This window comes from Martes martes (assembly GCF_963455335.1).
Source record: "Martes martes genome assembly, chromosome: 6".
NCBI lineage: Eukaryota > Metazoa > Chordata > Mammalia > Carnivora > Mustelidae > Martes > Martes martes.
Window position 1 is genome coordinate 120,299,397 of NC_137893.1, and position 266,704 is coordinate 120,566,100.

General features: G+C 50.2%; 30 protein-coding genes across 75 annotated transcripts; 16 read left to right on the plus strand and 14 right to left on the minus strand.

Moving 5' to 3' along the window:
- Positions 1 to 500: 500 nt before the first annotated feature.
- LSM2 (LSM2 homolog, U6 small nuclear RNA and mRNA degradation associated) lies at positions 501 to 8,870 on the plus strand. Its single transcript, XM_080806864.1, has 5 exons — positions 501 to 731; positions 1,387 to 1,454; positions 7,868 to 7,898; positions 8,015 to 8,074; positions 8,365 to 8,870. Exons 1-5 carry the CDS (start codon positions 729 to 731, stop codon positions 8,488 to 8,490), a joined length of 288 nt encoding a protein of 95 aa, XP_080662990.1. The 5' UTR covers positions 501 to 728; the 3' UTR covers positions 8,491 to 8,870.
- Positions 8,871 to 9,715: 845 nt separating this feature from the next.
- Positions 9,716 to 23,420, plus strand: VARS1 (valyl-tRNA synthetase 1). 2 transcript variants are annotated; one of them, XM_080805392.1, is made up of 30 exons: positions 9,716 to 9,914; positions 10,189 to 10,612; positions 12,057 to 12,191; positions 12,287 to 12,425; positions 12,641 to 12,765; positions 12,850 to 12,934; positions 13,193 to 13,293; positions 13,429 to 13,556; positions 16,208 to 16,372; positions 16,588 to 16,669; positions 17,379 to 17,498; positions 17,585 to 17,693; positions 17,775 to 17,869; positions 18,111 to 18,201; positions 18,456 to 18,580; positions 18,667 to 18,770; positions 18,858 to 19,016; positions 19,143 to 19,233; positions 19,360 to 19,465; positions 19,556 to 19,626; positions 19,713 to 19,838; positions 20,176 to 20,280; positions 20,363 to 20,431; positions 20,518 to 20,596; positions 20,722 to 20,849; positions 21,238 to 21,393; positions 21,565 to 21,771; positions 21,843 to 21,954; positions 22,082 to 22,407; positions 23,280 to 23,420. In XM_080805392.1, exons 2-30 carry the CDS (start codon positions 10,226 to 10,228, stop codon positions 23,346 to 23,348), a joined length of 3,795 nt encoding a protein of 1,264 aa, XP_080661518.1. In that variant the 5' UTR covers positions 9,716 to 9,914; positions 10,189 to 10,225; the 3' UTR covers positions 23,349 to 23,420. The 2 variants fall into 2 exon arrangements, with proteins under 2 accessions (XP_080661518.1, XP_080661517.1); XM_080805391.1 differs by having other exon boundaries at positions 9,738 to 9,914; positions 12,847 to 12,934.
- A 747-nt stretch (positions 23,421 to 24,167) lies between these two features.
- Positions 24,168 to 33,726, plus strand: VWA7 (von Willebrand factor A domain containing 7; the record flags this gene model as incomplete). Of its 2 annotated transcripts, none has more annotated exons than XM_080807033.1 (16): positions 24,168 to 24,413; positions 24,713 to 24,994; positions 25,442 to 25,538; positions 26,360 to 26,470; positions 26,915 to 27,110; positions 27,229 to 27,398; positions 28,668 to 28,780; positions 29,008 to 29,124; positions 29,576 to 29,761; positions 30,251 to 30,383; positions 30,496 to 30,648; positions 30,768 to 30,860; positions 31,456 to 31,757; positions 31,842 to 31,981; positions 32,192 to 32,366; positions 32,472 to 33,726. In XM_080807033.1, 16 exons carry the CDS (start codon positions 24,168 to 24,170, stop codon positions 32,634 to 32,636), a joined length of 2,679 nt encoding a protein of 892 aa, XP_080663159.1. In that variant the 3' UTR covers positions 32,637 to 33,726. The 2 variants fall into 2 exon arrangements, with proteins under 2 accessions (XP_080663159.1, XP_080663160.1); XM_080807034.1 differs by having other exon boundaries at positions 29,071 to 29,124.
- SAPCD1 (suppressor APC domain containing 1) lies at positions 33,296 to 34,800 on the minus strand (the record flags this gene model as incomplete). Its single annotated transcript, XM_080805946.1, has 5 exons — positions 34,658 to 34,800; positions 34,289 to 34,429; positions 33,705 to 33,800; positions 33,503 to 33,592; positions 33,296 to 33,388 (listed from the first exon to the last, which is right to left on the minus strand). Exons 1-5 carry the CDS (start codon positions 34,769 to 34,771, stop codon positions 33,296 to 33,298), a joined length of 534 nt encoding a protein of 177 aa, XP_080662072.1. The 5' UTR covers positions 34,772 to 34,800.
- Positions 34,801 to 35,270: 470 nt separating this feature from the next.
- MSH5 (mutS homolog 5) lies at positions 35,271 to 60,571 on the minus strand. The gene is made up of 25 exons (XM_080806438.1): positions 60,505 to 60,571; positions 59,547 to 59,700; positions 59,171 to 59,294; positions 58,588 to 58,668; positions 58,342 to 58,404; positions 57,432 to 57,553; positions 57,136 to 57,245; positions 56,862 to 56,897; positions 56,424 to 56,506; positions 55,620 to 55,665; positions 50,813 to 50,951; positions 50,625 to 50,687; positions 44,287 to 44,415; positions 43,923 to 43,995; positions 43,659 to 43,768; positions 43,140 to 43,220; positions 38,280 to 38,367; positions 37,878 to 38,067; positions 37,632 to 37,758; positions 37,079 to 37,228; positions 36,644 to 36,718; positions 36,326 to 36,469; positions 36,007 to 36,144; positions 35,737 to 35,810; positions 35,271 to 35,520 (listed from the first exon to the last, which is right to left on the minus strand). The coding sequence occupies exons 2-25, from the start codon at positions 59,685 to 59,687 to the stop codon at positions 35,409 to 35,411; spliced, it is 2,499 nt and encodes an 832-aa protein (XP_080662564.1). The 5' UTR covers positions 59,688 to 59,700; positions 60,505 to 60,571; the 3' UTR covers positions 35,271 to 35,408.
- Positions 60,572 to 63,914: 3,343 nt separating this feature from the next.
- On the plus strand, positions 63,915 to 69,777 carry CLIC1 (chloride intracellular channel 1). Its single transcript, XM_080807284.1, has 6 exons — positions 63,915 to 64,212; positions 66,304 to 66,413; positions 66,601 to 66,726; positions 66,886 to 66,992; positions 68,198 to 68,379; positions 69,385 to 69,777. Exons 1-6 carry the CDS (start codon positions 64,174 to 64,176, stop codon positions 69,544 to 69,546), a joined length of 726 nt encoding a protein of 241 aa, XP_080663410.1. The 5' UTR covers positions 63,915 to 64,173; the 3' UTR covers positions 69,547 to 69,777.
- A 310-nt stretch (positions 69,778 to 70,087) lies between these two features.
- On the plus strand, positions 70,088 to 73,347 carry DDAH2 (DDAH family member 2, ADMA-independent). The gene is made up of 7 exons (XM_080806397.1): positions 70,088 to 70,297; positions 71,144 to 71,506; positions 71,619 to 71,718; positions 71,845 to 71,918; positions 72,081 to 72,200; positions 72,699 to 72,848; positions 73,021 to 73,347. The coding sequence occupies exons 2-7, from the start codon at positions 71,210 to 71,212 to the stop codon at positions 73,135 to 73,137; spliced, it is 858 nt and encodes a 285-aa protein (XP_080662523.1). The 5' UTR covers positions 70,088 to 70,297; positions 71,144 to 71,209; the 3' UTR covers positions 73,138 to 73,347.
- A 1,766-nt stretch (positions 73,348 to 75,113) lies between these two features.
- On the minus strand, positions 75,114 to 76,867 carry MPIG6B (megakaryocyte and platelet inhibitory receptor G6b; the record flags this gene model as incomplete). 3 transcript variants are annotated; one of them, XM_080806544.1, is made up of 6 exons in its annotated part: positions 75,114 to 75,253; positions 75,383 to 75,462; positions 75,606 to 75,646; positions 75,997 to 76,087; positions 76,240 to 76,587; positions 76,807 to 76,867. In XM_080806544.1, 6 exons carry the CDS (start codon positions 76,865 to 76,867, stop codon positions 75,149 to 75,151), a joined length of 726 nt encoding a protein of 241 aa, XP_080662670.1. In that variant the 3' UTR covers positions 75,114 to 75,148. The 3 variants fall into 3 exon arrangements, with proteins under 3 accessions (XP_080662670.1, XP_080662671.1, XP_080662672.1); XM_080806545.1 differs by lacking the exon at positions 75,997 to 76,087 and having other exon boundaries at positions 75,383 to 75,493; XM_080806546.1 differs by lacking the exons at positions 75,606 to 75,646; positions 75,997 to 76,087.
- A 1,445-nt stretch (positions 76,868 to 78,312) lies between these two features.
- On the plus strand, positions 78,313 to 81,369 carry LY6G6C (lymphocyte antigen 6 family member G6C). The gene is made up of 3 exons (XM_080806611.1): positions 78,313 to 78,486; positions 80,194 to 80,304; positions 80,683 to 81,369. Exons 1-3 carry the CDS (start codon positions 78,435 to 78,437, stop codon positions 80,895 to 80,897), a joined length of 378 nt encoding a protein of 125 aa, XP_080662737.1. The 5' UTR covers positions 78,313 to 78,434; the 3' UTR covers positions 80,898 to 81,369.
- A 757-nt stretch (positions 81,370 to 82,126) lies between these two features.
- Positions 82,127 to 92,251, minus strand: LOC308344395 (lymphocyte antigen 6 complex locus protein G6f-like). Its single transcript, XM_080805947.1, has 9 exons — positions 92,152 to 92,251; positions 91,030 to 91,359; positions 90,687 to 90,950; positions 89,547 to 89,702; positions 89,299 to 89,365; positions 86,667 to 86,764; positions 84,369 to 84,428; positions 84,140 to 84,286; positions 82,127 to 82,445 (listed from the first exon to the last, which is right to left on the minus strand). The coding sequence occupies exons 1-9, from the start codon at positions 92,207 to 92,209 to the stop codon at positions 82,222 to 82,224; spliced, it is 1,404 nt and encodes a 467-aa protein (XP_080662073.1). The 5' UTR covers positions 92,210 to 92,251; the 3' UTR covers positions 82,127 to 82,221.
- Positions 85,682 to 87,600, plus strand: LOC308344216 (lymphocyte antigen 6G6e-like). The gene is made up of 3 exons (XM_080805724.1): positions 85,682 to 86,039; positions 86,660 to 86,791; positions 86,919 to 87,600. The coding sequence occupies exons 1-3, from the start codon at positions 85,988 to 85,990 to the stop codon at positions 87,233 to 87,235; spliced, it is 501 nt and encodes a 166-aa protein (XP_080661850.1). The 5' UTR covers positions 85,682 to 85,987; the 3' UTR covers positions 87,236 to 87,600.
- A 3,819-nt stretch (positions 92,252 to 96,070) lies between the features above and the next one.
- Positions 96,071 to 110,796, plus strand: ABHD16A (abhydrolase domain containing 16A, phospholipase). Its single transcript, XM_080805726.1, has 20 exons — positions 96,071 to 96,365; positions 97,355 to 97,411; positions 98,111 to 98,177; positions 98,412 to 98,498; positions 101,513 to 101,598; positions 103,170 to 103,243; positions 103,427 to 103,549; positions 105,924 to 106,038; positions 106,124 to 106,225; positions 107,140 to 107,203; positions 107,616 to 107,665; positions 108,006 to 108,129; positions 108,830 to 108,934; positions 109,167 to 109,230; positions 109,491 to 109,547; positions 109,688 to 109,750; positions 109,866 to 109,942; positions 110,026 to 110,124; positions 110,227 to 110,273; positions 110,463 to 110,796. The coding sequence occupies exons 1-20, from the start codon at positions 96,234 to 96,236 to the stop codon at positions 110,544 to 110,546; spliced, it is 1,677 nt and encodes a 558-aa protein (XP_080661852.1). The 5' UTR covers positions 96,071 to 96,233; the 3' UTR covers positions 110,547 to 110,796.
- Positions 110,797 to 115,199: 4,403 nt separating this feature from the next.
- On the plus strand, positions 115,200 to 118,104 carry LY6G5C (lymphocyte antigen 6 family member G5C; the record flags this gene model as incomplete). Its single annotated transcript, XM_080805948.1, has 3 exons — positions 115,200 to 115,320; positions 116,396 to 116,545; positions 117,824 to 118,104. The coding sequence occupies 3 exons, from the start codon at positions 115,200 to 115,202 to the stop codon at positions 117,985 to 117,987; spliced, it is 435 nt and encodes a 144-aa protein (XP_080662074.1). The 3' UTR covers positions 117,988 to 118,104.
- A 2,611-nt stretch (positions 118,105 to 120,715) lies between these two features.
- LY6G5B (lymphocyte antigen 6 family member G5B) lies at positions 120,716 to 122,605 on the minus strand. Its single transcript, XM_080806052.1, has 3 exons — positions 122,343 to 122,605; positions 122,072 to 122,200; positions 120,716 to 121,774 (listed from the first exon to the last, which is right to left on the minus strand). The coding sequence occupies exons 1-3, from the start codon at positions 122,464 to 122,466 to the stop codon at positions 121,362 to 121,364; spliced, it is 666 nt and encodes a 221-aa protein (XP_080662178.1). The 5' UTR covers positions 122,467 to 122,605; the 3' UTR covers positions 120,716 to 121,361.
- Positions 122,606 to 123,251: 646 nt separating this feature from the next.
- Positions 123,252 to 127,441, minus strand: CSNK2B (casein kinase 2 beta). Its single transcript, XM_080806051.1, has 7 exons — positions 127,137 to 127,441; positions 126,445 to 126,527; positions 125,638 to 125,740; positions 124,979 to 125,094; positions 124,456 to 124,531; positions 124,118 to 124,307; positions 123,252 to 123,482 (listed from the first exon to the last, which is right to left on the minus strand). Exons 1-7 carry the CDS (start codon positions 127,423 to 127,425, stop codon positions 123,392 to 123,394), a joined length of 948 nt encoding a protein of 315 aa, XP_080662177.1. The 5' UTR covers positions 127,426 to 127,441; the 3' UTR covers positions 123,252 to 123,391.
- A 21-nt stretch (positions 127,442 to 127,462) lies between these two features.
- GPANK1 (G-patch domain and ankyrin repeats 1) lies at positions 127,463 to 130,743 on the plus strand. 4 transcript variants are annotated; one of them, XM_080806047.1, is made up of 4 exons: positions 127,463 to 127,777; positions 127,927 to 127,993; positions 128,346 to 129,578; positions 130,125 to 130,743. In XM_080806047.1, exons 3-4 carry the CDS (start codon positions 128,968 to 128,970, stop codon positions 130,567 to 130,569), a joined length of 1,056 nt encoding a protein of 351 aa, XP_080662173.1. In that variant the 5' UTR covers positions 127,463 to 127,777; positions 127,927 to 127,993; positions 128,346 to 128,967; the 3' UTR covers positions 130,570 to 130,743. The 4 variants fall into 4 exon arrangements, with proteins under 4 accessions (XP_080662173.1, XP_080662175.1, XP_080662174.1 ...); XM_080806049.1 differs by having other exon boundaries at positions 127,494 to 127,590; XM_080806048.1 differs by lacking the exon at positions 127,927 to 127,993 and having other exon boundaries at positions 127,494 to 127,777.
- A 1,332-nt stretch (positions 130,744 to 132,075) lies between these two features.
- LOC308344492 (uncharacterized protein C6orf47) lies at positions 132,076 to 134,128 on the plus strand. The gene has a single exon (XM_080806053.1). It carries the CDS (start codon positions 132,893 to 132,895, stop codon positions 133,754 to 133,756), a length of 864 nt encoding a protein of 287 aa, XP_080662179.1. The 5' UTR covers positions 132,076 to 132,892; the 3' UTR covers positions 133,757 to 134,128.
- A 529-nt stretch (positions 134,129 to 134,657) lies between these two features.
- Positions 134,658 to 136,829, minus strand: APOM (apolipoprotein M). Its single transcript, XM_080805448.1, has 6 exons — positions 136,626 to 136,829; positions 136,060 to 136,214; positions 135,697 to 135,770; positions 135,507 to 135,605; positions 135,237 to 135,335; positions 134,658 to 134,804 (listed from the first exon to the last, which is right to left on the minus strand). The coding sequence occupies exons 1-6, from the start codon at positions 136,737 to 136,739 to the stop codon at positions 134,779 to 134,781; spliced, it is 567 nt and encodes a 188-aa protein (XP_080661574.1). The 5' UTR covers positions 136,740 to 136,829; the 3' UTR covers positions 134,658 to 134,778.
- Positions 136,830 to 138,993: 2,164 nt separating this feature from the next.
- On the plus strand, positions 138,994 to 150,512 carry BAG6 (BAG cochaperone 6). Of its 27 annotated transcripts, none has more exons than XM_080805417.1 (26): positions 139,114 to 139,254; positions 139,918 to 140,044; positions 141,158 to 141,275; positions 141,377 to 141,573; positions 141,810 to 141,863; positions 142,027 to 142,101; positions 142,950 to 143,188; positions 143,711 to 143,840; positions 144,311 to 144,508; positions 144,710 to 144,962; positions 145,277 to 145,381; positions 145,493 to 145,600; positions 145,723 to 145,835; positions 145,938 to 146,025; positions 146,229 to 146,512; positions 146,912 to 147,203; positions 147,361 to 147,530; positions 147,714 to 147,767; positions 147,897 to 147,999; positions 148,096 to 148,220; positions 148,613 to 148,759; positions 148,856 to 148,915; positions 149,022 to 149,168; positions 149,248 to 149,355; positions 149,879 to 150,025; positions 150,315 to 150,512. In XM_080805417.1, exons 2-26 carry the CDS (start codon positions 139,931 to 139,933, stop codon positions 150,408 to 150,410), a joined length of 3,525 nt encoding a protein of 1,174 aa, XP_080661543.1. In that variant the 5' UTR covers positions 139,114 to 139,254; positions 139,918 to 139,930; the 3' UTR covers positions 150,411 to 150,512. The 27 variants fall into 27 exon arrangements, with proteins under 27 accessions (XP_080661545.1, XP_080661555.1, XP_080661550.1 ...); XM_080805437.1 differs by having other exon boundaries at positions 145,941 to 146,025; XM_080805438.1 differs by having other exon boundaries at positions 145,304 to 145,381.
- A 945-nt stretch (positions 150,513 to 151,457) lies between these two features.
- Positions 151,458 to 166,631, minus strand: PRRC2A (proline rich coiled-coil 2A). Its single transcript, XM_080805553.1, has 31 exons — positions 166,492 to 166,631; positions 164,455 to 164,629; positions 163,776 to 163,953; positions 163,313 to 163,412; positions 163,143 to 163,215; positions 162,651 to 162,794; positions 162,339 to 162,490; positions 162,081 to 162,160; positions 161,793 to 161,935; positions 161,382 to 161,472; positions 161,073 to 161,289; positions 160,179 to 160,653; positions 159,632 to 159,822; positions 159,090 to 159,387; positions 158,481 to 158,691; positions 156,407 to 158,275; positions 155,588 to 155,862; positions 155,264 to 155,394; positions 154,919 to 155,048; positions 154,733 to 154,818; positions 154,302 to 154,535; positions 154,029 to 154,169; positions 153,836 to 153,907; positions 153,560 to 153,727; positions 153,283 to 153,365; positions 152,870 to 153,080; positions 152,682 to 152,780; positions 152,325 to 152,537; positions 152,116 to 152,210; positions 151,918 to 152,008; positions 151,458 to 151,799 (listed from the first exon to the last, which is right to left on the minus strand). The coding sequence occupies exons 2-31, from the start codon at positions 164,564 to 164,566 to the stop codon at positions 151,659 to 151,661; spliced, it is 6,504 nt and encodes a 2,167-aa protein (XP_080661679.1). The 5' UTR covers positions 164,567 to 164,629; positions 166,492 to 166,631; the 3' UTR covers positions 151,458 to 151,658.
- Positions 166,632 to 171,403: 4,772 nt separating this feature from the next.
- On the minus strand, positions 171,404 to 173,146 carry AIF1 (allograft inflammatory factor 1). Its single transcript, XM_080806905.1, has 6 exons — positions 173,038 to 173,146; positions 172,800 to 172,861; positions 172,644 to 172,710; positions 172,245 to 172,286; positions 171,895 to 172,057; positions 171,404 to 171,608 (listed from the first exon to the last, which is right to left on the minus strand). The coding sequence occupies exons 1-6, from the start codon at positions 173,060 to 173,062 to the stop codon at positions 171,524 to 171,526; spliced, it is 444 nt and encodes a 147-aa protein (XP_080663031.1). The 5' UTR covers positions 173,063 to 173,146; the 3' UTR covers positions 171,404 to 171,523.
- Positions 173,147 to 190,059: 16,913 nt separating this feature from the next.
- Positions 190,060 to 192,463, plus strand: NCR3 (natural cytotoxicity triggering receptor 3). Its single transcript, XM_080806275.1, has 4 exons — positions 190,060 to 190,417; positions 191,637 to 191,981; positions 192,119 to 192,226; positions 192,337 to 192,463. Exons 1-4 carry the CDS (start codon positions 190,375 to 190,377, stop codon positions 192,387 to 192,389), a joined length of 549 nt encoding a protein of 182 aa, XP_080662401.1. The 5' UTR covers positions 190,060 to 190,374; the 3' UTR covers positions 192,390 to 192,463.
- A 450-nt stretch (positions 192,464 to 192,913) lies between these two features.
- LST1 (leukocyte specific transcript 1) lies at positions 192,914 to 194,178 on the minus strand (the record flags this gene model as incomplete). Its single annotated transcript, XM_080805949.1, is given in 5 exon segments — positions 192,914 to 193,128; positions 193,601 to 193,623; positions 193,877 to 193,942; positions 193,945 to 193,977; positions 194,130 to 194,178. Coding segments are annotated over 5 exon segments (306 nt in total). The 3' UTR covers positions 192,914 to 192,993.
- A 3,092-nt stretch (positions 194,179 to 197,270) lies between these two features.
- On the plus strand, positions 197,271 to 199,957 carry LTB (lymphotoxin beta). 2 transcript variants are annotated; one of them, XM_080805630.1, is made up of 4 exons: positions 197,271 to 198,185; positions 198,605 to 198,656; positions 198,842 to 198,913; positions 199,332 to 199,957. In XM_080805630.1, exons 1-4 carry the CDS (start codon positions 198,021 to 198,023, stop codon positions 199,784 to 199,786), a joined length of 744 nt encoding a protein of 247 aa, XP_080661756.1. In that variant the 5' UTR covers positions 197,271 to 198,020; the 3' UTR covers positions 199,787 to 199,957. The 2 variants fall into 2 exon arrangements, with proteins under 2 accessions (XP_080661756.1, XP_080661757.1); XM_080805631.1 differs by lacking the exon at positions 198,605 to 198,656 and having other exon boundaries at positions 197,984 to 198,185; positions 199,332 to 199,950.
- A 2,779-nt stretch (positions 199,958 to 202,736) lies between these two features.
- On the minus strand, positions 202,737 to 204,452 carry TNF (tumor necrosis factor; the record flags this gene model as incomplete). Of its 2 annotated transcripts, none has more annotated exons than XM_080806667.1 (4): positions 202,737 to 203,158; positions 203,456 to 203,503; positions 203,690 to 203,735; positions 204,267 to 204,452. In XM_080806667.1, the coding sequence occupies 4 exons, from the start codon at positions 204,450 to 204,452 to the stop codon at positions 202,737 to 202,739; spliced, it is 702 nt and encodes a 233-aa protein (XP_080662793.1). The 2 variants fall into 2 exon arrangements, with proteins under 2 accessions (XP_080662793.1, XP_080662792.1); XM_080806666.1 differs by having other exon boundaries at positions 203,690 to 203,738.
- Positions 204,453 to 205,943: 1,491 nt separating this feature from the next.
- LTA (lymphotoxin alpha) lies at positions 205,944 to 208,130 on the minus strand. Its single transcript, XM_080807119.1, has 4 exons — positions 207,955 to 208,130; positions 207,422 to 207,526; positions 207,229 to 207,334; positions 205,944 to 206,986 (listed from the first exon to the last, which is right to left on the minus strand). Exons 2-4 carry the CDS (start codon positions 207,515 to 207,517, stop codon positions 206,574 to 206,576), a joined length of 615 nt encoding a protein of 204 aa, XP_080663245.1. The 5' UTR covers positions 207,518 to 207,526; positions 207,955 to 208,130; the 3' UTR covers positions 205,944 to 206,573.
- A 12,413-nt stretch (positions 208,131 to 220,543) lies between these two features.
- NFKBIL1 (NFKB inhibitor like 1) lies at positions 220,544 to 229,002 on the minus strand. 2 transcript variants are annotated; one of them, XM_080807152.1, is made up of 4 exons: positions 228,880 to 229,002; positions 227,475 to 227,751; positions 221,532 to 221,753; positions 220,544 to 221,356 (listed from the first exon to the last, which is right to left on the minus strand). In XM_080807152.1, exons 2-4 carry the CDS (start codon positions 227,737 to 227,739, stop codon positions 220,767 to 220,769), a joined length of 1,077 nt encoding a protein of 358 aa, XP_080663278.1. In that variant the 5' UTR covers positions 227,740 to 227,751; positions 228,880 to 229,002; the 3' UTR covers positions 220,544 to 220,766. The 2 variants fall into 2 exon arrangements, with proteins under 2 accessions (XP_080663278.1, XP_080663277.1); XM_080807151.1 differs by lacking the exon at positions 228,880 to 229,002 and adding an exon at positions 228,137 to 228,273.
- A 197-nt stretch (positions 229,003 to 229,199) lies between these two features.
- On the plus strand, positions 229,200 to 231,358 carry ATP6V1G2 (ATPase H+ transporting V1 subunit G2). Of its 2 annotated transcripts, none has more exons than XM_080807155.1 (3): positions 229,200 to 229,368; positions 229,642 to 229,742; positions 230,253 to 231,358. In XM_080807155.1, the coding sequence occupies exons 1-3, from the start codon at positions 229,287 to 229,289 to the stop codon at positions 230,424 to 230,426; spliced, it is 357 nt and encodes a 118-aa protein (XP_080663281.1). In that variant the 5' UTR covers positions 229,200 to 229,286; the 3' UTR covers positions 230,427 to 231,358. The 2 variants fall into 2 exon arrangements, with proteins under 2 accessions (XP_080663281.1, XP_080663282.1); XM_080807156.1 differs by having other exon boundaries at positions 229,213 to 229,368; positions 230,688 to 231,358.
- A 1,207-nt stretch (positions 231,359 to 232,565) lies between these two features.
- Positions 232,566 to 245,719, plus strand: DDX39B (DExD-box helicase 39B). Of its 9 annotated transcripts, none has more exons than XM_080805450.1 (12): positions 232,566 to 232,794; positions 232,884 to 233,124; positions 234,486 to 234,698; positions 235,722 to 235,849; positions 236,133 to 236,225; positions 239,716 to 239,899; positions 240,993 to 241,111; positions 243,411 to 243,542; positions 244,671 to 244,780; positions 244,879 to 245,023; positions 245,166 to 245,313; positions 245,483 to 245,719. In XM_080805450.1, exons 2-12 carry the CDS (start codon positions 233,106 to 233,108, stop codon positions 245,497 to 245,499), a joined length of 1,308 nt encoding a protein of 435 aa, XP_080661576.1. In that variant the 5' UTR covers positions 232,566 to 232,794; positions 232,884 to 233,105; the 3' UTR covers positions 245,500 to 245,719. The 9 variants fall into 9 exon arrangements, with proteins under 9 accessions (XP_080661576.1, XP_080661577.1, XP_080661580.1 ...); XM_080805451.1 differs by having other exon boundaries at positions 232,706 to 232,794; positions 234,354 to 234,698; XM_080805454.1 differs by having other exon boundaries at positions 232,706 to 232,794; positions 234,454 to 234,698.
- A 292-nt stretch (positions 245,720 to 246,011) lies between these two features.
- MCCD1 (mitochondrial coiled-coil domain 1) lies at positions 246,012 to 246,867 on the minus strand (the record flags this gene model as incomplete). Its single annotated transcript, XM_080807057.1, has 2 exons — positions 246,012 to 246,197; positions 246,703 to 246,867. 2 exons carry the CDS (start codon positions 246,865 to 246,867, stop codon positions 246,012 to 246,014), a joined length of 351 nt encoding a protein of 116 aa, XP_080663183.1.
- Positions 246,868 to 266,704: the final 19,837 nt, after the last annotated feature.

A 266,704-nucleotide genomic window follows, 5' to 3' on the forward strand; every position in this document is an offset into this window, starting at 1 on the left:
TTGATAAAATCAAGATCAGGGCTCAGGCTCCTGATCTCAGGGACTCTGCAACATTTTATTATTTTTTAAAAGATTTTTATTTATTTATTTGACAGAGATCACAAGTAGGCAGAGGCAGGCAGAGAAAGAGGGGGAAGCAGGCTCCCTGCTGACAGGGAGCCCCACGCAGGGCTTGATCCCAGGACCCTGAGATCGTGACTTGATCTGAAAGCAGAGGGTTAACCCACAGCCACCCGGCCGCCCCAACATTTCATTTTTTAAACTTTTTATCGAAGTGTAACGGATATAAAAAAGTGCATAAATCAAGAGTTTTCCCAAGTTCCTCGACAGTTTTCAGTAGAGTGTCTGGAGGGTGTTAGCACCGTGGGCTGCACCATCAGGAAAAAAACCCCAAGAGGCCATGAACCTCTTGTAAACTGGGCTAACAGCTGGGGCTCGCGCCTGCGTGGTGGAAGCCCGCCACTCCGGGAGGAAGTGGGAAGGGAGGAAGACCCGCCCCTTTCCCGGCTTCGGCGCCCCTGCGGCTGTCCACTGCCAGCTCTCCCAGGGCCGCGAGTCGGCAGTGCGCTCCTGTCATTACTCAGAGCTCCCCCGGCTCTTCTCGCTGCGCCTGCGCGATTCCGTGCCGCCCCACGCGCGGGCTCGCATCCCTGTTGCTCCCGGCCCCAGCCCCGCGGTTCCCAGCCCTCGCCTTCCCGGTCCGGCCGGCAGCCCGCGGCTTGAGCACCATGGTAGGTACCGTGACGTCACAAGGGGGCGCCCTGGGGGAGCGCGGGCGGGCCGAAGGGTTGGGGAGCGGGGAGGGGGTGGAGGCTTTGACCCTCGGAGCCGGAGTTGGGCCCTGGGGTTTGCTGTCTATTCTTAGTTCCTGCGCCTTGCGTTCTGTGCCGGGGGGACACACCTAGGAGCTCATGGGATTTTTTTTCCTCTTATGCGGGATCAAAACAAAAGAAACGCGCGGGAGAGTTGGGGACAGGAGGGGAGCGGAAAGCTAGACCTCGAGGAGTATTTCTATGACGGAGGCCAGGCTTTGGGAGGGTGAGAATGGGATGCTTTCTACAATTGTGCCCACTGGGGGTTGGGGGGTAGACAGGAGCCCAGGAGAGGTGGTCGATTGAGAGCCCGACCCGGAGAGCGAGAGGGGTGCAGGGAAGAGCATCTCTCTGGAGCTTTAAGTCAGGGGCTCAGTGACGTGTATTTGGGCTCCAGCCGGAGTATTGTGTTCCGGGGGCCCACAGAGTATTTTTTCCTGTGAAGTTTTGAGAACTGCCAGAGATGTGGCCGGGATCCCAATATCAGTACTGGAATACAACCAGAGGGAGGGGCACTCCTTCCTACCCTGTGTGCAACTTCCCAGGTCATGGTTTTCCCTCTCTCGCCCAATAGCTCTTCTATTCCTTTTTCAAGTCCCTGGTGGGCAAGGATGTGGTCGTGGAACTCAAGAATGACCTGAGGTAGGCACCTGTTCCCGCAAGTCCGTAGGGGTGGGTGTATGCGGGGCTCTGGAACCTCTTTGACAAGTATTATTTGAGGGCTGGACAAAGTGGGAGAGATACAAAAGAAAGAAATGACCTGTGCCGTTTGCTTAAAGTACTAGAGAGCCGTCAGAGGGCAGAGGCATCAATAAATTTATGTTTTTACGAAACGAACATAGTTTTGTTTTTTTCTGATTAAATTCTTTACTCAATTATGGAAATGTAGGAATCGGCTCCACAAGTAAAGGTGTATTACAGGGGTGTTTGTAATTTTATTTGCAGTAGCCAAAAATTGGAAACAAATAGCCATCTACAGGGAATGCGTTAATTAAGTTGTGGCACTTCATAATACACAGCTGTCACAGAGGAATAGATGTATTGATATGAAGAGCTGTTGCAGAATGGTAGATGTGGCACAACTTCCATTTTGTCAAAGAGAACATAAAGGAGGGGCGCCTGGGTGGCTCAGTGGGTTAAAGCCTCTGCCTTCGGCTCAGGTCATGATCTCAGGGTCCTGGGATCGAGCCCTGCATCGCGCTCTCTGCTTAGCAGGGAGCCTGCTTCCCTTCCTCTCTCTCTGCCTGCCTCTCTGCCTACTTGTGATTTCTGTCTGTCAAATAAATAAATAAAATCTTAAAAAAGGGGGGGGGGAACGTAAAGGATAAACCAAAGACCAGTGCAGTCCCTTATGTCTGCTTTTATAGCCTCTACCCCCTTGTGTCATTAGCTCCTAGTTAGCAACCAAGACATGGAGTAAATGCTGTATCCTTGGAGAGACTTTTTTCCTGGGCCTTCTAGCCAAAGTAGTATCTGTTATATAGTTTATTTTCTTCCTAGTGGGTGCTTCTCAAATTGTGATTTCATAAAAGTATGTTTATTATTTACAGCCTGTCCTTCCTACAGGGCCAGGACCATGTTTAAGCTCACCTTTGTGTACCTGAGTTCTGCAATAGGCCTAGTATATCATAGGTGCTTAATAAGTGTGTGCTGAAAGAAGGAAAAATAGCTAACATTTGAGGACATCCTATCAACTAAGCACTATTCTGAATATTTTACATTTATTAACATTAATTCTTTTAACAACTCTATAGGACACATACTATTGTTGTTATCTTACACATGAGGAAACTGAAGCATAGATAGGTTAATTGCTCAAGTCTACACAACTAGTAAATGATGGCCAGAACCGAAGTCCAGTTCTGTCTGGCTTGCACACGTTTGCAGTCTTATTTATTTATTTATTTATTTTAAAATATTTTGTTTATTTATTTGACAGACAGAGATCACAAGTAGGCGGGGGGGGGGCGGGGAGCAGGCTCCCTGCTGAGCAGAGAGCTGGAGGTGGGGCTCCATCCGAGGACCCTGGGATCATGACCTGAGCCAAAGGCAGAGGGTTTAACTCACTGAGCCACCCAGGCGCCCCAAATTTGCACTCTTTTAAATTAAAAACAATTGGTCAGAGAAAGATAAATACCATATGATTTCACTCATATGTGGAATTTAAGAAAACAGATGAACATGGAAAAGAGAGAGGCAAACCAGAAAACTTTTTTTTTTCCTTAAGATTTTATTTATTTATTTGACACAGAGAGAGAGGGAGAGAGCACAAGCAGGGGGAGTGGCAGACAGAGGGAGAAGCAGGCTTTCCTGCTGAGTGGGGCTCGATCCTAGGACTCTGGGATCATGACCTCAGCCAAAGGCAGACACTTAACCAACTGAGCCACCCAGGTGCCCCCAGAAAACAGACTGGAGAACTATAGAGAACAAACAGGATTGCTGGAGGGGAGGTGAGTGGGGGCACGGATCTGGTGGGTATTGAGGCCGGCATTTGCTGTGATGAACCTCGGGTGCTCTGTGTAAGTGATGAGTCACTAAATTCTACACCTGAAGCTAACATTACACTGTATGTTAACTAACTGGAATTTAAATAGAAATTTGAAAAAACAAATAAGTAAAAATGGGGTCATATTCTTTATGCAACTGTGAAACTTGCTTTTCATTTAGCAGTATGTTGTGGATATTTTCCATGTCAATAAAGTTGATCTTTAACATTCTTAATGTCTATATGGCATTTTTTTAAAAGATTTTTTATTTTATTATTTATTTGACAGACAGAGATCACAAGTAGGCAGAGAGGCAGGCAGAGAGAGGAGGAAGCAGGCTCCCTGCCGAGCAGAGAGCCTGATGTGGGGCTCGATTCCAAGACCCTGGGATCATGACCTGAGCCGAAGGCAGAGGTTTTAACCCACTGAGCCACCCAGGCGCCCCATATGGCATTTTTATTAGCTGGCAGTAACTAATTTAATCGAGACTTTGCTGTTGGACATTTAGGCTGTTTCTTTTACAAATGATGCTGCCCCAAACATCGTTATGTGTGCAACTTTGTACACATCTCTTTCTTTAGAAAAAAATCCTTTAAAAAAATTTCCTTTTTAAAGTATATATTTAAAGTATTGTTACTTATTACCTGATGCTCTTTTAGAAAATTTTATTTATTTAATTTTCTCAATTTTTAATTTAAATTCCAGTTAACATAAAGAGTAATATTATTTTCAGGTGTAGAATTTAGTGTTATCACTTATATTCAACACCCAGTGCTCATCACAAGTGCCCTCCTTAATACCTAACTTTTTTTTTAAGATTTTATTTTATTTTATTATTTTTTTTTAAAGATTTTTTTATTTATTAATTTGACAGACAGAGATCACAAGTAGGCAGAGAGGCAGGCAGCGAGGGGGGGGGAGCAGGCTCCCCGCTGAGCAGAGAGCCCGATGCGGGGCTTAATCCCAGGACCCCAGGATCCTGACCTGAGCCGAAGGCAGAGGCTTTAACCCACTGAGCCACCCAGGCGCCCCTTAAGATTTTATTTTATTTTTTTTTAAGATTTTGTTTATTTATTTGACAGACAGAAATCACAAGTAGGCAGAGAGGCAGGCAGAGAGAGGGGGGAAGCAGACTCCCCACTGAGCAGAGAGTCCAATGCGGAGCTCGATCCCAGGACCCCAGGATCATGACCTGAGCCGAAGGCAGAGGTTTTAACCCACTGAGCCACCCAGGCGCCCCTTAAGATTTTATTTTATTTTTTTTTTAGATTTTGTTTATTTATTTGACAGACAGAAATCACAAGTAGGCAGAGAGGCAGGCAGAGAGAGGGGGGAAGCAGACTCCCCGCTGAGCAGAGAGCCCGATGCGGGGCTCGATCCCAGGACCCCGAGATCATGACCTGAGCAGAAAGGCAGAGCCTTTAACCCATTGAGCCACTCAGGCGCCCCAAGATTTTATTTTTAAGTAATCTCTGCACTCAAGGAGGGACTCAAACTCACAACCCCAAGGTCAAGAGTCACATGCTTGAACAGACTGAGCCAGCCAGGGTTCCCACCTTTAGAAACTTTGAATCAGTGTATTCCCACCCGCCCCCAACAATATCTTCCATGTTTCTTTTTGAGATAATTTCTCAGTGTGGGAAACATTGACACAGTATTGATGGCATATAGATTGGGGCCATATAGAGAGACAAGTATGGAAGTCAGAACCAGCTGGGCAATTCTGTGAGAGGATTTGTTTTTGGTTTCCTCTTTTCTCCTTTCTGGATCTTCCATATGGCAAGAATGACTTACATTATAGCCCCATGTCTTAAAACAGGGACTCAAAAGATTTGAAGATAGTCCATTGGTATGGGAGAAGAGTTCTTTTCTCTCATGCTTGTTTTCAGACCATTGTGCCAGATATTAAGAGACTGAATGAAATGACACCACCTATGCAGTTTCAGAAGTGACTTCACCTCTGCAGAAGGTAATAGGGTGTTGTCAAAGTCTTTCCAGTAGTCAGGGATGTGGGGAAACCACGGAGAAGTATGTTTCTCAGGCAGTGGATTTTAAAGACTTAAAATTTAACAGAAGTTGGGGCCCAACAGAGAACTGCCAGCTTTATTTTTGGCAAGATAAAGACTTTTTAAAAAAATTTATTTATTTTAGAGAGGGAGAGAGAGAGTCTTTTTTAAGAGGGGAGAGGGCCAGAAGGAGGAGGAGGGAGAAAAGCAGGTTCCATGCTCTGTGCGAGCCCCATGTGGGGCTCCATCTCAACCCTGAGATCATGACCTGAGCCAAAATCAAGAAATTAAGAGTCCTGGGGCGCCTGGGTGGCTCAGTGGGGTAGCCTCTGCCTTTGGCTCCAGTCATGATCTCAGGGTTCTGGGATTGAGCCCCACATCGGGCTCTCTGCTCAGCGGGGAGCCTGCTTCCCCCTCTCTCTGTCTGCCTCTCTACCTACTTATGATATCTCTCTCTCTCTCTCTGCCAAATAAATAAATAAAATCTTTAAAAAAAAAAAAAAAGCAAAGAAATTAAGAGTCCAATACTTAAATCAGCTGAGCAACCCAGGTGCCCCAGGGAGAGAGAGAGCCTTAAGCAGACTGAGCGTGGAGTCTGATGCGGGGTTCGATCTTATGACCCTGAGATCATGACCTGAAGACCTGAAAGTGGCCAAAACCAACAGTCCCAATGCTTTTTTTTCCCCCTTTTCTTTACAATTCTTTTTTCAAGATTTTATTTATTTATTTGAGAGAGAGAGCATGAACAGTGCGGGGAAGGGGAGGAGGCAGAGGGAGAGGAAGAAGCCGGCTCCCCACTGAACGGAGCCTGACGCGGGGCTTGATCCCAGGACCCCCAGATCACGACCCGAGCTGAAGACAGACTCTTAACCAACTGAACCACCCAGGTGCCCCCAAGAGTCCAACACTTAAGCAACTGCACATTACAATCATTTCATTAAAGTTTTTAAAAAATTTTTTAAAGATTTTATTTATTTATTTGACAGACAGAGATCACAAGCAGGCAGAGAGGCAGGCAGAGAGAGAGATAGGAGTAAGCAGACTCCCCACTGAGCAGAGAGCCCGATTCGGGGCTCAATCCCAGGACACCGGGATCATGACCTGAGCCGAAGGCAGAGGCTTTAACCCACTGAGCCACCCAGGCACCCCAAGTTTTTTAATTTTTTATGATTTTATTTGTGAGAGAGAGAGCACAAGAAGGGGGAGCAGCAGGCAGAGGGAGAAGTAGGATCCCTGCTGAGCAAGGAGACCAATGTAGGGACTTGATCCCAGGACTCTGGGATCATGACCTGAGCCGAAGGTAGACACTTAACCGACTGAGCCACCCAGGCAGCCCGAAAGTTTTTTTAATAACAAAAAAATAGCAAGGGCAATTAAAGAATTATTCTTAGGGAGGAAAATACTGACAACCTTTAGCATACTACATATGCACCCACCAAATGCTATCCTAACCTGTGTTTCTTTGTCTCAGACTTAAGAAACCTTTGAGCACACATCAGTGTTTGAGAACCACTGTTCTAAGGAACATAGAATCTGGTGATGACATGCAGGGTACTTAGGATAAAGGCGGCCAGGATGGATGCTGGCCTAGACTGAGGTGTAATAAGACCTTGGCTTGTAGAAGTCAAACTAGAAAGAGAATTTTAGAGATGTTAGGAAAATGTCACCAAATGATGGGGACATGGGTCATGGAGGATGGTGAAGTACAACTCAGGATTTGAGGTTGTGAGACTGTTGAGGCCACTCACAGAAAATAAAGAAGTTGGGAGAGAGGTAGCATGACTTGGAGCCTCGGTGATCTGATAGCATTCCTCATTCACATTTCAGAGGGCCCAGGGATTGAGAAAAGGAGGTGACATCTTGTGCCTGCATCACCAAGAACAATGTTAAGCTACTTTGTCTACTTTACATATGGGGTTCCAACAGATGTTTGAAAATAGCTGCTGGTTTGGGGTATCAGACAGATGTGGCCTCAGGTTCCTGTTTCTTCTACACTTGTGCACATTACACAGTCTCTGAGCCCATTTGGTAAGAGCTACCTTGTGAGGTATCCATAAAGATTGCAAGTACTATGTGGAACATGGGCCTAGTTTGTAACAATTGTTTAATACTAGCTGCTAAGAGTGCCTTGGTTTTAGGAGATGTGAGGTCTAAAATAACACACTGCAATAAAAGCGTTGTCTTTCTTGATCCTGGGCTTAGGAATGCCCCCTTTTTGGTTCTCTCTTTTCTGCCTTCCTCAAACCTTGACTTCCCCCAGCCATGTTCTTTTTTTTTTTTTTTTTTTTTTTTTAAGATTTTATTTATTTGACAGACAGGGATCACAAGTAGACAGAGAGGCAGGCAGAGAGAGAGGAGGAAGCAGGCTCCCCGCTGAGCAGAGAACCCAATGTGGGGCTCGATCCCTGGACCCTGAGATCATGACCTGAGCTGAAGGCAGAGGCTTTAACCCACTGAGCCACCCAGGCGCCCCCCCAGCCATGTTCTTATCCATGTTCTGAAGTTGTCTCTCGGTTGATTTTGGTGTAAACTGATTGGGTTCTTTCATCTTCTCCCCCAACAGCATCTGTGGAACCCTCCATTCTGTGGACCAGGTGAGATATGTAGGAGCCTAGAATGGGGTTTTGGGGAAGGAGAAGGGAGAGTTTCAGGGCTGGGTGCTTGCATCTTGTCTCTAGAGCTAATGATGGTGTTTGTCTTCTTTTCTTAGTATCTCAACATCAAACTAACTGACATCAGCGTTACAGACCCTGAGAAGTACCCTCACATGGTGAGTTGGTGATGGTGAAGAGGAAACAAAAGCAGGAAGTTCCTGGGTGGATAGCTGACATTCTTTTTTTTTGAAGATTTTATCTTATTTCTGTTATTTGAGAGAGAGAGTGCATGAGCTGGGGTGGGGGGCACGGGGGACAGGCAGATGGGACACCACCCAGTGAAGCACCCTGAGATCACTACCTGAGCCAAAATCAAGAGTCAGATACCGAACCGACTAAGCCACCCAGGTGCCCCAGATAGCGAACACTTTTAAGGGTGTTTTCTTGTTTATCTGTCTGGATCTAGTTATCAGTGAAGAACTGCTTCATCCGGGGCTCAGTGGTCCGCTATGTACAGTTGCCGGCAGATGAGGTGGACACACAGTTGCTACAAGATGCAGCAAGGAAGGAGGCCCTGCAGCAGAAACAGTGACGGTTCCTCCCTGTCCCTCTTCTGTTGGTGACCTTTCACCTCAAGTTGCAGCCCAGGACCCCTCCCATATTTGAAGGCTTTTTTGTCTTTTTTTTTTTTTTTTTTGTCTTTTTTGAATAGTGAAGACTTTTTTTTTTCTCCTTTAAGGGATGAGTGGATGAGAATAATAATAGTGGGGAGCAGCTCTCCTCTGTTGAGGAGGGGAGGATAAGTAGGTTGGGGAACTGCAGACCTGCCTTGTCCTCAGCACCTGCCTTTCTCACTCCTTCCCTGGATATGGTGGGAGAATCTCCTAGATCTCTCCAGGACAGCATGTGATTCATTTTGGGGATGGAAGGAATCTGTCCCGCATCGGGAATAAACTTTTGATGCACATTTGAGTTCTGGTTCTGTGTGTGTTTTGGGAAGGAGCCTGGAGGGTGGGAAAGGGATGTTGAAGTCATCCAAGCCCTGCTGCTCTATTATCCCAGCCAAAAATCCAGCCCAACTACCCAGCATTATCTGCCACTCTTCTCCCTGGTGTAAACTATGTAATACCTCACCTGGGCTACAGCATGTTTCTTGAACGTGCCCCTACCTGTATGGCTTGCCTACGGTGGTCTTCTGCTTTGTACTGTACCCACAAGGAGTACCTGTTGCTTTTCCATGTCTGTCCTGTGAACCTGACAGTTAATGTTATGAGACACCAAGATGCACCTGATGCTGCCGGACTGCTTCCTCAACCCAGCGAAATCACTTCACGCTTTCGGAATATAACGGATTAATACGAGTGACATAATTTTTTATCGTGGAGAGTTAGGACTGGGAATGAATCAAACCGGTTCATTCAGCGAATAGGAGTTTCCTCCACACCGGAGTTCTCAGTACTAAGGGACCTTCCTGGCCACCCAGCGTGACGCCTGCTTCTGCGGGAGGGACCAGGCTCTGGGAGCAGGCGGGGCTCCCCCTGGGTCCTGGGGCGGCAGCGCCCCGCCCGCGGGTTCCCGGGCTGCCCGCTGGGCACCGCCCTCCCGCCGGCCCGGCGGAGGACCCGCGCGGGGTGCCCGCGGTGGCGCCTGACGGGAGCGCGGTCCCGGGAGCGTCCTCCGCTCCTGCGCCCGCGCCCCGTGCCGTCCCTCGTGAGCACGGCGAGCGGCGAGCGGCGCGGCCCCGGCGGGGTGTCAGGCAGAGCAGCCCCCGCCCGCGCAGGCGGAGCACGGCCGCCCGCGCCAGGACCCGCGGGCCCGGAAATGCTCGTTGTCACAAAGGGGGAACACGTGGGCGCCCGCGACCCGGCTGCGGTCGCAGGGAGCTGGGGTCGCCCGGAGAACCGCCCACCGTCCCCGCCCGCCCGACTCCTCGGCCCCGGCCGCCAGGCCGGTCCACCTTCGGCCGGCGCTCGGCCGCGAGGTGGCCGTCCGGCTCGGTGTGACCACCTCCCACCAGTACGTACCTGCGACCCGAGCCCGCGTCCTACCGGACGCCGAGGCGCTGGCTACCCCGAGCCACCCGCAGTCCCAGAGCTCGCGCGGTCATGGGGAGTCTCCCGCTGGCACTGCCACTCCGATAGCCGGGCCCTTGGCTCTTAAGCCGGGTCAGACCTCCAGCCCTGGGGGTCCCGGACGCCTGCGGTACAGGAGTCCCCAAGGGGTCCCCTCTGTTCTCCCAATAGGACACCTCTGGGTCCCTCAGTCAACCCCTGTCTCTCTTGCTTCTTAGGTTTTCTTCCACCTCGTTCGGACCCCCCAGCGTAACCATGTCCATCCTGTATGTCTCCCCTCATCCTGACGCCTTCCCCAGCCTCCGTGCCCTTATAGCTGCGCGCTATGGGGAGGCTGGGGAGGGGCCGGGCTGGGGAGGAGCCCACCCCCGAATCTGCCTCCAGCCACCCCCAACGAGCAGGACTCCCTTTCCCCCACCCCGCTTGCCCGCCCTGGAGCAGGGGCCGGGTGGACTCTGGGTGTGGGGGGCCCCTGCTGTGGCCCAGCTGCTGTGGCCCGCAGGCCTGGGGGGCCCTGGCGGTAGCCGGGCCGCTGTCCTGGTCCAACAGTGGGTCAGTTATGCGGACACCGAGCTAATACCAGCTGCCTGTGGAGCAACGCTGCCGGCCTTGGGGCTCCGAAGCTCTGCCCAGGACCCTCAGGTGAGTGGGAAGAAAGAGACCGGGATAGTTAGAAGAAAGATTAGAATGGGTAATGAGACAGGAAGACAGTGTATCAGACGTGGAGAAACACTGATCAAATCCCAGGTTGATGCCTGGTATGATAACCTTGGGCAGGTTTCTTAAACCCTAAGCCTTGGCCTTCCCATGTTTGAGAATGGACGTTTTCATTTTGAACACGTTAAGACGGTAAGACGTGTGCAGAGCAGTCTGGTGCCAGGCGTTTTAAAGTCTGGGAGTAGAAGTTTCAGGAGTCTTAAGCTGATGAGAAACAGGAAAGGACTGGAGAGAGAGGCAAGTGGGGTGGGAGAGGTGGCTGTGCTTGGGGAGATGGAGGAGAGGGCAAATGAGGAGGGGAAGGAAAGGAAAGGAGAGGAGAGAGAACTAGACCAGATTGAGGCTGTGAGTCCTTCCAAAGCAGACCACCTCCTTGCAGAGTTGTTGTTGTTTTTTTTTTCCCCTAAGATTTTATTTATTTGTCAGAGAGAGAGAGAGAGCACACAAGCAGGCAGAGGCTGAGAGAGAAGCAGGCTCCCTGCCAAGCAAGGAGCCTGATGTGGGACTCGATCCCAGGACTCTGGGATCATGACCTGAGCCGAAGGCAGCGGCTTAACCAGCTGAGCCACCCAGGCATCCTCTCCTTGCAGAGTTTTGAGCACACGTTGGATCCTTAGTATTTCTTGAATGAATGGATGAATGAATGAATGGGATGAATGTGAGATTCAGAACCTGGCTTGCTCTCTCATGTCCTGCTTACTCTGTTTTCCATAGAGGTCCCCTCTCTGGAATGCCTTGTCCCCCTCAGCCTGATTTATTTTTCTTCATAACACTTACAGAGAAAAATAGGGTAATGCATTCTGTATTCACACCTTTACTGTCTCCCCCACTGGAATGTAAACTGCACCAGTCAGGGTCTGTGCTTGTCTCTACATTCTTTAGAGAAGTGCCGGGCCCGTAGTAGGTGCTTGATAAATACTTCTTTTTTTTTTTTTTAAAGATTTTATTTATTTGACGGAGATCACAAGTAGGCAGAGAGGCAGGCAGAGACAGAGAGGAAGGGAAGCAGGCTTCCTGCTGAGCAGAGAGCCCGATGCGGGGCTCGATCCCAGGACCCTGAGATCATGACCTGAGCCGAAGGCAGAGGCTTTAACCCACTGAGCCACCCAGGAGCCCCTTGATAAATACTTCTTGAAGCAATTACTGTGTTGCCTCTTGTAGTCTTTAACTTCTGATGTTTAATAATTTCACCTGGCACATAGTAAGTGTCCAGCAGGAATTTGTTGAACTAATGGGAATGTTTCTGTTATGACCATTTGGCCTCAGAGGTGGTGATTTGTGGGAGCAGAAGGGGACCACATTGGATTGGGTGGGGATGGGAATTGAGGTGGGCCAAACCTTGTCTCATACCTCTTCCCTTTCCTGCTAGGCTGCCCTCAGGGCCCTGGGCAGGGCCCTGAGCCCCCTGGAAGAGTGGCTCCAGCTGCACACCTATCTGGCCGGGGAGGCCCCCACGCTGGCTGACCTGGCGGCTGTCACCGCCTTGTTGCTGCCTTTCCGTTATGTAAGTCACTGGGGCCTGTAGAAGAACCAGGGCAGCCCCCCTTTGACCTTGCCATAGGGTGACTAAGGGTATTTCATTTCTGTTCACCCTCCCAGGTCCTGGACCCCTCTGCCCGTCGGATCTGGGGTAATGTGACTCGCTGGTTCAACACGTGTGTCCAGCAGCCAGAATTCCGGGCAGTGCTGGGAGAGGTGGTTCTATACTCGGGGACCAGACCCCTCTCTCAACAGCCAGGTGAGGAAGGCTTCCTCTGGGCCTTCTCCGTAGCTTGCTTTCCTTTTTTTCTTTTAGGAATGGCAGAGTCACTCAGGAAGGGGCCTGAGGGAGGACAGGGTGGGAGAGCATGGGGAGCCCTGGGGCAGCTGGAATGGCCCATCTGAAGTATCGTGATATGGTTGACAGAGAGGATCCCCAATGGGCTAAGTTGGCATTTCTGTGCCTCTCTCTAGGCCCTGAGGTCCCTGCACCCCCAAAGACGGCTACTCAGCTCAAGAAAGAGGCAAAGAAACGGGAGAAGCTGGAGAAATTCCAACAGAAGCAGAAGACCCAACAGCAGCAGCCACCCCCGGCAGAGGTGAGAAGCTAAGGGTAGAACTGGAGGGTTGGCGCCGTGGTGGGTGGATGATTTCTCTGCCTATATCGTTTCTCTCCTAAGCAGAAGAAACCAAAACCAGAGAAGAGGGGGAAACGGGATCCTGGGGTTATTACCTATGACCTCCCAACTCCAGCTGGGGAAAAGAAAGGTACGAGAAGGGGGAAGGGACCCCCATCCTTCCTTTCCAGCCTCCTCAGCTGCTGCCTTTCCTTGGTGTTACCCTTCCTGTTCTGCCCTTGCTGCCACCATTTGGCTTTGGAGGATTTGCACAGCCCCCCAAATCTCCCAGTGCCTGTGCTATGATGTGAGCAACAGTGGCCCAGCGCCTCTGCTGGCCCACTGTCCCAGCTGCTCCCAGCCTCAGGGAACAACCTGAGGGAACTGACCCTCCCCATCTCTCCCCCAGATGTCAGTGGCACCATGCCCGACTCCTACAGCCCTCAGTACGTGGAAGCTGCCTGGTACCCCTGGTGGGAGCAGCAGGGCTTCTTCAAGCCCGAGTATGGAGTGAGTGGCCTCTGCTGCCCAGGCCTGGAGGACATGTGGGAGGGCGACAGCAGGGCCTAGGACCCACTGCCTGGGAGGGGGCTGGGAGAGGTGGTGTGAGGCCTTAGCGTGTGCCCATCCTTCCTCCCCTATCAGCGTTCCAGCGTGTCTGCACCAAATCCCCGGGGAATCTTCATGATGTGCATCCCACCCCCCAATGTGACAGGCTCCCTGCATCTGGGCCACGCACTCACCAATGCCATCCAGGACTCCCTGACCCGATGGTAAGCTCCAGTGCTATCCTTGGACCCTATCCTTCTGCCTTCTCTGCCTCGTCACTTTTCTCCTCCCTTCTCTTACCTGACAGGCCCTCTGACCTCTCTTCTTCCATATGGGCCCTCAGCTGTGCCCCCTAGTGGTGCTCTGCTTCTCTCCTCATCAGTCCCCTTATCTGATCATCAGCATAGACCCCTAGTTAGGCAACCAGTTCCCCTCGCTTGCAGACTCTCTCAGTCTCCCTTCTCTTGCTACTAAAAATAACGTTATTTTGAGTTAAACAAGAAATACATAAATATATTTTTGTAAGAAATGTAAAGCTTCAAGTCTCTTTGACTACATCCCTGTAGACCTACTCCCGCGTAAAATTTAGCCATTATTAACACTTTGATGTGTTTCATTCCAGATCTTTCTTACCTATTTACTTACAAATGCGTGTATCCATAGAAATTTGTAATTTTGTTTTTGGGTGGGTTTTTCTTATTTCTGTTCTTTAACATAAAGGAGTCAACGCTAACTTTTTCCTTGTACTTAGCCATTTATTTTGGAGCTCTTTCCTTATTCTTGTATACAGACTGACTTCGTTCTCATTCATTGTTCCATAGCATTCGATACTGTGGCTATCCCATAATGGAGTCACTTTCTTTTTTTTTTCCTTAAGATTTTATTTATTTATTTGACAGACAGAGATCACAACTAGGCAGAGAGACAGGCAGAGAGAGAGGAAGGGAAGCAGGCTCCCCGCTGAGCAGGGAGCCCGATGCGGGGCTCAGTCCCAGGACCCTGGGATCATGACCTGAGCTGAAGGAAGAGGTGATGTGAGCCACCCAGGTGCCATCTTGGAGTCACTTTCTTATTTATGGTTGTTCCCTAATTTTTCTCTGTTGAACACCTGGCTGGAATGCATATTCCTGTATATGCTTTCTCCAGTGTGAGTGGAAGGATTTCTCTGGTGTTCTACCAGGAACTGAAACTGCTCAGTTGGAGGGGCGTGCTTCTATTCAGTTGCCTCCGAAATGGCCTTGGTGACTTACACCTCTGTGATTTGCCTGGGAGGGTGTTCATTTCCCCATGCCCTTTCTGACCCCGGACATTATCAGTGTTTGTTTGCCAATCTGATGGGCAAAAACATGCTACCTCTGTCATTCCTGATTCCTGAGGCCGAGTTGAGTCTGTCTGTGTTGCTCAGCCAGCCAGGTTTCCTTGATATGAATCGTCTGTACCTACCTTTCATCCGTTTTTTTATTGATTGTGCTGTTTTTCTTTAATTGGTTTGTTGGAAGATTCTTTAATATTCTGGATATTGATGTTTTGGTTTGTTATGTTTATTATAAATGTTTTCTCCTGTTCTAGCACTTGTTCCTTTCCCTGACACATTAACAGTGCTAGCAAGTACATAATCTAATATCCCACATGACAGGTCCCTTTAAAAAGTATTTTTTATTTACTTTAGAGAGAGCATGAGCGGGGAAAGGGATAGAGGGAGAGAGACAAGCAGGCTCTCCACTGAGTGCAGAGCTCTCCACTGATGCAGGGCTCAGTGTCAGGACCCTGAGATCATGAGCTGAGCTGAAATCAAGAGTTGGATGCTTAACCAACTGAGCCACCCAGGCGCCCCTAAAAATGTATTTTAAGACAACTTTTTATCTTTGGAAGCCAGAGTTTGTTTATTTTAAGTTTTAAGAAGTTTTTCTACAGTCCTACTTACTAAATTAACTTGGTTGAAAAATATTTACTGGACATCACTGTGCCAGCTCCGCTCTGGGCACTGGGGATACAACCTCGGATTTAGAATTTTGCAAGGAATTGAAAGCTGGAAAAACAGAGTTATGTTAAATACGTACATAACACACAATGATCAAGTTATTAACAGAACAGAACGAACACTTAGGAACCTCTTAAGGTAGCAGCCTTTTACTTATTTATTTACTTATGGACAAGGGGGAGGGAGGGGTAGAGAGAGGGGGACAAGTGATCCCCGCTGAGCAGAGAGCCCAATGCAGGGCTTGATCCCAGGACCCTGAGATCATGATCTGAGCCTAAGGCAGACGCTTAACCAGATGAGCCACCCTGGCGCTCCGATTTGCCAGTGTTATTTGACTTTTTGTCTTACTAAAGATGGGCTCTCCTACCTCAAAGTTACAAACACTTTCATCTGTGTTCTTCATTTTTTTTTTAATGCTTTTCTAATAGTGTTGAGTTCACGAATCAGACAAAAATTTATCTTTGTGACTATTGGGAAGTAGGGAACTAAATCAGCTAGTTGTCCCAAACAGATTTATTCAGTTGACTGTCCTTTCCCTACTGATAGGAAATGCTGCTTTCAGCGAATACTAAATTTGCTCAGATCTGTTTCCAGACACTGTTTTGTTCCCTTAATCTGTAACTCCATTCTTATGTAGTAACTTACTGTTTGAATAATCGTAACCCTCTCCTGTGTTTGGTTTCTGGTTGGGCACAAGCCTCCTCTTGGTTCTTCTGTCAGATTGCCTTAGCTGTCCTTGCATGTCTCTCCCTGACTAATTTTAGAATTGGGAGGATTCCTCCCACCTCCCCTTTCTTTCCTGAGTCCATCAGCTCCCTGCCCAGGAGCCTCCTCTTCCTTCGGTGGCAGGTCCACCGGCCCACTCACCTCGGGTCCTCTTGGCTCTTCCCACAGGCACCGCATGCGCGGGGAGACCACGCTATGGAACCCTGGCTGTGACCACGCAGGCATTGCCACCCAGGTGGTGGTGGAGAAGAAACTCTGGCGTGAGCAGGGGCTGAGCCGGCACCAGCTAGGCCGAGAGGCCTTCCTACAGGAGGTCTGGAAGTGGAAAGAGGAGTGAGTGCAGCACCCCGTCCCCTGTCCAGATAAGACCTCTGTAGCCTCCGGCCCTGGCTGCAGGGCCAGGCCCTCACAGAGGCTGAGGGTCATTTGGCTCTGGGGCCCAGGTCACTTTCAGAGGGATGAGTGATCCCCATCCCCTCTCGTCTGCCACCTCATTTCTCCCTCCAGCCCAGGCCTGAGTGCCTCCGGGCCTGTCTGTCCACTTCCAGGAAAGGTGACCAGATTTACCACCAGCTGAAGAAGCTTGGCAGCTCCTTGGACTGGAATCGAGCCTGTTTCACCATGGACCCTGTGAGTAGGAAGGGTCTCAGGCCTGGGGCAGGAGTGGGTAGCTCCCCAGAGCAAGTAACCCTCAGAAGAGACCACACATGCTGTGGCCTACCGCTAGGAGGGGGGCCCACCACCCATAGGAAACCACTAAGGGCTCAGCTGCAAATAGCACTTCTCGCCCCTTCTCCTGGCCCTTTGTTACCTGGGAGCTCAGATTCCTCCAGGTGGTACACGATAGGGCCTCACTCTCCTGTGGAGCCTGAACTCTCAGGATTCTCTTCAGCAGCACCTGTCCCTAGCTGAGTGGTTTCCTTGCCATCTCCAGAGTCCTCGGGCTTGTTGCCTGCCTTCGTGTCCCCATAGCCCTCTCTCCTCTTCAAAAAAAGTACTTCGGGGCGCCTGGGTGGCTCAGTGGGTTAAAGCCTCTGCCTTCGGCTCAGGTCATGGTCCCAGGGTCCTGGGATCGAGCCCCACATCGGGCTCTCTGCTCGTCAGGGAGCCTGCTTCCCTTCCTCTCTCTCTGCTTACTTGTGATCTCTCTGTCAAATAAATAAGTAAAATCTTTAAAAATAAAAAAATTTAAAAAAAAAGTACTTCTCCCCTCCAGCCCTCAAAGGGGTCTGCATGCTGGACAGTGGGACTCCAAACAGCGCAGGTATCACCAGATCCTGCCGCCTTGGCAAGTCTGCCTGGGCGCCTGGGCCCATCTCTGCCTCTCCCTGCTCCCTAGAAACTCTCCACAGCTGTGACGGAGGCCTTTGTCCGGCTCCACGAGGAAGGAGTCATCTACCGCAGTACCCGCCTCGTCAACTGGTCCTGCACCCTCAACTCTGCCATCTCCGACATCGAGGTGCCCCCCAACCCCAGCCCAGGATCTCTCCATCTCCGCCCCCAGCCCCTGCTCCTAGGCCACTTCTCTTAATACCCATGTCACAGGTGGATAAGAAGGAGTTGACAGGTCGTACTCTGCTCTCCGTGCCTGGCTACAAGGAGAAGGTGGAGTTTGGGGTCCTTGTCTCCTTTGCCTACAAGGTCCAAGGCTCAGGTACGAGCCAGGGGCACCAGGGTTCTGGGCTGGGTGGAGAAGGCGCCAGAGCTGAGACCGCAAGGCTGCATGTCACCCCAGACAGTGACGAGGAGGTGGTGGTGGCGACAACGCGGATCGAAACAATGCTGGGAGACGTGGCTGTAGCTGTGCACCCCAAAGATCCTAGATACCAGGTGCGGTGGGGTGCTGCCCACAGCTGGGGAGGAGTGCTGACTGGAGGGGCTCCCACCCTGTGAGTGGGTGTGGGATGGGCCCTTAGCCCCTTGGCTGAGGAGAAAATAGGCTTAGAAACTCATCTGTAGCTCCTGTCTGGCCCTGAAGATGGAATTTGGGTGTGGGAACAGTCAGTGCCCTGGGTGGGAGGGAGTTGGGTCTGGGCTCTCTTGAATTTTTGATGTCACCCCCTGTCCCCAGCACCTGAAGGGGAGGAGTGTGATCCACCCATTCTTGTCTCGGAGACTCCCCATTGTCTTTGACGATTTTGTGGACATGGAGTTTGGCACAGGTGAGCAAGAGGCTGTCCTCGGGAGAGAGAAGGAGGCCATGAGGCTCGCTCCGGTCATTCATTTTCCGTCTCAGAGCAAAAGAAACAAGCTTTTCCTGGACCAGCAGGACTTGGGCTGGGTTTCAGGGCACTGTACTAGATACATGGGGGACAAGGGAGGTCTGGGAGCGACATCTTCCAGCAAGAGGGGGGTTGTGTGTGGAAAGAGACTCCACTGAGTCCCTCGTGCCTGGGCACCCCTGTGTGCACCCCAGGTGCGGTGAAGATCACCCCTGCACACGACCAGAACGACTACGAGGTCGGGCAGCGACACGGGTTGGAGGCCGTGAGCATAATGGACTCCCGAGGGGCCCTCGTCAACGTGCCCCCGCCTTTCCTGGTGAGACTGGGTGGGGGTGTGGTGGCCAGGGGAGAGACGTGTGGGGTACCTAGGCATGGCCTTGACAGGGCTCATCTCCCACCCAGGGCCTGCCCAGGTTTGAGGCCAGGAAGGTGGTGCTAGCAGCACTGAAGGAGCGGGGACTGTTCCGGGGTGTCGAGGACAACCCCATGGTGGTGCCGCTCTGCAAGTGAGGAGGGGGCTGGGGCGGGGTGGGAGGAGAGGCAGGGCTCCTCGGGGTGCTCACACCTGTTCCCCCACCCGTGCATCCCCGCAGCCGCTCCAAGGATGTGGTGGAGCCTCTGCTGCGGCCACAGTGGTATGTGCGCTGTGGGGAGATGGCCCAGGCCGCCAGTGCCGCCGTGACGCGGGGTGACCTGCGCATCCTGCCTGAGGCCCATCAGCGGACGTGGCACACCTGGATGGACAACATCCGGTGCGTCGGCCCCTCCTTGTGGGGAGGGGGGCTGGGTGAGGGGCCGGGCGGGCAGGGGGCACAGGCAGGGGCACCTTCCTCCCCTGCCTGATGCACCCCCTTTCCCCCCTAACCCCCCCCCCGCAGGGACTGGTGCATCTCCCGGCAGCTGTGGTGGGGCCACCGCATCCCAGCCTACTTCGTCACAGTCAGTGACCCAGCCGTACCCCCAGGGGAGGTGAGACCCGGGCCAGGGCTGGACGCTGGCCCATCTCTGGGGACTGAGGTGGCTGTGAGTCTTTGCTGACAGGAGGGGGCGGGCGAGCCAGAGGTGGTCCCTCAGTGCTCACTCCGCCTGTGGCAGGATCCGGATGGGCGGTACTGGGTGAGCGGGCGCAGTGAGGCTGAGGCCCGGGAGAAGGCAGCCAAGGAGTTTGGAGTGTCCCCTGACAAGATCAGTCTCCAGCAAGGCAAGGCTGGGCCTGGGGGGTGGATGGCAGAGCCGGGGCTCTGATCCCCATCTCTGCCTGCTCTGAACTCTGACCTTTGACCTCCCTCAGATGAGGATGTATTGGACACCTGGTTTTCGTCTGGCCTCTTCCCGTTCTCCATCTTTGGCTGGCCCAACCAGGTATGTTCCTGAGGGACTAGCTCAGGGTGGGGTGAGGTCTGGGAGGTGGGTGCTGGGCCCCCCATCATGGCCTGCTCTGCCCCCAGTCAGAAGATCTGAGCGTGTTCTACCCGGGGACGCTGCTGGAGACGGGCCATGACATCCTCTTCTTCTGGGTGGCCAGGATGGTCATGCTTGGCCTGAAGCTCACTGGCAAGCTACCCTTCAGAGAGGTGCAGAGACTGCCAAGACCCGTCCTGTGGTCCCTACCCTCACCACCCCCCCCACGCCACAGCTCGGGCTCAGCATGCACAGGGATATGGGGACACAGGATACAGCCCAGGCAGGGAGGTCTTGTGGGCCCTGAAAGCCAGCCGGGCTTCCCCGCAGTGATTCTGTGACCCAGCTTCCCGGAGGAGGGAGTACCTCTGATTCCTGTAAAGTTGCTGAAGGGACTGGCAGGGACACTGAGGGGTCTAAGGTTCAGAATGGGGCCCGCACGGGGCAGGGCCCAGGGCAAGCGCCAGCATCTGGGTGAGGAGACACATGGTCATGGGTCTTCCCTGCCAGGTCTACCTCCATGCCATCGTGCGAGATGCCCACGGCCGAAAGATGAGCAAGTCTCTAGGCAATGTCATCGACCCCCTGGACGTCATCCATGGAGTCTCCTTGCAGGTGGGGCTGTGCTCAGGGCCAGGCCAGGAAGGGCCATGGGGCTGTGGCAACAGCCCCCTGACCACTCCCACCTCACCCTCAGGGCCTCCACGACCAGTTACTGAGCAGCAACCTGGATCCCAGCGAGGTGGAGAAGGCTAAAGAAGGGCAGGTACCGAGGGTGGGCTTGGGGGCTAGAGTGTGGGCCTGGGGAGGTGCGGCCGCCTCAAGGTGCCCCCCATTGCCGCCTCCCCACAGAAGGCAGACTTCCCGGCAGGGATTCCTGAGTGTGGCACCGACGCCCTGCGGTTTGGACTCTGTGCCTACACGTCTCAGGGTATGGCTTCCAAAACCTGTTGGCCGAGCCCCTTCTCCTTCCCCGAGGCCCACCCTTCCCCTTCCCTATGGCAGGCACATGTCAGGAGGGAGAATGGTGAGGACTCAGCCTCTGCTCCCACCCAGGTCGTGACATCAACCTGGACGTGAACCGGATATTGGGGTACCGCCACTTCTGCAACAAACTCTGGAATGCCACCAAGTTTGCGCTCCGGGGCCTTGGGAAGGGTTTCGTGCCCTCACCAACCTCCGAGGTGAGGGCCCACTAGACGGCAAGGTGGGCAGCACCTGCACGGGCTGTACTCTGGCCACTCAGGCATCAGGCATGGCCCGTGCTGGTCAGGATCGTAGCCTCGGGGTTGGGTGGCCCAACCCCTACCCTGGAGCAGCCTTTGTGTAACTGGGGGGACAGATGGATACAGGGACGGACAGTTACAGTGAAAGCCTGGGGCATTGGGGTCCTCCCCCAATGAGGCAGGGGTCCTGTCTGTTTTCCTCCACATAACAGGCACATGATGGTTGCCTCGGACCTGTCAGCCTCCAGGAATGCAAACCTGCCCGTGGTTCCTGCTCCCTGTGGGCTTTTGCCTCCTTCCCTGGGGCATATGGTACTTACTAGCTCATACGCTCCTTCTTCCCAAGCCTGGAGGCCATGAGAGCCTGGTGGACCGCTGGATCCGCAGCCGGCTGACTGAGGCCGTGAGGCTTAGCAACCAAGGTTTCCAGGCCTACGATTTCCCAGCTGTCACCACTGCCCAGTACAGCTTCTGGCTCTATGAGCTCTGTGATGTCTACCTGGTGAGGAGGAGTGGGATGGGGCTGAGGGCGGCAGAGCCCTGGGCCTTCACTTTGCCAGTGGCCGGCATGAGACCTGGGCCAACCTCTCACCTTCCCGGTCCTCACAGGCACAGGGAGGGCTGGAGGCTAGACCTTTTCTATCCCTGAGCCCCGTGCTTCATGGTCCCCTAGGAGTGCCTGAAGCCCGTGCTGAACGGGGTGGACCAAGTGGTGGCCGAGTGTGCTCGCCAGACCCTCTACACCTGCCTGGATGTTGGCCTGCGGCTGCTGTCACCCTTCATGCCCTTTGTGACTGAGGAGCTGTTCCAGAGGCTGCCCCGGCGGACACCACAGGCTCCTCCTAGCCTCTGTATTACCCCCTATCCGGAGCCCTCAGAGGTATGGGATGCAGCCTGGAGGGGGTTCTGGTCTACCCCCCAGCCTCCCTTACCACCTCCTGCACCCCGCAGTGCTCCTGGAAGGACCCTGATGCAGAAGCTGCCATGGAACTGGCCCTAAGCATCACACGGGCTGTGCGCTCCCTGCGTGCGGACTACAACCTCACCCGGATCCGGCCTGACTGTGAGCCTCCAGCCTCCACACCCACCTTGTCCCCTGGTCCCCTCCGCCCACTCAGACCAGCATCCGGCGTGGCAGCCTCATGGCACGTCTCCTCAGAGCCACTTCTCTCCTTTCTCCCTCCCCACAGGTTTCCTGGAAGTGGCCGATGAGGCCACGGGCGCTCTGGCATCGGCAGTGTCGGGCTACGTGCAGGCACTGGCCAGTGCGGGTGTGGTGGCTGTCCTGGCCCTAGGGGCTCCCGTGCCACAGGGCTGTGCCGTGGCCCTGGCCTCGGACCGCTGCTCTGTCCACCTGCAGCTGCAGGGGCTGGTGGACCCGGCCCGGGAGCTAGGCAAGCTGCAGGCCAAGCGCGGCGAGGCACAGCGCCAGGCACAACGTCTGCGGGAGCGCCGCGCTGCCTCAGGCTACCCGAGCAAGGTGCCCCTTGACGTCCAGGAGGCAGACAGAGCCAAGGTGTGTGGGGCAGCCGGGCGCTCCTTCTCTGTTTCCCTCACCATCCGCTCCCTCCCTCATCAGACTCCAGACCCTGGGAAGTCCCAGGGCAACAGGTAGCCTGGGCCCCTTGAACAGGTGGGGTCCATGTAGTCTGTTCTCTTCCATGAGGAACAGGCAAGGGACGGGGGCACCGCCCAGAGTCTCACAAGCCAGGTGAGGATGGAGGCAGACCAGAACCAGGTATCCTGCCTCCCAACCAGAGCCCTCATGCCTCACCCAGTGCCCAGAACGTGGCATCCCACATGCCTGGGGCTGCTCTGTGGACCGCCTACAGTCAGGAAGCCCAGCGGGCTCAGCTAGGGTCTCTCCAGGGAGGAGCAGTGGGGTGAACCACATGGACACAGAAATGAGTAGAGGCTGAGTTACTGAGCCTTGGCAGCTGAGTGGGCTGTCTGTTCTCTTGGAAGCTCTACCATTGCCATTTTACAAACGAGCACCCAGTGCCTGCCTAGGATCCTGTGTTCCTAACCCCGGTGCCCCACCATTCATTGGGGGTGGGGCTGCTGGTTATGAGGCCCCTTTGTTTTTGGGGACTGGCCACTTTGGCAGAAGGCAAGCCCTGGGAAATCAGTGATGCTGGAAGAAAAGGCAGGTGGAGCTGGGGAGACTGGGGAGGATGAGGGGGGCACAGGCCTGCCAAGCTCACACAGTCCCCAGAGTACTCCCTGCCTGTGGTCCTCCCCCATCTTTCCACCTCGGACCCCTCTGCCATTGTGGGCATCGCATCGTGGGTCAGCTACCCTGGGCTGTGTCCTACTGCTGGCATTTGTCTTCTCTCTTGGGCCTGGGTCCTCACCACCCACACCCCCTCTCCCTTGTTCCACCCCCAGCTCCAGCAGACAGAAGCAGAGCTCAGGAAGGTGGATGAGGCCATTGCGCTATTCCAGAAGATGCTGTGATACACCCGACTCCATTCTTCATAACCTCCAGTGTCCACCATGGAGGTGGCAGCAATAAAATATTTTGCCACAAAACCCTCTGTTGTCTGTGTGTGCTGGGGCTGGGGAGGGGCACGGAGGGCGTGGGTGCCTACACCCGCTGATACAGCAGGCATGAGCAGTGCAAGGGCTGCAGGCCAGAGGTACTGGGTGGGCAAAGAGGTGTGTCCGTCTGGGTCTGTCCCTGGCGCTGAGCCAGGCCTGAGTCATGTTGCTCACTCCCTCCTCCCAGCTCTTCTCTGCTCACCTCCGCGCTGCTGCTGAGGGAGGCCTGCCCCAGTGCCGGCTGCTGCTTGTGCCCTTGGGTGGGCATGAGTGGAGGGGCCGGGGCTGCGGATCCTGCCCTGTCCCCTGCCCAGGCCTCCCTCCCGCTCCACTGAGTCTCACTTAGGTTAATTATAACTCTGACCTAAGTGCCCTGTGACGCCAGGCCCCAGCAGCCCTGCGGGAGAACCAGCAACCAGGTAGGGGAGAGGCCTAGAGAGGGGATTCAGACGTTCTATATGTGGGAGGCTAGGGGGATGTAGTTCTGGGGTGAGGAGGGAGGTCCTAAGGGAGGAGCCTCAGCCCCTCTCCTGCAAGTGTATGTCCCTAATAGCCTGATAAGGCCCTGGGGTTATCCGGGCAACTGAGGAGAGAGGGTGGGGAAGCCAGGTTGGGACCTGTCAGGTGCTTGAGGCAAAGCAGATGGCCAGGCGGACAGACAGCTGGGCATGCCCTGGACTTGCAGCTGCTTCCTACTTTTGAGAGACTTCTGTCCTCCAGGTCCATGTCCCAGCCATGCTCCCCGCAGACGTGCCCCTCTCCCACCAGAACCCTCTGGTGCTGCCGCTGCCGCTGCTGCTGCTGCTGCAGCTGCTGCCCCCCACGGCTTCCTTCTTCCCCAACATCTGGAGCCTCCTGGCTGCCCCCGGCTCCGTCACCCACCAGGACCTGACTGAGGAGGCGGCCCTCAATGTTACCCTGCAGCTCTTCCTGGAGCAGCTGCCCCCAGGTCGGCCCCCACTTCGGCTTGAGGACTTCCTGGTGAGCATCCCCAGGTCCTGTCACATCCCAGCTGGATTCCCCAATTCCTTGGGACTTCTAATCACTAAGGGCTCTGCTTGCCAAAAGAAGGGACATCCTCTCCTTGCCTCCCCACCTCTACCCCCTGTAATGAGTTCCCAAGGGTCCCGGTCCTGAAAATCAAGAGTACACACTCCTTAGATCCAGAATTGCCCCTCCCTCATAGGGCCTAGCACTCAATTCCTTGCACACCTCACCCGAGGAAACATGGACAATGGTCCACTCCCAGGGACCCCTATCCCCTAACCTACTCTCTCCAGGGCCGCACCCTCCTCGCTGACGACCTCTTTGCTGCCTACTTTGGACCTGGATTTCCTTCCCGGCGGTTCAGAGCAGCCTTAGGTGAGGTGTCTCGCGCCAACGCAGCCCAGGACTTCCTGCCAACATCCAGGAACGACCCTGACTTGCACTTCGATGCGGAGCGGCTAGGCCAGGGACGCATGCGCCTGGTGGGGGCTCTCCGGGAGGCCCTGGTGGCGGCCAGGGCCCTGGAGCACACCCTGGCCCGCCAGCGCCTCGGGGCCGCGCTTCACGCTTTGCAGGTGAGAATAGCCTGGATTGGTCAGGGGGGTCTTCGCTCTAGGTCTTCCCATCCCCCAGAGAGAGGCTTCCTCAGGGTGCCTCCTCGTCACACCTCCCCCTGCTCAAGAAGGGATGGGGTGCTGCTTGCCAAAGCCCTGAGGCTGGTCCCTAGTGCCCCAGCTGTGAACTGGCAGCACTTCCGGTGGGAGCAGCAGGAGGCCATTGTGGCTAGAGAAAACACGGAGGCCAGGGGTCTGGCCTTTGGGCTCTGAGGGAGATGGGAGCAAACACTGGGAGACTCTCACTTGAGGAAAGCAGAGGGTGTGGAGGGCACTTGGGGCATCTGACAGCAGCCACAGCGTTGCAGGGGTTGATAAGAGGAGACTTTCTAGATGGGGAGACTCAAAGGAATGGGGGTAAAGGCTGGAGATTGTGATGACAGTCCTCTTCTGCCCCCCTGCGCCCAGGATTTCTATAGTCACAGCAACTGGGTGGAACTGGGGCAGCAGCAACCACACCCTCACCTCCTCTGGCCGAGGCAGGAGCTCCAGAGCCTGGCACAAGGTATGGCCATGACCCTGGTGCTGCGGGAAACCCACAGAGCTGCGTCCTGTCAGCCTACCCAACCCCTGTGTCACATCCTCAGGTCACATAGGATGTGACATTGCTTTTTCTGTGGAACAACCTGTGAGGTCCCCCCAGCCCAGCCCAAGGCCAGGTCACTTCGATAGCTTCTCCAAGGTTGTACAGGGGAGGGCAGAGCCAGGGCCAAGGTCTGCAGACCTCAGCTGAGTTCTCTTTCATGTGGCTTCCTCCCCCAACATGGCATGGAGCATACAGGGCTCTCCCTCACAGTCCCCTCTTCCTTCCACCTGAACTATGAAGCTTCCACCTGAAGCTGCCTCTTGTCTACTACAAGTTGGCTTCGTGTCCACAGCCCACATAGGGCTCAGTCCCTGCAGTACTGCTCACCATGCTTCTGGGTTTCCTAGCGCAGTCCCTGTCTCATATATTCAGTTTCATCACCAGACGATCTCCGGGGTTTTTTTTTCCTCCAAGCCTAGAAGGGTACATACGGGTTTTGGCAAGCTGGGAGGAAAGCCAAAGTTTTGTTTTGTTTTAATTTATTTATTTGACAGAGAGAGAGATCACAAGTAGACAGAGAGGCAGGCAGAGAGAGAGGAGGGAAGCAGGCTCCCTGCTGAGCAGAGAGCCCAATGTGGGGCTCGATCCCAGGACCCTGGGATCATGACCTGAGCTGAAGGCAGAGGCTTTAACCTGCTGAGCCACCCAGGTGCCCCAGGAAAGCCAAAGTTTGGATGGATGGGGATAAAGGTCAGTGGTGGTAGAATCTTGGGGTCTAAACCCCTGTTCTCTCTTCCCAGTGGACGATCCTACCTGCTCTGATTGTGAGGAGTTGAGCTGCCCTGGGAATTTGTTGGGCTTTACACTCCTCACGTCTGGCTACTTTGGAACTCATCCCTCCAAACCTCCAGGTACCAGGCAGAAGTAAGGGGAGAAAGTCCCTTCCTTTCTTCTGGCCGTCTCCCTAGGGATCTCAGAACTGTAGACCCTTGTCCCATTTCCTATGGCTTCACTTCCTGGAAGAAGGTGAGGGCCTTGGGAATGGGGTGGGTGGATGGAGGCCCACTGAGGAGGCCATGATTGTTGAGGGGGAAGAGCTTCTTACTCAGCTGCTAAGACTTCTCCATTACCCAATGGCAGCTTCTGGGGACTGACTAGGGATCAGGGGATCCACTGTGTACTGTGATGACTGACCCTTCCAGATTTACTCTAGATTTGCCCTCCACAAAATGTCATCTTTCTTGCTGATCCTTTGCTGAAGGCTGAGAGGTCAGGCCAGGTCAAAAAGGGCCTCACTTTCTTAGGAGGCAGTGGCTTGTTTACCTCCACACCCCCAGATCTCTTTCCCAACCCAGGGAAATGTAGCCATGGGGGCCGTTTTGACCGGAGCAGCTCCCAGCCCCCACGGGGAGGCATCAACAAGGATAGCACATCCCCCGGCTTCTCCCCCCACCACACGCTGCACCTCCAGGCGGCAAAACTGGCCCTTCAGGCCTCCATCCAGGCCTTCAGTCTCCTGAGAAACCGCCTGGGAGACAGGGGTTTCTCCAGGTGAGTGGTTTCTGTGAGACGCGCTCCTCAGTGGGCATGTGCTCCTGGGGGACCTGAGTAGTCAGCGGCTGGGGACAAATGTGCAGGCTCTTCCCTGTGTGTCCGTTCTGCTCCCCAGACTGCTGGACATCAGCCCGGCCTCCAGCCTGAGCTTCGTCCTGGACACCACGGGCAGTATGGGTGAGGAGATCAATGCTGCCAAAATCCAGGCTCGCCACATTGTGGAACAGCGACGGGGCAGCCCCATGGAGCCTGTCCACTATATCCTGGTGCCTTTCCACGATCCAGGTAACTGTGGTCGACAGGGATAGTGGAAGGAAAGTCCAGGGCAAGGGGTAAATGCCACTGGTGGGGAAGTGGGGCCTCATGGCTCCACTTCCTTAACAAAATGGTGACACTTCCCATGGTTGAGTCTTTACTGGTACCTGTGTGCATATAGCAAACAATTGCGCACGTCTGGTGTTTCCAAAATGGTAGCATTTTCCATATGAGGTTGATCATGATCCGTGCTTAGGCAGGGGCCTCTGCTTCCATGCTAATCAGCCATTCTCAATTCTCTCCATTTCCTGTGGATGGATGTTGGGATGAGGGCGGGGGTTGGTGGGTGCAGGCTCCCTTGAAGCCTCTGAGATAGCTAGTTATAGTGTATTTCCTTCCCCCACTGAACTGGAAGTCAGACCCTCTGCCCTGGGTCGACCAGTCACTGTGCATCCTTAGGCTGATCATTTAGCCTTTTTTGCCTCAGTTTCATCGTCCATAAAATGAGTCAGTACTTGTCTTATCCTGCCTATCTCCTAGTGTTGAAATGACCGCCAAATACCCATAGGACTGAGAATTCCCTATGGGCAGGAGTTGAGTCCAATCTACCTGCATAAATCTCACAAGAGCTGGCATTTAATAGGGGCTTAACACGTATTTGATGGAGTTTTTTTTTTTTTTTTAAGATTTTATTTATTTATTTATTTATTTGACAGAGAGGGACACAGTGAGAGAGGGAACACAAGCAGGGGGAGCTGGAAAGGGAGAAGCAGGCTCCCCGCAGAGCAGGGAGCCCGATGTGGGGCTCGATCCTAGGACCCTGGGACCGTGACCTGAGCCAAAGGCAGACGCTTAACAACTGAGCCACCCAGGTGCCCTGGAGTTTTGAATAATTAAGAATTTAGCACTTATTATGGGTCAAGGCACAATTCCAAGGTTTACAAAATCAACTCATTTAGTCCTAATGACTCTGTGAGGTAAGTACTATTATTTTTCTGATTTTTCTGGTGAGGAAAGCAAGGCCCCAGGTCTTTTCATACTTACACGCATACCTGATAAAGGCCTGCTCAGGACCACAGGAGATGCTGCCATTTTTTGAAGGAAATGAGGTCCATTTTCCCCCAAGTGTAACTAGCCCTTGCCCTGCCCATATAAATATAAGGGGATATTGTTATTTCAATACTTGTTCACCCCAGGAGCCTGGCCTCGACAGCAGGCCTCTTGACTGGGGAGGTGGTCCTGGGTAGGGATAAGGGACCCCGCTCCTCACTCACCTCAATCTCCTTTCTCCCTCCCCAGGGTTTGGGCCTGTCTTTACAACCAGTGACCCTGACAGCTTCTGGCAACAGCTCAATGAGATCCATGCTTTGGGGGGTGGAGATGAGCCTGAGATGTGCCTGTCGGCCCTGGAGGTCTGCCCTACCCCCTCACTCCGTCTTCCCTTCCTTTCCAGGTCCCACCACCCAGGGGAACTCGAGCCTTCCTGGGACCTCCACCTCCCTCCCCACCTTCAGAGCTCAGTCCCCCTAGCTTCCCTCCCAGGTTCCAGGGTCCTATGTCCTTCAGTTCTGTCCTCCCTGGTTCTACCCATTCCCCTGCTGCCGCCATGTTTAATGCCAGCGCTCTCCCTCCCTGCCAGCTGGCTCTGCTGCACACCCCACCACTCTCAGACATCTTTGTCTTCACTGACGCCTCCCCCAAGGATGCCATGCTCACCAGCCGGGTGGAATCCCTGACTCAGGAGCGGCGCTGCAGAGTGAGCACAGCTGACGGGGGACCTGATGTCAGCCACCCAGGGATGTGGGGGACCTGAGGATGACACCTTCACAACGAGCATCACCCCACACTCTGGTGGCTGACCCAGCCTTGGTGTGGGGTGGGAAAAGCAGACAATGAGTATAATGTTTCCGGATCCCTTATTTGATGCTGAATTCATATTTGAACCTGTCGCCAATAAATCTCTTAAAAAACTGGGGACCTAGTTGCCAACAATCCATCCTGTGGGTGACATATGGTGACAAGTACAAAGGAGTGGCGACTGCTAAGTGAAGGCCTTGGGGTTGTGTCACTGAGAGACCCAGCAGTGGCAGTCGGAGGGCAGACAGGGACCTTGCCACTGGTCATCAGCTCTGTAGAGCCCTTGGGCACAGGAGACCTCTGTTTACAGTGGGGGAGTTCTCAAGTACTGGCTTCTCTTCTGGGCACAGGTGACATTCCTAGTGACTGAAGACCCATCGAGGGTTCAGGGCCGAGCTCGGCGTGAGGTCTTGTCCCCTCTGCGTTTTGAACCATATGAAGCAGTGGCCCTAGCCTCAGGAGGAGAGGTCATCTTCACCAAGGACCAGCACATTCAGGATGTGGCCGCCATTGTTGGAGACAGCATGGCTGACCTGGTGAGTGAGTGTGGGCACCGGAGGGACTAATGCTTTCTGCCGAGAACTAAGGGTGTGGGTGACACGGCCTTTCTCTTTCTCACGAGTTAATGGTTTAACACCAGTGTGTTACCACTACAGTCAGAAGGGTGGGAAAGGAGGTTTCTCTCCCTCTGAGATCCATGACTACCCACCTTCCACATTGCTCCTTCCCTATGAGTACTGTCCCCTGTCCCCCAACCTTGGCCTCCAGTAGTCTGTCCTCAGGACCACCACAGGAAATCCTGCCATCTTTTAAGGAGGGACAAGAAGCGATGGCCTCACCCTCAATCCCTTATCTCCACTTTGTCACTGACCGTAACTCCATCCCTGGCCCCCTCCCTGTCACTGGCCTCCCTTCTCCTCGTGTGACTTTGTTTCCTTCTGTCTCCACCCTTCTCCTATCTTTGTTCCCACTTCATTCACTGCCTTTTCTTCTCCTGTGTTTTGTGGTTCTGCCCATCCTTCAAGGTTACCCTTCCCCTGGAGCCTCCTCTTGTGGTGTCGGGGAGGCCACTTGTGTTCAGTGTGGATGCGCTGCTCCAGAAGGTCACAGTTCGGATCCACAGGGAGGTCAGCAGCTTCTGGATCAGGAACCCTGCAGGTACTTCCCCGTGTGTGTCTTGAGGCAGAGGGAAGAATGGAGGAGAAGGGTGACATACTAAGGGATGTTGATGGCCCCCTGTGCCAATCACTTGCTCCCCCACTCCCATTAGGGGTCTCCCAGGGCCAGGAGGAAGGTGAGGGGCCTCTAGGTCACACGTGTCGCTTCGGGCAGTTCTGGATAGTTACCTTGAATGACCCGCCACAGACAGGGACCTGGGAGATTCAGGTCACAGCTGAGGGCACGCCCCGGGTGAGAGTGCAAGGTAAGGAGGGAGCTATTCCTGGGAAGGGAAGGGAGGGGGAGGGAAGGCTGCAGAGCTCAGAGAGCACTATCAGTCACATTCCTCTCCGGAAGGTCTCTGATTGCCTTGGCCCTCCTCAGCTCAGACAACTCTGGACTTCCTCTTCTACTTTGGGATTCCCATGGAGGATGGCCCCCACCCTGGCCTCTATCCCCTGACTCAGCCAGTTGCAGGTATATCTGTCCCCCTGCCCCAACTTGTCCATTATTATTTTTTAACATTTTATTTACTTATGAGAGAGAGAGAGAGAGAGAGAGTGCGCGCGTGCGCGCGCTTGCGCTCACGAGCTGGGGGGAGGGGCAGAGGGAGAGGGAGCAGCAGGCACCCGCTGAGCAAGCGATGCAGGGCTCAATCCTAGGAGCCCCGGATCATGACCTGAGCTGCAGGCAGATAGATTCTTAACTGAGGCATTCAAGTGCCCCCACTATTTATATTTATATATATATATATATATATATATATATATATATATATATTTAACTTTGTATTGAGTTATAACCTATATAATGAAGTGCACTAAAGTACACACGGGGTGGACTTCATATAACGAACCATGTAACCAGTCCTTGGTTCCAGATTTAGAACATTTCCAGCATCCCAGAATCTTTCCTGACCCTGCCCAACAGTAACCCTCAGAGGTAACCCCTTTTCTCCATCTGTACTCCCTAGGAATAACCCCTATTCCAAAAGCCATTCATTATTTTCTCCCTGTCTCTGTATCTCCTATGGACCCTCATTCTCCCCACCCATCCCCTGTCCCTGTCCCAGGCCTCCAGGCCCAGCTGCTGGTAGAGGTGATAGGGGTAGGCTCCAGAGGCAAGCCTGGAGACCCTCGACCACACTTCTCCCACGTCGTCCTTCGAGGGGTCCCTGACGGTGCCGAGCGGGGCCGGGTGCCTCTGGAGCCCATGGGACCGCAGGAGCGTGGTCTCTTGGCCGCCTCGCTCCCACCGGCGCTTCTGTCCATCGTGGGACCCTTCTCTCTGGAGCTGGTTGGCCAGGACGGAGAGGGGCGAGGCCTGCACCGAGCAGCCCCCCAGCCATGCACTGTGGTTCCCGTCCTTCTGGAGGTGAGACGCCAGGGAAAGGTGCGGGTGGGGCCGGCGAGGGCTGCCGCAGCCGCTCCTGCCCTGACCCGCCCTCCTCCTCCGCAGCTGGTCGGCTCTCCAGGGTTCCTGGCTCCAGGCAGCAAGGCCCTGCTCAGCCTCCGCATCACTAGCTTCTCGGGTCCTCAGGATCTCGACCTTAGGATATCTGTCAGCCCCAGCTTCCCTCTCACTTCCAATCTCTCCAGGTACAGCCCCTGAACCCGCCTGCTCAGTTCTGGCCCACCTTTTGGTTCCTGTCGTTGGGGTCTGATGCCTGAAGCCCCACCTATAGCAGCCACCTCCGATTGGTGCTGAGTCTCCGCCTGTCCACTGGTGCTTAGCTCAGACCCTCAGACCACTTACTCTCAGTTCTTCAGAGCTCGGCCCTCGGCCTGGTGTCTGTGTCCACTTGGCAGGGTTCGCCTGGAACCGAATGAGTCCGCCTGGGGAGGCCTATGGTTGGAGGTTCCGGACTCAGCCGCGCCAGACTCGGTGGTGACGGTGACTGTGACCGTGACAGGTCGAGAGGCTAGCCCAGGGCCTCCCACCCACGCCTTCCTCCGGTTCCTGGTGCTGGGCCCCGGCCTGCAGGTGAGGCACCCCTATTCCCATCTCAGGCCACACAGCCTAAGAGGAGGGCCCTGTAGGCTTAATTTGGGTACAGACATCCTGACAGCCTCTCCCCCTTCTCCCCAGGACCCTCTGGCTGCCCCTGCCCACTCATCTGGCCCCATCCTCACCCCGACCAGCCCGGCCTCCACTTTGGTGACTCAGGGAAGGGCTGGGGGAGGGCGGGTGGACAACCCCTGGTGGGGCACAGTTGGAGGGGTGCTGCTCCTGCTAGGCCTGGCCTCCTGGTGACACGGAGGGATGGCTCTCCAGAGCTATTTTCAATCTTGCCCCGTTGGTGAGAAGGTAACGTGGGCCTCGGGACCCCACCTCTCCCAGCTGGGATGGAGGTTTTCCTTCTCTTGCACTTGTCCCTCTCTTTCTTAGTGAGATCGGGATAGAGAACAATAGATTTTCCCACAGTGCACTTTCTTTAACCCTGGTGGGAACTAAACCAAATACCTCTTTGGTTTCTATCTCTCCACAGCATCTCCTTATTCCACTATTTATTCATGCTTTCCCAAGCTCAGGTAGAAGGAAAGATATATGGAGAGGAGACTAAATTTGGGAGTGGGGTTTATTTATAGAATTGTTCTTATTTAAAATTCTGAAGAAGCCCCTATTTTATTTTTGTATTTAAAGTTGAAGGACAGTTTCAATAAACATGTGTTTTCTAGAGCAGGATTTCAAAGAAAGATCATTTATGCAGATCATATAAGGGAGAGTGAGGGCATAAGAAGATGAAATGGAGGTTTTCAGCTGCAGAGAAGAAACTTTACACCAAGATGTTGGGACTTCAGTTGACCCACCACCTGGAGCCATTTATCTGTTAAGTCAAGAAGCAGAATGAGGAGACTGGGGGTTCTGATTCAGCCTTTCCCCTCACCAAATGAGGAAACCCAGAGGAGGCTTTACACATGGGTTGGGCCCTTCTGCATCTTGGGACAGCCCGGCTGAAGGGTCTCTCCTTTTGGCCAAATGCCTCCCTTCTGCCTCGGCAACTCCTGGAGAAGAGGAGAGAAAGAGTGTGGGCATCTGCCCACCGCCACCCCCCCAACCCCCAGCAAGGGTCCAGAGCTTCCGCCCTATACCCCTCCCCCACAATTCCTACAGTTTACCTGTTGCTGCTGTAAGTTCTGCTTCCTTGGCCTTCCCTTCCAGTCCTGGGCAGCACAGGAACTAGCCTTATTTAGGGGATATGGGGAGAAGGGGGGCAAGGGAGGGGGCAGGGTTTGCTTTTTTTTCCTGTTAAACGTTGATCCCAAGTCCCCTCTCTACCCGCACCTTCCCAGAAATCTAAATGAAAAACAATAAACTCACCTTCTCCTGAATCAGATTCTGCAAACACATGTTCACCTTTTGAATCTGGGCTAACTGGGGGCCACGAGGCTCTGAGTGTAAATCTGTTAGAAAATTCTAAAGGAGGAGTTGGTGGTAAAAACTTGTGGTCCATCTGCCACTGTTTCTGTCACCACAGGCCATACATCTTCTCCATCTGGATCCCCTCATCTCAGTAGCCCTCAAGGCAGGTGGAAAAACCTGATACTCTCCACTCCCATCTCTTTAACAATCCAGTTCCTCCATCCCCCCCCCCCCCCCCCCGTGAATAGCACAGTACCCCTTTCCTTATTCCTTATGGATCCTCCCTGTCTAGTCCTGCCCCATTGAAATAATCCAGGCCACTCCCCCATCTCAATGGAGTGATCCAGACCCTGTCCCTCTGAATGGAATGCAGGCCAGCCTCCTCCAATCCCAACAATGAACACCAACCTAACACTTGGTGGCATCCAGTCATCAGCTGCTTCCAGTTCATGATCCCTACCTGTTAACTCTTGCCTTTCCAGGGTGGTGTCAGGCTGTGCCCCCATGTCCCTGCTCCCCCACACGGCACAGCAGCTCCATACCTCACCGAGGGCCCCTAGATGCAGCTGTTGGTGCTGGGCCTCCCTCAGACGGCCCTCAAACCAGGCCTGGCCATGCTCCAGCAGCTCCAGCCCCTGCCACAGGGCATCCTGCTCCCTCTCCAGAGCCTGCATCCTCTGCAGCTGGGAAGGCAAGAAGCAGAGGCTGACTTGCTCCACAGCAGGGCTCTGGGCCGTGGCCCTTCCTCTCAGCCCTTGGTTGGGTTCACTCTCTGGTCACTGGTCCAGACTGACCACTGAGCATCTGGAGGACAGGGGAGAAGACTTACGGGTCCTCAAAATTGAGTGGAAATGGAGGGGCAGATCCAGGGAGTGGGCGTCCCTGGGACCACTTGCTGGACTAATACTCACCCAGAGGAAAAAGCTCCAGGCCCCTGGGTCTCGGCGGCTTGTTCCCAGTGGCAGCAGCAGAACTGTGTAGGGAGCCCGGACGCGGGGTGGCCCACCAGGACCCTGGCTCCCCATAGCTCGGAGGTGGGAAGGGCAAAGCCACGCCCACGGGTGCCAGGGCTAGTCCCTCCCCTTCCCTCCTGCCCTGTGCCCGTCCTACCTTGTTTTTCAGCCTCCCAGAGCCCTTTCTGCTGTGTCTGTCTGAGGCTAGGGTGCCCCGACTTAGGAGAAAGACCATCTCTGTTGGGCTTCTTTGTCTTCCTTTTCATCTGCTTTTGTAGTGTCTGTTGAAACGTCTGGTTCTCCCCCTGGGTGGAACCCAGGGTCCCCCTACAGCAGTGTCACTGTGGGTTTGTGTGTGTTTATTTTTAGTAATCTCTACACCTGACATGAGATTCGAACCCACGACCCTGAGATCAAGAGTCGCACACTCCCAACTGCACCAGCCAGGCACCCCGTTGTCCCTGTGTTTCTAATGAGGCAGGGTAGGCCCCTTTGTGGACTTCCGCTTGGTGTTTCATCTTGATCTTATTCTTTTGTTTTGTATTAGCTGGTCTAAAGAAACAATAACTTTCTCTGAAGTAAACTTTATTCCTAATACGAAACAAAATTTGCAGAAAAGCTGAGAATTCTGGGTCTGAGGAAGGTGAGGAAACAGGGCATGGCAGCCCGCTGGGTTCTCGGAAGGTGGAGGAGGGCCAAGGAAGGGCTCTCAAAGGACGGCAGTGGCAGCAGGCAGCACTTCCTGACTCATGAAAAGGTCCAGGTCCAAGTTGGGATCTTCCAAATCCAGTTTCAGAAATTTATCAACTAATGTCTGGCAACTGAGGGGAGAAAGGGCAGCAGGGTTTATGGCAGAATGGAAAGCTGTGTCCCCAGGCAGAAGGGAGAGGCTGTAGCACAGTGAACCAGGAAAATTTAGGGATTTCAGAAACAAATCATGGGTCTTTGAAGGGCAAAGAGGCTGTCTGGGTCCCTAAAAGGGGGAGAAGAGCTGTAGAACATGCTGGAAAGAACCAGGACACTGGCCACACACTCACTTTTCCATCTGCTTCTCCTTTAGCAACTCTTTGACAGGCTTGATGGGTTTCCCACTGCGGATCAAGTCTGAGACCTAGCAACAAGAAGTGGGGTGAGGTGGGGGAGTTGGGTAAGAGAACCAGAAATAAGGATCAGAAATCCCATGGACCCCCCAAAAAAAAGAAAGAAAGAAAGAAAGAAATACCATGGACCCAGAAACCCAGGCCCCTGAGAGGAGTAGGGACAATGGTAGGGAGGCCTGATGGAGGTGTTTGACCTTTGGATCTCACCTCCTTGCCACGAGTAAGGAGTTGGTCAGGAAGCCCAGCCTGGGCAGCTGTGTGGGAGGCATGGCTGGCCTTGGCAATGCCTTCACACACCTGATAGAAGAAGACAAGGTCGTCCCCATCCTCACAGGTCTCCATGGTCTTAAAAGAGATAGAAGGGGACAGTGAATCATGAATCAGTCTGCGCCCCACCCTGAAACCCCTGGCCAATCCCTGTGGGGAGTGAGAAATGGGAAGGATGCCTCTGCTCTGAGGAGCCTGTTCTGGGTTCTGGTAAATGTTCATCCTAGGGATCCCCAGAGGGCTAGACTGGTGTCCTTACCAAATACTGCACAAGGGGCCCCTGTGGCAGCAGCTGGAGCTGAACAAGGCTCAGAAAGTTGGTGGCCACAAAGATGTGAGGGCACTCGGGTCCAAGTGCCAGCCAGTGTCGGAGGACAGCAGCTAACAGCGCGAGCCCATCCACCTGCGCACAGGTCAGGGGTGTGGGTACTGAACCACAGGTGCACCCCCTTATACACTCCACCTGCCCTAGCCATCCCCATCTTGCACTTTCCTGCCCACATACCCCCATTCCTCTCCTGAGCACCCCACCCCTCCGCTTTCCCCTCCTCGGTTTCTCATCATTTTGTCTCCTCACCGTGTTGGTTCCCTTTCCAAATTCATCAATGAGGACCAGAGACTGCTTGGTGGCATTGTTTACTGCTTTCGCCACCTGCTGGGCACCAAGTGGACAAGGGAGAGTTTCAGTAGCGTTCAAGGCCTGCAGTGCACTGACCACAGTCTGCCTGTGGGTAAAGCTGCTTGTGTGTGTGTCCGCCCTACTGGACTGCAAGTTCATTAATGGCAAGACTGGAGTTTTGTTCACCCTTTCACTGCCAGCAGTGCCTCATGCAAAGCAAAAGTTCAAAGTATTGATTCTCCCAGTCTCTGAACTCGGTGCTCCCTGCCCATAATATAGAAGGCACGCAGCAGAGGGAATGGTTTTCTTGTTCTGATCATTTTTCAAGAATAGAGTTCCTTCCTCATTAACACCCTCCACCGGTCCCATCCCCCCAACTTTGCTCCCTTTGACCTGGTTGAGGTCAATCATAAAGGTTGAGAGGCCCAGGGAGATGGATTCACGGCTGTGGATTCGGGTGAAGATGGCGTCTACAGCCCCAATTTCGGCTTCCTCTGCTGGCACGAAGCTGCCCACCAGGGCCATGAATGTGATCAAGCCTACCTAAATAGGGAGGAGACAGGGTCTTGAGCCTGGTGGTGTGGGCCAGGGTGGGGGTGAGGCAAGGCTGAGGGGTGAATTATAGATCAAGGAGGGGTGGACACAGTTTAAGGAGAGCCCCTTCTGATTCTTTAGAATCAGGAAAGAGGGCGGGAGAGTGGGCAGAGGCACACTCGGGAACAGCACGGACCTGTTCAGAGTAGGGGGAGGCTTTCAGGCCACAGAGGGATCTGTTAGAGCACGGCTCTCCCTCAAGTAGAGAGAACATGTGTGCACAAGGGCCTTTCCGTGACAGGTCAGGTCAGAACACCTGGGAGGAGCTGCAGGGACCTGTGTTTGGAGGCAGGTGGGAGATGCAGACAATGAAAAAGATGCCAGAGGCCCAGTGTGCAGGGACTCTCCTCACCTGTTTGAGGTATATGCTCTTCCCTGAGGAGTTGGGTCCAGTGATGACTTTGACCCTCCCTCTGTCCCCACCACATTCTGCAGAGTTGGGCACGAAGGTTCGGGCACAGAGTTCCATCAGAGGATGTCTGCCATGGGTAGAAAGTCACCTCACATGTGGCCTCTCAATGCAGATGAATGAAGCCACCAGAAGATGGGGGGCCTTTGGGGCCCTTGTGTCTATGCCTCCACCCGCTTCTGTTCTCACCTGCCATTCTGGATTCGGACCCCAAGGAGCTGGGGAGCGTAACGGGGCCTTGAGTAGCCATAGTCCCGGGCAGCACTGGCTAGAGCCAGCAGGACGTCCAGGCGGGAGGCAAGGTCCAAAACCCGGGTCAAGACAGCGGCCCGTGCCAGCACCTGACACTGCAGCTGGTACATCAGCAGGGTCTCCTGGTCTGGGGACAGGGGAAGGAGGAGCTGGGCGTCATCTCCAGGAGAAAATGAAGAAGAGACAAGCCCCCAGACACGAGATACAGTCTGAGACCTTCCAAGACATCGAGGGGAAAAGGTGAGGAGTTAGAGTGAGAGAGAGAGAGAGCAGAAGGAAAGGAGCCTGTAGATGTCCTCCAAACTGCCCGCTCCCCTCCAGCCTTTTGCTTCTCCTCACCCCGGATGTCACAGTGCAGGTCCCCCAGCAATGCGTCCAGCTCCTTGGTTCGAGCGCTACGATAGTGCAGCTTCTCCTCTGACAGGAACTGGGAACAAGGGCTCAAAGCTATAGGTTTTGTCTTCTTGGTCCCCGTCTTCTCTAACACCACCTCCAGCCCCACCCTGATTTTTTTATTCTTTTAAAAAAACTTTTATTGGGGTGCCTGGGTGGCTCACTGGGTTAGAGCCTCTGCCTTCGGCTCGGGTCATGGTCCCAGGGTCCTGGGATGGAGCCCTGCATCGTGCCCTCTGCTCGTCAGGGAGCATGTTTCCTCCACTCTTCTCTCTCTCTGACTGCCTCTCTGCCTACCTGTGATCTCTGTCAAATAAATAAATAAAATCTTTAAAAAAAATTATAATAATAAATTTTTAAAAATTAAAAAAAATAAAAAACTTTTATTTAAAAACATAACAGATATGGGGTGCCTGGGTAGCTCAGTGGTTCAGCGTCGGCCTTCAGCTCGGGTATTGATCCCGGGGTTCCGGGATTGAGCCCCACATTGGGCTTCTCCCTCTCCCACTCCCCCTGTTTGTGTTCCCTCTCTTACTGTGTCTCTGTCAAATAAATAAAATAAATGAAAACATATACATAAAATTGCATAAAACAAATATATAGCTTAAAGAATTATTATGAGGCAAATACCCTGGTAACCAACCATGTAAGTTACAAAGTAGGTTAAAAAACTAAAATTTTGGGCGCCTGAGTGGCTCAGTGGGTTAAGCCTCTCGCTTCAGCTCAGGTCATGATCCCAGGGTCCTGGGATCGAGCCCCAGATCGGGCTCTCTGCTCTGTGGAGAGCCTGCTTTCTCCTCTCTCTCTGCCTACTTGTGATCTCTGTCATCGGGCTCTCTGCTCAGCAGCCTCTCTGCTCAGGGTGCTGAGCAGAGAGCCTGCTCCCCCCCCCCTCTCTGCCTGCCTCTCTGCCTACTTGTGATTTCTGTCTGTCAAATAAATAAATAAAATCTTTAAAACAAAACAAAACAAAACAAAACAAAAATCTTGTTAGCTACCCCCAGAGAGCCATCCTAATCACAACCCTCTCCAATTCCTCAAAAGTAACCTCTATTCTGACCTTTCTGGGAACCAATTCCTTATTTTCTTTATAAGCTTATCACCCAAATATTCTTTTTTTTTTTTTTTTAAGAGAGATAGGGAGTGTGTTAGGGGAAAGGGGCAGAGAGAGAGAGAGAAGGAGAGGGAGAGAATCTTAAGTAGGTTCTGTGCTCAGCCTGGAGCCTGAGGCAGGGCTTGATCTCACAACTCTAAGATCATGATCTGAGCTGAAATCAAGAGTTGGGCACTTAACTGAGCCATTCAGGTGCCACCCCCCAAATATTCATTCTTGAAGACCAGTTTAGTTACGCCTTCCCCTGATGATTTCTACAATTTTTTCTTAATTCCAGTATAGCTAACATACAGTGTTACATTAGTTTCAGGTACATTACTTAGTAATTACATAGTAATTACTATTACTTAGTAATTAACTATTAACTATATTAACTATAGTAATTAACTATTACTAAGTAATTACTTAGTAATTACATTACTTAGTAATTACATAGTAATCAGTACATTACTCAATAATTCTGCACATTACTCTGTGCTGGTCAAGATGAGTGGCCTCTTAATCCCCTTCACCTGTTTCACGCCCCCCCCCCCCAAACTCCCCTCTGGTACCCATCAGTTTGTTCTCTATAGTTAGGAGTGTTTTTTGGTCTCTCCTTCTCTTCGTCCATTTGGTTTGTTTCTCAAATTCCACATACGAGTGAAATCATATGGAATTTGTCTTTCTCTGACTGGCTTATTTCACTTAGCAAATACTCCATGTCACTGCAAATGGTTAGATTTCCTTTTTTTTATTGCTGAGTAATATTCCATTGTATGCAATACCACATCTTTATCCATTCATCTATCAGTGGACACTTGGGCTGCTTCCACAGCTTGGCTATTGTAGACAATGCTGCTGTAAAATAGAGGTGCATGTATCCCTCTGAATTCACGTTTTTGTATTCTTTGGATATATTTGGGTAAATATTCAGTAGAGTGATTCCTGGATCATAGGGTAGTTCTATTTTTAACTTTTTGAGGAACTTCCATACTGTTTTCCATAGTGGCTGCAGCAATTTGCACTCCTTTTTCTCCACATCCTTGCCAACACTTGCTGTTTCTTGAGTTGTTTTTTTTTTTAATTTTAGCCATTCTAACAGGTATGAGACAATATCTCATTGTGGGCTGTTTCTGGTTTGTTTTTTCTTTAAGATTTATTTATTTGAGGGCGCCTGGGTGGCTCAGTGGTTTAAGCCTCTGCCTTCGGCTCAGGTCATGATCCCAGGGTCCTAGGATCGAGCCCTGCATTGGGCTCTCTGCTCAGCAGGGAGCCTGCTTCCCCCTCTCTCTCTGCCTGCCTCTCTGTCTACTTGTGATCTTTGTCTGTCAAATAAATAAATAAAATTTTTAAAAAAATAAATAAAAAATAAGATTTATTTATTTGAGAGGGAGAGGGAGAGGAGCAGCAGGGGAGGGAGAGAAGCAGACTCTGTTCTGAGTGCAGAGCCCAGTGGAGGGCTCAATCACGACCCTGAGATCTTTTTTTTTTTTTTTTGTTTTTTTTTTTTAAAGATTTTATTTACTTATTTGACAGATGGAGATCACAGAGAGGCAGGCAGAGAGAGAGGAGGAAGCAGGCTCCCCGCTGAGCAGAGAGCCCGATGCGGGGCTCGATCCCAGGACTCTGGGATCACGACCTGAGCCGAAGGCAGAGGCCTTAACCCACTGAGCCACCTAGGCGCCCCACGACCCTGAGATCTTGATCAGAGTCGAAATCAAGAGTTGGCACACCTAACTGACTGAGCCACCCAGGTGCCCCTCATTGGGGTTTTGATTTGCATTTCCCTGATGATCAGTGATGTTGAGCATCTTTTCATGTGTCTGTTGGCCATCTGAATACGTTTTCTTTGGACAAATGTCTGAACATGTCTTCCGCCTATTTTTAAATTGGATTATTTGGGTTTTGGTGTTGAGTTATGTAAGTTTTTTTTTTTTTTAAGTTTTATTTATTTAAATGATTTCTACACCCAATGTGGAGCTCGAACTCACAACACTGAAGATCAAGAGTCTCATGCCAGGGGTGCCTGGGTGACTCAGTCACTTAAGCGTCTGCCTTTCGTTCAGATCATGATCCCAGGGTCCTGGGATCGAGTCTCACATTGGGCTCCCTGCTCTGCAGGAGGCCTGTTCTCCCTCTCCCTCCCCCTGCTTGTATTCCCTCTCTCACTCTGTCCCTCTCTGTCAAAAAAATTAATAAAATCTTTAAAAAAAAAAAAAAAAGAGTCTCAGGCCAAACACCCCTTAAGGTCTTCATGTATTTTGGATACTAATCCTCTATTGGGTATGTCATTTGCAAAAATCTTCTGCCATTCAGTAGGTTGTCTTTTATCAGTTGTTTCCTTTGTTGTGCAGAAGCTTTTAATTTTGACATAGTCCCAGTAGTTTAAAGATTATTTATTTATTTATTTATTTATTTAAGAGAGTGAGCACGAGTGGGAGGAGGGGCAGAGGGGAAGGGAGAGGGACACGCAGACTCTTGTGCTGAGTGAGGAACCCAACGTAGGGCTTGATCTCACAACTCCTCAGATCGTGACCTGAGCTGAAACCAAGACTCAGATGCTTAACAGACTGAGCCACCAGGCACCCCTCTGTAGTCCAATAGTTTATTTTTGCTTTTGTTTTCCTTGTCTCAGGAAACGTATGTAGAAAGATGTTGCTATGACCAATGTCAGATAAATTACTTCCTGTGCTCTCTTCTAGGATTTTTATGGTTTCATAAAAAGGCCCTTAATGCATTTTGAGTTTATTTTTGTATGTGGTGTAAGAAAATGGCCCGGTTTCGTTCTGTTGCACGTAACTGTCCAATTTTCCCAACACCATTTGTTGAAGAGACTGTCTTTTCCCCATTGTGTATTCTTTCCTGCTTTGTCAAAGATTGACAAGGGTGTCTTATTTTATTTATCTCAGAGACAGAGGGAGAGAGAGCATGAGCTGGGAAGGGGGGAAAGGGACAGGAGGGACAGAGATAGAGGGAGAAGCAGACTCCCCACTGAGCAGGGAGCCCAACATGGGGCTCAATCCTAGGACCCTGAGATCATGACCTGAGCCAAAGGCAGATGCTTAACCGACTGAGCCACTCAGGTGCCCCAATAAATAAAATCTTGAAAAAAAAAAAAAGATTAATTGACCATATAATCACAGGTTTATTTCTGGGCTTTCTGTTCTGTTCCATTGATCTACATGTCTATTTTTGTGCTAACATCATACTGTTTTGATTACTACAACTTTGTAATATAACTTTAACTCTGGAATTGTGATACCTCCGGTTTGGGGTTTGTTTGTTTTTTTTTTCAAGACTGTTTTGGCTATTTAGGGTCTTTTATGTTGTGTTCCAATTTTAGGATTATTTGTTCTAGTTTTGTGAAAAATGCTGTTGGTATTCTGATGGGGACTGCATTAAATCTGTAGATCACTTTGGGTAGTATAGGCATTTGAACAATATTTGTTCTTCCAATTCCAGAGCATGGAATGCCTTTCCATTTCTTTGTGTCACCTTCAATTTCTTTCATCAAGGTTTTATGGTTCTCACAGGACACGTCTTTCATCTCTTTTCCACCCTGACTTCTTTCCTTTTTAATCTCAGAGCTGGTAAGGATCAAAGTAGAACCATAGAAGAGACATCCCATATTGGGCAGTGCTGATAGGGTAAGGCCCTCCCTCAGCTGCTGACTTATTTCTCTTACCTCCCCCTACAGAAGTCAAGGGTCTTACCATGAAGTCCAGTCCTTCAATCTCAAAGTCACTAGCCTCTGCCATGGAAGGCAGGCGGGGAATAGAGAGAAGGAAGCCAATCTGAGGAGAGTAAAGAGATAAAACAGGGAATAAAGTACCAAGCACCGGGATGCCTGGGTGGCTCAGCCGGTGAAGCGTTTGCCTTTGGCTCAGGTAGCGATCCCAGGGTCCTGGGATCGAGTCCCATGTCGGGCTCCCTGCTCAGCAAGGAGCCTGCTTCTCTCTGCCTGCCGCTCCCCCTGCTTGTGTTCTTGTGCACTCCCCAACAAATAAAATCTTTAAAAAAAAAAAAAAAAACAGTACCAGGCACCTTATCTCCCTGGAGGACAGAAAGATTCCTGTATTCTGCAGTGCTTCCCTCAGGGGCCTAACGCTGCCACCGGGTGTTCATCATCTTCAAGCTTCTCCAGGAGCTTTCTTACTAGCAGTCTGTCCTTCATAACCCTACTATCTCCCATAAAAGATCCCTGGGGGTTACACCCACCCTCCTGCCCTCACCAGAGGGATGTAGATGACACTGCATGATGGAATGCGGGAGTCCAGATTCTCTAGCTCCTTCCTGGCGACCTCAGTGAGGAAACTGGGAAGTCCCATCAGCCTTCGTTTTTCTAGGAGGGTAGAAGACATGTGGGTATTAAAAGGAAGGCTCCTGCCATGTTAGCAACCCATCCCCAGTTGTAGTGGCCACCTATTGATGATGGCACCCTGTCACTGGGTGGGGCTCGTGTTTCAGGGCTCACAGGCTGCACACCCAACACTCACTCTCATCAATGTCAGGATCTATGTTGGGGAGGACTGTGAAGCGATTTTCAGCAAGACTGCCCTCAAAGTCCACCTGAGGAGATCAAAAGTCCAATTGCTCATCACCCAGAACCGTCTCCAGTCCTGTTCCTCACCTCTCCTTGGGCCCCTATTCTCCCTGCATTTCCTGCTTTGACACTAACCCTCCAAGCATGCCTCTGATGTTCCGCCCACTCCTCTCACCATCCCATTCTTTGGTCATCCAACTGAACTTGATGTCTCCCATTTCCAACACCACATTTCCCAGAGGCCAGTTCTATCCATCCTCTAATCCCACCTCTCTCCCCCTAGGTCCCCAGGGGCTCTGCCTCATTCTTCCACTCACCACCTTCCCAATGAGGCTAGCAATATGGTGCAGGTCATCAGAGAACTCTTGGGCAATGTCCTGAAAGAGCTGGATGGACTGGGGCAGGGAGCGGCAGGCATCCCTCAGACCCAGGGCACTGTACACAGTCTGCAGCAGAAATGGACAGAAAGTGGGTTGAGGCGAGGGGACAGGGAAGGACAGAGGAGAAAACACAATAGGACAGACAGAAGATCTCAAAGGCAAAGAAGAAACAATAAACAAGGAAATGGCATCTGTCAAACTCTGCCAGGCACTCCACTCAACACTGAGGCCACAAAGAACTAAAATGTAGCCCCTGTCCCAGAGGAGCTCATGGTCTAGTGAGGAAAACAGAAATACACCCAGAAGATTTAAAAATAAAGTGGTAGGTGCTTTAGTAGAGGAGAGGATTTCATATTGAGGAAGGAGAAAGAGAAAAGGGGATATGAAAGGCAGAGAATTACATGCACAGAAGGGGCAAGACACACTGAGGTAAGGGAGCAGGAAGAGAGAAAGGGTGAGGGTCACTGACAGTTAATTCCGGAGGGTGAAGGTCAGTGCCCTGAGGTGGCTGCCAAGGTTAGACAGCGTGGACACACTGACATCTACTGAGCCTTACTCGATGGCACAGGACCCAAGTATATGAATCAAAGGTTTATAATCTAGCCATGATGGAAACAAACAAGCACCAAAAACAATGGCTACCCACAAAAAAGACTGATCAAGTTATGAAACTGACTAAAATTATTAAGGAAGATCAGAGAATAAGACTAACTCGGGATAACATCATTGGAGATATCTTTACAGAGAAAAGGAAACGAGGGGCCCCTAGGTGACTCAGTTGACTGGGCGCCTGACTCTTGATTTCGGCTCAGGTCACTATCTCAGGGTCCTGGGATTGAGTCTGGAGTCAAGTTCCACACAGGCATGGAGCCTGCTTGAGATTCTCTCCCTCCCTCTCTCTCTGCCCACTCCCACCTTCACTGGCCAAGTGTGTGCATACGCTCTCTCTCTCTCAAAAAAACAAAAACAAAACAAACAACCAAACTAGGTCATGAATAAGGCTATTCAAAGGAACGAGGGTGTTCTGGTTGAGAGCATGAGCAGGGAAAACAGCAGTGGGAATAAAAGCTAACACTTTCTGAATGTTTACTAAGTGAAAGGCAATATTCTAAACTCTTCACATATGTTAACTTCATTCATTCCTCAAAATAATCTTAGGAGATAGGGACTAGCATTATCTCCATTTTACAAACAACAAACCTGAAGCACAAAGAAATAAAAAAATTTGCTTAAGGTCTCACAGAGAGTAAACAAAAGAGCTGGGATTTGAACCCACATGGCTGGCATTGAAACACCACACTATACCAAGCAGAACGTGGGTGGCTTAGTTAGTTGAGTGTCTGCCCTTGGCTCAGGTCATGGTCCTGGGGTCATGGGCTTCAGGCTCCCTGCTCGGCAGGAGGCCTGCTTCTCCCTCTCCCACTCCCCCTGTTTGTGTTCCCTCTCTGGCTGTGTTTCTGTCAAATAAATAATAAAATCTTAAAAAAAAAAAAGAATAGAGTGGTCTCCTTAGCAGAGTGCCCAAATGCATAGCCTGGCCAGGCTGAAGCAGAGGATGAATGCAGAGTAGTGGAAATGCAATATACAAACAATCACATATAACTGTTCATGTTCAAAGAAAATTGCTATAGATAATGAGAAGCAGGTTTCACACTGTCAGAGAAGGAAGTTACAAATGAGGAAAGGAGGAAAACCCCCTGTGGTATTGACCTGGAATCAGAGGTGTAAGAATGAACTCGTGGGTTCTTTAACATATAGATAGATTTAGGAATATAGGTATGAATGCATGGGTTACCATACATGGATCTATTTCTTAGCTCTGTCTCTGGTGAGAAGTGAGATACCCCAGTAGCAATAACCACATCTAGTGTCCAGATCCTGGTTTCTAATACTATTCTCCAAAGAAAGTAACCAGGACTCCTTGGAGAAATGGTTGATTCCAGGGCTGGGGCAAGGAAAGTATGATCCTGGAGCATCTTGTAGTTGCAGCAAGTTAGGAAATGTTCAGAAATGCACTGGGGGCCATGTCAGAAGGGCAGTATCTGAATCTGAAAAGTCAATCTGAAGGCCAAATGGGCAGATTAAAAGTCAATCTGAAAAGAACTCTCAAGGCTCGAAACTAGAAAAACCTGAGCAAAAATAAACAATAGCATTGAATTATAATTAATAAAATAAAATATGAGATAACTGGACTATGGTTATGTAACATGTTAACATTTTTTTAAATAATATATTAACATTAAGGGAAGCTGAGTGAAAGAAAGGTATATGAGAACACCCTGTGCAATTTTTGAAGCTTTTCTTTATGTCTTAAATTTTTAAAAAGATTTTATTTATTTATTTATTTGACAGACAGAGATCACAAGTAGGCAGAGAGGCAGGCAGGGGTGGGGGGGAAGCAGGCTCCCTGCTGAGCAGAGAGCCCAATGTTTATTTATTTGACAGACAGAGATCACAAGTAGGCAGAGAGGCAGGCAGAGAGAGAGGAAGGGAAGCAGGCTCCCTGCCGAGCAGAGAGCCCGATGCGGGGCTCGATCCCGGGACCCTGAGATCATTACCTGAGCTGAAGGTAGAGGCTTAACCCCCTGAGCCACCCAGGCGCCCCTCAGAGAGCCCAATGTGAGGCTCGATCCCAGGACCCTGAGATCATGACCTGAGCCAAAGGCAGAGACTTAACCCACTGAGCCACCCAGGTGCTCCTTAAATTATTTTTTAAAAAAGAAGTTAAAACAAAACAACAGAAGGATAAATCTTAAAAATTTTATAATAATCTTTTTTTTAAAGATTTTATTTATTTATTTGCCAGAGAGAGAGCGTGGGAGAGAGAGAATACAAGCAGGGGGAGCAGCAGGCAGAGGGAGAAGCAGGCTCCCCGATGAGCAAGGAGCCCAGTGCGGGACTCAAGCCCAGGACCCTGGGATCATGACCTGAGCTGAAGGCAGAAACTTAACTGAGCCAAATCTTAAAAAATTTTTAAAGAAAATGTTATTAGGTGGAAAGGGAGAGAAAGACAGAAACTAAAATTAGTTGCCTATACCTTGTTTGGGAGATTACATTTTGGAGCTGTGTTAACATTTTACATAATTATAAATATAAATATAATTTGTGTTTGTTTATAATTGTATATTAATATTAATATATTGATATAAATTACTATTATAAAATTATAATTAATTAATACATAATTAATATTACATATTATATAATGTAATTAATAATTAATATATTAATTTTATTTCTAATTTATATAATTATAAATAAAAATATAAACATGAAATTAAATATTTAAAGCTAATTCCTAAAAATCAAAAATAGAATGAAACATATGAACACGAATGTATATTCAGGTAGTGATATAACTGCACAGAGAGGAACTATTCCAAGTGACTAAAACACAGTAATATGACTATCCTTAGTAGGGACAAAAAGAACTTCCCTTCTTCCCCCCCAAAAAAAAATCTTAAATTATTTTCAGCAATAATATCGTTGGTAGTAGTGCTGGTATTGCTATACTAAGATTGTTGTGGATGTAATGTCAGAAAAAGCAAATGAGTGATATTCTGATCTTATCATTCCTACTGTTACTGAGAACCAGAATTTCCACTATGCAAGAAGGAGTGTTGAAGAGGATAATACAGGAATATACAAGGTAAGAACCCTGTGCTTCTGAATTTAAATTGCTGGCATCAGTACCAATTTATCATGTATTTTACTTTTTAAAAATTCCTAGATATGTCTGCAGAAAAGCCTTTAAAGCAATAAGCAAAACATGCTGTGCACCCTCTAGGATTCAAACTGTGATACAGAAATGCCATTTTTCACTAAAAGGAACCAGCGCTCTTTGGAGAAATGTCTGATTCTGGATCAGAACCAAGAGATGTAGGGGTGCCTGGCTGGCTCAGTCAGCACAGCATGCAACTCTTGATCTCAGGGTTGTGAGTTCAAGCTCGCTTAGGGTACAGAGATTACTTAAAATAAATTAAAAAAAAAAAAGAAGAAGAACCAGGAGATGTAAATGATATATCTGGTACATCTTGTCAAACCAGAGAGCATGAGGGAAGCTATCAAGTGGGGACATCTACTGGGGTCATGTTTAAAGTACTCAGAAGACAACATGAAGAAGCTCCCATTGGCCACAGATGGAATAATCTGAACATGCAGAAATATTAAAAATGCAATGGACTGAAACACATGTGTAAATCTGAGCTCATGATGATACTAAAACAACAAAAACCACACTGGCTACCTTGGGGGATGGAGGGTGTTAGGGAACTAGTAATTTCCTATATGCTGAGAGCTGGTAAATAAAGGCAGGGGAGAAAATCAAGCAGTTTCTATTATATTAAATGTACCACTGAGTAACCAAAAAGCAGATGAGAGGAAATTTCTCTTTACAGAAACATTCAGACTAATAAATGGAGAAAGAATGACAGAGTAACATTATTTTGTAATCCCTAAGAAATTAATGGACTTCAGTATTAAACATCAAAGCCACTAATGTCACAAAAGGAGAGACAGACATATCAAGCATTATACTCCTCTGCTTATAAAACAATATTAAAGGGGCCCCTGGGTGGCTCAGAGGGTTAAGCCTCTGCCTTCGGCTCAGGTCATGATCTCGGGGTCCTGGGATCGCCCCCCGCATCCTGCTCTCTGCTCAGCAGGGAGCCTGCTTCCCCCTCTCTCTCTGCCTGCCTCTCTGCCTACTTGTGATCTCTGTCAAATAAGTAAATAGGGACGCCTGGGTGGCTCAGTTGGTTAAGCGGCTGCCTTCAGCTCAGGTCATGATCCCAGCGTCCTGGGATCAAGTGCCACATCGGGCTCCTTGCTCGGCGGGGAGCCTGCTTCTCCCTCTGCCTCTTGCCTACCACTCTGTCTGCCTGTGCTCACTCACTCGCTCTCTCTAACAAATAAATAAATTAAAAAAAAAATTTTTTAAATAAGTAAATAAAATCTTTAAAAAAAAAAAATTCTAGGGGCGCCTGGGTGGCTCAGTGGGTTAAAGCCTCTGCCTTCGGCTCAGGTCATGATCCCAGGGTCTTGGGATCAAGGCCCACATCGGGCTCTCTGCTCTCTCCTCTCTCTCTCTGCCTGCCTCTCTGCCTACTTGTGATCTCTGTCTGTCAAATAAATAAATAAAATCTTTAAAAAAAATTCTAGAACAGAGTAAAACATGCCAAAAACACGTACAGAATGTAATCTGCGAAATCCAGGTTAAGGAAAACTACTGGGCAAACAATCCAACTTCTTCACCAAATAACTTGCAAGGGGAAAAAGAGAGCTAAATATTGAGATAGAGATGGAGGGAGAACAGTGAAATGAAAAAGGAACCCACAAAGGTGACTTCAAGAGACATCATCCCATTATATATGTTGAACGTATTTGCATCCTAATTAAACAAAACGTTTTTTTTTTTTTTTTAAATCATGGCATTTAAGAGAGGATTAGAAATGTGTACATCAGGGGTGCCTGGGTGGCTCGTGGGTTAAAGCCTCTGCCTTCAGCTCAGGTCATGATCCCAGGGTCCTGGGATCTAGCCCCACATCGGGCTCTCTGCTCAGCGGGGAGCCTGCTTCCTCCTCTCTCTCTCTGCCTACTTGTGATCTCTGTCTGTCAAATAAATAAATAAAATCTTAAAAAAAAAAGAAATGTGTACATCAGACAATTGATGATATTCGAGAATTATGCTAATTGTTAGCAAGATCATGGTATTGCTTGTTTTTTTTTTTTAAGATTCATTTATTTATTTATTAGACAGACAGAGATCACAAATAGGCAAAGAGACAGGCAGAGAGAGAAAGAGGAGGAAGCAGGCTCCCCGCTGAGCAGAGAGCCTGATGTGGGACTCGATCCCAGGACCCTGGGATCATGACCTGAGCTGAAGGCAGAGGCTTTAACCCACTGAGCCACCCAGGTGCCCCCTTGTTATTCTTTTTTCAAAGTAATTTTCTTTTAGCAATCATACTGAAATAGTTATGGACTAAATGATATAATGGCTGGGAATTGCTTCAAACTAATCCAGGAAGGAGAAAGGGGGAGAAGATATACATCAAACAAGATTGGTTATGAGTCTAAGTGTTAAAGCTGCATGGTAGGTATGTGGGGGTCATTATATTATTCTAATTTTTTTTTGTTAGTTTCCACAATACAAAGTTGTTGTTGTTGTTGTTAAAGTGTTGGGATAAAGTTAGATGGGTGAGCAGAGTGCAGAGGATCTGGATTGCTTGCTGAGAGGCTTAACCTAGACCTCTAAGCTTCTAGAAGGGCAGCCTTACCTTGTACAGAACCTGCCAGTCACTGGCCTTGGTGTGGGACAGCTTCATGCGTTTCAGAATCAGCTACAGTCAGACAATGGGACAACGATTGTTTTACTTCTCCCACTTTAATGCCCCCCAAGAAGCCCAATGTCCACTACTGACCCTCAAGCCCCTTCCCCACCTCTCTGCCCCTACCCTGAGCTCACAGGTACATTCTTGATATGACCCAGCAACCGATGCAGCATTTGAGCCATGTCCAGATTCTGAGGTAGGAGGAAAAACTGAATGACATCCAGCCGAGAATTTAGCTCTCCCAGGTCCTGAGTTGGACGTGTGAACCACAGCCTAGAAGTGAGGGATAAAGTAGGGGAGACCAGAAATTACATCTGTTGTCATCATTGTCTTTTTTTTTTTTTTTTTAGATTTTATTTATTTGTGGGACGCCTGGGTGGCTCAGGTCATGATCTCAGGGCCCTGGGATCAAGCCCCACATCGGTCTCTCTGCTCAGCAGGGAGCCTGCTTCCCTTCTCCCCACCCCCCCCACCTCTGCCTGCCTCTCTGCCTACTTGTGATCTCCGTCTGTCAAATAAATAAATGAAAATCTTAAAAAAAAAGAAATCTATAAAATTAGCTTTAAAAAATTATTTATTTGAGAGAGAGTGAGCTTGAGAAGGAGGGAGGGTCAGTGGGAGAATCAGACTCCTCGCTGAGCAGGAAGTCCAATGCGGGGCTGACCTCAGCTGAAGCCAGACACCTAACCAACCGACTGAGCCACGTAGCCCCCAATCACTGTCTTGATCTCAATTTCTGAGATGTATGTTTGGAGGGCCCTGGGGATCGTGGTGATATGTATCCGTACTGGCAAGCCCAGTGTCCTATCTATGCGGGTATGTTGACAACGTATCTACTAAAAATCTCTGCATGTGAGCACGACTCTGTCTATCCTGGTTTTGATGGATGTGACCATGTGTCATTCCATGTGGATAGCGATGGCGCTTGTCAATATTTAGAGGGAGAGCAGCGTATTGAGGTATTTGTGTGCCAACGCTCCAGCTTTCTCTGCGGCTGAGTAGGAGAGGGTGAGTCAGCATGAGTTTATCTGCATTTGGCTGTGAAAAGTGCCTCTGGGTGTAATGGCACAGACGTTAGTCTTTTCCTGTTCTTCTGTAAAAGTATATAGCCATTCCATGCAGAATGGTAAGTCCTCAATTCATGATAATGGTCATCTCTGCAGAGAAAAAAGGACTGGGGAGGGACACTTTACAAGGCTTCAATAAATTGTCTTTTTTAAAGACTTTTAAAAATTAGTATTTATTTATTTATTTGAGAGAGACAGCATGAACATGGGGAGGGCCAGAAGGACATGCAGACTCCCTGCCGAGCGGGGAGCCTGATGCAGGGCCTCCATCCCAGGACCCTGAGATGATGACCTGAGCTGAAATCAGATGCTGAACTTACTGAGCCACCCAGCTCCCCCTCCCCTTTTTTAGTAAGCTCTATGCCCAACGTGGGGCTTGAACTCATGACCCCAAGATCAAGTCACATGCTCTAGCAATTGAGCCAGCCAGGCACCCCTTTAATAACTCTGCCTTATTCTTAATTTTGCTGGTGTAAACACAGAGGTGTATAACATCATCATCATTATCATCATTACTTCTACCCTTTGTGTGCCTGAGGTATTTTCTAAGAAATTAAATTAGTATACAATAATAAATGTCTCATCTGGTTTGTCTAATTCTGGGTGTCCTTGTCTTTTGATGGCTATGAAGAGTGTGAGATTCTGCAAGGACATGTGAGCCACGAATTCTTTTCTGCATTACAGTAGGCCATTAGGCATGCTATTTTATATAAGAAACCTGTGGAGACACTGGGGCCTGGGGATATGCATCTCACACCATAGTCGAGGGCCAGTTACCCTGGGTTAGGATACCCCACGTTAGAGTGAAGCGAAAGGCTGAGTGGGATTCAAGGTGGGTTTTAGGCACCTCTGCTCCTTAGCCACAGACAGCTCTACTTGCAGCAGTGTAGGCCACACTGAACACCTGTCCCCAGCCTGGAGAGCTTTGCCAAGCCTCCTGTCTTATAAAATCCTGAGGTTTTTCTGACTTATGTACTGCTAGTGCCAGCAGAAATCTTAGACAAGCTAAACCTTCTAATTTTACAGCTGAGAAAATGAAGCCTTTAGAGAATAAGCCTTTAAACCGAGGCATCCGGGTCAGAGGTTTGGATGTTGGGCAGGCTGGCCTGGGGGCGTTCCCCAGATACTTATCCAAAGTCACTGTCCTTTTAAGAAGTATAGGTGGGTCTTGAACTGAGGTGTGCAGAGGGTTAGGACAGTGCTCTTCAGAGCATACTGTGACATTCCTGACATTCCGTCATCTTCCTGGTGCCCCATCCAGCTGGGCAGATTGGATCCTTAGTTCATAATTCAGGTTATGATTCCATGTCCTACTGGAACCTTCCTGGGGGATCTGCACTCCTTCCCAACTTAAACTCTGTTCTCTTCTCCCCTAAGAACTCCTTCCTTCTCATCCCTGGCTGAGGAGAGAGATCTGCACCTGCAGAATGTGGGGTAATTAAATCATCCCAATTACCTGGAGATGACCTCAGGGATTATCCTAAATTAACCTCCAAAAGACACACAATGCAGGGCAGGTGAGGTGGGGGAAGAATTGTGCATCTGTGGGCTAGCAAGGTTTTCAGCTCTGAGTCTGCAGAGATGTGACCAGCAGGCTTGCATCTGGGTACCATGTTCACTCACTGGGTCTACCACATCCAAGGCCATGTGCCAGGCACTGAGGCCACAGGCAGGACCCCTGTATGGAGCTTGCAGTTATGAGAGCGAGCGGGTTCACTGACCACTAACTCCAAGCTGATGTGACAGTGCAACCAGAAAACATAAACAGGCACTAAGCAACGGGAAGATGGGTGCCAGTCTCCCTACAGGTGCCTGTGAAAGTTTCACGGAAAAGGTGATAGTGGGCTTGCACCTTGAAGAGGATGTAAGATTCTGACAGGGGAAGAACACAGGAGAGACTTTCTGGAAGGAACTGCATAAACACAGGCTTGGTTATTTCCATGATGGAAAGTGGCCCAAAGGATTGGAATATAGGGTGGATCCAGGGAGAAAGGATTTAAGCAGGGCTCAGAAGATAATCATGGAGATTCAAGTTGACGTAAGTGGGAGGGGCTCTGAACACCACACTGCTGAGGATGCTGATCTTCACCCCGGCCGGGAATGGGGAAGTCTCCTGAGGTTTCTGTTATTTTGTTTCTACTTAAGGTTTAAAAAAGTGGAGTGACACGCTCAGATATCTATTTTGGAATGACAAGTATTTTGGTATGAAGGACAGATTAGAGAAAGAAGAGATTAGAGGCAGAGAGACCAATTTGAAGGTGACTGTGATGCTTTAGGTTAGAAAACATTATAGTCGGAATTAGAGCAGTGGGAAGAGGAAGGGAGACAACTCAGGGTAGAATCAATAGGCCTTAGTGAATAATTGAATATGAAGGATGAAAGCGAAGCATCAATCCAAGGTTCAGCGCTTGAGCAGTATTGCCAGCAATGCCATTAGCCAGAAAAAAAAAGGATGCAGGAAGAGGAACAGGTCCAATGGGCATCAGTTTAGATGCTCTGAGTTTGAACTGCCTGTGGAAATTGCAAACGGCGATGATGTGAGGTGCACCTTCCACATACAGAAGTCGGAACCAAAGACACAATTTTGAAAGTCATCAGAAAATAGTTTAAATTTGAAGTATGGTTTTTATAATTAAAGATAGTACCATGTTGGATGCATAGCTGGCTTGGTCAGAAGAACATGTGACTTTTGATCTTGGGATAGTGAGCTGGAGCCCCACGTTGGGGGGTATATTGTACTTAAAATTAAACAAATCTTTTAGGGGCACCTGGGTGGCTCATTTGGTTGAGAATCTGACTTTGGCTCAGGTCATGATCTCAGGGTCTTGGGATAGAGGCCTGCCTAAATCTCCCTGCTCAGCAGGGAGTCTGCTTGTCCCTCTCCCTCTGCTCCTTCTCTCTCTCTCTCTCTCTCTCTCAAATAAATAAAATCTTTTTTTAAAAAAATCTTAAAAAAAAAATGAATAAAGCCCAGGGTGCCTGGGTAGCTCAGTGGGTTAAGCGTCTGCCTTCAGCTCAGGTCATGATCCCAGGGTTCTGGGATCGAGTCCCACATCAGGTTCCCTGCTTGGTGAGGAGTCTGCTTCTCCCTCTCCTTCTGCCTGCCACTCCCCCTGCTTCTGCTCCCACTCTCTGTCTAATGAATAAATAAAATCTTTTACTTTTAAGATTTTATTTATTTGACAGAGAGAGAGAGGTCAAAAGTAGGCAGAGCAGCAAACAGAGATAGAGTGGGAAGCAGGCTCCCCGCTGAGCAGAGAGCCCAATGTGGGGCTTGATCCCAGGACCCTGAGATCATGACCTGAGCCAAAGGCAGAGGCTTAACCACTGAGCCACCCAGGTGCCCCAATAAATAAAATACTTTAAAAATAAACAAATTAAATAAAGCCCTACCAGATGAGGTAGAAACGTCTAGTTATTAAGAAAAAAGAAAATGTGCAGCCTAAGAAATGTAGTTAATAATATTGTAACAACTTCACATGGTGACAGATGGTTGCTAGATTTATCGTGGTGATCACTTCATAATGTATATAAACGTTGAATCACTATGTTGTATACCTGAAACTAACATAATATGGTATGTCAACTACACTTGAATTAAAAAAAAGATATTACGATGTGTGGATTAGTGTTTTGTGACTGTGTTTCTGCTGCTTGTGTGTGTGCAAGTCTGTATCATCAATGAGCATATATGTATTTGTGCTAACAACATCAAATGAAGATAACACTAGCTACCACATGGGGTTGGTATAAGGATTAAATGCATTTAGCCAGCATTTGGGAAAGGGCAGTTGCTTTTATTACCACCAGATGGAGTGATGTGTATGAGCCTCGGATTGCAGGCCTGAGCCTGTGGCAGGTCTGTGAGACTCACCTGAGCAGCTTCTCTCCCCACTTACAACGGCATCTGTTGAGGATTCCTGTGAGGAGGAGCAGGAGCCAGGAGTAAGCTTGTTAGAAGGCAGGGGCAGGGAAAGGAATGTTGTAGATGTGTCTAAACCGAGGCATCTGGGCCAGAGGTTCGGGTGTTGGGCAGGCTGGCCTGGGGGCGTTCCCCAGATACAGGACACAAAGGCAGCTAAAGCCAGCTCCTGGCCACAAGTCTGAGCCAGGATTACTTTACATGGGCTTAGAGGAGGGAGGGGCACTCCCAGGACCAGTCAGCCAGAAAAATACACAGTGGTTGTAGTTCGAATCACCAAGAGCCCAACACGTATATGTAAACATTAGACAAAATCCACCGAGATATGCACAGTGAAACCATGTAGATATTTGGGGCGATGTCCCCACTACACCCTAAAGCCAGAGATAACTGATAAAGACTCAATGCCAATAAAACACAGGCAGTTATGCAGTTATGTAACTCTCTCTCTACGCTGGGCCTCCCCAAGTCCCTGGACAGGTGCTCAACTAGCAGAAACAGTCATACAAGCCCAAGGAATGAACATGGAATTGGTAAAGACAGAGATGATAGGCTAATGACACTGGGCAACTGTGGGCGAGAGGAGATGCCTAAGCTCAGGGAAGGTACAAAGAGGCTAAGAGAGCTGGATGGGAGTGGAAGAGACATCTGGCAGTGGGAGTGAAGTGGGGAGAAGGGGGCTGGGACACGTGTTTGGAGGCTGCGGCTTTTCTGGCAGGCTTTTGCAGTGAGGGATGAGGGAAGGGGCATACTTACCAAAGAGGCTGAGCCCCTCTTTCAGTCCACTGGCCACTTTGTACACTGAGGGATGGGACTCACTCTTAAATATCTGCAGAACACTGTCGGGGAGAAATGGAGGAGTTTGAAGTAACTTGGGTTTTTAAAAGGAACTAGGAAAGTGGAATGGAGGTTGGGAACATGCTCCTGAGGACAAGGGTTTGCTGTGAGATCTGTCCTGCACTCCTCTCTGCCTCAGTTTGTCTCTTTAGGATAAGTGACTCAGGAAGGCAGGATATCTATTTGACACCTTTGTGCCTTTCTTCCTTTCTCCTCGCCCTCTCTTCCCTTTCCCTCAAGGAGAGAGACCTTAATAACCCCAGGACTGAAGAAACTGGAGCCTCATTAGGATTATTATAGCATTAAACTTAATCCTTTTCCCTCCCTGGCGATGACAACCTGCCTCCATCTCCTTACCTGTACGTGTCTTGATCTATGCTTATCAGATGGGTCCTGAGGACAGAAAACAAGCAAAAGCGAAGGTGGCTGGGGTAGGGGCAGTGTGAGTTCATTGCTAGGTTCCTTCTCAGTCTTCTCCCCAGAGCTCTATATCCCCTTCAGGTGCCCCTGTATGTCCTAGGGCACTTTACCCGATAGGACATCGCCCACTTCCTGCACCCCCCCACCCATCTTACTATTCAGGCCTTCCAATCCCACCTAACTTTGCTTGAGGTTAGGGTGAATCACGTACAACACAAATTTCTTAAAGCCCAGGATGGGGACGCTGACATTATAGTCTTCCAGTTCAACCCCAATCCTTCTTCGACCCAGAAACTTGAGCAAGCCTCCAAGGGCCCGAACCTGGAAGGGGATCAGGAATGGAGCTGAGGTCAATCCCAATGTCCTCGAGATTGAACACCACCAGGGAAAACTATTATTCTCCAGCGCTGGACTAGTATCTCCCAGGACTCAAAACCAGAAATGGGGTGCTTGTCCCTTTCTCCAGCCTGCTACATCGCAGCCCCTGCATCCCAGGACCCTTCTCACCGTGAGGACGCAATCAAAGGGAATAATAGAGGAGAGGAAGAGGATTTTCTCAGTGGCAGTCATGGAGTCTGGAATGAAGGCGTAGTTTCCAGAAAGGAGGCGCTGTTTGCTTATCTCCAGACCTATTTTGGGGGAGGCATGGGAGAGAAAGTTCACGTAGCCCAATTTTTCACCCCATTTTAAAAATGAGACAATACTCTCTGACAAATAAACAACAAAATCTTTAAAAAAAAAATTAAAAAAGAACGAGACAACAGAAGCAAGAGAGATGATGTGACCTGCCAAGCTGCCACAGTCAGTTAATGGAGAGCTGAAACAAGAACCAAATCTTCACTCTGTCTAATTCTCTCTTTATTTTACATTTAATATAAAGATCTTTGGCTGAGAGCACAACCTGACAAAGATAAGTGACTCAGGAAGATATCTATTTGGAATCTGGAGTTAAAATGATCGTTTTAATAGAGGAATGAATAACACTAATGTTAACACTTAACAACTAATTAGGATAGAACATTCACTATCCTTTTTGCAATCCTGGGAAGGTTATGGTTATGGAAGTGTCTTATGGATCATCAGCCTTTCTTTTTCTTTTTCTTTTTTTCTTAGGGACAAATGGCTTTGTCTTAAAGGTGAAATTTTCAACAATCAAAGCTATCCGCAAAGTGTCACCACTCCTTCTTCTCAGGGAAGGCCCTCAACCGTAGACATGTCTCTGTGGAAGTTTCACAAGGTTTCAGGTTATTAAAGGGTAGGGAGCAGGAGAGATCTTGAGGACACTGGTTATGGGACTTAGAGAACACAAAGGGTTAGGATGAGATAAAGCTGAGGGGAGACTTGGGATAATGGGGCTGGAGTAAGAAGAAAGGGTAGGGAAACTGGGATTGGGGGCCGGGCAGAGCAAAGGAAGTACCAAAATCCACACTTGGCAAAAATACGATTTCAGGTCTCTTCGGCTCTCTGTGCTCCTGGGAGGCTGTGGGGGAAGCAAAGAAAGGGCCAATGGTCGGGACATCTCAGTCCCCTGCTTCTGTCCCACCTTCCCTCTCTCCCAATTCTGGCCTCCTGGCTGTAGCTCCCTCCAAGACCCTTTAGTCTCCTGGAATATTTCATAGTTTAGTCCTTCCCCATTTTCACTTTTCCCTTACCCAGTCCTTACCAAGCTTCCCTAGAAACCGAGTCATATTCTCATCCTGTTTGGCACTTGTAACAATAGACCGGGGATTGATTTCATCCAATACTTAGAAGAAGAATGGAGACCAAATAAGTTAAAGGATCTTTATCCTCTAAAAGGGAACCCATAGCCCTTCCCTTGCATCTCCCTTTACTCCTCCAGGAAACCCTCCAAAAAACAAACAAAAAAAAACCCTCATTTCCTCCCTCAAAAAGTAAGGAGTGCTCTGTGCTCTGCACATTGGAAGCATAGGTACGAGTCAAGCATGAAGTTTTGGAAAAGAGTAGTGAGACTGTCAAGGTGGTACCAGGGAAGAGGAGTGGCTTGGAGGTTGACACTAGACTATAAACCTCTGAAGGACAGACATGACTGATCTGCCCAGGACTATATGTCCAGCACCTGATACACTGTAAACACCTAATAAATGTCCCTTGAATAATGAAATGAATTCTTATAAACAACAGAGAGAGCCTCTAGGAGTCAATAAAATAGATTGAGTCAGGTGAGGATATATGACTGAAATACACGTCCAGTCCCAGAACAGAGGAACCCATGGTTGTGCCCCCACCTCTCTGGAGAAGCCTGAGACTCTCCTGATCCGGAGCATCTGGCATGAAGTGGATGGTGGAGTCACTAGTGTCGTAATAGGCAATGCCCAAGTATCCTGAAGCCCACAGGACACACAGATGGGTCTGTCCCGGGAGGAAGAAAGGAAACATATTTGAACTTCTGGGTTATGCAGGGTTATGCCATGTCTCGCTTAACTGTAATCATTTTATCAAACCCTTGAGAGTCATCATCATCCCGGTTCATTAAGGTGAAGCAGCGGAGGCATGCGACTAGCTAGCTCTTCCCAGCCCATTTATTCTAACATCCCGAGGTGCCAACCAAAGCTCCGCTCTCCGGACCCAAGAGCCTGCTCACAACAAGGCCACCCCAAAGACCTCGGCCAGCTCCTGCTCCTTCTCCTCCTCTTCCGCCTCCCCGCGGCCTGGCACCGGGGCCGGGCTGGGAAAGCCGGCTGAGGCTGCCCGGGGCCCCGAGCTCTGCGGCGTCCTGCCTGGGATCGCTCCGACGGAGGCCATGGCCTCGGAGGTTCTGCGGGTGCAGAAAATGAAGGCAGTTCAGGAGCGAGGTTTCACCGCAAGGAGCCTGGGGTAGGGGGTGCGCAGAAACGCAAACCCACCCAGGACTTCTGGGAGGGGGCTGAGGTGCAGGGCGGCGAGGGCCGAGGAGAGCTGCGGTAACATTTTGTCTTTAACATCTGTGGGACATTTTTAAAAAAATATTTTATTTAGGGGCGCCTGGGTGGCTCAGTGGGTTAAAGCCTCTGCCTTCGGCTCAGGTCATGATCCCAGAGTCCTGGGATCGAGCCCCGCGTCGGGCTCCCTGCTCACCAGGGAGCCTGCTTCCTCCTCTCTCTCTGCCTGCCTCTCTGCCTACTTGTGATCTCTGTCAAATAAATAAAATCTTAAAAAAATATATTTTATTTATTCATTTGACAGAGAGATCACAAGTAGGGAGAGAGGCAGGCAGGAAGCAGGCTCCCCGCCGAGCAGAGAGCCCGACGTGGGGCTCGATCCCAGTACCCTGAGATCCTGACCCGAGCCGAAGGCAGAGGCCTAACCCACTGAGCCACCCGGCGCCCAGTCTGTGGACACTTTGACATGTGACTTCTCAGGTACGTCACTAACGTCCAGACTATGCAAAACTTCACTCGCCCCACCCCCATTTCGGTCACGCGGAGGTTGTACTTTGGCTGGAGGGCCCTGTGGGAGGCGGGTATGTATCTCTCCTCTCTCCGCCATTACCAGTTATACCCCCACGACCGCAGCCTTAACCTCCTGAGTTTCCCACCCCAGCCGTGTGCAGCTCGCGGCGTTTTCCCGCGTTTTCTGTCACCTGGGTTGCTACGTGCCCGAAACCGCGTCCCTAGCAGCCTTGCGCCCGCAGGAGAAGCTTACTGGCGTGAGGACTAGGTGCGCGCGCACACGCCCCGCCCTTCGTAGCGGCTATTGGCCGGAGAGATCCGGATCCTGCCTGGAGATCCAACGGAGCGCGAGAGAGGAGAGAATGGCAGTGGTTGGGGCGGCTGGCCACTGATTGGCCTACTCGCGTATGGGGCGGTGCCAGAACGTTCAAACTTCCCGCCCGTGCGGTTGCCTGGCATTCGGGCCTCTGGCCTTCCCGGTTTCTAGGCTTTGATTGACGCGAGGTAGAGCCTGTGAGAAAGTCGGAAGGGGAGCTCGAGTCAGAGCCCGGAGAACTGGTCTAGGGGTGTTGAGGGGGGAGCTGGCTAAAGGGGCAGGCGCGAGTTGCATTTTTTTCTGGAGAGTGGAGATAAGCAACACTAATTAAGCCTATGCCAACAATTCTAAATTAATATTTGTACCCACGAGGGACACCTGGGCGACTCAGTTGGTTAAGCGTCTGCCCGCGGCTCAAGTCAGGATCCCAGGGTACTGGGATTGAGTCCCCCCCCCCCGCCCCCCATGGCTCAGCAGGAAGCCTGCTTCTCCTTCTTCTGCCTGCTGCTACCCCTGGCTTGTGCTCTCTCTCTCTGACAAATAAATAAAATCTTAAAAAAATAAATTTGTACCAAGTTCATATTTGTGAAAGCTTAGGACAGTTACTGGAAAAGTAGTAAGAGCTACTAATATTTCAAATAAGCAGAAATAAGTGAGACTCCTATTTTTTAGTCCTCCTTTGCCTATTTCCTTGATGCAGGGTATGACCACCCCCAGGAGGGCAATACTGCGCCTGACTTAAATTTTGGTCTCCCCAGAGGAGCGTAGAAGTGTTCAAATTACACCAAACTCCAGTGGAGAGTAGACCTGAGAACACCTACGCCCCCCAGTGAGACATATCTATACCCCTCTGCAGGTGCACACACCCACACCCCTAAAGACAGAGGGGTGTCATTCACTCACCCAGCAACTATTTAGTGCCTACTCTGGAACAGGTGGCAGACTCAAAGTACTGAACATTAATTACAGGCTTCATGAAGCTTACCTTCTAGTGTGTGTGAGAAGAGAAGCAAGGAGATTATGAGGGGGACAGAAATAAATATGTACTTTTAAAAATAGATCCCTTGGGATGCTTGGGTGCCTCAGTCAGTTAAGAGTCTGCTTTCAGCTCAGGTCATGATCTTGGGATCCTGGGACCAAGCCCCACATCAGGTTCCTTGCTCAGCGGGGAGCCTGCTTTTCCCTCAGTCTGCTGCTCCCCCGCTTGTGCTCTCTCTCTCTGACAAATAAATAAATATGATCTTTTTGTAAAAAAATTAAGTTAAATGAAAAATAAAACAATAAAATCCCTTAAAATGCATCTTCCTCTCCAACTTTGTCCTAGGTACCCTGAGATGGGGAGATCCCATCCAGGAGGTGAGAGAAAATGGTGGGTTAACCTGCTTCTACCACGCAAGGACTGGAAAATCCCCTCTAGCAAGAAAGGTAGGGGAGGGAGTTAAGGACTAGGTTAATGGTTACCCCTGGCAAATTGTTGAGCAATGGAGCTATGGAAACCTGGAAGAGACGTCACAACTCTAAGGCGTGTCAGGGAGGGACACACCTTCCAATCCGGGGTGAAAGAGATTAGAGACTGGTTTACCAAGCCAAGGAAGGCGAGGGAGTGAAATAAAAAGCCACCCTTTGAAGGAAAGGTTAGATACTGAGATAGGAGAAAAGCAGGGGTAAGGAGGTGAGACCAGAGGGAAACTTCTCTGATGGAGGATTTGGGGGCGCAGCCCAGGGAGCACTGCTAGATAGTACCAGGAGAGGGCAGCATTACCTGTCATCTGGGAAATTAAGGAGAAATACCTTGTGGGTAGCCATGCCAGCCACCCAAAGTCAATATTGATGATCAAACCAGCTCTAGCCATAAAGCCGTAGGACAGAAAAAGGCAGGAAAGAAGCTGCCAAAACCTGTTTGAGCTCAGGCCTGGCCCCATTTGCCTGAGGCATCTCCCACAAGGGAGATCTTTGTGGGGCAGATTCTCTGATAGACATTGATTGGCTGGAACAGAAGAGGGTCCTGAGTAGGGGTGTTTTGACCTCCTTTCCTCATGTGGAAGGGATTTGTGTGCAGAACCTGAGGATCACCCATGGAGGAGACCCTCCCCCCCAACACACACGCTCATGAAATCATCCTACAACCTTACAGGATCTTACAATTCAAGGGAGCAAACACTGAATATATCTTCTCACTGGGGAGGAGAGAGATAGGCCTTCCCCCAGGGAGGCGAAAACCCACAGAAGAGGAAGCAGGAGAGGAAACCACTAACTGCTGGTTTCCAGCAGCACAACTCTCACTCCACCCCAGTCCTCCTCGAAGTCTCCTTTTCTTTCAGTGTCAAGTCCTGTTTTGCTCCTCTATGTCCTTACACTTCCACTGTGTTTTTCTGTAACTGTAGGTCTGTTAGACAGCAGGTGGTGAGAAAGAAAGAGAAGGTATGGTAGGGTAGGAGAGAGATTCAAGATATGGAGGCCGGAATGTGTCCAGTTTGGAGGACATATTTTTAAGCCATTTTTCAGCAGCTCATAAAGAATTTGACAGAACCTCCAAATATCAAGTTACTCTTCTTCTACCTCCCTACTTATTTGTGTCCCCAAGGACTCCACTTACATTATGCCTTCTGATCTTTGCTTAAGACCAGCTACCATCCCCTCCAGGATCAGTGCAACTCTATTCTAGGGCCGTAATAACCCCACTCTCCACCCGCCCCCATTCTCTCATCTTCAACGTATCAGTGAGAAAAGGACAAGGGGCACAGGAAGGGGCCCCACAATGGGGGCAGAAGTGGAAGCATTTAAGCTGACTAGGCTACTGAGGAGGAGCTGACCTCCCCCAGATATGAGGCCCTTTGGCTCAGCTTCTTGTTTCCCTAGCAGGAGGCTTGGATGTCTCCCCTCCCATCACCTCCTCTACCTTTCACCACTCTCTTCCCCCAATCTCAGTGTCTACTTCCGAGTCGGTCCCGCTGGAGTCTGGAAGGAATGTGAGAAAAGGAATAAACGACCACCTTCACATTCTAAAGTTCCCCACTGGGACCTCATGGGCTTGACCAAGCTGTTGGGGTCGTTTCTTGTGTGAGGGTGGAGTGGGAGTGTCCTCTGATTAATGCAGCAGGGAAACTGAGGCAGAAAAAAAAAAAACTGTGTTCAAGGAGACGGGTGGAGAAACACGGAGGTTCCCAGGATTCCCTCTCCTTAACACCCCCATCCTTTATCCTCTAGGAGACCTGAGGTTCCCCACTCCGGACCCACTGCCTAGATCGTCGAGTCCCGCCCCCCTCCTGTCCCCTCCCCAGGTTCAGGGCGGGGCCGGTCGGTGAGTCAGCGGCTCCCTGATCTAGCCCGGGAGGGGACAGAGCTGGAGGGGCGGGGTGTGGGGTACGCTGGGCTGGTGGGGAAGCCGGGTCTTGCGTGAGCGGGTCTCTTCGGGCTTGTGTGGCGCTGAAGGGACAGCCCTAGGTCTGGGGGAGAGAATCCCTGCCTGTGAGACCCGCCTTCCCCGGCTCGGGCCCCTCCCAGTTCCCCCAGCGCCGGCCGCTTCCTGGTCCCCGTCGCAACCATGGCTGAAGAACAACCCCAGGTTGAATTGTTCGTGAAGGTAGGAACACCTTCTCGCTCCTAGGCCGGCCTCCCCATTCCTGGAAGGCAACTCTCACCTTGACCCAGCTCCAGTCTTGACTCCCCAGTCGCTTCCCTCCTTGACCCCCACCCAACCCCACGTGCAGTCTTTAGTGTGCGCGCGTTGTTGGGGGTGGCCTCGCCTGGGGAGGGGAAGACGGTTGTTGTGAGTGCAGGTAATGAGAATTCTGTGCTCGACCCTGAAAAGTTTGTAGAAGTGCAAGTTTCAGCAGCTTAAAGGGCCAGAAGGTAGATAAGAGGTCCCAGGAGTTGAGACTATTCACGGTGGTTGGGGGGGGGGGCAAGCTGATGGAAAGACGGGGAGAGAAGGGGGCAGTGGGACTCAACAGGGTTTGGGAGGGTCAGAGGGAAACATCAGGACATGTGGTCAGAAGAGAAGACCAGAGTGAGAGGTGTCTTGGGAGAGACTTGGAGAAGTGTTCGAGAGAGAGAGAGAGAGAGAGAGAGAGTCTGTGGCAGGGCAGGTTTCAAGGAAGAGGGTGTGGCGGGGAAGGCTGGAAGGAGATCCCTGGCGGAGGACTGGTGGGGTGGAAGGAGATGGAGAATGGGAGTGGGGTTCTAGCAGTGCGACCGGAGAGAGGGTGGGCCCGGAAGGGTCCCCGGGACTTGGAGAAGCGGGACTTGGAGAAGCGAGAAAAAGGGAGGTGACCATATGGGAGTTTAGCTGGGGCTCCCAGGGGGATAGGTGGGGAGAGGGATCAGAAGGAGGAAGAGATCTGGGTTAGGGTGTTTACGGTTTGGGGGTTTTAGAAACAGGAGAAAGAGTCGCCCAGCTCTGTCCTCTCTCACTGGGTGTGGATGAGGAACGGTGATCCTTTGGCCTTTGGAGATGAAAGCGCAGACAGCGGACTAGCGGACTTCACTCTCTCTGCTCTTCTCCCCTCCCCACTGCAGGGGCATTCTTACCCAATCCCCGACCTCATCTCTGCACCTCCTTCTCCGTCTGTGCCTCCTTGTTTGCACATTTTCCCCACCCTTCACTTTCCTGCCGCCTTTCTCTCCACTTCCCCCCTTTGTTCGTCCTTCTTTGTGCGTTCCGGCTGCTTTTCCCCTCCTTGCTGCTTGGGGCTTCTGGGGAGGTCATTCCTTCTCCCTGTGCCCAGCCGTGCCTGGGTCCGCCCCCCTTAGGTGTGGTCCCCACCTCACTCACACTCGCCTCAAGGGCTATTTTTATTCGTGGGTGAGGCTGCCCTACAGAGTCTGGCCTTGGGTCCAGTGTGAGGAGAGTCATCTGGAGCCAGGGCCATGTGTTGGGAGACCCCGCAAGTAGTGTATGGGGAAGAGGAAGGTGGCCCTCCGCTGCCCAGGCCTCAGCCTCACAGGTCCCTGCCCCCACTCCTTGCCAGGAAGGAAGCCGCTGAGGCAGAGACAGTGTGAGATGAATCACTCTCAGCCCAGGGGGAGGTCCCTTGGGGGATGAGGTCACCACTTGCCAATTAGAGGGCAGCCCCCCTCTGCAAAGCCCTCTACATCTTTAGAGGCCCTGGGCCCCTTGACTCCCCACCCAGCTGCCAGAAAGAGGGTGGAGGTATAGAGAACCAGAACTCTGGCTTCCAAACCCCATGGTACCTTGCCCATTCTCAGGCTCTACTCCCTTCAGGAATCCAGGAATCCAGGAATCCAGGCCTCTAGCCTACAACCCTGGCCTCACCAAAGTCCCTCTCTAGGGATATGGGAGAGTTAAATACGCTTTTGTATGTAAAGTGCTTAGGATAGCAGGTAACACTGCATTACTGTTTGTCTTCCCTCTCTAGGGTCCAGGTCCTCCCGAGTTCTCCCAAACCCAATCCCTCTGCCTACCTCCCAGCTGTCCTGAACTCTGGGGGGAACCAGAAGCTGACCTTTGCAGAAAACTTTCCCGCTAATCTGCCCTTAGGTTTACTCCGCCTCCAGAGTGGAGAGCCCATGTCTGGGGAGAGCTGTGAGCCCTGAGACTGTGTGTCATGATTAGGCAGAAAACGGTGTGATCTGGGAGGAGGGGTGGGCAGAGAATGGCCTGGGGTAGGTGGGGTATACCAGGCCTAACCTTGGGGTGGGGGTTACTTTTCAGGCTGGCAGTGATGGGGCCAAGATTGGGAACTGCCCCTTCTCCCAGAGACTGTTCATGGTGCTCTGGCTCAAGGGAGTCACCTTCAACGTCACCACTGTTGACACCAAGAGGTGGGCCAATTTCTGTTCCTCTAACACCCCGTTTGTGTGTGCGCTCACCCATCCTAGTCCTTTCATCCTGCACCTTTTCCCCCCTGCCCTCCCCCCAGAGCTCCTTTTTCTTCCCACATGCTTCATCTCCCCTTTCTGATTCTCCCTGACCCCATTTTCCCGTCCTGATGCCTGGCCTGTTCTCCAGGAGGACGGAGACAGTGCAGAAGCTGTGTCCAGGAGGGCAGCTCCCATTCTTGCTGTATGGCACGGAAGTGCACACAGACACCAACAAGATTGAAGAGTTTCTAGAGGCGGTGCTGTGCCCTCCCAGGTACAAGGGCACTTGGAAAGGAAGGGTTGGGTAGCTGGGAGATTCTAGGGGAGAGGGAGGTGGAAGAAATGGAAAACCAAAATGGTGGTGGGCTGGAGCAGGGGAGCTGAGGCTCCTCCCTGGAAGATAGCTTCTCCTGTTTCTCCTACTGGCTTTCAGGTACCCCAAGCTGGCAGCTCTGAACCCTGAGTCCAACACGGCGGGGCTGGACATATTTGCCAAATTCTCTGCTTACATCAAGAATTCAAACCCAGCACTCAATGATAGTGAGTCTCAAGGGTTGGAGGCCAGGGTCCTAGGAGGAATGGAGAAGATCCAGGGATTGGGAGGCATTAGGGGCACCTGGAAGTTCCGATATTGGGGAGATGGAGCAGATATTGGCAAACCCTCACTACCTCCCACCCCAGCCCCCTTATTTTTGTTTAAACTCCATATTTCCTTGCATTTTCATTGCCTGTGACTTTAAGTTTCTCTTCGTTTGTCACTAGCCTCTCGTGCACCCCTGTGTTAGTTGGGTTGGCTGCTGGCCTGTTTCGTGGCAGAAGAGGATTGTGCTTAAAAACAGTGACTCTCCGGGCGCCTGGGAGGCTCAGTTGGTTGGGTGTCTGCCTTTAACTCAGGTCGCTGTCTTGGGGTCCAGGGATCCCTGCTCGGCGGGGAGCCTGCTTCTCCTTTTCCCTCCAGCTCATGCTCTCTTTCTCAAATAAATAAATAAAATCTTAAAAAAAAAAAAAGGCGGGGGCGCCTGGGTGGCTCAGTAGGTTAAAGCCTCTGCCTTCAGCTCGGGTCATGATACCAGGGTCCTGGGATCAAGCCCTGCATTGGGGCTCTCTGCTCAGCAGGGAGGCTGCTTCCGCCTCTCTCTCTGCCTGCTTCTCTGCCTACTTGTGATCTCTGTCCGTCAAATAAATAAATAAAATCTTTAAAAAAAAAAAAATGGTGACTCGGGGCACGTGGATGGCTAAGTCCGTTAAGGGTCTGCCTTCGGCTCAGGTCTTGATCCCAGAGTCCTGGGATCCGCCACATCCGATGTGGCTCCCTGCTGAGCAGGGAGTCTGCTCCTCCCTCTCCCTCTCCCTCTCCCTCTCCCCCCCCCCCCCCCCGGGCCTGCACGCGTGCTTTCTCTCTGTCAAATAAAATCTTAAAAACAACAGCAACAACGACAACTCTAGATCCAGACAACCTACACCTTCCCTAGCTAGATTAAACCCTACTAGCTGGGTGAATTTGGGCAGTTCATTTAATTTCTCTGTAAATCCTTTTCCAGATCCATAAAATTAGGCTAACAATGCCTGTTTCATGGGTTGATGTGAGAATTAAGCGTTTTTTGTATGTAAAGTGCTTAAAATAACACATGGAAAACGAACTACATTCATGTCAGATACTATTATTTGGACTGGCCCCACTCCCCAGGCCCTCCTGGACTTTGTTGCTCTCCTAATGTTCTTACCAATTCCCCTTTCTTGCACAGATCTGGAGAAGGGGCTCCTGAAAGCCCTGAAAGTTTTAGACAATTACTTGACATCCCCCCTCCCAGAAGAAGTGGATGAGACCAGTGCTGAGGACGAGGGCATCTCTCAGAGGAAGTTTCTGGATGGCAATGAGCTCACTCTCGCTGACTGCAACCTGTTGCCAAAGCTCCACATAGTACAGGTGGGTGGTCATTGTATGAGCAGAGGGTGGCCACTGGGATGGCTCTTTAAGAAGCTCCCACACAGGTTCCCTATGACAACGACTCCAAAGGTGGTTTCTTTCTTAGGATGGTTTCCATGGATTGCCACCAATAGCAGACACACCCCATTGCTTCTTCTCACCAGTCATCGCTGCAAAGCTGTTGCTTTAGAGAATTACATTCGGTGATACAGGCTGTGGGTGCAGACTGGCCGGGAGTAACATATCCCAATGTTGTTGTCAGGAGTGCTCTTCCTGTCTCTATCACTGCCAAATCCCCACATCACACAAAGCAGGCTTTTCCTAAAATCAGAGCTTTAACTCTTTTTATAGCATTGGTCTCCACTTTGTCTTGTGATGAAAGATGAAAACTGCTGGTTCCCATGTTTTTGACTCAGCCTCAAAGCTATGGTTTAGTTTGTGAAACATGGGCCTAATGTCAGTCTGCCACAGACCTCTGTATTGAACATCTGTGTACTAAGCACTGAAAGACACAAAGATGGATGACTGACGATTGGTCCTTGCCCTCAAAGGATTTGAAATCTAGCCATGAACGTAAGTAACAAAACATGATTAAAAGCCAAATGAAAAATAGGGACAAAAGCCACTGTGGATCTTCAAGTGGAGAATTTTCTGATGTGTGAATTACATCTCAGTAAAATCAAGAAGAGAGCAATGGCACCATGGAACGGCGTGGTCTGAAAAGGAGCTGGTTAAAAATGGCCAGGATTTCAGTGAGTGGAGAGGAAGGGTGAAGACAGAAGATCGTGAGGAGTTAAGAAAGCCAATTGGATGATTCATATAGGAGAGAAGAATCACAGGAAGAGAAGCCAGATAGTGGGGGTTCTTGAATGCCTGGTCAGAAAGGCTAGATTTCATCCTAGAAGTCTTGGGAGAAGGGAAAGACCCAAGAGTCTAGCCGCCAGGGCTGCTCCCCTGAGACTGACATGTTGATCCCATTGATCCCTCTTGTCTCCCCACCCCCAGGTGGTATGTAAGAAGTACAGGGGATTCTCCATCCCAGAGGTGTTCCGCGGAGTCCATCGGTACCTGCGCAATGCCTATGCTCGGGAAGAGTTTGCCTCCACCTGTCCAGATGATGAGGAAATCGAGCTGGCTTACGAGCAAGTGGCCAAGGCCCTTAAATAAGTGCTTCCTGAGGCTCCACAAAGGCAGCAGCTGGTTTCCACGTGGCTATCCAAGGGACACACTCCAAAACGGCCAGTGGGCAGAGAATCCTGGAGCACTTGTGCAGGGCTGGCTGGGGGGCTGACGGGAAAGATGGGGAATCTAGGTAAGATTTTTATTGTGGGGTGGTGCGGGTAGGACAATGTATTTCAGTAATAAAATACAGAATGAAAATACAGTGTCGTTTTACACAAAGGGGACTTGTGTGTGGCTAACACGGGAATGAGAGGTGGGTCAGTGACCTTGAGCTCAGGGCAGAAGCGAAGAATTTAGAAGAGGGGTATTGGTGGTCAGGCTTCCATTCCTCGTGCCGGTCCACCGTAACGCTGTCTTGTGGTCCATGTCGCGTTTGCAGCCCAGCCGCCGGGGCCAGCCAGATCTGGGTGGGCCTGGGCAGCACTCACGGGGCGGGGCCAAGTTCTGAGGAGGGGAGCGAAGTCCCCCCTGGAGTAGGCGCGGCGTAGCAGGGCGGAATGGGCGTGGTCTCTAGGAGCCCCGCCCCGTCCCGCTTAGACAATGCCCCGGAGCAGCCAGACCGTCGCGCCCCCGCCCCACCGTAGTTCTTGAGCTCGCCTACCCGGGGACCCCTCAAAAGCCAAGAGCGCCAGTCCCCGAGGCTTGAAGACTAGGACTCCCTTCTCCAACTCTGTCCTCAGGGGGGTGGGGCCCCAGCCAAGATCACAGAACGCAGGAGTCGGGGTGGCCACTGGAGGTAAGTCTAGGGGTTGGAGATGTCCTCTGGACCGTGCGCGGGCCGGAGCTTGAGGATGCCGGGCCCGTGCCTGCAACGGACAGAGTGCAAGCGGCCGAAATTTGGGTGCGGAGCTGAGCGGGGTAGACTTTGGGGAAGATGGACCGGGAGACGGGGTCCTGGAGCCGGGAGTGGCAGCAGCTCCCTGGGACCACGCCCCCGGTTTCCCCGCCCCTTGGATTTCGTTTTAGACCTCTCCCAGTCCTCGGGGACTCGGTCTGGTTTATACTGGGTCGCGCTAGGGGCAGCGGGACCGGCCCGGGTGGAGGGAGGATATTTAACTCCTTAGATTCTAATTTCTCCCTCGTTACCCCTCTTCCCTTTTCTCGTTTGGGCATTCAGGACTTCCATCTTCCAGGCCTTGACTCTCCCCAGCTGCCTCCTCCTGTCCCATAACCCCTTTGGGTCCCTCGCCGCACTTCGGGTCCCTATGGCAGCGAGCAGCTGAGGGTTAAGGGGGCGGGACCGTTGCATTTTTGGGGAGTGAGCGCATCCTAGCGGCTGCCAAGAGGGGCGCCTAGCAGGGACCTCGCAAAGCCCCCGAACTGGGGCAACAGGTGTTGTGAAAATTAGGGGTCCGGGTCTTGTTCCTCGGACTCCTTCCAAAGAAGCAGACCAGACCCAGAAGGGTGCGGGGTGGAATGGGGTCGGCAGGAGAGGAAGGTCTGGAGGGGGTGGGGCGAAGTGGGAGGGGCGCCCGGAGATGGCAGAAGACAGACCCGGGCGCTCTTAACCACCCCCCTACGCCCTTCTGTGCATGTCTCTTTCTCTGCCAACCCCACTCCCCTTTTCTGTCTCTTATCCCAGACAGGTGAAGTAAAAAGAGAAAACTAAGAAATCAGCGCGGCCGGAGGGGGAGACTGTGTGAATGGGATGGGGACGCCAGGGGAGGGGCTGGGCCGCTGCTCCCATGCCCTGATCCGGGGGGTTCCGGAGAGCCTGGCTTCGGGGGAGGGTGCGGGGGCTGGCCTCCCGGCTCTGGATCTGGCTAAAGCTCAGAGGGAGCACGGGGTACTGGGGGGTAAACTGAGGCAGCGGTTGGGGCTGCAGCTGCTAGAACTGCCTCCTGAAGAGTCGCTGCCGCTGGGACCGCTCCTCGGTGACACCGCCGTGATCCAAGGGGACACGGCCCTAATTACGCGTCCCTGGAGCCCCTCCCGCAGGCCGGAGGTGAGCGCCGGGGCGCGGTTTGGGGGGTAAGGGGAAAGGAGGAGCTGGACGTGAGAGGCTTTAAGAGTTATGGTTGGGAATGTCTCTGCCCCGCGCCCTTTCCTGCCCTAAGGTCGATGGAGTCCGCAAAGCCCTTCAGGACCTTGGGCTCCGGATTGTGGAGATGGGGGATGAGAACGCGACGCTGGATGGCACTGATGTTCTCTTTACGGGTGAGGCTGAGGTGCCTGCATCCCTGGGCTTTGCATTGGGAAGCAGAGCTGGGGAGACTGGGCCATGTTGGGCCTTGTTTCCAACTCACTCTGGCTCTCAAACCTCCGCGGCCTCCCTGGGCTCAGGCCGGGAGTTTTTCGTAGGCCTCTCCAAGTGGACCAATCACCGAGGAGCTGAGATCGTGGCAGACACGTTCCGAGTGAGGAGCGGGACCAGCTTCTTGCTGGGGAAGCGGGGAGCAGATGGGGTGGGAGGGGCGCACGGAGGGGGCGCAGAGTAGAAAGGAGCCCAGAGCAACCTGTGTTTGAGGGAATCCCCCATCCCTCCCGCGTCCCTGAATAATTTCTTTTGTTGCCCCTAGGACTTCGCTGTCTCCACAGTGCCGGTCTCGAGCTCCTCCCACCTGCGCGGCCTTTGCGGCATGGGGGGACCCCGCACTGTAGTGGCTGGTAGCAGCGAGGCTGCCCAAAAGGCTGTCAGGGTGAGGAGGGTGGCGCCAACAAAAGTGGGCGTGGCTTTTGGCCGGTAAGGGTGAAAGCGGGGAGGTTCAGAGACTTAATTCCAACCCCTGCCCTCATGGAGCTGTCCATCTGGTATGAAAACACGTCAGAAAGCAAGAAGTTACTATGGCAGGACAGGGAACACAGTCGATTAACATCGTCTTCCCGAGTTTCAAGAAACTTCTCAAAGGTGGCATCTAAGCTATGAGGAAGGATGGATGACATGGACTGGTGGGGGCTGGAGAAGGGGAGAAGAGGGCTGCAGGTAGTAAGAACTGCATGTGGGTCTGAGGTGGGACTTAACAGAAGTCACTAAAATGCTTAGAACAGTGCCTGACACATACTAAGGGCAAGTGCTTGCTATCATTATCATGCAACAAATGTAACTGTGTTCCCAGCCCTTAGTGGTGGTAGGGCCACCAGACTCAGTTGTGGGGAGGCTCTGAGACTTGACCACTTCCTCTTTTTCCGTTCCTCAGGCGATGGCAGTGTTGACAGACCACCCCTATGCGTCCCTGACTCTCCCAGATGATGCAGCTGCTGACTGTCTCTTTTTGCGACCTGGGCTGCCTGGTGTGCCTCCTTTTCTCCTGCACCGTGGAGGCGGGGACCTGCCCAATAGCCAGGAGGTGAGAGGAGGCAAGAGCTCCACTACTAACAACAACCAGAGGAAGGAGTCTCAAGCCTTCCTAGTGGAACAAAGAAGGGGTACCTTCTCTAGAAGCATGGCCGGCTCCAAGAAGGGCCTGGCTGTGGCCTCAGAGTCTTACTCCCCTCTCCCATTTCGTGTCCTTCCTGCAGGCATTGCAGAAGCTCTCTGATGTCACCCTGGTACCTGTGTCCTGCTCAGAACTGGAGAAGGCAGGCGCCGGGCTCAGCTCCCTCTGCCTGGTGCTCAGCACGCGTCCCCACAGCTGAGCTCCTGGCCTTAGGGTTCTGGCTGGCCAGTGTTTGGGCAGCATAGGGAGTAGAAGTGGAAGGAGGCTTAGATAGAGGATGGTGAATAGGTATAGTAGTGGGGAGAGGGCCCCAAGATGGGGGGGGAGGCTTAGTGTGGGAAAAATGATAGAGTCCACTGGGTGAGTCCTCTTCCTCAGAACTAATAAAACAACTGACCTTTTAGACTGGGCTGTGGCTGGTGTCTTAACTGGGATAGGGGCAGGGCTGAAATCTGAGGTTGAGGTTAGTCTTTCATTCATCAAACCCTCATTAGGCACTTACTGAGTCATTGCTCAGCCCTCTCATAGGTGTTTGGGTGCAAGATGGACAGGATAGAATTTCTGTTGTGGGGAGCATATGTGACGTAGGGAAGAAAGAGTAGGGTGGATCACTCATTATCTAAATGTCAGATGATTCAGAGACTGGTAGATTACCAACCCACCCCTAGTTGATAGAAAGGAAGAAGTAACGCTTCCAGGGACATTCATTTTCATTCACTCATTTACTGAGACTTAGCTGTAATATAAAAAGAGTCAGTCTCCTGAGAGCAGGGAACTCACAGTACATTGACACTGAAATACAGGTTGTGATGGAACAATTTACAGGGTGTGGTTGCTAAGAGATAAATAAGGAGAGTGCCTACAGCATCAAAATCAAAATGTATGCAGGGGTAGGCAAAGAGGGTCAGGAATGGCTTCCCAGAAATGGCTACATTTCAGCTGAGTCTTGGGGATGAAGAATTATTAGGCAGGAAGGTAGTGGGGAGAAGGAAAAAAGGGTGATCCAGAAAGAAGGACTTGCCTGGCACAAAAGCGTATTTGGAGGAGAATCTCTCCCAGGCTGGCATGCTGTGCACATGTGGAGTGCCAGAGACAAGTCTGGAAGGTAGGCAGAGTGCTGCCAGCACCTTGTACCCAAAGCCAAGACCCATGGGTCCAAGAAAAGGTCCTGGAAAGACATCCTGCAACTCTGGAATACAGGTTGTGAGGAGGAGGTTTGCATTTGGGGAGGACCCCTCTGGCTTCAGGGAGGAGGGCAGGGGCAAGAGGATGAGGTGGGGCTATGAGTCACCCAGGGAGGAAATGAGGAGAGTATATTCAGGTGGCAGCCCTAGGCGTGAAGAAGGGTATGGATTTCACAGTGACATTAAAATAGAAAGACAGGACTTGGTTCGTTGTGTGGGAGTGAGCAGAACAAGGTCTGCATGACTCCCAGTTTCTGGCTTAGGCAACTGGTTGATCAAGAGAGACTACAGAGGAGGATTGAGTGAGTGACAGTGAGTTGAGTTTGGGATATGCTGTGTGTAGAATGTCTACGGCTGACCAGGCAGGGCTGTCCCAGGGATAGATGGGAAATCTCATTACTCGAGATCTGAGCTGGAGAGAGTTCCGAATGTTGTTTGCAGAGGTGAGGCTTGAGGACTGGCTGTGGATGCCAGATTCCCAGAAGAGAGGGAAGTCAGATAAAGGGACGAACCTAGAATGGTGGGGAATACTGTGGGAATAGGGAGGAGGGCAGAGGAGTCCAAAAGGAAGATGCCAGCATTAAAGAAGGAAGTAACCAAAGACCAACTAAAAACTTTACTGGGCGTGGCCATTAGGACATCACTGGCAACCTCATGGAGAGATGATGAGCAGTGTGAGTGGAGTCAAGGGGAAGACAAAGTGTAGGCCCCTGGTTCAAAGAGCTGGACTGTGCAGGGGAGGGAAGAGACAGGACAACTATCTAGGACTTGTTGATGTCTTAAGATAGGGAGACAGGGCTTGATCAGGTTTAGAGAGGGCACCAGTGATGAAGAAGAGGAGAAAGTTACAGGAGAGATAGGGTTGAAGGAGCAACTTCAGTGGCAGAGCAGAGAACCCAGGGCTCCTGACTCCCATACTAGTGCTCATTTCTATCCCGTGGTGCATCCATTGCCACGTGAGGGGCCAAGGAGAGGGGAGCTGTGGAGAGCTGGGAACCTTGTGAGGTTTGGAATAAGGGCTTCCCTTCAAACTACAACCGCATAGATGGTCGAGGCATCAGCTGGGACCATGGGGGACAACCGGAGGGGCCTTCTGAGGGCCAGATGATCCAGGTCTGCATAGAGCAGGCTCTGAAAGGTGGGGAGGAAGGCAGGAGAGTCTCAGAAGTCTGACTCACTGGGGAATTCAGGCCTCTCTCTTTCTCAGTCCACTCTTCTTAGGGATTTGGTCCAACCCCCTTCCAGTCGCCAGGCCCTTACCGCCTCCTGGTCCAGGTCCCCTGCAGTCTTAGGCTCCTCCTCCTCTACTGGCCTCTGGAGCTCGACTTTCGCGAGTGGATCTATATGAGGGGGGGGGGGTGGTGAACAGAGCTGAAGAATTGAGAGAAAGGGACCAACATTCTGCTTCCAGCAAGGGCTCAGACTCAGGAATTGAGAGGCGGAAAGTGTGGGAGCAGTAGAAAAATGGGGTGGTTAGTCTCACCAAATCTGGGGAGTGGTCGAGGCGGGTGCGGGGGTGATCGTCTGTAACGGATGTATAAGTCTTTGAGAGCCACCAGTTTTATCTTGTCTTCCTCGGGGCCGACAGCAACCCAGCAACTCAAAGGCTCAGACCCGCGAAACAATTTAGGCTCCACCCCCACGGATAGTTCCGCCCACGCTCTGATCCTGCTCCGGCTCTAGCTTCGCCTCCCTAGCCAGGGCTCCGCCTACCAGCCTGTGGCCTCGGCCCAAGGGGTGACCTCCCCCGCTCCCTTCCTCGCTAAACCACACGCCGGAGCTCTAGGTCTAGCTTCTGTCTGCGAAGGTTCTGGTCCTACCCCTCCCGTCTCCGGTCCCGACCCATTTAACCAGGCCACGCCCATTGTGCTCACCTGCGCCACCACCAGACCACGCCCAACGCCCCGACTACCAGCACCAGCCCAGCGCCCAGCAGGGGGATCAGGAGCTGGGGATTCACCGACCCTGGGGAGCAGAGGACTGGGTGGTGACGGATGCTGAGGTCAGGGGTGCGAGGACAGAGAACTAGATCTCCCGTCCAGGAAACTTCCCGCTAAGGCCCCTCTCCCTCTCAAGGGTGTGTGAGTGAAGTCCCATGCGCAAAGGCCTGGACCTACCGTGGGTAGACCCCGGTGCCCTGCAATCAGCCCCGTCCCCTAGCACGTGAAGCACTGTACGGCTTTCTTCCTCGTGGCGGCCCCTGCAGAAAAAGGTGCCTGAGTCCCCCGCGCTCAGGAGCAGCTCCAGCCGCCGGATACTGGGGTCCAGGGCACGTAGGCGACCAGCAAAGGGCTGGACTGGAGACACAGTAGGGGTCCCGCTCGAGGAGGCCCACAGGATTGGGCGGCGTCCTTTGGACAGGCCCCTGCAGGCAGGGAAGCTAGGTGCCCAGGCCCAGCGGATGGGATGCGAGACCCCTACGCAGGAGAAATTCACCCGGTCTCCGGGACGGCCGTCCAGTGAAGCTGGGGTTGGAGGGGACAGGGGTTAGGGCAAGTCCACAGGGCTAGACTAACCCCACTCCCGAACCCCATTCCCGTCTCCTCTCTCTTCCCTCTCTTCTGCGCTCCCGCCAGTCTGGATCATCCCCCACACATCAACCCTCCCCTCCCCATCGCCCGCCGCCGCCGCCCCTCAGTCTTTCCTCGCGCCCACTCCAGCTTTCCTGGGGGAAGATGGCTTACCCCCGGGATCTCCCTGGGCCCTTGACAGCAGTAGCGGCAGCAGCTGCAGAACCAGAGCCATGGCTGGGATGTATGTGGTGGGGATAGGAGACAAGTGTATCAGCGGAGAAGACCGGAGGGAAACTCGGGAAGGGGGGTTGAGGGGGGCACGGGTTGGGGGCTCCGATAAGAGCGGGGCGGGGCTACCAGCCGCCGGGATCCCTCTGGGAGTCCTCGCTGGCTCGCTTTCAGCCCTCAGACAATACTCAGTTGAAAGTGGTGCTCTGCTGGTTACGATAGCACTTTCCTATACTTTAACTCCCGCGGGGTAGCAGTGGCCAGGAGCATCCTGGCTGTCTGAGTTCAAATCCTGCCTTAGCCATCTACTAGCTGAGTGATGTGGGAGAGTCGTTCAACTTCTCTGGGCCTGTTCATTCATCTGTAAAACAGGGATAAAAAGCACCTACCTGGGGTGCCTGGGTGGCTCAGTCGTTAAGCATCTGCCTTTGGCTGGGGCCATGATCCCGGGGTTCTGGGATCTAGCCCCACTTTGGGCTCTCCGCTGGGTGGGAAGCCTGCTTCTCCCTCTCCCACTCCCCCTGCTTGTGTTCCCTCTCACGCTGTGTCTCTGTCAAATACATAAATAAAATCTTAAAAAAAAAAAAAAAAGCACCTACCTTCTAGAGTATTGAGAAATTTAAAAAAAAGTAATACACCTACAATGCCTAGAACAATGGTTGACACATAGGAGCACTTGGGTGCTCGTCATTATTGTTATTACTGCAACTTCTTATTCTAGCTTCTCCTTCACCTCTCTGTGCCTACGCTGTCCCTCCTGGCCAATGGTGCCCCACCCAAACTGGCAGGTTTTGGTCTGGGAGACACTTTGGAACAGGCCACATGCCCCACACCTTGGGCTTCATCGGCCCTCATGGAACTAGAGCAACCCAGGCCAGGCCAAGCCCTGGTTTAGCCAGGGCAGGTTCTGAGAACCCTCTGAGGGCCTGAGGCAGCACCTCAGCAGGCAGCCCCAGCCTAGGTCCTTGCTGTTGTGACATTACAGGGGCCCTTGGTGACATCACGAATCTTTCATCCTTCATCCTGCGGCTGAGCAGGGGTTGGGAAGACCATGTCAAGGCTGAATCCAGATGAAGTTAGCCCCTTCTGTCCTCAGTTTCTGTTCACACGCCCCTACCAATGCCCCCCAGGGACCCAAATTGGGCAGTGAGTGTAGGCTACACCCCATTATCCATTTCCCGGAACCAGTAGGTGCTGCCACCATAGCCGCTGTAATGTCACAGGGGCTTTGATGCTGCCTTTTCAGAGGACTGGGCAGGCAGGGCTGTCAGCTGGGAACCAGGAAGGGTGTCTTGGCCTGAAACCAAGAACCAAAATGGAGTTGGTCATGAGTGTGCCTACCTTCCAGTACCTCCCTCTCCCATCCCTACTCCCTCACCCAGTTCTGCTTAGTCCCTCCCCACCCCTGGTCATCAGGGTATAAATGGGGAAGGAGGGGCCACCAGAGGCAGGGAAGGGAGGGACCTTTGGGATTATAAATTCCAAAAAGGCCACTCGACTCCCAGAGCTGGATCCCTGAAACTCTACTCTGTCAGCTGCTGCACTTGCTACCATCCCTGGGGACTCTCATCATGAAAGGCTTTCTGCTGCTCATCCTGTCTGCTCTGCTCTGCTGGGTCTCAGGTGAGCACTGGGCGGCCCCCAGGGACTTCTACACCTTCCCCCACCTACTGTGCTCCATTGCCCACTGCTTGGGATCTCAAGCACCCCTAGCTCCAACCGGCGCAGCTCTCCTGTAACAGGGTCCTTGCTCCATTTCTCAAGGACCCATGTCTCCTTCATCCCCACCTCCAAGACCTACCCTTCTAACCTGCCAGAGCTCCAGGTCCCCTGTCCCCCACTCCACCACCAAACCCAGCTTAGCTTTATCCTCTCATCACCTGCACTCAGCAGAGTCCTCCCAGAAATCTAGGTGTCCAGCCTGGGGCTTCTTGCGCACCCCACCCTCCCCACCTCCTCCTCCGGATTCTGTTCTCAGTCATTCAAGCAATAGCCTTTCCTAGTTCACCCCTGCTCTTCCCTGGAGAGCATACCCACAGGGACACCAGCTTTCTGGAGGGTCCCAGTGATCTCCTAGAACCTCCTGGGGAACCGGGGAGGTAGCCCGGTTCTAGGGAGGGGATGCCAGGGCTGCTCACCCCCAGGGTGAAGTGGATTTATTTCACAGAGGTGCAGTCACTAGACTCCTCTACCCTTGGACTGAACCCCTCCTTCACCAAACTTTGCTCACGCAAGCCTAGAATTAGCTGAGGTGGGAGCCTGGAGGGTGACACTTTTTGCATCCACCCCCTCTCCATCCTGGAATGGTGCTCAGACAGCACCTGACAATCTGCTTCTCAGATATTATTCTTTTCTGTCTGAGAGCTGCTGGAGAGGATCCCTCTCAGGTCTGGTTCTTCTTCCCACCCTCATGGTGGTCCCAGGTGGGGAGAGTAAAACGCTAAATCTGGCCACAGGTGGTTTTGTTGCCAGCCTCAAGTCCCAAGCCACTGACGCAAGTGTTGCAACCATGACTTTTATTTTGTTTATTTTTTTAAGATTTTATTTATTTATTTGAGAGAGAGCAAGGTGAGTATAAGCAGGGGGAGCTGCAGAGAGAAAGGGGGAAGCAGGCTCCCTGCTGAGTGGAGAGCCTGTGGGGCTGGATCCCAGAACCCTGAGATCGTGACCTGAGCTGAAGGCAGACGCTTAACCAACTGAGCCACCCAGGCACCCCAAGAACCATGATTTTTTTTTAAGATTTTATTTATTTATTTGACAGACAGAGATCCCAAGTAGGCAGAGAGGCAGGCAGAGAGAGAGGAGGAAACAGGCTGTTTGCAGAGCTGAGAGCCTGATGCGGGGCTCGATCCCAGGACCCTGGGATTATGACCTGAGCCAAAGACAGAGGCTTTAACCAACTGAGCCACCCAGGTGCCCCAAGAACCATGATTTTTTGTTTGTGGTATTTCTTCTCATGTCAAGTCTCCGTCTGTGACATCTTCTGAATTCCTTCATCTTTTCCCTCACCTCCTCCATTCCTTGCCCACGGTAGTCTCACATTCCATCTATCCCTGGCCCCGTGTTTTTGTTGGTAGCTCTGCCCCTCTTGACTCATCCCCGAATGGGGTGGGGTGCAGGACGATATTTAGGGTGTAGGCATTCACAGAGCAACACCTCCACCCTCACCCACTTCCACTATTTCTGTTTCACTCACCTGCTCGGTCACTGCCAAACCAAACAGGTCAGAACACCTACTTGACTGGCTCTTCTCCACCCTACCCCACAGCTCGGCTGGTCCCCAGGTGAGTCAGACACCCCATCCCCTCAGCCTGACTTGTGTCTTCCCAGCTGACATTCGCTGTCACTCCTGCTACAAGGTCCCCGTGCTGGGCTGTGTGGACCGGCAGTCCTGCCGCCTGGAACCAGGACAGCAGTGCCTGACAACAAATGTGTACCTCGGTAACATGCTCCTCTTTAGTGGGGACAGGGGGCTGGTGGGAGACTCTGTGGCAAGGGCCAAGGCCCAAATGTGGCTCAGACTGCAGTGGGACACACAGTCCCAGCAAGGACAATATTTGGCCAAGTATTCTTAAGTGCCAGTCACCATTCTATGACTTTACATGGATTGTGGGCAGCAAGAAGTCCGAGGACCAAGACTGGGATCGGGGGGGTAGGGGACGGAAGTGCAGGAGGACAGTCAGACTTACTGAGAAGAGATAAGGAGGGGAGGGGCAGGGGCAGAGTGGGGAAGGAAGCCTGGGTGGGTGCATGGGCAGGGGGACACAGGCACGCCAGGCACCCGTGCTAGCTGACCCCACGGTCCACTCCTACCCTCAGGTAAGATGTGGGTTTTCTCCAACCTTCGATGTGGCACCCCGGAAGAGCCTTGTCGGGAGACCTTCAACCAAACCAACCACAAGCTGGGCCTGACCTATAACACCACCTGTTGCAACAAGGACAACTGCAATAGCCCAGCCCCTCGGCCCACCCCAGCCCTGGCCCTCGTCCTCCTCACCTCTGTGGCCGGCCTTGGCCTCTGGCTGCTGCACTGAGACTCACTCCATAGCTGCCCCTCCTCCCACCAACCTTAGCCTGAGTTTAGCCCTAGGTCTCCTTGTCCCCCAGCTCCCTACACTGGTCTCTCCTTAACTCCCTTCACTCAGAATAGCATTTCTCCAGGCTCTTCACATTTCTGTAATTAGACAGCGGTCTCCCCACCCAGCCTTCCACCTTACATCCTCCACTGACCTTCTCCCGAGTCCCTTCCTATATCCCTCCAGACCATCCCAGATCCTCCACTGGTCCCAGAAGAGCTCCGCACTTTGCATCCTGCACTCTATCATGCCCAGCTTGGAGAGGGATGGAGATCTGGGCCTGAAATGGGACTTCTGTCCTGTCCCCTGCTCCCAGGAAGGACCTGATGACCTCACTGTATGGGGTTGATTCCCCAAACCCCCGCTCCATACATACCTCATCCCCATGCTCGCCTCTTTGCATTTTGAGTAATAAATGTCTCTGTCTGATAAACTGTGTGTTTTTTTTTGTCAAAAGACCTGTCGTCAGAGGCCCCCTCTTGGGAGATAACACTCTCAGCTCCTGCCCTTCCCCAAGAATCCTCCAGGGACTTTCCCTGGGAGACTGGGCTGGGGCAAATGGAGAAACGGGTTTTTCAGGCCTCCATCCTTCCTTCCTGTGTCTGGAGTTGACATATGCGTCCAGTGTTTGGAGCAACAATCCTTATCCCAAATTTAGGCCACACCTCTGATGTATTGCCAAGAAGGAGGTGCGGCCTGACTTGAGGGCTCCCCCCAAAGGGTAGGAGAGCTGCATGGGGATGGAACACAGGACCCTCTTAGCAGGTTAGAGTCAAGGGCCTCGCTTGGCCCCATTACTAAGCAGGGCAGCAAGCAACCCTCCCATCACGGTGTTTCCATTTCCTTTCTCAATCCTATAGAGCCACATTGAGAACCAAGTTGCAAATGGGAGAAAGGGGAAGAAATTCCAACATGTTCTTTGGTACCTGGTGACCCCCATTCAGCCCAGAGCCCACTCCCCCTGCTCAGTGGTCCTCACTGCTAAGGAAGATTCTCCCTAGCAATAGGCCCCAGGGGTCACTTAGGGCAGATTCTCCGTTGTCCTTTGGGGTTTCGTTGGTGAAGGAGTGCACTGTTGTAACTAAGACCGCTGACGCTTGGTAACTAGAGCATGGATGGCCCCTAATTCTCCTGCAATTCTCCCATCAGCGAAAGATAGATGGCATTTTCCAGTCAGCTCTAGAGTGGTGGAGAGATTTTAATAGCTCACAGAGGGTTGTTTGTCTTCTCACCTCAGCTCTCCTTTGTTCCCTTGCTCCCTTGCTGCTCCCGCCCCAGCCTACTAGCCTCTCCACAGTGCAGGCAAGAGCCAGGCCAGGGTGGCGGCGGCTGCAGCCAAGACACGTGGCGGGGCCACGGTGCTTGTCACGGCGCTGTTACACAGGTCTCCGACGCAGCATTCCCTGTGGGTTGTGTAAGTCACGTCTCCCACCAACTCTGTTTCCACTTGATTGCAATGATGGGCCGCCACACAGGCTTGATAGTGATGAATCAAGGTCACTGAGGCTGAGAGAGAAAACAAGACTGCGGTGTTGGGCTCTTGGCTTGAGGACTTGCCTTCTAGGGCAGAGCGGATGTGACTTCCAGGAGCCCGGAGGGATTCTCTGTCCCCTCCAGAAAACACCTCCATGAAACCAAGTAACCAAAATGAACACTGACATTGTTAGCCCTCTGATTCAATGGTGCTGAAAAGGCCTGACCTCCCTTCGCTGTGCTGTTCTGGCCAAAAATCCATGACTGCAATCTAATTATGAGAAAATAGTAGATAAATGTAACTTGAGGGATGGTCTCTAAAATAACTTATGGGGACTCTTGAAAAGTGTCAAGGTCATGGAAGACAAAGATGCAGAACTGTCCTAGATTGGAGGAGACTAAGATGTTGTGAGCACTAAATGCAAAGGGGGGATCCTGGTTTGGACTGAAGCCAACGTCCCCCTTGTCAGTTCAGGTGGAAAATGAACACTCCATGTCCTGTCACCCTCAGGCACAGCTGGACCAGCCAAGGAACACATAAGCCTAGGCTCAAGGGATAGGAATGATGGCTTATCACTCAAAGAAACCTGCGGACAAGTAGTTAATCAGCACTATTCTAAAGACATAATCATTGGCTGGGCCTAATGAAATGTCTAACATGGAGAATAAAGAAATTCTTTAGATTCCAAGTCTGTTGAGATGGAAAAGACTTCTGGGGAAGTGGCACCAGAGTACCTGTTAGCATGATCTCATGGGGCTCCAGTCAGCAGAGCCCACCTTCTCAGAAGACCCCTAGCCCCAATTTCGCCCTCAAAAACTTTCACTTGACAGCTGTCAGGGGGCGGGGGTGGGGCTTTTGAGCATCAGCTCCCTGTTCTCCTGGGTGACACCACACTAATAAATAGCCTACTTTTCTTCACTGCAGAAGCTCTGTGTCAGATTTTATTGGCTTGCTGTGCAAGGGGTGGATGAACTCTCATTTGGTTTGGCTATAGGACCAGAAAAAAGACATAACTAGATCATCCGGCTACACTGAATAAGGTCTGTAGATTAGTTGGTATTTTTTGAAAGACATTTATTTATTTGAGAGTGAGCAAGCAGGGGGAGGGGCAGAAGGAGAGGGAGAGAGAATCCTGAAGCAGACTCCCTGCTGAGCCAGGAGCTTAACTCAGGGCTTGATCTCAGGACCCTGAGATCATGACCTGAGCCGAAATCAAGAGTCAGAAGGTTAACCCACTCAGCCACCCAAGTGCCCCTAGTTAATAGTATCGTACCAGTGTTATTTTCTGATTGTGATCATTGTACTATGGTTATATTAGATGTTAGCATTAGAGGAAGGGAGGTGAAGGACATACAGGAACTACTATTTTTGTAACTTTTCTGTCAATCAAAAATTATTTCAAAATCATATACACGTGTGCGTGCGCGCACACACACACACACACAGACCCCTGTCCTTAGCTAATACCTGCAAGTTTGGTTTAATATTTTGGTCCCTGCGTTCAAGGGACAGAACCTTTTCAACGACTTAGGAGTAAATGGGCCTCTGAGACTCTGGAGAGTTAAGAGGAGGAGGTGACAGGGACAGTGGGCTGCTGAGGAGCTCAGTGCCAGAGCCAGAAGGGGCTCCAGACCTCTCTACTCTGCCAGAGCATCATCTGCCCGGAGCCAGACTGAGCCTGGGGACAGGGGAGGGCTGGGGGAAGGGGGAGAAGCTGAGCACTCACGGTTTCCAGACAGCTTGTTCTGCCCAGGGCCAGGCTGGGGCTTGCGCTCCAGGAAGCCACAGTGCTCCCCATCCCCGCAGGTGGCCACCGTCTCTTTGCAGGAGTTGCTGGAGTCTCCTTTGCACTCGAAGCACCGCATGCGGGTTCCTGGCAGGAGGGAAGAGGCGCTTGACCTGGGCTGACCGGGAGCCAGCTGGCAGAGGCGGACAGGGTTTGGCTGCCTCCTTACCCAGGGCAGACCCCAACAGGGTGCTGAGCAGGACCCCGACCAGTAGAGAGTTCATTGTGTCTGCCAGCAATGTCAGTATCACCTCTCTCCCACCCCCCTCCCTGGCCCTGATCTGCCAGCCTTATATCCCCCTTGCCTTGGGCTTTATAGGGCAATAAAAAAGGAGTAAAGAATCTCCCCCAGCAGGCACTGGGGCCCCACTAGCAACAGGGAGCTCCCTCGGAAGAAAGAGCTCCTGGCGTCCTCCAGAGTCCCCAGATGGCTCCATCCTCAGCAGCGGTTCTCAGGCTGTGGCCCCAGAACTCCTGGCCAGAGGGTCCTCAATGGTCTTCCCATCCCACTTGCATACCTACAGGAGGTTGGCTTTTCTCAACAAAACAACAGGTCGCAACAGCTTAAGGGCAGAAGCCATGGGACAACCGGGCCAACTTCTATTCATCCTGACTTTTATGTAATTCCCCAAAGTGGGAATCCTTTTCTGTGTTGTTGGGAAAGAATTTACTTTTCACAAAACTGTGTTTCGTTAACATGTGATAGATTTATTATTTTTATTTTTAAATAAACCTGTTTAAAATGCTCTGTGTTGATTTTGAATATAGTAAATACTATAGTAAATACCAATATTAACCCACACAGAGAAAAACTCTTTTGGACCTTCAGTAATTTTTACGAGTATAAAGAAATAAAGTATAAAGGATAATAAAGTATAAAGTATAAAGAGTATAAAGAAGTCCTGAGATTAAAAGAAAAAAAAAAAAGGCTATCTGTCTCCTCTGCCCTCCTCCCTCCCCTTTCTTACTCCTGATACATTCCTGGTCTGATTCCCCAGATCAGGCTCTCCTCCCTCAAGGTCATAAACCTCAGTTTTCCAGAATCTACCATCACCTCCTGAATCTTTTCCCTGAATTCCTTCCCAGTCTTTCTGAAACAACCCCCCCCCCCCCAAGTGGAAACACATCTGTCCCTCTGGGCCCACCCACGATTAACTCCTTCCTCCACAGTAGTAAAACTGGGAGAGATAATTATAGGGTACAAATGTTGAGGCTTGGGGGGATCAAAGGGATGTGAAGCTGGGTGGGGTCCCACTTATGCAGCTGAGCTTTGTGTGGAGGGAAGGGTGGGAGAGGGCATTGTTGGTTCCACAGACAGACACCCCGCTGGAACAATTCTGGGCCAGGCCTTCTAGGAGGGTGACCTTGAGAGACTCCAATGCACGGAGAGGGGAAGGATGGAGCAACAAAGACGGGAACTGAGCTGACAGAGCCGAGAACAGCTTGAGACAAGGGGAGGTGGGGAGGAATGAGGGGGAAGGTGACAGACAGAACTCTGGAGCGGCAGACACAGCTGAAAGCACAAAGCACAGAACAGAGAAGACCCGGAAGGCTCCAGCCGACTCAAGTAGGGGGCAGGGAGGATGTGAGAGGTGTGGGACTAGGAGCTTCGGGCCCAGGGCCCCTACTGCGTCAGGCTGGTGAATCTGGTCCAGGTTCCACCCCCCAGATTCACTCCCTAGGTGTGTTTGTTTACTGGTCCCTCCCTGTCTCGCTCAGATGCTCCAGCTCTCGGGATCTCTGGGTGCAGATCACATTCTCCCAGACTCCTGAGCCCTGGGTCCAGCCATGGGCCCCTCCAGCATCTTCCTGTGCATCCTGTTCCTCTGTGGGGCACTGGGTAAGGGGGGCAGGTGGGAGAAGTGGGGATGCTGAGCAGAGATTTGCATGGGCTTCAGAAAGAAGAGCTCCTGGGAATGGCCTCAGGCCAGGAGAAGGTGGAACCAGAAGTTTCTTTTCCAAGGCATTTGAGAATGAATAACTCTCTCTTCCTTGCAGCATCTTGACATGCCTCTGTCCTCTGTCTCCCCTGTTCCTTATCTCACCTCTTGCTTCTTTGCGGGGACCCTGCGGTCAGTGTCAATTCTTATTTGCTCTCTGTCTGGGGCACCATCTGCTTAACTTTTTCACTGCCACCCTGCCTTTCCGGGTCTGGCTTTTGGTGTCACTCTCTGCCTTCGCCTCTGACTCTCTTGGCTTCTGTCATATCTGTGTGTTTCTCACAACCTCTGGATCCCTCTTGCCTCTGCGATTTTTCTTTTCCTGAGTTGTCTCCCCTCCCTTCCCTGTGTCTCTTCGCGACTTCTGTCTGCCCTTCTCCTTCTCTTTCCCCACTTCCCTCTCCCCACTTTGTGTGTCACCGCTGTGCGTGAATGCCTCTCCCTTATCTGGGCTCCAGCCTCTCTCTCACAGGCTTCATTGTCTCTCCTGTTTGCTGCTCACCCCCCTCCCCCACCGCAGGTCTCACCATGCCCCAGCCCCCTGCCCGAGGTCGGCTCCGCTGTTACGCCTGCAGCTTTGCCAAACCCTGCTACCCGGTTCCCACCGAGTGTCAGGACGACGAAGCTTGTGGCATCAGTATTGGCACCTCAGGTAGGACTCTGGCCCAATGGCCCTTCTCTAGGCCAGTCTCCATCCATCCACCTTGCTTTTCTTGCTGCCCCACTGCCCTTACCTCCTTCCTGCCTGGACCTCAGCATTCTCTCATTCTGTCCCACAGAGCAGAATGAGATCATCGAGCGGAAGGGCTGCCTCCCACGGGCCCAGTGCCCTCTGCGGGGCCATGCCACCTACTGGTCGCGCTCCTACGCTCTGCGGCATCACTGCTGTGAGCAGGACCTGTGTAACACAGCCACCACGCTGCGGCCGCTCCACAGCCCTCTACTCGCCACCCTGCTCCTCCTTGCAGCCAGCTTTACCTGGGGAGGCCCGCTCCTCCGATGGCTTCAAGCCAATCTGCAGCCTTCAACCCAGGATTCTGCCCCCCTCTTCACCGCCATCAAGACTCCTGCATCTGAGATAATCCCAAGAACCTGATTCTGTAGAGAACTCTGATTCCCAGCCTCACGCCTTCCCAGACCCTCCCAAGGCCTGGTTCCTGCGGGCACCACTCCAGCCTGGATAGGCACCTGCCCAGAGCCCCGCCTCATAAACAATACCTGTTCTAGGTTTTCTGTCTTTTCTAGATGCCCACGGCTGATGCCCTATCTCAGCTCCAGGTCTTGGTCAAGGCAGGAGGTTTGTTGAAGCTGGGGGTCCCGGGCAAGGGGATTGAAGGGGCATCAGGTATGGTGAGGAGGACAGTCTTGCTAGGAAAGATTAATTTGGCAGTTCAGGAACTCAGGAAGGAGGTTCTTGGGGGAACTGTGAAGAATAAATTTAATAAAAGTGCTATCTGGGAGTCTAGGACACTGCCGTGTCTGTGTGTGTGTGTGTGTGTGTGTGTGTGTGTGTGTGTGTGTGCGCGCTCTCTCTCTCTCTCTCTCCCTCCCTCCCTCTCTCTCTATCTTTAAAAGCAAACTAGAGGGGCGCCTGGGTGGCTCAGTGGGTTAAAGCCTCTGCCTTCGGCTCAGGTCATGATCTCAGGGTCCTGGGATCGGCCCCCTGCATCGCATCGGGCTCTCTGCTCAGCGGGGAGCCTGCTTCCCTTCCTCTCTCTCTCTGCCTGTCTCTCTGCCTGCTTGTGATCTCTGTCAAATTAAAAAAAAAAAAAATCTAAAAAAAAAAGCAAACTAGAGCTGCTTGGTGGGTTGGGCTGGCCTGCTGGGACCTGAACTGTAACTTTCACCTCATTCTTCCTCTGTGTCATTTGCGTCCTCCTTTTTGCTAATAGCTTAGCTTGAGCCCCTGTAGCATGGAGGCTTTCGATGACACTTCTGAGAAATCTTTCCTCCAGTGAGGCCCAAATTTGAGCAGACACACAAAAGGGTGTCTGGTGGAGTTGCTTGTGATGGTGTGGCGGGGAGTCTGGCTCCTTTCTGCCTGAGACCTGGAACGGACCAGTTAGGAGCATGGGTGCCCTCCCCCGCTCGACCAGCCCAGGCTTGTCCGTGGCTCAAAGACAGCCCAGCACACACCCCACCGGGGAATCCACTCACCGCCCCTGTGGACACTCCCCCTACCCCCAGAGATAGCATGTGACTCTAGAGCCTCCCGGGGTGTCAGGATGTTGATAAGCCTCTCACAGCTCCGCTCCGATGCCACAGGAAGTGCTAGGATAAGGAGGGCGGCTGGGGGTGCACCCCGGTCCTGACTCAGTGCCCTCCCTGTCCATGTGAGGAAGTCTGAGGTCTGATTAAAGGTGCGTGTTCTCCTTCCACTTCTCTGTGCGAATGAGATAGAGCAGGGATGAGGGGATGGGGGTGGGGGATGGTCGGGCTTAATTTCAGGGCAACCTGAGTCTTCTTCCCATTCTGTCATTCAGTCCTTCCACCTGGTGCTTCTGTTGTCTTCTCTCCCTGCCTGTCTCTTTCCTCTAACTTGAGTCCCTTCCCTTCCCTCTTCTTTAGTTGCCTCCATTTGTCCTGTGGTTTCCCCGAGAGGAGACTGACTCTCCACAATTGCTCAAAACTCTGGATTCTCCTGTCTTATCTCGGCCCATCCCCACCCCTCCTCACCCCCTGGCAGCCACCCTGGTCTCCCCTCAGTCCCATGGTACTGGGGGCTCAGGACCACCCCTTCACTGGCTGCTATGAAACAGGAGATCACATCATTTCACAGGTGACATCGCAGAATAATACTCTGCTTTCCTTCAGTGTCCCCGAGCCCGTGCGCGCGCACACACACACACACACACACAGCGTGACTGCTGGAGAGACCAGCTGGACTGTAGAGCAGCACTCGCAGCCCTTCCCCCCTTGCCAAGGTTTTCAGGCAAAGCCTTCAGGTGCCAGATGGCCAGTGGGACAGCAGGTCACACTTCCAGCAGATGTCACGGAGATCATCTGATCTTGGGGGCAGGTGGGCTGTGGGTTTTGTGAAGTAGAAAGACAGATTAAAGATACTTTCATTCTCTATCTCCTCAGGAACAGGGGCCCCCATACCCACCCCAACCCCAGTCTCCTCTGGGATTTAAGCCTGCAGCCCGGAATGTTCCTCACCTGAGACGGGCTAAATGGATGTTCTCATAGACCTGGATTTCAGGTTTGAACTGAGGAATTGAGGCACCTGGGAAGAAGGAGCCACACGGGGTGCAGCAGAGAAATCACCAGATAACTCAGAACTATATTCCTTACTACCTCCTCCCCTAGAGAAGGTAGGGTATAGAGGCAAGACGTGAACCCAACCCTCTGCCACCCACCCACTCACACCATACTCTCTTCTTTCCCCCTGGGAGAGAGGGACTCACCTCTGCACTGAGCCCCCTGGGCCCTCTGTCTGCAGAACACAATGCTGACGGCCAGGATGGTGAACCCCTGACCCACTGTGAGCAAGAGCATCACAATCCAGGACACATCCCAGCCTGTGGAAGGGGCACAGAGGGCAGGAGAGGCATCTGTGGAGGCTACAGTAAGGGCAAGACAACAGGGATAAGGAGGGAGGCAGTGAGGGGTTTGTTCCCATGCCCCAGAGAGAGACTTTCCCCCCGTAGTCCAGCAGGCTCTTACCACCAAAAGACTTCATAAACTTCTTTGTCCCCAGTTTCCACCAACCCACTTTGCCCATTTTCAAGCCTCTCACGTTGACCCCCGTCAACCTCTGTTGGTAGCAAATATCAACACACCTGTACCCACCTATGGACAGCTAACTCCAGAACAGACCATCAGCCATAACTGCAATTCTTCCTCATATCCTTAATAGTAATCCAAACTTTCAGGAAAAAGTAGTGCCTTCCAATTCATTCTTTCTTTCACTCATTTAGTCCATAAGCATTCCCTGAGTGCCCACCAAATGCCAGGCACCATATTAGGTGCTGAGGATGTAGAGGGAAGTAAGACCCATTAATTGGCCTTTGCTTACCAAAATAATGTCTATTTGCTCCTCCCTTCTGCCTCATAAATGGGTCATTCTACATTCAATAGCATTCTTTCTGTGGATAATGGACTTGTAATTGTAAAACAATTATATATATTTTTCCCCTTCTATTTTCACTCACAGTAGTCCATTATAACATTAGCACATGTATCTTTACTTCAAAAGACAATTCCCCCATCAATAATTCTTCTTTTCTTCATGTCTGCTATGAGATATTCCATAAAAGTCATAGATCACCCTATTTGTAATTAATGGTATATTCCGCCAGAATCCTTCTCATCCCTTTTGGTCAATGGTCTCTTCCACCAGAGAGTTGGCTTAAACAACCCCTTTCTCTATTAGGGAGTTATCAATGAGAAAAAAGGCCCTCTTCCTACAGGTGATGGTCTGTTCCACCAGAAATCACTCCCCCACCCAAATCTGGCCAATTACAAAGTCATGTCCACCTCCCTTAGCCAGCAGGTGCAGAATGTGCCAGAGGCAATATCCTCTCCCAAATCCTCCCTCAGTTTACCTGTCAGGCTAAAGCTGACCCCTTTGTTGTGAGGCATGAGGCAGCGGATGATTCTTGGTCTATGTTCCCCGGACTCAGACAGCCCCTCCCCAGGACACACCAAGAGCAGGGCAGCCCCATCGCCCCAAAATGACTGTACACGGCCCCTCACAGGACCCTTTCCCTCTAGCCAGGTCACAGAGTCCAGGCGTCTGGCAGGGGCCACAGAGCACATGAGGACAGAGCAGGGGGATCCGTCGGCAGCCCTTGCAGATAGCTGGGATCCTGTGGGGAGAGAGGGACCTTAGTTCTCTGCTGGGCTTCCTGACCCCCAGTGGCCCCCGATTTATGTGCCTTCACTCACCTCTGAGCACGGAGACATCATACATCCTCCAGTTCTGGTACCTGTGGTGCTGACCCAGCACAGCACACCAGTACCGACCGGCATCTCCCTCCTTGGACCCTTCCAGCCACAGTGAGAAGTTCCCCAGCAGTTTGAGCCTGGATACCCTGGTGGGCTTCCCGAGGTGTGGGGCTGGCCTGACCACTTGGACTTGGGCCACCAGGGCAGTGGAGGAACCTGCTGCTGGGCTGTGGAACCAGGATAGGAGTTCGTCTCCACTCAGGGTGGGTGGTAAGGGACATGGCAGCTCCAACGCCTCCCCCGAGGCTACATAGATGGTCTGGATGTTGTCTGTGGGGAGGAGGTTGTATGAGACTAGAAACTGCCATCAGGTCAACAGCTCCCACTTGACCTCCAACTCCCAGCTTCTGCCCCTCCTGGGACTCCCCCAGCATGGGTCTGGCTATGAGCACTTTCTCAAGTGACAGCTACAAAAAAGTGAGGAGGGCAGGAGAAGGTAGGGCCTTCCTCCCCTCTCCTCCAGTGGGTGAAGGTATCTGAAGGCAAGAGAAAAAAGGCTAGAATAGATGGCAAAGACCCTTTCTCTTCCTCTCCTTTCTCCCTTTCTGGACGCATTTTCTCATCTATTCTTATTTTCTAAAGGAAACTGTACATAACAACAACAACAAAAAAGACAACAAAACAAAAGCCCCCAAAATTAAAAGATTAAACATTAGGGACACCTTGGTGGCTCAGTCGGTTAAGTGTCTGCCTTGGGCTCAGGTCATGATCTCAGGGTCCTGGGATCAAGCCCACATCAGGCTCCCTGCTCAGTGGAGAGCCTCCTTCTCCCTCTGCCTGCTCTTCCCCCTGCTTGTGCTCACTCGCACTCTCTCTCTCTCTCTGATAAATAAATAAATAAATAATTTTCAAAGGATTAAACATTAAAAAAAGAAAGAAACTGTACATAACCTGGACCCTCATTGTCTCTGGGTCTTCCCCAGAATTAGAGGAAGGGGGAATCAGTTGGGGTAAATCTATCTCCTTGAGTCAAATGCCTTCCCCAGGCCTCTGAGGAGAAACAACAGTAGTTCCTTATAACCTTTCGAATAGCCGAAGAATCCCCCACTTCCTCCTCCTTACCTGCAGCAGCCCAGGGGGCTCCACGTAGGAACAGAAGGAGGAGGAATAAGACCGCCATGGGGAGAGACTACCAAGTTCTCTTGCCCAGGACCTGGTGTCCTGTGGAGGAAACAAAACCCAGATACAGTCCCACGCTCCCTGCTCTGGAATGACATGGGCCTCTGAGGGGATGGGAATGCTGGGGAGATAAAGCCCAGCTTCATGTTTACTGGGGAAAAAGTGACCACCACCTTTCAGTTCTGAGGGGGAAAGGACCCAGTCCAGGATGTTCTGAAGAGGATCTCCTCACACTTCAGACTCCACATCAGCTGAAGGAGACAGATCAAAGACTTCATGCTAAAAAGCCTGTGGAGAAAGGGGCACAGCTGTCCACCTTCATTCAGTCTGGAAGTACATTCTGTGCTCTTTCCTCCACCCTAGGAGAGATGCCAACCATGATCGAAGAACCTGAGTCTTCATGTTGGTCTCCACAGAACCCAGCATAAGACTGCATACCTAGTCGATACTCCATAAATAATTTAGAATGACTTTCCCTGTGGCTCCCTGGCATACCATTGACCTCTTCTGAGCCCCTGATGAGTGTATTAAGTTACTACTGAAGGAACAGGATAACAGGGGCCTGGAGAATTCACCAAATCCCTTTACCCCCGGGCAGGATTCTCAAAGCAGAGCTTCATATAGCTCTAATAGTTTTTAATGTGTTATTATTTTTAAAGGTTAGTTTTATTATTTTTTTTAAGATTTTATTTGTTTATTTGACACAGAGAGAGACATCACAAGTAGGCAGAGAGGCAGGCAGAGGGAGAGAGAGGAGGAAGCAGGCTCCCCACCAAGCAGAGAGCCCGACTCGGGGCTCGATTCCACGATCCCCGGATCATAACCAGAGCCGAAGGCAGAGGCCTTAACCCACTGAGCCACCGAGGTGCCCCTAAAGGTTAGTTTAAAAAAAATTTTCTTGGGGCGCCTGGGTGGCTCAGTGGGTTAAAGCCTCTGCCTTCGGCTCAGGTCATGATCCCAGGGTCTTGGGATCGAGCCCCACATCGGGCTCTCTGCTCAGCAGGGAGCCTGCTTCCTCCTCTCTCTCTGCCTGCCTCTCTGCCTACTTGTGATCTCTGTCTGTCCAATAAATAAATAAAATCTTTAAAAAAAAAAATTTTCTTTTAAGGTTGATCTATTTTTAAGTTTCTATTTATTTTTTTAAAAATTTATTGGAGAGAGAGTGTGGGAATGTGAGAGAGTGGGGGCGTGCCACAGAAGGAAGGGGGGCAGCAGACTCCCCACTGAGCAGGGAGCCCGATGCAGAGCTCAATCCTAGGACCCCCGGGGGATCCTGACTAGGATCATGACCTGAGCCAAAAGGCAGACACTTAACTGACTGACCCACCCAGGAGACCCTTTAAGTTTTTATTTTAATTCCAGTTAGTTAACATACAGTGTTTTATTAGTTTCAGGTGTACAATATAATGCTTCAACACTTCTAAACATCACTTGGTGCTCATGACAAGTGCCCTCCTTCATTCCCATCACCTTTTCCACCCATCCCCCACTCTCCCAATCATCAGTTTGTTCTCTATAATTAAGAGTCTGTTTCTTTCTCTCTTTTTTCCCTTTGTTTGTTTTGCTTCTTTTTTAAAAAAATATTTAATTTATTTATTTGACAGAGATCACAAGTAGGCAGAGAGAGAGGAGGAAGCAGGCTCCCTGCCGAGCACAGAGCCCGATGTGGGGCTCGATCCCAGGACCCCGGGATCATGACCTGAGCCGAAGGCAGAGGCTTTAACCCACTGAGCCACCCAGGCACCCCTGTTTTGCTTCTTAAATTCCACATATGGGGACGCCTGGGTGACTCAGTCAGTTAAGCATCTGCCTTTGGCTCAGGTCATGATTTCGGGGTCCTGGGATGGAGCCCCACATTGGGCTCCCTGGTCAGCAGGGAGCCTGCTTCTCCTTCTCCCTCTGCTGCTCCCCCAGCGTGTGCTCTCTTGTGCATGCTCTCTCTGTGTTAAATAAATAAATAAAATCTTTTAAAAATTCCACATATGACTGAAATCATATGGTATTTGTCTTTCTCTGGCTGACTTATTTTGCTTAACATTATACTCTCTAGCTCCATCCATATCATTGCAAATGGCAAGATTTCATTCTTTTTTATGGCTACATAATATTTTATAGAGAGAGGTGTGTGTGTGTGTGTCTGTGTGTGTGTGTATACACACACATATCTTACATCTTCTTTCTCCATTCATCAATCAATGGACACATGGGCTGTTTCCATATCTTGGCTATTGTAAATAATGCTGCTATAAACATAAGGATGCCTGTATCTCTTTAAGTTGGGTGTTGTTGTTGTTGTTGTTTTTAAATATTTTATTTATTTATTTGACAGACAGAGATCATAAGAAGGCAGAGAGAGAAGAAGGGAAGCAGGCTCCCTGCTGATGAGAGCCTGATGCGGGGCTTGATCCCAGAACCCTGGGACCATGACCCGAGCTGAAGGCAGAGGCTTTAACCCACTGAGCCACCCAGGTGTCCCTGAATTGGGTGTTTTTTTTGTTTGTTTTTTTTTTTTAATATTTTTATTTATTTATTTGACACAGAGAGAGAGATCACAAGTAGGCAGAGAGGCAGGCAGAGACAGAGAGAGGGAGAAGCAGGCTCCCTGCTGAGCAGAGAGCCCAATGTGGGGCTCGATCCCAGGACCCTGGGATCATGACCTGAGCCGCCGAAAGCAGAGGCTTTAACCCACTGAGCCACCCAGGCACCCCTGAATTGGGTGTTTTTAACTCTAAAATTCTTTTTCTTTTTTTTAAAGATTTTATTTATTTGAGAGAGAGAGAACACAAGCGGGTGGGGGGGGGGCTGGATAGGGACAGTGGGAGAGGAAGAAGCAGGCTCCCCACTGAAAGCCCAACTTGACCTGAGCTGAAAGCAGATGCTTAATCAACTGAGCCACCTAGGTGCCCCCTTAAAATTGTTTCTGATTAAATATTCTATGCATACCAAAGACTATATCAAACATAAAATAAGAAGTAAAAGAAGCAAGAAACAAAGGGCATGATTCGTATGATTCCATTTCCATAAAGTACAAAATTAGGCAAAACTAATATACGAGTTTAGAAATTAAGATAGTGGTTACCCTTGGTGGGGCAGGTAGTGATTTGAGGAAGATCTTGTAGATGTGGTATAATGTATTCTTGATCTGGAGGCTGAGTACATGGATATACTGAAATGGCGCACTTTTCTGTATAGGTGTTTACTGCAATAAAAAGCTGAAGAATGTATATTTTATGTGGGTGTAAGGTACAAGGAAAAAGAAAACAAACCTGTATCTCTAATAAGAAACAGTATTACCATTTCAAAGGTTCTCTACGCTGTGTTACACTATTCTAAATTTGCTCTTTGTCTTTCACTCTCTTGATCATTAAATTTTCTTTTTGGACGTTGTATGTCCAAACGGTGTCAGGTTGTATGTAACCTGTGGCTTTCCTTTTTCCCCTCAACATTACGGTTTTGAGGTTTTGAGATTCGTCCACGCTTGAGAGCGATAATTCATCTTTTCTTTTTTTGACCAGTATTTCACACCCCTTCACAATACTGAATCCTCCTATCCATGACTGCGATGCAGCTCTCCGTTTATTCAAGCCTTTGTTTACCTCTTTCAAAAGCGTTCGTAATTTTCTTCATGAAATCTTGCATTTCTTTGATTAGGTGTATTCCTAAACACCTTTTCTTTTTTGCTGCTCTTGCCAAGTGCTCCTAATTTTTACCCTTCATTCCCACTGTCGCTCGAGAGTCTGCCAATATTAAGGAATTTTTTTTTAAAGGCGGGGGGAACTTAACTACGCCTGATACGTTCTAACTCTCAGCGTTCCAAACGCCTCCAACTAATTTCTGACCATTGCTCTATCCGTAGGTCCATCTGCACGAAAACAGTCTCAAAGAGCGCGGAAAATGTCTCCCTAGGGCTCGGGGCGGAGCCGGTACGTGCTGACGTCAAGGGCACGCAATACCCTAGAGGCCGGGAAAGGGCGGGGCCAGCAAGGGGACCTGCTGCTGGGAGAGCAGCGGCCGGAGCGGGGGCCATGGCGAAGCTGCTGAGCTGCGTCCTAGGCCCCCGGCTCTACAAAATCTACCGGGAAAGGGACTCAGAAAGGGCCCCGTCCGGCGTCCCCGAGACTCCAACTTCAGTCACTACCCCCCCTTCCAGCTCCTGGGTGAGTCGAGTTCTCCCCTGGTCAAAAACATGGTACGGCCCAAACCCCTTTGCGGCCTTTGCTCCCCAGCAGCGCCCATTATTGGAAATCGGGGGAGCCTGCTTGTCAAGCCAGTTGTCTGCAAAGTGCTCTTTGTGCTTCCTGGGTTAAAGTCACGCCTGCGGACCGGCTGCTTCCTTTATCGCCGTTTGCCACCGCTTTCTCATTCTGACTACCACTCCTTGCTTTTTCCTCTCGCGGCCCCCCACCCTGTCTTTCGTGGTTCGTGCTGGTCCCAGTTGACTCTAAGTCCTGGAAGAGACCCTGCGCGGATTCGAGAGCTGGATTATTTTGCCGTCAGACTCTCGATTTCTTCTGCCTCGGTGCCCTCCTCGGTTCTGTTTTATCTTCCTTCCACCCTGGCCTTGAATTTCAAGATGATTTCCACATACGTATCCGCTGCCCCCCACCCAACCGCCCACCCTATCTTGGAGGCCCTAGGATCATCGCATCCGTGAAAGCTGGGGGTGGTGGTAGACTGTGCCCCTACATGTTCTCTACCTTTTCATTGGTAGTCTCAGACTGTGTTTATTGCCCTCCAGAGCTGCCCGCCCTGAGCCACATTTTCTTCCTTAATCACCCCACTGTTACTTCTGATCTTCTTTCCCTCTTCAAGTTGTCACAGTGTCTCTCCTTTCTTCTCTAACTCCTGTCCCAATATGCACATGCCCACAACCCATTTGAAACTGGGTTGTGGAAAAGGATCACAAAATGTCCAGTGAGGCTGTCACTTTTGCTTGCAAGTCCAGGCCCCTATGTTCTCATGGTCTGAGGTAGGAAATCGGGTTTAGAATGGGGGTTGGGAAGAGTGGCTTCTTTGGGAACCAGGGATGTCCCAGGAGGGATAGCTTTGGAGGCTAGAACCAGAGGACACATGTCTGGGCTCTCAAAGGGAGGAGGAAGGACTTGTCAATGGACACGGTCCTTGACTGGACTGTCTATTTTGGCAGGATACGTACTACCAACCCCGTGCCCTGGAGAAGCATGCTGACAGCATTCTGGCACTGGTATGTCTGCCCTGACGTCTGAGACTACTGCATCTTTTCCCACCCAGTTGCCTTCCCGAACTTTCTCCTCCCCAGCCTGGGGGAAGGCAGCGCCCCTGGGGGGTGAGGGGATGCTCTGGGCTCTGCAGCCGACCTCTCCAACATACGTGTGGACGCGCTCTCAAGCACACATACTTGGCATTCCCCTTTGGTGTGTGCACTGCTTTCTGTGGGGCAGCCTGAGCCCTGAGGAAAATGTGTTTACTCTTGGGACCGTCTGCAGGTGCTGAGTCCTGTGGTCCCCAGTGACCTGTCCTCCCTGGCAACTAACCTCTTGGCTGCAAAGACAGCTGTTTTCTCTGGCAGAGTTCCTATGGTGACGTTTGTGCATCTCTTGGGGACCAGGCCAGGCACTGTCCTGAGCAGGGCTGATTGAAAAGGCTTGGTTAACTTGAGCAGAAAAAGAAACTGGCCTCTAAATGTGGTGAAATTATGTCTGGAGACAAAAGGAAGAAAAGGGAACCTATACCTAATCTCCCCAGCCTCTGTTATGCTCTGATATGTTGCCTTTCAACAAATATTAAGCACCTACTGTGTTATGCACAGAATAGGTCCTTGATATGATCTCCCTCAGGTTATCCACTTTGCTCAGAGCCTAGGCCTGGAAACGGCAAACCTGTGTGTGTGTATTGATTGCTTGTCCCTGTCTCTCTGCTGCAGGCTTCAGTCTTCTGGTCCATCTCTTACTACTCCTCTCCCTTCGCCTTCTTCTACTTATACAGGAAAGGTCAGTGTGGTTTCAAAGGTGGTGGGCAGGTTGTTGGCAAATGAGCCAACCCCCCTAAAGAGGAAAGGGGACCTGTGAGGATGGCTTGGCTTCCCTCTTCCATCAGGCATCTTCTTCCTCCAAGGGCATGACTGTCCCAAAGAGAGGGTATGGGGTGGAGTTGGGGGCTGACCTGGGAAGAGATGCCAAGGGGCAGTGGGGAAAACTTCTCACATAATGCCTCTCCCCTCCTAGGTTACCTGAGCTTGTCCAAAGTGGTGCCGTTTTCTCACTATGCTGGGACATTACTACTACTCTTGGCAGGCGTGGCCTGTCTCCGAGGTAGGTCCAGAGGGAGCCTGGTTTGGATCTCTCCTTCACTGGGTAAATATTTATTATATAGCTTTTGCAAATATAATTTTTTGCTGGGTGCTGAGGGGGAATAATTGGGAATGGTGAAGACATGATCTTTTCCTTAAAGGGCTTGGTTGTGAGTATGAAAAACTAATTGGCAGAAAACTTTGGTATTTTCTGGAAAAGATGCATATACCCTACAATAATTCTGCACATATCCACATATATGTTTGTAATAATCTGAAACTGGAAACAAGTCCATGGCCACAAATAGTAGGATGGATAAATACTTTAGAGGGTTCTAGTTCTACAACAGAACACAACAGAGCAATGCAAGCAAACAAATTTAAGCTACACTTAGTAACACAGTTGAGTCTCAAAATTGTCGTGTTGAATGCAAAAAGCATTCAACATTACAGATAATATATGCAGTGTATTTCCACTTACGTGAATTTCAAAAAGGATGCATACATAAGTGGCAAAACACAGGCATGGTTATCTTGAGAATCAGGAGAGTGATTACCTGGGAGAGGGAGGGAACAGGACAGGGAGGGCTCCTGGAGGGATGTGAGTTTGTTCTCTTCCTTGACTTAGGTGATGGTCACCTAAATGTTTGCTTTGCTTTTTTTTTTTTTTTAATTGAATGTGTGTTGTATAAACGTATGTTATATCTCACAGTTTAAAAGTGAAGAGATGATCCAAATCATTGCCCCTTGGCAGGTGCACATTACAAATACTGGGCAAGGGGATGCTTGGAGAGAGAATGGCGGGTCAGGAGCTGGATGGCTGCAGTTGGGCCCAGACAGGGGTGAGGACCTTCTGCCTGCAGTGTTCTGCCTCCCGATCTCCACCGGGTTGGGCTCCCTCCTCAGAGAGGCCTGCCCTGACCTCCCGATCTAAAAGTAGCTTCCACTCCTCGGTTTTGTCCTACATTTAAATTTTATTTATTTTTAATATGGGCACACAAATTAAATACAGAAGAGCTCAGAGAACACAATACCATAATAATAATTTTTAAAAAGATTTTATTAATTGGGGCGCCTGGGTGGCTCAGTGGGTTAAGGCCGCTGCCTTCGGCTCGGGTCGTGATCCCAGGGTCCTGGGATTGAGCCCCGCATTGGGCTCTCCGCTCAGCAGGGAGCCTGCTTCCTCCCTTCTCTCTCTGACTGCCTCTATGCCTACTTGTGATCTGTCTGTCAAATAAATAAACAAAATCTTTAAAAAAAAAAAAGTAAGAACCAGAAAACCACGATACATTAATTAAAAAAAAAAAGATTTTATTAATTTATTTGACAGACAGACAAAGTAAGCACAAGCATGGGGTAGGCACAGAGGGAGAGAGAGAAGTGGAGCCTGACAGGGGGCTCGATCCCAGGACCCTGGGATCATGACCTGAGCCAAAGGCAGATACTTAACTGGCTGAGCCACCCAGGTGCCTCAATATCATAAAGAACTGAAATGCTTATGTTCTGTGATACTGTTTCAGATACCTTTGGTCAATAAAATACTGAAGCTTTGCATTCCGAGCTGGCATTCCCATTGGAATCTTCCCCAGTTCTGTGTTCCTCTTTCCCCAGAAGTCACCATTGCCATTTGGCGGGGTTTCTTTCCTGGTCCACATTTTTATACTTTTATGAAAGATAGGCCTCACTTTATCAAATCTAAGCTGTTGTGAATTGTAAAATGCATTTCGATTCAGTTTTCAAATGTGAAAGGAAACATGTTTTAGAATCTATGAAATACGGTAACTAAAAACAATATATAGCCCTTCTTTTTTTTTTTTTTAAAAGGTTTTATTTATTTATTTGACAGAGATCACAAGTAGGCAGAGAGGTAGGCAGAGAGAGAGGAAGGGAAGCAGGCTCCCCGCTGAGCAGAGAGCCTGATGTGGGGCTCGATCCCAGGACCCTGGGATCATGACCTGAGCCGAAGGCAGAGGCTTTAACCCACTGAGCCACCCAGGCGCCCCTACAGCCATTCTTTTGTTCATTTTACATTTTTGGCACAACTGGCATCACACTGGACAAACCATTCTGCACCTTGCTTTGTTCTGCATATCGTCTGGGGCCTCTATCCCTGATGATAATAGCATTCTGGTTCATTCTGGTTTTATTTTCTTGGTAGCACTTACCCCTCTCTGAAATGTTCTTGTTTACTTGCTTACCATCTTTCTCCAGTCCCACCCCACCCCCAACCAAAGCCCCAGCTCTCAGTGCTGGAACCTGTGTGTCTCATTTCCGGTGCCTCCCAGGTTATTGGTGCCTGGCCCATGACACCTGTCAGGTCAGTGAAAGCAGAGAAGTCAGGGCTTCAGATTCTTGACAGTGAAGGGAGAGCAGATGTGACTGCCAAAGGGCCAGGTGAAGAGAGGAAAGAGCTGAGCATTGAGGATGGCTCTTGTTTCAGAGAGGGAAGTGGAAGGGAGGCTGGGGAGCAGTCTGGATATCAGAAGGTGGCAAAGATGGACCCAGGAAGCGGAGGAGGAAGGAGTCTCGAGGAACAGGAAGAGTGCTGAGAGGCACAGTTGGAAGAGAGCGGGGACAGAGAAAGGGGACTCAACATTCAGTGAGGAAGTGATTGTGGGGTGAGAGCAGGAGCCAGAAGCCAGATGGCAGGGAGTTAGACTGTACAGAAAAGAGAGGGAAAGCAGGCAGTGGAGAATGCTGGCAGGGAGAAGAGAAACTCCGCGCTCACCGGGGTGAAAAGTAAGGTTGCATGTTGCTGTGGTAAGACTGGGAAGGTGAACATTCTGGAGGGTGGAGCATCGGTAGCCTATCAAGAAACAAACTGAAGAAGCTGGGTGGGAGAACAATAAAGCTACATACGAAGGAAGGGGGTCAGCTCGATTCTCCTGTTTCCCCAGACTCTGGGCCATCTGTTCCTTTTCCTCCCACTTCTCTTTCCAGGGCCTTCTCCTTGCCCATCTCCAAGCCTCTTCCCTAAACTTACTCAGTTTCCTCTTCCACTTTTCCTAACGCTGTTTCCTGTCCTCTCTCTCCCAGGCATCGGCCGCTGGACCAACCCCCAGTACCGGCAGTTCATCACCATCTTGGAGGCAACACATAGGAACCAGTCTGCAGAAAACAAGGTGAGAGGTGCCAGACGGGTTCCCTGGTGGCTGCTTCCTCAGCTGCCTCCCTGGAGCACTGGGCATCAGCTTCTGCCCGGGGCAGGAGGTGGGTTTTGCCACAGACCACACTGGGTTTTTGCTTGCCCATCTCTGTATCCCCTCCCACCCTGTGCAAGTGAACTGTCCACCCAAGGAATCTTCCTCCCCACCACTCCTAATGTAGTGTTCCACAGTGTTTCTTAGAAGGGGGTCCTCTCTCTATCACAGCAGCTCAGTTCTATAAATGGTGTTTATTTTGGCCATGTGCATCGAACACCATGCTAGTTTGGTTCAGAGATGGGACAAGATGGACAGGTATGTCCACTCTTGTGCCCGGAAGCACAGCGTGGTGCCAAGAGGGAGAAAAGGTAGGGCACGGTGTCCTTGGAGTTGGGCCAGCCCAGCTGGTGCTGGAGTGTGATTATCTTTCAGAAGGGGCTTTGGGGCCCTATAAAGCTCTTTCCTGTTACAAAGGGGTTCCTGGGATCAAACAGCTGTGACCACCGTCATCATGCTCCACACTGTCATTTACAGAGCTATGGAGTGATGTCCTGGCACGCCGCTGTCTGAGGCATTTTGCGTACACCCTTCCCAGGCCTCACAACAACCACATTAGGTGGTATTATTATACCTCTGAGGAAATAGACACAAAGAGGTTAAGTGACCAGCAGAGTCACGAAGCAAAGGAAGTGGCTGGGTCTGGATTTGCCTCCAGGTCTGAGCAGAGCCTGCCTGAAATTTGTTTTTCTTCATTTTGTTTTGTTTCGCCATTTACATTTTTGTACAGAGTTTCTATTGTTCCCTCTTAGTCAAGTTATTTTTGAAAATGTCAAACAATTTCTGTGATGGAAAATAAAAAAACAGCTCTTAAAATAGAGCTCTGGGCACTCTCGGGATGAGGGAGGGAGTACAGCAGAATAGAAGACACAGCTTCCGCCACCCTCAAAAAGCATGTGGGCAGACTGAGTGGGATGACCGGAGGCATAGGTGGTCTGGGTGGCCTCACCAGCCCCTGGCTGCAGAAGTTGAAGGAAGGGAGGTGGCCATGAGGATGGAACTGTCGGAGAGGGCCTCATTCAAGAGGTGGTCCCAATGCAAAGGAAGCACCGTAGGCATGACTTCCCTCCTTCCCTGTCACCCAGCCTCCAGGACAGCATCAGGTAAAGACCCAGTGGGGGAGAGGGCATGTCCAGCCAACAGACCCCCCACACCCACACTTTCTCCTTCAGAAGCACCAGCACCTCCCGTTCTGGGTGTGGGTCAGTCTTAAATTTTGGAAAAGCAAAGACTGTTACGTTTCTCTTCTGGAAGCAGCCAGGCCAGTCTTGAGAACGGATAGAGCCTCCTCTCTTGCCTGATTTTTCAGGCCATGACAGAGCTTACCCTCTGTGAACTGGGCGGGGGGTGGAGATGTTGACTTGTCTCCCCCTCCCCTGATGTGTGGGGGCTGGTCTTGTGGTTGATGAGGGTGAGACGAGGTTGGGTAGGTAAGCCTGCCCTCTTAGTCGCCCTTTTCCTCCCCCTCCTCTTTCTCTCCCTGCCCACCACAGAGGCAGCTTGCCAACTACAACTTTGACTTTAAGAGCTGGCCAGTCGACTTCCACTGGGAAGAGCCCAGCAGCCGGTGAGGTCCCAGTTCTTTCATTCCCTCCCTGCTCTGTCCTGTCCCATACCTCCAGCCCCATTTGGGGCCCCAGGGCCTGCTCTCCAGCGCCATCTCCTCGTTCCTAGATCCCTGCCCTCTGGACCTCAGATGTCCAGCTTGCTGCTGCTGACTCCATCCTCCCCTGCATCTTTCCATCCTCAGGAAAGAGTCTCGAGGGGGCCCTTCCCGCCAGGGTGTGGCCCTGCTTCGCCCGGAGCCCCTGCACCGGGGGACAGCAGACACTCTCCTCAACCGGGTCAAGAAGCTGCCTTGTCAGATCACCAGGTGGGAAGCAACAGGGAGAGAGGCCCGCTGGGGTGGAGGGAGGACTCCAGGACTGGGTGCTCCAGTCCAGTCCAGGACTGGGTGCTCTCGATGTCATTTACTGGACCTCGAGCTGTTTGTGGTACTTTCTAATCTTGATTTGTATGTGAAGAAAAGAGGCTCAGAGAGGTCCAGAATCTTACAGAAGGATTGGGATGAAGGTGAATGAAGGATTGGGATATTAACACAATTCTGTCTGATGACAATAGCTCTTTCATTTTGTTATTTTTTCAATTTATTTAAGTAAGCTCTGCACCCAACATGGGCCTTGAACTCAGGACTCTGAGCGCAAGAGTGACATTTTCTACCAACTGAGCCAGCCAGGTGCCCTACAAAAGCTCTTTTAATGAGGCTGGGAGGGAAGAATGAGGTTGGGCATGTGGTAGAGACACATAGCCCTAGCCAGAGCAGGGTCCGGTGGCAGCTGTGTCCTTGTCTTGGACTCTCTGCACCTTGGCTATTCTACCTTAAGCAAGCTACAGTTTCTGCATCCGTAAATAGCCCACCTCTCAGATTGGTGCGATTAGGTAGGGTAACCTGTTCACAAGGGCTTCCACCTTGTGTGGGGCCCTGAGCGCACATGGCAAAGCCCAAGTAAGTCATAGCTGTAGTGTCACAGTAGTAATCATCGGTACCTTGCCGTGGCGCAGACGCTGTGGGGATTTTCTGTTGCTGGGGCCTGGGAGGCAAGTTCTGGGATACCAGGGAAGCGGGAGGGTTTAGCGGTCAGTGTGGACAATGTGCCCCTTGTCAGAGGGGCAAACCAGATTTGCAGTTTTGAGGGGATGCTGGACGGAGTGGTACAGTGTTTTTCTGGGGACAAATTCTATTTCAGGATTAACTAGAAATGGTTAATTGCCTTTTTTAGGAACAGCACCTACCTATGTGTCGAAAGTAGCACATTGGTCCAGTAAATATTTTCAGCCCCTACTCTGTGTCAGGCTCTGGCCACCTCCCACATGGCAGATAGAGGGCACATCGCAGTAAATGGAACAGTCAGGTCTCTGCCCCCGTGGAGTCTGCAGTCTGGATTGGTGTCTTTCAAACAATGGATCTTGGGCCTCCTGGGTGGCTCAGTCAGTTGGGCATCCAACTCTTGATTTTGACTAAGGTCATGATCTCAGAGTCTTGGGATTGGCCCACCTCTAGTGCTGTGCCCACTGGGGAGTTTACTTTCCTCTCCTTCTCCCCCTGTCCCTCCCCCTGCTCATGTACACACACACACTGTCTCTCTCTCAAACAAGTAAATCTTTTTCTAACAAAGATTTTATTTATTTATTTGACAGAGATTACAAGCAGGCAGAGAGGCAGGCAGAGGGGTGGGAGGAAGCACGCTCCCTGCTGAGCAGAGAGCCTGATATGGGGCTCGATCCCAGGACCCTGGGATCATGACCTGAGTTGAAGGCAGAGCTTTAACCCATTGAGCCACCCAGGTGCCCCTAAGTAAACACATCTTTTTTTTTTTTTTTTTTAATTTATTTGACAGGTACAGATCACAAGTAGGCAGAGAGGCAGGTAGAGAGAGAGAGGAGGAAGCAGGCTCCCTGCTAAGCAGAAGAGCCCGATGTGGGTCTCGATCCCAGCATCCTGGGATCATGACCTGAGCCAAAGGCAGAGGCTTTAACCCTCTAAGCCACCCAGGTGCCCCTAAGTAAACACATCTTAAAACAAAATCCAAACTATGGATCTTGACCCATTCAGGAATCTTGAAAATCAATTGAGTGAATTATAATTCACTTTGTGAATTAATTACATTTTTTAAAAGTATTATTTAACTGGGGACTTTTAATAAGTTGCATTTTTAAGATTGATTTATTTAAGAGAGAGAGAGCCAGAGTGCACGCCCACAGTAAGGGGTGGAGTACGGGAGGAGCAGAGGGAGAGAGAATCTTAATCAGACTCAAGCTGAACCCCAACCCGGAGATCATGACCTGAGCCGAAACCAAGAGTTGGATGTTTAACCAACTGCACCACCGAGGCCCCCTCAGTAGTAATTACACATTAACAGAATCATAATTAGTAATAACTTTGCTTTTTTACCATATATAGAAAATATCATCTCCTATGTTTTTAGTATATGTACAGATGTGTGTACTGGGCCACAAATAAAATGTGCCCCTTATAAAGGTTGTAGTAAAAAAGTTTGAAAAACATCAGCTTGGTACATACAATATTTCATTAAATCCTTAAGGAGGAACACAAACACGTAAAGGTCAAGAAAACAAAACTGAAGTTCAAGGGTAAAGCGGGCCCCAGAATCTCTGGGTGCTAGAGCTGGGATGGGCCCTGGGCCCTCCTGAGCTCAAGGGTCGGCTAGCCCCTGTGTTCCCCACAGCTACTTGGTGGCACACACCCTGGGGCGCCGAATGCTGTACCCCGGCTCCGTGTACCTGCTCCAGAAGGCCCTCATGCCTGTGCTGCTGCAGGGCCAGGCCCGGCTGGTGGAAGAGGTGAGGCACCCCCACCCCTGCGCCCCCAATCCTCCTCCCCCAACCAAGGATGTGACCTCCCGCCCCTCATGTCTCCCTCGCTCAGTGTAACGGGCGCCGGGCGAAGCTGCTGGCCTGTGATGGCAACGAGATTGACACCATGTTTGTGGACCGGCGGGGGACAGCAGAGCCCCAGGGACAGAAGCTGGTGAGAGGGAGCAGGGAGCCCAGAGGCAGTTGCGGGGTGGGGGCGGGGGGGCAGCAGAGGCTCCGGGAATCTCAGGCCTCCAGCAGCTCCAAGGAAAGACAGCTGGAATAATCCCTGTCTCCCAGCCCCACCCTCAAGACCTCTTCTCTCGGGAAAACCCTGCCATAGCAAAATGGAGCAAGGAGGAGCTGGCATTCAAGGACCAAAAAGTAATCTTCTAACAGTCACCACTTAGGCAGCATTTCTATAACCGTGTGGAAGAGAAACTAATTTTTTATGTCAACCCATTTTATAGATGATGAAACTAAGGCCTGGGATAATTTTCCCAGATCACACAGTAAGTGAGAGAGCTGGGATTTGAACCCGGGCAGCCTGGCCTCCCAAGTGGCCTGTCTCCATGAAGCAGCCCTGGAAGGAGCCCTGAGCCAACAGTCTAGGGAGCTGGCTTCTGGTCCTGGCTCTCCCCAGCGCTGAGAGAGTCCATGCGAGCCCTGTCATCTCTGGGCTTTGGCATGGGGCACCGTGGAATGGTTTATCCGACTCTGTGTCTGGAGCCCAGAGATAGAAAGCGACTGGCATACCACACAAGACAAAGTGTCATGGGAAAAAATACACTCAAAAGCCAGAAAGGAAAAAAAGTATCCCTACCCATTTCTGAGGGCTGGCCCCCTGCTGGTCTTCCAAGGAGAAGTGGACACTGTACTGGGTGATTAGTACTTCCTCTTCCTCTGAGGGTTCAGTTTGCTAAGCATTTGCATCCACTTTGCTTCTCTTCTTATACACCTTGTGGGTTGAGAAATTTCCATTTCCCTTGAAGACAACAGGCCCTTTCCTCTTCCCACATCCTACCACATGGGGCATTTTCTGTCCCAACTTGGCTCCTTCCCAGCCCTCCTTCCTGCCTCCCTCCACAGGTGATCTGCTGTGAGGGGAACGCGGGCTTCTATGAGGTGGGCTGCATTTCTACGCCTCTGGAAGGTAGGCCTGTGGCTCGGCTCTCTTTGTCCCTGTCCTTTGGAATGGAACGGCCCCACCTTCCCACACTGATAGAACCTCCCTGTACCAGATCGTGTTTTCTGAGTGAGGTTTAAAACTCACATCTGGGGGAAAGTGTACTCCCCCTTTGCTAACCATACCTCCCTCCCCTTGGGCTGTGTTCCTAACAGGATGGCCTTCGTTCTGTCCCCACCACACCATCACGTACCTCTCCCTTCTGCTGCCTTAGAACCTCTGGTGTCATCTCCCCATTCTGGAAAGGCTGGAGTTACTTGCCTCTGAGTTTGAGGGTGTTTAGAGCTCCAGGGTCCGGTTGCTCTTTCCCCCAGGGCTGGAGGGGTTTGGGGGAAGTGTGGGCCATGAGCTCCTAGCCCCTCCCCCTCCTTCTTTGCAGCTGGATATTCAGTCCTGGGCTGGAACCATCCCGGCTTTGCTGGAAGCACGGTGAGACCCTCTCTGAAATCCCTTTCTTTTCCTGAATTATGGTCTGTCTCCCCCTGGTCAGCCACTAGAGTTAGGAAAGGAGTGGCTGTTTCTGGTGAGGGAGCTCCCACTCGCCTGTCACCTGGGTGCCAAGGGCAGGGAGCCAGACCCCTCCTCCCACAGTGGGAAGCAGCAGGCAGGCTGGTTTCTGGAGAGTGCAGCCCTTCCCACCAGCCTTTTCTTCCGTACCCTCCCTGTCTGTTGCAGGGGAGCTGCTAGAAGAGTCCATTTTGGGAGCTTGCCAGTGACCCAGGTAGCCTTTGGTGCTGACTCACTCCTGTCTTTGCCCTTCCTCCTGCAGGGGGTGCCATTTCCTCAGAATGAGGCCAACGCCATGGACGTGGTGGTCCAGTTTGCCATCCACCGCCTGGGCTTCCAGCCCCAGGACATCATCATCTATGCCTGGTCCATCGGCGGCTTCACTGGTACCAGCCTACCTCCTGCCCCCCTCCTCCCAATTTGTGCCACCCCTACCCCACCCCAAGGAGAGGTAGGGAAATGCATGGGGGGCCTGGCAATGGGGTCGAGGCTTAAGGGAGGAGAGGATGGAGGTGGGATATCTGTGTGGGTCTGGAAGAAGGTATCCTGTTTGTATACATTCACATTTCCTTCCACTCTTATGCCCATTATTTTATTTATTTGTTTGTTTGTTTGTTTTTAAAGATTTTATTTGAGAGAGAGAGAGAGAGCGAGGGGGAGGGGCAGAGGCAGAGGGATAGAGAGAATTACAAGCAGACTCCCTGCCAAGCATGGAGGCTGACACAGGGCTCAGTCTCCCCACCCCAAGGTCATGATCCAAGCCAAAATCAAGAGTCAGATGCCTAACCAACTGAGCCACCCAGGTGCCCTTTTTTGCCCATTTTTAAAAGAAGCAGACCAGGGTCCTCGGCAGGGAGCACATCAGGGAAGCAAATCTTTCCTCTGCACGTATTCTTTGATGCACTTTCATGTTCTCTCTCGATCTTCTCTGGAGAGTGCCCTGGCCAAGTGATGTGAGGGCTTAAGGGAGACCTTGGGCTAACCTAATAGGGAGGATGGTGTCAGCCTGTAGGGTCAGTGGGACAGGGGTGGGGTGGTGGGCAGGACCCTCTCAGTCCTCACCCTTCTTTCCTGTCCCGGTACCAGCCACGTGGGCAGCCATGTCCTACCCAGACATTAGTGCTGTGATCCTGGATGCCTCCTTTGATGACCTGGTGCCCTTGGCCTTGAAGGTCATGCCAGATAGCTGGAGTGAGTACAACTCCCAGGCCTGCCCTTCCAGGGAAGGGGTGGGCTGGTACTGGGAGCTTCATTCTAACTGGAGATGGATCCTTTTGCTGTGGGTGGGGAGTGGGTCACCCCACTATTGAGAAGCAGGAGGACTCCCCTGTCTGGGGCCTCAGTTTTCTCTGTGAGCATTGGGGACCTTTGTGTTGGGCAAGGGCTTTGTCTCTGTCATCCCTTCACTTTTATCCCACGCCAGGGGGCCTGGTGACCAGAACAGTGAGGCAGCACCTCAATCTGAACAATGCAGAACAGTTGTGCAGGTGAGAGAGGGCCGGCCAGCAACACCCTTCCCTGCCTCCCCCCTGTACAGGCTCTGCTTGGTATTCGAGCAGATCTCCCAGTAAGGCCAGACTTTGGGCAATGTCCATTCTTTAATATTTTCTCATCCTTGGGTGATGGGCTAGCCCATGGGGCCCTGTATAGTGGGGGATGAGAAGGCAGCCCTTTGTGGGGGTGGGCAGTGGCCAGGTGTTACTGTCTCCCTCTGAGCACTCTCTCCCCACAACGCTCTCCTCTGAAGGTACCAGGGCCCCGTGCTGCTAATCCGCAGAACCAAGGATGAGATCATCACCACCACGTGAGTGCCGGGGAGCCTCTGCCCTCCTGGGTCCCAGATGGAACTAGGAAGTTGCCCTTCCCACCTCTGCCCCTGGAAGGTGTCCAAACCCTCCCTCCCCAAACTCCAGCCTCTTCAGTGTCCATTCTTCCCACCCCCAGGGTTCCTGAGGACATCATGTCCAACCGAGGCAATGACCTCCTGCTGAAGCTCCTGCAGTACCGGTGAGCCAGGGGTGTGTGTGCTGACACGGCACAGCGGGGAGCGGGAGAGGAGGGCTTGGGGTGAGGAGTGAAGGGAACTGGGTCCTGACTTCCCGTCCCCGTGCTCCCTCTGTAGGTATCCCCGTGTGATGGCAGAGGAGGGTCTTCGAGTGGTGAGGCAGTGGCTGGAGGCCTCCTCACAGCTGGAGGAAGGTGCATGGAGATGCAGTGAGGCCTTTGGGTGGGGACATGGCAAGGCCAGGCACTGACGGGCGCTCCTCTCTCTCCCTGAGCAGCCTCCATTTACAGCCGTTGGGAGGTGGAAGAGGACTGGTGCCTGTCCGTCCTCCGCTCCTACCAGGCAGAACATGGGCCTGAGTTCCCCTGGAGTGTGGGTAAGGATGTCCTGGGGCAGGAGAGGGTGTCGGGAAGAGTCTAGGATGTCCAGGATGAATACCCGGATGTATGGGCCCTGTGTGAGCACCTCTTCTCTTCAGGGGAGGACATGGATGCAGACGGAAGGCAGCAGCTGGCCTTGTTTCTGGTGAGCTAAGGGGTGGTGAGCAGGAAGGGGGTGTCCGAATGGCCAGGGGGCACCTGTAGGGCTTGGGGACAGCACTGGAAGTGGCAGCTTGTAGAGAGTGGGTGGTGGTTTCAGGGGCTGTGGAGGTGTTTGGTGGCTACTGCTCACTGCAGTGTTCTGCTCCCCACCTGTCCTGCCCTCTTTCTTCAGGCTCAGAAGCATCTGTATAACTTTGAGGCCACCCATTGTACCCCACTCCCGGCCCAGAACTTCCGGATGCCCTGGCACCTCTAGCGACCACAGTGGGACTCGTTCTGAAAGAGTGGGACAGGAGGAGACATGAGGAAGGAGCCTCTTATTTGTGATTCTCTGTGTTCATGTTGCTGTTTATAGTTTGTGGAAAGTGGGGGACTGTCCCCTTTCTTACTGCCCTCTTGCACGTTTCCCCTCATCCATCCGGCAGTACCTAACCTTGCCCGACACGCACCCTGCATTCGATGAATGAATTATTCCTAATAATTAATAAAAAGGTATTTTTTCTACAGTCGGGTTACGTGTTTGACTTCCTGAATGTCCAGGAGCCTGGGGCTGAAGCGCCAAAAGGCTGGGTTTTGGGGAACCCAACCCCAGCCAGCCTATTTAACCCTTCCCATCCCTGCTGTTCCCCCAGGCCTTCAGCCCCCAACCTGAACTGTCCTCATACAGTGGGTCCCCAAGCCTTCCCACTTGCTGGTCTAGTAGTATCATGTACAGCCTCCCCTGCTGGCACCCCAGTCCATCCTGCGTAACCCTGCAGCCTCCCCAGGAGCTCACGGCTTTGGCGCCTACAAAGGGTTCTCGTACCTGATTTCCCCTACTCAGGGATCTTCTATGGATTTCCAAATTCAACCCGCATGGCTTCACCGTCAGTACCCCCAGTGTTCCTTGCACAGCTCTCGCTATTCCCATGAGGAGTGAGGAACAGCCCACTCCTCATGTCTTAAGCAGCAAACCCTGCACACCTCCTCACTGTGTCATCAAGTCTCCAACAACAGGGCCTGTCACGGACGGAGGCCAGAGCTCCAAGGGCTCATGTTCCCCTAGAGCCACACTTCACCGTTCTGGACAGCTATTAGAAGAAAATCCTTAGTTTGAACCTGAGGAAATTGGTTTCCTCTAACTTCTGTCCTATTTCCAATCCTTGGATTTCATGGAACAGAATCAGTCCTTCTCCCACCCATCAGTATGTTCCCTGGCCACTTCCTTCTTTGGGAACCTCTTTTCTAGATGATACTCCCCCAGATTTACCACCTTGGCCACTGTTTTGAACAAGCTTAACATGGGCAAGCAATAAAGTTCTGTTGTCCTGGATGGCCGCTGACTAATTTCAGTGTCTCCTGGGCCCCAGGGCATGAAGGTCCTTCTGCAGTCTCTGGGACAGGAGCATACTGAGTCTCCACTGGAAGGGTGATCTCTGAGACTTGTCAGGTGATACAACACCTGGTATTTGGGGTTAAAAGAGAGGAAGTGACCACAGCTTCACCACTTTGAGCAAACACTGGAGAAGTGATGCTGGCACTCTGCTCCACTGTCCTGTCTCAGGTGGCAAACACGGTGGGAAGTGTGGAGCAAGAAGCTGTAGGACCAGTTGCCAAGTTCTGAACCTCACCTTCCCTCATCTATGAATACAGCTAATCCCCTGGAAAACAAGTCTGTTCAGCTAAATTAACAACCTCCTTGAATGCAAATAGGGGGTACCTAGGCCCACCTTCCCACCTGGGAGGCAAAGGAATTCCCTTCTTGGCCATGGCAACTAGGGACTCCGTTGACCTGCCTCTATCACCACTTCCCCCTCCCCCCTTCTTCCTGGACATACTATAAAGAACAGTGGATGTCATGAGGAGCCCTTGGATATCTGAAGTGGATAGCGAGGGTTAGGTTTAACATTTGAATTCTGGACACCCCACACACAGGCAGGGGCTTTAGTCTACCTCCTTAGATTACTTCACTGTTTAAAGCTCACATCAGCTGTCTGTTTTCAGAACTACCCCCCACCGGGGTTGGGACCAGCTCCCTGTCCACCCCTCACCCTATACAGCAGGGTTTGGACAGTCTCAGAACAGCTGAGATGCAGATCCCTCATCTGCTGGGGCTCTAGACCTTGCCCTACTGGGCACCAGGTAAGGCGCGGACGGCCAGGCATCCCCAAGGAGCTGGGCACATTTGGTGAGAGGATGGAGGCTGGGACAAAGAATTAGCACCTAAGAAGGAAACCTGGGAAGGAGAGGGGGTCCCTGGGCTAGGCCATCCCTCATTTTCCCCTATCTTATAGATGCAGGTTCGCCCTGCACTGCTTTCAGCGTGAGCTGAAGGACCCCTTCCCCAGGAGGGTCAGGTGTCTCCTTCCTGGCTGTCACAAGTGAGTGAGGGCCAGGTACCTATCCATTCATTCATCATCCAGCCACTCAACAAGCTATCCCAACTCCCTGAGGGAGGAACCGAGTCATTCATTTGTTGTTGTTGTTGTTGTTTTTTCATTTATTTATATTCGGGTTTAAGATCGCTTCCCCCGTTTCTCTCCAGACCGCCTGGTCTAGCCTTTCCGCTAACAGAACTTGACTCTCGCCCAGCCTGATCATCCGTAGCCCCGTCCCTTGCTGGCCCCGCCCCATTCCCCCGACGCCGGCATTCTGTCCTCAGGCCCCACCTCCTTTGTTTCGTCAGCCGTTGGCTTACCCCCAGGAATCCCTCGTCCCGAGGGGGGGGCACTCAGCGTAGATACCGCCCTTCGCTGCTGTCACTGTGGCGACTACAGCAGCGCCCCGCCTCTTCACCCGGGAGAACCTCCTTGGAGCCCGTCACCGTGGCAACGAACTCACAGGGCAGTGCCAGCGCACTGGCCGCGCCCTGTCGCTTACACTGGGGAGTAACAAGATGAAACAGGGCTGCTTTGCCGGCGCTGAGGCCACGCCACCTCTCCCAGCCCCACCCAGCCCAGCCTGGGTGTGTTGCCTCCCGCTGAGCGCGGGGCCTGCGGGTCTCCTAGTCCCCAGCGAGTCTTCCCGGACTCCTTCAGGGAGCCCAGCCTTAGCTACCCGTAACTCACTAGTGCTTGGACTTGTCGCTACGGTTATATTCGAGAGAGGGGTTTCGAGGACGCCCTTTTGCCCCCTTCGCTTCAAGAGTAGCCCCCGCTCTCTGATTCTCTTCTACCACTCTGTCGTTCCTTCAACAGACATTTCGGCTGGTGCCTGGCGCCACCCCCCCCCCAAATTCATTACTCTGACTTTTTCAATATCACATTTTTCTTTTTTCATTCATCCCAAGGCTCTTGGGAGCGCAGCGGCGTGCGCTTTCCTTTCGTGATTCTTCTTTCCCGTGCGTCTTCTTGGCGCGAGTCTCCGTCCATTTCTTCCCATCTTCCCCGTCAGCACCCCGAGGCCGGATGATTTTTGGAAGGTCCGGGACTTTAAGCAGGGAGTCCTCCGGCAGGGCCGCACCCCAAACCTCCAGACCTGAAACTGGAGCAGGCGATCCGCTCTGTACGCCCAGCTCTTCCCAGAGTCCACCCACACTTAAAGTAAAAACCCCAAGGGGCGCCTGGGTGGCTCTGCTGGTTAAGCGTCTGCCTCTGGCTCGGGTCGTGATCTCCGGATCTTTGCTCACAGCGGGGAGCCTACTTCTCCCTCTTTCTGCTGCTCCTCCTGCCTGTACGCTCTCTCTGACAAATGGATAAATAAAATCTTTTTTTAAAAAATAGTAATAATAATAAACTGAAAATCCCAGGTCTCTTAGAGAGACGGATCTCGAAAGTAACAAGCTGAGTCCGTCAACCTGTCGAGCCAAGCAGGCCACGCCCCCGCCCCATGCCCCCGCAGAGGAGGTGGGCGGGGCGCCTGGGACGCCCACCGCCGCTGATTGGTTGCTGAGTAGCCTCGGGCCTGGGAGAGTTGGTGGCCCGGCAGCGCCGCCTTCCGGGGAAGCCGCGTAGTCCTCTGGTTGTCCGTTAGGGGTGAATGTCTGGGTCCCACGCGGGCACAGCTCTCCCAGGTTTTCTTCCCAGCCGTTCCCCGCCGAGAACGGAACTTGGGCTGGGGGCGGCCCCCGCATCCTCCTGGGAGCACTGAGGTGCAGTCAAGCTCGGAGAACGAGGGTACGGCGTCGGAGCCCGTGGGCGCCGGAGATCAGAACCACTGACCTGCAGCTGAGCTTAGGCGGGCAGAGGAAGGGGGGCGTAAGGAAAGGTGCTGGCCACCCGGAACCCCGACAGAGGCCACTGGACTGAATAGGTCACTGGGGACCCAAATGTCCTCGCTTTGGGATTTCTTACCGTTCCACGTTTTCTCCATCTTGGAAAGTGGTAATCACCAATCACCTCCTTATGCAAGCGTATTCCCCCACTTTTCCTCTTTCCGTATTCAGTCTAACTCCAGATCTGTCCAGTCTTTCTCCTAAACATTGGTCAGATTCATTCATACAGCCTCCTGCCTCTCTTCTGCTAGACCATACCGCCATCTTGTGACTGGACTCAGGAATAGCTTCTTCACTGGTTTCCTCACGTTGGCAATCTTTTACAAAGAGAAATCTGATCTTGTTGATCCTTTTGGTCAGTGCCCTGGACTGACCAGGCGCTCCTGGGAAGCACTCGTCTCCCTCCCCACCCCCGATTATTTCTTGTTGCCTCCCCACTAGACTGTGAGGGCAGGGATTTTGTGCCATGTTGTATCCCCAACATCTGTTACTTTGAATAAACTTCTGTAGATTAAATATGAAAGTTTCCCTCTCATTTCCTCTTGCCAGGGTCCTGTCCCCAAGGTAGAATATTAGGACTTAGTGGGGTCATGGGTGAGGACACTCTGTCTCTCTGGCTATCCTGGCACTGATTTCCACTCCAAATGGGTGTTCCCTTCCTCTTGGCCAATTTCTCTTCCACCAATATAAGCCCCAACTGGAGGCTGGTGGGCAGTCATGCATCTTATGGCAGGCCCTGCAGGTCGCTGGAGTATGGGGTCCCTGGGCCTCCACAGCATCCCCCAAGCCCTACACATGGTCCTTTTAACAGTGCTGGTCATGATGTGCTTGGTGGTTGGTAAGTGGCTCTAAGGGGTCAGAAGGGTCTCCTGGTTTGCTGAGTGGAGAAATCCACAGATAGCAGGTGTATGGGTACATCTGCCCAGGATGCTCAGGTAAACCCGGCAGGATGAAAGATGGGATGGATGGGCTTGATGGAATAATGCCTAGGGACTGGCAATAGACTGATGTTCACTCTGAGGGAGATTTCTAGTTTTTACTCCAGGGCCATCTTAACAGCAGAGACCTGAATGGAGACACTGAAGGGATGCCGTTTAAATCTGGGGCAGTGCAGAATAGGGAGGGTCCCTGGAACGTGCTAAATGATAGAACTAGGATCCCCAGAGTAGAACAAGCCTCAGTCCAGCCTGATATCTCCTCACTTGACTGCAAAACACCACCTATGTAGAAATAGGATTCAAAGCGTTTGTTCAGTATCTGCCTCACACTAAGTGCTCCTTAGTGCACTCCTCATGGGTCTGGGGACTCATTAACATGTGGTCTGGGCCAGGGACCGGAGGAAGAGGGAGCTGTATATCCTCGTGGGGAGGGCTTTGGTGACAGCGTTTAATATGAATGAAAAGACCACCAAACAGAGAATGTGGTGGTGGGCTGCTTGACATCTGTCTACCCAAAACACAGACGACTCCTATCCTGTGATGATGCAGTCTCGTTTTCACCTCTGAACATTACAGATTTAAGGAAGCATATTCAAAAGCGAGTCCATGGTGGTGGGGGACTGTAAAACCAAGTCCCAGAGGAAGAACTGTCCTCACTGAACTCCCCAAAGCTGGAATGAGGGGCCCCTGCCCAACCTTTGAACTTAGAAGCTTGCAGAGTGCTGGGCACACGTTAGCCCCTCAAATACATGTTGAACGAGTGAATGAATTCCTTAACGAGTTCCTTATTTCAGGAGGTGTAAGAGCAGAGAATGGAGATTTTAACAAGGACTTTAAGGTCTCTGATAGAGGATTAACCCAGATGGTTTTCAAGAAATGGAGTTCTTATGGTTTTCTGAGATGGGGAGGTGGGGAGGGGGGTTGACCAACCAGGAAATGAGGTGGGTTTGGAGTCAGTGTTTCTCTGTGTTCTAGGTGATTTTGATCCTGATTCGGTTCAGCTCCCCAAATACCTGCGCTGCTATCGATGCCTCTTGGAGACCAAGGAGTTGGGATGCCTTCTGGGGTCTGACATCTGCCTTGCCCCACCTGGCAGCAGCTGCATGACCCTCCTCATAAAGAACAGTGAGCTGCTTGTCTTCGGCTCAGCCCATTCTGGAAATGCATCTCTCAGCTGCACCCCGTGTTGGGTTCCTGCAACCTCTAGATACTGCTCCCCACCCTGGTCTCTTTCCTTACCTTCAGAGCCATTCTTGGTCTCCACTTCCACGCTCCTGTTCCCTAAGCCTGCCGTTGACCAGATTCTGCCTTCCTTACAGCACCCAGCCTTGTGGGGGACCCTTGTGATCACCAAATCCCCCAGTCTGTCCTCAGACTGCCTTCTCCCTGCCTGTGAGCCACAGTTCCTGCAGACCTCTCTGCCTCGTCCACTGCCTCTTCCTGGTCTCTTTCCCTGGGTCTTGCCTTATTCTCCTTGACCCTTAAGGTTCACGTTCACCAAAGTTTGGGCCTTAGCTGTCTTCCCACTTCACTCTTCCCAGAGGATTTGCTCGGATTCCTCCTCAGTTTGAATGTTAGGCCAAACTGTCATGTCAACTGGCCCTCTGGACAGCTCCACCTCATTTTTCAATTTGCTGAAAATTGTCTATATTCCCTGTTCCTCATGCCTGCTTTTCCACACAATCCCTTACACTTTTCTTTCTGCTCTCTCTCCCTTTTTCTTTCCTTCCTTCCTTCTTTCTCTCTTTTCCTCCCTCCCTCACCCTCTCTATCTTTCAGCTGGGGGCCCCTCCCTTACCTTTTTTAAAACACAAAACACATATTATGTGCCAGCACTATTTGAAGCACAATCCTCTGAGATAGGTAGTTATTACTACACCCCACCCCATTTTACAGATGAGGAAACAGAGGCACAGAAAGGTCAATTCTTTGCTCAAGTCTCCTAGAAGCTGAGTCAGTTTGTGGTGATTCCAGAAATGGTGCTCTTAACAACCACTACATGAAATCACTTTCAAATTCAAGTCTTTTTATTACACTTCTTAAAAATAGATATGGTCCAATATCAGAGTACTCAAGCATATCAAAGAGATGCCTCTCCCAATTTCTTCTTATATGGTCCCAGCCAAAGTGCTGGTTCCCCTGGAGCAAGACCCAGCTCAGCCCCCTCCAACCATTACTATATTTTGAGCGGCTCTTTCCCACCAACCTTCCACAGAATCCATAGCTGGTAACTCCCCCTGCCATCCCTGCCCCTGCCCAGTTTCAGGAATTGTTGCCTTTTGGGGATCCAGGGAAGGGTGTGGGGGCAGTGATGCTAAGTCCATATGGAGGGGATGGAGGGGTTTGGGGGTGTGCCTGGGACCTGAGATCTATGTATCACTGGTTGCTGCCATCCTTCCCCAGACAGTGGTTCTGACATCATGGTGAGTGACTGCCGCCGCAAGGAGCAGATGAGTGATTGTTCATATACCCGCTCTTCTCCAGTGTTTGGCTTCTGGATATTTTCTCGATGCTGCTTCCGGGAGTTCTGCAATAACCCCCAGAACAGAGTCTTCTATATTCCTTAGAATTTCTGCAGAGAATTTTAGAATAAAATCCTGCCAGTTGCCTTTCATCTTCCCGATTTCCAGCTGGCTGGCACAGCCAGAACAACTTCCAGTTCCTTCTACCAGCCCTCCCGGCCTCCCTCAATAGGATCCCAGCCCTATCTGCCTCTCGGTTGACACCCCTCAATACTCCTATTCCCACTCTGTCCCTCCCCCGGGCTCCCTCTCCAGAAGTCTCTGAGTTTTGCCTTCAAGTCCTCACGGTCTGACAGCTTTTCTCCTCTCTTTTCCCACCTCTCAGCTGCTTCTTTGCCTGGCTTTGCCCCTTCTCCCACTATAGGCCTCTCTCACCTCAAGTCCCCAGGTGTTCCAAATAAATTGGTGTGCAAACTATATGGCCTGTCTCTTCTGGTCGTGGTGGAGGCTGAGAGAGGCTGAGATCCTGCCTGAATGCCCCCCTGTGGGGGCAGGTAAGGGGCTCCCAGCTCTGCTGAGCTCTGCTCCTGCCCAGACTCCATGTCTTGGATTCACCTCCAGGCATGAAAAGGTGAAGAGGAACTTGAAGTGCTCCTGCAGGGATGGCTGAAAGGGCAGGGGGCATCCTTGGCAGTGGGGTCAAATCCAGAGCTGTGTGAGAACTGGAAGGGAGGTTCACAGGGGGAAGAGAGGGTGCTGGTGGGAGTGGAGCTGTGAGAGGCCCAGGCCTGGGGCGGGGTGGGGGAAGCCTTCTGTGGAAGAGTTGCTAGGTCTCGTGGAGTCTTGGACTGATCCCAGGCTCAGCTTCCCTCTTCAAGGACTGTGAAGTTACTGCAGAATTTTGGGCCTTGCGTTCCTCAGCCTCTGAGACTGTCCTCCCCTTTGCCTTGCTAGAGCTGTATAAACATAGACTTTTACACCAAAATCAGAGGTGATGGAGAAAAGTGGGCCCAGACTGCAGCGGGGGGGGGGGGGGGGGGTGCACACAGGTTTGGACCTATTTTTGGACCTCCAACTGCTCCCTGACATATATATTAATATCGGTGCTTCCTACCAGAGCACAGACCATTAAAAGAGCCATGGAGCTCTGTTAACATTTGGACAAAATGTGTAAGTGAAAATATATGCTATATGATGCCATGTGTATCAAGAATTCCTCTAAGCAGCTACAACTCAGGACAGTGGCTACCGCTGAGTTGGGAGACATGCCTGGGAGGGTGCACAAAGGCAGCCTTGGGTGCTAATAAAGGCCTTTATACTGACTGGAGGACTGGTGACACAGGTGTGTGGTTTACAAAAACTCAAGTTATGGTGTATGCAAGCTTCTGTGTGTTTTGCCAGAGGTTTAAAAATAGGCCAGAGGGGCACCTGGTTGGCTTAGTTGGTACAATGTGTCACTTTTGATCTCCCGGTTGTGAGTTTGAGCCCCACATTGGGGATAGAGATTCCTTTAAAAAGTAGTAGTAACAGGGGCACACTTGGTGGCTCAGTTGGTTAAGTGTCTGCCTTTTGGGCCCTGCATCAAGCTCCCTGCTTAGCTGGGGGTCTGCTTCTCCCTCCCCCTCCTCCCTGCTTGTTGTGTTCTCTCGAGAGAGGGGGAAGCAGGCTCCTTGCTGAGCAGAGAGCCTGATGTAGGGCTCAATCCCAGAACCCTGAGATCATGACCTGACCGAAGTCAGAGGCTTTAACCCACTGAGCCACCCAGGCGCCCCTGCTTGTGTTCTCTCAAATAAATAAAATCTTTAAACATTTTAAAAAGTAGTAGTTAATACATACATACATGAATGCCACAATCTGTATGTACCTTTGTCCCTAGGGCATGTGTCTATTTTGGAGGCTCTCATTTTCACCTGTACACACACTTACATGCATTCTTTCAAGCCTATGAGGTACTAGCCCCTCCTTGACAGGTGACCAAAGTAAGGTAGGGACAAACTTATCCAAATGGCAAAGGAGCTGGGATTGGGTACCCCAACCAAAGCTGTACTACTTTTCAGATAAAGGTTTCACAACCCCAGCACTGGTTTATGAGATTCAGAATGAGCTGTACTCATTAACACCAAGCCCAGAGCAGTGTGTTTACTGCACAAATGGAAAAAGTTATGAATATTCATTATTGCTTTTTATATGCTTGTAGTTTTTCAAATGGAGTATTAAAATTAAAGATCTAGCAATGGCAGCTCCAACCATGTATCTCTGAACACCCCCATGCCCCAACGTAGCTCCCTACTGAGGGGTCCTGAGTGCCAGGATCCTAAAAAGAACAGGCAAGAACCCAGATCCCTCAGCACCAGGTAACTCTGAGATACAGACCTGGGCCCCTTGGTTTGCTCCTGAGTTTTCCTGGTTCAAAGGTTTTTCCACCCCTCTTAGATGGAAAACCCTGATGTGACCGGGGTTTAACTTTCTATGTTTTGTTTCTAGGGCAACCTTTTTTTAAATTAAAGATTTTATTTTTAAATAATCTCTACACCCAATGTGGGGTTCGAACTTAACTCCAGGATCAAGAGTCGCATACTCTACTGACTGAACCAGACAGGCACCCCTATAAGGCAAGTCAAAGGCTAAGAAATCATAACCCTCACAGCTGAACAGATCTCTAACTAAGCAGAAGGTGGGATGGATATAGGCTTTTAGGGGACAAGCCATGAGGAAGCCACAAAGGCCAAGTAGAGTGGGCCAGGCTGTAGATGGTTTGATCCCCATGCCCAATCAACCTTCTTTTTGTTCACACCTGAGCCTGACCCCATAAACAGTGTGACACAGTCTCAGTCCAGTCCATTTATTGTGGAGGTTGTGGAGAGCAAGCAGGAAATGTGGAGCAGAGCAGGCCAGACCCTCACCTCTCCTCTCCTCTGGCATCTGCTGAAGTGGGTGTCAGGCCTCAGTGATGCCAAGTGGGGCTGAGGAGGCCAGGGACTGCAACAAGAGAGGAGAGAAACAGACGACCAGAGCAAGGGTGGGGGTGGAGGCAATGAGGCAGGGACAACACAGTGCCTAGTCAGGAAGTGTGCAGGTAAGTCTACCCTTCATTCTTCTTGTTGCAAGTTCAGTCTGGGTCTCAAGATAGGCACAGGATGTGATCTACAACCAGATCTAAACGGGGGCAGGTGACCAGACTGACAAAGGATTTGAAAGATGAGGGGGGATGACAAGCTCCGGTGATAGGAAAGGGATGAGAAAGCCACTGTGTCTTCCCCAGGCCAGCCTGGGCAAACTCTGAACTCATTATTTTCTAGGAGGGGGAGCACTGCCAGTTTCTGGGAAAGAAAAGATCCCAAAGCCACAATCCTGCTGCGGAAGGGAGGTCAGAGAAATCACAGAGCAGAGAACATGGGTGTTCTAGGAGGGCAGCGCAGGGGGCTGTGGTGTTAGAGAAGAGATGCTGGAATGGAGTGAAATCCAGGAAGGCTAAGCCATCAGGGCCTAGCCCAGGGAAGAACCAAAAGTCCTGAACTGTTGAGGAACAAATATATGTGACGTAGGTCAGCAATGGACAAGTTCAGGTTCAGGGGCAGGATGGCCAGGGGGTCCAGGCCTTTGGGCTCCTTCCCAGCATGGAAGCTGTGGAGGGGCAGTGAGAGGTTCAGGGCCTGGTAGAACCACTGGATCTGGGACTCGGACAGGGGCAGGGCCCAGGCCCCAGCTGGGGGATCAGCCAGGGGATCAGCCAGGGAGCTGCGGAGCTGGGGACTAGACCAGGAGTTGCAGTAATCATACTGGCAGCACTGGGCCTGGTACCAGTATTCTGAGAAGTAGGTATTACGTTTTTCTTGGCAGCGGTAAGAATTATACTGTCCACAGCCTCGGATGAAGAAACGAATCTTGGTATCTGGAGAAGAGGGAACAGCTAGCTAGTAACTCCCACTGCCTCCCAGTCCCCAAACCTGTTATCCTTACCCTAGACTCTGCCCATGCCTCACCCAGACCCGACTTCCATCCCAGACTCCTTCCCTCTGAAGGAAGGAAAAACTGGCTCAACAGACCTCCCCAGAACCCTAGACTCCTCCTTCCAGGATCCTGCTGTCTTCCTCTTGTACCCCAGGCCCTAAGCAGCCCTCATCTGAGAGGAAAGGAGACCAGGCCATGGGCTATCCCACCAGCAGCCCCTTCCTGGGGTTTGACTCACCATAATAGATGGTGATCACCATACACGGTGATGGGGTGCTGATGGTGCACTTCTCTGAGCCTGAAATGCACCCTGCAGAAGGGTCTTCTAAGAGGCAGAGGTGGCAGGTCCGGACTTCAGGAACAGGAGCTGGGGAAGCAGAAGACAGGTGGGGTGGGAGTGCTGGCTCATTCCAAGTTCTGCTTGCAGGGAGCCTGGGAACCAGAGCTACAGCCCCACCCCATTCCAGGACTCAGTCACTTCTCCCTCCTCGCCCCTGGGCCCCACTTACCTTTTCCCACTGCGAAGCCCACCATGACCAGCACACCTACAAGCATATGCACCTTCATGATGGAATTCTGGGGAGAAGGGCAGTCTCTGAGGGGTATCCTGAAACCCCACCTTCCTGTGACCATGCTATTTGATCCTGAGCTGCAAGGTGGTTTTGGTAGACAGTTTGAGCAGGAGCTGTAGACGCAGAGCTATATTCCTCAGCTGGGGGAGGAAGTTATTAACTCGGCTGGAGGACGGCATGTCCTCACCCACAAGGTGGGGTTCCTGAACGTGGGAACAGTGGCCCAGACAACACCTGGCCTTTATCCAGCTGTCTATTGTTCTCATGCCCTGAAAAGATCTATTCCCACACCTCAAGGATCTACGGATCAGCTTCTGTCTCTGGTACCACATGCTGTCCTTCCCACAGCAGTACGGTCCCTACTGTGCTGGGAAAAACTTTGGCCAGGTACCCAGGGTTCCCATCCTTCTAAGAGCATATCTCAGCTCTCCCAGCAGGGGGCGCACAGACACCATCCTGCAGCAATTGTGGACCTTGTCCCTCTCCACCCCTTACAGTTCTGTTTACTTCAGTACCACTTGCCCTGTAAAATCAAAACTGGAAGATTTTGTTGTTGGTTATACTACTTACGGTACAAATAAAGAAACACCTTAGGTGGCTGAAAAAGAACAAATATGTCTCTAGACTTTGGAATCTGATTTTCCCCTCGGGCTGTGGCCTTGTACATCTCCACATTCAGTACTAGAAATTCTGCTCTGCTGCTAAAAACCTCACCCAAACCCACTGGGCACCAATCTGTGCTGGTTTTCAACTTGAGGAGGGTGGGCTGGGCCATGAGGCCCCTGGAATCAGGCACAGCAGTACCCTCCCGTCCCCCAACCCCAAGCACCAGCAGACCAGCTCATGGCCTTTTCTTCCACTTTATTTCATATTCCCACCACAATAATGACTCCTTTAATTTAAACTAAAAACCATAGAGGATTCCTGAAAGGGTGGCAGCAAAGGATCGGAGGTGTCAAAGACTGAGGGTCAGGTGGGATGGGGAATCAGCGAATCGTCTTGACTGGGCTCTTGAAGTTGCTGGCGGCTTGGAGCTGCAGTTGGTAGGCCATTGGATGGATCTTGAAACCGTAGAGCCTGGGCCGGGACAAAGGTCAGAGAGGCAGCAGTGTGAGCCCCACCGTGGCCCTGCCAGTGGCCTGAGTTTCCACCTCCCCACCCCAGCTTCTCCATGGGTCTGCTCAGTGCTTAAGGACAGTGGCTCCCAAATGTCTTCCCTCCAGGATACTGGGAAATGTACTTTAAACAGCCATTAAAACTCAAATTCTAGGCTACATGTAAACACACACACACACACACGTATGTATGTGATTGCATGTTTGTGTGTGTGCAGATCAGCACTTGTTTCAATATAATACCAAACTGTTCTTCCCAATAAACATGATGTTCCGGGAAAATAAACCACACTTTTTCCTGGCAAAAAGTTGAACACCCAAGATGATGACAAAAACAGCTACCATTTAAATGGTACTTCAGGTGCCAAATGTTTTTCAAAGCAACTATTTAAATATACCTTATCGGTCAACTACTATCATCATCCCCATTTCACGGATAAGGGAACTGAGGCACAGGGAGGCAAATACCTTTCCCAAGGTTATGTGCTCTGAGAAAGGCAAACCTCAAGAAAGGACCATGCCCTGTCTTCCCTCCTCTCTAGGGAATCCCAAACCTTTCCTTTGACTTTGATAGGTGATTCTATCCCTGCTCCCCACCTGGGCACAAACTGGTTGGCGGGCCGCTTGGGCCGGTACTCAGGGTGCACCATGAAGAGCATGTGAGGGAAACCGGTGCCGAAGTAGGCGCCGTCCGTGTGATGGTGCCTCGATGACTTGGGTGTGTACACGTCCATGCACTTGGGGCAGTAGAGCTTCACCATGGCCTCACCTGGGATGTCCGAAAGGCCTGGGAGACAGCCAGACTCAGCAGGCCGGGCACCCCCAAGCCTGCCCCACCTCCCTCCCAGATTCAGGCCCAGACTTGCTGAGCCCCAACTCCTTCCCAGGAGTACTGGCCATTTGATGTGGCCTCCTTTCCCTTCTCTAACACTCACCGATGGGAAGCATTGGCTGGTTCTCACAGTACACACGGGGACAGTAGCCAAAGTCTCCCTGCTGGTACTTTTCCAACTGAGGTGAATAAAATGAAAGGGGTTGGTGGGTAGGTATGAACAGAAGAGGCAAATCCCTTCGTCAGCCCAACCCACATTGCTCTGTCCTCCACTCCTGCCTTTCTGTCCAGAGACCCCTTCAAGCTGGCCCAAATGGGCCCTCATACTCCCCTGCTTCCTCTGGAGATTAGGCAGGTTACAGACCATCAGAGCCATTCGCTGTTTGTTCCCTGAGGAAGAGGCAAACTGCAACAACTTCCTGTCCGAGGTCATGTCTCCCTCCCTGTAAACACCTCAGTCAGCACAACCCCAACTGGGATTTAATTCCCAGTCCCTGTATCTGGGGTTCTTCCCCTCGTCTCAGCTACATTCCTTGACAAGGTTGAAAACATGTGACTCCTCGCTGCAGGAACCTCTGTTTCCCTTACTGCCTCAGAGGAGTCAAGTGGGAGCAGAGAGGCCTCACCATCTGGGCGATGCCACGGTTGGTGAGGATATAGCGGGCGTGGATCAATCCATAAAGCATCTCGGCTGCCTGCTCAATCAGGTCGCTCTGGTTGGGGTTGTCTTCCAGCTCTTCATCTGAAACATGGCCCCAGCCAATTGAAACCACTTGTCTTACAGCTTTCTTAGATGTCCCACCCACCTCCAGGGGTTGCTGGCTACAGTTTGCCTGGCACTCATCTCTGCACCACCCGTCACCTGCGCATTTGACCCAGAAACTCCACAAACCCAAGGCAACTCTGCCTTCTTTCTACACTTCTTTAACCTTTTCTCTCTTCTTTCCCTCCCGACTCTCAACAAATAAATGAAAAATATCAATGCAAAAGATGGCACTCTAGACTAAAAGGTAAGAGGCAAAACAAAGAAACAGGAAATGAGACCCATGGGGAAACTAGCATCAGGGGATAGAGCCAATTACAGGATCAGAGTGTGGGAACAGGTGGTGTAAGTCACAAAACCAGGCAAAAGTCAGATGGGGGACCAAAATGAAGGACAGGACTTTGGATAAAAGGAGTCGGAATACCAAAGGAAAATTTGTAAATTCAATAAGCAAATAAATAAGAATACGAAAACAGAAACAAAAACCCATACACACACAAAACAACCCCAAAGGTGCCTCACCAGGCTCCAGGTCCAAGATCATGTCTAGAGCTTGTCGATAGTGAGGCACCTGCTCATTGAGTCCAGTGAGATTGAATTTGTCCTGGATGTAGTCCTCATCCACCTGTCAGGATGTGGAAGTCAAGAAACTCATAGCAGAATCCTCAGCTTTGACCTGGGCACATTGCTCTAACTGGTGGCTTATTCTCAAGACAACTGCTTCTGTTTCCCCTCATAACCCAATTCCAACTTAGCAGAAGTACTTGAGTCTCTCTCCCCAGTTCACATACACTGCCTTTCCACATAAGCTTTTACTTTTTTTAAAAACAGCTGTAACAATCTCCTCTTTAAAGAAACATTCCTTTCAAAATCCCTGTTCCTACTCCTGCCCCACATCTCTACAAATCTATTTTGTCCTCTCCTTAGGGGAAACCGGATTTCCAAGGAAAGTGGAGACTGAATAGCTTGGGTCCTGTGGGCAGTTACAATCCTTTGTATTATCAGCACACAACTTTGTACGTTACAAAACATTTTCACAAACAGCATTTTAATTCTAACAGACTCCCAAAATATGGACTACCAGTAGCAATCTAATAATAATAATAAAGTTGACTCGTCCAATGTTACATTGCTGGAAGATAACAGGCTCGGGACTTGGACAGTCTTGCCACTTCACAAGTTAGTGAAGGGGGCTACTGAAGGGACTTTTCCTTGACAGGAAAAAGTTTCCATGGCAGCCTGTAAGAGAAGTGTATGGAAACTAAATATGTGGGAAAATACATAGCCAAACTTTGTGTGGAGATGCCCGGGAGACCGAGGAGAACTCACTTCACAGAAAAATTCATTGCCACGGAGCCCACAGAACCAGGAAATCCAGGACACCTCCTCTGAGCTGCTCATCTTCACGTCAGCTGGGGGAAAAAAAAGGGTCTAAGTAAAGCCCAAGCTCTCCCACCCTGCTTCTGGTATCCTCCCTCCTCCCACACTTTGCTCTCCAACAATGAAAGAATTTGGGGCCACCTTTCCTTAAAGGATCCTAGACTCTGGAGCACCCCTCTCCAGTTCCTGTTATTCACACCTCAGCCCCTTTTCTGAACTTACAGATTCTCTGGAGTCCCACCACTCTTCGAGTCCCATCACTTTGGACAGGTCTTAACCATCAGTCCTACCCATATCCCTAACGCTGCCGAAGACCTGCTCCCTCTCCTCTTCATGTCAACTCGGGCAGGGCCGTGGGCTCGAGATCCCTACCCTACAGGTCTCTGCATGTCCCCTGCGCCTTTCCCAAAGGTTCCGAAGTTTATCCTTTCCAAGCAAAGGTGGGCCCTTTTTTCTCTCACGGCCTGGGGATCACCGTGAGGTCCCGTTCACAGGAGTCCCCACAACCCGCCTCCGCCCCTCAGGCCATCCCTCCCTCCCCCAGTGCCGGACCGGGTCCCCACCCCCACATCAACGCGCGGAGACCCCATGTGCCGCGCCTAAGGACAGGGAACTCGCCGCAGCGACGACCTCAGACTCACCGGCAGGACGGGGACCGGGAAGAGGGCGGGGGAGGGGAGTTGCCGCTTCCAAGGAACCGCGAGGGCTACAACGCAGGCCACGGACCCGACCGCGGCAGCCGAAGTGGGGTGGGGGGGAATGGAAATTGGGGAGGGTGGGGAAAGGGCAACGCGCAAACGCCAAGGGTCGGGCGCCGCAGTGAACGCCGGGAAGTGAAGTCCCTAGTAAAGAGAAACTGGCGAAACGAGAGAAAGGCGAACTACGAATCCCAAGACAACTCAAGAACGACCCTGGCGTCGCGAGGCCCATGAGCAGGACGCTCGGGGGGGGCGGGGCGAAGCGAGGTGCCACCGGAAGCGGAAGCGCAGTACCCCGTTCTGGGTCAGGGAGTATGCGAAATATAGTTGTAGGATTCCGCGGCTGAGGGGCCGAGAGGGGGCGGGGAAAGGAACGAGGCTGGCGGGCCGGTTTCCTGTACGTACCCTCACGCAGCTAGGGTCGGCTTTAGGCGCTTGCCTTAAGCCCAGGGTACTGACCTTATCCCCGGCCAACCCACCGTGTCCTCATTGCTTGTCGAGCCTCTCGCCCAAGTCAGGCCCGCCACTGAAGGCCCCGTTGGGGCCCGAGTTTCACCCCGGGGTCTGGTCTCCTCAGGCGGGAGGTGAGACCGGGCTCCTTGCTGAGGGACGTGGGAAGGGTGGGCTGGGCTGAGGTGAGCGGTGTGAAAACCGGGACGGCCCCCTGCGCTCACCTGTGGTGGCGCCAGCCATTCTGCTGCTCGTCCCCTTGCACTTCTCCATTTCCTCTTAGGGCTTGAATGGAGGGGCCCTCTGCTGCAGCCACTAAGTGTGACCTTCGAACCCTGGTCAGAATAATGGTGAGGGGCAGCGTGACGTTATTTCATTTCACGGCTTCGGGGCATTCCACAGGTTTCCTTCCGCCTCCTCAGAGCCTTCTTAACTCACAGAGTGGTTTCGCAGCTCCAAAAAATGAGCCCGGAGCGGGGGCCACGTGCTGGGAGGCGAAGGGCATTGTGGGGGCGTTATGTTAAAGTAGGACCCCAACCGACAGAGCCTCTGTCCTCGCGCTACCTGGGCACGTGGCATTTTGAGCGGATGCTATTGGAAGGGTCCCGGGTGGGGAAGCTGAACCTAGCTTTGCAAACCTAGCGCTTTGCACATGACTGAGCCCTCAAGTTATGTTTTGTGTGTGTGTGTGTTTTTTCCTAGTTACGCATGCGTGTTGGGGTCATGGCTATTTGATCGTCAGCTCCTTTGCTTAGAGTGGCGCCGTTTCGCCGTACGGAGACTACGAAGTCACAGAGACTGGAGCTTCTCCCCCTGCTCTCTTATTTCTGTGTTAAAGCTTCTTTTTATTTGGGAAGATGAGACCCGGACACAGGATCAAGGAAGATTTAAAGGGCTAGGCTGATTGTTTTCTTTTTTCCTTTTCTTTCTTTCTTTCTTTCTTTCTTTTTTTGGCTGATTGTTTTCTTAATGGTACATCTTATCTGGTGGTCAAGTTTCAGAGAGAAGCTGTTTTTATTATTGGTGAGGACGGGGATGGGGGCAGAAAGCAACCTCTGGGCAACCTCATTGAATCTTCTTTTTTAATAACCTTTACTAAACTGTATGGGCTGTTATTATAGGGTTCCCTGTTTCTCCACATGACCTATGGTCCTAGGTTGTGAGGTCACTTAGGGAACAAGAGGGTTTTTTTTACTTTAAGGCTATTTCTTGTCCCAGCAGGTCTCTGGGGGTGGCTCCGGTCAGTGCAGAGCCACCAAGGGATTGGCTTGCTTGTCTCATACTCCCTTTATCTAGTCTCATCTTCTCAGTTCTCCCAAAAGCCATGTCCAGGCCCTCCCTCATCAGCTTCACTCCAGCCACCAACCCCAGCGACCTCTGGATAGATGGGCAGCAGCAGTCACAGCCTCAAGAGCTGGAGCCCACCGTGGATGGGACTGCAGCCCGGGCTTTTTATGAGGCCCTGATTGCAGATGAGAGCAGTGTCCCTGAATCTCAGAGATCTCAGCCTGAACCTATCAGTAAGAGAAAGAGGAAGAAGAGAAGAATGATGAGGGAAGCTGCTTCAGGAGCCTCAGGAGAACATGGACAAAGGAGATCCCTTGAGGCAGAGGACAAGATGACCCAGTGGATACTGAGGGCAGCTCAGGAGGGAGACCTGGCAGAACTAAGAAGGCTGTTGGATCCCTGTGAGGAAGGGGGAGCCGGGGGCAATATCAACGCTCGGGATGCCTTCTGGTGGACCCCCCTGATGTGTGCTGCTCGAGCAGGTCAGGGGGCTGCTGTGCGTTATCTCCTGGGCCGTGGAGCTGCCTGGGTGGGCGTCTGTGAGCTGGGTGGCAAGGATGCTGCTCAGCTGGCTGAAGAAGCAGGTTTCCCTGAGGTGGCGCGCATGGTCAGAGAGAGCCATGGAGAGACGAGGAGTACAGAGAACCGGTGAGGGGAAGCCTTAGCCCATGCCCATCTTTCAGTGTGTTCTGACCTTCCTAGCCACTCCACACCAGAGGCTCTAGAACAGAGCTGAAGTTTATCTTCCTGATCCCCCAGTATAGGTTGATACGGCAGTGTAATAGAGTGAAAATAAGCATGAGCTCCCTGGGTTTAAATCCTAATTCTACTTACTTGGGCAAGAACCTAATTTTAATGTGCCTCATTTTCGTTATCTGAGAAATGCAGGTAATAAGAGCACCTGTTAGGATTTAAAGGGTCAGTATACGTAAAGTGCTAGAATGATGCTTACCACATAGTAAGCACTGTATATATATTAATTGTAGCCATTATTATGCTTTGCCCAAGAGCTTGTGAGGCCTGGTTGCCATTTCTTCTCCCAGCTGTTCCCCTCTGGGTCCCTCACTGCTAAGTGGGTTGGAAGGCAACTTGTTTTTTAGCAGAAAGACTGGAAGGACTTCCCACCTTGCTACCCCACTCTGAGGCCTCAACTCTTTCCCTGCCCTGAACTCTTTCTCTTTTTTTCCTCTGCAGGTCCCAGTCCCCCTCCATCCGGTACTGTGAGACCTGTGATGCCCACTTTCAAGACTCTAACCATTACACATCCACTGCTCACCTGCTGTCACTGCCCCGTGATCTCAGGTCCCCCAACCTGCCCATTGGAGTTTCCTCCTCCAGCCCAGGCTTCAAGTTGCTGCTGAGGGGTGGCTGGGAGCCAGGAATGGGGCTGGGACCCCGGGGTGAGGGCCGCACCAACCCCATCCCAACTGTCCTCAAGAGGGACCAGGAAGGATTAGGTTACAGATCAGTGCCCCAACCCCGAGTCACACACTTCCTGGCTCGAGATACTCGGGCCGTGGCTGGGAGGGAGAGAGCCCCTCGGGTGACCACACTGAGCCGGAGGGAGAAGAGAAGGCAGGAGGAGAAGGACAGGGCCTGGGAGCGGGATCTGAGGACATACATGAACCTTGAGTTCTGACCTTGGTAAGTAAGGTCTGATCCTGGTCTGTTACTAAAGTCTGAACTTGGATCTAGGCACTTTGGCTTTTACTTTCTGGGGTCTTTCCAGGTCCCAGATCCTCAGATTTTAGTCGGTGGGCTCTGCCTTTGGAAGAGAGGAGCCGAGAGCTGAAAATAAATCAAACTTCTTCCTCTTTTGTGTTTATTCACTTTTCTGGAAGCTATTGTGGGAAAGCCAAAGTCTGGGAGCCACATGCAAGTCCCACCTGAGCCAGAAGGGGTAGCCCTTCCTGGTGGCATGACCGGGTCACCTACCTGCCAGTCTGGTTAATTTCCAGGGCCTAGGCCCTGCGTGGAATGCCCCACCTATTCTTTCAGTCTCCTGAACCAGGAATTGCCCAAGCTCTATGCCAGTCTCGCCTACCCCAGGAAGCATCTCCTGACTTCTGCAGCCAATTCGATCACTGTTTTTATTTTTATTTTTTCTACTACCGATTTTTAAATGTTCTATTTATTTATTTATTTAACAGAGAGGGACAGAGAGGTCGCAAGTCGGCAGAGAGGCAGACAGAGAGAGTGGGAAGCAGGCTCCCTGCTGAGCAGAGAGCCTGATGTGGGGCTCAATCTCAGGATCCTGAGATCATGATCTGTGCTGAAGGCAGAGGTTTAACCCACTGAGCCACCCAGGTGCCCCTCAATTACTCAATTTTAAACAAGATCAAATACTATATGCTAAGAAGAGAAGTAAGACATTCCCAACTTTCTAATTGCTCACAGCTAGAGGAGGAGGCAGCTATGTGATCAAATATACAATGCATGGTGATAGGGGAAGCCTGGGAAAGCTCATGGAGGTGATGAGAGTAGATGGGGTCTTACAGGAAGAGGCTAATGGGCTGGAAGGGCCTAAGAATATCCAGCTTCTAGGATGATGTTAGCGGAACTAGAGCCAGAACCTCCCAGTGTACATTTGGCCTCCCAAATGTAAACTTTTAAGTCAGGGTTCTTCATTTTACAACCTGAAAACGCCTGAGGGTAGGAAGCATGTTCTATTTGTCAACACTTGAATCCCCTTCCCTTCTGCTGCTCGTACCAGGCGCTGGGTCTAAGGAGAGCTCACTGTTGTCAGACCCAGGAAGTAAAATCTGCATGGAGGGACAGGAGAGATCTACCTAGGGAAGCAGCGTGCTTTTCCGGAAAAGCCTTTCATGAAGTCTTGGACATGAAAAGGAAGAGTTAGGGGTGGAGGGTGCAGGGAAGAACCAAAGAGCAGGAGGCTAAAGGGAGCGGAGGAGTTTAGGGGAGCACTGGCGACCCAGGGACGTATGGGTGACGAAGAGAGATTGCTAGGTTTATACTGCTGCCCCGACCCTGCCAGACCTCAGCTGGCGCCCTGCGGAGTGGCGCGTACTAACGGCGCGGGGGCGCGGGGGGCGGTGGCGATGCGTAGGGTCCGCCCCGCGAACTGCGGGCTCCGCCCCCATCTGTCCCTCCCGCCCCGGTGCAGCTGCTTCCGGGCTCTGCGGCTCCGGGCGGCCTACTGAGGCCGCGGCCCCGACGCCGGGCCCGGGAGGAGTCGCAGCGCGCAGAGCCCGGACGCCTGGGTCCCCAGGCGGCCCGCGCTTGGCCTCGCGACGAGGATCTCCCAGGACATCTCTGGCCTGACCTTGCGGAGATCGCGTCTCACCTGCGTGCTCGGGGACCGGTCGGGCCACTTCGTAGGATTCCTAGCTCTCTAAATCGAGAAAAGAACGCTGCTGGCAGGAGTTTGCTGAACACCTCTCTCCTAACCCCCAGTAAGAGACTGCCTGCTTGAGCTCCCTTAGGTCAGCAGTTCAGGACTCTCCAGATTGGGAGCACCTGAGACCCAGGGCCACCTTCCTTCCTTCTTGGATGGAACACCGCCTCCCCAGTTTCTGGGGCACCTTGGGGCGTGGCCTTGGTGAGTGAAACTTGGGGTGCTGTCTGTAGGAAAGGAAACCCAGAAACCCAGGGAGGACACCGTGGGGATGACCCAGGCCTTGTCAGGTCCTGGGGATTCTTGGCCTGAATCTTGTGTTTTGGGGTGGTGGTGAGTGAATTTGGATGTGCCTCCCCACTTTACCTCAAAACTGAAAAGGAACAAGCCACTTGCCACTCTTAAGGCCGCAGGATATCCAGAGAAGTGGGGAGCCACTTCTGAATTCAGAGTTGGACTCACGAAACAGCAGTTCTTCTGAGCTTGAACAGACTCTGGCTTCTGAGGAGACACTCAGCCCCCAAACTTGAGGGCTGAGTTCCAAGCAGAATCGAAGCAGTTCCAGGAAGCAGCCCCAGAATTTGGGGGCTCACTACACATCCCAACCATGTTCCTGCGACGGCTTAGTGGCTGGCTACCTCGCCCTTGGGGCCGCCGGAAACCAACGAAGCCCGACTTGCCTGCCCCAGAACTCAGACGAGTGGACAGCTCCTCTGAGAATTCAGGGAGTGACTGGGATAGTGCCCCAGAAACCATGGGAGATGTGGGGCCTCTCAAGACCAAGGACCCAGGGGCACGGAGGAGCTTTGAGGCTGCTCCAGAACCAAGTAGGGAGGTCCGAGATGAGCAACTTCGAAGCAACAGAATGGATTCCTTCAAGTGGGACAAGACTGTCTCTAACACCCAAGAGTCTGGGAGACTGGGGACTGGAGGGACTGTTCTCAAACAGGGCCAGGATCCTGTGGGCTCAAGTGGCACCAGACCTGGAGTGTCCCCTGAAGGGGTACTAAGCCCCCCTGGGCCAGAAGCCCCAGTGGAGAAGCCAGGACGGCGTCAGAAGCTGCTGGGCTGGCTGCGGGGGGATCCAGGTGGGAGAGCAGGAGCTCCCTTGCAGTACCTGGGGGGCCCAGAGGAGTGTCTGCAGATCTCAACCAACCTGACTCTGCACCTGCTGGAGCTGCTGGCCTCAGCCCTGCTGGGGCTGTGCTCGCGGCCTCTGAGGGCAGCTTTGGATGCATTGGGCCTGCGTGGACCGCTGGGCCTCTGGCTGCATGGGCTGCTGTCCTTTCTGGCTGCCCTGCATGGGCTCCATGCTGTGTTGAGCCTACTTACTGCTCACCCCCTGCACTTTGCCTGCCTCTTTGGTCTCCTTCAGGCCCTGGTGCTGGCTGTCAGCCTCCGGGATCCCAGTGGAGAGGAGGAGGCCACTGACTTGGATGGCAAGAAATTGGAGAGGGAGGGTGAGGAATAGAAGGGAGACCCAGGAAAGGGGCTGTGACTGCAAGATGAGGTGTGACCTAGTACCCCCATCCTGAGTGCGGTGGGAGCAAGAGTGAAGATAGTGTGGCCTGTAGGAGGAAAGTGGGGGCCATGACCCAGATTGTAAGCACAGGGACCTCAGGGATGGGGAAGAAACCCCAGAGTGTGAGGGCGTGGCCCCCCTTCATACACAAGAGAAAGTAGAGCTGTTTAGGATATCTGTTTATGGACAATGGGGATATTGCCCTTGAATTCACCAGCTGTTGTTACTTTTTGCTTTTACATTTCTCCCACTTCCAGTTTTTTCTTTCCACCTTTACTTAAAAAAAAAAGTGTGGTGGTGAACAATAAAGACTAAAGAGTCCTCTTTACATTTCAAAACTACCCAGGGTGGAAGAGACCAGAGGCAGGACAGACAGGCCTCTAACTAGGGTAAGAGGGTGGTTGGAGACTGAAGGGAGCCCTTGGATCCTAGGATCTGAGCCACCTAGGGAAGAATGGGACTGTGAGGTGGGTGGATTAAGGGGTGTGGATAGGAGCCAACAGTGACAGGGGCCTGCAGGAAGGATCTGGGTGGTCCTAGGAGCCAGGGGGAGTGGGGATGGTACAGACAGTATTGGCAGGAGGGCCAATTCAGAGGGGTTGGCAGCTCAGACAGGCAGTATGGGGAAGCACTGGAGCTTAGAGTTCTCACTCAGGTTAGGGGTTTGTACACTCAGCAATAAACAACTGTAATCACACCAAATCCTAAATATACCACTACAAAGAGAGTTACCATCACTTAGTGTCCTTCCTGACGCCATTCAGCTGGGGGTTTAGGTGGTAGAAGGTCCAGGGGGAGTACTGAAATGGAGATGGGGGAATTGCTTTCTGGAGACAAGCCCAAAATGAGATGAGGATTGAAAAATCATCTTTATTACTCTTGAAAGGGAGCTGGGAGTCTCCAGCTTCTCCTCCCCACAGCACAATTGCAGCTCCCACCATATCCATCTGGGGCACAGATGAAGCCACAGGTCAGTTACTGGACAGCTCGCAGGCCTCTGGTGGGAGGAGGGAGAAAAGAAGAGGATGGAAAGGAAGGAACTCCAGGGAGAAAAGCAAGGTTGGTGGTAATGGGGTGGAGGAGAATGCATTCCTGCTTTTCCCCACATCAAAGAAGGGATCCCTGAAGCCCTTTTCCCTATGTGTCTAGCCCCCTGCCCCTTTTATCCACCAGAAACTCAAGAAACCTCTCTTTTGAGTAGCCCAGAGCCCATCCTGGCTCCCTCAGGTGACACCAACACCACAGCTCTTGGCCACATCCTTCTGGTGCCATCACAGCCTATGACACAAATGGATGTGTCAGCACAGCCACTCTAATGATGTCAGCCTTTGACCATGTCCTCCAGTGACATCACTGAGTCCCTTTCACCCGGCACCTGCAGAAGACTTGGTGAGTCCTAGTCCTCTTCTGTGGGACTTTACCCCCTCACCTTGATTCCTGGGAGTCTGTAAGAAGGCCTTGAAGTCCAGGCAGGAGGTCAGGGACTGGAATTCCTTCACGCACTTCTCAGGAGGGTGTGGTGAGCGATCTGGAAGAGCAGGGCAGGGCCAGGCCCATCAAAGTCCCAGATTCTCAGTACCTCCCTGGTGAGGACGGCACCCAGCCCCTCCTGGGATGATATCATAGGGCCCAGAGTGAGAGGCTCTCCTGCCCTCCCATTGTTTCTCTCCAACCCTTCCTGCCTGGCATCCCCACTCACTGTAGAGGAGGAAGCGCTCATAACCCTGGCCTGACTCTTTCAGCATGATTCCATCGGGGCATGAGCTGGAGAAGAGCTTCGTCTTCATGTCAGGGCGGCCTGTTGGGGCGGGGGTTTGGTGGAGAGTGTGAGGACAAAGAGGCAAAAACAAGCAAGCCCAGGGGACTTGGGGAGGGTGGAGAGAACCAACCTTCAGTTCTAAGATCTGTGCTCTCCTCAGTCAGGTGGTAGATCCATTTCCGGGGCACACAGAGTCCATTTTTCCTGCAGAAGTGGTGGCAAGGACGAAAGACTGAGTGACACCCCAGCTACACAGTACCAGCCTCTGTTTATTCCATCTTATTTCTCTTTGAAGTCTGGGTCCCCTTGGGTTTCAGGCTACCAAGGGACAGTTGGTTAGGCCCATCTCTCTTCAGAGGGAAACTAAGAGAACTGTTGAACTCAGTGGGCCAAAAATAGTGGCTATCCCAAAGAACCTAGCTCTTTGTGGGTGGGCGCTCATTTTCTGGGCAGAGACTGCCACTCCTGGTGCCTCTGACTCCTCACCACTCACATGCGGATGGTAGCGCGAAGCTGGAGGTTCATAGGGGCAGAGCCTGTAGCCATGTTGAAGACAATGTTGTCCACAGCGTCAAAAGTCACCAACTCCTCCTTGGTGGGAGCTGCCCCTGCGATAAAGTACCACCTGCCCAGGTGTGGTTCTGGGAACTGCAGAGAACGAGGAGATCAGTAGAGGGTGGGTCCCCACTTCAGGGCCCATTCAACCTCTTCATCATCACTCTTAAGACGGCAGGACTTAGCAGTGGAGTGGCAGCTGCTTTTTCCCAATGAGGTGTTGGATTATGACAGGAAGTCATTAAGTGACTTTTCCTTTGTGGCCCCTGACTAACCACCCACCTCCCAATTCTACCATGTCTCCACATTGATGGCCACAGTGTGTGTGTGTGTGTGTGTGTGTGTGTGTGTGTATTTTTTTTTTTTTTTAAACTTGTTCTCACATTCGTTATTGTGATACACCCTTTCTCCCTCCCTTTCCCAGCGTGGTTCTGGTCATCCAAGGCAACCCACCCAAGTCCCTCAGAGCCCCCACCATCGGCTTCCCCCATTCTCAGTCCATACCTCTTTCCCATCCACTCCCTGAGTTGTCAGTTGACTGTACTCAGGGCACTGGTAGATGGAGTTAAGGAGAATACCACAGAGGTAGAGCAGAGCTGCCCATATTTGGTGGAACATCTTCAGGCAGGAGGTAGCTGGTGCTCTTCGTGAAGTGGCCAGTGCCTTAACTGCTCTCTCTCCCCCTGCTAGTTATTCAGTCCACTCTGCTTCCAGCCCCCTTGCCTTGACCCTTGACCCTTTCACCTGCTAATGAGTAACTTCAGCCTTGTTTTCCAGCCCAAGTCTGGATTACCCACAGTGTTGGGCCTTCCTCCCCCTCTTCTAGATGCCATCACACTCCATAATATACCCTGGCATGTCCAGGGTGTCTCAGGAATTATGAGAGCTGAGTCCTCTAGGTAGAAGCCTGTGGTCTTTCAGCCAGTATCTGAGCTGGATATTTGTTCTGTTGTATAGCACTGAAGAGAGGTGAACTGATTCTTTCATTCATTCACCTAGCAAACTGTTGTGAGTCCCAGCTGTTTGCCCAGCTAAGCCCTAGAGACATAAAAATGAATGACATAGTTCCTGGCCTTGAGAGCAGAAAAAAAAAAAACTAGCTGTGTAAATGAAACAATTCATTGCAGTACACAGCCTGGTAAGTTATTTAGAACAGGTATGAACCAGGTGCTAGGGCCTGGTGGATGGGAGGCCTTCTCTCTGAAGTTTGTAATTAGGGGAACAACAGTATGTACGCCCCTGAGGTAAGTTCACTGATGCGAGCTCCTTCACGCAACATTTATTACTAGAAGGAAGAGGCTACGTCACATAAGGGTTAGGAGGATAGATACTGGTGTTAGGCAGAATGGGTGCAAACCCTAACTCCACTATTTGTTAGATCTTGGACAATTTTATTAACCTCTATGCCTGGTTTTTTTGTTTGTTTTTTTTTTTCACTTGTAAGATGACCAAATCATCAGTCTCATAGGATTGAAAGAGATAGTGCATGTAAAGCCCTTAGCAAAGGCCTGCACATGGTTAATTCCAAAGTAAATATTCGCTATAATTAATGTTTGTAAAGGCACCTATTACAGTTTCTGGTGGGCTATAGGTTCTCAAATAATAGTACAGAAAGAATTGTCAAGAGACACTCATTGGATAGTGCCAAGCGGGTGGACCAATTAATGCCATAAAAGATGGGGCTTCCTCAATAGATTATGTATAAACCACACAATGCCAAAAAATTTCTAAGAGGTGAGGCTTGCTGTGGGCTTGCGATTTAGTTGAAAAGAATCAACTGGGTGATGGGTATAGGAGAGCCCATTGTAACATTTGGAGGTAATGTTTGCCACTTTTTATAATAAGAAGCAAATATATATAAAATACAACAATTTATTGGGGCAGTAAAGTAGAAGTGCTTGACCTAGGGTCTGGTAAGCCTGGACTTGTCAGTTCTGCCACTTACATTCACCTAAGTGTGCTCCCCTGTAAGTTTTAACTATCTCAGGCGTTGAAAGGCTTTTAAATGGGACAATACGAAAAATCCTGAGCAAATTGGCTAGCACACACCAAGTGCTCGCTGAACAGGTGTTTATTAGAACTCTTAACTGAAACAGTACTGGGAACTGGGTAGAAACTACGAATTCCAGAAAGGCTGTGGACACCGGGGGCAGCCAGGCCGGCAGCAACGCGGCGCGTTTAAGTCGAAGCACCGCGGGGCCAGGGGCCATGCCCGAGGGCGGGGGTGGGGTGCCGACTGCCCAGTCCGCCCATCGACTGCAGCCTGCACCAGCCCTTCGACGGCCCCTTCAATATCCCAGGAACGGAGTCTTGGCTTTCGGTCCAAGTGTGACTCCACTCGCTCCCAATTCCCAAACTTGAAGGCGCCCTTTCTGACGAAAGTCCTGAAAAGCAGTAAATCCTCAGTTGCTCCAGAACATGGCGTGCACACCGCCGGCGAGGAATATGGCGCCCATCCCGCCGAACGCCCACCAGGCAGCACCGAGGTCAGCCCCAACGACGCGATCGCACCCGAGCCGCCTCCAACCGCCTAAAGAAACGATGACTTCCGGAGGCGCCGAAGAAGTAGAGCCGCGAGGGCCGGAGTGAGATGACAGAATTTTAGGAGGCCAGCACAGTGCCGCCTCAAATTGTCTGCTGGCCAAGACTTTAACATAGATTCATGAGGCACAATCCCCAGTCCTCAAACTCCCAAGAGGCACACAACTGTCCAAAGCCTCTCGAAGAATAGCATCTCATCTGGTAATTACTTTCAGGCATTTATAATAGCCACCCCAACCTCCCAAGGCTCAAGCGCGTGCACAGAAAAAAAATGAACAGCGTTAGCGGGGGGTGGGGAGGTGCCTAAGAGTGTACGCATGCGTACTGCGACACACGCAGGCGCAGTACGGTCCCCCGGGCGACGGTGGTGGCGGCTCCTCGGGGTGCTCGGCTCCCTCCCATCCAGGCCGGCCCCGGCCCGTCTTGCCCCAAGGAATTCACTGTTTGGGGCCGCGAACTTCCTCATCGTGCCCCACAAAGGTTAAGCTTGGGGACCTGGGGGGAGCCGGAAGTACCGCCTAGCGATCCCCAAATACTATCGGGGAAACGGAAGTGGCCATCAGTGGCAAGTTGGGGGAGACCGGAAGTGACGGTACCGTGGGGAACTCGGGGGCGGAGCCCGGGGTGGTGGTGGTGGTAGTGGTGGGGTGTGTGTGTTTGTATGTGTGTGTCTGTGTGTCTGGTGTGTGTTTGGTGTGTGTTGGTTGCGCCGCTCTGCTGGAGCATCGAGGGAAGGCGGAAGAGGGGGGCAGTCAGCTAGCCAGTCTGGCCCCCCGTGAGTGTCCGTCATCTCGGGTCTGTCGTGACTTAGGCGGGTTCGATGGGCGTGGCGTGGCGCGCGTGCGCGAAACCACTGTCTCCGCAGACTCTGGCGCGATCCCCTGCGCTCGTGTGCTCCCCAGGGTTTGCCGACCTTTGGGGCCTTTGTGGTATCGCGACTGGTGATGACACTGGTCTCCTGTTTCTTACCTTCCCGGCTCTCTAGCCTGACTGGCCCGCCCTTATTGTGATTGGCATCGTGGAGCCCCTCCCATCTTCCCGTCCTCCAGCTCCCTGTGCCGTCGGTCTCCTGCCCTTTGTGTTTCTCTCTCTGTGCCCCGGAATCAGAAGGGGGATGGGGGCGGGTGTGAGTGTGTGTGCTTGTGTGGGAGAAACTCTTTAGGTATTAGGGCGGAGACTCAGACCGGGGAGGCTTCCGGGTGTATAAAATCTGCTTTGGGCGACAGCAGGCCTCCCTCCCTCTATTTTTCCTTAGGGAGCTGTCGGCCATGGAGCCCAGTGATAGTACCAGTACCACTACCAGTATGGAGGAACCTGACAGCCTGGAGGTGCTGGTGAAGACCTTGGACTCTCAGACTCGGACCTTTATTGTGGGGGCCCAGGTGAGACCCCAGCACTTCTGGAAGACACCCATTAACTCTTCCTCTTACAGGCCTCTTATCCTGAGAGAAGAGCCTGGTTTTTTGGTTCTTGAATCTTCTTTCATTGGTTCCTTTGTTCATATCTTAGACAGGACAATTTCTGGTGTTTCTTGTTGAGTGAGAACGTATGGCTTCTGTTGAATGAGGCAGATTTTGTTCTGCCTTTTTCCACCTTGATAGAACTCAGCGCAGAGGGAAATATGGAGGAAGGAAGAATCTGTATGCCATCAGCATGAGTGAACCCCAGCCCAAAGGGGACAGACATGGCTCCTGCCTTTGGGAAGGGAAACAGAACAGAGATCCAAAATTCAAGTCTTAAAAACAAAAATCGGTCAGGTCTGTATTATGTTTTTAAAAGCTAGAAATTGGAGCCCATAGCTCAGGTAGATCCCTAACAGACTGTTGAGTGGAATTACTAGTATCTGTGACATAATTTGAATCTTTTGATTTTAATGCCAGAGACATTAAAAGCTGTTTGTGCCATTAATTCCTGTGATACTTGGAGACAAAATCTTGAGGGGTTGGTCCATAGCTTTTAAAATGTATACCAAAAAACCGTGTGGGCTTTTGTGATTAGTTGTATATAAATAGTCTGATACTTTCTGAAGACTCACTTGTCCAGTTAGGAAAGTGTTTATTCTCTTTCTGCTCGGTTGAGTCTTCTTTCCTTAACTTGATTTTTTTGCTCCCCCCTTCCTTGTCATTGCATTTCTCTTTAAGATTGCAGAGTTGTATCATTTTGTGTTTGGGGAGGGTCACTGGTATCTGTAGACACACATTCCTTTGGGAGCCAGGGAGAGAAGGGAATGTCAGTTAGCTTTTCTGTTTCTCAGCCACATAATTTTCTTGTGGGCACATAACCTGAAGTTTGTTAACGTTTATTGTCTGTTTTGACAGGTGTTAACCTGTCTTAGTTTGGGGCTTTGCACAATAAGTACCTCACAATCAATACAAATGCGTAGTGATGTTATGATTGAGTGGTTTTTACCCCTCACTCCCAAAAGTCAGTTGTCCCCTTCTGTCCTTTCCATTTTCCTACATTCACTGATAGTTTTTGGTGTCTTTCCCTTGTAGATGAATGTAAAGGAGTTTAAAGAGCACATCGCTGCCTCTGTCAGCATTCCCTCTGAGAAACAACGGCTCATTTATCAGGGACGAGTTCTGCAGGATGATAAGAAGCTCCAGGAATACAGTAAGAGTTTGGGGAAGGCAGTTCAGAGGTTGAGGGATGAGCTGAAGCCTTGGGATTACCTGATTGTATAATGCCTTGGTGTGTATCTTTTTTTTCTGCAGATGTTGGGGGAAAGGTTATTCACCTTGTGGAACGGGCTCCTCCTCAGACTCAGCTCCCTTCTGGGGCATCTTCTGGGATAGGTTCTGCCTCAGCCACCCATGGTGGAGGACCCCCACCTGGTACACGGGGGCCTGGGGCCTCTGTTCATGACCGGAATGCCAACAGCTATGTCATGGTTGGAACCTTCAACCTTCCTGTAAGCTTGTGTTCCACTTAGGCCAGTTTTTGTGGGGAAGGGTGGTTTGGTTGTGGTAATAGCAAGAGAGCTCATAAGACAGGAGTCTTGGTGTTTAGATTGGGTTTCCAGGTTCCTGAGGTCTGATATGGCCTCAGTCTTTGAGACAAAGGGTGGGGCTCCAAAGAATGAGTTGGAGGTGTGGGGGCCTTAGTATTTGGCTTCTCCCAGAGCAACTTCCCTTACCCTTTTCCCAGAGTGACGGCTCTGCTGTGGATGTTCACATCAACATGGAACAGGCCCCGATTCAGGTATCACGGGCCTGGGAGGGTCAGGGAAGGGGATCTGGGAGAAGGAGGCCGTAAGGTTGGGGGAGGACCTGGCTGAGGAGCTGGCTGGGTCCTGGTTCAGTGGGTGGTAGAGTTCATGCCTCTATCTCAGATGTACCCTCATTTTATTTTTCTTACTGTATAGAGTGAGCCCCGAGTACGGCTGGTGATGGCTCAGCACATGATCAGGGATATACAGACCTTACTATCTCGGATGGAGGTCAGTGGGCAAGACTGGCTAGGGTTGGTCTGTCTCTTCATTCTCCCTTACTGTTCTCTGTCTGCCTGGCAGCGAAGGCGTGACTGGCCAGATCAGCCGGATTCTTCCTGCCTAATCTGGTCTCTTCTCTGCAGTCTTCACTCTTTGGGGGCAGAAAAAGTATCTTTGTCGGGCTATCTTGTCCCTGCCAAACCTTTGGGTGCCTGGTATTTGGAAAGTGTGTTGCAGACTTAGTAGATAACTCTTGTGACATCTTTTTTCTTTTCTTTTCTTTTCTTTTCTTTTTTTTTTTTTTAATTTATTTGACAGGCAGAGATCACAAGTAGGCAGAGATGCAGGCAAAGAGAAGGGGGAAGCAGGCTTCCCACTGAGCATAGAGCCCAATGTGGGGCTCGATCCCAGGACCCTGGGATCATGACCTGAGCTGAAGGCAGAGGCTTTAACCCACTGAGCCACCCAGGTGCCCCTTGTGGCATCTTTTTTCAATTACAGAAAACAGTCCATGCTTTTTTAGTTTCTTAATTACTGTATTTGACGCTGAGATGTCCCAGTTTCATTAGTTCTTGTTGTGACTGTAGTGTGTGATTTTTTTTTTTTTTTAATTCTCCTCATGGAGGTTTAGGGAACCATCGTTTCTTTTTTCTATTAGTAACTCTCAAGTATTATAGTTTATTTATTATGTGTCTTGTTAAGTTGTGTGTTGGTTGCTGGGGGGTCAAAGAGACAGGTGCAAAGCCCTGCTTTCAGGGAGCCTAGTTAGAGCTCCTTCTGCAACTCGTTCTCCGTTGACCTGAGTAATCCGCGGCAGTCTCATCCTGCCTTTGGTATCCTGAATCTCTCCCCTTCAGTGTCGAGGAGGACCCCAAGCACAGCACAGTCAGCCGCCCCCACAGACGCCGACTGTGGCCCCGGAGCCTGCAGCCTTGAGCTCTCAAACATCAGAACCAGTCGAAAGTGAAGTGCCTCCTCGGGAGCCCATGGAGGCGGAAGAAGTGGAGGAGCGTGCCCCAGCCCAGAGCCCAGAACTCACCCCTTCTGGCCCAGCCCCTGTGGGCCCAACGCCTGCCCCAGAGACAAATGCGCCCAAGTGAGAACCCTGTAGGGACCCTTTGGGAGGGGGGTGGGGAGTCCTCAGTGAAGGATGAGATCCGGGAAGGGTCCGATGGGAGAAGGGGGGGACCGCCAGGCAGTGTTACCTGTAGGGTTAGGGTAGAGGAGCAGACAGAGGCTCTGGATCACCTGAGTGGGGTTGGGGCTGGCATTTGAGCCAGAAGCACTGCTATCCTTGGGGCAAGGGAATCTAGGTGGCGGTTCCTGATCCCAATCAAGACTCTCTTCTCTGAGTTCACACAGGCGGCGTTTCTTCCTTCAGTTCGTTCCTTGCCATCATAGGGATGGGGTCATGTGGTGGGGAAGGCAGAAGCAATTGTTTTCTTCTCCTTGTCTCCCTGTGGGTGCAGGTGAAGGGTGGATGTTCTGCTGGTCCTGGAAGGAATTGAGCCAGGGGTGTGGGAGGCTGCGGAGAGACAGGGCAGCGTAGTCTGGGTCAGCTGGGAGGTTGGGGATCCAAGGAAAGCCTCAGCTCACTGTCTCTCGGGGTTGCCCACAGCCATCCTTCCCCGGCGGAGTATGTTGAAGTGCTCCAGGAGCTCCAGCGGCTGGAGAGCCGCCTTCAGCCCTTCCTGCAGCGCTACTACGAGGTTCTGGGTGCCGCTGCCACTACGGACTACAACAACAACGTGAGCACCACCTGCCCCTTCACCCCCATTGCATCCCATGTGGACGGGCTGAAATGCAGATAACCCTTTCCCCCCAAAAATGACATTGTCTGCAATAAAACGGGTATTTTGTAGACTTGGAAGTAAGTGATCTTTTTTCCCTTTTAGGGAAGGTGATAATCTTGGGGATGTCTAATGTTTTTATTTCTCAGTTCTTTGAGCAAGTTACTCAGGAAGCTCATTTAGAGGGAGTTAGGAAGCTTATATAGAGTGAGGAAGATGAGTAGGTGGTGACGTGCTGATTATCTAGGAAACTTTCTGTATATGTGGAATAGAAATTATTTTCCGAGACTGGGCCCACCCAGAAGCTTCCCAGGCTGTGCCCAAAGGTGTAGAGAGCATGGTGTTTTTCAGGGGTGTTACTGCTTTTGTTACTGAGATTCATTTTAGCCTAATACATTTTCCTTTTGTGCTTGGGCCTCGGGGGACAGCAAGAGGGCCGCGAAGAAGATCAGCGCTTGATTAACTTGGTGGGGGAGAGCCTGCGGCTGCTGGGCAACACCTTCGTGGCACTGTCGGACTTGCGCTGCAATCTGGCCTGTGCACCCCCGCGACACCTGCACGTGGTCCGGCCCATGTCGCACTACACCACTCCCATGGTGCTCCAGCAGGCAGCCATCCCCATTCAGGTGGGTTGGGTGAGATTGGAGGGATGGACAATGCACAGCTATTGGTGGAATGACCCAGAGTAGCTATCAGGCTTGAAATGACAGGGGTAGGGACTTTGGAAATACAAAGGGATGGAAAATGGAGAGGTTAGAGAAGTCTGTCTTGGGTGCCCTTGGTTAGGCTCTTGTTTTCCTCATTCTTGCCTTATCCATCTCCTCCAGATCAACGTGGGAACCACTGTGACCATGACGGGGAATGGGACTCGGCCCCCCCCGGCTGCCAATGCGGAGGCAGCTCCCCCTGGTCCTGGGCAGGCCTCGTCCCTGGCTCCCACTTCCACCACTGTTGAGTCCTCAACCGAGGGAGTTCCCCCACCAGGGCCAGCTCCCCCACCGACCACCAGCCACCCGAGGGTCATCCGGATTTCCCACCAGAGCGTGGAACCCGTGGTCATGATGCACATGAACATCCAAGGTGAGTTAGGGCTAGTCGTTGGTAGAGCAGACCTGTACACGACATGGGACATGGGTTGGCATGGGAGGTGTGAGGGAGCAAGGATGCGGGCAGGAGAGGCCAGGGCCGGCGCTGGAGCAGAAGAACGGGGGCAGAAGCTTTAGTCTGCTCGTGTGGGGAGGAGGGACTAGTCCTTGCAGATCTGTGTGTGTGGCGAAGGGAGTGCCTCCTCCCTGTCCAGATGGAGGGAAAGGCAGGCTTTCTGGTGGGGGCTGGGGCCTGAAGGATGCTGATCTCAGGAGGGTACAGTTAGGCCTTGGCCCCACCTGTCTCAGGGCCACTCTCTCTGTCTCCCTGCCCAGATTCTGGCACACAGCCCGGTGGAGTTCCGAGTGCTCCCACTGGCCCCCTAGGACCCCCTGGTCATGGCCAGACCCTGGGTAAGAGTAAGGGCATCAGAGCAGGCTGAGCTCTGGGTAGAGAAGGGGTAGGGCCGAGTGGGTGGGTTGAAGGGGGTCCAGGTTCAAGGTTACATCAGACCCGCCCCCCAGGCTCCACCCTCATCCAGCTGCCCTCCCTGCCCCCTGAGTTCATGCACGCCGTCGCCCACCAGATCACTCATCAGGCCATGGTGGCAGCTGTTGCCTCCGCGGCCGCAGGTAATGACCCGGAAGGGGAAGCTTGGGAGGTGGGGCACGGTCCACGGTGGTGGGTGCCGCTGGCTGGCGGGCTGGGGCCCAGCCCTCAGCCCTCTTTGGTCTCTCCCCTCTGCCACCCATAGGACAGCAGGTGCCAGGCTTTCCGACAGCTCCGACCCGGGTGGTGATCGCCCGGCCCACCCCTCCACAGGCTCGGCCTTCCCATCCTGGGGGGCCCCCTGTCTCGGGTGCTCTGGTGAGTAAGGGTGCAGGAGTTCTGGTGTGGGAGAGTCTGGGGAGACAATCCTGTGGTGGGGAATGGATAGGGCAGGACTGAAAGCCTCTCCTCTCTGTTCAGCAGGGTGCCGGGCTGGGTACAAATGCCTCTTTGGCCCAGATGGTGAGCGGACTTGTGGGGCAGCTTCTGATGCAGCCTGTTCTCGTGGGTGAGTCCTTGTTCCTCCCCGCCCCCAGCGAAGGGATGGCCACAGCTCTGGAGGCTGGTGCTCCTCTCCTGGTCTCGTGGGTGCTTCCCTGATCTCTGCATAGGTCTTTTGTCTTTGCTTTTGTGCTGGGGAGGCCGGAACAGCAGTGCTGTGGTGTCTTCGTTTTTCCTTAGAGTTCAGCTTTTCTCTTTTGGTCTCTCTAGCTCAGGGGACACCAGGAATGGCTCCGCCTCCGGCCCCCGCCACTGCTTCAGCTAGTGCCGGCACCACCAACACCGCTACCACAGCTGGCCCTGCTCCTGGGGGGCCTGCCCAGCCTCCACCCCCTCAGCCCTCCGCGGCTGACCTGCAGTTCTCTCAGCTCCTGGGGAACCTGCTGGGCCCAGCAGGGCCCGGGGCCGGAGGGCCCGGCATGGCTTCTCCCACCATCACCGTGGCGATGCCCGGCGTCCCTGCCTTTCTGCAGGGCATGACTGACTTTATGCAGGTGAGTGGCTGGCTTGCTCTTCGGCTCACCCTCCCTTTCCCTGAGCCCAGCTAGGCACTGGCATCTTGTTGCTATGATATTGCTGCTGGGCTCCCGCCTCTGGGGGCCTGTCGGTGGGAGGGAGCCCTGGGACTTCCTTGACTCTGATCCCTGCCCCCCCCATTTGGAAGAGGAAGACAGGGCTGTGAAGGCTGCTTTCGGACCTAACCCGTTCAGCGGGAGAGGGGCTAGCGCTCCGCCTGCGTCTGCTGCCTGACCACACGTGCTTGTTCTGCTTCGGGGAGTAAAGACCAGAGCGGAGCTCTCCATCTTCCAGGCTCCTTTTGGTGTGTGCCTTACTGGTGCCTTGTTCCCATTCTCACCTTGTCTTCTGTTGTGTGTTCCTCCTCTGTCTGCCAGGCAACACAGACGGCGCCTCCGCCCCCTCCACCACCCCCGCCCCCACCCCCGGCCCCCGAGCAGCAGACCATGCCCCCACCGGGGTCCCCTTCTGGTGGCGCAGGGAGTCCTGGAGGCGTGGGTCTTGAGAGCCTTTCACCGGAGTTTTTTACCTCCGTGGTGCAGGGTGTTCTGAACTCCCTGCTGGGCTCCCTGGGGGCCCGGGCTGGCAGCAGTGAGAGTATCGCCGCTTTCATACAGCGCCTCAGTGGATCCAGCAACATCTTTGAGCCTGGGGCTGATGGGGCCCTCGGTGAGCAAGCCGGGGGTGCCTTGGCCTTCTCCAGGGAGGGGCAGGTCGATGGCCTCTGTTGAGGGGTGTGGCTGAGGTGGGATGAGGCCGACAGGCCGGCGGTGGGTGGGCAGGCCAGGTGGTAAAGGCCACTGCTGACTTCGGCTCCTGTTCCCAGGATTCTTTGGGGCCCTGCTCTCTCTTCTGTGCCAGAACTTTTCCATGGTGGATGTGGTGATGCTTCTTCACGGCCATTTCCAGCCACTGCAGCGGCTCCAGCCCCAGCTGCGATCCTTTTTCCACCAGCACTACTTGGGTGGCCAAGAGCCCACGCCTGGTAACATACGGGTAAATGAAGACCCTGGGCCCTGGAGCTCTAGCTCTTGCTCAGCTTCCATTCCTTTTTCTGACTGTTTATCCCCTAAAGCAGCGATTGCTCTAGCCCAAGCCCTGGACTTACTAGAGGTGGAGGAGAGGGCAGTGTCTTGAGGGCTGGAGCTTGGCTCTAAACTTGTGCTGTTTCTCGCACAGACGGCAACCCACACGTTGATCACGGGGCTGGAAGAATATGTGCGAGAGAGTTTTGTGAGTAGCCCTTCCCCGTCCCCTTGTCTCCCGGGTGTTGTCAGGGTAGCTGCTGTTCCTCCTGCCTCCTCGATCCCTAGTCCCACAGGGTTCCTGATTTGGGCTATCTTTGCGTGTCTCGTTTCTCAGTCTCTGGTGCAGGTTCAGCCTGGCGTGGACATCATCCGGACAAACCTGGAGTTTCTGCAAGAGCAGTTCAACAGCATTGCCGCTCACGTGCTGCACTGCACAGGTCAGGGGCGGGCATGCAGGGTTGTGGACATCAGGGGTGTCAGAGGCACAAGGGCTGCCAGGTGCCAGCGACCCCCTCCTTGCATCTTGCCCACAGACAGTGGATTTGGGGCCCGTTTGCTGGAGCTGTGTAACCAGGGCCTGTTTGAATGCCTGGCCCTCAACCTGCACTGCTTGGGGGGACAGCAGATGGAACTGGCTGCAGTCATCAATGGCCGAATTGTAAGCACCACCCAGCTCACCATCTCCAGCCTTTTATTTTCTTAGAGTTCCATTCTCTGCTATTCTGCAGTTCTTTTTTTTTTTTTTTTTTAAAGATTTAATTTATTTATTTGTCAGAGAGAGAGTACACACAAGCAGGCAGAGAGGCAGGCAGAGGCAGCGAGAGAAGCAGGCTCCCTGCTGAGCAAGGAGCCCGATGTGGGACTCGATCCCAGGACGCTGGGATCATGACCTGAGCCGAAGGCAGCGGCTTAACCAACTGAGCCACCCAGGCGTCCCTATTCTGCAGTTCTTGTTTTGTTTTTCTTCTCCGAACTGTCATCCTTTACTCTTTGATGCCTTTCAAAAGTGGGTTGAAGATGTTGGGTTGCAAGGCTGCTTTCTTCCCTCAGCGCCGCATGTCTCGTGGGGTGAACCCATCCTTGGTGAGCTGGCTGACCACTATGATGGGACTGAGGCTTCAGGTGGTTCTGGAGCACATGCCCGTGGGCCCTGATGCCATCCTCAGATATGTTCGCAGGGTCGGTGATCCCCCCCAGGTAAGGGCCCCAATGGGCTATGGGTCAGGGGACTTGAGGGAACTGGAGAAGCCTGAGAGGGCCTTTCGTGTTCTCCTTCTCTGCCCAATTTCATAGCCCCTTCCTGAGGAGCCGATGGAAGTTCAGGGATCAGAGAGAACTTCTCCTGAGCCTCAGGTACCAGGGAGAGGTCAAGGGGCCAGATAATGGGGAGCGGAGGGCTGCAGGTGGAAGGGCTGGAGGCTAGGGATGTTGAAGCCTGCATTTTCCTGCTGAACCGCAGCGGGAGAATGCTTCCCCGGCCCCGGGCACTACGGCAGAAGAGGCCATGTCCCGAGGGCCACCACCTGCTCCTGAGGGTGGCGGCTCCCGTGACGAGCAGGATGGAGCTTCAGCTGAGACAGAGCCTTGGGCAGCTGCAGTCCCCCCAGTAAGTGTCAGGAGGTGAGCTGGGAGGCCAAGGGCAGACAGAAGTTGTGCCAGTTCCTCATTATCTTCTCCCTCCCCAGGAGTGGGTTCCGATTATCCAGCAGGACATTCAGAGCCAGCGGAAGGTGAAGCCGCAGCCCCCCCTGAGTGATGCCTACCTCAGTGGTATGCCTGCTAAGAGACGTAAGGTTGGTCTACCTCTTCCCTGAGGATCTCTCTCTATCCCAGTTCCCCTGTCGTGTTCAGAATCAAACTAGTTAGAGCTGGAAGGAATTCTTCCTGTTTTCGTCCTATTGCTGAGTGGACGAGGAAGCCTTCCTGGAACTTGACTTGCTCACAGTGGCGGCAGCACACCTCACACTAGCGCATGCCAGCCATGCTGTCCTCTTCGGCCACCTGACCCCCGTGTGGCTGGGGCCTGTTTCCTCAGGGTGGGCTTCCTCTTGTGGACTGACTAGCTCTGAGTGTTGGATGGCTCGACTCATCCTGCCCCTCGTGTTTTGAAGAGCGAGTCCAGCGCATGCAGTGCGCTCTCGGCCAGAGCCAGATAAAACTAGGAAGGCATTGCTGTCGTCAGAATCACCCGTGGGCCAGTTCCCTTCTCTCCGCTAGCCTAGAAACTCAGTGGTTGGCTCCTGGAAAGGGTGAGCTGGGCGGTGGCACTGGATCTGACGTTGATCCTCTTTTCCCTCCCGACCCCCTGTCCCCCAGACGATGCAGGGTGAGGGCCCCCAGCTGCTTCTCTCAGAGGCCGTGAGCCGGGCAGCTAAGGCAGCCGGAGCTCGGCCCCTGACGAGCCCCGAGAGCCTGAGCCGGGACCTGGAGGCACCAGAGGTTCAGGAGAGCTACAGGCAGCAGGTGCCCCCACCTTGAAGCAGAATAGGGATGGTCTAGTGGGAGGGGTCGGGTTAGGGCCCCTCTTCTCTGATCCTTCCAGAGACTTACTGGTCAGTTTGGGGCTACTACTTGGTGTTTTTTAAAGAGTTTCTCCCTAGTGGCATCTGGGAAGGCTCAGTGATGCCATTATCGGGCTCCCCACAGTGTGGCTGGTGGGAAATGCTAGCTCCTAAGGGATGGCCTTGTGTGCTTGCTGGGATCCTAGGGCCTTGGCTGGTTCCTCTCCAACCTGCTTGCTCTCTCTCTCTAGCTCCGGGCTGATATACAAAAGCGACTGCAGGAAGACCCCAACTACAGCCCCCAGCGCTTCCCTAATGCCCACCGGGCCTTTGCTGATGATCCCTAGCTCTCTGCCCTATGGCCCTCCCTCACCAGGGGACCATTTCCCCCATCTTCCTTCACAGTATTTAAGAAATAAAAGTCAGATTTTCCTGGCTCTTTTGTCTCTAAGTTGTCTTTCTTAAGTCTAAGTACGTTGTCTTCTTTGAGCTTGTTTAAAATGAATAGTCCTTAGGAACCCAGCAGTAGAAGACAGCTTTTAACCTTCCTGGCAAGCAGCCGTGTACTACGTTTTACTATTCATGTGGCACAACGCTGAAATGAAGCCTGGTGACGGCGAGCACACACAAGCATCTTACATGTAAATGAAAGTTCAGAGATGGACAAAACCTATTTCTAGGCTGGCATCGGGCTCTCAAACTATCTGGTAAAAAAAACATTCAGTCTCCAGGCAACTGCAGACCTGAAATACAGTCTTAGCATGACTAGCGAAGTCTGACAGTGGTGGCACTCATCCCAGGTTCCATGGGCCTCCTGTTCATGTGCTTGAACATGGAGTCCCCAAGACAGCTTCAAAGGCATGTGCTCTCAAGTCGGTACCAGGGACCAAAATGATACGAGGCTGCAAATTCCTTGCTACTCAGATGCAGTTGCAGACCCCTCCGTGTTTGGTAACTTGGTGCTGGACCAATAGAACGTGGTCGAAGATGTGCTAAGGCCAGGCCACATACTTCACAGCTTCCACCATGACCTCTTGGGACACTTAACTCAGGGACATAAGAAGTCTCATGACTCTGCTGTCTTGCAGGACAAGCCAGAGACACTGGCTGACAATCCAGTGGGGTTGTACCACCAGAAGCCCCCGACACATGGGAGCAACCCAGCTGTCAGCTCGACTGGAAGCCAACAGACCTCACACACTGGCCCAGAAATGGATTTGGCCAGAGGAGGCCAGCTCTTAACTCCCAGCCCATAAGACTTAAATATGTAATTGAGTGGTCAAATTTTGAGGTAGCTTATTACAACAGATCACCAGGATTAAATTTCCTAGAACCACTCCACAGATCCCTGGGCACTGTACTGTTAACGAGAGACTGCAAACAACCAACCCATCCCCAAAATCATTTCAGAAAAATTTTTTAATCCTTTTATTATTCTTTTTTAACAAACGGCCCCAGGGATAGGGGACCAGGGGAGGGGGGTGGAGGGGAAGTGAGGCCCCAGCCCCATGACCCCTCCCCACCCACCCCTTTCCCCCTTATATATTTATAATCTATATACAAGCCCCGGGGGGTAGGGGGCAAGGGGAACTCCCTCAGCGGGGTGGGGGCAACCCAGGCTCCTTGTCTCCTCGGGACCCAGGCTCCTCTGCCCGTCGGGAAGGCCCCTCTCGAGAAGGTGGCCCCGCCCGCTCCCAGGGCTTCGGCATCCAGCGCAGGGCATCTGGTGGGGAGGCCTAGGGAACAGTACACAGGCAAGGGTAAGTCACACTGGGAAGCCAAGGATGGAAAGACAGGAACTCAAGCAGTAACTCTTAGATTTTGACTTGGGGGCACAGGGGTCTCTCCCTTCACCTGCTGGTAGAGGTCGATGCGCTGGGTGCGGAAGACACCGCTGTAGGTAGAAGGCGGGGCCTTGATACGGGAATTCAGGCCAGGGAAAGACCTACAGGAAGAAGGGTGTTTAAGGCAAGCATGACACCTGCTCCCTGCTCCCCTAAGAAAGCAAGCCCTTAAGGATGGGCAATCTGCATCCCCACTCCCTCTTCTTGCCTTCCAGCTGGGGGAGTACGAGACGGCCCGGGTCCCCCAAGGTTGCTGTTCAGTTTCCGATAATCCTGAAACGGCTTTAGTTCCACTGGGTGCAGCTGAAGGAAAAAAATTCATGAGCCTCCTGCCTCTCAACCCAGTTCCTCTTGAGATTCTGAACCCCTACCCCTAGCTCTTGTGAGATCCCTAGCCCTTCGGTTCTTGTACCTTACCTCTGCTCGTCCCAAGCTAGGGGGGAAAGGTCTGGCAGGTGAAGGCAGCACCCGAGTAGCAGGAGCAGGTGGGGGCCGCACAGCCAGGCTGGTGGGCTGCAGAGCAGGGCCCACAGGTAACAGAGAAAGGGGTGGTGGGGCAGGAGGTGGCGCTGGTGGCAGGGAGCCAAAGTTCACCACAGGCAACTGTGAGTCCACCATGGGTAGAAGCATCTATGGTAAGAGATATGGGCGGGGGTGGGGGTGGGGATGGTAGGGAAAAATGTCAGAAAAGCAGAAATATCGTTAAGACAAACAAATAAGCCAGAGGCTGGTCACAGAAATAGAATGAAGGGCAAGAAGCATGACAAAAGGTACCTGCTGGGCAGGGGCCCCTGAGGGGAGGAAGCCACTTTGGCCACCAGGTTGCAGAGGAGTAGAATAAAAGTCTGAGGGGGATGGCAGATCCTGGCGCACCTGTTAGGGACCACAGGACCAGTGTCAACTCTCCCAAAAGCATTCTCTCCCTTCCAACTCCTGAAGCCCATCACCTGCCCACCTCTTACCTGAAGCAAGGGTGGATCGGGCAATGGGCTGGGACAGAAAGCTGGAGAGTAAAGGAAGGAAGGTGGAGGGTACAGGATTCCTCCAGCTGGCAACTTCCCCAGCTCTGTTGCTTGCAGTGCGGAGAAATCCAAAAACTGGCCCTTGACAGCTACCCCAGAAAGCAGTGCTGAGGGGGGCGCTGGGCCCGGGGGGAGGTACAGGGGCTGTGATCTGGAGACGGAAGACAAACAAATTAATTAATTAAAAAAATTACAGGTGCAGGGGAGGAGTTAGGGAGCCAGAATCATTTTTACTCATTCGTTCTGAGCTAAGTCTACCAGCTTTTGGTACCTCTGAAACAGGTCTTCCCCTTCCCTCCCAAGGAAACACAGTTCCCTCCTCCCTTCTGAGATCAACAGGCATCTAGTCTTACCTGTAAGGGTGAAGGGAGGGTGTCCCAGGGCGGAAGCCTCCATTGTTGGGATGTAACTGAGAATCTATGGCTCCCCCTGAGACCTGCGGGAGGGCAAGGCTGGAATAGCTCCAGTTTTTCTGGTCAAGAAAAGATTGCCCGCCCCACCTACTATGGTAAAAGCAAGGAGAAAAACGAAATCACAAATAATGATGGTTTATAACTACACAAATTGAAAAGGCTGGGCTGTGAGGAACAGCAGGCAGAAGGGGGTCATGGGACAGGAAGCAGGACCTACCTGTGAACTGGGAGGCCCAGGGCTGCCATAGAAGACCTCAGGGTACAAGCGCTGGCCTGAGGAGCTGGGCTCTGGGCCACAGTGCCCAGAACTCAGGTTCTTCGATTGTGGCTCAGCTGAGACAGAAGAACTGGGGAGCAGCTCCCAGTCTCGGGATATGGGGATGGCCTGTAAAGAAATCTGATTAGGAGCAATATCAGCTTCCCAGACATCCAGGTCACACCCAGCTATTTTCTCCAGAAACTGAAGGTCTTTCCACCAAATTCTCCCACTCACCTCAGTGACTGATGAGGTTAGCTCTTTCTCTGCTTTTAAACTGTCTCCAACCACTAGACGCAGGTCCGAGTCCTGTGGCAGTGACAAGAGGAGACCGTCCTGTGACTCAACTTGTGTATCCTCCACACCCCACCTCCAGTCCTTCCCTTCTCTCCACCCACCCCGAGATACTCAGATCTTGCCCATGCCGTACCTTGTCACTGGTGCCAAACTGGACTGGGGGGCCAGGTCGATGGGATGGCCGGAGGGAGCCAGGCTCTGGGCCTCGGTCTGTCCGCTGCAATCGTTCAGTGCCAATGGGGCCAGGGGGCAGAGGCTGCTCCCGGGGCAGCTCCTGGGTTGGGGAAGTAAAAGGAAGCCCAAATGAAGGAATGCCCACAACACACAAGCACAGGGAAGGAGACAAATATATGATCAAGATCAGAATCCCAGAAACATTCCTCTTATCTTTTCTTGACCTTTTTACCTTTCTGTCACCATCATGGGGAGCAGGTGGCCGTCTCCTAGGAGGTTCAGAGGGTTCAGAGCCAGGGGTACCCTCACCAGGAACAGCATTCAGGGGTGAGGGACCTCCAGGCCGCTTGGGAGGCCCCTCTGCTGTCCCCTTGAGTCCTCCATCAGGGGAACTTCGCTGGCTGCAGGGACCTGATGACACCTGAGAGTCCCCACTCAGGTCCACCCCACTGTCAGACTGACTCATCTGAAAGAAGTAGAGAAACAGTTAAGTCACGGCAGAAAAGCACCAAGGAGTAGAGAAGCAGTTAATTAAGTCACAGCAGAAAGCACCCCAATACCTCATTGATGCTTACAAACACACAAACTGAAAAAAGGAAAGAACTACAGGAGTAGCCCTAGACAACACAGAACAGATGGGGAAGAATCCCAGCCCGGACGAACCTCAGTTCCAGCCACATCCTCAAAAGGGCTCAGGGGTTCCATCCAGGGCTCCATGGAGCCAGGCCGGTAACTCTTCCGGCTAGCGGCTGGAAAGAACACCAGACAGCATAGGTGAGAGACTGTCCTGAGACCACCCTGCCCTCTCAGCCCTCTGACATAGCCTTTCCCACCCTCAGGCTTACTTACCAGTATGTAAACGGTTCCAGATGTGAGGGCTCAGGGCCTCTGTGCCTGCGTCTCTGCACTCTCCCTGAGGGCCTGGGCCCTCGGGCTTTGGGCCCAAGAATCCAGAGCTATGAGAAGGCGGCAAAGATTCCTTAAAGTGAGAAAGGCCAGAGATAAAACTTTAATAAACTGTGAACAGGGAACTGGAAGAGGCTGGGCGAATATGGGGCAAAAAAGATGACAAGCAGTGATTAATACTGAAAATTTGGAGTGAGGACATAATGAGAATAGGGAAATGGAAAAAAGGTAACGAGAACCTTCAGGAATAAGAGCAATGAAGCCCACTGTCAAGCTCCAATCTCTCACCTCCTGCAGCAGCTCTGGTTTTCTGGAAGGCCGCTCCCGCCGTTTTGTGGGGAAGGAATTAACGCCAGCAGAATCCTGGGGAGTCCCATTCACCCCCCTCACCATCAGCCCTGGCTCCTCGAAGTGGGGGTCTAGGGAAAAGGGAAAATCCCATCAGCATCTGCTCTATCACTGACCTCAGCTTTTCCCATCAGCCACCTCCCAATCCTTCCACCCTTGCTCAGTGCAGACACCCAACATCAGGGCCCCCAGGCCAGATGCTTCCTCTCTGCCACCTGACCTCCGGGGATAGAGATGCTCCCACCCATAGCCCCTCCAGCTTACCTGAACTGACGCTGTTGTTGTTGTTGGCTCTCTGAGCATCGTATCGGGTTGGGGGCCGAGGGGAGGGGCCTTGAGGGGTTTGGGGAGGCCCAGGCTTGGGCCTTGGGTGCCCCCCTGGTGCAGCTGCACTCCCTTGGCGGCTGCTGAGTTGGGCCAGAGCCTGTTGGATGCCAGCAGGGTTGCTGTGGATAACTTGGTCCAAGCGGAAGACAGCAGAACTGCTGGGTGGAGGGGGAGGTAAAGGAAGCCCTGGGGGCCGCTCCTCAGGAGGTCGGCTGAAGAAAACAGAGCATCAGCTCCAATATTCCCAGAATTCTTAACATTTTCCCTACCAGTCCAAACTTTCAACCTCTCCCTCTTCCCCATTAAAATTTAGGTGTCTCTGAGCACATCTAACAAATTTCTATATGCATGCAAAAAGAAACAAATACATGCATGCTCCTGACTTAATCAGTAATCACTTTCCAGTTACCTCCCCTAGACATGACTGTTCAGGGCCTAGCAGCCCATGCCCTTAGACCTCAAACGCCGTGGCACCCAACTTCCCTTTCCTTCAGGCCGCCTTCCCTCCCCCACGGTTTAACCTTAGAAATAAACTCAAGGGGTGCCTGGCTGGCTCAGTGGGTTAAAGCCTCTGCTTTCAGCTCAGGTCATGATCCCATGGTCCTGGGATCGAGCCCCCATTGGGCTCTCTGCTCAGCAGGGAGCCTGCTTCCTCCTCTCTCTGCCTGCCTCTCTGCCTACTTGTGATCTCTGTCAAATAAATAAACAAAATCTTTAAAAAAAAATAAATAAACTCAAAAGCCCATCCCTACCCACCTCCGGTTCTTGGGAGAGGGCCAGCTCCTCTTGTCCCCTCGCCCTGGGCCGGTCCTCCCTCCAGGTCCCCCACCACCTCCGCCACTGCTGCTGCCACCACTGCCAGTCTTGCTGCCTGGGCCCGGGCGCCGATTCTGCCTTTCCATGCCAGGCCGCTGACTCGAGAAGCTCCGCTTGCTCAAATCCTTGGCTCTCTGGCTCAGATCTCCACGGGACATGGCTGAGAGGCCTGGTCCGGTTCCACCTCCACCACCCCCAGGAGTTCCCACAGCTTTGGGGGCCAGCAGTGCAGGTGGGGGAGCCTCCTTGTCCCCCCGGCGCTCACTGGCAAAGTCGCTGCTCTCTGATGCAGTTTCCCATTCCTCATTGGCTTGATCAGAGTTCTGGTTTGACAGATCAGGAGACTTGGCAGCTGCCCGGCGAGGGGGTGGGGGCACAGATACTGTCGTGAGTGTCTCCTCTGCTCCAGAGGTGTGGGCTGGCAAGGCTAGGGAAGAGGGCTTGCCCTCAGCCCCTCTGGCAGCGTTCTCCCGTTCCTGTTTCAACCTCCGGAACCGAGGCGGTTTGTCCTGCTGCTGAGCCCTCCCATGTCGTCTCCGTCGGGGCCGCTCGCCATCTTCCACACCCATGCCCATGTTGCTGCCTCCACTGCTGCCTCCCCGGGCCACGGGGGACAGAGGCCCTGGGATCAGCTTCTCCTTCAAAGGCTCCTTACTTGGTGGCAATGCAGCTGTTGGAGGCTTCTTGGGAGCCAGGGACTTGGTGGGAGGGCTCCAGCCTGGACAAATGGGTGGAGGGGGCCTCCCACCCCCTCTCCCCCGGCGGGATGGCACCCCTCTGGGAGTGAAGACACGCCCGCCTCGGGCAGTGGAAAAGCGGGCTGGGGCAGGTGAAGGAGGGGCTCCCGATGGTGGAGGAGCAAGAGGGACTTGGGTGAGCACTCCGTCCTTGGGCAGGGGAGCCTCCTTGTCTGAGGGAGCCAGATCGCTCTCGTGGGTCTCACTGCCCGTTTCTGAGCCCCGCTGCCGACGCCGCTTGGGGATTTCTTCGTACTCTGAACCCTCGCTTCTTGTCTCACTGGCAGTGCGGCCTCGGGGAGCAGGGGGATGGTTTGGTCCCCCTGCTCCACCTCCACGCCCATCGTCTCCCCGGAACTCTCGGTAACTACGGAACTCTCGGCTGCGGGCTCCCCGCCCCCGGCCCCCATAGGTCCCCCGAAAACCCCTCCCTCTGGCAAAATATTCACCTCGGCCCCGGCCCCGGCAAGAGGCTGGACCCACTCTTTCATAGGAGTAATCCCTTCGAAGCCTTGGGGCAGGGGAAAGATTCCCACTGGGCGGGGTCTCCTTGGGGACCCCTATCTTCCCCTTTGCCGCCTTGAGGAGGTCTGGCTTTGGAAGCTTGGGGCTTTCATCGCCTTGCTCCAGCGACTTGGAAGGCAGCTCTTCAGCTTTCGTAGGTGGTAGGGGTTTCTTTATAGGCCCAGCCCGGCGGGGAGGAGCCCCTGGTTCCTCTGGAGGGATCCCACGACGACTGCTGCCTGGGCGAGGACCCCAGCGGGTCTCAGTGCGGCTCTCTCTGCGAGGTGGAGGGGGGCCTTGGCCTCCAACTCCGCGGGTAGGCTTTCGGCCAGCTTCTGGCCCCGTCAGCTGTGGAGCCTCCTCCTTGGGGGTTTCCTTCTTGGGTGGCGGAGCTTGTATCTTAGTGGCTTCATCGCTGCCTGGGGGCCAGGGGAGTGGGCGGGGCCCTGGGGGAGGTGGTTCATCCAGAGGGAAGCGAGGGATCTGGGGCCCAGTGGCTCCATTCTCAGGAAAGCCTGGGTAACTGGCCAGATAGGGTGGCGGGGGAGGTACTGGAGGAGTTTCACTCCTAAGAACAGATACAGAAAAGTAGAAATTAAGTAACTTAGAATGAGGAAAAGCAGAACCTGGTGGAGAAAACAAACATTCTATTACCCCTCACCCCGACACTCCTCTCACATTTATTCCTGTCACCTCACCACTAATCCAAAGAACCTTTCTCCTAACCCAAGTCCTTTCACTGGCAAATGCACCCACTTTCACTACAGACTCACCGCATCCCCTTGTCATCCTCATCGGCAGCCTGGCGCAGTGGGGAGGTAAGCGGGCGGGGATCAGTGGGTGTGGTGGTGAAGACATCTCCTACCCAGGCCAACTTTGGATCCACTGGTGGGGTGCCCCGCTCCCGTAAGAGGGGAGGTGCATGGCGCTCAAACGGTTCTGAGCTTGAACCCCCACTGTCTGAGCGCTCCCGGGGAACTAAGCCTAAGAAAACAAGAGGGATGAGAAAGCTAACCCTTTCCTATGTGACAGGCCCTCCAGCTCAAGAAGCATCTCCCCAATCTACTTCTGTCAGTCACGTCGACATCAACTCCTCCATCTCTTATTACCTGCAGGCTTGACCCTGACACTCTCCTAAAGGAATTATCTTATTCTCTCAGCTTCCCTATGAATGAATTGATGAATTCCCCCCAAACAAATCCAGGCCAACGGAAGCCCACTGTTTCTCTCCCAAAGCCATTCCTGAAACAAAGAGCGTTCTGAGCAACACTAAAGCACATACCCTCCCTCCTTCACCCATGACCCTTCATCCGCATAGCAAGATGAGGACATCCGCTTCCCAGGACTGCAGTGCCCCCACCCACCCCCTCAAGGGCTCTTACCAGAGGGATGCACACCAGGAGGATAGAAGTCCAGAGGGGGCCGGCCCTGGAGGAGCCGGGGGTCCACGTAAGGAGGTATCATCATCCAGCGGGGATCAAAGTTCATCGGGGGCATGGGTGGGGGACGGCCCAGAGCACCTGGGTATAGGGCCTTGGGGGGTGGTGGCGGAGCCTGTGGAGCTGGCACAGCCCCCATGGTCACAGGCTGTGGTGGTGACGGCGGGACCGGAGCAGGTGGGGCAGAACCCTGTTGATGCTGCTGCCACTGCTGCTGTTGCTGCTGCTTCAAAAGCTGCTCCTGGTGAAGGACAGCAGAGGGGACGAGAGAGGCATCAAAGCCCCTGCCTCCCCCCTAGCAGGAAAGGAAATAAACCCAGAAACAAAGTTAATACACAGACATGACAGATACTAGGACTAGATGGACACCAGGGTGATGTACCAGAGAGAGCAATGGTAGGACCTGGAAGGCACCTTCTGAACTGGGTACAAGTGAAAACCAGGGAAGGAAACCGCTCTTATGAGAAAGAAAAGAAGGCTCTCACCTGCTGCTGCCGCTGGAAACGAGGTGGCAACGACTTCTGGTATTTGGGGTAGCCCAAGCCCTGGCTGGGGGGCTGCCGGGTGGGACCAACCCCATCACCCTTGGTTTCCACCTTTGGGGCTGGGGTTGTGGCAGGAGAGGGAACTTCTTCTGGTTGTTCAGAACCCTCTTTTGAGGGCAGTTGGGGTTCCACTGCATTGACAAAAAGATAATCATCAGGGTGATCTGGTCCCCCGAGACCTGTGACCAACAGCCCACTAACTCCGCTCTCACCTCCAACACACTCTCTAAAGAAGAGCCAACGATGGTGGCATGAACTACCCAGGAAACCATGAAAGCAAGAGGTCACTGCTCACTAGGAACTCAGTAAAACCTCCCCTACCTCAGATATCCATACAAGCAAAGGAATCCCTTTTTTCTTCCACCACTGATCATCCGATAAACTGAAACCATGCCTTCTACTTCACTTCCTCCCAACCTTACCACCTGTGCCCTTAGCCCCAACAGAAATAAAAGACACCTAGAGTACCCTATCCCCGTTTCCGTACCTGGGCTGGCTTCAAAGCTGCCACTGCTGGTGCTGCTGGTACTGCCGCCACCACTCACCAGCGTGGGAGCTGGAGCCACACCTGGAGCGGGCACCGACTGGGCAGGAGGGGACGGTGTTGGCTCTTCCGGTTCTTTTTCTGGTGTTGGGGCTGGTGCTGGTGGAGGAGCTGGAGGTGCAGAGAGTTCTTTGGGGACTGCAGGTAGCGGAGCTGGGGCAGGAGGGGCAGCAGGTGGGACAGCAGGCTCTGCTTTGAGCCGCTTGTCAGGTGCCCCAAACTTCTCATCAAGTCGCTTGAGCTTTTCTGCGCAGGCTGCCCGGCGCTCCTCTTGCATGCGACGCTCTTCCTCCTCTCGTCGGCGCCGGGCCCGCTCCACAGCCAGGGAGATCTCAGATGAAGATTGTTTTCGCCGCTGCCGCCAGGCCTCATCCTCGTCTTCGGGTGCTGGGGGCTTGCAGGGAGGGCCCCCCCGATCCTGTCAATGGGCAGACCCGGCAGGACCAGAGGTGTCAGTCGTCAGATTTCTTATCTTTTCCACAGACTGACCAACTGTCTCTAGCTGTGGGGGCAGGCACCAGCCTTGGGTTGATGGCCTCTTTGGGTAGGGACAAACTCATCCTAATCTTGTTTCCTCTCTCCTTTCAGAGACCCGAACACCCAGGGCTCCTTGTTCTTCCTCCCAGCAACCCATTTCTTTTAACCCAGGCTCCCATAACACCAAAGATGTCCCACAGATGCTCTGGATGCTTTTCAGAGCTGATCCACTACTTTACACTTCCTAGAGCCCATTCCTGACCCTCCCCCCAGCTTCCTCTATCACTAGTGCTTCAACTTCTCAGCTGACACTGATCTCCCACAACTGACCCTTCTCAACCCCTCATTGTAGACACTCACTGGGTAGTCCCCAGGGGGGCCCCAGTTCCCGGCGGGGCCCCGGTGAGGTGGGGGTGGGGGAGGCTTTGGGGCAGGAGGCCCCAGCTCTGTCTCTGGAGGCCGAGAGGTCTCTGCCCAGGCCGTCTTGGGAGGGGGCGGTTCGCTGCCGGGGGAGTTGCCCTTTTTGCCATCTGCTTCAGGGGGCCGTTCCTCACCAGCAGGTGATTGGGACTCCTTGCTGTGAGCAGACCAACAGTGGAATTAAAATCAGCTGAAAACCAGCTCCTTTAAGAGGATATTACTGTGAGAGAAACTGAGCCCCCAACTCACTGGCCCTCAGCTCCCTCCTCATCAGAGTCTCGCCCGTCTTCCTCATCGCTGAACTTGAGCTTTTCAGTGTAGTCGACCTCTTCGTGGGCCCCTGTGGAGAGAAGGAAAAAGTGATATCCCAAGCATTCTGCTCTCCAACCTCAGCTAACTTCTGGAACACAGGACAGGGTCTGGTATTATGGAGTGCAAATGCACTCCCAACACCAACCCCTCTCTGCGTGAAGCCACACTGTGAGTCCTGGCATTCCCACACCTCTCAGTTCTTTACCAGAAGTTGGCTTTCCGCCATCTGTTTCCCCTACCCTTCAGTGTCTCCTTTTCTCCCACACAATTTCACCCACACAATTCCCTATTTATTCATCAGATTTTGACTTTTGAGATCAAAAAACTTCATCCTTCATATGCACTGACCTGCCCAACCATCATCATTCTCCTGGTCCAACTGGTCAAACTCTTTGAGGTTATCCTCTTTAAGAATTGAAGGCCGACCTACAGGCTCTACAAGGCGCATTGGCGGCCCTGAACCTCGAGGGCCTGCCACACGGGGGAAACGGCTGCGTTGAAAAGACAAATGGGAGACAGAGTGTCGAAGATGGCATGTTGTAGAACCACATACAAGACTCAGCCTCTGGGCCAGAAGACCATCTCCCTAAGAGGCTTCCCCTGCCCCAACCAGAAACCCACACCTGGATTACTCACCTGGGCCCATCAGGAGTAGGGTATCGGTAAGGCCCCTGGGGTCCATAGGGCGGAGGGAACGGGAGATATGGGGGATACATCTGCAAAATGGCCCAAGAGCAGATGCTTAGAGGAACAAATATACAACCAACTCCCTAAACCTATCATCCTTCCCTCTGTCATAGGTCCCGGCTTTCTTTCTGTCCCCTCCAAAGGCTCAGTCCTAGTTGCTAACTCTCTAGCTTCAAGTGCAACCACTCCAAAACAAGATAAACTCACGAAGGGCGGCATCATTCCGCGGTAGGGAGGGAACTGGGGTGGGCCCGAAGGCTGTAGCGCCCCCCGGGGATCATGGCTGTGATGAAGTTTGGAGTCTGGGCCCTCCAGCTCATCAGGGCCACGCCCACCTCCGTCCCTCCAAGTTGTAGAATCTGTATTTTGGAAAAAGCAAAGAAGGAACACAGCTAAAAATGATGGAGAAAAAGGTGAATAAGCCAAAACTTAGCCCTGAGATGGAATAAGGTACTGTTCTGGACAAAATATAACCAACCACTCACTCACCCACCCAACTCACAAATGTTAACAACTCACTTTGGGGGCGGAGGCTTGGTCCGGGCCCAGACGACTGTTCGGCAGACTCCCTTTCCTTGGCAGCCTTGTCCTGGTCGCCAGCCGCCTGCAGGGTCGGAAATTCCTCTCGAGAGAATCGTGACAGTAGGCTTGATGCCCTTCCACCTGTTGGGGTTCAGAGTAGCAGACCAAAAAATACCAAAAAAACCCCGTATTTACTGAGAATGTACCACAAAACTCGAAGGCTCTGATAGTACCAGATTATCAAATTCCTGCTTTCAAACTCACCCCCTATACACTGCGTACCCATTCCCCAATAAACAAGGTCAGTTCTGGGACACCCCCCCGACCTTGCGTTAAGACAGAAATGAACTTGCTCATGTGGCCTGTGAAACCTAATATGGGGCCCAAAATTTAGCCAGAGAACCAAAGAACACTTCGCTAAAGGTATAGTGCAGGGCTCCTACCTACCACAGGGAACAGAACATGCTCCCCAAGCAGCCCTGCACTCACCATCTCCATGTGCTCCATGGGTGACGCTGGCTTGTGCCCAGGACTTTACCCCGCTTGGAACCGAAGGAGTGTTCTGGGGAAGCAGAGAAATAATAAATGGTGATGTGAGTGGTGGAACTACAAGCCATTCTTGCTCCCAGCCATTCAATACCACCTAGTTCTTCACACACCTCGGGGGCTGCTGGGGGTCGTTTCTGTTGGTTGGAGGCAGGCGTCTGTGAAGCCGGCAGTGGCTGCGATTCCGGCGGCTGAGCGGTTGAGGCATCGGAACTAAGGAAATGGTAGGACGGGAAGGTTATCCAGGACCTGAGATGCCTCCACTACTTGTCCCACTGATAGAGGACAGGAAGTGAACCCAAACCCATCTGTTACTATTTACAAGTACTTGCAACAAAATACTATAATTTAGTCGCCCCCGTGTAGGCTGTCATCTGTTTGCTGATCCCTTCCTTCCACCTCACAGAAAGGTAAAAGTGTCATTCCTTAGTCCTCTAACTAAAGGGCCCTGGAATAACCAAGAGGCTTCCCTCGGTCTCTGGATCTTATGTGTCTGGGCTAGACCAAGCCCCAACCCACTCCTAAAGTTCAAAGTTAAGATAGTCATTACTCTAGGTCCCCCAGACCTCTGTCTACCTCTTGGGGTCGGACTGCTCCTGTTTGCTTGCCCATCCTGTTCCGTCTTTCGGCACTAGTGAGACGTTGGGGTCATTGCCTTTGTTCTCGGCTTTCAGGCTTGGAAGGTTGGCTGGGGGTGGCATACGCCGGGCAATGGCAACTTTCCCAAGACTCTGCAGGCCATGGCGAGGGGCAACTGGAGAAAAGATAGGAGGGTGAAGAACGCCCCACATAGACAATCAGACAGCTTCCTACCCTAGGCCCCATTTGTACCACCTTAATGTCTTATTATCAAACTTTTTTAAAGAAACTATTCCTTCCTTTGCCCTCAGCAATCTCTAAAATTCCACTGTAAACACTAAGACGCATTACAGTTGATGCTTCTTTGTTGGATGGTTCATCTTGAGCCTGCAGGGAGCAAGCTGGCCCCAGACTTCTCCAAGTCCACATTTTTTTGCCTCCAGTTCTTACGTGTCCAAAGACAGGGAACTACAGACACGCCTTTGTAGGAGGGTTACTGGTGTTCATCCAAAGCCCAATGTTCCCTGTGGGACCCAAGATAAAGCTAGGAAGTATCTAGTGTTCCTGTAGTCTTTTAATACTTGGCTATAACAATTTCCCTTCAAAGAGCTCTAAAATGTATGCCCCATTCATGCCCAGACTCTAGGAATTAGGAACATCTTGGCAGGACCCTCACCAGCAGGTTTCTGGATCTCTAAGGACTTGCCCTTATATGTATCAAACAGGTTGAGCGAGGAATACTTCTTTCCATCCTTCCCCTTGGCAGTCGGCCCCGAGCGATCGGACATTGCGCTGGAAGCTCATTGAGTACGTTGGGTCCTGCAGGCACCTCCCCCAAAACGTGCCGGAGCCTGTGGGCCACACACCAAGTGTTTCAGTCTCTGCTCCCTTTACTGACTCCAAGAGAAACCTAGACGCTCATTTGCATTTTCACTAGGGGCCCAGATACTTGGCCCTCTGATGTCTTTTTCTCTAGCCTGTTCATACTCTCCCATCCCTTTAAGCAACTCCCACAGAGCCCAAATGCCATGGTCCCTCTTTCCCCCAGACACCTCTTGCCAAGGGAATCTAAATAAAAAATCTAGTATCCTTCTGGTAGTAGGCACACACTTCCTTTTGTGCCAGTCTATCATAAAAGTAGTCACTTCTTCATTATCCTAAGTAAGAACCTCCCTCCACAAAAAGCATTCCAGAAACGTATGATAAAACACGGCAAGCCCCAGCCCCAGAGACAACCAGAAAGAGACATACAGCTCCATCCTGCAAGGAACAGAGCTTTAAATCCCTGACTTATTAGACACCAGCTCCCTAACTGTGCCCCAGGTTCCTTTCCCAGCAGCCTCACTCCCATCTGGGGAGGTTTACACGAAGGTATGCTGGGAGTTTAACGATTTTATGAGCTTGCTCAGCCAGACTGGGGGCTGGTGCCAGATAATTCCTCATGGAATTGGGGCTCTACATACTCCCAAGCTACAAAACCCCTAGTTATTTGGAATACTCATCCCATTTTTTCCCTATACTTGCCCCCATCCCAGCTCCTGGAAAAAAAATCTGGTCTCCAGATGAAAACACTGGTGGGCTCTGCTTACCCTATGCAGATGTGAGAAAAACAAAACATTACGGAGCCACCTCCAGCACACTCTGTAACCATGGGGCCAAAGCCAGATGAACTTCATTTTCCTCCCCTCCCCTCAGTAAGAATGTTCATCAGCAGTCGTTTCTTTTCCCAATATCCCTTCCTCCCCAAGCAGGCCAAACTCTGCATCGTCAGTGGGTTCCTGAGTGACCAGGCATTCATTTGTAGGAAGGAATGGCGTACAGGAAAGAAATGGGAGGTGGTGGGAAATCCAGGCAGACCCGAGATAAAAAAAACTGAGTAAAATCAGGATAAAACCAAGGAAAACTTTTAGACAGGTAAAATAAAGGAGCGGGTTTGCGCTATAGGTGTTTAAAGACTCCAATCTTTGAAAAATAAATACATGAAGGAAAAGGGGATAGACAAATACTGGAGCAACACTAATAAGAAAGGGTCAACATGAAAGGAGGTGGAAAATAATACACTTAACCAGAAATGGTAAAGAAAAGATACAGAGCAAAGTAAGAGGGCAATGTCAAGACACCCAAGAAAAAAAGGGGGGGGGGTGAGACAGAGAAAGGAAACAGGAAAAATGAAAAAGCACAGAAAGACTGAGGAACATAGAATGCAAAGATGTAGAATAAAAGCAGGGTTCCAGGGTGGGAGTGACTCGACGCGAAGAGGGGCGTCAAGAAAGGGGAACCCAAGTACTGGGTGGATGGGAGGGTGGCCCAATATGGAGGAAAGGAGACTCTCCGAGGATCCGCGGGCGCGGCCCACCCCAGAGTGGCGGCGGGGAAGGGGACCCACAGATAGGGGTGAAGAGGCCAAGAGCGCAGCTGAGGGTGGGGAGCTCAGGGCCCAGAGGAGGGGGTCGCCCCATGAAGCCAGGAATGTGGGTGGTTAAGGGCACGCCACAGACTCTGCGTGAGGGGTTGGAGGTCCGGGTACCAAGCGGGGGTATCAGAGGGGGAGGGGCAGGCAGGCCCCGGCAGCAGGAGGACAAAATGGCGGCGGCTAATGGCAGCTTCTCCACCCCCCCACCCCCCCGCCGCCGGCCCGCCACCGCCGCCGCCGCCGCCACCACCGCCGCTCCCGCGCCGAAAAGAGTGTTAGCACTCGGCTCCCCAGACTCACCTGGCCGGGTGCGCGGGGGTCCGGGACCGGGGCCTAGGGGGTCCCCGAGGTGGGATGGCGGTGGGGCGGGGGCGGATGGCGGCGGATGGCGCCGGGCTCGGCTCCTCCCGTCTCCCTCGCTCACTCCGCGGCTAGGCTCCGACTAACGGCCCATCCGGGCAACCGCCGCCCCCGGGAGCACCCCCCCTCCCGCCTCCCTCAGCGTATGACACGCCCCCTTATTTGCATAAAGGGCGGGGCACCTTCTACCCTATCCCTCTTTACTTCGAGGGCTGTCCTTATTTGAAAAAAAAAAGCAGGGTGTGCAGATCAGCCATAGGTTATTTGCATAAAGAGGAGGGACTTTCAGGCGCTAGGATGCCGGTTGGCTAAAGAGACGCGCCCCCGGCGTCGGCCGTTAAGACGCGTAGAGGGGCGGGAATGCGGTGACCGTCCGCCGGGCGGTTACGGCGCAGGATTTGCACGACGAATGCGTGGGGGGGAAGGGGCGGAGCGTGCGTCGTGCGTTCGTGGAAAGATGGGAGCGGAGAGACGTAGGGACGCCAAGAGTGGAACCAAACGATGGAAGACTGGCAGCGCTTTCAGCAAAGGAGATGGAGAGAGAGCTCGGGGCGGAAGGGATTAGCTGCCGGGGGGCGGAGCTTACGCAACGAGGGAAGAGTCCCGACTCACGCGTCCATTCGCGAGAGGTGAAAGCATCAGAGAGGCGGGGCCTTCTAGTTATTAAATCACGTCATGCAAATGAAGTGGATAGACAGGCCAATCCTGGGGTGCAGGGGAGGGTGTCGTCGGCCCCATGCAGTGTAGGCATTCTTTTGCTAGTTCTACTTATTTGCATAATACATGCAAATCATTTGAATAAAGATAGGATAGGAATGACCTCTTCATCAACATATCGGCAACCAGTGACTAACACATTTAATTTTATAACCTGTAATTTTTTATGAATATATTTGTATATCTGATATTATTGGCAGTTTGTATTCCCTTCACAATGGGTTTCATTCTACGAAATGTACTAGTACCCTCCTTTGTCTCTCGTATTACTGTGCTCCAATCAGACCTACTACCCGTTCAGCAAATCATTCGAAAACTATGTTTCGAAGGCGTGAGAGATATCCACGATATATTATGAAAGTAGAGGAATAAAATCAGATCCTGCCGGGGAGGTTCAGGAATGCTTCTAGAAAAACGCGGATCTTATTAAGAAATGTGAAGAACTAGTCAGGATTTAGCCAAGTTTGAGGAGAGGTTGCACAGCTCAGGCCCAGTGAACTGATGAGCAGAGGCATGGTTTTGGCGACCTGTGCCTCAGCTGGTGTGACTAAATTAAGTGACTGCCTGTCCATTATGGAAAGTGAGAGGCGGAAAATTCGCAAGAATCTGATAAGAATTTTATCCTGAGGCACATTAAGATAGTTGAGATGCAGTTGCTAAGCATTTGAAATGATTCTCGTGTCCCCCTTTCCCTGGTCTCCTACCACAGCAAAATTTCTTGGAAGAGTTACCCATCCTCACTGTCACCAATTTCCCTCCTGTCAGTCATTCTTTTTTCTTTCCTTTTTTAAAAAGCATTTTATTTATTTATTTGACAGAGAGAGACAGTGAGAGAGGGAACACAAGCAAGGGGAATGAGAGAGAGAAGCAGACACCCCGCTGTCAAACAGGGAGCCGGATGCAGGCTCAATCCCAGGACTCTGGGATCAGGGCCTGAGCTGAGGGCAGCTGCTTAACAACTGAGCCACCCAGGTGCCCCCTGTCATTCATTCTTAAACCAACTCCAGCCAAGCCTTCACCCCAATTTTTTAGCCAGTGTGCTAAAAGGACATCAGTCTTATGTCTTGAAATAGCATTTATGTGCTGATGACTCCCAAATTCATATCTTCACTGCAGACCTCTCTGACAAACTCCAGACTCGGATACACAGCTATGTACTTGACATCTCCACTTGGTTTTCTAACAGATCATTTCAAATTCAATATGTCCAACACTGAACATTTGATCTCCTCAAAATTTGCTCTCTCCACAGTCTTTGTCATATCAACTGATGGCAACTTAAAAATTATAGTTAAGGCAAAACCCCTGGAATCTTCATGGACTCCCTTCTTTATTTCACTCCCCACTTTTAATCAGACAGGAACTGCTGTCTTGAGAAAATATCCAGCCAATTCACTTACACTGCTTCCACCTTGATCTCTTCTCACCTGGGTTACAGTAATCTCCTAACTTGCCTTTAGTCTGCCCCTGCCCCTACTGCCTATTCTCTGAACTGCAGCCAAAGTGGGCCTTTTCTCAGAGGAGGCCTCAAAGGACTCCCTTGCTCAAAGTCCTACAAAGCCTCTCAGTCTCTCTCAAAGTCCTTAGAGTGGCCTACAAGACCCTAAATGATTTGGCCCCCTGATTTTGTCACTTTCCCTACTTCTGCCAGGCATGTCTCACCTTGGAGCCCTTTTGCTTCTCTTTCCTCTGCCAAATTGACCCTTCCCCGCAAAACCCACGACCCTTACTCCTTTACCTCCATGATGTCTTTGTACAGTGTTGATCTTCTTCTCAATGAGGCCTACCCTGATTACACATTCAAAATTTTAATCTTCCCTGACCATCATGTTACCCCTGAACCCCTTTAACCTGCTCTACTTTTTCTTCTAAAATCATATAAATTTCAAATTATAGTTATTGTTTGTTGTGTGTCCTCTTCCCATACCATTTTCCACAACAGAGTATAAACTTCACAATGGCAAGGATCTTTGTTTTGTGACTCTTATAACCCAAGCACCAAAAATAAGGAATGGTACAACGTTGATCCCCAATAAATGATTTTTTAAAGATTTTATGTATTTATTTGATAGAGAGAGAGAGAGATGAAGAGAGAGAGAGAGAGATGAAGAGAGAGAGAGAGAGATGAAGAGAGAGAGAGAGAGAGAGAGAGTACAGGAGCAGGAGGAGGGGCAGACCTAGGGAGAAGCAGGCTCCCCAATGAGCAGAGAGTCCAACTCAGGGCTTGATCCAAGGACCCTGGGATCATGACCCAAGCCAAAGGCAGACACTTAACTGATTGAGCCACCCACACCCAATAAATGATTTTAAAGTCTTTTTATCAAAACATATTATATTTATTTATTTTTGATGAATTTTCATAAAATGAGCAGAACATGTAGCCAAAAATAAAACCTTGACTAGCACCATGGAAGCTGCTAGAGGGCCTCTTGTAGTCACCGCCCTCCCCCAAGGCTTACTACTATCCTTATAACAACATACATATATATATATATATATATATATATATATTTAAAGATTTTATTTATTTATTTGATATACAGATGGCATTGTATAGTAAGGCTTCTCCTGTGTCTGTCTTCTTTTGCTCAACATTATGTTGAGGAAGTCCATCCACACTGTTGCATGTAGTTGTGGCTTGTTCATTCTTGTTGCTATGTAATAATAGTCTGATGTATGACTAGAACCCAATTTGTTTAAACTGAATGAACGAATTATTTAAGCTCCAGCTCCTTTGTCTCCTCCTTGGTGTCACCAGGGTTGTTGCAAAGATTAAGGGAATTAGTACACAGAAAGCATTCAGGGTGGTATAGGGGGGTGCTCAATAGCATTGATTTTGTTATATTCAGCTATTTTATCCAACTTGCAGTGATCTCTTCCTCATCTGAAGTGCCACACAGTTACTGTAGCACATTGTAAGAGGCTAACCTGGCTTCACCACTGGGAAGAGCCAACACTCCTGTCCTCAGTACAGGAAACAAGCTGGGGTAATAATTAGATTATTACCTGGGATAATAATTAGATTATCACTTCCCAGAAGGTCAGGAAATCTGAAAAAGTGTCCAGAAACTGGGGAATGCTAGAGTTAACTCATCTGGACCTGTTGGAGGAAAGGTCCAGGAATAGCCTTACTGAAGGCTTGGGAACTCTGACGTTCCTTCCTTCTCTGGGATTGGCTTTTTAATCCTTTCTGCCATCCAAGTATTCTGTATCCCCAGTATCTGTTCTCAATATCCTCCAAATAGAAGCCCCCTTTCCCTTCATTAGACTCAGTTCGGTAGCTTGTCCCCTAAAAGGACCTCACTGAGTCATTTAGTGCTTAAGTTATCAGGTGTTATAGTTTTGTGAGTCCTTTACTCAATTCAATAGCATCATCAGTTCTTTCATCCATCCATCTAACCATCCATCCATTCAAGTTTTAAACATTATAGAGGGCTTCTGATACATCAGGCACTGTAAGATAGATCATACTATCCCCACTTTCAGATGAAAGACTGAGAAAGGTTTAGTGATTTTGTTTGGTAAACAAAGACTAGTGATGGAGAATATTGGTTCAAAATTGCTTGGGGCCCCTGGCTGGCTTAGTCAATAGAACATGTAACTCTTGATCTAGGGGTTGTGAGTTGGAGCCTCGCATTGGGTGTAGAGATTACTTAAAAAAAGCAAAATCTTAGGGGCGCCTGGGTGGCTCAGTGGGTTAAGCCTCTGCCTTCAGCTCAGGTCATGATCTCAGGGTCCTGGGATCAGGCCCCGCATTGGGCTCTTTGCTCGGCAGGAAGCCTGCACCCCCCTCTCTGCCTACTTGTGATCCCTTGCTTTGTCAAAAAAAAAAAAAAAAAAAAAGCAAAATCTTAGGGGAAAAAAAGAGAGAATCCTTGCTCTTCCCCATGGACCTGGGTGATATTTTTTTGTCTGTACATGTCTTTTTGTCCCATCTAAATTCCTTGAGGACAAGGCTATCATATATCTGGAATCTCCCTTGAAGTACAAAACCATCTGCTATGGTTGACACATTACAAAATTGTGGGTGGATTGTTCATATGGGCAAATCCTTTGCTGCCCTTCCCTCAGTGATGCTTCACTTCTTCCCAGACCAAGGGAAAAAAATCCCCCCAAACGGAGACCAAACTGACTTGATCTGGAGAAGGATAGTTTATTTAATTTAGTGTACCTCTGGCCCACAATTCTGTGCCCTTTTTCCATGTTGGGGTCATTAGAAGTCCCATCAATCTCACCACATCTCCCCTACCACAAATCAGGGTAACTCAGAGATATTTTTCTTGGCTGGGGGACCTGCTGGCTTCTCCTGTTCTCTCGCTTTCTCTTCGTACATTAGGATCCTAATTGAGATGGGAAGAGACAGAGGGATCAGGGGACTGTGTTCTCAAGAGAATAAATCTTAGGCTACTGTGAAAGTCTGCAAGAGGACAGGGGTTATTGTGGTCGGAGGAGAAGGAAGAAGAGTGGCTGCAGGGACCAGAACAATGGATAGGGTTAGGAACTTGGAAGGGTCCCTCAAAGAAGGGAAGAAATGGACGCTGAGTAATGTATGGGTGAGCCTGGGGATGGGGGTAGGGTTGAGGAGAAAACAGGTAAGCATAGGAAAGGTTGGCACTGGACCCTCACATTTTTAGGATGGCAGATCTCTTGCCCAGCATCATCTTGAGGAAGTCAGAGTAGCTGAAAGTCTCCCCAGAGCTGCCAGACACCTCCTTGATTAATTTCTTGAGCTCCATGTGGGTCTTGGGGACCCCAAGTTTCTCCAGCATCCGCTTCAGGGACATGATATCTAGAGGCAGAGGAGAGGGGATGAGAAGAGGGGAGCCTCTCTCTCTCTCTGTCTTCGCCTTCCCATTCCCATTCTTGTCCCTCCTACTCTGGTAGCTGGGCCCTCTCCCAAACCACCAGGAATAAGCACGGTAGGAGAGACCTCCCTCTTCCTGGGTCTGCACATGCCCCCATCACCCTTTTCTCACCGATATCTCCGTTTCCATTCAGGTCAAATTCCATGTATTTCTCTGGGTGAGGGGAGAAAGCAAATAGGGTAAGCACTGGCTGGAGGGTCCCAGGGAGGGGCAGCACAGGGGATTGAGAAAAGGGCCACTGACCAAGTGCTAGGTGGGGAAGATGTGGAAGGGGGAAATAGGGCAGGCAGAGGAAGTGCGGGTGGGGTTGAGGGGCCCTATTAAGGTGTAGGGAACCAGAGAGGGTGCTGAGAGGGGCAGCCCAAAGAAAGAGACTGCAACAAGGGGGAACAATGGAGGCAGCTTTTTCCCACCACATATGTAGACTCTGCTTCTCTCCAGTCCCTTCTCTGTTCTTGAGGAAATCCCACCCTCCTCACTCCCCCTCTGCCCCTTCAGTTTCCCCCTCACTCTTGAAGGTTTCCAGTTTGGAGAGCAGATCCTCATCACTGCTATATTTGGGATCATCCAGGAATTGCTGTGGGGAGAAAGCAAGGAGCCAGGATATGTCCCCTGGTTCAGGGGCCCCTTCCCCCGAGGCCCTGCCCCCTTAGATCTTCCTTTTACCTTGTTGATTTCATCCAGTCTCTCTTCCTGCTGGGCCTTCAGCAGCCCAAAGGCTTTTCCTCCTGAGGGAACACAGAGGTTAATGTTTCCTCACCCCCCATTCCTCTTCTTTCTTCCACACCGGCCAAGGGTCATCACAGTTCTGCCCTCCTAGGCCTGCTCACCACCTCCTAGCCCCGCCCAGGTCTATCCATCTCCTTGCTCTCATTTTAGGCTCTGCCTTTTCTACCTTCCTTACCCTGTAAATCCCTGGTTTGGCTCATAGCTCAGTAGATGCTGATGGATAGGTGGATAGAGACCGAGCTGGAGCTCTGTCTACTGGCTCTCCTCTCCCATCAGCCTTCTCTGAGGCCTCCCTCCTAAACTTCCCCTTTCCCCTCATTCCCTCCTCCTCCAGTCCCAGGCCTCACTTCCCCCTCAGCTTCTGCTGACATGAGCACCCCAGGAGGAAGGGGCCAGCGGCTCTAGGATTGAGGTGAGAAAATAACATTCTCCTAAATTCCTCTTAAGGAGAGCCCAATCTATGCAGGAAAGAAAGAAGCCCCTGGAGGTGTGGGGGAGGGGTATTTATTCTCTGGAACAAATAAATGGTCTTTGAACAGGTCTGGAGGGTCAGGTAAGTCTTAAGGCTTGCATTTTGTCAGGTGTCACGAGTCTGGGCGCACAGGTTTGGGTACACAGCCGAGGAAGGGCTGACTGGATTTTTCTATGATGTGAATGGGAGAAAAATCTGAAGTCCACGGGCAGATCTAAAAGGATGGCGAGACGGTGTAGGGTCGGAAAGGGAGAGAAGCCTCCCTCAGGGTCTGAGGCACTTGGAAATAGGGCAATGCCTAACACATGAGTCGTATTTGTTCGCTTTAAGATGTGCATTGGAACCCGCTCATCTTATCTCCCCTGAAATAGATCGTGAAATCTACAGATCTCAGAAATTCAAGAATTTAAGTAGATTCTCTGGGGGAACTGAAAGTGGTGCTGAGAGAGACAGTATTTGTGGACACAAGAGCCAGGGGGTGAAGCCAATGTTAGGGGTGTATGTGTGCGTGTGAGTGTGTGTGTGTGTATGTGTGTGTGTACATGTGCCTGCGCACGTGCATGTGTGTGATTCGGTGTCAGTCACCACGGGTTCAATAGAGTGGGTAAGTTGCCTCTAAAAAATGTCTTCCCCACTCACATCCTGTTTCCTTTTTTTGTTGTATGGGTAGTCGCTTCCAGGGGAGAAGAGGCTAGCACATTCCCCTCACTGAGACCTTTTTGTTCAAACTCACCACCCAGAGGTGCCTGGGTGGTTCAGTCGGTTGACTGTCTGACTCTTGATTTCTCAGGATTGTGAGATCTAGCCCTGCAGGGGGCTCCCTGCTCAGTGGGGAGTCTGCTTGAGAGTCTCTCTCTCCCTCTCGTTCTGTGCAGCCCCTTCTCAAATAAATAAATAAATAAATAAATAAATCTTAAATAAATATATAAATAAATAAGCCACAAACTCCCCACCCAGAGCTCCACCCACCCTGCGCCAGCATCGATGGAGACACCTTTCCTTCTCCTCTTGCCTTCACATTACTTCCTCTTCTGCAGCCGGGAGCATTCACTTCTCATTGCCTTCTCCCTGACCCATGCAAGTTGGGGGACATGCTGGGGTGAACTCAGAATTCTGGAATTCCCTTTACTGTAGCTGCCTCTCTCCTTTCAGAGAAAGCTGCAACCCTACACTCAGGTCTCAGCGCCTAGTGGGGGGAATTCATTTCCTTATTCATATTTTCATTTGACAAATAATTATCAAGTGCACACTGAATGCGATCTCAGTGATCCAAACACATGTAGGCTCTTGTCCTCATGAACAGTCTAACTGTGGAAGACAGACTGTAAAAATAAACATATTGGGATGCCTGGCTGGCTCAGTCAGTGGAGCATGTGACTCTTGATCTTGGGGTTCAAGCCCCACAGTTGATGTAGAGATTACTTACAAATAAAAAAAATTCTAAAAAAAATAAACATATTAAAGGTGGCAAGTACCTATGCAGAAAAACAAAGTAGGGAAGGGGGATAGGAAGTGCTGTGGTAGACTGCTGTTTTATTTTTATATTATTTTCTTTTTATTATTTTAAAATATTTTATTTATTTATTTGAGAGAGAAAGAGCTTGAGCTGGGGCGGGGCAGAAGGAGTGGGAGAGGGACAGACAGACTCCCTGCTGAGCACAGAGCCTGTGGGGGGACTTGATCCCAGGACCCTGCGATCATGATCTGAGCTGAAGTCAGATGCTTAACTGACTGAGCCACCCATGTGCCTGGGACTGCAGTTTTAAAGAGGGTGATCAGAGAGCCTTCTCTGAGAAAATATTTGAGCAAAGATTTCAAGTAGGGGGATATCTGGTTAGTTCAGTGCAGCATGTGACTCTTGATCTCGGGGTTGTCAGCTTGAGCCCCATGCTGGGTGTAGAGATTACTTAAAAACAAAATCTAAAAAAAAAAATTTCAAGAGGTATGGAAATAAGCCATGTAGCTATATGAGAGAGGAGCATTTCAGACAAGTGTAAAGGTCCTGAGGTAAGAACATGTCAGGCTAGCTGGAGTGTTTATGAAGCAGCGGGATGGCCAGTGTAGCTGGAGCCAGGTGTATGAGCGGAAACAGGCAGGAGATGAGGCCAGATTGTGTAGGGCCTTATAGGCCATTGGGAAGGCTCTGGCCTGTATTCAGGATGAGACTGCCTCCCAGACTATTCTTTCCATCAAGAATGGGTTGGCAGACTACCATAGGGGTATAGAATTTAGATGCTCAGAGAAACTTTCTGGGATAAAGTAACAGCTACTCTGACACTGGGCAAAAGTGGAGAGTAAGAGTATCTAGAAGGGCAAAAGAGTGGAGAACAAAACCCAGCCTAAACACAGATGTGGGGAAAGCCTGTGAAGAACAGACATACAAGGGTCGCCTGAATGGCTCAGTCAATCAAGCCTCTGCCTTCGGCTCAGGTCATGATCCTGGGGTCCTGGGACTGAGTCCTGCATTGGGCTCCTAGCTCAGCAGGGAGCCTGCTTCTCCCTCTGCCTGCAGTTCTCTCTGCTTGTGCTTTCCCTCTTTCTCTCTGGCAAAAAAAAAAAAAATTTAAAAAAAGAAGAAGAAGAAGAAGAAGAAGAAGAAGAAGAAGAAGAAGAAGAAGAAGAAGAGGAAGAAGAAGAAGAAGAAGGAGAAGAAGAAGAACAGATATACTAGAAGACATTGCCCACAGACTCAGGGACCCAGCCCTCATGGTCACAGAGAAGGCTGGCTCCTAGTAGCAGGGGTGAAGGGGGACTTCTGGGTAAGGGTTAGAAATGGTTGGGGGGTGCATTAGGGGTCAGCTTTGAGGAATCCATGAGAACATGGAGATAAGGAAAGTAGATAGCTTCCCGACAGGCTGCAAAATCTAGACCTGAGCAGAGATAGTGCAGAAGCTCCTTAAAACAGTGGCTCACTCCGACTGGCCCTTCCTGCAGCATTAGGCAGAAGTGTGTTAGAAATGTGCCTGGTTGCGGGGCGCCTGGGTGGCTCAGTGGGTTAAAGCCTCTGCCTTTGGCTCAGGTCATGGTCTCAGGGTTCTGGGCTTGAGCCCCACATTGGGCTCTCTGCCCAGCAGGGAGCCAGCTTCCTTTCCTCTCTCTCTGCCTGCCTCTCTGCCTACTTGTCATCTCTGTCTGTCAAATAAATAAATAAAATCTTAAAAAAAAAAAAAAAAAGAAAAAAAAGAAATGTGCCTGGTTGGGCCTCAGCTCAGACACACCAAATCAGAGACTCTGGGGATGGGGCCTGACAATAGGTTGTTTTTTTTTTTTTTTTTTACAAGTGCCTCAGGTGCTTCTGATACATGGTCAAGTGTGAGAGTCATTGCGGGGAAAGAGGTGCCCGAGCCTGTGAGGCTTGCTGCACCCAGACTGAAGGTGTCAAGGTAGCTTAAGTGGGTGGTGGGGCTGGTCAGCCTTGGAGGAAGAAGAAAAGGAGGAGTCACAGAGGCCAGGCATGTTCGTGTCCAGCCAAGCAGTCAGGGAGACAACGCTGAGCGGGCTCAAGAAATGACCCGCCAGAAGGACCCCATGAGATTAGAATCCCTGTGAACCGGCCCCGTGTTGCTACGGGCTCTTGTTATGATTCCATGCTCTCCAGGGGGAATTGTTGCTTAGAATTAGGCCCCATGGAGTGTGCTTACAGGAAAAGCATACGCGGACCAGAAAACTTGTTGGTGTGTGTGTCCTGTTTGCCTCTCTACCTTCCCTCTCCCACTCTGCTCTCTGCCACAGGAGGCTAACCTGTACAGAGCACATCAAGGGCACCTCTGGCTTCCAGCTGGCTTTGGCTATTGGAGAGCCTAGCAGGAAAATAGCAGGAGGGAAGACATTAAGCCGCGGGTGTTTGTTCTTCTGGCTCCCTTCCCAAGAGGTCACCTCAGGCTGGCAGAAACCTCCACTTATGGGCAGTGCTTCTCTCCAGGCGACTTGCACTGCAAAGCTCTATCTTCCTCTTGGTTTCAGTAACCCAGGAGATAGATGTCAGGTGGTCTGTGAACTTGGAAAGGAAAAAATGTACATCCCTTTCTCATATTCAACATTACATGCGTTGCTTGTCAAAATCCACATCACAGTTTAAAATTCTTTTTATTTTATTATTATTTTTTAAGTTTATTTGTGTGATCGCTGCACCCAACATGGGGCTTGAACTCCCAGCCTTTTTTTTTTTTTTTAATTTTTATTTATTTATTTGACGCAGAGAGAGAGATCACAAGTAGGCAGAGAGGCAGGCAGAGAGAGAGGGGGAAGCAGGATCCCCGCTGAGCAGAGAGCCCGATGCGGGGCTCAATCCTAGGACTCTGAGATCATGACCTGGGCCGAAGGCAGAGGCTCAACCTACTGAGCCAACTAGGTACCCCTTGAACTCCCAGCCTTAAGACCAAAAATTGCCTGCTCTTCCAACTGAGCCAGCCAGGGGGCCCCACAGTTTAAAGTCCTTGTGCAAGCGAAGCAATAATATAGTTTGCACTGATGTGCCTTTATTTATTAAAATCTAACTTCAAGGTGCCTGTGTTTTAAGCGAATTCTACCCCCAACGTGGTGGGGCTCAAATTCACGGCCCCAAGATAGAGAGTCACGTATTCTACTGATTGAACCAGCTGGGCGCCCTAACTGCATCACTAATGAAGTTATTTTTCCATTATTGTAAATAATAATGTTCATTTGACTACAGAAACCTTTATCCACTTCTACAATTTTTTTAAGTAAACTCTAGCCACAATGTGGGGCTCAACTGACCTATATTTTAATTTTTTAAAATATTTTTTATTTACTTATGAGAGAGAGTGAGCATGCACAACCAGGGGGAGCTGCAGAAGGAGAGAAAGAAGCGGACTCCCTGCTGAGCAGGTAGCCTGATGCAGGGCTCAATTCCAGGACCCCGCGATCATGACCTGAGCCAAAGGCAAACGCTTAACCAACTGAGTCACCCAGGCACCCATTGCCTGTATTTTAAATGTCTTATCTTTTATATAACGTTATATAAAAAATACAACTTTTTATTACTATTTTGGTAAGTGGAATTCAATGTAATTGATTTACCTTGTTATGTATATTTTTTACTTTATGTTTATTTAGAATGCCAAATACATCTGTGATACAGCCTGAGGAAGAATTGCTGCTGTAATCTCTTTCTCCCCTCATCCCTTTGGACCTGGGGTGGCAATATCCCTTGGGATTCCCCTATACTCCATTCACCTTTGTAAATAAACTAGCTCCTCAAATTAGCCTAATTTTTAAAAAAAATGTTAAAAAATTTATTTATTTGAGAGACAGCGAGAGAGTGGATGAGCAGGGGTGGGGGCAGAGGGAGAAGCAGACTCCCATTGAGAAGGTCTCAATCCTGGGACTCCAGGATCATGACTTGAGATGAAGGCAAACGCTTAACCACTCAGCCACTCAGGAGCCCTGGGATGTAGCCCCACATCAACATCAGACTCCCTGCTCAGCGGGAAGCTTCTCCCTGTCTCTCTCCCCCTGCTTGTGTTCCCTCTCTTGCTGTCTCTCTCTCTCCCCCGGTCAAACAAATGAATAAAATCTTTTAAAAATTAAAAAAAATAAAAAAGAAAACATCTCCTTGGGCACCTGTTTGGCTCAGTCAGTTAAGCGTCTGCCTTTGGCTTGCATTGGGCTCCTTGCTCGGAGGGGATCCTGCTTAAGCTCCCCCTGCTTGTGCACTGGCTCACTCTCCCTCTTTCCTGAAAATAAATAAATACAATCTTTAAGAAAAAATAAAACATCTCCTTGTAGGACTTTGAGGGGAGCGTAGCAGCAATTTATTCCCAAATTTCACCTCTTGTCTCCTGGAAACCATACTCAGCCATAAGGAGATTGCACACACACACACACACACACACGCACACAAGGGCATGAGTGCTACATTTTCACAGCATACCTAGACTCCAAGTCCTGTGTTTGTGTGCCCAGATTCCATATCAAACAGGCAGTCCCCAGCAGTGCCTCAGGGAAAATCAGGGAGAGAGGGAGGGTCCAAGTGTCACCTCTGAAAAAAGCAAATATTCCCTCCTGAGAGGAAACGCCTCAGCCCAAGGAGAGGCTGAGCGCAAGACTGACCAAATGCTTTCAAGTAGTGGTAAAGTTGGGGGTGCCTGGGTGGCTCAGTTGCTTAAGTGTCTGCCTTTGGCTCAGGTCATGATCCCGGGGTCCTGGGATCGAGTCCCACATTGGGCTCCCCCTCCTCTGCGGGAGCCTGCTTCTCCTTTTCCCTCTGCCTGCCATTCCCCCTGCTTGTGCTGGCTCTCTCTCTCTCTCTGTCAAAGAAAAAAAAAAAGTACTGGTAAAGGTGGAGAGAAAATGTTTTGAAAAGTCCAAAGAGACCCAGAGGGGGCACATCTCAGAAAGTGCCAGCAAGGGACTCCTGGATGGTTCAGTTGGTTGAGTGTGTGCCTTTGGCTCAGGTCATGATCCCGAGGTCCTGGGATCCAGCCCCACATTGAGCTCCCTGCTCGTGGGGATCCTGCTTCTCCCTATGCCTCTATTGCTCCCCCTACTCATGTTCTCTCTCTCGCTCACTCTCTCTCTCAAGTAAATAAATAAATTTTTTTAAAGGTTTTATTTATTTATTTGAGAGAGAGAAAGATCACAAGCAGGCAGAGAGGCAGGCAAAGAGAGAGGGGGAAGCAGGCTCCCTGCTGAGCAGAGAGCCTGACGCAGGGCTTCATCCCAGGACCCTGAGATCATGATCTGAGCAGAAGGCAGAGGCTTAACTCACTGAGCCACCCAGGCACCCCTCAAATAAATAAATAAAATCTTAAAAAAAAATGAACATTTGAAAAAAGATACCTGGCTGGCTCATAGAGCATGCAACTCGAGCTCAGTGTCTTGAGTTTGAGCGCCATGTTGCGCATAGAGTTTACTTAAAAAAAGAAAAAGAAATGAACAGAGGTTCTGTTTGGTTAACTATGAGAAGAAAAGTAAAAAAGAGCAACACAAAATTTTGCCGTTTGCAATGATATGGATGAAACTAGAGGGTATTATGCTAAGCAAAATAAGTCAGTGAGAGAAACACAAATACCATATAAATTCACTCATATGTAGAATTTAAGAAACAAAACAGATGAACATGGGGAGGGGAAGGAAAATTTTAAAAAAAGATAAAAAGTCATAAGAGACTCTCAATTATAGGGAACAAACAGGGATGCTACACTGGAAGGCAGTTGGGTGGGGGGATGGGTGATGGCATTAAGGAGGGCACGTGATGTAAGAACACTGGGTGTTACATGCAACTGATGAATCACTAAATTCTACCCCTGAAACAAATAATACACTATATGTTAACTAAATTGAATTTAAACTAAAAAAAAAAAAAAAAGAGCAACACAATTTACTGACAGATGACAACACACCAGAAATACATTGCCAAAAGCTGGTGGAAATCGCAGCCCAAAATTCCATCATGAACTGAAAAACAACAAAACTTGGTATAGTCCTTTAACAGTGAAGGAAGGACACATATCAGAAATGCAAGTACTCGGTGAACAGATGGTGGATAACAAGAGGGTATGGGTGGGAACAGGAGGAAAGATTCAGAAGAAAAATACAAAACTATTTCAAAAATGAACACTAAATTTCATGGGAGAATGAAGACATAATATACATTCAAAATTTTTATAATCATAAATGACTGTTGTGAAATGTTTTTCTTTCTTTTTAAAGAATATTTTATGTATTTATTTGAGAGAGAAATAGCATGAGTATGAGCAAGGGGGAGGGGCAGAGAGAGGGAGAGAGAAAAGCAGGCTTCCCTGCTGAGCAGGGAGCTCAATGTGGGGCTTGATCCCAGGACCTTGGGATCATGACCTGAGCAGCCAAAAGCAGAACCTTTTTTTTTTTTTAAAGATTTTTTATTTATTTATTTGACAGATCACAGATAGGCAGAGAGGCAGGCAGAGAGAGAGGAAGGGAAGCAGGCTCCCCGCTGAGCAGAGAGCGGGATGCGGGGCTCGATCCCAGGACCCCGAGATCATGACCTGAGCCGAAGGCAGAGGCTTTAACCCACTGAGCCACCCAGGCGCCCCCAAAAGCAGAACCTTAACTAACTGAACCACCCAAGCACCCGAAATGTTTTTTTTCTATTTTTAAAATTTGAGTAGTTGTTACCATGAATAAAAGTTATGAAATGCTTTTATTGTATTGACTGAGATAGTCACATGGATTTTCCTCCTTAATCTATTAATGTAATGAATTAATTGTATGGACAGAATTGGGAAGTGCATGAATAGTGAATTATTTTCCTAGGATAAAGACTGCTTGGTTAAGTTGTTGTTGTTGGTTTTTTATTAAAGATTTTATTTATTTATTTGACAGAGAGATAGAGAGAGAGCACAAGTAGGCAGAGTGCCAGGCAGAGGGAGAGGGAGAAGCAGGCTCTCCGATGAGCAGGGAGACCCATGCGGAACTCAATCCCAGGATCCTGGAATCATGACCTGAGCCAAAGGCAGCCGCTCAACCGACTGAGCCATCCAGGTGCCCTTGGTTAATTAAGCTGTTTTATATTATTTATTCAATTCTGGTTTAGGTTTGTTAATATATTTTTTTAAAATTTAATTTATTTATTTATTTATTTATTTGATACAGAGAGAAAGAGAGAGAGAGATCACAAGTAAGCAGAGCAGCAGGCAGAGAGAGGGGAAAGCAGACTCCCCGCAGAGCAGAGAGCCCGATGCGGGGCTCGATCCCAGGACCCGAGATCATGACCTGAGACGAAGGCAGAGGCTCAACCCACTGAGCCACCCAGGTGCCCCTATTATTTAAATATTTCATTTATTTATTTGACAGAGCGAGAATACAAGCAGAAGGAGCAGCAGAGGGAGAAGGAGAAGCAGGCTCCCCAGTGAGCAGGAAGCCTGACATGGGGCTCCATTCCAGGACCCTGAGATGATGACCTGAGCTGAAAGGAAGATCCTGATCTGAGCCACCCAGGCACCCCTGTTAAAATTTTTATTACATTCTTTTTTTCTTGCATTTATGTTCATGAGTGAAATTGTTTCATAATTTTACTTTCTCAGATCGCCATTGGCTGGCTTATATATCGAGATTACATTAATCTCATGAAGTAAGTGGAGAAACTTCTCCTGTTTCCTGATCACTAGAATAATCGTTATATGACTGGAATGATCTGTCTTGAAGGTTTCATAACTATCTGGGCTTGGTGATTTTTTTGATGGTTAAATTTTTTCCCTAATTTTATTTATTTATTTATTTAAGTAATCTCTACACCCAACATGGGGCTTGAACTCATGACCCTGAGATCACAAATCACTGAGCCAGCCAGGAACCTCATTGATGGCTAAATTTTAAACAACTGATTCAATTTCTTTAATGGTTATAGGTATATCAGCCTTTTCATTTTTTCTTAAGTCAGTGTGGTCATACATCTTTCTAGAAAATTATTCATCTTGGGGCCACCTTTGGCTCAAGTCATGATCCTGGGGTCCTGCGATGGAGCCTTGCTTGGGGCTCCCTGCTCAGCGGGGAGCCTGCTTCTCCTTCTCCCTCTGTCCCTCTCCCCACTCATTCTCTCTCTCTCTCAAAAAAATAAATAAAATCTTAAAAAAAGAAAATTATTCATCTTATCAAAATTTGCAATGTAAATATTTACTGTATCTGATATTATATTCCCTTTAAGTTATTTATCTTTTGTGTGTGTATGACTTTTTCTCCCCTTTTCCTTTTTTGCATAATCAATTTGGTCAGAGATTTTAAATATTAGTAGTCTCTGTAAATATATAAAATATTTAAAAATGTTTCCTGCTCTATTGTTTTTTTATTTCATTAATTTCTAAAAGTATCTTTATTATTTTCCTCCTTAATTTTTAAAAATTATTCTATGCTTTTTTTAATTTCTTTTTTTTTAAATTTTATTTATTTATTTATTTATCAGAGAGAGAGAGAGAGAGAGAGAGAGAGAGCGCGAGCGCACAGATAAGAGCACAAGCAGGAAGGAGCAGCAGGCGGAGTGAGAAGCAGGCTCCCTGCTGAGCAAGGAACCTAATGCAGAATTCCATCTCAGGACTCTGGGATCATGACCTAAACCAAGGCAGATAGGCTCAACCGACGGAACCACCCTGGTGCCCTCTTTTTCTAATTTCTTTTTTTTTATTATTAAACTTTTTAAAAAAAGATTTATTTATTTGAGAATAAGAGAGAGAGCCATACAAGTAGGGGGAAAGGGCAGAGGGAGAAGGACAAGCAGACTCTCTGGTGAGCTGGGAGCCCAAAGTAGGGCTCTATTCCAGAATTCTGGGATCATGGCCTGAGCCAAAGGCAGACATTCAACTGACTGAGCCACCCAGGTGCCCTCTTTTTCTAATTTCTTGAAATAACCGTCCAACTCAATGACTTTAAAACTTTTTCTTCTTTTTTTCTTTATTTTTTTGAAGATTTTATTTATTCATTTGAGAGAGATGGAGAGAGGCAGAGAGAACATAAGCAGGAGGAGAGGCAGAGGGAGAGGGAGAATCAGACTCACTGCTGAGCTGAGAGCCAGACATGGGGCTTGGTCCCAGGACCTAGAGATCATGACCTGAGCCGAAGGCAGATGCTTTACCATCTGAGCCACCCTGGCGTGCCCCCTTTTTAAAAGATTTATTTATTTATTTGAGAGGGAGAGAGAGCAAGAGAGCATGAAGGGGGGGTGGGGGTTGAGGGGGAGGGGCAGAGGGAGAAGGAGAAGCAGTTTCCCAGCCCTCAACAGTTTAGATAGGCAGGATTTTCAGTATCGTTCAGTACAAAATATTTTAAATTTTATTATTATATTTTCTTTAGCATTTGAGTTATTTAGAGATAGGTTTCTAAAGTTTCAAAATACAGGGGCTCCTGGGTGGCTCAGTGAGTTAAAGCCTCTGCCTTGGGCTCAGGTCGTGATCTCGGGGTCCTGGGATGGAGCCTCGCATAGGGTTCTCTGCTCAGTGGGGAGCCTGCTTCCTCCTCTCTCTCTCTCTCTGCCTGCCTCTCTGCTTACTTGTGATCCCTCTCTGTCAAATAAATAAATAAATAAAATCTTTTAAAAATTTTTTAAAAAGTTTCAAAATACATTAGAAAACACTTAAAAATTTTTTTCCAAGCATATAATAAATATTCTTTGTTACTGCTCTTAAATCATCATGGCTTTTGGTCAACAAATTGTATCCTATATGATTTTGATTCTTTTTTTCTAAATGTCTTTGTTGTATGTGAAAAGAACACATATTTTCTAGTTTTTCAAAGATTCTACATATTTCCGTAGATCGAGCTTGTTAACTATCTGGTTTCACTCCTCTTTGTCTTTTGTAATTTTAAATTAAAAGTTAGTTTTCCTTTAATATTTTAAATTAATTTTTTTTTTATAAAGAATCTGGCACAGAGAATCTGAGGGCATCTGAGAGTGGTCCCAGTCAGCCTTGGTGGAGTCTGGGAAGGCTTCTCCGGAAAGGAGCGATCCGGTCCCAGAGGGAAAAGGGGAATGCCTTGCCAGCTTTGACTCATTGTCCCACCCAGAGAGAAATGGAGGAGAAAGAGCGTGCAAGATGGGTTGGGTGAAAGAGATGTGTTGGGAAAAATATAAGGAAAGATGGAGAGGCAGAAAGAGTTGTAGATGGAAATGAGGGAAGAGAGGGATGGAGAGATAGGTGCCTAGCGCAGGCAGGGAAGGTGCTTACCAAATATTTGCTGAATGAATGAATGAGTGAACAAGCAGATGGGTGTGGAGGGAGTGGGTAAAGATGTGTGGAGAGATGTGGGATGTGGGTGGAGACATAGGGAAGAAACAAATGATGTGAATAAAGATGGTGAGAGGAGGGGCACCTGGGTGGCTCAGTGGGTTGAGCCTCTGCCTTTGACTCAGGTCAGGATCTCAGGGTCCTGGGATTGAGCCCCGCGTCGGGTTCTCTGCTCAGCGGGGAGCCTGCTTTCCCCCTCTCTCTCTGCCTGCCTCTCTGCCTACTTGTGATCTCTCTCTCTGTCAAATAAATAAAATCTAAAAAAAAAAAATGGTAAGAGGAAAGAGTTGTGGACAGAGATGTGGGAGATATGAGAGAGAAGGGGAGAGATGAAGAAAGATATAAGGGAAGAAGACAGAATGCCTGGCGTGTGGGAGGAACTCAGTAAAACCATTGTTGAATGGATGAATGGGCCCCAAGACTTGGAGAGGGAGTTGTGGAATGGATACTGAGGAGAAACCACACTGTCCGTCAGAGAAGCTATTGTACTGGTTTCATCCTGAGATGACAATGGCTTTAAACAGCAGTGACGATTAAGAGGTAGGAAGATACTTGAGATATTTTAAAGGCAGAATGGACAGGACTTAGAGATTGTTTGGATGAGGGAAATGCGGGAGAACCCCAGGTTTTTGTCTTAGGTGATGGGGTGGACTGTGCTTCCATGCACTGAGATGGGGACCATAGGAGTGCGATGCAGTTTGGGTGGACACTGATGATTTTGAAATGCCTGTGAAACACTCTGGAGGAGATGTCTAGAGGACAGCTAGATATTCTGGACTTGGACCTCAAGAAAGAGGCCTCAGGTGAAGGTGTAGACTGAGATGGAGATATAGACTGGAGTCTCAACAGAGAATAAGCAGTAGTTAAAACTGGCTACAACAGGACTGCCTAGGTAAGCCCCATGGTAGAGGCTCACAATTTGTTGAATGAAAGTGAGAGAGAAAGAACCCAAAAGTCCACCAACAGCTGAATCACGTGAAAGCACATGTATAGGGTACAGGAGTCTGGAGGGACTTCGGCCTAATTGCTTTTATTTTCCTGGGAAAGGGGAGGTAAGATTCCAAAGTGGAACAACTTCCATGGTGACATGATCCAAACTGTAGACCATGGAGAATCAGGGTGATTGTTGGAGTAGACCAGGTAAAGCAACTGTGAAATTAGTATATTGAAAAACCATTTGTTGGGGCACCTGGGTGGCTCAGTCTTTTGAGCATCTGACTCTTGATTTTGGCTCAGGCCATGATCTTGGGGTTGTGGTATCAAGCCCCGAGCTGGGCTCTGCACTCAGCACGGAGTCTGCTTAAGATTCTCCCTCCCCACACCCCCCCTACCTAGTGCACATTCTCTTTCTAAAAAAAAGAAAAGAAAAGTAAAGAAAAATTATTTGCAAGATGTGTACAGGAATGTTCATACAACCCACTTGTCCTCATCGGGTGAGTGGATAAATAAACTGTGGTACATCCATATTATGAAATAGCACTCAGAAAAAAAAAAAAAGGATCAAGTTACTGATACACACAACAATAGATGAATCTTACAGACACTATACAGAATGAAAGAAGCTGGATACAAGAGGGTATACTATACACGAAGTCCAAGAATAGTATAATATAGGGGTATACATTTGTAAGGGTATAAATCAGTAGTTGGTTCTGGAAGGGGAAAGGGATTAACCAAAAAGAGGCATGGGAGAATTTTTCTAGAGTGATGGAAATGATCTGTATCTCACTTCCAATGTTATTTACAGGGGTATATAGATTTGCCAGAGAATGTCGAACTGTATACTCAAGATCTGTACACTTCAAATGTTTTTAAAAAGATCTGCATTTTGCTATATATAATTATATCTCAATGTTTAAAAACACCATTTATGTGGACATGAAGTCTCCTAGAGAGATGGCAGCAGTTGAAATAGAAAGGAAGCTGGAGAGTTAGGTGCCTGCTCCTGGTGAATGGGAAGGAGGTTAGACTATGACGGCAAGGAGGCAGAAGGTGGTGAGGTCCAGTGGATGAGCCTCAGAGGAGAAGCTGTGGTTAGAGACTGAAAGGGGAACATGGGGGCCGCTAATTCATTGAAAATGTTTGTAAGGACTTGGCTAGAGGAGAAGTCACCCACATCTCACCACTACCAACACAGGAGGAAACCCCCAGTAAGATGGGATCACGGCGCTGAGATTCCAGGGTTCCTTCTGTGTCTTCACCTCTTTTCCTGCTCTGAGCTCTGACCACCCTCGAGGCAGCCCACGGTGCAGCGTTGAAGAAGTTAGACCAGAGGGGCACCTGGCTGGCTCTGTGGTGGAACATGTGACTCCATCTCAGGGTGAGTTCAACCCCATGCTGGGTGTAAAGATTAATTAAAAATAAAATCTTTTGGGACTCCTGGGTGGCTCAGTTGGTTAAGCGGCTGCCTTCGGCTCAGGTCATGATCCCAGCGTCCTGGGATCAAGTCCCACATCGGGCTCCTCGCTCCGCAGGGAGCCTGCTTCTCCCTCTACCACTCTGTCTGCCTGTGCTTTTGCTCTCTCTCTCTCTCTGACAAATAAATAAAATCTTTTAAAAAATAAAATAAAATCTTTTAAAAAAATAGTTGGTTTCAAAATAAATAAATAAATAAATAAGTGAGACCCAAGACAGGTGCACATTCACTTCACAACTTCTTTATTCGTTGCCTTTCCTCTTGAGTCCCTGGTAAAATTTTCTTTTGAAAACAGCCATCCTTGAGCTGGTTAGTGCAGTGGTTCCCGTCTTGTGGGTTAAAGTTCCTTAGAGAGTCTCAGAGCTATTGAAAAGGATCCCTGGAGCTACACATACACTAGGATTTATTCTAGATGGACTTAAAAAAAAATTCCAAGTGCAATCTTTGGAATTCCAATTTTTGGATATTGGAAATCTTCGGTAGAGACAAGAGGTGGAGAGGGCAGGGTATCCTTGAGTTCAGGCGCAGCTGTAACAATGGTCATCCTGGCCCCTGCCTGGGGAGGACCTGGGGGCTAACATACCCTGGACACCCAGTACAGTGAAGTCTGGATGCTGACAGATACTGTTCTCATCTCACAGATGTGTGAACCAGTGGAACAAGGACTCCATCTTCGGCTGACTTGACTTCTAAGCTGCATCGCACTGGCACAGGGAGCAGCGCTCTGTGTGTGTAACTGTGAAAATCTGGAGTTTGATCTTCAGGCCAGTCGCCCATCCCAGCCCCCCACCCCTACTCCACCAGTGGTGATCTCTACTCTCTCCTCAAATTGTGGGCTTCTCACAGTTGAGTAGAAGAGAGAATTTCCTTCACAGTGACTCTCTGGGGGCAGACATGGCCTGTTGATAGGACGAGGCAAGGTAAGGTAAGGTAAGGGACTAGGCAAAAGCTGGAATTAAGGCCCAGTCAAGAAAAACCACCTACCAAAAAAAAAAAAAAAAAAAAGAAAGAAAGAAAGAAAAAGAAAAACCATCTACCGGTGTCTTGGGCGTCCCTGTGCCCCATGACCACCAGGGGGCAGCCCTTGCCTTGCCACAGGACCTCGGTTCCACACCCTCAGATTAGAGGCCCAGAGGAGGAAGACCCTCTACTGATGAAGAATGGCTGAGTCAGTCCTCCCCAGATTATGTGGCCTCTGGCTTGTGTAGGTGGTTCGGAGAGGTTAAATAATTTGTTCAAGATCATGTAACTAGTTTGTAGTGGAGCTGGCATTTGAGCCCAGGCTGACTCCACACTAGCATTCTTAACCATGACATTGCTGCTTCTCCAAAACAAAACTCTAGATCACTGCAGTGATCATAATGTATTGTGAAACAGAGCTAGAAACAGGGACACCCAGGGGAAAAAAGATGCATTAATATAAAAGGAGCCAGGGGCGCCTGGGTGGCTCAGTGGGTTAAAGGCTCTGCCTTCGGCTCAGGTCATGATCCCAGGGTCCTGGGATCGAGCTGCATCAGTCTCTCCCCCAACCTTCTCTGCCTGCCTCTCTGCCTACTTGTGATCTCTGTCTGTCAAATAAATAAAATCTTAAGATTATATATATATATATATATATATATATATATATAGCCAGAGAGGATTGTGTGGTGGGGGCTGGGTCCATGCCTCCCCAGGTATTGTGCCTGTAATCCTCCTCTTCTATGTGCTGTGCTGTCACGAGTAGGTGTGTGTGAGGCACATACAAAAATGTGTGGTATAGTCTTGAACCAGTCCCTGTACAACCTTGGCGTTACAAACTCAAAGTCTTTCCTTTGTGTCTGTAAGAATATTTTTCATATAAGGGGCACTTGGTAGTTTCTCAAGAAATGCTAGCTAAGCAGCGAATAAAATAATAAATGAGTGGGTTTACCAGTGGGTGGCAAGTATTGGCAGAACACAATGAGTAAAGCAGACCTCAGGGAGAGGTATATTCCTTTAATGGAGATCTGAATATGAATGAGTCCAGACCTCTCCATCAGGTTGCTTTCACTCAGTCAAACCACCCAAGTCAACACATCTAAGTAAAACAGGTTGATTGCTATGCAAATGAAGCTTCCAAACAAAGTCCCTAGCAACCGCCTGCCTCCACCGCCAATCAGCTTGCTTCTCCTAATCCCCTCCACTAGAGAATTTCTAGAGCAGTCCTGGGGGTGGGTCCGCCTAAAGGGAAGAGAACAGATGGGGTGGGCGGGGGCACTGCTGAGGCCAGAGGAGGGGGGAGTAGGTTATTTCTGAGCCCAGGAGGGCTCCTGGAGGGTTATTCCGGGTAAATGGTTGGTCTTCTTGAACCTCAGGAGGTAGGGGAACCACATCCTGGTCTCACCCTCCCACCCTAGTGTGAGCCCTCCCTTCCCTCTCAAACACTTAGGCCACAGGACGATGTGTTGCCCCCCACTTCCTAGTAACCCAGACACTGCCATTAACAGCATCCTCTCTCCTCAAGGAGGCACGTTTGTGATGCCCGAGGTCCTAGGCTGTTGAGGTTCTTTTTTTGTTAATTTTTTAAAGTATTTTTTTAAGATTTTATTTATTTATTTGACGGAGATCACAAGTAGGCAGAGAGGCAGGCAGAGAGAGAGAGGAGGAAGCAGGCTCCCCGCTGAGCAGAGAGCCCGATGCATGCGATGCAGGGCTTGATCCCAAGACCCTGGGATCATGACCCGAGCTGAAGGCAGAGGCCTCAACTCACTGAGCCACCCAGGCGCCCCTGTTGAGGTTCTTGATAAGGGATGTGTGAGTCCTGTGTGTCATAGGAAGCTGCCCGCCTCCATCTGGTGACCAAAGGCCTGGCCACAAGCAGTGGGTTGTTCTTTCTCCACCCAGACCTTACTTCTCAGATCCCCTTTGCCAACGGGAACACCCTCTGACATGACCCAGATGCTGTTGCTCATCTTTATCATGGTCCATCCAGGTGAGAGGGCTTTTGAGGGGTGTGGGGCCAGGAGGAGCGAGGATGGGGAAGGCTGACATGGAGGCCTGAGGGGAGTGGCCAGGAAAGGAGAGTGGGAGCTGGTGGGGTCCTCCGGAAGCCGAAGCAACAGGGACACCCCCAGTTCACAATTCCCTCCATTTCTCCATGTTGCCCACTGGGTGGGTCATACTCCAGCTTCCGTCCCAGAGGTCCTTTCTTCTCAGCCACCATCCTAGTAAGATAAAGTTGAAGAACCAGTATAAAGGGCTTGAAGGGAGGAAGAGGTAAATTTTTTGGGAAGGGATCAATTTTAATTTGATGAGTTTAATAAGCCTATTAAACAAGGCTTATTATCTAGGGTCTAGATATAATTAGGAGTTTGGGAGACCTAATTAACTCTAAGGGAAGTTTCTTAGTGAAACCGATTTTAATTAACTGAGAGACGTTAACTATCAGCCGTACCCATGGACTAAATACAATGTGGACTCCAGATCCACAGCTTTAGCATCAGCTGGGAACCTGGGCAAATTCTCAGGCCCCATGAGAGTAAACCCACTGAGTGAAAAACTGGGGGAAAGTCGGGCCCAGGAATCTGTTTTAACCGACACTCCAGGTGATTCTGACGTGCTCTCAAGCTTGAGAACAGCTGAAGTAGACGAATGGCAGGTAAATTTCACGAACTAGAGATTCTCATCGGAGATTTTACTAATTGCTTTAATTCATCAATTTGGTTGAGTCAAATTGATTTCAATCAATTATTGCTATGTCTTCACCTGAAGACTTTATTAGTTAATGCTCTTTAACAAAAAACAAAGTAGCAAGGGTGGTGTACCTTATACGGTTTGCCATTGGTATGAAAGTAATGGAATAATGTAGTTAATTATTAGTTAGCTAGGCAGTCACATTCATTAATGAGCTCCAATTTCAATGGGACAGGTTAAGTTTCAGCAAGACACTACTAGTGAAGGTAGCCGGAGAGTGATGGGATGGGATGAGGATGAGAGTTGGCACAGGAAAGGATTTGAAAAACTATTTAATAAGCCATATTAAGAAATGAGGCCGGTGGAAAGGAAGGGGTTTCATGAGGTAGCAAAGTGCTTGACCCTCTGGGTCCTCCGTGGGTGGGGACACAGCTGGGATATTCTACTGCAAGCTCTCTGTCCTTTCTCTGTATTGTAACCGGGGAGGTGTTTCTCTGGGTCTTCTCTCTGCCTGCCAGGATCCTGTGCTCTCTGGGTGTTCCAGCCCCCAGAGATTCATACCCAGGAGGGCACTGCTGCCTTCTTGCCCTGCTCCTTCAATGCCAGCCGAGGGAAATTGGCCATTGGCTCTGTCATGTGGTACCGGGACAAGGTGGCCCCAGGGAAGGAAGTGAGGAATGGGACCCCGGAGTTCAGGGGCCGCCTGGCCCCTCTTCCCCCTTCCCGTTTCCTCTGTGACCATCAGGCCGAGCTGCACATCTGGGACACCCAAGACTGTGACGCTGGAGTCTACGTGTGCAGGGTGGAGGTGCTGGGCCTAGGTGTTGGGACAGGCAATGGGACTCTGCTGGTGGTAGAGAAAGGTGAGATGGGAGTCCCCACTCTTCCTGGAAGTTGGGAGTCTTTCCCTGAGGCCCCCTGCTCTCTGTCCATCCCTGGGTCTGTGCCTGCTTCTTCCTTAGCCCCCCCTTTCCCCCTTTCTTCTACCACCCCCATGCAGGACGGCCTCGGCTAGGGACCAGCACCGTCCTCCTCCTTCGGGTTGGATTCTATGCCTTCAGCTTTGTCTGTGTGGCCATGGGCAGCACCGTCTATTACCAAGGCAAATGTAAGGAAGGGGGCCAGAGCAGTGGTGAAGAGAGAGCTGGAGGAGGGGGAGACAAAGAACAGCAGGAGAAGGGTTGCGGCACCGAGCAACTCCCGTTGTTTCTCCTGCAGGGCACCGTCACCTGAGAACACGCTGCCACTTCTTAGATGCCTCTCATGAGTGATTCCAGACCTCAGGCATCCAATTCTCTTCAAGAGACCCCAATAAATTCTCCTCGGCCCTGCCACTAACACCTTCTTAGGAGTCTCATGTGTTTCCTTTTCCATTCTCCAGGTACCCCAATATGTCCCTCTCTGGGGCCCCCCGACTCTTAACTCTCCCTTCTATCAAGCCCGGCCTGGAAAGGTCCAAGGAGCGAGCTTCCCAGTAACCATGCCTGGAGCCCCCTCCCATCACCATCCCAGGGCTTAGCACCTCCAGCTCTCTGGGGTGCAGGAGGCTGAGGCAGACTCTCCTGAGAACTGGGGAGTGTCAGATCTGACCCCTACATGTCGACTCCCCATTCCAGCCAGGCCCACATGTGGGCTCTTTCTGGCCTTCAGGGGAGCCTGGTCCCTCAACACCTTTCTTTCACTGAAAAATTCCTACTCAACCCCAGAACGGGTGGGAAGATAAGTCATGTAAGTGACGGCGGCCCTGTGGAATGGCATGAAGCTGAGTTGCACTGAGAAGCCTGAGACACAGAAGGTGGCGAGACACAGTTTTTACTGGGTGGACCACAGGGTCAGCCTGAGTTCAGGGAGGCGTCTGGGGGAAGCTCTGGTGGCTTAGTTCTTGGCGATGCAGGCATATTCGGTGCTGGGGTCCTCCTTGGTGCCTTCCCTGTGGCCGGGGTCGGGCCTCTCACTGCCGGGCATGGGGAGCAGAGATGCGTAGTGGAGCTCTTGCTCCGAGAGCTGGGCCTGGGGCAGGGAGAAGCGCTGCTGGCAGGTGGCCAGAAGAGCCCCCCCCCACCCCGTCCTTCCTGTGTGCTGCTGCCTACCCCCTTGCACCTCTCTGTCTCCTCAGCGCCCCCACCTCTGTCTCTGCCAGCCTGAGCCCCTGCTCTCTTCTCACCTCGCCTCTTCTCCCTGGGTCTCTGTTGTTCTTATTCTCCATCTCTTTCTCTTGCCTGGGTCTCTCTCGTTCTCTCTGTTTCTTTCTCTTTCTAGTTTCTTCCTCTGTCTTTCTCCTTTCTGTCTTAGTCCCTTTTCCTTTCTCTACACTATTTCCTTCTGCTCTTCTCATTCTTACGTCTCTCTTTCTGCCTCTTTTTTCTCCTCCTCTCTGGCTCTCTTATGCCCCCGCTTTCCCTCGCTTCTCTTGCCTTCACCCCCCCTTCAGCCCTCAGCCTCCTCTTGCCCCCATCACCTGGTTCCCAGCCCCCAGACTCACCCAGCTCCTCTCCAGCCTCCTCACTGGAAGAAAAGAAGAAGCTCAGCAGGCCCTTCCCTCCCTTGCCCCCCCGCCCCAGAGGGTGTTTCCTCACTCGCTGACATCTCTGTGGTTCCCATGGCCAAAGCCCCAGTCTCTCTCTTTGGACACTCTTTTCTCTCTCCCACCTTCCTGTCCCAGGGCGGGTGGGAACTGATAGGGACTTCTGGGAAAGCAGTAGGAACAGGTGTGGGTGGGGGCGACCCCGGGGGATATGTTGTGGGTGATGGGGCTTACCTCTCCGATGGAGCCGACACAGACAGGCAGATATAATGACCACAGCCAGGAACAGGAGCCCCCCAGCCCCAAGCTCCCACCATATAGGTAAAGACATAGCTCTGCAGGGCAAAACGGTGAGTATCAGGGCCCCATTTCTTCCTTTGTTACCCCATCCTCCTGGTTGACCGTGGGCATCTCATCCCCACTCTCCAACAGTTTTAGAGGTAGAAGAACATACTCAGGTTCTTCACTCCAGATCGGGTTACCTCACCTCCTACCAGAGGTGCCCACTTCTCACCGGTTCCCTCACTCATCCCCATGGTTGCCTCACTCACCCCTCAGGGGCTTCCCATGGCCATCCCTGCTGTCTCTGGGTCTCCCCATGAGGTCCCTTGCCCACCTGCACCAGCTGTCCCCTGGCCATCGACTTGAGGATAGACAGATACTGCTTTCTATCCTCTGTTCCCTGTATACTCCCCACCCTCCCTGTGCCTCCCATTACCTTCCATTAGGTCGAGCACTGAAGACTAACCTGGAGGTCAGGAACCTAGCCCTGCTCTGCAAGGCTAAATGGCCTGGGCCAAGTCACGTGTCTCCAGTTCCTCATCTGCAAAGTGCGGTGCCCTCTGTTACAATTGTTCCAGGGCTGAGGAGCCCCACTGATGTGCCAACCCTGACCTAAGGCACTTTCCTTTTGTCGTTGCTAAGCCTCACAATGTAGGGTATTATGGTGCCTGTTTTAGTGGTGAGGAACCTGAGACTTGAGTCTAGGCTCTTATGAGGAGGTCCAGCCTAGAAGTGGGAGAGCTGGCCTTGAACCCCAGAGCTCCAGAGCACAACCCCCTTCTTCTCCCCTAGGCTAACCAGGTGGTTCATGGGGGCCTCTCCAGCATGGGGTAGTTCTAGGTTCTGGTGAGGGGCTGACAGAGGGGGAGGACCCGGGGTTTCCAGTGTGTGTGTGGACCAGTGAAACCCAGGGGAGGTGGTATCCAGAGCTACCTGGCAGCTGGGACCGCTCCCTCAGCCCAGAGCCACTCTGGGGAGCAGGGCCCTACGTGGCTGGTATGGGGAGCCACTTCCCATGGACAGACACTGCTGGGGCTAAAGTGGGGCATGGAGGAGTTTCTGGGCCCCATAACTTCCCCTTAGGCACTTCCTGCCCTGCAACCACTGGTTCCTGTTTGAAGGCAAAGAGGGGGGTCGCCGTCTTCACACCACCAGAGCCAGCTGTACTGACCAGGGTCTGGAAACTGGGACCCTGCTGGGCTCAAGAGGAATGCTGGGGTGTGTGTGGGGGTGGGTTGGGGAGCAGAAACACAGGTGGAGAGGAGGACCTGCAGTCGCCATGAAGGGAAGTTGAGGCAGAAGTGGCTTGTATTTAATTCTTTGGGGAGCAGAGACAGAGGCTGGACAGCAGATGCCTCCAGGGCTCAGAGAACTCCAAAGCCATACTGTCTTCTGTAATCTTAGCTTCATCTCACTGTGGGGAGTGACTGCCCCATTTTCCCACCGGGGTTCCTGCTCTCTCCCAGCTTATCCAGAGCCCGTGGCCTGTGTGTAGACAGACTCCAGACTGCGGGAGCTGCCTGGGTGGAGAGGTGTTGCCACTTCAAACATTCTTGCCCCTCCTCCAGCTTTAACATCTCCCCCAGTCTGGATGCCTCCCTAGCTTTGTCAAGAGAGGAAGTTAGGCTTTGAAGCTTAGTTAGGGTTACAACATCTTTCCTTTCAGACTCTTAGGACTGTAACTAAGCCTCTAAACTCCCTCAGCTCCAGCCATCTTGTTGCTTCTGCTAGTAGTCAGTGAGTGTGTACCTCCTTTAGGTACCTTTCCTCATTAACTTTTCCCCAATTACCCCTCCCACTGCCTCTGCTGAGAGCTCATGATCCCAGTGTGTATGTGTAGACACACACCCAGGCTTCCACATCAGAGTGGAAGCTCTGGTAGATTTGGGGTAACTTGCCTGGTGTTCTGGGGCTGAATCAAGCAGGGCACTTGACTGATTAACAAACAGAATCAGAGGCAGCTAGACTAGACAGATGTACAGGAGTACATGAGTACTGCTGATAGTCTAGGACAGAAAGCTGGTGACAAGTTGGTGTTGGGGAAGGAAGTGGGGGCAATCTAGGTGGACTTCCTGTAGGAGGCAACATTCTGATGTTGTGCACACACACACAAAAAAGGGCAGTGATCTGAGACCTTCTGGATAGACACCTGATGAAGGCCTCTTAGTGGCACTGAGATAGAAAGGGAGATGGGTGCTGGGGGATTGCACACCCAGTCGTTAAGGAGGGTGAAGACTGGGGAGCTCATGTGGAGGCAGGAGGTAAGGTGGATATCTGTGCCTGGGTCCACATGCATTTGCATCTCCTTCTTCAAATTCATGTTGTTTTTTTTTTTCTCACACATTTTATTATTAAAATGTTCAAACAGAACAAAATTGAAATAATTTTATAGTGAACATGTCCATACCACCTACATTCTAAAATTGACAGTTTTCTATATTTACTTGATCACATACCTACCAATCTATCTCATTTTTTGGATACCCTTCAAAGTTGCAAACATCAGTATACATTTTACCCCTAAAGCTCTTACCATGCTTATCAGTGACTCGAGTACAGCTTTTGTTTCCCCATTTCTTTTTTGGGGGGCTGAGGACGGCAAGATTTACATACATTAAAATGCACAAATCTGAAGTCAGCACTGAAGGGTTTTTTTTGTTTTTTTTTTTTTAAGCTGTTTTGTGATCAAGGCTCTGGAGCCAGACTGCCTGGGTTCAAATCCTGACTCTGCCACTACTGTGCAGCCTTCTATAATTTCCTTAACCTCTCTGTGCCTCAGTCTCTTCTTAGAGTTTTTGTCAGGATTAAAAGAATTATTATATATATTTAAAAAAAAGAATTATTATATATAAAGTGTGTAGATTAGAGGCAAGCGCTTGCTAAGTGCTATTTGTACAATAGCTATATGTTGTTATTATTATTATTACCTAATCGCAGAGATGTCATCAAGAAGGGGACATGATCTGAGACCACCTCCAACTTCCTTGGACCTGGTCTTTTCTCTCACTGCACTGTCTACCATACCATTTGTTGCTGCTTTGTTTTGCTTCCTCATTCATTCATTTGTCCTTCCTTCGTTTATTCCAAAACATGGAGTCAGCACCTGCTAAATAGATGGGGCTCATTCTAGACAGCAAGCTCTTTGAAGGTGGGGCCATGCCCTATCGCTCTCCCATCTACACACTATGGAGGAAGGGAGGTAATGCTCATTTCCATCCCTCCTCAGTGAGTCAACAGGCAGTGGAGAGGCTAAGGTCCCTTTCAGCTGCTATATATATTTTTTCCTTTAAAGCAATGCTCTTTTTAAAATTTATTTTTTTAAGGTTTTATTTATTTATTTGACAGAGAGAGACAGCGAGAGAGGGAACCCAAGCAAGAGGAGCTGGAGAAGGAGAAGCAGGCTTCCTGCTGAGCAGGGAGCCCGATGCGGGGCTCAATGCCAGGACTCTGGGATCATGACATGAGCCGAAGGCAGCCACTTAACTCACTGAGGGACCCAGACACCCTCAGCTGCTATTTCTGTGGCCTGGCTTAACTCGGCTTCTCACCAAGCTCTGGGGGTTACGGGTGAGTGAGGGAATGGAAGGAGGTGATTTGGTCTAGTGCTGGGATAAGTTCTTCTCAGGGACCCAGATATTCATTCCTCAAGACCTCAGTTCTTGTCCTCCTATTCCAGCCCTTGACCTCAGGGATGTTGACATAGCCCTCCTTCCAGCACCCACCACTGGGGTGTAGAAGAATGCAGACCGCCCTTGAAATCTGGAGTGTGGTTTTCTCCTCGCGTAGCTCTGCTGCCTGACTTTTTGTGAGCTACCTTCCCTCCCCGGGCCTCAGTTTCCCTCCCTGATGAACCATAAGATCTCTAAGGCCCCCTCCAGCTCTACCCTATAAGCCTGTCTCTTCACCCCGACTTCTTCCCCAGTTCAGAGAACCTGGGCATCCAGCTGCCCCACCCTAGCTCTGGGTAAACAGGAAGCTGGGTGAGGGGAGCAAGGGTGTGTGGAAAGTCCCAGCCAGGTGTGTGGGTCTATAGGGAGGGGGTGGCCCCACCCCTGAAGTATGAAAGCCCCCCTGCCCTGGCCCTGGCTCAGTCTCAATGGGGTCACTGGGGCTAGAGGGCTGGGGTAGGAGGCCCCAAGGGAAGAGCTGCCTCCTGCTGGCTGTGGCAGGAGCCACTTCCCTGGTGACCCTGCTGCTGGCTGTGCCTATCACTGTCCTGGCTGTGCTGGCCTTGGTGCCCCAGGAGCAGGGAGGAGGCCTGGTGAGTAGCCGCTACAAGCCTGGAGGGGCTGCGTGTTGCTGATGCCCACTTACCTCTAGCTACGCCTGGGGCTTTCTTGTCTCCTCCTGCTCAGTTGGCTTGGCTATCCCTGATGGGGATGCCTTGTCTGCCTCTTTGTTGGTCCTCTTTCCATTGTTCCCGTGATGCCGTTGTGTCCTGATAGCGCCAAGCTCCTTCCTGGTTGTCTAGCTGTCTCCTCTCCTCTTCCCAAGACATACTCAGGCCTCCGTCTCTGCCCAAGAACATATGCCTCGCTGGCTCTCCCTCCCAGGGAGATGTGTGTTGGGGATGGGGCTGGTAGGAAAGACCCCAGGCCTGGAGCTTGGGTCTGTGTTGGAAGGGGTGGGGATGGCATCAGCTAACACTGAACTCTGGGCACTGTGACCCCACCCACCCAGGTAACAGGGACGGCTGACCGGGGGGCACAGGCCCAGGCCCAGCAGCGTTTGGGTAAGAGCAGACCATCTCCCCTTCCCCTACTCCGGCCCTTCAGGGATGCCTAGCTCCCATCCAGCTGCATCCCTCGGTGAACTCATCCTTCCGGGAATCCCGTCCTGGCGCCCTGTCCTCTTGGGGGGGACCATGCATAGAAGGCCGCCCTGGCCCGCAATCGTGGACTCTTTCCCCACTTCCAGGGTCACAGGAGCTGCCAGAGGAAGAGGCAGAAACAGATTTCAGCTCCAGGCTCCCCGCCGCCCACCTCATAGGTAAGGATCTCAGAGGTAGTCCAAGGATGCTAGCGCTGCTGCCCACAATCCCTTTGCTCTGTCATTGCGGGGTTCGCTTTCCGACCTGCTTCACTACCTCTGGTCCCTAAAGCGCCCACCTTCCTCTCCTCCCGCATTCCATCTCCTTGCTTCCCCCCTGGAGCTGTCAAAACCCCTCCTAGATCTCCCCACTACCCCACCACCGCGCTCCGCACCCCACACTCTGGTGCCCTCAGTCCCCTCCCTCAAATCGCTGCAGCGGTGGCGCACGCGCTCTCGCCTCGCCCCCGGGTTCGGATCCTGCTGGGGGTTAACAGCCCCGACTCTTCCACCTGCTCACCCTCCCAGAAGTCCCGGGCCGGGATCCTTCCTTCAGGATCCGGCACCCGAGCGCCGACAGGCCCCGGTTTCTCTGCAGGCGCCTGGACGAAGGGGCAGGGGCTGGGCTGGGAGGCGAAGAAAGAAGAGGCGTTCCTGAGGAGCGGGACGCAGTTCTCGGGCGCCGAGGGGCTGGCGCTGCCGCAGGACGGCCTCTATTACCTCTACTGTCACGTCGGCTACCGGGGCCGGGCGCCCCCTGCCGGCGGGGGCCTGCTGGACCACTCGGTCACGCTGCGCAGCCGGCTGTTCCGGGCTGGGGGCGCCTACGGGCCGGGGACTCCCGAGTTGCTGCTCGAGGGCGCAGAGACCGTCACCCCGGTCCTGGACCCGGCCCGGACGCGCGAGTACGGGCCCCTCTGGTACACGAGCGTGGGCTTCGGCGGCCTGGTGCAGCTCCGGAGGGGCGAGAGGGTGTACGTCAACATCAGTCACCCCGATATGGTGGACTACAGGAGGGGGAAGACCTTCTTTGGGGCGGTGATGGTGGGGTGAGGGCGGGGGAAACGACTGCCTGGTAGGGATGTGTGACTCAGCCCAGGTATTGGGGACCCAGACCCCAGGGACCCCGTGGCGGTGGGGAAAATGCCCGAGACTGTCCGGAAACTGATGGCAAACCTGAAGAAAATAAAGAATGTAAAGCTTTAGTGCTGCCGAGCACGGGTGCCCAGGTCTCTTATGCCTTGATTCAGGGTGGGTTCTGCAAGGGATGGTTACCTAGTCTTTTCTTCTGGTTGCTTGAAACAATTCATATCACTTCCTGTGGCCTCTGCCCTCTGAGAAGGCCATCGGCTGATTTCCCACCCACCTCCTGTCTCTGAATGAACTTGCCCAGCATTAGCCCAGTGGGAAGATGGAAGAAGGGGATCTCCTTAAGCCCTAAAGCATCTCCAAGCCTCCTTCTTCTCAGATCCTTGGAGCCCTCACCGGACTCCACCTGCATTCCTTTCTTTGGGGTCCCTTCTGTCAGTGAGAGGGATCCTGACAAGGGAAGGCTGCCCTGCTTGGAGGAACCAGGCTGGGAAGAAGGAATAAAGCCCTGGAGGCCTAGCACTTCTTCTCTGCTGCCTGCCTGGCTGCCTGAAGCCCGCTTTAGCCACTACCCCACAGCCCACTGTCCTCCAAGGAAAAATACACAGCTCATTGGGTGTGAGGGAAGAGGCGGAAAGATAGGGCCTGGGACATCAGGGCGAAGCTGGGGAGAAGAGGAAGAAAGGAAATCTGGGGCCACTGGCCCTATCCAGGGTGAGATGGAAAGTCCTCACCCCTTGTTCACACCTCAGGTCTGCTTTCCAAATGTCGGCAAGTGTGGGGGCCCCAGGGTGAGTAACAGCAGCCCCCTCACCCCAAGCACCCCATGACCGACTTTCAGCTCCGGGCTGAGGGAGGCAGAGAGGGACCCAAGGCCCTATCTAGGTCACCCCAGTGGGTCATCCGACCCCTGCGGCATACCACACAATTTTCCCCTCCCAGCAGCCTGTCAGGAAGGAAAGCCCAACTTCCGAACCCAGTGGGGACTCCCACTCCCTGGGTCTTCACTTCTGACTCCATATTTGTGTGTGACCCTGTGTTCAGAATAACTTTCCTGAGGAGAGGGGGTGCTTTTCTCTTTCCAGCCCATCTACCTCACGACCCCCCCCCCTCATTTTTCACCAAGAACATCTGGGAGAGCTGACATGTGAGTCCTTCACCCGCATCCTATTCCTGTTTTTAATTTTTCTTTCATTTCTTCAATTCCACTCACAGAGATGGAAGCAGATAGAACAGCTGGTGGCTGGACAAACAAGAAATTCAGAATTCTCTGAGGGCTTACTCTGCCAAGTGCTATGCTGGGTGCTCTGATGTAGCTTAGGCCTTGTATTCTCTCGTGGCCCCATATGCAGGAGGTGTTCCCGTCTTCCTTGGGGAGATGAGGCTCAGTAACTGATTCAGGCTGTACAGTTAGGGCTGCTGGGGGATCTTGGGATCAGGTGATTTGGAGCCCTGATGCCTGAAGGTCTGGAAGTCCTTTGGCTGTGATTTAGGTGCCTGAGAATGTGGCCCTTCCCATACTCTCTCTCGCAGGCTGCAACATCAGGAAATCTCACCTGAGCACTTGAGGTGCAGGACTTCCCCACTGGAATTCCCAGAGTCGGAAATTCCCATGCCCTGAGGGAGAGGTAATTAGGTTCAGGCTCCAGTTTCCCGGGGGAGGGGCTTATTTGACCAGGCTTTGTTAAATGCAGGGCTCCTGAGCCCCAGTAGTCCCCCGAGTGGGGACTGTGTTCAGACATCTTTTTTTTTTCTTTTGAACTTTTATTTGTATTTATTTTATGGGTTCAAGGATATTTTTTTTTTAAGATCTATTCATCTATTTGAGAGAGAGAGAGAGAGAGAGATTGCAAGCGTGCGTGCACATGTGAGTGAGCAGAGGGGGGGCAGAGAGAGAGGGGGAGAAGCAGACTCCTTGCTGAGAAGCGGGGCTCCATCCCACGGCCTGAGATCAAGACCTGAGCCAAAATCAAGAGTCGGACACCCAACCCACTGAGCCACCCAGGTGCCCAGGTTCAGGGATCTTAAGGCTTGTAGAGAGAGGACTACAGAGAGTGGCCTTCCACCCCCAAAGGAGAGGAAGATGCAGAATTAATTCGATGAGACCATGTTTCTTTTCTAAGCACATTTTATTTCTCGCCACTGACCAGTAGGGCGGTTACAGACATCACTCCCCTGGGGAGCAGAGGTTCAGTGATGCAGTGACAGTCAGTCACCAAATCAGCATTATTTAGATAACTCGATCAGATAAATATTTTTGAAAAATGAAAGCAAAAGGAGGCACAGAGGCCAGGAGGCCGGGTGGGAACAGCCTAGAGTTCAGCTCCATTTTCACAGAAAACATGTCTGAGCCAAGGCAGCCCCTACATTTGGTCTCCCAGGACACTCCAGCCTCCCAATAAATACATTCATCAGTAAATAAATAAATAATAAATAAATAATAAATAATCACAAGTGCAAACATAAATAGAGAGAACTGGCCCCATTGTGGGAGGGGCTGGGCTTTCCTTCTCAGGAAGAATCTGGAGACAGTTGAAGAAAGGGAGGCCTGAGGTCCATTCATGTCAGGTTCTAGGTGAGATCTTCTCAAAGAATGTTCTGAAGTGTTCTAGCCAAAACGAAAAGTTCCCTGACCCCCACATTCTAAGTGTTCCAGGTTGCGTTCAGGGATCCAAACCTGCGGTGTCCAGTGAGCGCTGGAAGCCCCAGTTTGCATTCTTGGTGGGGTCCAGTGCTCCATTGTCTGGGTCACGCATCCCTGAATCTTAGGTTTCTAAGTATTGTTGTTTAAAGTTCTAAGCTTGAGGCCCAGCTCTGAGCCCCTAATTCTCTTTCTAAGCCAGAAGGGGATGGGGTGTTGGGGGGAGTGGATAATAAAAGGTTTGAGGTGGGCGAGGATGGACATCCCGCCCCTTCACAGGGCAATGATTCCAAAGTAGACCTGCCCGGATTCGGCAAAGTCGAGATAGTCAGGCAGGTTGATCTCAGCGCTGAGTCGATCCCCCTTCTCCAGTTGGAAGACCCCTCCCAGGTAGATGGGCTCGTACCAGGGCTTGGCCTCAGTCCCCTCTGGGGTCTCCCTTTGGCAAGGGCTCTTGATGGCAGAGAGGAGGTTGACCTTGGTCTGGTAGGAGACGGCGAAGCGGCTGATGGTGTGGGTGAGGAGCACATTGGTGGAAGAACATCCTTGGCCCTTGAAGAGGACCTGGGAGTAGATGAGGTATAGCCCGTCTGATGGCACTATTAGCTGGTTGTCTGTTAGCTCCACACCATTGGCCAGGAGGGCATTGGCACGCCGGCTCAGCCATTGGAGTTGTCCCTCAGCTTCGGGGTTTGCTGGAGGGAAGGAGAGAAGGAGGGCGGGATGAGTCAGTGTGACCCTGTCAGTTCCACTCTCCACATCCTGGCCCACAAGTTCTGCCCACCCCCCACATCCGGTTCCTGTCCCCTCTGTCTGTCTTCCCACATCCCGAATCTGGCCATGAGGTTCTGAATATCCCCCTCAAGGCCAGTGAGTCCTTCTCATACCATCTCCAAGGTCTGTCTACCCTCGGCCTGGTTCAGTCCCCAAATCCTATCCCTCCACACCCTAGCTGCTTCACCGTCCCCCAGCTGAATCCTCAGAGCTCTTACCTACAACATGAGCTACAGGCTTGTCACTTGGAGTTCGAGAAGATGATTCTGAAGAGGAAAGAGGAAAGAAAAAGGTGAGACTCTTAAACCTCCTGGAAAAGATCCCACTACTTTGACCTCCAAGCCTCCTCCCCTCAAACCAAAACCCTGAATTTCCCCCACTGTGGCTATCCCAGGACCAACCCCACCCCCTCCCAAGCCCAGAATCCAGAGAGGGGCTTTGGAGATACTTACTGACTGTCTGGGCCAGAGGTTTGATTAGTTGGAGGCCATCTGGGAGCTGCTGGGGAAAAGAAGGAGTTTTAGCATCAGAGCAAGTTACCCCAAATGAGAAACAGCGAGGCTGCTTCTGTAGCTCATACTCTAGTTTCCTCTCACCATTCATCCATTCCCCAACACTTTCACTGAGTGTCTTCCACGAGCCGGACATGCTCTTTCCTTATCTCTTTCCTCACATCTCTCCTTATCTCTCTCTCATATTGTCCACATCTTTCTGTCTTACCATCTTTATTCATATCACTTGTTCCATTCCCATCTCTCTCCCCACACCCCACATCTCTCCACACATCTCTCTTTACATATGTCTGCGGGCTCATTCATTCATTCATTCATTCAAGAAGCATTCAGTGAGCACCTTCTGTGGGTTCCCTCCCACTCTCTCTTCCCCCATCTCTCTCCATGTCTCTTTCTGCCTCCACGTCTTTCTCCACATTTTCTCTCTCACCGGTCCCCATCAGCACACCTCTTTCCCCCACCCGGTCTCTCTCTCTCCCTGGGTGGGAGAATGAGCAGAGTCTGGTGAGGCACTCACCTCTTCCCTCTGGGGGCCGATCACTCCAAAGTGCAGCAGGCAGAAGAGTGTGGTGGCTCCTGCGACGAGGAGGAAGGAGAAGAGGCTGAGGCACCAGCACCTTCGGGAGCCCTTGGGGGCCCCTGACTTCTTGGGGAGTGCCTCCTCGCCCAGCTCCACGTCCCGGATCATGCTTTCAGTGCTCATGGCGTTCTTTCCAGAGGGGCTCAAGTCCAGCTGGGTGATGGTAGAGCCCTGGGGCAGTGTGTATTAGAGGGAGAGAATCGCTCTGCTGCTTGTCTGGGGGTGTGTCGTCTGAGAGGTTATTTCCAGGGGGTTCTGGAGTTGCTTCTGTCTCTCCTGGCTGGTGCCCTGGTGTCCTCTCTGAGGGAGCTTCTGCTGGCTGGGTGTGCAAACAGCTGCATTTATATACCCGTGGGGCGAGAAGAGGGCGGGGAAAGGCTCTCATTCAACCAGCGGAAAACTTCCTTGGTGGAGAAACCCATGAGCTCATCTGGAGGAAGCGGTAGTGGGCCCTACACCTTCTGTCTCGGTTTCTTCTCCATTACGGGGGCGGGGGTTTGGAAAGTTGGGGACACCCAGGCATCAAGGATACTTCCTACCCATCCCACTTGGATTCCGAGGGAGGCTTGCTGGGCCAGTCACTGTGGCGTATGTAGGACCCTGGAGGCTGGACCCCAGTTTCCCTCTGCTGGGAACTGGACCCTCAGTTCCCATTCCCTCCATTTTTTGGGGGGCTCAGGTCCTGGCCTGTTTTCCTCTGATTTCCAGACTGAACTTAGGTAGGTGTAGAGCTAGCCATGGGAAGGGGTTCAGAAAGTCGACCCCTCGATGGGGAGAAAAATTGGGGGGAAAGCTATGCTAGGTCCTAAGACATGTGTTGGGGTCCCTGGGGGAAAAAGGAGCTTGAGAGAAGGAAGCTTGAGGTGGGGGATGTGGATGGGGTCTCTGAAAGGGCTGGGGAGGGGTTGGTAATTGGCAGGGACATGCCTGGGACAGCCCCAGTGGGAGTGAAAGCAACCCTGGGAATTCACGAGCCCCATGAGAGCAGGCCTTCTCCTTTCATTCTGACAAGAGACTCAGCAGTGCTGGTTTCAATCTTGGCTTCCGAGGGAATCTGAGGCCCTGAAGCCCCCATCCGTCAGAACCCCTGTGTGTAGCCATGTATCCCAAAGAACTCTAGCGCCCTGCGGATTTCTGGAGATAGCCCTAGCTCTCAGAGCCCCTCTGTGTGACCATGTCTCCTGAAACGTCTCCTGTACTCCCTATCTCCCCAGTCTTGGGGGTCTCCCATTCCATTTTTCCAGAGGGTCCCCATGTCTACCCCCATAGTCCTGAACACTTTTTGGTGTGGTCACTTCCCCCCAGAGGACTCCTGTAATCCCCATTCCTCAGAGCCTCAGAGTGGCCATATCTGCCAGCGGTCCCCTGACCTCCACTCCTCCAGACCTTGGACCCCCATTTTTCCTTTCTCTTCCCAGCTTATCCTTTGTTTTCCCTGCCATGGTCTGGCTGCCTCACCTCTGTGATTCCGCCACATTTCCCCAGGGCTCCTAAGACCCCTTCATCACCTTGTAGTCCACAGTTCCTGTCTCTTCTGAGGCCCCTGTTCTCCTTCCACTTCTTAGAGACCTGGGAAATTCTCCCCTTCCAGACAAACATAGTCACACAGCATTTCAGAGAAAAGAGGTTTATTGGGCTTCACAGAAGGTGCAGATGTCTCTTCATGGGGTGTTTAGTCAATCAGTGACTATCTGAAGAGTCTTTTGATTCCTTCTAGAGCTCCCTGGTGTCTCAGGCCCGCTTGTCTTCTCTTTCACTGGGTTATCCTTATGCCGATGTTCTCTCGCCCGTCATCTCTCGAGCTTATTTCTCTCTCTCTCTCTTCTGGTGGCCCGCTATTATTCCCTTCCCTCTATCCTCCATAAATAAATAATTTAATTTTTTCCCTTCATAAATAATCCCTCCTCCCCTGCCTCCTGTCATCCTCCCAGCTTTTCCCGGTGTCTGCCCCCTCCATGTCCAGGGCTAGGTCCTCCTTCGACTGGCAGGACAGATGAAGAGCCCTGGGCAGGAATTTCTAGGCAGACTTGAAATCCTCAGCCAAGCGCTGGGGTTTGCCAAAGGGAGGAATGGTCCCTGGCGTGCCTAGAATTCCTTCTTTGGAAGCTCTAGGTAACACGAACAGGGGAGACCTGAGGCTATTGGAAGGGTCAAAAGAGAGGCGCGGTGACCCTTGAAGTAGTTGGAATGGAGGTAAAATGGGGAGAAGGTCTTGGAACCAATTATTTTTCTTTCTGGATTTTTCTACAGAGCAAAGGCCCCAAAGAAGACACTACTAGGGCTGAGGAGTAGGTGGGAGACGCCATCTGTGTGAGTGGAGAGTTGATCTCCTTGGGTGAGCAGGAACACAGCTCCCTGGTACACGGAGCGCACCCAAGGTCCCTGTGGCCCTGGGCACACGGACTTCTGAGCGCTGAGGAGAGGCACGTGGAAAGGGTACTGGGAGGAGAAGAGCTGGACCTCATGGGCCAGGTAAAGAGGAGTGGGGGTGGCCTTGGGGAAGCAGCCTTCCCCAGAGAAGACCACCTGGGAGTAGACAAAGTAGAGGCCACTGGTGGGGACCAGGAGGGAATTGTTGCTCAAAGAGAAGCCATGGCGGAGGAAGGCACGATCTGTGTTGGCTCTCCAGCGCAGTGAATTCTGGGTGCTGGGGTCTCCTAGGAAGAGCCAGAGGGGATGGGAGAGGTCAAGAACCTGGGAGTCAGCACTCTTAATTCCTGAGGAAGTATGTGCTGGGGCAAGCTCCTGGGGGATGGCTGGGAGGACAGAGGGGAGTGGGATACCTCTGTTCTGAGGCGTGGGGGAAGTTTGGGGAGAGGTGCAGTAAATGCATGGTCGCTTGAAGCGGGTGTAGGAGAAGAGCTGGGGGGACATGTCCAGGGGGCCGGGTGATGTTTACCAATAAGATGAGCAGCAGGTTTGAGGGTGCCTGGAGCGAAGTGCTTCTGAGGGTTGTGGTAGGCAGTCCCTGCAGCTGAGGGTGAGATGCTGACACCAGGAAGCCCCTAGGGGACAAGAGGGTGGAGCGTGGCTCTAGGGCCCAAAGTTTGGCGGGCCCACCCCCTGCAGCCCCCATTCTCCTGCTGCCTCACCTGGGCCTCAGGCGGCAGGGCCAGCAGCAGCCCCAGAAGGAGGAGGAGGGGGGCGCTGCACACCCGCAGGAGGTAGAGTCGTCCAGGTGGTGTCATGGGGAGAACCTGCGGGGAGAGAGACAGTGAGCGGGGCGGGGCACGGGGCGGATGACGGGCCTCCTGCCGGCGGAGACAGCAGCGGGAGAGCCAGCGCCACGGCAGAGAGAAGGGGACAAGATGCAGTCAGGAAAACCCCGGTGTGAGCAGGGGGGCACAGAAAGAGAAACAGGCACGAGAAGGGAACAGAGAGGGAGCGTGGCAGAAACAGAGAACGTGTGACAGACACAGAAAAAAGACTGACTGATGAAGAGTCAGAGAGCGGGGAACAAACCACACGGACCCCCCCTCCCGCCCCAGGCCCAGCCCCAGGCCCAGCCCCAGGCCCAGCCCCAGGCAGGAGGTACGGGCGTGCCCGGGCGCCCGCGGAGGGGCAGGGGTGCCCAGGGGAGTGCGCCGCCCAGGCAGCCCCAGGAGACCGGGGGGGAGAGTCTCACCTGCTATGCGGGGCCCCTGGGCCTGGACGCCTGGGTCCCTTTATAGAGGAAGCGGCAGTGGCAGCGTGGCAGCGTGGCAGGCGGCGGGCGGGTTCTAGGCCCCGGGCTGGGCCTGGGGAAGCCCCCAGGGCTGAGAAGATGCTGCCGTTTCAGTCGAAGGCAGGAAAGGCTGAGGCCTAGGAGTGAACCACAGGCTGGGGGCTCAGACGACTGAGTTCTGGGAAAGGGAGCGGGGTCAGGGGAATCGTGGGCTGGGAGGGCCAGGGAGCAGGGTCAGCCTTAGGAGTTCCAGAGAAGGGACAGTCAGTTCGGGGAGGAGGGGGATGGGAGCAGCTGGGGCGTGGGCTGGAGGCCAGGTTCCCTGAAGAGCGATTATATATAACACCTCTGCACCCTTGGTTGATTACAGGCTACTCTCTGTGCCCATTTCCTCCTCGTCTACCCTCGTCCTTGTCCCAAATGGTTCAAGTCTCACTCGTCCCAGTATGTGCATTTTCCTGGTCCTCTGGCAGGTTTTCTATCAAGAAGTTGCATTATATACCCCTTTGCCTGGGACGTTCTAGTTTGTGCTTGTTGTCCTGGTAAAAATGTTCATGGATCTCCCTTTTGCTCTCACAGAGTCCTCGTTTGGAAGATAAATGTCATGGTTCCCCTATTAAGAGATGTTGCCACAGATCAGATTTTTTTATTTTTTAAGATTTTATTTATTTATTTAATTGAGACAGAGAAAGAGAGAGAGAGTGGGGAAAGGCAGGAGAGGGAGAGGGAGAATTCCAAGCAGACTTCCTGCTGAGCAGGGAGCATGATGTGATGTAGCACTCGATCCTGGGACCCTGGGATCATGACCTGAGCGGAAGGCAGATGCTTCACCAGCTGAGCCGCCCAGGGGCCCCAGATCAGATTTATATAACCCCAAACACACGCTCTGGGCTGGAGGAATGTAGTAACGTCCAAAGTTCTCTACAGGGAAGGCTTTGGAATTCCACACAGGAGGAGCTTGAGGGTGGGTGAGCTAGGGTAGGCGGGGGATGACCAAAGGACTTGTCTGGAAGCTGTGTTTGCAGAGCCAGGATACTGTTTAAGATTCCCCCCTTTTAACTTGGGTACAATAAGGCACATGTCTCTTAAGTTTATAGCCTGATGAGCTTTGCCATCTGATTATAGCCATAAAGCCACCATCCAGTTCAACATATTTGCAGGTCCCCAGAAGGTTCTCTCATGCCCCTCTCCCAGCTGATACCCTCCAAAGATAACCAACCACGTTCTGACCTCTATCACCATAGATTAATTGTTCCTGCTTCTGAATGTCAGAGATGAAGTCACACAGAATGTACTGTTTGGGTTTGACTTCTTTCACTCAATGCGATGTTTGGATTTATCCATGTGGCTGCATTTATCAGTATGTTTTTTTTTTTTTCTCATTAGGATGTAATAGTCTATCGTGTGAATATACTCTAGCTTACTTGCCCATTCTTCTGTTGATAGACGTTTGGTTTGTCTCTACTTTTTGGCCACTATGAAAGATGTTGATATGAACATTCTTAAAAATGAGCCAGTTTTCACTTAATTTGTAAGTAAAAAAAAAAAAAGCAAGTTTTCTAAAGATGGTTTTGTCCATGTTTCAGAAGATTAAGAAAATTGGCTATCTCAAATATCATGGTTATTTTTATTGATGTTGGTATGCTTTCATTTTGAGAGTTTTGAATGGCTAAAGGCCCCCCCCCTCCCTGCCCCTGTGACATGGGGATATGGTTGTCCTCCTCTGGCACAATGTTTCTGAGTAGTCTTGGGGTCCCGTGGCACATAAATAACATTCAGGGTGTGTATGAGCCATTTCTCCTGCTTTCCTCCCCCTTCTTGAGGCCCTTTGCCTTTTGTGCCTTCCTAGTCCGATAAGACTATTGTCTCTTTTCATTCTCCTTCCACATCTTTAGCTTTCTCTCTATTTCACAAACATTTATTGAGCACCTTATATAAGACATTGAAGATACATATGTGAAAGAGAGTCCCCATGCACTCTGGGGCCTCCAAAACCAACAAGGAAGACAGGAAAGTTAGCAGATAATTACAATAGAGTGTGATGGTGGGCTTATGGTTGTGCACAGAAAAACCATTGAACTTGGCTTGGGGAGGGAGGTTAGGCATTAAGTGTTGAGAGAGAGCCTGAGCAGAGGGGGAGCAGGAGGGAGAGAGAGAGTCTTAAGCAGGCTCCATGCCCAGGGCAGAGCCCAATGTGGGGCTTGACCTCAGGACCCTGAAATCATGACCTGAGTCAAAATCGAGAGTCAGGTGCTTAACCGACTGAGCCACCCAGGTAGCCCTTCACTAGCATTTTAGGATCACTTGATATTCTACCAAGATAACCTTGAAAAACTTGTTTTGGCTAAACTCAATGGACTTATTCTTGGGGCTTTCTCCTAGATTGCTATACACTGCAGGAGAGTCATGTCACCAGAAGGGGCCTTCTGCTCATCCTGGCCATCTAACCTGAGAGAGCCCTCAGGATTTCTCAATCTTTCTTTCTTGATTCGCTGTTCTACTCCTAGGGTTGATGTTCTAAATCTCTGTGCCTCTTACACCTCAATTTTACCTCTTTACTCTCAGTTGGTGAAGCTGTCATCTATTTCATTGAGCTTAAGGCCACCTGAGCTGATCTCTTCACTTCCTTCTTTTTCCTTCACTTTATTTATACTTTGGGTATGAATAGAAGGAGCAGAGATGAGGCTTGGGAGGTAAGCTGAGAACACATTCTGAAGGATTTATTAGTTTTTTAAAGATAAATTTTAAATTAATAAATTTTATTATTTATTTATTAGAGAGAGAGAGAGAGCACAAGCAGGGAGAGTGGCAGGCAGCCGGAGAGGGAGAAGCAGGCTCCCCACTGAGCAGGAAGCCCAATGTGGGCCTCAATTCCAGGACGCCAGGATCATGATCTGAGCACGCCATTCTGAAGGGTTTGAAACCAAGAAAAGAAGTTTGGATTTCATCCTAATTAAGATGGGGAGTCACCAAAATTTTTAAGTGAGAGAGGGACTCACGCAGATTGGTACATCAGAAAAAAGAGTCTGGAAGCTGCATGAAGAATGGATTGGGGTACAGAAGTTGAGGGGCTGGAGGGAAAAGCAGAAGGTGGAAACAAGTCAGGAAACTTATGCAATAACCTGGCAAGGAGATGATAAGAGCTTACACTTAGACTGAGGCAGCAGCAGGAGGATGGAAAGAACGAGAGAGTTTCTAGGCAAAATCTACAGATATGGGGGCTGAGCAGATGTGATGGAGGAAGAGTGGCCACAGATGCCCCTTTTAAATATCTTCTTCTAGCGGCACCTGGGTGGCTCAGTCAATTAAGCATCCAACCTTTGGTTTTGGCTCAGGTCATGATCTCAGGGTTGTGATATTGAGTCCCAAGTCCCGAGTTGGGCTCTATGCTCAGTGGGGAGTCGCCTTGAGATTCTCTATCTCCCATTCTCTCTGTTCCTTCCCTCCCCAAGCTCTTGCGTGCACTCGCTCTCTCTTTAATAAATGAATAAATCTTTTTTTAAGATTTCATTTATTTATTTGAGAGAGAGAGAGATCACGAGTGGGCCGGGGGGGGGAGGTGGGTAAGAGGGAGAAGCAGACTCCCCACCAAGCAGGGAGCCCGATGTGGGGCTTGATCCTGGGACTCTGGGAACATGACCTGAGCAGAAGGCAGATGCTTAACCAACTGAGCTACCCAGGTGCCTCTGAATAAATAAATCTTTAAAAAAAATTTTGGTCTATAGTTTGATTTCTTCTTATTCTTTTAACCTACTGCCTCTTACATCACGGATGGTCTCCCTTTTGGTCTCTGCTCCTTTCCTTTTCTCCATGTCTCTCTTTCTCCGGAATTCCTTTTCCTTCCTGTTGTCTCTTTCTGTTTCTCTAATGACAGGAGCTGATGGACTAGGAGACCTCAGTTATATTAAAATATAAAACAGTGTTGCCATTAACGATGAGAAACTGAGAAAGGGAGAAACTTAGGTCAGAGAGGAAGACCGGGCATTGAGGGACGAAAAGGGGAAGGTGTGAAAGAGTGGTAGGGAGACATGAGAGACAGAGAGGAAGGAGGGCGAGAACTGGGCTGAGGCTCAGTGTCACAGACGTTTGTGATATGCTGAAGGATGCTCCTTGAGATGGGCCAATCTTGGTTTCAATCTCAGTTTCGGAGGTTGTGTGAAATTTGGTTTCTTTCTTGGAGAGGCCAGCAGTTGGTTTGGGGCTTTCCCTGGGTGGGAGGGGTGATGACTAGAGTCTTGTGCCCCAAACTCAGGGAAATACAGTCTCTACAGTGGGCTATGTAGAGAAACTAGTGAAATCTCAGGCTTCTAAATGATGTTGAAATGACATTAGCTTCAAACTTGAACTTAGCCTCAAAACCTATATTGGGATTTATTTTATTTTATTTTTTTAAAGATCGTATTTATTTATTTGACTGAGAGAGAGAAAGCAAGAGCAGGAACACAAGCAGGGGGAGTGGGAGAGGGAAAGTAGGCTTCCTGCTGGGCAGGGAGCCTGATGTGGCACTCGAGCCACCCAGGTGCCCCTATATTGGGATTTAATACTAACTTTGACCCTAACTCAAATTTAACCTCAACCTAAATTGCAACTCAAACTACTCAATGGTAACCTCAGTTCTAAATACATTCCAATAAATAAGTCTGAAAATAAACTTATCCTCTAAACTAACCCAATCTTGTTTCCTACAGCTAATTTTGAAATCAACTCATCTCCACACCTGACCCTATAGTTAAACCTGACTCAAAAGTCAAGTCCAATCGAAGCCACAAAACTAAAGATGAGCTTTCTCCTGTTTTATTCCATTATTCATCCATCTCTTCATTTAAGGTGCTTTTTTTTAACCCCCACTTAAGAATTGCCTACTATGTGCTGGGCACTGTGCTAGGCAATAAGGAAATAGAGGCAAACAAAGCAGACATCCTAGTAAGGCAAGGCAGTAAAGAAATATACAGAAGTCAGTAAGTAGTGCTAAGAGGAAACAATACAGGGGACGTGAGGAGTGGCAGAGAACTGCTTTAGACACAGTGGTCAGGAAGTCCTCTCTAAGTGGCATTTAAGCTGAGACCCAAATGACAAATAAGAGTGACCAGCTGAAGGTTTAGGGGAGAAGCATTCCAGGCAAAGGGAAGAGCTACTGCAAAGGGTGGAAGGTAGAAATGAGCTGGGGGTGTTGAGGGACAGAAAAGGAACTGATGTGGCTGGAACAGAGAGAGAGCAGGAGTGGGGTGGGCAATGAGGTCAGAGAGAGGAGGCAGGAGCCAGATCACGCAGGACTGTTCAAAGAGAAATAAAGCAGCTGGCTTTTGTTCAACCATGGGAAGCCTTTGGAGGGTGTATATACGTATGTGTGTATGTGTGTGTATAAAGGCAGAGGGGAGGAGAAGTGGGTGGGGAGGAGGAAGAGGACAGTGAGGAGTGAGGCAGAGGCGACTGGATTTATGTTTTTTAAAGATCCTGGGTAGCTCGGTCAGTTAAGCATCTGTCTCCAGCTCAGGTCATGATACCAGGGTCCTGGGATCGAGTCCCACACCCAGCTCCCTGCTCAGTGGGGAGACTACTTCTTCTGTCTGCTGCTCCCCCGCTCATGCTTCTTTCTCTTGCTCGCTCTTTCTCCCAAATAAATAAATGAACTCTTAAAAAAAAAAAAAGATCTTGTCTAGACTGTGTTGTAGGAGGAAAGAATGAAAGCAGGGACATCAGTTAAGAGACAATGGCAGCGATAGGAGGAGAGAAGATGGTGGCAGCCATAAAGATGGAGAAAAGTAGACAAATGTGGGATATATCTCAGGGTAGAATTGTCAGTACTCTATGAGAGAGTGGATGGATTTTAGGGGGTGTTGGAAGATAGGGAGACTGGGAAGAATGTGGATTCTGATGAAGTAGGAGAACAAAAAGTTCAATTTTGAATATGTTAAGTCTAAATCCATTGGGCAGACATCCAAGTGGAGAAGACGCTTGGCAGTTGGATAGAAGTCTGGCTTTCAAAGGCAAGGTCAGAGCTAGAGAGACAACACTGGGAGTCATCAGCATGAAGATGGCATTTAAAACCATGGAACTGGAAGACATGCTTTGTCTTGTGCTTCCCCCTATGACCTTCCAGGTATTTATGTTTTTTTCCATCATAATAAATACTATGTACCTTCCATTCTAAATTCCAGAGGCAGCAAACTCTTGTTTCCAGAAGCAAAACCCTCCAGGCTTTTTCTTCTCCTGAACTTTCACTGGGATCTAACCTCCCTGGATTAGACTCTTTACCCCACAGGACACTTCTACCAATCCATTTCACAATATGCAGTGGAACTCCTCATAGATTAAAATTCTCTGTCTCATTTTTCAAAGACTCTTCCTCTGGCATAGAACTTGGATTTGCCCTAATGATTCTCGTTTTCTCTTCGGTGAAGTCTGCTCTTCCTTCTACCCAATCACAAGGGGCAGAGGGCAGAGGAGAGACCACTAGTCAGCACCACTGGTAACCTCCTTTTCTTCTCTTGAAGCCCGTGCCTTCTGCATTTGCCACGCTCTTCCTATCTGCTCAGCAGTCTTCCCTACCAACATCTTTATCACATTCTTAACAACTTTAATTCTAGCTCAGTTTTTCTCCATATCGCATCCCCACCAACATCTTTAGAGACTTTAAAACCACACAAAATTATCTCACACAGTCCTCTCAGTGCTTCAACTTTCTCAGTTACAAAGCTTTACAGCCTCTTTCCCTGCTCCTGTTTAGGCACCCATGAGCAAGGTTGTATCTCAGACCTCAGCATCACTTGAAAGGGCTACATCTTTGAGATCTTGAGCTCCAACTTTTCCCTCTCACAACCCCCATTCACTTTTCAACCCCCCAACTCTTCCCTCCCATCATACTAGTTTCTCCATTCTTACCAAGACTTCCAACCCCTCTTCTTTCCTTGTTTTCCTTGTCCATCTGGTTTAACTTGCACTGCATGGTCAAACATTTCAGCTACTTTCACTAGCACTTTATTAGTTTTTATTATTATTATTTGTTTTAGAGAGAGCGTGAGCAGGGGGAGGGGCAGAGGGAGAGAGAGAGTCTTAAGCAGGCTCCATGCCCAGGGCAGAGCCCAATGTGGGGCTTGACCTCAGGACCCTGAAATCATGACCTGAGTCAAAATCGAGAGTCAGGTGCTTAACTGACTGAGCCACCCACTAGCACTTTAGGATCACTTGGTGTTCTACCAAGATGACCTTGAAAAACTTGTTTTGGATAAACTCAGTGGTCTTATTTTGGGGGCTTTCTCCTAGGCTGCCACACACTGCAGGAGAGTCATGTCACCAGAAGGGGTCTTCTGCTCATCCTGGCCATCTAACCTGAGAGGGCCCTCAGGATTTCTCAATCTTCTTTTCTTGATTTGCTGTTCTACTCCTGCAGGTGATATTCTAAATCTCTGTGCCTCTTACACCTCAATTTTACCTCTTAACTCTCAGTTGGTGAAGCTGTCATCTATTTCATTGAGCTTAAGGCCACCCAAGCTGATCTCTTCACTTCCTTCTTTTTTCTTCACTTTATTTACATGTCATCTTTTTTAAAAAAGAAACTTGAATACAACTTGTATTTTATTTATTTTTTATTTTTTTAAAGATTTTATTTATTTATTTGACAGACAGAGATCACAAGTAGGCAGAGAGGCAGGCAGAAAGAGGGGGAGGTAGGCTCCCTGCTGAGCAGAGAGCCCAACACGGGACTCGATCCCAGGACTCTGGGATCATGACCTGAGCCGAAGGCAGAGGCTTTAATGCACTGAGCCACCCAGGCGCCCCTTATTTACTTAAACAATTTTTTAAAAAATTTATTTGAGAGAGCGAGCAAGAGAGAGTGATCAGGCACAAGCAGGGGCAACAGCAGGAAGAGGAAGAAGCAGACTCTCCCCTGAGCAGAGAGCCCAAAATGGGACTCCATCCCAGGACCCTAAGATCATGACCCAAGCCGAAGGCAGATGCTTAACTGACTGAGCCACCCAGGCTCCCCCCAACTTTTTTTTAAAATTAAATTTAAATTTAAATTAATTTTAAAATATATTTTTTCATTTATTTGAGAGAGAGAGCATGAGTTGGGGGAGGGGCAGAGGGAGAGGCAGACTTGGGACTGAGTAGGGAGCCTGGCCCAGGGCTAGATCCCAGGCCCCCAGGGTCATGACCTGATCCAAAGGCAGACGCTTAACCGACTGAGCCACCCAGATGCCCCATCTTTCTTTTCTTTTGACTCTGAGAAGAACTCTTTATCCTGTCCAAGCCTGATCCTTTTGCTCTGTATTCCACTTCCCGTGTCTTTACTATATTTTCCACCCCACCCCTCCCATTTTCAGGATCTTTCTCTCTTCGTGCGCCCTGCTTTCATTTCACAAACATGTTCAATTTTATTTCTTGAAAAAAATCTTTCCCTGGACTCTGTTTTTCTCTCTGCCATTTCATCTCTCACCTTCCTTTTCTGTGTGATGTCTCGAGACTAGCCCCCTTAACTACCCACTTTTTTGGGAACTGGTAACATTTTCCTCATCTGTAAAATTCGTGGGTTGCCCTAGAGATGATTCTTAGTTATCTTCCATATTCACCATTCTATGACTTTGTACCCACCACCTCCCTTTCCTCACCTCCCACTCATTCCTCAACCTATGTAAAGTGATTTCTGCCTCTCTGGTAAGTGGAAACTGTTTTCTCAAAATTTGTAATTGTCTAGTTCCTGAACCCAAAGGATCTTTCAACCTTCCCCTACTCAACCTCTTTGAAACATTAGATGTGGCTCTGTCTCTGCTTGGCACACCCCTCCCTTGCCCTACTTCTCTGACCGCTTCCCCACCTCCCTCCTTTATTGATTCCTCTTGCTTAGACCGTCTTCGGGGCTCTTCTGGTCATCTTCTCTCGAGGATCCTGCGCACTCCGAGGCTCAATCTCCACTAGGAAGGGAATGATGCCCGAATCTACCCCTCCAGCTCACACTTTTCTCTTGAGCTCCTGACCTGCTTGCTGGAAATCTCCGCCTGTTACGGCAGCACGTCAAACTCAGCAGGCCTTCCTTGAACACTTGATTACTCTAAGAAGGTGCACCTCCCTTATGACCTGTAGTTGTTACCTGTAGTTGTAGATTGTTTATCTCATTAGACTGCAAGTTCTATGAGGGCAGTGACTTTATATTTCCTTTAAACCTTTTGTCTAGCGGAGTGCTCTGCTCCTATCAAATATATTTTTGTGCTTAATCAAAATATATTGCCTCAGTGTCTGAAACAGAATTCCTTATCGTTCCCTTCAGCTTGGGGTCTCCTTCTAGGCTTAGGGAATCATCTTTCTAATCCCCTAGGCTCAAAATTCAGAGCCATCTAAGGTTCCTCTTCTAAGATTCCTCCCACTGTCCCATCGGTTGTCTTGTGCTAATGACTTATCCTCTCAAAGTTTTTAAGATCTGTTGCCTCCTTTAATGCTGTTTGGAAGTACTCGGACCTAAGTGAAAGTACACAAGTTTTGGAGTAAGATGCGCTTAGTGTTAATCCGCTACTTTTTCTCCATGTGGCCTTAAGCAAGTTCAGTATGTTTATGAGTCCTGGTTTCCTCTTTATTTATTTATTAAAATACTTTATTTATTTATTTGACACAGAGAGAGAGATCACAAGTAGGCAGAGAGGCAGGCAGCGAGAGTGGGAAGCAGACTCCCTGCTGGGCAGAGAGCCTGATTCGGGGCTCGATCCAGGACCCTGGGACCATGACCCGAGCCGAAAGCAGAGGCTTAACCCTCTGAGCCACCCAGGCACCCCTGGTTTCCTCTTTATAATGGAGATCTCCCACCCACCTTCTGAACAGTTGTTGGCAGGATTACTCCTGTTAGGAAAGGGCTTGACATGGCAGGTGTTCATAGAATGAGTAATTGATCGTTGCTTTCTTTACTCCTCATCTGTAACCCCTGCAGCACTCTCCTGTTCTCTCCCTCTCTTCTGCACAGCTAGCTGCCACTAGCAGCTAGTGCCACTAGCACTGAGACATATAGGAAAAGGTCCCAGACCCTTTACCTTGGCCTCCTGCGGGCCTCTCTTCAACACGTGCTTACTCACACCTGTGCTTTGTCTCAGGACATTCATCTTTTCCTCAATATACTGTTTTCTGACTCCTGGTCTCAGTTGAAGCCATTTCACTTGTCTACGGAGTCTGTCTCTTCATCTCTACCCATAGAAATTCTGCCCGTGGGGCGCCTGGATGGCTCAGCGGGTTAAAGCCTCTGCCTTCAGCTCAAGTCATAATCCCAGGGTTCTGGGATCGAGCCCCGCATCAGGCTCTCTGCTCAGCGAGGAGCCTGCGTCGTCCTCTCTCTCTGCCTGCCTCTCTGCCTACTTGTGATCTGTTTGTCGAATAAATAAATAAAATCTTAAAAAAAAAAAAAAAAGAAATTCTGCCCATTCATCAGCACCAGTTAAATGCCCTCTCCTGGCTCAGCATCCTCCCCCACCCCTTTTCTGTATCCACTATGTCTTACTCCCCAACATGTACTCAGCATCATGCCCTGAATGACAATTAGGTATAGACCTCGCTTCCCCTGTTGGAAGGCAAACTTGCAGCAGTCTGGATTTCTCTTTGGGCTACTTGTTGCTCATTTGAACTACACTGAATAGAGTCCCTCCCAGATCCTTTTCCTAGCTTAACTCAAGCTGGCCCCAAGCCCAATCCCCCAACTGACCCTTTTTGATCTCACTGGTCTTGTTCCCTAATCCTGTTTTTCTAACCGAACCCCAGCACGTCATCCTTCACCAAGAATTGATTCCTCGTTCCAGCTCTCGAGAGCAGATGCACACATTCACACCTCCCCAGTGTTTCACAGTAGGCACTGAGTCATCCCTTGGGGATCCCTGGGCCCCCCTCCCTGCCCCCACCACGGTGGACAGGATGCCTGCTGCCTGGCCCCGGGGGGTCAGAGGAAGCCAGGGCCTCTAGGGCTCAGTATTTTTGTCAGCCTAGGAAACAAGAGACACAGAAGCGGAAACCCTGTGGTCAGAGAAAGTGAACAGCCCTCATCTCAGGGGAACCCCCAAAAGGGCTGGGGGCCAGACACCAGGGAGGGACGTTGAAAAGAAGGTGGTTTGGGGGCCAGGTATCAGGGCTTATTTTGATTTGGTTTTATGTAACTCTTGCAGAGTGGAAACGATGCGCTTCAAAACCAGAGAAATATTTGCCGGATGGAGGAGCAAATTTGGACACCAAAGGTTTCTGTTGCTTATCTCTCAACCCCCAGCTTAGGGATCCTAACCCCAACTCCCCCAACTCCCCCCAACTCCAAACCTGGGCTCTTTGCATGCCACTTCCGAAATCTTCAGCCTGTGAGAGGAACCGGACGCCTGGGTTGCTCACAGCTTGCAGGCTCTTCTCTGAATCACAGCAGCTTCCTCTCACAGGATCTTTCTCACCAGCCCTTCCTCCTCCTGACCCTGAACAGATGCCTGGTCCCTGGGAGGCCTTCCATCTCCTGGCTGTCTTCTCCCAAGGTCTTGGGCCCACCCCGTGTTCCCCTGCTTCCACGGGCTTCCCTCCCTATGCTCTACCGCCCTCTGGGTTGAGTACACCAGGGCTCCACACCTAAAAAATTCATTTCTGATTCTTAAGATTCTCTGTTGTAGACGCATGTAGACTGCATACGCCAGCGCATGCCTGTAACTTTTCTTTTCGTGGCATTCCCTGTTGTGTCCTGGAGGATGGCAGTGGCGTTTGGTACTGTCTACAACTTCCTCTCCCCGTTCTGGGGAGCCTGAGTGGAGATTGAGTACAGAACAGAGAAAGAGATGGCGCCAGACCCCCTCCCACTGCCCCTCAGGACCTTTTCCTCAACTTCAGCAACAGGGGTGTATCTGGAAGGCCAAGTCTAGACTGCCCAGAGATAAAGCCTAGGTGTGGGAGAGGGGCAGAAGCTGGAAAGGACTGGGGCCCTGGAGGAGACATAGGATTGAGGAGCTAGAGGGGAGACGGCCTTGGGTGTGGATCCCTGGTTGCCCAAGAACAGACAATCCAGGTTACATAATTTGGCTCTTTCCACCTCCTTCCCCTGCTCCTAATTTTAGCAACCGAAATTCCACTCCCCCACAGGGCTCTTCCTCTGTCCATTCTGCTTCTATCCCATCCTCCCACAACCTCCTCATGGCCCCCAGCTCCAGCTGCCCCCAACTCAGATCATTCAGTGACTCAGCAAAGGGAAAGCCCTGTGTTGGGGGGAGGGGGTGTTCAGTGAGGAGGAGGATGTGGTTCTGGCTGGGGAACTGGGGAGAGGAGGGAAACTGGTTTTGTTCCCTTTTTCGTCTCTGTTCATGTCTATTTCTCCAGCCACTGACAGTGGAGGAGCCCAGCGCAGGGAGTGGTGACTGGTGGGCAAACTGGGTCTTCTCAGAGCTGCCTTTGTGGCTGGGCAAGCAGGGCCTTCTTGGCTCCAGCTGAGAGCCCATCTTGGTGTGTACGTGCGTGTTGCAGGTGTGTAGGAGCTGCGGGTTCTGGCAGGCGGGGTGGGAAAGGAGATGTCATGTATGATGAAAACCACAGCAATGGAAAAAGGCAGAGACACTAGGAGTGAGATGTGGAACCAGGTCTTATTAGGAAATGGAGGAGTCAAGGAGCAGTGGTGGTGGCCCATATCCTCCCCACTCCCACTCGTTACAAGTTTTGCTCCCACCCCATATCCTTTGCTGCATAGCATCAGCCTCTTCCTTGTCGTCCCCATACCTGACCTTCCCCTCACTACTGCCCTGCCTCTAAGGCTGCACTCCCTGCAGTTTCTCACTCTTTCCCTGGGGTCACTTGAGGGCCTCTGCATGGCGGTTCAGGGCTTGAGAAAGGGCCGTCACAGCCCCCATCACGCGGCCCAGCTCCCAGGTCTCAATCTGGCTTCGGAATCGCTGCAGGAAGCGGTCAGGGTGCCAGCGGACCTGCTGGACCCTCAAGTACCTTCTCAGGGCCCCCTGCTCCTCCAAGGGGGGGCCCCTGGCCACCAGGGCTGCAGCCATGGCTTCCGGGTCCCCTCCCCCAGGGCAAGGCCAGGGCACATCGCCAAAGCGCCAGAGGCTACCCCTCCCTGCTCCTCTTGGGTGTTCTGCCCTGGGCCCAGCCCTGGCTGGCTCTGGCCCTCGGTCCCCACGAGCCTCCTGTGCCCTCTTGGCTCGGCTCTCACGCAGTTCTTCCTCCTTGGCCCGGGCTCGCTCTCGGAAGAGCCGCTGCTCCTCCTCCTGCTGTTGCCAGCTGTGACTGGAGCCCTCAGCCCGTGGGGGTCGGCAGGCTCCCTCTGCCTCGAGCTGCTGCTGCTGGTGCTTCTGTGCATGCTCCCGGGCCAGGCGCTCTGACCAGGCAGAGAAGGACTCGGGCTCCTGGGTCTCATGGGAGGCATCATCTGTTTGGGAGGGCAGGATGGGGGCCGGGAAATGCTGTTGAGGAGGTGACAGGCAAGAGGGGAGGGCAGTATAGAGGAAGGGGGTAGAGAAGGCCAGCAGAACATGCATGCGGTGGGTACAGGAAAAGCAGTCAAGGGGAAGAAGGGCAGCTGTGGATGGGAATGGATTCCTCACCTTCAAATCTCCCAATGACCTCTTGCCACTCATCCTCCAGCTCTCCCCGCAGCTTCTGCCTCCATTCCCGCTCCTTAGAGGCCTCGTCCTCTTCCTCCTCTTCAGCAGAATCCCAGGGGGGTCCCCAGCCCAAAATTTGCCCAGGGGTCTCCCCATCCTTATTCTTTATTCCCATAGCAGAAGGGCAGCGACTCAGCAGTGGCAGGAAGAAGTCCGTGTAGGCTGTTGGTGGGAGAGCAGTGAGCAGAAATTAGCTGGGACTCCCATTCCTTGACACGGCTGCCATCTTGAATCCTGCTGGTCACTCACTCCCTTGGTCCTACAGCAATGGAAATGGTTGCCCACACAGAAGCCTCCTGGGTATTAGGAAATCACTGTCACTGACAAATATTTACTGATAGTTTACCACATGCGTGAGAAGCAAATATTCTGATCCGAGTCCCTACAAACTATTTTAGTGTCCTAGGAGTTCTACTGTGTTAAATGACATTTTCCAGCCTGCCTCCAGACACCCTGGGCAATGTCAAAAACCTCTAACTATGTATTTCATTTTTGGTTTGAAAATATTGTCACTTTACAACTCTTACTGTGTTTCTGACCCAAAGCTATAATTCAGACCGGTAAAATAACTGAACATTTTACTCTGCGCCATTATAAATATATAAATAAATAACAGGAACCATTTCATATCACTTTTCAATAAAACTGAGTAAAATAAATGTTTTCAGGGAGGGGAATTTCTCTCAGCCAACCTCATACAGTGCATTCTGGGAGAGGGGTGGGGAGGTAGAGGGTCTACACCAGCAACAAGTTTAAGCCACAAAAATGTTCTCAGCAGCAAAGCAAGCTCTTTCCAAATTGACTACTGATCTAGGGCAGGAGAAAGGGGCTGAGATAGAGGGTCCCACCCAGGCGCTGGCTGACAGGAGGGTGGGGGTAAAAAGAAGGACTGATGTTCCTGAACTCTCCTCTTCCTTTTTCCTGAGCCCTGACCTCACTGCATCCACTCTAGCATCAGCTGAAGTCCATGCTGCCCACTTTATGGCCAGCCTGGCACTCTACCCCTGGCCCAGCCTACTGCCTATGGCCACCAAGCACTTCTTTCACTCCTGGGACAGAGGAAGGTGAGTGAGGCACCCTCCCTTCCTGTGGACCTACTTTCTCTCCTTAGGGCAGGAGGAAATAGGCGGCCAGTCCTTAAATCTTTACTTTGTGGTGCTGCCAAGTACTGGCCACCTGGCAAAAGGATGGGACAAGGGAAGGGTTATCCTGTCACTGCCAGGAAGGTAGGAAGGTAGGATAGCACAATGGGCCCACCTTGGCTGGCCAAGGCCCATCGCCCGCCACCCATCATCTCTTGGTACACTTGCGTGCTGCCCAGCTTAAACCCCAACAGGATGAGAGGAGGAGGGGCCCTTCTCTTTACCACTGATGTGACCTGTCACCAGCCCTCTCCACCTGTCCCACCCAGCAAATACCTTGTCCTGTCTTTCAACTGCTTACTCCCCACTACAGTTCACAGCAGGTACGAGGATAGGTGCGTGTTCAGGCTTGCACAGGTTTTTAAATTCGTGGATTTTAAGGACTATAAAACATGGTAAGTAAAATATGGTACAGAATATTCAATAACCCCTAAAAATGTTCGTGTGTGGAAAAAGCTGGCTATAAAACTATACATAGGATTCAACCACAACTGTGTAAAAGAAGAGGCCAAATCCTATGGTTGAAAAAAAAGACAGACTAGAAAAAAATATGTAAAAACTCTATTCTCTGGGTGGTAAGACTATGGATGGCTGTCCTCCAATCTTATTTGGTTAATATTTTATTTTATTTATTTAAAAATTTAAAAAAGATTTTATTATTTACTTGGCAGAGAGAGACAGCGAGAGAGGGAACAGGAGCAGGGGGAGTGGGACAGGGAGAAGCAGGCTTCCCACTGAACAGGGAGCCTGATGTGGGGCTCCCTCCCAGGACCCTGGGATCATGACCTGAGCCGAGGGCAGATGCTTGACTAAGCCACCCAGGCACCCCTGGTTAATGTTTCAATGTGAAAGGGATATAACTAATGAGAAAATTTTCTTTTTAAAGAACGAAGAATACATTTAATCACTGTTAACAGTTTGCTGTGGTCCCTTCCGGTCCTGTCTGGGTACAAATGCATACACAGGATGACTTTTTTTCAGAGATGTCATCATGCTATATGTTTTGTTTGGCAACTTGCTTTTTTCACCTACCATCTCATTCGTACTTTTCCACAGGAGCGTACACACTCTACCTCATTCTTTTTTATGACCATGTAGTGTTCCGCTATGCGTATGAAACAAACATCTCCCCACGCCCAGTCAATAGACTTTGTTTTCAAAAATGTTCAGCCTCCTACATATGTCTTTGTAGACTCCTTACAGTATTTCTGTGGGGTAGATTATCAGAAGTGGAATTTCTGAGTCAAAGGACATGAGCGATTTTACCAAACTGCTCTCAAATTTGTGCCAACATATACTCCTACAGAGAATATAAGAATGCCTGTGTTGTCCTTTACCAAGATTGAGTATCATCAACCAATCCTTTTAATTTCGCTCATCTGATATATGAAAAAAACGATCTTATTAATGAAATTTACTGTACTTTATATGTTCCTTGGCTTTTTCTTTCTTTCTTTCTTTTTAAAAAAGATTTTATTTTTAAGTAATCTCTACTCACGACCCTGAGTAAGAGTCACAAGCTCTGGTGACTGAGCCAGCCAGGCGCCCCTGGCTCTTTACTTCATTTGTGAATGACCTGTTCATATTCTCTGCCTACTTTTCTCCTAGATATTATATATGTAGACACGAGAATTCTTTATATATTATAGATATCACCCCCTTGTGTCAAGTATTTGTAAATAATTTCTCCCATCTTTGAAAAGTTTTTATGTAGTTAAATCCATATCAATATTTTCTTTTATAGCCTTTGGCTTTACTGCATCCTTAGAAAGGCTTTCTCCCCTCTAAGATTATAAAAATATCCTCTTGTGGTTTTTTCTATTATCTTTTTATTTATCTAAAAAAACGTAGGGGCACCTGGGTGGCTCAGTTGGTTAAGCATCTGCCTTATGCTTGGATCGTGGTCCTGGGGTCAAGCCCTGTACAGGGCTCCCTGCTCAGTGGGGAGCCTGCTTCTCCCTCTGCCAACTGCTCCCCCTGCTTGTGCTCTATCTCTCTCAGATAAATAAATAAAGTCTTTAAAAAAATGTAAAAAGTATAGTACAATAAGCACTCCTATTCCTCCCACAAGGTATGTTACTGTTCTGTAATTTTTGCAACATTATTTTGTCTTCAAGAAATAAACTATCATAGATAAAACTAAAGATTTCTCTGATGCTGCCTTCTAAATTTTATTCCCCTCCCCAGAGGAAACTCCTCCCATGAATTTGGTATGAGCCCTTCCTGTCACACTTAGATCTTTAAGCAGCTATACTTCTGAGTCAGGTATGAGGTAGGACTGTTCCTCAGATGGGCCAAATACTTCAAGGTTGTTTATTAAATAGCTCGCTGCCCTCTGGTGATTTGAAATGCCACCTTTATAATCAATTTAGCAGTACAGATTGATTTCCCAGTGTTCTTTAATTAGTGTGGTGTACTTTTATATTAAGAAAAATATGTATGAAAAAAAATCTGAAGTAAACATGTACTTTGCCTTAGTGACAGAAGCACTGCTCTTTCCCTCTCCATTTTGAGACGTGATTTCTACCTTAAAGGGATGTTCACACTAACTGGCACAACACATTTTTGAAAGACACCAATATTGGAAGCTTATATTGAGTGATGATTGAGGCATGGAGGAAGAAAAGATAAGGCGGGGTCGGGGGTCAAAGAGGGCTTCAAGGAGGAGGCAGGGCTTATGTTGGGCTGGGAAGGGAGGATAACTTAGCAAAGTAAAAATCAGATGGATGGGAAGGCAACAGGTAAGAGACAGGCAGTCTTGTGAAAAACACGTTTGGGGTCACTGAAGACAGAGCTACGTAGCTGGAGCTGCAGGTTTGTGGTTGTGCTATGGTAGGAAAGGCTGGAAAGGCAAACGGAACATAAACCAGACAGCTCAGCTATCTGCAAAACAGGGCCACAGCTTACTCCTACTGTGCAGCTCAAAGTGAGTAGCGGATGGTAGAGGTCTGGTACTGTGCTGGCACAGAGTAGAAGTGCACTCAATGTGACATTAAAAAAAAAAAAAACCACCAGGCTGCCTTTGGACTTTCTTCTTTTTGCAAAGACTGTGAGAAAATGACCTATTGTTTCTTAGTGTTCACTAGTTCTTGTTGTGTGTAGAGAATGGTTATTGTCTGACTAATGTATGTTTATACGAGGGTCTTTGACACATAAGACCACTTCCCCAGGAGGTGACGGGTCCCAAAAGGAAGTTACCAAAAGCCATTCGTTGGCATCTCATTGGTTGTGACCACATAGCCCAGTCAATCCAGCAGGAACTGCCTCACCCCTTGCACCTAATTTGGGAATGGGGGAAAACCTCCCTTTCCTCAGGGGATCCTGGGTCATTTCATCTGTTCAAAGAATGTATTTGCATTTTAAGACCTAATGGTCTCTAAAGCAGCTCCAAACGGAATGAAATGGGCCACTCTACCGAAGAGCCATAAGGCCACCTGGTGGCAGGGCTGTCAGGGAACAGAAGAAGTAAGGCCTGAGAAGATACCAGGGCTTGGTTGGGAACTGAGGGCAGGCCCCCCTTAGGAAGACAACCTGTTGGTTAGGATATTTCAGGAAGTTCCTGAACCTTCAAGACCCTAATTTCCTCATCTGTAATTGGATAATAGTATCGATCTCATACGCTTCTTAGATGTCAATATAATGAAGGAAGATCCTACTACGAAAGAGATTTTTATTACTCAAAAAGCCATAATTGGGTAATATAAGAATAAAAATAACAATACTTTTCATCTGGTGGGTGCCAAACCTGTACCAAGTGCTTGCCTCATTTACTTGTCACAACTTCCATTTAGAGAGGCAAGTTAAAAAATAAAAAATAATAATTAAAAAAAGAGATTAAAATTGGGCTCATGGAAGTTAAGCTGCATGTCCCTGGTACACAGCATGTAGGTGGTAGAGTCTGAACTTGGAGGAGGTCTGAAATCCGCCACAGGGTTCTCTGCTCTCTTGCCATGTTTAACGTCAGCTGTCAAATTAGATGCCTACATTTTGCAAACCTCCTCGTTTTAAGTTTTTGGTTTTTTAAAAATCTGAATATGCCAGCCTATCTTACTATATTAAAGGGAATTAAAGAAAAGGTGTTTTTTTCCCCCCCTATATGGGGAAAGTTTTGGGGGTAAGAGGGGTTTCTGCTGGGGAGCTAGAAGATGGTAATAGTAGCAATCAAACTGGGTTGTTCATTCCAACCTAGGGATTTTCCTCTACTGTTCTTACTTTAGAAGGAAAATCTCTAGCAGGCGAAAATTGCCAGAGGGTTTTATCTTCCTAAGGGCTGCTACCTCTACAGAGCTGTGTCCATTGTCAATAGGTCCCCATCTGAAACCCTCAGTGTCAAAGGTTTTTCAGAACTCAGATGTTTTTGGGATTTGGTAGATCTGATCTGAAAGTACATACACTGTATATTCAGTAGCTGGGGAGGGCCTGGGCACCTCCAATAACCAAACACATGAATGTTTCTGTGGAGAAATGTATGAACATTGACATCTGTAGGATGAAAACGACTCACAGTCTCGCTTTAGTTCAGGTTAGTTTTTCTCACCAAACGAGTCTGGTGAAAAATGTTTGGCTCTTAGTGTTTTTGAGTTGCAGAGAGGACAGTGAACGGAGTATGGATCTGTTTAACAGGAACACTACTGGCCAATATCTATTGTGTGCTAATCACATGCCAGTTGCTCTAATTACATATTGTGTCATCACACAATACACAATACATCACACCTTGTTCCCCACCAGGAAAACTCACCATCAGGGCCCTGGCGGGCAGCAGCGTGCAGCGCCGTGTCCCCGTGGCGGTCCTGGTGGGCAGGGTCAGCCCCAAGCCGAAGCAGCAGGCACAGGGCAGGGGCATCATGGCGGGCACAGGCCCGGTGCAGTGGTGGGGGTTGCCCAGCGTCTACATCGAGGCCTGGGTGTCGCTGGAGGAGGGCCTGGGCCCGGACCAGCCGTCCTGCAGACAAGTAACGACGGAAGCGACGCTCTCGGCGTTGGCGGTGGGAAGTGGAGGCCATGGAAGTCTTGGGCTGAGGAAGAAGGAAAAAAAGGCAGCTGTCAGGGCCCCAGCCTGGCCTGGTCCCTCCCCCGCCGCCCCTGACATCCCCTCTTGTTCCTCCCTTTGGCCCGCCTTCTTCCTACATCTTTAGCAAGAGATGAGGCCTCTCCTAACTCTCATCCCTCAGCCAGATGCTAGGTTTGAAAAAATTTTTGAAGGGGGCTTGGGTCACAGATTTTTTAACGTAAGATTTGAGAAAGGGTAATTGCTTTGAGGCTCATTAGCCCAGATAATTTTTAATAGGAGACTTTGAAAAAGACAAATAAAGAATGATGGGGATAATTTATCAACAGAAATCTGAATTTAAAAGTCACAAATAGTTTCAAATAATGATCTAGAAATGGAATATGATGTACCCGGCAGACAGATGTGGAGGCTTCTCCCTCTGGGACCTGGGGGGAGGGGTTACTCATCAGACCTGCCCCCCACCCCAAGTACCCCCAGAGCTGTAGGCCCGAGGCCTGTATTTAAGACGCTCCGAGGAAGGGAAGCGGGAAGGGCGGAGACACTCTAGGCTGGCGGAAATGGCGCAAGCCGAGACGCAGGTAAAGGGCGGAAATGAACGCGTTACCGGATGTCGTCTCTCTCTCTCCGAGGGGGCGGTGTGTGTGTGTGTGTTTCCTCAGTCTGGGCTCGGGTGGGGAACTTGGGAATTTAGGATAAAGGGTCCGCCTGAAACCGGAAGACTGGACGACAAACGAGGAAAAGGAGACCAGCATGCGAGAGTAAAAAGGCAGATTTAAATATTTATTCTCTCCTCCCCGAACCGGGAAGAGAGAGGAGACGGTTCAGAGATAGAAGATAAGAGAGAGAGAAAACAGGGGAGATAAAAAGGATTAAAAATCATAGTGAAAATGGAAAACCACAACTAAAACCACGACGAGGCCAAGAATAGGGCTAGATTTAAAAAGACGTGTAAAGACATAAAGAAACAACTGTAGGAGAAGGCAAATGAAATGGATGCAGAAATTTAGACTTGGGAAAGATAAAGGGAGATGGAAACGGGAGGAAGAGAAAAAGAGGGGAAGAGAAGTAGGAAGAATTCAGGGAAACCCACCATCCTCTTCTCCCAATACGCGACACATGTTGACTTCCTTACCTTCTCAGTCCATTTTCAGCCCCTCTGTGTCTCCTTCTCACTCCTCTCTGGTCCTGCCCCCACTCCTGGACGTTCCGACAGGGAAAACCCTGCACCTGCTGCGATGGTGCCAGACAGCTTTGGGCCTTGTCTCTGCTGCTCCCAGGTGGTCCTTTTGGGTACTGCCAGTGTAGACCTGGGAGAAGAGGCCAGCCATCAATGGGAGGATCAGTTTGGGGGAGACACCGGTGCGGAAGGCTGAGCAGAAAAGGGGAGCACTAAGACCCAGGGGTAGTGGAGGACTGCAGCAAGGAGCTGGTGGAAGAGAAGTAGGCGGTGTATGTGTGTGTGTGTGTTGGGGGTGGGGTTGGGGGGAGCCATCTGGTACCTTGGTAGCATCCAAAACATCATCAGCCATAACGACAGAAATGGCCAGTCAGTCCCAGGGTATCCAGCAGCTTCTGCAAGCCGAGAAGCGGGCGGCTGAGAAGGTGGCAGATGCCAGAAAGAGTGAGTCTCCTCTACTCTCCCTTAGGAGTCTGGAAAGAAAATTGGGGGGGTGGGCAATAAACCTTCCAGTCCCTGGGAAAATCCAAGGTTGGTGGGGAGAAAGCTGGGGCTGGGATGGCTGATTAGGAGGAAAGAAATTAGGAGGAAAGAAATGGGTGGGTGTTAGAATCTAGCACCTGGTTGGCAGAAAAACTTTCTGGAAAGCAATGACCACTACTATCATGTTTTGTGAGGGGGTCTACCCCCACCCTCTGTCCTTTCTTCTGCTTCCAGGGAAGGCCCGGCGTCTGAAGCAGGCAAAGGAGGAGGCACAGATGGAGGTGGAGCAGTACCGTAGAGAGCGAGAACAGGAATTTCAGAGCAAGCAGCAGACGGTGAGTTGTGGGACAGTTGTGAAGGGACCCCAGTGTGCAAGTTGGTGGGTGTATCTGATAAGGTGTGGACAGGGTGATTCTACAAGAAAATAAGGTGGTAAAGGGCTGAAGGGGACCCTTAGCAGGGGCCATGTTATTGATAAAGACATGTGATAATGAAGAGAATCTGAGACATTTGAAAAACTTGTACAGCTTTTGGGGGGAATTGCCACCATCTCTGTGGAGTATAATGTCATTTGGGGTGGAAGGTAGAGTTTTATGGTCACATATAGTGAGGTAGTGGGGGTTTTACAGTCTGTTTTAGGATGAAGTTGCATGTCAAGTCTCAAAGGAAGGAGAATTGTGTTGCTTTCTTTGGTGTCTGGCTATTTCCATGGGATGGGGGTGGTTTTGACAAGGGCTTTTCTTCCTGGCCTTGCTCCAGGATCTTCCTCTCCACCTGCCTGGACCCTTCTTTCTCTGTTTCTGCTTTTGCCTTTCTCTCTTCTATCCCTTTCCCAATCCCCCCAGGCCATGGGCTCCCAGGGGAACCTGTCAGCTGAGGTGGAACAGGCTACAAGACGCCAGGTGCAGGGCATGCAGAGCTCTCAGCAGAGAAACCGAGAACGCGTCCTGGCCCAACTTCTTGGCATGGTTTGCGACGTCAGGCCCCAGGTCCACCCCAACTACCGGATTGCTGTCTAGGATCCACTGTAGGGCCTGAATGTTCCCTTCCATTTCCCTTTCTCAAAGAAATTCCCCAATCAAAATTACCTCCCACCATCTTCGCTGCTTCTTTCCCACTTTCTCTCCATTCCCTGGAAATTATAGGGGCAAGATCCAATAATTCTGTGAAATTTAGAAGTTATTCTGTTCAGATCTGAATCTCCTTATTGTTCTTTAACCTTCACTGGGACCTTGTAAACTCCCAAGTCACCCTCACCCAACTCCTCTTAAAATTTGTAGTGTGGAGAAGTCAGGATGTGGAAACACTTTGGTTTCAGAGCCTGGCACACTGAGGTCCCTGCCACTTGCTGGGACAGGACAACCTGTAGTCCAGTGTCCTCTACAGGACTGAAATAATGACGACGACGACGATGACGACGACGTTACCTACCTTATAGGGTTGCTGCAATGATTAGGGATCACTCTGTTAAAAGCCTAGCATGGTTTTTGGCATATAGTAGCTGTGATTCAATAAATGGCTGTTTTATGGCATTTTTACTACTCCCTGCCCACCTGCCAAAACCTAAACACAGCTGTTTCCTCATATTTGTCAATGGCTTTCTAATTCTACTTGTTCATTCTGTGAACCTAATAATTCTCTGAAGATCTTTCTGCCTCTTTTCCCCCAGAGCTTTATGATCCCTGAAAAGTAATGAAGATCTCATTTAGCCTCTCTACTGTGATTCCAGGAAGATGTTGAATTTCTTTGTCTTTTTGTCTCTAAGTTATGTTATGTCTTTATTGGGTTTCCCCTTTTCCGATTTCCCCAAAGGCCCATCAGATGCTCACTGCTTCCTGAGACCTAAAGTGGTGCTATGTTCCCTTGTATGCATGGCTTTCCTTTCTGCATCCTCAATATCCTTCCCTTTGTAACAATGAGAAAGTGTCAATAAAAGAACTATGGGCAAATCAACTGGTGTGTGAAACAGCTTCCTTTTGCTTCAGCATTTCTCATTTTCAGTCACTCTCTTGTTCCTTATTTACATATTCTCCAAATGCCCAAAAGGGCTGTTCTTTGAAATTTGTTGGAAAAACAAAAGGTGCTAGTGTGTTATTTCTCTAAAGTGAGAAACGTACGTGGTTACTTGTCGGGAACCTGAGAACTATAGATGGCAGCTATAGAAAAAAGCTGGTGTAGGAACAAGCACTCTTTGTCCCTTATCTTGCTTTCTTTTTCTTTCTTTCCTTAAAAAAAAAAAAAAGATTATTTATTTATTTGAGAGAGAGCAGAGTGAGAGAGAACATTCATAGCAGGGAGGGTCAGAGGGAGAGAGAGAAGCTTGAGCAGGGAGCCTGATGCAGGACTGGAGCCCACAACCCTGGGATCATGAACTGAGCCAAAGGCAGACGCTTAACAGACTGTGCCACCTAGGTGCCCCAAAACTTGGAATACTTAGGGTCGGAAAAACTGCCTAGAAGGGCACCATCCTTGAATCACTGTTATCTCTCAGCCACAGAAAGCACTGCCTGCTTCACCAAATGAAAGATTTGAACCAATGAGGTAATCCACAGTGTAATTATTAACCAGACTCAAACAGGGAGGCAGGATACAATAGAAATAAAATGTATTTTTTTTAAAGATTTTATTTATTTATTTGATAAACAGAGATTCCAACTAGTCAGAGAGGCAGGCAGGGAGAGAGAGGAGGAAGCAGGCTCCCTGCTGAGCAGAGAGCCAGAACGTGGGGCTCGATCCAGGACTCTGGGATCATGACCTGAGCCAAAGGCAGAGGCTTTAACCCACTGAGCCACCCAGGCGTCCCCGAAATAAAATGTATTTGTATCCTGGTTCTGTCACCTCACTAGCTTTGTTACTTTGGACATGTTGCTTTATTTGTTTGCTTGTTATAAAATGGGAATAAGGATACCTATTCCTTAGTGCTAAACAATTAACTGTGATAACAGGTAAAGAGCCAAACGTTTGCTGTCATTTTTGACATCACATCTGACTTCTGAGGCATTATCAAAGACTGGGATATTAAAGGTTTCATTCAGGAAAAAATTCAAGCTGAACAATGGGGCTGCTGGAAGCGGGGCTAAGGACATTCTGGTCGAGTTAACAATATTTGTGGGATGTTGTGTAACCCTTATTTTGGGCAAATGCCACTCACCGTCTCCACCCCTGAGAAAAAAGGTAGGGTGAGGACCCATGAGCGCGCTTCAGGTTGTTCCTACCCCTCAGCTGGGGTCAGACTAGCTATAGCGCAGACGCACCCGGGTCACCTTGACTACCGAGCCAAGGACCCCGTGGGAACTCTCAGTCCGCGCCATCCTGTTCCACTGAGCGGGGCGCCCACGGAGAGGTGCCTAGAGAGAAGACCGGCCCGGCAAGAACCTAAGGGAAGAGGTGAGGGACGTGGAGTAGACGGGGATAAGAGAAAAAAGGTAACAGCGGGAGATGATGCTAGTTTCCTTAATGTCTTTTGTTACTTGCAGTAGCGGAGGAATTAGAAGTGGCTTAAAAAAAAGAACAATCCACACAGGCATTTTCTAAAGGCAACCCCACCGCGCGCGGAACGATTGACTCTGGAAAGATCGTCTTCCGTTCTCTTGCGCCTGCGCGCTTGCAGCCGAGAAGGCGGGAGGCCCGGGGATGAGGGAAGCCGAGAGCCGGAAGTGAAGGCAGATTCCCTCTTTCGTCGCTGTTGCTGCCGCCATATGCGCTCGCCTTGCTCAGGTAAGCTTTGGCCTTCAGTATCATCCGCCTCCATCTGCGTTTCTTTGCGGTCATCCTGTCCAGTGGACTCCTGATACCCGTTCCACAGGCTATGGTCTGGTCCCTGGGGCCTAGCTGGGTCATTATTTCTACTGCCTGCATTCCTTTTCCGAGCTCTAAGAGTGTCGGGGGCGGGGAAGAGGTAGGGATGCTAGGGGGCCCAATCCAAGATGGTGGCCCCAGCGCCATTGTGTTTCTTTTGCTTACTGCTCCTTTGCTGCGCTCCTTGTTTATCGGAGGCCCTGGCGATGGTGGGAGGCGGCGCTAGGTGTTCTCTGGTCCCGGGCATTTGCGGAGGGCGGGGCTCTTTTCACCTTTTCTCTCTGGGTCCTCTTGATGGCCCAAGGTGGGGAATAAGAGGAGAAGCCGGTTTCTGGGCCCAGTTGGACTTTTCTCATCTGGACTTACGAACTTTTGTTTGGAACATGTTCCGCATGTTTATGCACGGTGTCATTGTGTGATTATCGGAAGGGAGTCTCACGTGAGGAGTAACGCAAGGGTGATGTGAGACCTCTTGCTACGGTTTCTGTTAAAGCTGGAGCGAGCGTCTCTCTCAAATAGTTCTTGCTTCTCATTGTATGGGGAAGAGATGAATACTTTTCTGGCTGAGCCATTTCTCTTACACCCCCCCATCCCCGTCAATCACACAGGGATTTCTTATGCACCAGAAGGAGGTTACTGAGGAGTGGGAGGTAGATGGCAGCCACGTGATGTTTTTATTTTGAGAAGTGAGCGCTTTCTGCAATGATGACCTTTATCTATCACCCTTGACTGATGGCTGCTTTGTTAGGGAGATTATAGGGAAAACGCAGAGTTCCTTTGAGGATCTTTAAGGATTTCTCATTATCTTGTTCTCTCCATTCTCCATTCCTGTCTCGTATTTTGCTTTTCATTTTCTGTTTTCTTCATTACTGTTACAGATCAGGAATTCATATGCTGGTTCTCGCCTTCCTACTTCCTGGTTTACGCTACTCTGATCCTTATCTTTTTTGGGAATTTGTGTCTTAACCACATCACTTGGGGCCACTGTGTTATGTTTGTTCTTGCTTTTATGTTTTGTGGTCCTCTTAGTTTTTTTCCCCAGGTAAAGGTGTCGTACGTTAGGGAAAGTGGGAAGAGTGTGGGGATGGGAAAGAGGTGGTGAAGGCTTTGTTTGTGACTAATAAGTCTTCCATCTGTTTTTTCCCTAGCTCTTCTATCACAAACTACGGTTGGTTTTTTTTTTTAAACTGTTGCTCAAGCCCCCACTTTCCTTTCTTGTTTTCACTTACTCTGTGTGAACCCATCCAGAGACCCCTCCCCTTCTCCCCCTGCCGGCCCAGTTATGGCAGAGAACGATGTGGACAATGAGCTTTTGGACTATGAAGAAGATGAGGTGGAGACAGCAGCTGGGGGAGATGGGGCTGAGGCCCCTGCCAAGAAGGATGTCAAGGGCTCCTATGTCTCCATCCACAGCTCTGGCTTTCGTGACTTCCTGCTGAAGCCAGAGTTGCTCCGGGCCATTGTTGACTGTGGCTTTGAGCATCCATCAGAAGGTAAATTTTCTTTCTGGTATATTCATTAGGCTCCCTAAGGATACAAGAAACAGGTGTGTTAAACAATCTCTCAGGTGATACATACTTTAGGCTGGATCAGGAAATAAAGGGTCAAAAATTATTTTAGCAGTAGGAAAGATTTATATAGATTGTTTTTCCATATATGATACTTGAAAAGCAACTTAACGGGACTTCCGGGACTTCCGTTTGTCCTTGTGACTGGTTTATTCTTCTTGTTTACTTGTTTTTTTTTTTTTTTTTTTTTTAATTTTGTCATTTAGGTTTCTAATTTTGAATGTCCAGAGAGAAGCTGGTTGGACCTTTAGTCCCTCTCTGTTGGGCCAGGCCAACTCTGGTCTCTGGAAACCTTGATGGCTGATCTAAAGTGGGTGGCTTCTGGGTCAGCTACCAAGCCCTTCAGAGTTGCTGGGTTCTGTGGCCTAAGGCGTGGCAAGCTGAGTAGGAGAAATGGCCTGGGGCAGGCACTCCTGTCCTAGATTTTTACAGGTTAAGGAGGATAGGGACAGAGTCAGGAGCACTAAAAGTGAGCTGTTGGTAGGTGCAAGAGGGTTTTTAGCAGGATGGAGGAGGGGGCGCTGGAGTTGGAGGCTAAAGCAAGAAGGAACTAGGAAGGCCTGCTTTTGGGATGAATTTGATTGAGGGAGAAGAGAGGTAGAAAGGGTCTGGAAATTGATAACCATTTAAGAAATTGAGTGGTGAGGGGCACCTGGGTGGCTCAGTGGGTTAAAGCCTCTGCCTTCGGCTCAGGTCATGATCCCGGGGTCCTGGGATCGGCCCCCGCATCGGGCTCTCTGCTGAGCAGGGAGCCTGCTTCCTCCTCTCTCTCTCTGCCTGCCTCTCTGCCTGCTTGTGATCTGTCTGTCAAATAAATGAATAAAATCTTTGAAAAGAAAAAAAAAGAAATTGAATGGTGAGAAATAGGCTTGGCATGGTGAAAAAAAAGTGGTGGAGTTATCTGGATACTGAAATCTAATTTATTTATTTTTTCTCCCCTATTTGTAGTCCAGCATGAGTGCATCCCTCAGGCCATTCTGGGAATGGACGTCCTGTGCCAGGCCAAGTCAGGCATGGGGAAGACAGCGGTGTTTGTGCTGGCCACACTGCAGCAGCTGGAGCCAGTTACTGGACAGGTATACTTGGGGAGAGTGCTGTGGAGGACATTTTGGTTAGAAATATTTGAGAAGGGTGTTTTCTCTTAGCCCTGTGATGCATTCCAGAGTTTGTTGCTAAGATGATTTCTGTCACCTTTGATGGCCATAGGGGATATTACATAGTAATGATGGGGTTAGTGGTTTAGATCTCGGAATTGAAGTTATTTATGAACTGTCAGATGTGCTTTTGTGATGGTTTGCTTCCCCAGAGGGCGTAGTAAAGGGATATATTGTTTGTCTCCATCTACTCACCCGGCCCCAGGTGTCTGTGCTGGTGATGTGTCACACTCGGGAGTTGGCTTTTCAGATCAGCAAGGAGTATGAGCGCTTCTCTAAATACATGCCCAATGTCAAGGTAAGCCAGGGTAAAGAGACCTGGGAGGGTGAGGTGTGGGGCTTTGAAGGCATTGAAGACTTGTAGACTAGCAGTCTTCATGTCCACAGTTTGTTAAATTACCTTTATGTGAAAGTCATGTACAGGTAATAATAGCTGGTAGGTTTCTGCAGACTTTGGTGTGCAAGAGATTTACATTATAGGGTTCACTTTTGAATACGCATTGTAATTTTGAGATGTTTGCTATGTTCTTTTTTTTTTTTTTAAAGATTTTATTTATTTATTTGACAGAGATCACAAGTATGCAGAGAGGCAGGCAGAGACAGAGAGGAGGAAGCAGGCTCCCTGCCGAGCAGAGAGCCTGATGTGGGGCTCCATCCCAGAACCCCGGGATCATGACCTGAGCCGAAGGCAGAGGCTTTAACTCACTGAGCCACCCAGGCGCCTCTGTTTGCTATGTTCTAATCTTGGAGAAGCTCTAGTTTGCTTTGGTTTTTACCAAGAGAAGGCTGGAAGCTCCAGAATATCTCTAGTGTGGTGTGTGAATTTTGAGGATTCTTTAAAATGGCAGAAAATTGAAAGATGTTTGGGGGCTACAACAGAATAGAGTTGGGTTTTCCATATGTAATCTTGGTTTTCATAGTGTGGTTCCCAAGCCCATAGTTCGGATGAAAATGCAGATTATGTGGGTACCACCCCAGACCTACTGGGTATGAATATGCATTCTTTTTTTTTTTTTTATTATGCATTCTAACAAGATCTCTGAGTAATTGGGAGTTTGAGAAGCACTGATGTGTATAACTTCCTACTGTCTGCTAGGATGTGGTGAAGAGTGCTTTTGTTTGGATTATTGGGATTTTCTCCTGTTAATCATTACTTCATGTGTTGAGTTCCTAGTCCTAACCTAAAAATAGTCATTTTTTTTTTAAGAGATTTAGTTTATTTGAGAGAGCGAGCATGCATGAGCCAATGGTGGGCTGAGGGAGAGGCAGACTCCCCTCTGAGCAGGGAGCCTCACATAAGGTTCAATCCCAGGACCCCAGGATCATGACCTGAGTGGAGGTCAGGTGCTTAACTGACTGAGCTAAACTAGTCTTAAACTAAACAAAAAGTAGCATTAAAAGCCAAAGTAGCAATAATATCTGTGTGGGCTAAACATGCTGGAGTAATGTAGGCGGCCTCGTAATGAAAAGATTTGTGTTCTCCTATCTGTAATCTCACTTCACAGAAGGTAATGGTTAGTTAACTTTTTTTTCCTTTTTCTCTAATGGTTCTGTGACACCAATATTAGTCGCTCTTCTCTTTTTATCAAATTCCAGATGTTTTTGATTTTTTTCATGAAAGAGTGGTTGGTTTACGTTATTCTTTTGTTACATGAAAATTAATTTTAATTCCTTAAATATAATTTAAACGCCATGTGTGTGTGACGCATATTTCGGTTTTTACGTTGTCCGATCGTTGTCCTTCCACCAGGTCGTCTTGTTACTGGTTGATTCTAAAAAGTTGAAAACCAGAGAAGTTTCCATTGTTATGATTATTGAAACATTTATTGTTGGGCTCATTAGTGAGCAAGGATTGCACTTCCTCCTCTATAGGCCTAGCTTACTAGTTTATGTGGCTTAAAAGAATTTTTTTTTTTAAGATTTTATTTATTTATTTGACAGGCAGATCACAAGTAGGCAGAGAGGCACTGCAGAGAGAGAGGGGAGGAAGCAGGCTCCCTGCTGAGCAGAGCGCCTGATTTGGGACTCGATCCCAGGACTCTGGGATCATGACCTGAGCTTAAGGCAGAGGCTTTAACCCACTGAGCCACCCAGGCGCCCCTAAAAGAATTTTTTTAAGTTTTTTTTTTTTTTTTTAGTAATCTGTACACCCAGGGTGGGGCTCAAACTCAAAACCCAGAGATCAAGAGTTGGATGCTCTTCAACTTAGCCAGCCGGATGCCCCAAAAGAGAATATTTTTTGTGTTAAGACTGAATACAAATTGTCATGATGTTTTCTTACTTTTGTTTAAAATTGTGCTAAAGTGGGCGCCTGGGTGGCTCAGTGGGTTAAAGCCTCTGCCTTTTGGCTTAGGTCATGATCCCAGGGTATTGGGATCAAGCCCCACATCAGGCGCTCTGCTCAGCAGGGAGCCTGCTTCCCCCGCCCCCTCTCTCTGCCTCCTCTCTGCCTACTTGTGATCTCTGTCAAAAAAATAAATAAAATCTTTAAAAAAAAATAAATAAAATTGTGCTAAAGTGACTTGTTTGAGGTTGGGCTGGTTCTACAGAATAGCCTACGTCTGGATTGTCTGGTTACTCCCTTAATGGTGTTGTTTAAGTTCTTTCTTTCTAATTTCCTTTAACTGAAATACATATTTGAAAGCTTGACTAATTGAAGTTAAACATTTTTGGCAAGAAGTTTTGAGTTGATAATGCTGTGTATATCCTGTTGCAAACTCGGTTGTCCTGTAATTAGTGATTTTAGTTTTTTGTGACAGTCTCATCCTGTGATTAATTTTTCTTTCTTTGAAACTAGAAAGCAGTTTCTGGTGTCATTTGATACTGTATTAAGGCTCAGATCCACAACAGATATTCCTCTTACGTTTTTATTTTTAAATATTTTATTTATTTGGCAGGCAGAGATCACAATTAGGCAGAGAGGCAGGCAGAGAGGGAGGAAGGGAAGCAGGCTCCCTGCTGAGCAGAGAGCCAACCCTATGTGGGGCTTGATCCCAGGACTCCGGGATCATGACCCGAGCCGAAGGCGGAGGCTTCAACCCACTGAGCCACCCAGCCGCCCTTCCTTTATGTTTTTAATGTGGAATAATATGTTTATGTTGAATCAGTAATTTCATAAGGTTGATGCAAAAAGGCATTTAAAAATCTGAGTTCAGAGGCTCCGGGGTGTTTGGCCAGTTGAGCTTCAGAGTCTTGATCTTGGTTCAGGTTTTGATTCCTGGGTTGTGAGTTCACACCCTACATTGGGCTGTACACTGGGTATGGAGTCTACTTTCAAAAAAGAGAGAAAGAAAAAGAAAAATCTGAGTTTAGTTAGGAAAAACTTGATGTTCCATCATTAGTGTTTTGTGATACCTTGCTCTGGTGATTTTTTGTTAGCCTTTTTTTTTTTTTTTGAAGTTTGTTTATAATTTACACCCAATGTGGGGCTCAAACTCATCCCTGAGATCAAGAGTCAACATGCTTTACCAGCCAGATGCCCTTGCTATCCTCATTCTTAGAATGAAGTCTTGCCACAGAATCAGGGGAGGGAAGATTATTAGATTAAGTTAGAAGAAAATGCTAGTCCTGACTGCTCTCATTAGCCATATAACTTTGGGCAAGTCACTTTTGTTTCTTAGCTTCAGTGTTTGGGCATCATAATAAGAATTTTAGATTGGGTGATGTTTAACATTCCTTGTAGCTTTGAGATGTTCTAAGAATTCATTTAGATTGAAAGGATGGAAACTGTGGGGAGAGTGGACTCTTTCCTTGCTTGTGAGACACTGTTTTCTCCTGGGTTAATACAGGTCGCGGTGTTTTTTGGTGGTCTGTCTATCAAGAAGGATGAAGAGGTGCTGAAGAAGAACTGCCCGCATATTGTTGTGGGGACCCCTGGCCGCATCCTCGCCCTGGCTCGAAATAAGAGCCTCAATCTCAAACACATTAAACACTTTATCTTGGATGAATGTGATAAGATGCTTGAACAGCTCGGTGAGTGGCAACGCTGGGTAGGGCTAGTGATCTGGGAGTTGCCCTTCAGAGCCAGATGATGTTTATTTGCTACAGGAGCACTTCAGTGCCAGGACGACTCTTAATCTATCACCCATGACTGATGGCTCTGGCTCCCCTCTTGGTTTTTCTTAGGCTTTTTAAGCAACCTTGGTGATCAAGGGGAAGTGTGTTTTGTCCTTCCCTTCTGTGATGGAGGTTTCTTTTTCTTTGAGAGGAGTGACTGCTGATCTTAGACATTAGTCACACCACTGTTCTTTCCTTTTTAGCTTCTCATTGGGAGTATTTGGGGGGATAATAAACTGAAAGAGGAAAACTGTTTACTTTCTCGCATCCCCTGCACAGCATGTATCAGAATTTATAGCTGAATAGATCTTTAGACCTAAGATTAATGTGGAGAGTTTATGGGATTTTCTGTAATCCAATATGCCACAAGAAAGGCAAATCACCTTTAAGAACCCACATTTGATACATGAGACGGTGGGGATGGACATAGCCCCAGGGATAAGTCATTCCAGATCATCTCTGGCTGTTACAGATGGTGACCTATAAGGTGGGCTTCAGGTAGAGGGATCTCACTTGCCTGGCTGGATAGAAAGTACGACCCAGAGGAAGCATGGAATGGACTCTGACAGCTACAATGTAATTAGGTGTGCAGTATTTGTGAAAAGTTGGGCAAGGGGAGAAAGGGAGAAGGGCCTTGTAAAGCATTTTTCAAGGGTTTTGGGCCTGTGAGCCTCTGCGGTGGGCTTCATCTCCATATCATAATTGCGAGATTCAGGGTTTCATTATCCGTTTGGCTGGTTAAAATAACCATTTAAAAAAAACTATTGCTTGGTTAAAACAAAGCTGGAATCTGATCCCAAGTCTTTATTTCAGATTTCATTGTGTTATTGCAGTGGATGTGATTTTATGGTGGTTCAAGTGAATAGAGCACCTGAGACCAGTCTTTTTGTGAAATGAATCTTGCTTACCCTTTTCCAGCAGTCTTCACCTCACTGGGGAGGCTGTCTCTCGTCTTTATCTATGACATAATGCTTCTTTTCTTCTATGATTTTTTTCCTTTCTTTTGTAGACATGCGTCGGGATGTCCAGGAAATTTTTCGCATGACCCCCCATGAGAAGCAGGTCATGATGTTCAGTGCTACCTTGAGCAAAGAGATCCGTCCTGTCTGCCGCAAGTTCATGCAAGACGTAAATACCCTTCTACCTTCTCTTCCTCCACTCCCTGCCCACTGCCTCCTCCCCTTCCGCGCCCTCTTCCTCCAGACTCCCTTGTCCTTCAAGTACCAAGAAGGGGGCACGTGCCCATCTGGGAGTGATGACTCCTTGAAGAGACACAGAGGCAGAGACAGCTAGTGTTAGGGTCTGCGCGGGCGCCAGGGAAACTCCGGAAGACTTGGTCGGGTTAACTTGAGAGCGGGTAGTGTTCGACCTTTTTTTTTTTTTCATCACAGCATTTTTGAACCTCTTTCTTTTTGGGGGAGGGCAGAATATTCTGCCCTACCCACCCACCCATCGTCTCCTACATAGCCCTTTACAGCCACGCACCCTCAAAGTGGCATCGAGCAGACAGTTGGAGCCTTCTGCTTCCCAAAACTCATAACCTCCCGGTGGCAGGAGAGCAAGAGAGGGACAGACAGATTGCAGGGCATGTCCAGAAGAAGAGCAAACAGCACAAATGAATCCGCTCCCTCCCCACCTCCAGGGGTGGGGGCCTTTGGCACCTCAGTCCCCGATCCCTTACTCCTTCCTGTCCACACCTCCTCGCACCCATCCGGAGTCTCGGTTGATGTGAGCCGGCAGCAGAGAAGCACCGTGGAGCGGCGGGGGAAATGCGGACGGCACCCAGCGGTGGATGGCGGCAGCGGAGGCCGCGGGGAAACCTGACCAGGAAGCTGAGGACCAAACCAGCCTCTTTTTCCGTTCCCGGTTTTTTTCCTGAATCCAAGGCGTGCCGTGCTCCCTGTTTCCCCCCATATGTGTTGGGGGGAGGGGTGTCCTAAAAGGGGGGGTAGATTTTTTTTTTTCTTTTTTAAAACAATTTTTTAATGCTCAGAGGAGAGGGATATGGGAAAGGTAAAGTGAGGAGCTCCACTTGGATGTGACCAGGTGGGTGTCAGGGTTTGGGGCTAGATGGGGCCTGTTGTATACACAGTGCAGTGTATTCTTTCCCCATCCTATACTGCTCCTTCCCATGGGGGTGTTAACTGTCTTTAGCTATACTTGGGGCTAGGATTAGATTTGAAGGAGGCCATGGAACTTTTTGAAAAGCCTGCCTGTCCTAGCCTGCTTTCTGGGATTGGGCTTCTGGTTTTCTCCTGTGCCACACTTCCTTTCCTAAAATCTTGGACCCTGGGTGTTCATGTTAATTATGTCCCCAGGTTTGTGAAGAGTGCTAGGAAACTTGGACTCAGGAGTTGATTCTTGTGTCAATTTATATTTTTTTTATGTTGCCTTCCTCCCCTTCAAGGGTTGTGTGTGTGTGTGTGTGTGTGTGTGTGTGTGTACGTGTGCGCATGTGTGCGCGCAGATGAATATGTGTTTGCTGCTCTGAAATTGTTTCTTAACACCATTTAATGGTACCATCCCTGTAATACTCTAGTTGGTTTGACTCTTAGTTCAGAGACCAGTGCCATCTGAACTATTCCCGTGTAGTCTGAGGGCAAGTTGTTACTCATCTTGAGTAACCTTTGCTTCTCTTTCATGGCATTTTTGAGACCGTCCATTGTAGCATTCTGATCTGAAGATACCCATCCTCCTGATGTGGATCTGATTTTCTTAGTTGTTTTTTTTTTTTTTTTTTTTTTTTTTAGTTGTTTTTTTTTTTTTTTAAGATTTATCTGAGAAAGCATAAGCAGGTGGAGGGGCAGAGGGGGAGGGAGAAACACTCCCCATTGAGGAGGGAGCGTAATGAGGGGCTTGAACCAAGGACTCTCAGTTCATGACCTGAGTTGAATGAAGGCAGATGCTTAATCCACTGAGCCACGCAGACGCCTCCTCATTCTCTTAGTTAAGAGAATGCTCTAATGAAGCAATCCTTGTCTTCCTCTGTATTTTTACAACCATCTCTGAGTTAACTCTGACCTCAAGTCACTCTGTCCCACCAGTACCCAGGCATTTAGATCACATTCTCCCTTTGGGGATCATCTCCCATTTTCTTTACTCTGGCACCTCCCATTGAGGTAATGGCATCTTGCCAATGGGTGGTCCCACTGCTCCTTTTCCTTTTTGGAAAGTTCCCTTCCCATGCCTGGTTGAGGTTGGGCAGTCTTAAAACTCATCTCTGATAGGGAGAAAATTTAGAGCTAATGTGGAAGAGACCACATTAAAATGGGGGTATTTTTGGGGGTATGGTGGGATTTTCAGTTTTCTCTTCTCCCCATCCCCCCATGGGGTGTATTGGAGATCAAGTTCCTCCACCCCCCCAGGTTTAACCCCCCCACTCTGCCCTCCTCCCGTTCCCCACCCCCTACTCCCCCCTCCCCCCCAGCCAATGGAGATCTTCGTGGATGATGAGACGAAGCTGACGCTGCATGGGTTGCAGCAGTACTACGTGAAACTGAAGGACAACGAGAAGAACCGGAAGCTCTTTGACCTTCTCGATGTCCTTGAGTTCAATCAGGTCAGTTGTTCAAGGTCCAGTAGGTGGATGAGCACGTCTCCAACTGTAGCAGAAAGCTGGTTAAGTACCCATTTATTGAGGATGTGATGTGATACGAGCGAGAATAGTAGAGAAATTGCCTTTAAATGAAATTCCTTTTTTTTTTTTTAAAGGTTTTATTTATTTATTTGACACAGAGATCACAAGTAGGCAGAGAGGCAGGCAGAGAGAGAGAAGCAGGCTCCGTGCTGAGCAGAAAGCCTGATGCGGGACTCGATCCCAGGACCCTGAGATCATGACCTGAGCTGAACGCAGAGGCTTTAACCCACTGAGCCACCCAGGCACCCCCCCTTTTTTTTAAAAGATTTTATTTATTTGACAGAGATCACAAGTAGGCAGAGAGGCAGGCAGAGAGAGAGAGAAGGGGAAGCAGGCTCCCTGCTGAGCAGAGAGCCTGATGTGGGGCTCGATTCCAGGACCCTGGGATCATGACCTGAGTAGAAAGCAGAGGCTTTAACCCACTGAGCCACCCAGGCGCCACTAAATGAAATTCTTTTAAATGAGAACTTAAACAAGGTGAGAGCTGCTTTTCTGTTCCATGGCTGTCATAGCCAGGTGTTTTGTAAAGAAAAGCTCAATAAAGAAAATTCTTAGAAAATTCTTGGGATTTCATAAGCTTGTAAAGATTCCAAAATATTTTGGGTTTGTTAGGTTTTTAAATGTTTCTTCTCATGCTATTTATTGAGAAGAAACGCCCCATCGCTTAACCTGTTGTGTGGATTTATTAGCACCAAAAAAACTTACTGAAATTAATGTAGATTGCTTATATTTGTTTCTAATGAGTAGGAAATACTGGTCATGATCTTTCCAGACTTTAGTTTTAATTTTTATCACTTTCTCATTTTTACTGTTAGCTACGTTCTATCTGGTAATTTTGGTTACTACTCTCTTTACCTTCTCTGCAGCATGTCTGCTCAGGAAAAAGCGGAGCCGAGTAAGAAAGGCTTAAGTTACATTTAGAACAGAGGAGGAATATGTGATGGGGATTAGGAGGAATTCTTTAGAAGAGTGGAGTTACTGAATACTCTTCTCATACATAATCTCTCACGTATCCCACATGGACCCACATCCCCTAACTGTCACACCCAGGTGGTGATCTTTGTGAAGTCTGTGCAGCGTTGCATTGCCCTGGCCCAGCTCCTAGTGGAGCAGAACTTTCCAGCCATTGCCATCCACCGAGGGATGCCCCAGGAGGAGAGGTGAGTCAGAGATGGAAAGATGTTTTGTGTCCTTGGGAAGGAAAAGAGACCATTGAGAGAAGGGACTCAACATTTTTCTAATTTCCTTTCTCACAAAGGCTTTCTCGGTATCAGCAGTTTAAAGATTTTCAACGACGAATTCTTGTGGCTACCAACCTATTTGGCCGAGGCATGGATATTGAGCGGGTGAACATTGCCTTCAATTATGACATGCCTGAGGATTCTGACACCTATCTGCATAGGGTAAGCTCCAGTCCCATGTGGGCATCCCAGTGTCCCATCTTGCTCCCTGGTTTGCTGTCTTCATACCTGATAGTCTCACCCCTCCTTTTGCTAATCTTCCTACTTTGGAGTTGTCCCAGTGCTACCCTCTGTCTCCTTCTAGGTGGCCCGAGCAGGTCGGTTTGGCACTAAGGGCTTGGCCATCACGTTTGTGTCAGATGAAAATGATGCCAAGATTCTCAATGATGTGCAGGATCGCTTTGAAGTCAATATTAGTGAGCTGCCTGATGAGATAGACATTTCCTCTTACAGTGAGTATGGGTCTCATGGAACTGGCTCCTCAACTCTTGAGAGTCTCCTCTATCTTTCCTCACTCCCATCCTATCCTGTGCACCCACAAACTACAGACCTCTGCATGCATGGGGGCAGGTCCCTGCCTTGTCCATGTCTTGTCCTAATTGTGCCACATTTTCTCTGCAGTTGAACAGACGCGGTAGAAGACTCACCCACCTATTTGGAATGTGACAGTCTGTCCCTGTTCAGGAGATGACAGTGGGCATGGGGTGAAGGAGACACTACTGCCACCTACCCCTGATAACCCCCACCCCCACCCCATGGCTTCCCCCTTTTGCATCACCACCACTCCTAAACCCCTGTTTCCGGAATTCTCTGAAATTTTTTTTAACAAAACTAAAAAACACATGCGTCTGTGGTGTCTGTAAGTGTTCTATCCCTTTATTGGATTTGGGGTGAGGTTGGACCATGGTTCAGTGTATATTCCTATAAGGACTGTGTGCCCTGTTGTGGGGCCCAGGTCAGATGACAAGGGGTCAGAGGGAATGGTAATGTGACTAAGAATGCAGAGGCCATGGCTCCCTGCTACTTCCCAATTGCTGCCCTTTGTGGAGGTGTCTTCCATTTTTCTGGGATGTTTCTGACCCAAAGGCCCAGTGTGGGTGGTATGTAGTGTTTCCAGTGTTAGAAGGTAAAGTGGGAACTGGTGGGAAGCTTAGGCGTCTCCTAAGCTCTCTCGGTGTCTCCTCATCTGTTCCTTCAGCTTCTGGATCTTGAGCACCAGGGCCTGGGCTTCCCAGGCCCCTTCTTGCCCTTCCAGTAGGGCCTGGTACAGCTCCAGCTGCTGCTCCAGCAATTCCTCGGCCTGAGCCAGCTCAGCTGTGGGGCGGGGCCGGGGACCCTGAGTGAGGGGGGGCAGAGGGGAGGAAGCATCAGCCAGGGCAGGGGGCTGAGGCTTGGGGCAGTCTGCCTCACCTTTGAACCCTATTGTATTAACATGGTCATCAGCTGTGAAGCCAAGGAAGCTTCTGTCTTAGGCATAAGCCTGGATGGGGGGTGGGGGCAGTTTCCTTCTCAGGGGTTATAAATGGACTTGTACAAGGAAGGATACAGAGGAGAGGACTGGCTGTCCCTACCCCCACTAAGAAATAATTAACTGTTAGGGGAAATTCCTGTTCAAGGACTTCATGGACTCCACAAGAAGGGAGGGCTATGGGGAAAGGGAGCCCTGAGGTCTAGAGGGGTGGGGGTGGGGAGGGTGCTGGGGATCTGGAAGTTGGAACTAGGCCAAGAGCTCTGGGGGTGGGGGTGGTATCTACTTGGAGCAGGCCCCTGACACAAGATGAAAGGGAATCCTCCCCCCTCCTGCCCCCCTACCATCTGCCCCCACACTTGCTGCCACTTACCCTTGGGGATGACCTTATCTTCCCACTGCATGTGGAGCTGGTTTGTTCTGTGCTTGCCTTGGGGCTCTGAGAGCAGCACCTCCAGGAGCCCTGGGGGGCCAGAGGCCAGGAAGGCAGGAGGAGGCGACGGCAGCAACGTGAGAGCCAGGCCAGAGGGAGTACCATGGCCGGTGTAGCAGGGAGCTGTTTGAACTGCTTGCCACCAGGAACTGGCTCCTTCCCTCTAGGCTTTGGCCTCGCTTCAGTGACTGGCCCTGCCCAGTGCCCTGCCCCTACTTTTACCTCCCTCCCAACCTGGCCCCAGACAGTTTTCCTGATGTGAAAAATTTCCTGCCTGTTGAGGCAGAACTTGGCTTCATTCATTCATTCATTCATTCATTTATTTTAAAGATGTTATTTATTTGGGGGAGAGCACAAGCAGTGGGGAGAGGGATTCTCTCCACTGAGCAGGAAGCAGTGCATGGAGCTCCTTCCCAGGATCCTGGAATCAAATCATGACCTGAGCTGAAGGCTGATGCTTAACCAACAGAGGCACCCAGGCACCCAAGGCAGAACTGCAGAACTTGGCTTTAGAACACTGGTGCCCTTCCTACTGAGTCTTACTGTCTGTCTTTTTTTCGCACTTTGTTTTTAATAATCTCAGTTCTGCAAGGTACAAGTTACATTGCTGGTGTGCAGGAAACTGGCTCAGGAGGGTTACCTTCAGGGTAAAGGTCCACTGCTGGTTGGTGGAAAAGTGCGGAGGATTTATGCCCCGGTCCACCTAACTTGAAAGCTCATAGCCATTGACCTGGCTCAAGTCTTGATTACACCTTTATTTCCATTTTTTCCTTCTTGCTGGCACAGAATGACATTCCTTCTTGTCTGCATTGCATGTTGTAGGGGTTTAGACAACCGACTGAGCCACCCAGGTGCCGTGACTTCACTTTAAATCCGTAGTAGAACAAAAGCTCTGTTCACACACCATGCATGTGTGACGTGAGCCTTGTGTACTGGTGTTGGCCTTCTTGCAGTATATCCTGAAATGTCCTGTGGCTGGAGGGCACTGCTACATCCCTATGGACAGAAATGGCTCAGAAGGGAGTGGATGGTCCCAATTTTGATCATCTGGGAAAAAGGTAGACCCTCAGAGAAAAGTATCTCAGAAAACAAAATGACTGGAGAGTAGGCAGTTGCTAACCAGCTCACTATCTTTGTGACATCATGCTGAATTTGGAGGGAAGATGACCTCTCCCATAGCATGGGGATCCAGGAACCAGGGAAGGTGATCTTCCTGGAGGTCAGTGGCTCTCAAACTTAGAGGTGGGGTTGCTGAAGTACCTTTAGATGAGGCCAAACACCCCACATTCCCCATAGCTGACGTGTTCTCACTTTTCAATGGAAAAAGAACCAAGAACTTCAGGATTTTGGGGGAAGAGCAGCTTCCTCATGTTTCTTAGTGATAGGGTCTGCATGATTCATATTTGACTTGCAGTATATGCATGGCTTAAAGTCTTAATTATTGGAACACAAGAGGCCCAAACTAATGTTATGGCTATGGGGAACTATCCAGTATAAGGTTAAACAGACTACGAGCAACTAATATTGAAGCTAAACTCTCCACATTCATAAATTAAAAGCAAGGTTTGTAGCTATTAAGAAATACAGCAAATGAAACTTTTAAGACAATCTAAATGATGCACTAATAAGGTATCCTTCCTGAACACTAGGCATTTCTACCATCTGTGTTTCTTTTTTTTTTTTTTAAAGATTTTATTTATTCATTTGACAGAGATCACAAGTAGGTGGAGAGGCAGGCAGAGAGAGAGGGAGAGGGAGAGAAGCAGGCTCCCCGCTGAGCAGAGAGCCCAATGCGGGACTCGATCCCAGGACTCTGGGATCATGACCCGAGCTGAAGGCAGCAGCTCAACCCACTAAGCCACCCAGGCGCCCCACCATCTGTGTTTCTATTTTAGGTTATGAACTCCAAAATGGACTAACCTAATAATTTACAGTGGGTAGTTCTAAACCCTAAGTTAAAATAAGAGTCTATGGATTGGGGTTTTGTTCATCTGTGAGAACTGGTATAAAGGAAAGGCTGCTATTTGAATCAGTTCAAATCTATTGAATGAGTTTTAGATCTCATAATCCTGGAAATGAAGGAATGAGGATAAATACATACAAGCCAGATTACTTAATTTAATGTTACTGTATGTTTTTGTTACTCTTGGGCATCTCATGTCTTTTTTTTTTTTTTTTTTAAGATTTTTTAATTCATTTGAATGAGAGAGTATGAGGTGGGGGGAAGGGCAAGGGGAAAGGGAGAAGCTGACTCCTGGATGTGGGGCTCATCCCAGGACCCTGAGATCATGACCTGGGAAGAAGACACACTTAAATGACTGAGCCACCCAGGTGTTCCTCTCAGTGTCTTAATAGAGGTCCCCCCCCCCCCGCCCTTTTAAGAAAAGGCTTTATGTCTAATAGACACTTAATCAAATGAGAGTTGGGCCTGGCTTCTGCAGGTGAAGTCTGTTTTCAGCCAGGGACAAGCAGAGGATTATGGGGAACATCACCGATAAGGTGAAAGGGCTGCAGAGCTTCCTGAGGCCAATGTGCTGATACTGCATCCTACCCAGTGGATTTGCAGGACTGAGGTGACTGACATAAATTACTGGACCCTTCATATGACACTCCTGTCGAGATGGGTACTTAGGAATATTGAAGTCCACTGAACTTGCTGGGCAATTTTTGTTCTTGTCATAGGTGATCTTCACAGTAACCTTTCAAGAGAGCTTTCTCATTTCACCTCTTTTTTTTTTTTTTTTAAGATTTTATTTATTTATTTGACAGAGGTCACAAGTAGGCAGAGAGGCAGGCAGAGAGAAAAAGAGAGAGAGAGGAGGAAGCAGGCTCCTCACCAAGCAGAGAGCCCGATGTAGGGCTTGATCCCAGGACCCTGGGATCATGACCTGAGCTGAAGGCAGAGGCTTTAACCCACTGAGCCACCCAGGTGCCCCTCACCTTTTTTTTTTTTTTTTTTTCATGTGGATGTCCACTTGTTCTAGCACAATTTGTTGAAAGATTACCTTTTCTCCATTATATGGCCTTTGCTTCCATCTAAAAAATCAACTGACTCTATTTATGTGGGTCTATTTCTGGGTTCTCTATTCTGTTCCATTAATGTGCTTGTTTTCTCACCAGTACCATATACACTGTCTTCTTCTTCTTCTTTCTTAATTTAAGAGAGACACAAAGATAGTGACATAGAGCATATGTGAACACAAGCTGCTAGGGAGAGAAAAGCAGGCTCCCCACTGAGCAGGGAGCAAGGGCTCAATCCCGGGACCCTTGGATCATGGCCTGAGCCAAAGGCAGACACTTAACTGACTGAGCCACCCAGGCTCCACACACTGTCTTGATTACTTGATTATAGCTTTATAGTAAGTCTTGAAGTCAGGTAGTATCAATCCTCTAACTCTGGGTTCTTATGGTAGACTGGTTATTCTGGGTCTTTTGCCTCTCCATATAAACTTTAGAATCACCTTGTCAATATCTACAAAATAACTGGCTGATATTTTTAATGAGATTGAGTTGAATTTAAAGATCAAATTGGGAAGAACTGACATCTTGACAATATCAAGTCTTCCTATCCATGGATATGGAATATCTTTTCATTTATATAGTTCTTTGATTTCTTTCTTTTTTAATTTTTAATTTAAATTCAATTTAAATTCAATTTTTAATTTAAATTTAATTTAAATTCAACATAAAATGTATTATTAGTTTCAGAGGTAGAGGTCTTACATAATATCCAGTGCTCATAATATCAAGTGCTCTCCTTAATGTCCATTACCCTGTGACCCCATCCATCCACCCCCTCCCCTCCAACAACCCTCCATTTGTTTCCTATGCTTATGAGTCTCTTATGGTTTGTCTCCTTCTCTGATTTCGTCTTGTTTTGTTTTTTCCTCTCTTCCCCTATGACCCTCTGTTTTGTTTCTTAAATTCCACATGTGAATGAAATCATGTGATAATCATCTTTCTCGGGTTGATTTATTTTGCTTAGCACAATACCCTCTAGTTTCATCCATGTCATTGCAAACGGCAAGGTTTCATTGTTTTGAAGGCTTCTTCTTCTTCTTCTTCTTCTTCTTTTTTTTTAAGATTTTATTTATTTATTTGACAGAGAGAGAGAGATCACAAGTAGGCAGAGAGGCAGGCGGGGGGGGGGGAAGCAGGCTCCCCACCGAGCGGAGAGCCTGATGCGGGGCTCGATCCCATGACCCCGGGACCACGATCCGAGCCGAAGGCAGAGGCTTAACCCACTGAGCCATCCAGGTGCCCCTGAAGGCTTCTTCTTTATCCATTCATCTGTTGATAGACATCTGGGCTCTTTCCATGGTTTGGCTATTGTGGACATTGCTGCCATAAACGTTGGGGTGCAGGTGCCCCTCCGGATCACTACATTTGTATCTTTGGGGTAGATATCTAGTAGTACAATTGCTGGGTTGTAGGGTTGCTCTACTTTTAACTTTTTAAAAAAATATTATTTATTTATTTATTTGACAGAGATCACTAGTAGGCAGAGAGGCAGTCAGAGAGAGGGGGAGCAGGCTCCCCGCTGAGCAGAGAGCCTGATGTAGAACTCAATCCCAGGACCCCGAGATCATGACCTGAGCCGAAGGCAGAGGCTCAACCATCTGAGCCACCCAGGTGCCCCTACTTTTAACTTTTTGAGGAATCTCCATGCTGTTTTCCAGAGTGGCTGCACCAGCTCTCATTCCTACCAGCAGTGTAAGAGGGTTCCCCTTTCTCCACACCCTTGCCAACATCTCTCATTTCCTGACTTGTTAATTTTAGCCATTCTGACCAGTGTGAGATGGTATCTCATTGTCGTTTTGATTTGTATTTCCCTGATGCTGAGTGATGTTGAGCATTTTTTCATGTGTCCGTTGGCCATTTGTTTATCTTCTTTGGAGAAATGTCTGTTCCTGTCTTCTGCCCATTTCTTATTTGGATTTTTTGTTCTTTGGGTGTTGAGTTTGATGAGTTCCTTATAAACCTTGGATACTAGTCCTTTATCTTTTTTTTTTTTTTTTTTTGTCAGAGAATGTGAGCACAGGCAGACAGAGAGGCAGGCAGAGGCAGAGGGAGAAGCAGGCTCCCTGCTGAGCAAGGAGCCCGATGTGGGACTCAATCCCAGGACGCTGGGATCATGACCTGAGCCGAAGGCAGCCGCTTAACCAACTGAGCCACCCAGGCGTCCCACTAGTCCTTTATCTTATAAGACATTTGCAGGGGGCGCCTGGGTGGCTCAGCGGGTTAAGCCTCTGCCTTCGGCTCAGGTCATGATCTTGGGGTCCTGGGATCAAGCCCTGCATTGGGCTCTCTGCTTGGCGGGGAGCCTGCTTCCCCTTGCCTCTCTGCCTACTTGTGATCTCTGTCAAATAAACAAATAAAATCTTAAAAAAAAAAGAGACATTTGCAAATATCTTCTCCCAATTTGTCAGTTGTCTTTTGGTTTTACGGACTGTTTCCTTTGCTGTGCAAAAGCTTTTGATCTTGATGAAGTCTCAATAGTTCATTTTTGCCTTTGTTTCCCTTGCCTTTGGAGATGTGTCTAGCAAGAAGTTGCTGTGGCTGAAGTCAAAGAGGTTGCTGCCTGTGTTCTCATCTAGGATTTTGATGGAGTTCTGTCTCAAATTTAGGTCTTTCATCCATTTTGTGTCTATTTTTGTGTATGGTGTAAGGAAACAGTCCAGCTTCATTCTTCTGCATGTGGCTGTTCAATTTTCCCAACACCACTTGGGGAAGAGACTATCTTTTTTCCATTGGATATTCTTTACTGCTTTATTGAAGATTAGTTGATGATAGAGTTGAGGGTCAGTTTCTGGATTCTCAGTTCTGTTCCATTGATCTATGTGTCTGTTTTTGTGCCAGTACCATACTGTCTTGATGATTACAGCTTTGTAATAGAGCTTGAAGTCCGAAATTGTGGTGCCACCAGTTTTGGTTTTCCTTTTCAACATTCCTTTGGCTATTTGAGGTCTCTTCTGGTTCCATACCAATTTGGGGAGTATTTGTTCCTACTCTGTGAAAAAAGTGGATGGTATTTTGATAGGGATTGAATTGAAGGTATGGATTCCTCTAAGTAACATAGACATTTAACAATATTTTTTCTTCCAACCCATGAGCATGGAATGTTTTTCCATTTCTTTGTGTCTTCCCCAATTTCTTTCATGAGTGTTTATAATTTTCTGAGTACAGATTCTTTGCTTCTTTGGTTAGATTGATTTCTTTCCTCAGAGTTTTGTCAACTTTTACTTGTTCATTGCTAGTATACAGAAGGTCCCTGACCTATGATGGTTTGACTTGCAATTTTTTTGATTTTAACACATTCAGTAGAAAGCATAATTCAGATATTGAATTTTGATCTTTTCCCAGGCTAGTGATGTAGTACAATACTCTCTTGTAATTCTGGGCAGCAACAGTGAGCTGCAGCTCTCAGTCAGGTATGTAATTGTGATGGTAAACAGCCAATATACTTACAACCATTCTATACCCATACAACTACCATTTTTCACTTTCAATATAGTATTCAAGAAGTTACATATTTTATTTAACACTTTTTAAAAAGTTTTTATTTATGTAAGTAATCTCTACACCCAATGGGGTTCAAACTCACAACCCTGAGATCAAGAATCATTTGCTCTTCTGACTGAGCCAGCCAAGCACCCCTCAACACTTTATTATAAAATTGTCTCTGTGTAAGATAATTTTGCCCAAGTGTAGGCTAATGTAAGTGTTCTGAGTATGTTTAAGGTAGGCCGGACTTAGCTATTGTGTTTGGTAGGTTAGGTGTATTAAATGAATTTTTGGTCAAAACGACAATGAGATACCACCTCATGCTGGTCAGAATGGCTAAAATTAACAAGTCAGGAAATGAGAGATGTTGGCAAGGGTGTGGAGAAAGGGGAACCCTCTTACACTGCTGGTAGGAATGAGAGCTGGTGCAGCCACTCTGGAAAACAGCATGGAGATTCCTCAAAAAGTTAAAAGTAGAGATACCCTACAATCCAGCAATTGTACTACTAGATATCTACCCCAAAGATACAAATGTAGTGATCACGAGGGGCATCTGCACCCCAACGTTTATGGCAGCAATGTTCACAATAGCCAAACCATGGAAAGAGCCCAGATGTCTATCAACAGATGAATGGATGTAGAAGCCATCAAAAAAATCTTGCCATTTGCAATGACATGGATGGAACTAGAGGGTATTGTGCTGAGTGAAATAAGCCAACCAGAGAAAGACAATTATCATATGATTTCACTCTTATGTGGAATTTAACAAACAAAACAGAGAATCATAAGGGAAGAGAGGAAAAAAATAAAATGATGAGATCAGAGAAGGAGACAAACTGTAAGAGACTCATAATCATAGGAAACAGAGGGTTGCTGGAGGGCAGAAAGGTGGAGGTATGGGATAACTGAGAGATGGACACTAAAAAAAAGACTTAAAAGAAGGCAAAAAATGAATTTTTGACTTAACAGTATTTTCAAATTATGATTGACTTACTGAGACATAACCCTATTGTAAGCTGAGGAAAATCACTTTTCCTCTATAGAGAAAAGTGATTGACTTATATATTAACCTCATATCCTACAACCTTGCTATAATCATTTGTTCTTAGTTTGTTGTTGATTTTTTGGATTTTCTACATGGACAATCATGCCATCTGTCAAAAAACCCAGATTTATTTCTCCCTTCCCAATCTGTATACCATTTCTCCCCTTTTTTTCTGTTTTATTGCATTAGCTAGGACTTCTAGTAGAATGTTGAAAAGTGGTGAGAGAGAACATCCTTGCCTTGATCCTGATCTTAGTAAGAAAGCTTTTAGTTTCTCCCTATAAAGTATGATGTTAGATTTAGGTGGTGTTTTTTTTGTGTGTTTGTTTTTTTGTAGATGTTCTTTATCAAGTTGAAGTTCTCTATTCCTCGTTGACTAAGAGGTTTTTTGTTTTTGTTATTTTTTAAAATCATGAATGGGTGTCAGATTTTGTCAGATACTTTCTCTGCATCTATTGATATGATCATGTGGTTTTTCCTTTTCAGCATGTTGATATAATGGGTTATGTTAATTGCTTTTAAATTGTTGGACAAGCCTTGTGTACCTGGGATAAATCCCACTTAGTTGCAGTATATTGTTCTTTTTATATATTGTCGATTTGATTTGCTAATATTTTGTTGAGGATTTTTCTATGTATGTCCATGATAGATAAGGATCTGTAGTTTTCTTTTCTTTTAAAGATTTTATTTATTTATTTATTTGTTAGAGAGAGAGAGAGAGAGAGAGAGCAAGCACAGGCAGACAGAGTGGTAGGCAGAGGCAGAGGGAGAAGTAGGCTCCCTGCCGAACAAGGAGCCCGATGTAGGACTCCATCCCAGGACGCTGGGATCATGACCTGAGCCGAAGGCAGTCACTTAACCAACTGAGCCACCTACGCGTCCCAAGGATCTGTAGTTTTCTTTCTTGTAATATTTTTGTTTGGTTTTGGTGTTGGGTAATACTGGCCTCATAAAATGAGTTAGAAGTGTTCTTCTGCACCTATCTTATGGAAAAGGTTGTGGAGAATTGCTATCACTTCTTACCTAAATATTTGGTAGAATGCACCATTCTACCAAATGAACCTATCTGGGCCTGGTGCTTTCTGTTTTGCAATGCAACATTATTCTGGGAGTATCTAATAATCCAGGGCACCTTAATGCATTAAATTTTGCCTCCTTAGTATCCTATAATCTGTTGAGTTTCTTAGTTTTTACCTATTTTCATGACCTTGAGAGTTTTGAAGACTACTGGACACATAATTTGGAGAATGTCACTCGGTGTGGATTTGTCTAATGTTTTCTCATGACTAGATTGGGTAATAGATTTTAAGGAAGAATACCATAGAGGTAGAGTGCCCTTCTCATCACATCATATCAGGGGTGTGCATGATATCAACATGAACTTTAACACTCAATTAAGGTTATTTCTGCCATGTTTCTCTACTATAAAGTAGTAACTTTGCAATTAGTAGTAGTTTTTTCTTTTCCATATTCTATTCTTTGGAAGTGAGTCACCAAGTCCAGCCCACATTCAAGGGAAGGACAAGCAAGCTCTACCTCCTGTAAAGGGAATTCTCTTCATATTACTTGGAATTATTCTGTAAGGAAGATTTGTTGGTTCCTTCTCTCCCTATTTTCAAATTTATCAATCATTTATAAATTTCTGTATGAACTCAATATTTAAAAAATATTTTGGGTTATAATCCAATACTATGATTATTTTGCTGTTCATATTGTTGCAGCCCTGTTCATAGGGAGCTTTTTCAGTTTGACTCCTGTGTCCCTTTGATATGCTCCTCTTTGGGGGAGGTACCTTTCCTTTCTGGCATTGCAAGATATTCCAGAATCATCCTGTTTTTTTTTTTTTTCTCTGTCTTGGCCATAGAATTAGCTTTTTTTCTAAGGAACCCTGGTTCCTTTCATTGGAGAATGACATTTAGAGGCCGAGATCTGGGTACTGGGTGCTCATTTCACTTTTCGAAAGAGGACACAGAGGTTCCAAGAGCTGCTTAAGCTCACACAGGCAAGTAAGTGCCTCCTATTTCAGCACCATGTTAAAGTTTGTTCAGTGCAGCCTTTAGTACCCAAGGTATGATGGCCAGTTCTCCATATATGTCTTTATTTGTTAAAGCTTCTGTGTTTTCAGTCTGTAGGGCTTAGGCATTAACAATTTAATTCCCTAATATTTGGAGACTTTACTAAAATAAAAAAAAGTCATGTTTCATGAACAAGTTTCATTTACAAAATTGACCAGAATAGGACAGAGGAAAAAGAGAGCAGAGAGGGGAATAGTTCTCTTTCCCGCTGCTCTTTCCATGTCCCTGGGCCTGGGAGAAAGACAACTTTCCTGGAGTATGAGAGAAAAATTATATGGAAACATCTTCCTTCATCACTTCCTCCACCCCTTCAGTTTCTGCTCTGGCTGTTCCCATTCTCCCTCCCCGAATCCTGGCCCTTGAGCCTTTCTTTCCTCCAACCTCAGCAAGAGCCCAGCTTCTCACCTAGAGTGAGGTCCTCAGTGGGAAAGGAGCCATTCCTACCCCTGGAGGGCAGAAGAGGAGAGAGAGACGTCAGAGCCTGAGGCTATGATGGAAGAAACAGCAGAAATGAAGGAGGTTGGAGCAAGAAGGACTTTTGAATGAGAGTGAGATATGAGTGATCAGAGGGCTGCTGAGGACATTCCCAGAATCTCCATTTAGGATGGAAGTGATGGGCCTGGGGTACCAGGGCAGACAGCATGGGCTGGGGCTGAATGAGATTCATGCCCACACTTATCTCTGTCCTAATACTACCTCACCCAGGTCACTTTAAGGGGTTCTTCCAACCCAGGTGCTCCATAGGCAGGTATATCTCGGCTCCTCTCCATGGAGGATCTCTATAGCTGCCCAGCCCTAGTGTGTCTTGTTCCCCCTCAAGTTGACTCCCCCTGAGTCCACAATCAGCTCTTTCCCTTTCTGCAGCTGGGTCAGCATGTTGGGAGGTGAGGAGTCAATTCTCGGCTTTTCAGTGTGATTGTCCTCAAGATCCTCCTCGTCAGTCCTCACAAGACTGGGAGGACCCTGAATGTAGGAGAGAGACAGCAGACAGAGGATTGGGCTTCCCACCCTCTTCTCTAAGTCTTCTTCACACGTCAGTGCCTTCTTCCTCTCCTAGCTCCAGGATTTCTACAAGCCAGAGTAAGAAAGTGACAGAACTCTCTGTTTAGATGTCTGTCTGTCTACAAGTGTGCATGCCTCCATTCCCACTATAGTTTTAGTGCCTGCCTAGTGCAGAGCCTGGGTATGTACAAAGCTTGATTCAGAATTGTTCTCGTTTCAAATACCTCCATGTCTCAGTTTCTCACCTACTTAAAGTCTGCTCAAATGTTACTTCATTGAGGCCAATGCTGATCACCCTATCTTACCCTGTATTGATTTTCCTTGCTTTTGCTTTTTTTTCCCTTTTAATTCCAGTATGGTTAACATACAGTGTTATATTAGTTTCTGAGGTACAATATAGTGATTCAACAATTCTATACATTACTCAGTGCTCATGATGCTAAGTGTACTCCTTAATCTCCATCGCCTATTTGACCCATCCCCCACCCCACCCAGTAACTATCAGTTTGTTCTCAATAGTTAAGAGTCTGTTTCTTGGCTTCTCTCTCTCTTTTTCCCCTTTGCTCATTTGTTTTGTTTCTTAAATCCCACATATGAGTGAAGTCATATGGTTGTTTTTCCCTTTGCTTAGCATATACACTCTAGCTCCATCCCTGTTAATGCAAATGGCAAGTTTTCATTCTTTTTTACGGCTGAGTATTCCATTGTATAATATAATGAGTATATTCCACAGTGCATCTTTATCCATTCATCTATTGATAGACTCTTGGGCTGCTTCCATAATTTGGCTATTGTAAATAATGCGGCAATAAACAGAGTGGTGCACATATTCCTTTGAATCAGTGTTTTTGTATCCTTTGGGTAAATACTGAGTAGTGTGATTACTGGATCATAAGGTAGGTCCATTTTTAGTTTTTTTTGAGGAACTTCCATACTGTTTTCCACAGTGGCTACACCAGCTTGCATTCCTACCAGCAGTGCACAAGGGTTTCTTCTCCACATTTTCACCAAATACTTGTTGTTTCTTGTGTTTTTTATTTTAGCCATTCTGATAGGTGTGAGATGATATCTCATTGTGGTTTTGATGTATATTTTCCTGAGGATGAGTGATATTGAGTATCTTTCATGTGTCTGTTGTCAATTTGTAGGTCTTCTTTGGAGAAATGTCTGTTCATGTTTTCCGCTCATTTTTTAATTGGCTTGTTTATTGGGTGTTGAGTTGAATAAGTTCTTTATATATTTTGGGCTAACCTTTATTAGATATGTCATTTGCAAATGTCTTCTCTTATTTGGCAGGTTGCCTTTTAGTTTTGTTGATTATTTCCTTTGCTGTGCAGCTTTGTGTTTCGATCAAGTTCCAGTAGTTTATTTTTGCTTTTGTATCCCTTGCCTCAGGACACATAACTAGAAAAATATTGTTATGGCCAATGTCTGAGGAATTATTGCCTATGCTGTCTTCTAGGATTTTTATGGTTTCATGTCTCACATTGAGGTCTTTAATCCATTTTGAGTTTATTTTTGTGTATGATGTAAGAAAGTGGTCCAGTTTCATTTTTGCATGTAACAAAAGAGAAAAAAACTAGTCAGTTTTCCCAACACAATTTGCTGAAGAGGCTGTCTTTACCCATTGTATATTCTTACCCTCTTTGTCAAAGATTAATTGACTCTATAATTGTGGGTTTCTTTCTGGGCTCTCAATCTTGTTCCATTGATCTATGTGTCTATTTTTGTGCCAGTACCATAATGTTTTTTTTTTATATTGTTTTGGGTACTACAGCTTTGTAATATAACTTAAAATCTGGAATTGTGATACCTACAGCTTCATTTTTCTTTTTTAAGATGCTTTGGCTCTTCAGGGTCCTTTGTGGTTCCATACACATTTTAAGATTGTTTGTTCTAGCTCTGTGAAAAATACTATTGGTATTTTGATAAAGATTGCATTAAATCTATAGATTGCTTTGGGTAGAATGGACTTTAAAACAATATTTGTTCTTCCAATCCATGAACAGGAGTGTCATTCCATTTGTTTGTGTCATCTTCAGTTTCTTTCATCAGTGTTTTATATTTCTTGGAATACAGGTCTTTCACCTCCTTGCTTAAGTTTATTCCTAGGTGTTTGATTAGTTTTGGTGCAGCTGTAAATGGGATTGTTTTCTCTATTTGTCTTTCTGTTGCTTCATTATTAGTGTATAGAAATGTGACATATTTTTGTATTAATACCCTACTTAATGATGCCACTTCTCCCCATCATCTTGCATTGATTGTCAACTTTGCATTATTTTTCCTCTACATCTTCAATCACTATCTAACATACTGTGAAGAGTTCTTTTTCACAGATGGCCTCAACAATATTTTCCACCCCTCATGTTCTTTTGCAATGTGACCTCACCATCTGTCTAGAGGTGGGGCCCAATTTCCCTCTTCTTAAAGATTTATTTATTTATCTATTTATTTGACAGAGAGAGAGAGATCACAAGTAGGCAGAGAGACAGACAGAGAGAGATGGAAGCAGGCTTCCCACTGTGCAGAGAGCCCCATGTGGGGCTTGATCCCAGGACCCTGAGACCATGACCTGAGCTGAAGGCAGATGCCCAATCCACTGAGCCACCCAGGCGCCCCCCCCCTTCTTTAATCAGTGACTAGTTTTGATGACTAGTACACGAGAGGGTGACATTGCTTGGCTTCTGAGGTTCTGACATAAGATGGTTTGTGATTTTTTTTTCAAGATTTTACTTATTTATTTGAGAGGGTGGGGAGGGGCATAGGGAGAGACTCTCAAGCAGACTGCACTGTGTGCAGAGCCTGAGGTGGGGCTCAATCTCACAACCCTGAAATCATGACCTGAGCCAAAATCAAGAGTCTGTCTCTTAACCAACTGAGCCAACCAGGTGCCCAGATGCCTATGATTTCTGACTTGGCTGCTTGAAACTCTCCCTCCTGGAACCCAGGTGCTGAGCTGGGAGCAACCAAGTCATGTGGAGAAGCAGGTGGAGCCTAGATCCTCAGAAGAGAACCTAGATCATCCAGTAGCCCTAGAAATCCCCCAGCTCTTGACAGTACTGCCTGAAGCCTCATGAGAGAAACCCCTTTTTTCTTTTTTTAAGGTTTTATTTGTTTGAGAGAGAGAGCAAGCATGAGGGGGTAAGGGGCAGTGGGAGAAGCAGACTTCCCACAGAGCAGGGAGCTCACGCAGGGCTCGATCCCAAGACTCCAGGATCATGACCTGGAAGGCAGTTGCTTCACCGACTGAGCCCCCCAGGCGCCCCATGAGAGAACACTCTTGAATATTCTGGGCCAGCTGGGCTTCCAGGTGACTACGGCCCCGACTGTGTCATATGAAGCTGAAGAGCTGCCTGCTGAGCCCAGTCGATGCATACAGTGAGAGCGAATAAAATATTGTTTTATTTTGGAGTTGTTACCCAGCAATAGATAACAGGAACTCACACTATATGATATCATAATAATACTATTATTGTGTTTTTATTTATTGTCCATCTTTCCTGTCAGACTGGAAGCATCAGGAGAGCAGGTGTTTTGTCTGTTTTGATTAAATGGTTATCAGGCCTAGAATCATGCCTGGCAGAGACATTCACTAAATATTTATGAATAAATGAATACATACTGTGGCCAGATGCCTTAAATTGGGTCTGAGACTGAAAGAACTTAGCGGCGTTTGGTTTTGGAGGTTGTCTCAGCCTGTTTGGGTGTTCATCACAAAACACCACAGGTTGGGTGGCTTAAACAACATACTCTTTGGGGTCTCTTTTACAAGGACTCTAATCCCACTCATGAGGCCTCTACTCTTGTGATCTAATCACCTCCCAAAGGCCCCAACTTCTTTTTTTTTTTTTTTTTTTAAGGCCCCAACTTCTAAAACCATCACACTGGGAACTGGATTTCAACATATGAATCTGGGGGGGGGGGCACATTCAGTCTACAGCATCACTGGAGTATTGGGTCAGAGGTCAGGGTAGAAATGAGATTTGGGACTGGGGATGGTGCATGAGCCTCTAAGTTCAGGGGTTGGGAGTAGCAGAGAGCAGGGCCCGAGGGGTCCAGTCTGAGGGTGCTTGGGGCACCAGAGAGGAAAGATGCAGGACCTCAGACTCCTTGGCAGTGAATTATGGAGGGTGTAGGGACCATTACTGCGAAATGGGTGGTCAGTACCCCGGGTTCTATTGCTGGGGTCCTTGTAGCCTACAGCGGTGTCCAGCCCACACTGCATGTTCAGCACATGGTCCTCAGGGGCTCCTCAGCTTGTCAAAGAGGAGGAGGGGACAGCTGAAGGCCATGACAACTGGCTGGTTCTGGTCTGGGCTCAGCCATGGTCATGAGGTACTAACTCGGGGAGTGGGACTCTGAAACCCTGGGCTGGTCCCTCCAGGCCTGGCACTGCATCTGCCCTTCACTCTACTACCCAGTCCAGTACCCAGAGAACCCTCTCCTAACACAAACAGGTGTTCCTTAGGCTAGTCCTTCCCATGCCACTCTTCTCCCTGACTCCTTCTTCCCTCCTTGGAACCTGTTCCCCTATGGCGTCCTTATTTACACCCCAGCCTCACTTCCCCAGAAGCATCTTCCCCAGTACACTGCGGGCCTCCGCCCCTCATCCTTCATGCCATGTCTGGAGACTTATGGAACTGAGTCCAGTCCCAGAGGCAGCAGCAGAGATAAGTGATAGGGACTTAGGAGTCCTAGCTCCTATATTTGGAGATAAGGCACTCAGTGTCTTTGTGGGGTCCACCCCAGACCTGGGAGCCAGCTGTTATTGCCTGGAGATCTTTCTGCATCTTAAGGGCAGAATCAAAATATCTATATTATTTTGGATTTTGGGAAACATTTTGCACCCCAGCCTGACATGGACAGGGGCAACGTCTTGTGTTCAAAGCCTCACTCTGGTGCTGGGATCAGAGGGAGACTCTGGGAGGTCCTGGCTGAGCAAGAGAAACGGGAGTTTTCCAACCTCATCCCTGTGACCACACGGGGGCGCCGCTGCGCTGCTCCTGAATTCTGACTGAGCAGCCTGGGAGGGCCTGGGCTGTAAGCCGCTCAGAGGAGGCTGACTTGAAGGCTGGCATCAATTGGGGTGTGAACAAGCTTCCGAGCAGCCCTGGACTCCACAGGTGTCAAGGTCAGGAACAGGGCAAGGATTGAAGGAGAGGAGCGCTCAGGTGAGCCATCTATGAGGTTTCTGCCTCTCCATTCTGACCTCTCTCTCCAGCTCCTTGATCATACACCCAGGAAAACTGAAAAGAAACATTTTCTGCGGGAACCTGGGTGGCTCAGTGGGTTCAAGCCTCTGCTTTCGGCTCAGGTCATGATCCCAGGGTCCTGGGATCGAGTCCCGTGTTGGGCTCTCTGCTCAGCAGGGAGCCTGCTTCCTCCTCTCTCTCTGCCTGCCTCTCTGCCTACTTGTGATCTCTGTCAAATAAATACATAAAATCTTAAAAAAAAAGAAAGAAAGAAACATTTTCTGTTCCTGTGTCTTTCTAGTACTTCTTTCTAGTACTTCTTCTTCTTCTTTTTTTATTTTTAAGTAATCTCTACACCCACCATGGGGCTCGAACTCACAAACCCAAGATCAAGAGTCACATGCTCTATCAACTGGGCCAGCTGGATGCCCCTTCTTCTTTTTTTAAGTAGGCTCCATGCCCAATGTGGAGCCCAGCACAGGGCTTGAACTCCTGATCCTGAGATTAAGATCTAAGCCCAGGTCAAGAGCTGGATGCTTAACTGACTGAGCCACCCAGGTGCCCCTCCAGTACTCCTCCTTGATGTCAACAATAACATTTGTATAAATTTTTCTCAGGAAGGATACACGAGGAGTTGGTAATGTGCATCTCTGGCAGGGAACCTGGTTCCTGGGATCTTGGGAGGAAGGAAAATTTCCTACTGCAAGCCCTTTGGAATGTATTGAATGGTCTCTTTAAGATATTTTACATTAAAAAAAATCCCTCTCATCTGCACGACCTCTGCAGGTTAATGCCCAATTTACACAGCTGTGTCTATGGGATGCGCCCAGATCCAGGCCCTCCGCTGTCTCGTTCCTCCAGCATGCCCAGTGTGTCTGCACCTCAGAGCTTTCAAAGCTGTTCCAGGCCAGGAAACGTGTCTCCCAGGCAGGACTTCCTTCCTTGGCCTTCTCTTCCACCGTCCTCTTTGAGAGGCCCTCCCTGCACCACCCACCGTTGTGGAACCTCCCACCTCCCTCTCACCCCTGCCTTGCCCTGCATTTGGTCACTGACACACATTTAAAAAAAATTTATGTGAGAGAGAGAGAGAGAGTGAGCACGAGTGGGGGCAGAGAGAGAGGGACAAGCAGACTCCCCACTGAACGGGGAGCCGGACACAGGGCTCGATCCCAGGATCCTGATCTCATGACCTGAGCCAAAGGCAGATGCTTAACTGACTGAGCCGCCCAGGCACCCTGACACACATTTTAAAGTATATTTAACTGTTTATTGTCTGTCTCTTCTTGACAATATAAGCTTTATGAAGACAAGGATAGAGATTTTGATTGTTCACAGATGTATTTCCATTGTCTTGAACATGCCCGGTTGTTGATTTTAAAACATTTGTTGAGTGAATGAACTAGTGAATGCACGTTCAGATTGACACTCTCAGACACACACTGTCACATACCAACACACCTTCACACACACAACACGGAACTCCAGCCAGTCTCAAGGGTTAACACACACCTTATGTGCTGACCTAAGGTCCTAGATCTCTTAAGAACTAATTTACTTTCTTTGAGATTTGCAGACCACTGGGCTTGAGGAGTGAAGGACCAGAACTTCCCCAGGCCGCAGAGGCCAGTAAGTGTGTTGGAAGCTGCCTCGGCTTGCTGATTAGCCTAGCAGTTCTTTTAGCAAAATGTTTTTCTTTCCTTAGGTCACCCAGATGATTTTATTGACCTCCCTTGCAGAAAGAACAGAGTCCCCGGGTACATCATGAGACAAGAACCAGCCCCCCACCCCCCACGACCTCCTTGCACTGAGACCTTTTGTAGCCAAGACACCATCAAGTCTGCACGTGATCAAGAAATGTTGCAGGCCACTGCACTCCCTTTGCTGATTAACCACTCTAACCCCCTTTGAAAACCCCTGGGCCAGGCAGAAACCTCAGAGTTGGTTTTTGGACAAGAGTCCTTCTCCTCAGGTGGCCGGCCTCCTGAATAAAGCTCAAATTCCGGGCTAGGAGCAGCTGAACTTGGATTTGGTAACATACACACACATAAAACATACCGACAGCACATTCTTACACATATGCACATGAAAACCAATTTTCATTCAACATTATGCTGTGAACATGTCCCATGTTATGCATTATTTTAAAGTTTCTCCAAATTATTGTGAAAAATTTTGACGATACCTAAAGTTTGAAAGAATAGTTCCTAGCACCCTCGATTTAGTCAATTTAATATTTTCCTTATATATGTAATAAATTGTATTTCTATAATTTTTGCAGAAATTTTTGAAAATTACTTGCTGACCTCATGACCCTTATTCCTAAATATTTCGGTTCTCACCTCTTAGAACATTTTTTTTCACACAATATTGTTATATTGAAGGGAGTAATGTAATTCCCTGATATAAAATGTGAAAGTAAGATAAAATTCCCTTAATTATCCACCAAAAGTCTTCTATTTGAAGGAGAGGGGAGCTCAGGGGTGCGCGGGCCCATGCTGAGGTTTCTGTTGCCTCCCCGCAGCCCCTCTTTCTAGGCCCTTGATGGTAACAGCAGGAAAACTGGAAAGTAGAAGCATTTTCTTCTATTCCCTACTTCTCAGTTTTTTGAAATTCAGTTTTTTGAAAAATAAAATCATCTCTTTTTGGGAACAGATCCTCACGGCCTACATCCTACTTCACAGTGTGGACGTGTGCACTGGGGTTAGAGGACTAAGATCCCAGCTCCCCTAGGCCTCCTGCTCCCTGGGAAGGCATAAGAGGGGTCCCTGTGCTGGCTCACAGCTGATGCCCCAGAAGTCTCTCTCCCAATGCAGGTGACAGGCAGAGCTGACATCCTGTGTGAGTGCACTCCTGCCCCCCAGGGGTCAAGAGTGAACCCATAGACTTTGTTTAACACCTCTCTTACCCCAGGGATTGTCTCCCATAATTGGGGATTGAGAAAAGGTCTATACGTAGAACTAAGACCGAGTCACCCCAAACCTCCTTGTCCCAATGACAGAGCCCAAGTGAGAGCCCCAACCCCTGCTCCTCCCCATCACCTCCACACACTCACCACCACCATCTGCCTGGAGTCCACCAGGACTAATGTCATTATGTCCCTTTCTTCATCTCTGTTGGTCACCCGCGTCCCCCAGATATCCTACAGTCTTGCTCCATGAGGCTCTGCACACCCCTATCCTGCCTCCTCTCATGCCCCCTTCCCACTCCTGAACTTTCCACTGTGCCCCCTGGAATGCTCAGCCCATGATCGGCAAATGTCCACAGTCCTTTCAGGATGTTCCCTTCACCTCACAGCTCCAACAGAAACCAGGTCACCCCTAGGACCCAGCTCCCTGTGCTGTCCTCACTCATGGGGTGTCTCCTCTCCTGCGGATCTGGCACCCCTAGGCTGGGAGGTGGGTGGGCTCTCAGTTCATCCAACCTCCTTCCCTATTCTTCTTTCTGCTAATTATCTTATTTCTATGTTGCCGAGCACACTGGAGACATTAGAGGACAAATGTACAGATTTCTCCCACCATCTACTCATGTCCTAGCATCTGTCCCCATGTGATGTGCCTTCCAGGCCTTTATGACAGGTGACCCATCCGTGCTGGTGCCAGCAAGAGCTGCTCCCTCTGCTGCTGCCCTAGACCACATCCCTTCTTGTCTACTTACAGGTACTAGTCCGGCAATTCTTCCCTGTTCTCTTTGTCATCATCAGTGTTTGTTCTCAACTAGATTCTGGTGGTGGCTGTGAGAAGACACATCCCTGATCCTCAGCTTGAAGAAGTGTAACTGATTCTCAGCCTCAGCTGCGTGCTCTCAAATCTGATGCCATGTGCGCTCTGAGATGACACTTGCTATGGAATTCCTCCAGCCAGTGCTTGAGAACAGCAAAGAAACTGAGGCAGGACTCTTCCTCTTCTGCAGGCTGACTGAGGCTCCAGGACTCCCCAAAACCCTGATGAACTTGCCTGACTCTGCACTGGGTCGAGGACGCTTCCAGCCAACCTTCCTTCTCTCTCCTTCCCTTGGATTCAGACTTGCATCAAGATCTGCTGTTCTCCCAGCCTTTCTGGCTCCTTCGCCATGTCTTCTCACAGGGCTTTTTCCTAACAAATTCCTGGCATTATCGTGCTGTACTG

Bases quoted from the DNA above. Each gene is read 5' to 3' on its own strand.
- CSNK2B (XM_080806051.1), bottom strand. From the start codon at position 127,425: ATGGGCCTCGCGACGCCAGGGTCGTTCTTGAGTTGTCTTGGGATTCGT. The intron at 124,532-124,978 runs GTGAGGCCTCTC...TATTCACCTCAG, and splicing joins ACCGTGGCATCGCCCAGATG to TTGGAAAAGTACCAGCAGGG. The intron at 123,483-124,117 runs GTGGGGAGCAGG...GTCCCGGCCCAG, and splicing joins GCCAACCAGTTTGTGCCCAG to GCTCTACGGTTTCAAGATCC.
- DDX39B (XM_080805450.1), top strand. The intron at 243,543-244,670 runs GTCAGTTGTTCA...TGTCACACCCAG, and splicing joins ATGTCCTTGAGTTCAATCAG to GTGGTGATCTTTGTGAAGTC. The intron at 245,024-245,165 runs GTAAGCTCCAGT...GTCTCCTTCTAG, and splicing joins CTGACACCTATCTGCATAGG to GTGGCCCGAGCAGGTCGGTT.
- LOC308344395 (XM_080805947.1), bottom strand. From the start codon at position 92,209: ATGGCGGTCTTATTCCTCCTCCTTCTGTTCCTACGTGGAGCCCCCTGG. The intron at 91,360-92,151 runs GTAAGGAGGAGG...TCCTCCCCACAG, and splicing joins AGCCCCCTGGGCTGCTGCAG to ACAACATCCAGACCATCTAT. The intron at 90,951-91,029 runs GTGAGTGAAGGC...CTCTCCCCACAG, and splicing joins TGATGTCTCCGTGCTCAGAG to GATCCCAGCTATCTGCAAGG.
- BAG6 (XM_080805417.1), top strand. From the start codon at position 139,931: ATGGAGCCCAGTGATAGTACCAGTACCACTACCAGTATGGAGGAACCT. The intron at 147,204-147,360 runs GTGAGCAAGCCG...TCCTGTTCCCAG, and splicing joins TGGGGCTGATGGGGCCCTCG to GATTCTTTGGGGCCCTGCTC. The intron at 148,000-148,095 runs GTCAGGGGCGGG...TCTTGCCCACAG, and splicing joins TCACGTGCTGCACTGCACAG to ACAGTGGATTTGGGGCCCGT.
- CLIC1 (XM_080807284.1), top strand. From the start codon at position 64,174: ATGGCTGAAGAACAACCCCAGGTTGAATTGTTCGTGAAG. The intron at 66,414-66,600 runs GTGGGCCAATTT...CCTGTTCTCCAG, and splicing joins ACCACTGTTGACACCAAGAG to GAGGACGGAGACAGTGCAGA. The intron at 68,380-69,384 runs GTGGGTGGTCAT...CCCCACCCCCAG, and splicing joins CAAAGCTCCACATAGTACAG to GTGGTATGTAAGAAGTACAG.
- NFKBIL1 (XM_080807151.1), bottom strand. From the start codon at position 228,193: ATGAGTAACCCCTCCCCCCAGGTCCCAGAGGGAGAAGCCTCCACATCT. The intron at 227,752-228,136 runs GTACATCATATT...CTTCTTCCTCAG, and splicing joins CCTCCACATCTGTCTGCCGG to CCCAAGACTTCCATGGCCTC. The intron at 221,357-221,531 runs GTGAGGAATCCA...CCTCCCAAACAG, and splicing joins GGTCATTGGGAGATTTGAAG to ATGATGCCTCCCATGAGACC.
- LTB (XM_080805630.1), top strand. From the start codon at position 198,021: ATGGGGTCACTGGGGCTAGAGGGCTGGGGTAGGAGGCCCCAAGGGAAG. The intron at 198,657-198,841 runs GTAAGAGCAGAC...CCCCACTTCCAG, and splicing joins CCAGGCCCAGCAGCGTTTGG to GGTCACAGGAGCTGCCAGAG. The intron at 198,914-199,331 runs GTAAGGATCTCA...GTTTCTCTGCAG, and splicing joins CCCCGCCGCCCACCTCATAG to GCGCCTGGACGAAGGGGCAG.
- PRRC2A (XM_080805553.1), bottom strand. From the start codon at position 164,566: ATGTCCGATCGCTCGGGGCCGACTGCCAAGGGGAAGGATGGAAAGAAG. The intron at 161,936-162,080 runs GTGAGTAATCCA...TTTTCAACGCAG, and splicing joins CCTACTCCTGATGGGCCCAG to CCGTTTCCCCCGTGTGGCAG. The intron at 153,908-154,028 runs GTACGGCATGGG...TCACTGCCACAG, and splicing joins AGTTTGGCACCAGTGACAAG to GACTCGGACCTGCGTCTAGT.
- APOM (XM_080805448.1), bottom strand. From the start codon at position 136,739: ATGTTCCACCAAATATGGGCAGCTCTGCTCTACCTCTGTGGTATTCTC. The intron at 135,771-136,059 runs GTGAGTGGTGAG...CCACTTCTGCAG, and splicing joins CTTCGCGCTACCATCCGCAT to GAAAAATGGACTCTGTGTGC. The intron at 134,805-135,236 runs GTGAGGGGGTAA...TCCTCCCACCAG, and splicing joins ACAGACTCCCAGGAATCAAG to AGGCCTGCGAGCTGTCCAGT.
- ATP6V1G2 (XM_080807155.1), top strand. From the start codon at position 229,287: ATGGCCAGTCAGTCCCAGGGTATCCAGCAGCTTCTGCAAGCCGAGAAG. The intron at 229,369-229,641 runs GTGAGTCTCCTC...TTCTGCTTCCAG, and splicing joins GGTGGCAGATGCCAGAAAGA to GGAAGGCCCGGCGTCTGAAG. The intron at 229,743-230,252 runs GTGAGTTGTGGG...CAATCCCCCCAG, and splicing joins TTCAGAGCAAGCAGCAGACG to GCCATGGGCTCCCAGGGGAA.
- ABHD16A (XM_080805726.1), top strand. From the start codon at position 96,234: ATGGCGAAGCTGCTGAGCTGCGTCCTAGGCCCCCGGCTCTACAAAATC. The intron at 98,499-101,512 runs GTAGGTCCAGAG...TCTCTCTCCCAG, and splicing joins AGGCGTGGCCTGTCTCCGAG to GCATCGGCCGCTGGACCAAC. The intron at 107,204-107,615 runs GTAGGCCTGTGG...CCTTCTTTGCAG, and splicing joins CATTTCTACGCCTCTGGAAG to CTGGATATTCAGTCCTGGGC.
- GPANK1 (XM_080806047.1), top strand. From the start codon at position 128,968: ATGTCCAGGCCCTCCCTCATCAGCTTCACTCCAGCCACCAACCCCAGC. The intron at 129,579-130,124 runs GTGAGGGGAAGC...TTTCCTCTGCAG, and splicing joins ACGAGGAGTACAGAGAACCG to GTCCCAGTCCCCCTCCATCC.
- VARS1 (XM_080805391.1), top strand. From the start codon at position 10,226: ATGTCCATCCTGTATGTCTCCCCTCATCCTGACGCCTTCCCCAGCCTC. The intron at 18,771-18,857 runs GTGAGGAGGGGG...GCATCCCCGCAG, and splicing joins ATGGTGGTGCCGCTCTGCAA to CCGCTCCAAGGATGTGGTGG. The intron at 20,850-21,237 runs GTGAGGGCCCAC...CTTCTTCCCAAG, and splicing joins TGCCCTCACCAACCTCCGAG to CCTGGAGGCCATGAGAGCCT.
- DDAH2 (XM_080806397.1), top strand. From the start codon at position 71,210: ATGGGGACGCCAGGGGAGGGGCTGGGCCGCTGCTCCCATGCCCTGATC. The intron at 71,919-72,080 runs GTGAGGAGCGGG...TGTTGCCCCTAG, and splicing joins TCGTGGCAGACACGTTCCGA to GACTTCGCTGTCTCCACAGT. The intron at 72,201-72,698 runs GTGAGGAGGGTG...TCCGTTCCTCAG, and splicing joins CTGCCCAAAAGGCTGTCAGG to GCGATGGCAGTGTTGACAGA.
- LSM2 (XM_080806864.1), top strand. The intron at 7,899-8,014 runs GTGAGATATGTA...TTCTTTTCTTAG, and splicing joins CCCTCCATTCTGTGGACCAG to TATCTCAACATCAAACTAAC. The intron at 8,075-8,364 runs GTGAGTTGGTGA...GTCTGGATCTAG, and splicing joins CTGAGAAGTACCCTCACATG to TTATCAGTGAAGAACTGCTT.
- LOC308344492 (XM_080806053.1), top strand. From the start codon at position 132,893: ATGTTCCTGCGACGGCTTAGTGGCTGGCTACCTCGCCCTTGGGGCCGC.
- LY6G6C (XM_080806611.1), top strand. From the start codon at position 78,435: ATGAAAGGCTTTCTGCTGCTCATCCTGTCTGCTCTGCTCTGCTGGGTC. The intron at 78,487-80,193 runs GTGAGCACTGGG...GTGTCTTCCCAG, and splicing joins TCTGCTCTGCTGGGTCTCAG to CTGACATTCGCTGTCACTCC. The intron at 80,305-80,682 runs GTAACATGCTCC...TCCTACCCTCAG, and splicing joins GACAACAAATGTGTACCTCG to GTAAGATGTGGGTTTTCTCC.
- MSH5 (XM_080806438.1), bottom strand. From the start codon at position 59,687: ATGGCCTCCGTCGGAGCGATCCCAGGCAGGACGCCGCAGAGCTCGGGG. The intron at 58,669-59,170 runs GTGGGGGCACAA...TCTTCTTCTAAG, and splicing joins TCTCAGGCTTCTCCAGAGAG to TATTGGATGAAATCAATCCC. The intron at 36,719-37,078 runs GTCAAAGGGAGC...GGTGCCCAGCAG, and splicing joins TTATGATTGACCTCAACCAG to GTGGCGAAAGCAGTAAACAA.
- LOC308344216 (XM_080805724.1), top strand. From the start codon at position 85,988: ATGGGCCCCTCCAGCATCTTCCTGTGCATCCTGTTCCTCTGTGGGGCA. The intron at 86,040-86,659 runs GTAAGGGGGGCA...CCCCCACCGCAG, and splicing joins GTTCCTCTGTGGGGCACTGG to GTCTCACCATGCCCCAGCCC. The intron at 86,792-86,918 runs GTAGGACTCTGG...TCTGTCCCACAG, and splicing joins CATCAGTATTGGCACCTCAG to AGCAGAATGAGATCATCGAG.
- AIF1 (XM_080806905.1), bottom strand. From the start codon at position 173,062: ATGAGCCAAACCAGGGATTTACAGG. The intron at 172,711-172,799 runs GTAAAAGGAAGA...TTCTCCCCACAG, and splicing joins GACTGGATGAAATCAACAAG to CAATTCCTGGATGATCCCAA. The intron at 172,058-172,244 runs GTGAGAAAAGGG...CTCTGCCTCTAG, and splicing joins GAATGGAAACGGAGATATCG to ATATCATGTCCCTGAAGCGG.
- LTA (XM_080807119.1), bottom strand. From the start codon at position 207,517: ATGACACCACCTGGACGACTCTACCTCCTGCGGGTGTGCAGCGCCCCC. The intron at 207,335-207,421 runs GTGAGGCAGCAG...CTTGTCCCCTAG, and splicing joins CCCTGCCGCCTGAGGCCCAG to GGGCTTCCTGGTGTCAGCAT. The intron at 206,987-207,228 runs GTAAACATCACC...GGCTCTTCCTAG, and splicing joins ACCTGCTGCTCATCTTATTG to GAGACCCCAGCACCCAGAAT.
- LY6G5B (XM_080806052.1), bottom strand. From the start codon at position 122,466: ATGGTCACAGGAAGGTGGGGTTTCAGGATACCCCTCAGAGACTGCCCT. The intron at 122,201-122,342 runs GTAAGTGGGGCC...CTGCTTCCCCAG, and splicing joins GGGCTTCGCAGTGGGAAAAG to CTCCTGTTCCTGAAGTCCGG. The intron at 121,775-122,071 runs GTGAGTCAAACC...CCTCTTCTCCAG, and splicing joins GGTGATCACCATCTATTATG to ATACCAAGATTCGTTTCTTC.
- NCR3 (XM_080806275.1), top strand. From the start codon at position 190,375: ATGACCCAGATGCTGTTGCTCATCTTTATCATGGTCCATCCAG. The intron at 190,418-191,636 runs GTGAGAGGGCTT...TCTGCCTGCCAG, and splicing joins CTTTATCATGGTCCATCCAG to GATCCTGTGCTCTCTGGGTG. The intron at 191,982-192,118 runs GTGAGATGGGAG...ACCCCCATGCAG, and splicing joins TCTGCTGGTGGTAGAGAAAG to GACGGCCTCGGCTAGGGACC.